The sequence below is a fragment of the Dermacentor variabilis genome, chromosome 5 (assembly GCF_050947875.1).
Source record: "Dermacentor variabilis isolate Ectoservices chromosome 5, ASM5094787v1, whole genome shotgun sequence".
NCBI classification, from domain to species: domain Eukaryota; kingdom Metazoa; phylum Arthropoda; class Arachnida; order Ixodida; family Ixodidae; genus Dermacentor; species Dermacentor variabilis.
Window position 1 is genome coordinate 29,806,718 of NC_134572.1, and position 288,358 is coordinate 30,095,075.

General features: G+C 46.8%; 2 protein-coding genes and 1 long non-coding RNA gene across 13 annotated transcripts; 1 reads left to right on the forward strand and 2 right to left on the reverse strand.

Annotated features, from left to right (window-relative positions):
- Positions 1-3,053: 3,053 nt before the first annotated feature.
- LOC142582393 (protein couch potato-like) lies at positions 3,054-159,348 on the reverse strand. Of its 11 annotated transcripts, none has more exons than XM_075692063.1 (11): positions 158,841-159,348; positions 63,129-63,182; positions 33,083-33,160; positions 32,259-32,312; positions 30,729-30,791; positions 28,019-28,160; positions 23,491-23,624; positions 21,288-21,637; positions 17,585-17,654; positions 14,466-14,573; positions 3,054-4,275 (listed from the first exon to the last, which is right to left on the reverse strand). In XM_075692063.1, the coding sequence occupies exons 1-11, from the start codon at positions 158,916-158,918 to the stop codon at positions 4,261-4,263; spliced, it is 1,146 nt and encodes a 381-aa protein (XP_075548178.1). In that variant the 5' UTR covers positions 158,919-159,348; the 3' UTR covers positions 3,054-4,260. The 11 variants fall into 11 exon arrangements, 10 of the variants coding, with proteins under 10 accessions (XP_075548178.1, XP_075548179.1, XP_075548177.1 ...); XM_075692064.1 differs by having other exon boundaries at positions 23,491-23,627; positions 28,019-28,157; positions 158,841-159,347; XM_075692062.1 differs by having other exon boundaries at positions 23,491-23,627; positions 158,841-159,344.
- Positions 61,628-76,234, forward strand: LOC142582396 (uncharacterized). The gene is made up of 3 exons (XR_012828434.1): positions 61,628-62,011; positions 64,433-64,571; positions 76,008-76,234. It is a non-coding gene; the product is annotated as an uncharacterized LOC142582396 (long non-coding RNA).
- Positions 159,349-230,082: 70,734 nt separating the features above from the next.
- On the reverse strand, positions 230,083-285,464 carry LOC142582397 (ceramide synthase 1-like). Its single transcript, XM_075692072.1, has 7 exons — positions 285,045-285,464; positions 273,994-274,156; positions 269,868-270,048; positions 265,165-265,326; positions 262,680-262,827; positions 242,647-242,771; positions 230,083-239,373 (listed from the first exon to the last, which is right to left on the reverse strand). Exons 1-7 carry the CDS (start codon positions 285,285-285,287, stop codon positions 239,241-239,243), a joined length of 1,155 nt encoding a protein of 384 aa, XP_075548187.1. The 5' UTR covers positions 285,288-285,464; the 3' UTR covers positions 230,083-239,240.
- Positions 285,465-288,358: the final 2,894 nt, after the last annotated feature.

The following is a 288,358-nucleotide window of genomic DNA, read 5'->3' on the forward strand; positions in this document are numbered from 1 at the left end:
AATTATTCCAAAACCACAGAACAACAAACCTGAGGCACATCATCCCTCCCATATTTCCCGAAACATTTGGGGCTAAATTTATACACTGGACCGGCAATAATTCGCACATAGACGTACACACTTTTAAAATTCTGGCTCCTGAGCGATCGGAACTACTTATAAAACTGCTTATATAGTGAGCTAATATCACCCTATCCGTATATTTTCCTTATTGTCCTGCCATGGACTTTGGGAAACACCGTAGATGCCATGTTTATTAATACCGGAATTCCTTTTTTGTTTCTTTCGTAAAAATGTTGCCTGAGTAATGAACACGCTGTTTGACCATTATACAATAGACGATAGGAGGAGAGTAACCTACAATTGCATGACTCAAGCGTGCGCTTAACGTTTTCAGAGTAACAAATCTGCAGATGCTCTAAAATCAATGTGTCATGCTTGTAATACAGCTGTCATTTTAGTGCGAACGATCATCATTTTCCTTAGAGCATATCTTATTGTGCACTTTTGTGAATAACCAAATGCTCTATTACTCGCCTATGAATATACCTGAGCATACACACAGGAGGTCTATGCTCCAAACGTCGATTTTTTCACGATAGTACACAAATCGCCGAGCTTGTATTGCGTGTCTTTAGTTACGATATCATACAGCCGTCTAGCACTTCAGTATCATCTTTTCTTTTCGATTGGCTCACCAAGCAAGAAATAATTACTGTCGTTTGAAGCTGTACACACACATAGGCTTGTTACCTTTCTTCTTAATAAATCATCGTGAAGACAGAACCTTAGTGTCCAACATAACTGCAGCTTTATCTAAATAGTGTTAGTGATAATGAAACAACGTTTTGCTGAATTTCTAAAGGATCTATTTGAAAATTTTCATTTGCTGAATAAGAATTCTTTGGTCCAATTACTTTTTTGTTCTGTCATATAATCATTGCATAACGGGTTGAGCTACCGGCTACACAGGTTATACCGGACTACGAGCTCAAATCCGGCATTGTTAAAACATTTCGCAAGAGTAAATGGGCGTCATAGTACAAGTGCTGAAAGAAGTTCGCTGCCAGTATTTGTATTGAAGACGCAGTGCGGTCGAAGAATTATGTGTCCAGTAGGACCCTCAAACAAATATGGCTGGCAAGAGCCTAAATATTTGCCGGAATAACCACTGGCGCTTTAAGCCATTCTTATGGAGACTGGCTGTATGATCCCTTGAGAAGCGATGTTGTACGACGGCTTGCCACCTTAGACCCTTAATTGCCCAACAGTACGTTTGAAGGCTAAACACACGCCTGCAGGAAGGACCATCGGAGCAACCCTATCAATGAGTACTAGTTCAGGCCGCTTCGTCTATACACGCGGGGATTTATTACAGGCTGAGTGCTTCAGGCAATAATGTTGACCCAATGCCAAAATGTGCGCCGTGGAGACTGAATTGACTTGATGCAACAACGAGATGAGGGACAATCCTAGCTGGAACTGTTTTTAAAGAGAAAGCAAAAAAATTATAACACAAAGAAGATGATGTAAGTAATGGTACCAGCGGCACAAGAACCAAGTTAGGTAACCACTGATTAGTGCTAAGGTAAGGGTGCTGCTGTTCCCAAGGTTTATTGGCTTTGCCGTATAAGCAGCTTCCCCGCGATGCATAGATGCTTCGAAAATAAACGTTACTATGCTGGCCGCAAAAACGAGCGAGGGCCGCGGCTGAAACAAACGTGCCACTCTGCTGTCCGCAGAAATGTGCAGAAATATTTTAGTGCCCTGTAATTACATCAATATGCTAACGCCGCCTCTCTCTTCGTGAAGTGTCGTATGAGCACGTCAGCGCCAATTAATTCCTACGAATTCGATGTTCAGAAAATATCTCAGTCCACGACACAAATTCTGTGACGAGCTTTCCTCTGTAAACGACGTAGTAGGCGTCACTATGTAAATATAATACGCGTGAAAAGCGTCATCTCTTTAGTCATATCGCTTCGACTTCACTTGCATCGAAACGCATTCAGCTGGAGCTTCTATTCTCGTATTGGTATCCTCCGTTTTTATATACCAATGACAACTGCTCCTGCGGAAACACACATGTCAAATTTACGCAGACTTTGGGCACGAACAGAATCTCTTACGTCGGTTTTGTGTCTGGCATGATAAAATAATGGAACGTAATGAAAACATTTTTTTTTCAGAAAATGGCACCCCTGGTTCCTGTTTCGCATTTTTTCATACCTGAAGATAACACAGTGAAAAATGTGTGGCAAGTTTTCGAATCTACACGTCTATACAAAATGCCGATGGTCCCTTGGTCTCCTTGAGGCACAAGTTGTCTTCTTACAACTCATTTATCTCACAACAGCGTTACGTATCTACGTTTCCACAACCCACAAAACTTAGGAAGGTGTGACGTGCACTATGTAGCTTCTTCGAAGCAGTATGAGTGCATGAATCTTTCTGTAATTTGAAAATACCAATTAAAGTGAACTTTAGTAATCCTTGACTGGTGCAATTGAAAGTGCCACGCGTCTGTTCAAGGGTGCTTTTGTACGACCAAGTTTAAAGAAGCTTGTATACCACGCGTTCAGCTACGGTTAACAATGTGCTAACAAAGCCATGGCTGTTAGTATGTTCTCATTGAGCGCTGAACGCATGGCAATTAAGGCATAGTTCTTAAGTCAATGTTCTGTGGAAAGTGCCATTTCAAAATGTGCGCGTCGTATAGGTCACCTTGAGCAAGATTTGACGTAAATGCAATCGTCAGGTCATTGTAATATCTGACGTCATGGCAAATTATCTTAGTGGCGCAGTGTTCTGAGGTCGCGACGACTTCTCACTGTGTCTAAGCAAGTGCACCGGCTTGTTTCTGAAATTTGAATTTTTGCGTGCGCCTACAATTTGGTCTCAAGTGGGTCTTGATTTCGTTTTAGAGCCCAAGTGACGACGATTGCGAGCACATTCACTCATACACTCCATAGTTCTCCCGACTCCAACACAAGTAACTGAAGTATTCGCTTTGAAAGTATTGATGTCGAATTGAAAACAAGGAAGACTCAAAATCAATGTTTATAATTAAATAGCTTTAGTAACAAAAATACAATACAGGATAATCATGCAAAAATGGTCCAAACAAGCAGTAACATATTCAATGGTTATGAATGAAAAAAGTAGCACTTGTAAATTACATAACAAAATAAACATATCGGCACGACCCAAAAATAATGAAAAAAAGCAAATGATTATTGATAGAGAAAAGTCATTAGTAATGAGTTCAAAGAATACACAAAGTCAGTTGGATTCGAAGGTCACTGGGAACGTTACTGCCTCACAAAAATATATCTCTGAAGCAAAGTATGCTTTGATGTCTGTGATGTTACACTTTCCCTGTTCACAGTACTATGCTTAAAAAGTCCGCATCTTATATTGAGTGCTAGCACAATAAATGTTCCCACTATTAATTAAATAAGTTAAGCTTTAAATTTAGGATATATCTTTATGAAGACACACGATAAAGATAGTCTTGCTATAAATATAGTGATTACAGTTTTTCTTTGTACACTGTGACTAGTACAACATTGTGAACCCAATTTCTTCTTTCTGTTTTTCGGTTCAAACAGCTGTCTCTTTGGTCTCAACATCTATTCGTGATAGTTGTATTAGCTGGCTGTACTTTGGAGTATCATGCAGAGTTCACAAATATCCTTTTCCGCAGTTTTCCGCAAGCGCGATCCAACACATGGCACAACCGCGTGAATGTAAGCACAAGACGTCGGGATGCACTGTATCAGCAAGGACAGCTTTCAGAAGACAAAACGAGAGGAAATGAACACTAAGCGCGTACTGAGACACTCCCGACAAAGACGTTTTGAAGCGTCAAAGGTAGTCGGCGCTCCGCACAACAGACTTCTAAACTATACTCTTCTATCACACCAATACAGTATCGTCACCTCACACGAATAAAAGCAGCGCTGTGCCGATACGCCGAAGCACTATAAAGGGCAGCATGACAATAAGACAGTATACAAAACAAAAGAAAACCAGAAAAAGAATATTCACTAAACACTCATTGCTTGCCTAAATAACTTTTTTTTCATCACAAACTAGTGGCGTCTCCCACGGGAAACGCGATTAATGCAATGTACTGAAAATATTGTCCAAGCCTTCGCCTTTGGTTGCTTGCGCTGCAGCCTGCTGTGTACACCTCTCGAACACACACCGAGATTCACCTAAGGAAACTTGAAGCGTTTTCTCGACTGTTGCAGTTCATCATTCACGGGATACCTGTGGGAAGAGCAAACAGAAACACGAGAACTGTGAACGCTAGTAGCATCCAAACAATTATTAAGATAACGTACGACCGAGAATAACACATGCATAGTATTCCATGATTTATATCTACACAATGTGGGTTTCCTTCTAACAAGCAGGAAATCTTGCAATGTTAAGAACGAAGGCATACGTACAATTATTTTACCGCATCATTTCACCCAACGTGAAAGTTTGGACTGTCGTATGTTCGAACAGCCACTACGATATTCACAACACATAAGCTTGGCTAAGCAACTGGAATAAGAACTTTGAACCATCAGAACCCTTTTCTGCGGTGAGAATGGAAGATTTACTTGGCCCTATTAACTAATGAGACCATTAGAAATATTTGAACTTGATGAGCCTAACCCAATAATGACACAGGCTATTTCTTGTGAAGAAAACGCACAGCAGACCATTGCATGAGACCATGCACGTTCAATAAAAGTGAGGTAAATGGGAAAAGACTGATTTCGAGATGCGGTGACCATGAAAGAGCCACATATGTGATAAATGGTCAAAAATTTTGGTCAGCCTTGTAAATTTCACAAAGCGCACGAAGGTATGATCTCCATAGGAACAACCAATACGACAGTTTTACGTAGAATTTCGGTCAATGTGCCAATGTTTTCTAATAGTAAGTTATACATAGCATTTATAGTTATTCTTGAAATTTCATTGCATTATGTGTCTTTGAGATGTGTAATCACGGAATGTTTTCTTTGCAACAGCAAATTTACCTTATTGACTGCACTGGCTCTTGCCATCCTGTGAAGCCTTGGGATTGATACGTTTATTAACACAAAAGCAAACAACAAGAAAGGCAGGAAAAGATGCAAGCTGGGCACTCAATTTTGGAGTAATTCTGGATGGCATCAACATGTCACCGCGAAGGTTTCAGCAAGGAGCGCGGTATCTCAACCTTGCTAGTGCAAGTTTGTCAAGATCCAAAGCGGTGACTGGTGAGCAAGAGCACGTAAGTCAGTGACGTCGTGTGCTAAAGAAACCTGAATTTGATCACACGTCTTTCATTAGCAGTTTTATGTAAGAGCCTTAAGTAGTTTTCTTTTTTTTTGTAGTTCTTAACCTACGTAAGATGATATTACTAAGCTCACAGAATTGTCTTTTCTGCAGTGTAATTGTTCGAGTGTCAACTTTTTTGCGAGATGCTATGTGTACTCTTTCAAAAAAGTTTCTTTTACGAGAAGCATCGTTCGTTACTCTGTTATGCTGCCCTATTGAGCGTGAGTACATACTGGGGCGCCATCTGCCGCCAGCGGCCGAGTGACTTGTAAAGTTGGATCATGTGCGGAGCGACGACTTCGGCAGCGCCGGGTGTTACGTTTTCCATCGTACGGGCGCGCAACTTGGCAGTTTCCAGCTATTATTTATTAGTAAGAGTATTTCTTTTTCTATTTGATTGAACTGTTTTCTATGATATATGAGAATTTTCGGTGTTTTTTTGTATCCTTTTATCAAACCTTGCTGTGTGTACTGCTCGCGCGGCAACTACTCCGCGGAAATGGACGAACACGCTAGCTTTTACGGAACCTAAGTTGTTGTTAAAACCTGGTGGCCAGCCTTTAAAGCAAACCTATGTGCGCATAAAATCATACAAGTTGGCCCTCAGCACTAAAGTATTTGGATGCAGGAAAGAGGTCAAGCAACTCTCAGGTGCAGCCAGTAGGACGCGCGGCATCGCTACGTGTCGAGTTTCAGCGTTTATCTTGCTAGAACACGAAAGAGAATTTATTCAACGATGCTCAAATCATCTTCTTCAGCACGGTTTCTCACTGACGACGTTGACATGCCTGTCTTATCCTTTTGGTTCAATCAGATTATCGCATTTTTTTCCGTCTAATATTACATGCAGTTTCATATCTGTGTGATACAAGCGGCTATCGTCTCTTTAGCTTAACTCTTTTAGCCACAACATGATTAGCCTGAGAATTGTTCAAGAAGCTTTGGTCAGAATCATATTGTGCAAGATTGTGCTAGCCTTTAAGGTAAGTGTCTCATTAATTTGTTGCGGATAGCATTCCTGGCCAAAACATGTTAAAACATACCTCCTAACCTGCGTGATAAGACGGCTCACTGCAAGCAGTACGAGCGCTACCAAGGCGAAACAGTGTCACGCGAGCCAACATTCGACACAAAAACGACGGCAGCGCCAGCGCTTCTACTGGTGGCGTTCGTGTACCCCGTAAATTCATTGGTAAGGGGTTAATGTGCTATTGGCATAATTTGTTGATCTTCCATATTTTTTGTCTTATTTGTGGTTTTTGCCATGTGGAAGCAGAGCAATACTGTGCACAAAGTATTGGCTGCGAAGATGTGTTCAATAAAACACAATGAAAAACGTACACCCAGAAGCTTAGCATTAAGGCTTTGAGTTCACAGAAGAGATGCGGCGTGACGACTTTGACAGTGAATGGCATTATTTCTATAGATACACATTTTCTAAGTTTGAGTCTAAAGTCAGGCAAGGAGAAACTCCCAGCGAAATAATCGCAACTTCATTCTACCATTTGATAACATATTGGTTGCAAAAGGCTTGCACTCCGTCTCCTATTTACATTATACTCTTGCCGTGAGGGCTACAACTTGCGTGCACCGAAAGCCTGGTGTGCATCTTTCCAGGAAAAAAAGGTATTTCCGGGCTAAGAAGTATATTGCGGCAAGACGAGAAGAAAAGCAATTCTAGATAAGTGAAAATCTTGAAATCCGAGCCTCAACAAGGCCACTGAGAAGACCACATCTGCAGAATCTTGGCCGGCTCTACCGAAACGACGACAACAACAACAACAAGGCCAACAACTCAACCGGCTCAACAAGGCCACTGAGAAGACCACATCTGCAGAATTTTGGCCGGCTTTACCGAAACGACAGCATCCACCGACAGAATCACAGCAAAATTTTGCTGGACAACCCCCGACATCTACTGTCAGTGATTTATGCGACCAAGACAGGCAGGTGGCTGATATGCTGCACTCGCTAATTAATACAATGCGCATCATACTGAACAAGCTGCAAACCCCAGCAGCTCGAAGTGCTCTGCAAATACTGGATGCATTAAATCCAGTGCTTGCTAGCATCGTTTAAGCATCATGGCTCGACCAATAGTCCCCTTCCGCACTGAAGTTAAAAGTGCGTCGATCTTTCAGTGGAATGCTAGGGGTCTAAGGACCCGCATAACAGACTTTCGCCAATTCATTTTTACAAATCGCTTTCCCATACTGGTCATTTGCGAACCAAATACACCAACTCCACTCAGACTGACCGGTTACGAATCTTTTGTTTCGTCTACATGCGGTGCGAGCACGAAAGTAATCATCTACATCCGCACGGACTTTACATATGTCGCTAATGCGGTAGAGCCTCATGACGACAACCAATTTGTCTGTCTGAATATCCAAAAGAAGGATGTGTCATTTACACTAATTGGAGGCTACATATCCCCAGCAGGTCATTTTGACAGCGAACGACTCAAGAAAATATTACTGATGAACAATGGCCCCTGGGTTATCACAGGTGACTTCAACGCGCATCACCAGCTATGGGGAAGCACTAAAATTGATTCCAAAGGCAGGAGTCTCGCCTCCTTTGCTGCCGACCATGATTTGTGCTGTGTGAATGACGGCAGCCCTACGTTTTTGCGAGGCACGACCTATAGCAGCTGCTTGGACTTAACTTTGGTGTCATGGCGCTTTGCCCCAAGCATCCACTGGTTTACGGACATTGAAACGCATGGAAGCGACCATATTCCAACAAACATAAAGATTAGAGGAGTTGAGCAACGTTCCTCTACTGTCTTGCGTACAGTTGATTGGACAAAGTTTAATAAGGATATGGATGACGCATGTCGGGAAGGCCTTCTACACACTATCGAAGATGCAATCGCAGAGGCATTGAAAACATCCATCTGCTCTCTCACAAGGTCAGCAAGGCGAACAGGCTTGGATATGGAACTGGAGAGGCTGCGTGCGGCACGCCGACAGGCGGAGAGGAGGTATCGGCGTAAGAAGTGCGTCTTGGATCTGAGGGCTTCACGACGCATACAGAAGAAAGTCCTGCGTCGTATGGATAAATTGGAAGACAAGCGATAGAAAGCTTTCTGTCAGTCGCTTGATCCCGGAAAATCGCTCTCGCACATATGGCGATTCAACATCTATCCGGACGCCATGACAGGCTTTCGTCGAGGTCGCTCGTCCACTGACAACGTCATTGACATCGTAACCTGGGTCCAAAATCAAAAAAGCCTCTAGCGCCTATCAGTGGCACTTTTTCTAGATATAAAAGGAGCATACGACAACGTCGCCCATGAGACCATACTGAACTCACTTGAGGCTGTTGGAGTTGGTGGCCGGATGTATCAATGGATTCGGGGCTATTTGACTGAGAGGTGCTTTTTCTTACAGACTGAAGACGGCCCAACTTCGGAACATTACACCTGCCGTGGTGTGCCGCAGGGTGGGGTGTTGAGCCCCATTCTGTTCAACCTCGTCTTGGTAGGACTAGCGGAGTACCTACCGCAGTCAGTTCACGTCTCAATATACGCCGACGACATTTGCATCTGGGCTTCTGCGGTGACTCGCCCTCAGGTACGAGCCAGGCTTCAACGGGCGGCGACCATGACGGCGTCTTATCTCCGAGAACAAGGCCTCAGCGTGTTTACTGTAAAGTGCGCATTGGTTGGCTTTACGCGCAAACAAATGACATCGTATCCTGTTTCAATCAATGGTCAAGCTGTATCCTATGCTAAGATACATCGCTTTCTGGGTGTAATCATTGACCGCAACTTCTCGTGGAGCCCCCACTGCGTCTATCTAAAGAAGAAATTAGTTGCCATTGCTCAGGTCGTTAAATTTCTCTGCGGGAAAAACTGGGGTACACCAGTCCGTTCTATGATGCACTCCACAGGGTACTGTTTCTCGGACTCCTACGTTACAGTCTACCAGTGTTGTCAAATGCATGCAAGACGAACTTTCGCGCTTTGGAGAGCATACAAGGTCAAGCCCTACGCACGTGTTTAGGGCTGCCTCGGTGCACGTCAACAGCCGCAACAGTTGCCATCGCGGGGACCATATGATCCAGACACACGTAGCTGTCGACTCTCTCAGAGCGCACATTCGCCATATGTCAGGGATCCCCGACCCTCATTTGGCCTCCCTACCAGCCGAGAGACCTCCAGCGACCTTTTCAAGAGTGATTAACGCTCATAAAGAGTGCATACCGTCATATTTTACACCGGCGACGAAGCCTTCATCTCCCCTGTGGTGCCTACGACAGCCTCAAGTGAAATTTGCTATTCCTGGAATTACAAAAAAGTCCAATCATCCATCGCCGGCTCAGAAGCAACTTACGCTCCTATTACTGCACCAGACGTATCAGGACCACACACATATATATACCGATGGTTTGACCTCCCGTACCAGCTCAACTGCCGCATTCGTCGTTCCAGCCAAGAAGGTTACAGTTAAATTCAAATTGTCACATACGACTACACCTACATCGGCAGAGCTTGCAGCTCTCCATGCCGCTATGATGTACGTCAGCGAAGAGTCAACAGAGAAATGGGTCGTATTTTGTGACTCTAAGGCAGCCCTTCACAGCATCAAGTCTGCATTACGTCACACAACTTACGAGCAGATGACATCTGACATCAGGGAAGCGCCCCACCATGCTCTGGAAAGAGGGCACACCATCATATTTCAATGGATTCCTGCTCACTGTGGCATCGTCGGCAACAACCTAGCTGACAAGGCTGCCCGGTCTGCCCACGAAGATACCCAGTCGCGTTCAATACCTTTGGCGAGGTCGGACGCTGCCAGGGAACTTCGCCTACATGCACGCAAAAAGTCGCAAGATCTCTGGAGTTCAAGTGCCTACAATTGCCGACTATATAAACTGGACCCCACGCTACGGCTACGACTGCCATCTAGCCTTTCCCGCGGTGAAGCAACCTTGCTGTACCGCTTGTGGCTGGGAGTAGCGTTCACGAACTCATACTCTTATCGTTTGTGAATGGCCGAGAGCCCGATGTGCGATTCCTGTGGGTGCGAGGAGACCATCGAGCACTTATTGTGCACCTGCCCCCGTTACGATGTACAACGCCTCTCTCTGCGGGAAACTTTACACCGACTGGACTTAAGACCGTTCTCCGAGTCAAAGATACTCGGACCGTGGCCACACCCGTCACTGGCACGAAAAGCGAATCGTGCACTAGTGCAATACTTGAAGTTCACCGGCTTACGAGACCGTTTATAGTGTCCCTGTGCATAGTGTCCCGCCCAGACGCACTCAGTGCTCACTTTCTACCCTTTTCCTCTTTCTATTCCCCTTTCCCCCACCCCCAGTGTAGGGTAGCAAACCGGATGCTCTTCTGGTTGACCTCCCTGCCTTTCCTATCCTTGCTTTTTTTTTCTCTCTCTCTCTTATAAAGTAATATGGGAACCCAATGCTTCAACAATTGAAGCGTCTGATTATTTCGACCACTTAATTATTGCACTACAGACAAATCAACTCGCTCATAATTGCTCGAGTTTACTGTACCAAACCTGGAGTGCGAGGGACGCCGAAGTGTGGGGGCTTCGGATAGGTTTTGAGCTGTGGGGTTTGTAATGTACACCTGAGTCTAAATACACGAGTGTTTTAATCACTCCGCCCCCGCCGGTATGCAGTCCCCACAGCCGGGATTCCACCTCGTGCTGCAACCTCGTGCTTCGCGGCAGAAGACAATAACCGCTGAAACATCGCGGTATTTACTAACTCATTCAGCGTAGCTGTCCCATGAAGATGTAAGTACAGCCCGGGCATATTAAGTTTGTCATTTACTGAAAATAATGTAGACAACTGTAGCGGTGTAGTCGGCGTCATTTGGGCACTGCATATATTTTACCTCAGTTCCTTTGTATACACGGCACGGCTCGCAAAGGGCGACATTGTCACAATTTAATGCCGACCAGCGCTTTTTACGCTCAATAATTATAACATTCCGCCGTGTTTAGACAGTTTGGATATAATTACTCAGGTGTAATGTTAGCATCAATCGAATAAAAATTCCAAGAGTGAACCAGAGGTAACTTCAGTACCAGGCGTCACCGAATAGCATGCATAACGAGCGCGTGGCGCTGACGTCTACATTGCCATCATGAGGTCTGCTAACACCGATACTACATGAGACCTGGAAAAAAAATCACCAATAAGTCCAAGCCACTGCTCTTTTTACCACCACTTAAGGTAAAGAACGCTGGTCATCTTCAAGGTGTTACAATGTGCGTGTTATAAAAATTACTGTGTTTGGAGCGTATGCGAACTCGACTCACGAGAAACCTCACACATAGTAACTTTAATCTGTCACCGAATAATAACATCTACAGTGAAAGATTGGTGCAGTTTTCAGGAGCCAAGGTTTGGAATGCTTTACCCCCAGAAATAAAACAGTCCCACGAAACAAATAAAGCGTTAGGAACATACTTTTTGAGCCTTATTTGATCTATGTGACAGTCGTTCGCGGTTTGTGCTTGTTGTACAGTGTTGGTCATCACAGATCTTTACTCATTCTGCTGTAAAATCCATATTATTTTATTTTCTCCTCATTGTATGCTGTACTTTGGTCTTTCGCCGTGATTTTGGGCTTTCTATTTTACACAAGTGCTGTGTCACTGCCACCGCGTATTTTTGTTTCTGAACCCCACACTAGCCTCTGGCTATGGGTTCAGTCAGTGTTTGATAATTTGTATGGCAAGAGTAGAAATAAAAAGAAATGAATGAATGAATGAATGAATGAATGTCCTTCTTTCGCATGCGCCAGCCTGCGATGCACCTCAGCGTTATCCTTTTTTTTTCCTGCCCAGATAGTTCCGTCGCTTTGTAGTAAAGAACGAATTGCAGGTGCGCGAGTTTTGGAGTAAAAAATTAAAGTGCTCACAAATTTATTGCGGTTGTATTGCGAGAAGGCAGAGTTCGTTTTGCAGATTACTCATCCAAGGTCGCGTGACAGCACTTTGCGTTTCACTCACTTGAGAAGTAACAGTTCCACTGAAATATAAGGTTCATTACTCATTCACATTCAAATGAGGTCTGTGTGACTCTCTGACATTCGGAAAAAGGTGTCACGTCGACGTCTTCGTACGCTATGCACATAGGCTATTATAATTTTAGACTTTCTTTGTTACGTGGTTACATGTTTTCTACAGTGTAATATACTCATATTAACTAACAGTGTATTAGGCTGCTGCGTCATCCCCTTTTTGTCTGGCAACACTGTAATATGCGCATATTAACTAAGCAGGGCACACGACTAGAGTAAAAAGGACGTTAAAGTATGAGGTATTACTTGGCCTTGGGACAAAGATCAAACGCTTTGAAATGCAAGCTCTATATTTCTTGCATTACCACATAACATAAGTAACTAAGAGTGCATATGATTGCAGCGTACGTTACATAGCAGTAACATTCTTTTGTGCGTTGTACAGAAATGCAGTGACACAATACATGGGCACAAGGACAACAAAAGCCACAACAAGAAACGCTGGCTATGACTATGTTGCCAGTGTTCTTATTGCGTCTGTCTTATTGTAGGCCCGCTCCTTCGTACCGTGAATCCCCGGTAACATGCCCAGCGTACTCTCGTTTTAAACTGTTTAATACGTTGATCTTCCTACACCATCCCTTTCTCATACTACGACATGCATAGAACCTGAAAGCCTACCCAATAACCAGGCCGTTGTCTAATCACAAAGCTAGGTCATCGTAGTAGCAGTCGGAGGACCAGCCCTAAAGTAGTTAGGAGATCCTTAATTGTTTTCTTTGGCTATGGCTTCCGTAGGTAGTTAAAATTTGGTACTTTTAGTGAAGTCGAGTGAAGTCGAGTTACTGCTAAGGCCCCTCTACGTTTTTCGTTAAGCGCATAATCTGGAACGCTACAAAAAGCACCCTGCGTTCAACATTTCAAGCAAAAAAAATTATTTTTCGTTCGAACATCTCGATAGCAAAAGTCACTATTTTCGCAATATCCAGCAAGGTATGTATTTAAAAACAGAGCCTTTTTAGGCTCAGGTCATGCAGACCTGCCGCTTTTGAAGTACTGAGCAGTGCACCTTGACCGACGTATCTATGCACACTTGCGCAGGTCCGTCACTGAAACACCATAATCGCCAACATATTGAAGCTTGCGCGACTAACAACCTCTCAGAACCATAACAACACTAATTGCTATTCGTACGTGTCAAGGCACAAAGCGACGTTTCCGCGCTACACTGCATTCAGTCTGAGGGCTACCAGATCTCATACAGAGCCTGTTGCTCTGCGTTAACTTCCAACGAGCCAAAGAGACAGCTGATGTTTCCCGCCACCAAAACCCACAAATGTTTACAGCTGCCCGCCATCTTGATTTCACTCACTACTGAGCGGCCGACGTAGCTTCTCTGGAGCATTATTGTACGCTGTACACTTTCCTTTACCTTCCATCCTGCGAAATTCTAGTGCAAACATCCCTAAGTGCTCTAAGTGGGTGCACAAGATAGCCAAACGTTCAGAGCATACCGAGTGGCAGACAATTCGAGGAACAGCGTCTAGACGTAGCCAAGCTCACCAAGTCAAAAATCGACACTTGGAATCCCACTACGAATTTAAAATCCGCCATCTGAATAGACGTCTATGTGCATGAATACGACGCTTTCTCTTTGCCAGTCCTTTGCCGATTACTGAATGGGCATGCTGTTAGCTTGTGTCGCCTGTAGTCGGTAGCACTGTATGCATTTCGTTTGTATCGTCATGTGCAATGCATAGCGGCCTGTAGAATGTATCGCATCCTTTTCGCGGTTGTTGTTTAACTTCCTCGTTTAATGTGCGTTTTGTCTAATAAAACTGATGTCACGCAAGGGATTAGCTTAACCTCTTGAACGAAGGAGGGTTCGGAAGAAGAGCCTGTGTGAGGTGGACGGGAAGTCATGAATGAGCGAAGAGACGCCGACCATAGCACAGATGTAGTCAAACGAACGCTGCCGCTCGCAGGCGCTCCACCTCTACGCCTGAACGTGTTTGTGGAACTACTTTCAAGCCTTTCCGATTTACAAAGCTGTCGGGAACATCTTTACTATGGTTTGCGTCTTGTGTTCCATCATATTATACTGCAAGTGTTCTTTTGTAAGTATTCTCACCTCTCCCATCTTGTTTTTGGCGAATTCAATGCGGACTCCACCTCGATCTGAGGAGAACAGTACACAGCCCTGCAAGGCATTCATAGCATGTGTTGCAAGGCGGACGTCCTGCAAATAAGCAAAGAGAGAGCCTCAAGTTAAGCCGCAACTTGGATTTTAAGCCCGCTCGTAAGCAGGCACACTGGTTATAGAAATAGATGCTGGTATGTCTTCTAAAGCAACGCTGTCAACTTGAAATCGAGCAAACGATGTCTCAGGTAAACTTAGCGGAACTTGAGGGGGACGGAAGGTTAATTATACACCGCTGATCACCATTGTGGTTCTAGTAAAATCTCATAATCGTCGTGGCTTCATCACTGGCTCCTTCTGTTCATATTTTTAGTTAATTGATAATCTGCGCAACGTTGAAGGTCTGCCGCAATAGTATGGACATATAATGGTACTTTGGCAAGTGACTATATCACGCTTTTATGGGCAGTTTATAAATGTTAACGTTTAAGCGTGAAGTAAGACAGCGTTGCTCGCCATGCTATTCGCATTATATGCTCTGGGACAGAAAATTTCTTAATGGCTCTGGTGTTGTTTCATCCAAGGTAATGCTTATTTTTTATCATGATGTTTCAAGTTTTTATTTGAATACTTATAAAAAAACTGCGTATAAAGCAACCATTAATTTTAACATACAGTATAGCGCTAAATTGCGGACTTGTACAGTGTGCTTAAACTATGGTGTCAGAAAGCATGTCAGGGATATAGTAGATCAAGGCCTTCACTTTGAGCCCTTCCTTTTTTAACTTCTATTCCAGGCAGACGTATACATTTATCAGCAAAGGAAAATAAGGTGCACCAAAGAAATATTTCTACTGCCGAAGCTCCTGTGATTGTTTTCGTTATTTACGAAAAGCAGCGTATAAAACAATAGGTGTGCAAAAGCAAATTTCATGCATGAATAAAAAAGAACTGCGCAAGGTAGGTATACTCAACAGTAAAACTAAAAATGTGGCAGCGAAATTCTATTTGCAGCTATGGCGCTTCTAGCTAACCCATTGAATGCAATATAATTGTGAACATTTGGTGCAGGGATCAAGCTGATCGTCGCTGTCGAAGAATTGCATGACTGTAGCAGTAAAAATTGTCACCTGAAAACGTGCCGATTTAATTGTAACTGAGCGTCTGTGAGCGAAAAGGAAAATGTCTAGACAACTATGTGGATAATAAAGCGTTCTTCCTCGCTCTAACTCTGCCTACAGTTAAACCAGTAGCGTTTCGTTGTCGTACGAAGAAATATAGTGTGCAAAATAGCTGAAAGCCCACCTACTTCTCTACTATTACGTTTGGCAAACGTTATAGTGGTGTCCTCTTTTTTGCTATTATCATTTAACGAAAACTGTGAACTAATTTGCATATGAAGTTATTGTGTCACTTTGCGGTGTGGTCTCAATAATGCTCGTGATGTCACGACATCAAAATTTGGTGCTATGAACTGACCTGAAGTAAGCTGAAAACTTCCCGTTACGCTCTCGCAAGCATTCTTTCAACCATGTGAATTAAATAATAATATATTACGTGTGATGAAAAGCATAACAATTATCATGCAATTAATGAGTAAGTCCAAAGAAATTATGTTCCTGCGGTGCGCACTTCGTAATTACAAAGTATCAGATGCCTGGCTTTCAAATTTTGTTGCTGCCCTTCTTTACTTTTACCCATATTTCAAGCTCAAGGTTGCGAAGGGCCGAGTTTTTGGTAAGACTTACACTAAAAATATTGCCCTTTCCTATGACAGCCTTTTTAAGCGCATTATGGCATCTTACAGTTCCATCAATAATTTATTCCGATCTTTGGCGATGACGTATATGCAGTGAACACGAGGACTGCTTTGTTTCTTCATGTATGTTTCCCATATGTGATATTGAACCACTAAGCATAGAGAGCTCTGCTTTTGACGTTTTCAGAAATATTACAGATCTCGCGGAAACGTTATAAACACCAGTCAGTAGGGATTAGTTCCATCGTCTCTATTAGTCTTATATGTTTCACGTTTCACCGCGACTCTCCTAGGCTATACATGCTGTGTAACTTTTTTTTCCTTAAGAACATTTTAGACCGCAGATTCTAGTTTACATCTAATGTTTGTCGCTGTAATTAAGCTCTGCATACTTGTTCTAGTAAATGTTTGTTTCTGTCACTTGTATAGGTGTTTTATTACTTGATTTTTATATACAATTTTCATGCTTTCTTGCTCGGTTCTGCTGCCGAAATTGAGTTAGGAGGGGGAGAACTCATCAAGCCGTTCATAGCGGCTTGTCTCTCAACCCCCTCCGTTTATATTTTTATAAATGAAAAACAAATAAAGTTTGACGTCATTTGTTTACACCGAGCACTCAGCTGGGGCTTCCATACTTACCTTTGGACAAAAATAAAAATACCTATAAGTACATCTGCCGTTGCTAGGGTCGCAATTGCGCCTTCAGTGTAAAGAAGAAATCTGCGTCTTACTGGTATTATATCACGTGAGTATTCCTTGCTCGAGGTATATTTCTTTTCGAACGCATTCATGTGGTGGCGTCATGCACGATATATGTCCCACACGCGTGCACAAAACAGAAATCTTTGTTGCTGTGAAATATGGCTACAACCTCAAAATATTTTAGCTTGCTGACTCGCGGTGATGGCTACGCATGGTGAACAAAACTTACGGTAAACTGCCGAGCAGAATTGAAAAAAAGCAAAATAACAGCGCAAGATGGGCTCCTTACGCAGCCAAAAAAAATCGAAGTCAAACCTCGTCGTTTCCTGATGGTGTCCAAAAAGTGAGACATTTACGGAACCTAGATCCCGTGTTTGGCCGTTTGCGCAGCGGCGGCGAGTGCAAGCGGGGAGGCAGGCAAAATGCAGGTAGCATGCAGCACACGACGAGAAAGGCGTTCGTTGCAAGGGAGAAGGCTGCTACAAAAGAAGCGGGCGCAGCGCGACCAATGAGGAGCAAACACGGAACCGAGGTTCTTGTTCTCGATTTCAATAATCCCCGAGCATTTATCGGTGAGGCTCTTAAGCCTCGATTTCTGATCATGTGTACGACTCGTATTCTCCAAGATGTGTACAGATGCAGTACTTACTTGATATTCGACAAAAGCTACGGGAGCGCCACCTTTATTGTGCATACGCAAGCGGCAAAAACCCGGGAAACTGAAATTAGAAAATAATGGTCCCCGTGAGTGCAGTCGCCCTTAGGAAGTCTGTGTTAGCATAATCCTTGTCCCACTAGCTGCAAAACATCTAACACGGAAGCTGGACCCTGGCAGCGACTTCAAAGCACTTTTTAGTGCCCGTCACTGTTTTAACGAACAAATTGATTGGTCTTTCCTGCACGAAGAAGTGAAGAATTTAATATCAGTAAGGGATCAGCGTACCTTTATGCAGAAACGTGATTCCGGGGGATGGTATAATATTAAGGCGGAATGTTTTGCACAGTGATAGTGACGTGAACGACAGGCTCTTGCGTCTCAGTGCGTAAACATTCCCAAAGTTTTGTATTAGTTTCGGAGCTGTCCTTTCCCTTAAAAGTACCTGCTGTGTTCCCCAACTTCCCAAGGCAGTATTTGTAACGGTCTGTCTTATGAGCATGTTAGTAAATATATCGGTAAAGGCTTCTAAGCCAATGCAATTTGTTCGCCATGTTCTGCCACACTATCCACACACTGTCTAAAGTAGCAGCTGTAAGCAAGCGTCCAAGAGAAGGATATCTCATGCGTACTAGCACAATGTCTACAGGCATGCACACAGGGTACATAACGTGTGAGTCACAACAAGCGCCAAGAGTAGGCTAGTTCACGACCTTTACGTGCAGTCCGACGAGTGCGTCACTACAGTTAGTCAAGAGCGGAGAGAAGAACGTTCAGAAAGGGCGTGTAAAGAGCACAGTGACGTTACAGGTGCTTTGTCGCAGCACAATGCACAACACGGTATGGAAAGCGTCGTAGCTGGCAAAAGGTGTAATCCAAATATTCAGAAACCGAACGTCGTTCTCACAAGACGATGTGCTTGTTCTTAAATCGTCGTGCATGCCCTAACGCAGTGTACTACGCGACCTTTGATTTTTTTTAGCTTCTTTGCACCGAACTTCTCAAGCCCGCTACAACGCTTTCGATGCACAACATCGACACGACATGGATGAGCGAGACGGACACAATGTAAAACTATAACGACTAAGATTTTAAGCCCGAATTTCGCCTAAAAACTGAAAAATAGCATCTGCAAGGTGTCACAAAAGTGCACAGAGGCACCTGGGTGCGCTCAACAATCTGCATAAAGCACGAAATCACCACGTCTAAACTCCTGGCTTCTTGAGAACATTTCTTCGGAGAAACGCGACAGATGCTACATCAAGTGCGAGTGCACCTCACAGGCAGTCAATTTTTTTATTTTCTTGTTATTATCAAGCAAAAAAAGAAAGGTTATAAAAACGTGTTTCCGAACTATAGAAGGACGCTCCCCTGCACACACAGCTGCCATAGAAACAACGTTGTAAAAAGCTCACCCACAAGTATTGCGCGCTGCCATAATAACCGCAAAAGCGCACTACATAGATGCCTTCGGCCGGTGATGCGGAACATTTCTCAATGCATTCGAGGCATGCTTACGACTAATTTACAACAAATTGCATATACAAACATGTGGCGTCGTTATCGTCATCAAGGACAAAAACATCAGCCTACTTAGGTACAGCGCATGACGAAAGCATATCCCAGATATCTTCAGTTACTCTTGGCGTGTTTAGGTGAAGCCCATGCCTGCAAATTTCTTGATATTGTGATCTCACCGAATCTTCTACCGCCCTCCACGGCATAAACCTATTCTCTTGGTTTGACTGACTGCTGCTTACACATCGGTGTAAGACCTGACCAGCCTAACTCCATTCAATCCTTGTAACCTCAACTAGAATATTTGCTGTTCCAGAGTTTTGCTTCTATACCGTGCTCACAACCTGGCAAGTGTATTGATGAGTCAGTATTGAGAAGCGTAATATATTTACTAAACAGTCTGACGGATGCTTTTGCGTTGACATTTAATGCAATGAGCTTTCGCTTAACGGTAATTACCCTGAAAGAATGTGTACCACAAGTATCCGTTATTTTCAAACATCACTTAATCGCATAGACAAGAAGAAACTTCCTTACGATTTTCTCGTTGTATGGTTTCTGATCTTCCTGCTTTCTAGCTTGTCGCTTTCATAAAGCAAAACGCTAAAACATGATGCAACGACCAACACAGGCGCAACGCTCGACTATGTTGTACTAAAGCGTGCAATTTTTCGTTTTCCGTCTGAACTTGTGCTAGTTAGAACTTACAGCAAGAGAACCCTGGCTTATCATATCTCTTCGCAGACATACTCGAAGCAGGTCCTCGTTTCCGTTACTGACAGTGCTTAGAAGTGCACGACACCTACGATAACGCCACATGTACGATACCAACCTGAAGAGTGGGGCATGAAACTTATACCGTATATCAAATCACCCAAGACACCACGTAAACCACGTAAGCTAAACACATCTCACTAATATTGCGATGTAGGGGCTTCTCGAAATGCGACGAGGTAAAGAAACGATCGTCACTTGTGCTGCACGCTTGCTGTCATTTATTTTGTTTGGCTTTCTCTGCTAACACAGTAGAATTGTGCAAGCTTGCCATGTTTCTCAAAGCCAAACTTTCCAACATCTTTTTTTTTTGTCTTAACGCTCTAGACAACATTGTCATCAGTATGCTCAACTGTATTGCCAACTGTTCGTAGGTGTAGCTTTTGAAGTAATCAACCCGAAATTAGGGCATACAGGCGGAAGATGATGAGCCTTGCGGTATGCGGCAGCATCACACACGATAACGAGCCTTCGCCGTCATGCAAGAGCGGACATTCAAAAGGTCATGTCATAGACCATTCGGATCTTGTTTTATATATACAAACAAGAAATCTATGATGTTCTCATTTTAGAACGAAGACTAATACGCGCCTCAAGCACAATCTCGGGGTAACGGTTACCCTGCCAGTTTTGATCAACTCTCGGCAACCAATTTGCGCCTTCAGAAAAAGTATTTTCTCGCATTTGTGGATATATGAGCCCATACTTTTTTATATTTACACAGATTTACTGTACTCACCTCTTAAACAAGTACGCTTTCTTTTGTTTCCCGAGTGTTTCTGAAGCGGCTTATTATGTCATTGACCAAAGCTTCAAAATGCGTGGTCGGCCTCCTCGCCATAGGTGTTAAAATTTGCGAGACAATCGCTTTAACGACTTCACTAGTGTACGGTAGCTATTTTTGAAGCGGTCTGAAATATACATAGATTCAACTTGGAATATGCAGCGCTTCTGCTCACAACTGCAACATGGCTTTTTGGGAGACCGACGATGGCACTATGGCAAGACCTAAGTCGGTAAATGAAGTTCCTCCATTGAACACAACAACCTTCCTTTAGCCATTATAAAACGTAAGCCGATGAGAGGACGTGCCTTTCGGCATTGTCCATGTGGTAAAAATTGTTTACTTGTGTTGACATTTTGGCTGCACCTGTTGGCTAAAGCCATTGGCGAGCTTTACTCTTAAATCAGTGCTAAAAGTATAGCAGCGCCCAAAGCGTAAAATTACTGGCATAATACATCACGAGCTGTGCTCAGCTGACTGTTCCTAAACCGTGGCGCTGCAGAAATTCATCGCTAGCTCATCAGCGGGTTAAAGTGAATGTAACGAAGTGTAACATGCATGCTGTAGCCCTTCGAACAAACAGGCCGACTGTCAGACGAACAATTGGCATGCGGTACGCACCTTCCGAAGAGGTCCTTGAGCTCCTGCTCGGAGACGAACTGTCCCAAGTTGGCCACGAACAGCGTGGAGCAGGGTGGCGTTCCCGCTGCGGCAGCCGAAGACGAGGTGGAGCCGACAGGTGACGCGAGCGCCGGGCTGGTGACCAGGTGCGGGGGCGGCATGGTCGCGTGCATCGCAGCTGCACTGCCGGCCAGCGCCGCGTGCGACAGTGGGTGCGGCATCGTCAGCGGAGGCTGCAGAGGAGTTCCCAGCAAAGTGTGCTGCATAAGTTGTCGGTCTCGACGGTCCAGCTCTAGCCACGCATGTAGACAGCAGAGATCCACCGCGGCTTCATGTTGGGCAACGCTGTCCTTGAACGACATGTTGTCGGTAGTTCAGTCGCGCCGAATCAACAACAATAGCTTGACTACACGACGAGTACGTGTCTCATGAGTCCTTTTTGCCTCGTTGCGACATGGTCGGCAACGGCACATTGCGGACAGTGTTGGCCAACTTCTTGCCACATGTGGTCGCCTCCTAAGTGACGCCAGTTACGAGGAGCGAGACCAGCACATTAATCCTATGTTTTAGTAAGATGATCGACAGCCAGTTAAAATTAATGTTAGGTTTAACGTATCGAAACTGCCCAGTGGGTTAGCAGAGGCGTCGTTTTGGAGAACTCCGGGTCAAGTTTGAGCACCTGGTTCTTAGCGGGTACATTCTTTAACGTGGCAGTTATTTAACGTGCGCCCAAATCTAACTACACTAGTGTCCTTACATTTGACCGCCATCGAAATGTGGCCGCGTATTAAACCCGCCCCTTCAATCTCAGTAGCAGAACGCCATATCCACTGAGCTGTCCCCGTGGGTGTGATATAAAATGACTGTCCTGCATAATTTAATGCACTAGTCCAGAATCTTCTCTTGACTTCTTAGTGGTCAAGCACAAAGTCAAAGCTCGAACCGATATGGCAGGCATTGAACGTAACCAAAAGTAGCAGCTCTGTTAGTGCAACAATGTAGTGATGTGTCATCAAAATCATGTAGTAACTGAATGAAATTGAAGTCATTACAAGGTAGGTGATGAGTGAAGGGATGTCGAAGCACGTACAAGCTAAGAAAATGTTCATCACGAGATCTCTTCTCTCGCATGATACTGTCGCCGTCGCATACGTAAAATAGGCTCTACAGGAAAGCTTCTTGTTGGTAGTAAATTTAAAATATGCCTGCGAAGTCATTCCAGGTTATCATATTTGAGCTTTCAAATCTACGTTCTGAAGTTGTACATGCCAACACCATGATCTAATTATGAGGCAAGCCATAGTGTGCGGCTCCGAAATAATTCTGACCACCTGGGATTTTTTTAACGTGCACCCAGTGCACGGTACACGAGCGTTTTTTTTTTTCATTTATACTGGATTGGAACGCAACTGCCGTGGTTGGGATCAAACCTGCGACCTCAAGCTCAGCAGCGCAGCGTCATAGCCACTGGCCTACCCCGGCGCCTCACGTTTATCCATAATACTATGAGAGAAAAAATATATTAACCAAAAACACGCGTCACCAGTCCTAGTGATACGTAGTTGTGTACTATGCCAGCCAAGGAAGGAAGGAAGGAAGGAAGGAAGGAAAAAGTGCAGAAGGAAAGGCAGGGAGGTTAACCAGTTTAGCTCAACCGGTTTGCTACGCTACACATGGGAGCGGAATGGGGGGATGAAAATGGGGAGGAGAGAGAGAGAGAGCAGATGGCACAGCACAAAAATGTTAAGTCGCTCTAGGCTCCTCTCACACAATTTCTACTGACTGCCGTTTATATGTAGTCGCTTCGCTAACTGAATTAAATTATAGCCTAGCAGGTGTCGGGGCGAGAGTGAATGAGTCGCTCAGTTGCCAGAGCGACTGCTCCCAAAGGTTGTTGATGCCGAGCTCAATCCCAGGACAAGCAACGTTTTTTTGTTCAATGGTGAACGCCTCCTTTCTCTAGAAAGATGACGAGTTCCTTTTGTAGCGATGAGCTACTTTCGAGCTTTATAGCTAATTTCCCTTCCATGAAACTTCCTTCACCTTGCGGATTCGACTGTCGCTCTTATAGGCCGTCTCGCGCTTTTCGAGGCAATTGTGCACGAAAGGGTCTGTTAGGGGCCGTAGTCTAGACGTACGCGTTCGGGAGCTGCCAAGTGGCACACCCCACGGGGGCCTGTGGAACCAGGCGGCGAGCACTCACGGGCAGCTGCGCATGGAGGGCCGGGTGCATGAGAGCCGCAGTGTGCAGGGTAGTGGTGACGGGCACTTCAGCGTAGGAGAGAGGGTGGTGTGGCCAGCCGTCGTGGGTCCCCGGCAGCAGGGCGGCGCCGATTTCTTCTGTGCACACAGTGCAGACACTCGCAACGCAGAACAAGGGCTCGCGCAGGCACTCATTACCAACACAACGATTGATACCCTCCCAAAAGAGTTATTTGGACAGTCAACATAATGTTTATCTGTGAAGTCTTTAGATTTGTCTGTTTGCAACCTCTCGGACTTAAGGCATTTTACTAAAGAACAAAAATAGGTCAATGAAAACATAGCTGGCAACAATTTTTGTCCATTGGTCCATAACGAGTCTGCATAGTTTTGTAGGCAAAATAACACGCATGTACAAACTCAATACCACAATGTCCTCAATCTGAAGTCACTGGACAATCTAGATATTTGCCAGATACACTTTTGTCTTCGTAGCGTGATTTCGCGGCTCGGAAAAGCAGTGTAAGGGACACCCCAACTTCAGGACAAGAATTGAGGTTCGGCCTTGTTGAAGACATTCTTAAGAATGTTTCAGCACAGTGGCAGACGGGGACAGGCAAGTGGACGCAAATAAGTGCGCACTAACGCTCTTGTGTGTCCACCAGCTTATTCCTGTTCCTCACTTCACTGAAACGCTCCTAAGTAATGAAACTTCAGCCCACATTAAAGCTTCAAAGTAACGAATGTTCGAAGTCATGGTCTAGCAACTACATCTTTGTTATCAGTGGAATATTCCTTCCTGTCTTCACGGAGTGTGTAGAGCCAGAGAGATAAATTAGACGCGAAAGGCAGGGAGGTTAAACGGAAGATAAATATCCAGTTTGTTATCTTGCATTGGGGAAGGGGGAAGGGGCATAGAAAGATGAAGAAAAACAGAGAGAGAACACATGGAGTATATTTTGCTATTAGCGTCATATCGCTTCCTTTCTATATATATAATCGTTATACGCTTTTATAACTGGCATCACACGTTGGTTTTCTAGCAATACCCCCACTTTTATTTCCTCATGAAAGGCGAAGGTGTCCACTTTGAGAATTTGGTGCAGTTTCTGTGGTGTCCATTTCTATCAAAACACCCCGGCGCTCCCTTTCAGCATCCAGTTAGGTCAGAAATTTCTACATTTTCATTGGGCTTTGCCTTCCTCAATACATCGTTACAGATTCAAGAGGAGGCTGCTATTTATGTTTTTAGCAAGCAGTGCGTTCTTTGAAGCCGGCGTACTATCATTTAACGTCGTTAACATAACCACTTCAATCCGCCAAGATGTAACTCACGGTAAATGCGTAAAGTTCAAATTTAGAAGAGCCCCATGTTTATAACCTTAAGTGCTTCAGTACTTCTGTGAAAAATATATTGCCTACGCGTTACCTTTTATGTATCATTTCCAACTGAAACAGCATGAGTAATACACCTTGAAAGCGAGCATTTGTGCTCAGCCATGCTTATTAGGCATAGGGAAATTACTGTCACATATTGTCTTCAGATATGACGTGTTTTGAAGTTCGTAACAAACTTTTGCAATTTTTGCAGTAATGCATGGAGTAATATTTAACAAAGCAAACTACCAGTCCGGACATTTGCCTATATATTTTTGCTTCTGTGATAGATTACCCACTGCAGTGTAAGGATATCTCGTAATGTTTCTCTATGGTACATCTGTCAGTTGTTAAAATGCGCTCAATAGGTGTGCTGTCAAAACACGATGTCTTGAAATGGTCTGTAATGGTTCAATGTAAGCGATTGTGCCTGCAGTGTTTGCAGCAATTCCTACTACTTGTCTCATGGCAAAATATAAAGAAATATGATACTATATCAACGGCTCAAAAGTTGCAGTTGATAAATTTGTCGAATGAGGCAGACATTTTTTCTGTATTCACGACAAAGATTGTTGACCTATCTTTTTGACTACCTGCATAACCATTGACATGTATTTTCTGATTACCATGATCTTCAAGAATACCCTTTTTTGTTTGAACAATAGTGAAAGGTGTCTGCAGTATATTTTGTAAATGAATAAATTCGATCCTTTATATTATAAAACAATATTTATTCCACTGGACCACCCATTTTTACAGATAAAAAATTTAAAGCATATTTTATAATAACGCAGAATTTTCATGACTGTGCGGCAGTAACGGTTGCTAGTGAACGTACACGTGTCTAATTCTTTACAGTTGTAATCTCGAAGAAAGCGAAGAAAAGTATCACGCAAGAACAGGCAAACCTGACGTGTCACACAAGAGGGTGAAGGTGCTGCTGCATTGTTCTTCATGCAGCCTGCGTGTTCACAGCAAATGGGGCACCAGACACAATAAAGAGAACAGCGCAATGACAAGGCACGCTGCTAGACTCAGTGAACAGATGTGCTGGTGCTGAAGAAATTTAGAGCTTGCTCAATCCTCGAACGTTTCTAAAAGGACCCCAAAGGCCATTAAAATACTTCAGGAATAAATACATCTTACAGCTTCATTCAAAAGGTGTACTGTTATCGTTGTCAGAAAGGACTCAACGCCAGCTCTTGGAAACCTCGAATGTGGCGTTTCAGGTGGGAAGCTAGAATGAGCTGTTCTTCGGCTTCATAGAGTTGTACTCGGCCTATTTGATGAGCTTTGGCTAGAAAAAAAAACCTTCGAGGATTTGCACTGCTGCTCAGCAATTGCCAACCGTGAGCGAACCGTTCCCAAGTTTCCGGTAATGCGTTCCAAACATCAAATGCAAGGTGAGTGAAAAGACGAAGATTTTAAGGAAGTGGAAAAGACGAAATGCCTGCAGAGATTGTTCTGTGCACATGGTGTGCCATTCCTGCATGTGCAAAAACACACTGATGTAAGAAATAGCGGCCACGTGTGGAGCGACTGTGGGCAAAAGTTTTTTTTTTTTCCCGTGACAAACACTATTAGCACGCTGTTGCCAGACAGCCTTGAGAAAGAAAGACAGAGATAGACTGTGAATAGCAATTGCCGTGTGCGCTGGCTTTCTGAGCAACACAGAACTACCGCAACTTATTAGTGAACAGTTAATGACTTTTCATGAACGTTATGCTAAGGTCACAGACAAAAAAAGGAGATCGCGGGAAAAGAAGGTGGAGACGGTTAGAAGCAGTATTCACGACCCTTGTGCCTAATGTATAACCTGGAAGTTTAACAGTAAACGTGCTACGACTCGTCAGCGCCTCTGAAAGCCAAGTGGCTGGCACAATCGGCTATAGGCGTACCACACGGACGAAGGCCGTATTATAAATCTGCTTTCAGTGATGCTATAGCGTTCACCTGGGGTTTTTTTTTTTTTTTTGAAACCTAAGGATTATTTCGGTCTTTGCATTGTGCAGAATGCCAGCGCACAGTTCATACCACAGAAGAGACAGGTGTAAGTGCAACAGCCGGGCAGCGGGCAGACGGACAGTCATAAGGTGAGTACCGTGCACCTGTAACTTTCAATTTACCCTCGCTGTACGCGATGACCACCGAGTTCCCCCGAATTTTCGTTTCGTTCATCCATTTGTGTTTTTAAACCCCCGTCGTAAAGACGCATGGAAGGCTACGTTTATTTCCGTCCATATTTCTTGTCTTTGTTTCTTTCTGTGCTTTGGTCCACACTTTTTCAAATCATATTACTTTTTCATCTTAACATTTGCAACCACTTCCGTGGAGTATTCATCCCCAGAACATATGAACCAAACGCAGCTTCCCCTCCTGACTTTGCAAGCTACACGAAACCGCGCAGGTCTGTAAATTGTTTCGATTGAAATAGATTGTTCTGTTATAGGGCTGCTAATTTTTCAGGTAGCTTTCGCTTCAGCCAGGCTGAACAAACTTTCTTTTCAGCCTTTTCCCTCACACCGACACAGTTGCAGCGTCCGCAAATGTATATCCCGGTTAACCAAGGCGAACACGTCTTACACGTGAAATTTTTTACCCGTGAACAGAGGGACGTTATAGCAAACCAATTGATCCAAACCTACCCCCCCCCCCCGCCCATTTTGATAGCGCAGCGGGATCACCACAAAGGAAATGAGAGGACAGCGCATCGCCCTGACTAGCAACTGAATTGCGAGATAAACGAGCCATAAATTTGCCAATATATGTCGCGGGATCACCACATCTCGCCTCCGCCAGAGAGCTGCTACCAGTAAAAAGCTACAAGCTAGACGCGCAAATCAGTGAAGGTGGCACGCGCTTTAAATGAGAACCAAAGCGAAACGGCCAAATGCTTTCGTCTCTGTGCCGTAGATATTCCAGTGATGAACATACAAAAGCTCACCCGATTTACCGTTCTCCTTATGCAACGTTATAATGGTGCCAAGGCTTTGGGACAGCGTGCTACGACGAAAAAAGTGGACAACACTGGCCTTCTTCGGTAAATTCTGCGGCGCACCGTCCGGCTGCCCGCCGCGCGGCCCTCGTTTCTCCAGAGGCGGAGCAGGAAGGAGAGAAAGAGAGTCGGTGTGCCGGTGCTTTCGGCTACTTACGTCCCGTGATAGGGTGCAGGAGTGTCGGGTGCGTGGCCGCGGCGGGAGGAGACTGCTGTTTCGGTTTGCTAACCTTTGTGTTGCTCTTGGCGAACTCGAGCCTGATGGTCTGTGGAAGGTCGGGGTCGAACCGCACGCCCTGCTGCGCGCGCCCCCCAGGGCGAGAGAGAAAGACACACACATTGCGCCGTGGTTAGGGCTCCGCTTCGAAGGCCGAGCTGTCCAGTCTCGGCTGAGAATCAAGCAGGCACAGCTCGCGCCACCGCGATCATGGCGGCCCCTTTTTGTGCATGTGAAGCTTTGTATAGCTCCACTGTGCGCTAGCAGGTAAGGAGCACGTCTTCACGCAGCGCCGAGTTACAACTAGTTGTGCCTGCGCACCTGCGATCTACCGTGCTCCAGGGACTTCATGACGGGCCTTCCATTGGTCGTCATTGCGTTTCATACCAATACTCTAAACCGATATCCATCGTTACAGGACTAATTTCCTTTACCTTTAATTGTGCACTGTTCATCGACAGTGCGAAGGGGATTTTTTTAGTTAACACAGCGGACATTTCATGCCTCTAGGCAGCTTCCATGCCACAAAGAATCAGAAAAAGTCATATATCTCTCCAGAACATCAAGCCCCCTCACAGCTGCATGGTATGAATGCTTCGGTCCCTCATTTCTCTGCCCATTTTTAACAAATCGAAACGCCCAAATTTCACCTACGAAATTATCAAGCTGTAACAACCTTCTCAAATCATCGCGCACTTCAATTCGAAACTATTATGCCACTGACGGACATATGTGAGAGAGGTTCGCTGTCTGGATAAAAATAATCAACGTCTCTCCAGTCGCATACTCTGACACAGTCGTCCTTTTTGCCATTACCAGCCTATTTAAGTCCAGGATCCGCTGACCTTTATTGCTGTGCGCCACAGAGGGCGAAAATAAAGAATGCTGCAGCTGCCGCGATGCTGGGTCAGCTATCGCGAGAAGACGCGGTGCCGTTTAAAAAAAATAATCAAGATGTATCTATTCGCGAGGCTGGCTCAGCCATCACGCGGGCCCGCAAGGCTCTGCAGGCAGCAAGCCTTCAAGCATATCGGGGGCCGACGTCAGTGTACCAGCTTCATTAGAGGCTCGAGTGCGCCTTTCCTCGCGCGAATAATCGCCACTCTCCCTGCCTTCCTCATTGGCCATGCGGCGGCGTCAGCGCCCGAGTCCTTCAGGTGGAAAGCCTAATGAAGACCGCCAACTCGCAACGCGGCCGCCTGAGAGGCAGATAACAAAGTTGCCGCTGCTCTGCACACGTGTCCGCCGTTCATCGCGCCGTCCCGACCACTCCTTCACTCTCGGTGCGGCGAGCCATCCTCGTAGCGAATGAATAGTAGCCGCAAAGCGCTGCCAAATTTCAGCACATAATTCTAGTTGACGCCGGATAGCAGCTACTTTGGCACCGCTTGCCAAACTGGAAGAGTTGCGTTGGGGTTCCCGTCTATGTGTTCCCCTTTTCTGGTTCGCCTTTCGCTGCCTCGCCATGCCGTACATTCTCGGTGAAAATGCGCTCGCCTCTGCTGTCCGCTGCCAATTTCAGCTTTGTGGTCCTAAATTATAAAGCAATCTTTATGAAGCTCAATTGGGAGCACTGCACTTATGCTCAACCAAGTGCGAAGTCTGGCGCAGTTCTCACCGGTTCCGATGCAAATATTTATGAAGCCCAGCTCTGTGAGCGTGCAATACGAAGGGAGGCACCAAGATTTGAAATAGTTCCCTCATTATGCACGCCGCAGGGTTTCACTTTCGTAATTTAGGCAATCGCCGACGAAACAAATTACGAGCGTTGTTTTATTTTTCTTCCCGACAATTCCTGAGAATACAGCATAAATTTCTCAGGATATAAGCGTCTGTAATTATGTGGACACAAATTATCAACACGACCCGCCCACACTACAACTATCCCGCATGAAATATACGTGCAGCGTATATTTCTGTAATATTCACGGCTATAAACATCACCATCGAGGAATGGGGCTATTAAACTAGACGTGCTTTTAAAAGCTAGCCTACGCTCTTGCACTTCGTCCCAAACGGCGCCACCCGTACACTAGAAGTGCTGCATCACAGCATACGTAAGCCGCAGCAAAGCAGAAACAGTAAGCTTGCCGGCATCTTGTCAACACTACTGTTGCCGTTTTGGGAAGCATGCAATGATACGATTGCACTTTATCTCTGCGCATAACAGGGCTTACACGCGCATGTTCTAACGCAACTGCGACAGGAAAGAATTCCAGACATTTATACCAAGCATTGATTTCGACGGAATGTGTCAGTAATCTCGTCAATCGAGCATCTCTTTTGTGCGGAACAGTTTCATCGAAAAGCTCATCGTATTCAGAGTACAGATATGCTAACGCAACTATACAAAAGCGTGCTTGGTTCTAGGCGCTTTCATAGTGCATAATTTGCAGTTACATTTGAGCAGACCAAATTGGAACATCTTGTGATGTTCACTGCGATGCACGAGAATGACAAAATTTCACATCTGGTTCATGAAACGGTTCGCTGTTGCCGATTACAAACGAGCTCTTAGCAAGCAACTTAATATGCAGAAGATAAAATGAATACATTGTATTCGTTGCCATACTCAGTATTACATCGTAAAGGACCGGTGAAACACATTTTCAGCATTTACTAGAAAAGAGACATGCCAAGTCTTCCTTACCTGAAGCTCCTGCTTGGCGGCTTCTGCTCCAGCTCGTGAAGAAAATGTTACAAAACCTACTGGCTGCAATAGAAAAAACAACGCATAAAATATTTCAACATGTGTCACTCAGTGCCATGTTCAATATTTTACAGCAATACCTAAAGACTGTTCTATATATATATTTTTTTTTTCTGATGCCACCTCAGTTGGTGTATAGCGCAAGCTTAAAATAGCGAGTAGAGAATTTCACTTCCTGTATTTGTTCCTGTGTCTTCGCACACGTTAAGAGTATAAGAGTGACATCTCCCGCTTTGATATACGTCGCTCTTATATTGACAGTATGATCCGCGCTGCAGGTTGAGGCGATCGGCAAGCTTCAATGTCCAGTGCGATAGTGATGTGCACTTCTTGTCAAGTGTGCCATATATAGTAGTGGGGAAAAAGACAAATCTCCGAGCGTATCTGGTGCGAGGCGAGAAATGCCCCATCGTTCGCCGTTCACAACTGTACTTACACTTCTGCGCAATGCACTTTGGGATGGAGGTCGTGTTGTCCGTTCATATCAAGATGAACAGTGAATTCATCATGTTAGAGCTCGCATATTCCACGTAAATTCACCACAATGATCCCACTTACGTTTTCTATCCTTCGAATTCACCTAAAATCGTTCATATATCCGTTGACATAAAAGTCGATACATTAGCTTGTCAAAGTGTACTATCAGACACGTGTCATAACTGTTTCACATCAATAAAGTTGATTCAAAAGTTAGAAAGAGCGCATGGTGTTCAGTTCAGTCCTCCGATTACATATGCAAGTGCTTAGTTCCCCTTGAGAAATACATGCACAGGATGAGAAGAAACTCGGCTTGTTCGCCGCATGTGCGGAATTCAAGGTCTCGCTGCTGATCGTGCGAGCAAAACTTATGTGCAATTAAAGCACACTTTCTCTCTGCCAACAATATTTCGCGATGATTAAGCTCCTGTTTCTCGGAAATGGCCGGAGTTATGACAGCCTCGTTTTTGCAATACTTAATTCTCTAAGATTTCCGTGTATACCACGCTATAATGTGCTATTTATCCTGTTCACTGGAAATGTGAAGCGTCTGACCTTGTGTAAAGCAATGGGTATTCTTACCTGTAAAAAACAAATCATTGCAGGTATATATCTCTGGCCAAAATTTCCTTCCGCGCTAATCCTAAGCTTGTGAGTCTTTGAGCTCGTAAGCCTCGTGAGCTCGTGAGCCACTGCGTCACGTATGCTATAACTGACCTGTTTTTATGTGTTTTTCCTATGCGGTTTTTAATGGAAAGTTTACATAGACTGCAGACTGCTTTCAGCCGCAGCTTCAACTTACGCAGTGATGGTGTGAAAGCGTGTACATTTCGCAAAGTGTGCTATTGCGACGTGTCCCGTCATATTTGCCGAAAGCATCTATGTGCGCCGTTCATTGTGCTCCGTCAAGTTAGTAAACGCATGAGCGGCTACGGGAAGTGATTATATTTATAAAATTAAAGTAAGCAAGTACCAAGACGGAGCGGTACTTACCGAAGATGTCTTTCCATTCTTTTGTGTGACTTTCAGCAGAGATCCTTCATACCCCTGCAAGGATAACATCAGAATTTGCTAAAAAGGAGTCCATTGCAGATATACCGTTTGCACTTCTTGTTTTCCTCACTTCGCATATTGTAAGTGATAACTGTGGCTTTTCTGCTTTCCCTGGTTTCATTGCCTGTGTTCCATATCTTTGTAACTAACAAGAAATCGAGCACCTCGGATCTCCTTATCTTTCTCGCTCGCTTCTTCTGTAGTCTTAAGCATCACGTTTAAGTTGCGTGAAACGCCGCTCATTTTTCAGAAAACAGTAAAATGTTCTTTACGGGCTATCACGTGCCCGTTCCAGGACACATGAACTGATAAGGGGTGAAAACGATGTATTCCCTGCCTGTGTCACCAAGCCTGTCTTGGGCTAGGTAGCAAAGCATTCTCTTACTCAAGTCTCACTCACAATAGCAATCACAAAGTAGCGTAGCACAGAATTTAACAAGCACGCTCTTGAAAGGCGCCGCGTATTCACCCGAGAAACCAGATTTTGCATGCACACTTGCGTGTGTTACTGTACTCTGCTGTCCTAGCTAGCGACAAGATGGAGTAAGGTGTGAATGGCAAATTACAGGTGTGCAGGGCGTGGAGCGCACTGGTTGTCGTACAAGTCGACGGGAAGATACTGTATATACATGCATACTTGTACTTTCGATTGTTTTCGGGTGTCTGCAACTGCAACCTGCAACTGTTCGGAGTAGCATTAAGGTGCTCCGGGCCAAATAACCGCAGCTTTACACGTCCAATGGGTGAACGGTGTCGGGACCTACCTTGTAGGCACGGAATAGCAGGTAGAGTTCCCTGGGCTTTGCGTCCATGGGAAGGCCACTCACGAAGAGTGTTCGCACCTGCGAGAAGCAGAACATGTACGAATAAATAAGCGAGTCCCATAAGCACGACAAGCTCTCAAAAGCGTGAAAAGTAAAAAAGCTTGCGGAACGACTAACGCTTTTTTTCAGACTCCCAAGACTGGCTATCACGTTGCGGCCACTTTGCGAATAATGAGTGAAAGTGCAGGCCTGAGCATTTTCCTATCACTGTTTTATTCCTTGTATGTCAGACCCTGTCCGCCCCCATTACAGCACCAGCAAAATAAGTCGGCTTTCATGAACTGACCTGCATCAGCCGGTGAAAATATTTACCGCTCCTTTAATGCCTGTCATTTTACAGCTTATACTTAAGCCTTTTATGCTATCCTCCCGTACACCCTATTACTATAGAAAACTGAAAGGTGCGAGCCAGCATATTAAAGGCAGAGGCAAAAGTTAATTGCCAGCACACGGTGGTGTCGTGCGTTCCGGAGCATAACCACAGTAGTTGGTTGAATAATAGACCCCGTCGTGGTAAATTATCCGTGGCGCCAGCGAATAAGGCACATATTGAAAAAACAGCTGCATAATCAAAAGTCCCGCTAGCTGCTGCTATGTATCAGAAAGTGCAGTAATTGTATTCTTACTGGGCGCAAGTTCAGCTCCAAAGAATCATCAGAGTAAGAGTGCAAGGACGCTCTGTACATAAAGTGCATTAAGAGCATCTGTTACTTCTTTTTTTCTTTCTGTTGTAAACACAATCCATGAAGGAGGAATGGAATAACTCTTGCCGTCAAGGCATGGTACGCGTTAGGTCTTGCAAATGCTTCTCAATCGCAAACAAATACTGGAGCGAACGCTGACTAATTGCCTCGCCGCAGTGATAGGCGCGACGTGAACGCATGGAGCCCGCAAGACTATCACGCCCGCTCTACGCCCCGAGTGGCATTCGATACCCGCGTCTCGGTTCGTCACTTACTGCTTCTGTAGCGCTGAAAGTCTCCACACCTTAGGCGTCATTCACTACGTGCCTGCTGCTATGGATGCTTTGTTATGCTTTTCTGCCTCTATTTCTGTCCTACGGAAGCGCCAATCAAACGAAATCGAGAAAGTCAACCACTCGCGACAAAAAACAGCGACGGCGCGAAGGTAACATGAAAGACAGACAAAGCTGGTCATAAAATACTGTCTCGGAAACTTAAATGCAACCATAAAGCTCCGATCGCCGTCGCTGCAGCCACCTGGTGACATAATTTCTGAGCTCGTTGTGATTAACCTAAATCAACTCACGATTCGGGGCGTAACTCGAGCCTGTACATTTTCTGCTTGCATTCTTTTGCCCCTCTGCCATAATTTCTTATATTCACCCTAGGAAGAAAGCCTCCTTCTAAGATAAAAACTGTGGAAATCCTAACACTAGTTTGACGTAGTAGTTCTGCGGAAACCCGCAAGGTGGAGAGAAGTAATGAATAAAGGGGAAATCAGACTGGTAGAATTCATAATTCATTACTTTATTCATTACTTCTCTCCACCTTGCGGGTTTCCGCAGAACTACTACGTCAAACTCTTGCCTTTGCTTCGTGTTGTCGACAAATTCGACTTCGCCCTGTCATCTGCTAGCCACTTGATTAGCTCAGATGGTAGAGCGGCTGCCCCGGAAAGGCGGTGGTCCCGGGTTCGAGTCCCGGACCAAGACGAATTTTTCTTCAACTTTGAGGCTTTTCTTTCGAGGAACCGTATCGGTTTCCTTTGTAGCAATTGCTACGAACGGGTGGATGTCTGATTTTCTTTTTATTCATTCCTAACACTAGGAGGCAAAGTCACCCTCCAGTATATGGCCTAGCAGCATGGTGAGCGCTTTTGCCTAACGCCCTTCCTTCCTGTACCCTAGTTATCGCCACTTACAACCTCACGTTATCTTCATTCGCCGAAGCACCTCTTTCTTTCTGACATAACGGCCACTCAGACGGTGGAATATTGGCTGTTCCTACTTTTTCAGTCGAGGCGAAAGTGAACGTAATCAGCACATTGTTCGCAAAGTTCTGGTAACCGTGCATACGTCAGTGAATTTCACGTTTGTGCTGACGTTAAGCGAAGTTATCCTGGCTCCAACACATAGAGTTTCTCGGAGCCAATTATACACACAAATTCAGAACATCGCGTGCTAAAAATCAAGTATCAGGCTCAAAACAGACGAGCGCCTTCTCCCCTGCTCCTCTTTTCCCCTAGGTATACATTGAGTAAGAAGTTCTGCCAGTCTTCGGAAGAATGAAACCTCATAGATGGTGTTTTGTTTTTCGCAAAATAAACATCCCTTGCTTCTTGGAAGATCAAAGCCGTTTCCTGTGAGCCACTTATAACATCATAAATCACATAGCTGAAACTCCTCCATTGTCGACGCACACAAATAGAATTTGCAGCAATGTTTCTTTTCAGTGATTCTGAAAAGCACTCGCGGCGCAAGAAACCGTAAAGCAGGTGCTCTACTTCTAGGCGAATACCGATATGGTGTGTAAATTTTCCCATTCAATTTCTATTTTTACTTTGCTTTGTATATTCATGCTTTATAGCAGCACGAATCACAACAAAGGGAGCGCACCTGAGCGAAGTCCGCATTTCGTCTTAAAAGGGTGCATTCTACCGTTAAGTCGCCTTTTCCACTCACTGTTCGCAGTGCACTGGGGAAGCGAGATTCCTGCAAACGTATATGGCAGCGCGGCGCATGCGGGACCTCGGTGTACAAAATGAAACAGAAGGGATTGGTGGTTCACAAAGCCCACTGCAGCATGAAGAAGTTTTTTAGGGCAATGCTCTTCCCTTTTAAGATTTTAGTGTGTTTCTGTCATTGACGACTTAATTCCATATTCCTGGAATGTGCTGCAAAGTGAGTGCACGCTCACATCTCTAAAAGACTTCCATAAGTTTCCTTAAGGCATTTCGACCGGAAATCAGGCTTTGATCCTTCTGAAACTTAGCTAGTGAATCTCTTTCGACACCGTTCTGCCAGAGTCCACAGCTCATAGAAGCATGATGTGCTGCAAGGCCGTCTACTCCATGCATACATGAAGGTGCAGGAGGCCGCTTAATTCACTGCTTCGCTAATTATGTGGCTCGGTAGCAATGATAATGATATGCAAGTGTTTTTATGCACATATTGAACACAATTTAAAAATCATATTTGCAGCGGCTCAATGTTGACACATGAGCTTGAATAGTTCAAATTGCGAGTACTTTGAGTAACCGACGTAAAGAACAAGAACCATTGTCACGATTTCCTTGGGTGGCACAACTACTCTAATCCAGCTGCACACTTTCGCATTTTTTCTGCATATAATATAACAGAATTTGTTCTGTATGAATTCCGCGTGGTTTCGCTATGAAAATGCAGAATTTATCGATGGAGTTGCCAAGAAAAGGATAGATACTCCATATCCGTGTATTTTCCTAGAAAAATAGAAATTATCATTAATATAGAAATAAAGCATCTCTCAGTGTTAGGCAAGCAGAACGAACCTTTGTCACCGACGTTCTCACAGCCTCTTTTCTGCGAAATGATTGTGCAGAAACCACCGATGATTATAGTCAATGTAAGCGAATAGCCGGACGCTTCTTGAAAAATATTTCGCTTTATTGAAAGAATGATGCGCTCCAACGCCTATATCAGTTCCAGTGAGGACATTTGGGAAGCGTTTGTTGGTCTCTTTTAGTAATTCTGCACAAAGCAGCAGAGCCACGAACATCTGTAATGGTAGTGTAGGTGGCTTTACATCGCCTATTCAGGTGCCTATTCGTCACGTCTCCAGCGGCCCGAGCACCGGCGTGAAAGACGACTGGCATCCTCCTCTCCCGCAGCCCCCACTGCGGAGGAAGAGGAGGGCTGTCCTTCCTGGGCGCTCTGACGCAGCGCTAAACCTTCCGCTCTCGCGCGCCAGCGCGTGCCCTCTGCATCGGCAATGAGAGTCGGGCAACCACCACCACAAACGGAAACGGACTTGCGTTCCAAGGAAAACTATTCGTTTTTAAAACGTTGCTGCTGTAAAATAAAACACTGCGAACCCAATTGCGTAGCGCGAAAGTGTGCTCATCGGTATTGCAAGTCTGCAGGGAATTACACTTTTTTTTCGCTTGGGAACTAGGCATGTATCAAATTTCAGAGCGTCCGTTATATCATTGCCGAGTTTACACAACGCTTCTCATCGCCTTTGAGTTGTTTGTCATTTGCTGACTTTTCAAAGAGAAACCTCAGAAGCAATCACGTCTTGCGTTTTTCTGAGCATATTTGTCCACATACTACAATATATCGTTCCTAAAGAAACGACGAAAAATGTATCCTTCCAAACTGTCGCAAACAATTCTGATAACCCGTAATCATTCGCGCCAAAAGAAATTGTGCAGAAAACCATACGGATGTTGCCTCATGCAGCGCCAAATCTGTTCTAAGTTGCCCTTGTTCACAGCTTCCCGCCTGTATACGAGGCAATTTGCATGGCTGGGCCTTCCTTCTAAGCCATTCTAGGCTCACGTGCAAACTGTAGTCTGCGTTGAAGAATAAAATATCAAGGGGCCGTCGCAAGGCGAGACGCTAATCCTCTTCAGACGTCAGCTTGGAAACGAGATTGATCTCTTGAGAAGCACTAAAGCCTGGATGCATCGACAAATATTCAGCAATAGTCGTATTGACGCAAGTTTCTAGCAATATGAGGAAAAGCAAATTGCCGAATACATACAGGCAGTTGGCCATAGTCTAAGTGACACTGCACTTTTCACTCATGTTCACCGCATATGCCGGCTAGAATTCGATTACTTTCTGCGTGCGTAATTCTTGAGATAAAATTCGTAATTGGAACATGTGAAAAGTGCCCGTCACTATTATAGAGGTACATCGTGTCTTTCTTTCATCTTCATTCCAGTAAAAAAAGAAAGAGACCATTGTGAATCAGCCTTTATGTTCAAATAGAATCTCTAGCTGGTACCGAATAAAAGACCTAGCTACAAAGACGCACACGAGAAAAGAAAAGACACAGAAAAAAAACTGACGAAGGCGGTGACGCTACTGTCGTCGTGTCTCTCTTTCTTTTTTCTTGTCTCTGTTTCTATATGGATCCTTTTTCCAGCAGATACGTTCGCAATCGCTCAAACTGTCGTAGTTTCTAGCACAAAAGTACTTCTCACTGCGCTTGTCCATGCTCAGGGAGAAAAAGAGAGCTCTTGTTTTTTTGTTTTTTTGTTTTGTTGACAGCTTTTGTTTTGCACACCGGCGCTTCTGTTTTGTCTTATTTTCGCGCACTTGGTCTTGGCTTATCCCTTTGCATTTGTATGATGCATCAATTTGACTCGATATATTAAAATGACCTTACAAACATTTATATCGCTTCTGGTAGACCAGCAGCGTCATCTGCTGCCCAGCTTGAAGACAACTTTTTTTTTAGTTCTTTCAATTTTTTTTATTTTCCCGGTTTTATTATCAGTAGGTTGTGGCGGAGAGATGGAGGACACAAATCTCAAGCCTACTCTATTGCGCTCTGCCGACTACAGCAAAAATCAGTAAATGAAATTAAATAAATAAACAATCCTTTGTAACACATAACATCGCGCTAAATATAAAGCTCTCATGAAAGGTAGTTCGATCAACATCTAACTGCTGCGCACGTAGCTACACCAACGCAAGGATACACTTTGACTTATTTAGTCTTTGCTGAAGCAGCCATTCACGTATTTATATCGGTGGAAGGCACGAACACAAGATAAGCCGAGATCAGTTCATAGTACATAATATCAAAGGTAGCATTTCATTTATCACCACTTGAAAAGCTGAAGTCATCGCATATTACATATTTATCTGTCGTTTTTAACATTGACACACTTTTTGAAAAAGAAGCTTATCGTGATATATGAGGAGCTTTCGCACAACATTTGAAGCATTTCAAGAATTTATGTATATCAGATCACATGCAAGTTCTTGAAGTAAAAGATATAAATAAACAAATCAGGCACAGACACTTCACTGCTTACGTGTCGGAATGCGAAAGCATTGTGGTCCCTGTCGCGATATTTTTTTTCCCCGCGCGTTCTTTTACCGTGCAACATTTTTCTTTTTTTAGAGCCCTAATACTCATCGATAAAGCACGTTCACTTTGCTTATGCCTAACAAAAGTGAATGCGCACTTTTAAGGGGTACTAGGGCGCTCGAAAGAGGATTTAATTATGGAACACGTAGTTAGTCCCAAATAGTGAGCTGCTGTGCGACTCCTTTCCTCCGCGTGGCAATTTCCTCTAGATAATGTAGTTCTGCAACAATACTAGGACAGACAACCCAGGTGGCGGCAAGTTCCTTGCATGTTCCTCTCTATATAGCTGCAACGCTATCTGAAATTGTGCGGCTCCGGCAGCTGTCTATTACGCGAGCAGTATGTTTGTGAACACGCGGCGTTGTTTACTGTGCTACCAAAAGGATCAGGGGCTTACATTCGTTATCCGAGGCTTCATCGACATCTGCTGCTTTGGATGATAGTCATAGGCCGAGAACTATTCAAACCGTTATCATCATTATCAGCAGCAGCAGCAGCCTATATTATGTCTACTGCAGGACGATGGCCTCTCCCAGCGATCTCCAATTACACCTGTCTTCTGACATGTGACTATGCATGCAAATTTTCTAATGGCATCACATCACTCTGTCTTTATTAGTTATTCGCCGTCTTGGGTTGTATAAAGGCTTTCTGCGTAGGCCCCCAAGCACCCTGTTGACGTAAGTAAAAATTTGATTTGATTAACTGCGCTTCCTTTCTCTTGATATCCACTCCGCAACTTTGCTAGACCAGCGGTTGCCTGTTCTACTCATTGGATGACCTTCTCAACCGCATTTCTTCATCTTAATTTCAAGTAAAACATCGGCTACCACCGTTTGCTCTCCTATGCACACCACTGTCTTCCTGTCGCTTAACGTGTCTCCAAACGAAACAAGTACTAGATATCGCACTGAATAGTCACACGATGTTACTATAACTTGATTCTATTATTTGTAATTATTACCGCTTCTATATTACGTGTTATACTTTTCTTGTATTCTGTGCGTGGGCATTATTTTATTATTTTAACTCTGGGCAATTCCTCATCTGTTTATATGCTCATCGCAGTCTACATCACGGCCGCATGTGTGTGTTTATGACTTTGTTTACAAACTCATCGTGATGCAACTTGCATCTGGCTTTTATATTGATATTGTCGTGAGGCGGAGACAAGCACGAATGTTGTTTACGCAAGGTGAATGCTGAAGGCACCAGCTGACACTATAATATGGCGGCCGAAGCACCCCAGCAACAACACTTCTTCGTCATCGTCTCTTGTCATGCACCGGGTCGGCCGGGTCAGGTTGAATTCCATGGGCGTTTACAAGGTGCCCGAGAACAGTTATTTCACGACGACCGAAGTGACACTTTGACGAGTTGAGCTGAAGTTTCGCAGCGCGAAGCACAGCAAAGACAGTCGCGAGACGCTCAATGTAGGTTTCAAAGGTTGGAGCAAAAACGATTACCTCGTCGAGATAACACAGACAGATGTTCCACTTCAAGCCTCGGAGAAGAGTGGCCATCATTCTCTCGAACGTCACTGTGGTATTGCAAAGCCCAAAGGGCATGACTCGGAATTAAAAAAGTCCATCAGGCGTAATAAAGGCTGTCTTCTCGCGATCCTTCTCATCAACAGCGATCTGCCAGTTGCCCGAGCCGGAGTCAAACGATGAAAAATATTTTGTCCCACCGTCATCATCATCATCATCAGCAGCAGCACCAGCAGCAGCAGCAGCAGCCCGGTTACGTCCACTGCAGGGCAAAGGCCTCTCCCATACTTCTCCAACTACCCCGGTCATGTACAAATTGTGGCCATGTTGTCCCTGCAAACTTCTTAATCTCATCCGCCCACCTAACTTTCTGCCGCCCTCTGCTATGCTTCCCTTCCCTTGGAATCCATTCCGTAACTCGTAATGACCATCGGTTATCCTCCCTCCTCATTGCGTGTCCTGCCCATGCCCCCCCCCCCATTTCTTTTTCTTGATTTCAACTAAGACATCATTAACTCGCGTTTGTTCCCTCACCCAATCTGCTCTTTTCTTATCCCTTAACGTTACACCTATCATTCTTCTTTCCATAGCTCGTTGCGTCGTCCTCAATTTGAGTAGAACCCTTTTCGTAAGCCTCCATGTTTCTGCCCCGTAGGTGAGTACTGGTAAGACACAGCTGTTATAAACTTTTCTCTTGAGGGATAATGGCGACCTGCTGTTCATGATCTGAGAATGCCTGCCAAACGCACTCCAGCCCACTCTTATTCTTCTGATTATTGCAGTCTCATGATCCGGATCCGCAGTCACTACCAGTCCTAAGTAGATGTATTCCCTTACCCCCTCCAGTGCCTCACTACCTATCGTAAACTGCTGTTCTCTTCCGAGACTGTTAGACATTACTTTAGTTTTCTGCAGATTAATTTTTAGACCAACCCTTCGGCTTTGCCTCTCCAGGTCAGTGAGCATGCATTGCAGTTGTCCCATGTAGACAGTCAAGTGCATCATCGATACGAGACAATGAATACACGTCCTTCTTCGTGATCTTGTTCAGATGGCGATAATCACCACGAAATCTCCATGTGTTGTCTCTTTTTTTGACCCGGACAACTGGTGGGGACCTCGGGCTAACGGAAGGCGTTGTGATGTTCTTCAGCATCTTCGCGACATCGCTTTGAGTGATGCTGCGCTCTGCAGCAGACGCGCAGTAGCGACGGCGATGGACGGGATGTGCGTCGTCGGTGTGAATCAGATGAATGACCACGGCTGCCTGGCCGAGCGGGCGGTCGTCGAAACCATAAATATCGCGGTAACTAAACAGAATGAGCCTAAGGTCTTCAGTTTGAGCTGGACAGAGCTCGTTAGCCATCATGTTGTCGACATCGTGGTAGTGTGACGAAGCCGAACGGGAACACGCGACCATCGGGCTGACACAGGCAGAAATAGTGGGTGCTCCCAAGGCAGCATAGGAGGATGCTTCCGAAGATTAGGACAAATTACGGGGAACAATCGGTAACGTATCAAGCTATACAGATTCTAAATAAACAGAAAGACATAATAAATTGGGCAGACAGCCGTGGTAAACTTAAAAGAATGTACAAAGCGTTCCTTGCCAGAACAGCATGTGTATTGTAGACGGTTTTCATGTGTATGTGCATGTGTATTGTAGACGGTGTAGAATTTCTACTATGTCCACGACATTCCTGATTTTCTTTTTTTCTGTTTTGTAAGCACAATGTACTGGTACATAATCGTTCTCTGCATATCTGTAACATGATAAAGGGTCTACTAGCTATCTAACACATGAATCCTGTGTGACCTTTTCTATATGTATATCTATCTGCGTGATCTATGTACACATGTATGCATTTCATACTTCTTATCTGATGTATTAGAAGTCACTTTTTTTCCTTCATCGGCTGTACATTGAGTGCAACTGTAATTTTAATATAATGTGCACCTTACTGTATATGTTATTGTACGCGTAAATGCTGTATGAACTGAACGGGGGCAGGGGCCCAGTCAGGCTATTTCAGCCTTCAGTCTCTGTCTCCGCAGGAAACGCCCTGAAATAAAGTGATTTTGATTTGAAAAAAAAGTACCTGGTACTCGTGCACAGGCGTCAGACAGGCCACTGTCATGTTACCGGGAATAACACGTGCAAGAGGCCCAAAGTTGAGAACGAGAATCCAAGTAAAATTACCGACAATGGTGACAACGGCATTTGGGAGCGCGACGCCATGCTGTAGAATAACGTGGACAAGCGGAGGGACGATGCAGTCGCCATCAGGAGCATGTGGTCGAGCTTTAAAAGGTACAGTAGCAGCGGCTTAAGGCGGAAACCGGGCGAATTCGGCAGAACACAGGGACGGATGATGTGCATCAGAAACAAAGTAGCTGCCAGAAGGAAGTTTCAACTGCATGGCACCTGTAGCGCAGCCTATTAGGTCAGAATGGGTCGAAAGAAAGTCCAGACCCAAAATCAGGTCATGCGGACAGCGCTCTAGCATAATAAATAAGACATTTGATGTCTTATAAGAAAATAAGAAACAAGAAAATTTGATAGCCGGCAATCGTTACTCGTGCTGTACACACGCCGACAACCAGCGGTGTACTGCCGTCGGCAACGCGTACTGTGCACGGTACGGCAGGCGTGAGGACCCTGAGTCTTGGCGAAGGGCGGCACTCATTACAGACACCTGTGCATCGGTGTCGACGAGGGACTTCACTGAGACTCCACCACCTCAATGTCTGATATACTTCCAAGGGTAGGCAATGTGATCGGAGGATTTGCAGGCCGGGTCGTTGATGCAGCGTCCCGGGAGCTGCACCGACTAGTTTCCCTGTGGCACGAACGCGGTGGAAGAAGAGCGGCACGCCAGCGGTGAACGAGACCGACGACTTAGGGGCGATGGTGACCGGCTAGTTCGGAAGGTCGTAGGTACGCCGTCGTTATTCGCAGATGAAGGACGCACAGATTAACGGAGAGTACCTTGATCTGGGCGTAGGACAGGAAGCTCTGCCTAGGAGGCGATGACCAACGACTGGGGCAATGACGAACGATACGTCCAACACGCCAGCAATTGAAACAAATCGGCCTATCGTCCGGTGTTCTCCTGTCGGCCGGGTTACGACGACGAGTGGGAATCGCTGAAAACTGGGAAGCAGGGGTTGGGCGAGGCCGGTCCTGACTGACAGTGGCATCACGAATGGTGCAGAGAGACGGAAGGCCTAAATTTGCTATCTCTTGTCTGACAACGGCCTCTATAAGCAGACACAATATGTATTGTCGGAGCAATGCTGACGAGGAACGGCGGGAGGCATAGCTTCGAGCTCGCGACAAATTAACCGCGTCAAATTTTCTTGTCCAGGCAGAGAAGGTCCACGTGACTGCTCCTCACACGAAGACGTCGAAGCTGTATTTGGTAGCCTGTTAAACTGCTTCGCATTGCGGCTACTCTTCATCAGTTCGAAATTACGGCACACTTTGATGATCACGTCCACCAAGTCATAGTTCTGGCAGACAAGCAGGTTGAATGCGTCATCTGCTAAGCCCTTCAGGGTTTGGCCAATCTTGTCGGTCTCCTTCATGTCTTTGTCAACATTACGACAGAGCGCGATGACAACTTCAATATATGCCACGTAAGATTCTGTTGACGTATGAGCACGGGTCGATAGCTCCTTCTTCGCTGCCAGCTGACGGCCGAAGGGCTTTCCAAAGAGGTCTAGAAGCGTCTGCTTGCAGACGTCCCAACTCGTTATGTCGTGTTCGTGGGTCTCGTACCATGCTAGCGCTGTGTCTCGGAGGTAGAATATCACATTCGCTAGCATTAGCTTTGGGTCTCACCGATTATTTTCGCTTACACGCCCATACTAGGAAACCCACTCTTTAACGTCCGTACCTTCGACGCCATTGAAGGTTCCTGGGTCTCGCCACTGGGACAACACAACGGAGGTCAGAGTCTGCGGCACCGGAGGTGGGCGGTCGGTCATTGTGGCGCTCTGACAACACAGCCATATTCTAAGACTGGTCGAACATAAATTGTATATGCCATACGTTTTAAATTCGCATGTGAACATCGCAGGTTTCTCTGACTGAAATTCAAAGCTTTACCAGCTTTGGCTATGATACTGTCTACCTGAGGTATCCAGGAACATTCAGACGACAGTAGCACACCTAGATACTTATACGTACTACGTACCTTGCTTCAATAGTAAATTGTTCAAATGATACTGTGACTGAATTGGCTTTTTCTTTTTAGTAAATGAGAGATGTACACACTTTGCAATGTTCAAAGTAATCTTCCATTTAGTACACCAGTCATGAATAAGTGATAAGTCGTTCTGAAGTTCAATTGTACCAATTGCACAACGTTAAACTGATTCTATCTGATGTCAGGCCATATATATATAGGCAGCTATACGTGTCTGCCTAGGCGTTTTCAATTTAGTCGATCATAATTAAAAGTGGGTGTATCGATGTCTTGTCGATTGGACGCATGCGCATATGCGTGTCTCATACATATGTACGCATGCTTCATGATTCCTTGCAATGTGCCATAAAGTCAACAGCTGCATGCTGTCAAGTTACGTTTTGTTAGCTCCACGGTGAAGCACTTGACTATTCTACAGAAAAGCGTGAATGTCTGTCCGTGTCATGCTTGCTTTTCATGAACGTCAGGTCACATATAATACGGCGACACGCCTCCCACCATGACTGTGTCGTGCAAACACGTAAAGTTCTGTTGATGTGTAGAGGAAGCCGGCAAAGCAAAGTCAATAATGCAGTGACAGCGCTGACCAGACGTAAACAGCTCCTTAGCAGCGCAGGACTCGTGTCCCCACCGGCGTGCCAGCCCCGCCATCCTCTCACCAACACGCTATTTCGGGAGCGCAATGAAATATGGATGTGCTCCAACAAACGATGAACCTATTCCGCGGAAACTTCATAGGCGGGCCATCGCGGACTTGTTTTCCACCGAACCGATCGTTCGTCGTCGATTGCGGGCCATGTCGTATCGTACCGTCGGAAATGATAAGCGTAATGCGCAAGTTTAAACAATCGATCCCCACGAGCAACGCGTGCCCGCCACTTTAAAAACAGGCCTACGACTGCCACCAGCGGAGTTAACGGACAGTGTATGGAGGAGACAATAAAAGGGGGGGGGGGGGGTCGACTGGCCAGGGGGAGCAGGCAGCAAGATTCGAAGTGGCACACACACGCGTGGGTCGATGGCAGCAGCAGCAGCAGCGATGAGCCTCTTGTTTCCCAGACGGGGCAGCTGTGTTGTACCGGCCGGTCCCCATGGCGACGTGTGTGCGCGCGCGCCGGCCGTACCACGCGACTGCTAACGCACGAGGACGGAAGTCGGCGCCATCTGAGATCCATAAACCGATCGGCAGCGGCGTGCTGTCTCCTCACGGCGCCCGGCTCGGGCAGCTTTCATTATGACGGGCGCCGCAAATAGAGAAAGGGCCTCGTTTCCCCGAGCAACAGGTAAACGCAGGCTCAAAAGTCTCGAATGGCGTGACAAATAGCCTTCGTCAAGCAGTAGCCAATCCCGGCCCGGGTCCAGACGCGAATGCCCGCTTTTCTGAGGGCCAATGGCAATCACGCGCTCGGAACCGTTTGACCAATTGCACGTGACGAAAAAGCCATGCTGGGGGTGGGCTGGACTCCTATTGTGTTCCTTTGTCCATGGACAGCACGCGACAAAGGAAGTAGATGGCGTAGGGTCACTGGTTGTAGCCCTTTGAAGCGATCACGTGATACTTGCCGGAAAAGAGAACGCCTTAGACATTCTCTTTGGTGTTTCATTTTTTCTTCTTTTTCTTCTGTTTCTTTTTTTTTTTTTTGAGTCGCGACCGCCTATACATTCATTGTTCTACCTTTATTTTCTGTAATCTACCTCTACACGTTACTAAGCGAAGGAAAGAGAGGAAGAATGGAAATTCGTAATTAACTCTTATTCGTTAACAAACGTCTGTGTAAAGTTTACTGCAGAGTTAGGAAGGCTTGTTTAAACACCTCTGTAGTCTAGCCCCGCGAAATTGCAACAGAAGGCGCTGCACGTATCGGTACGCCCTCTAATACTCATGCAACTGTTGTTGTTTGCTCCAAGTGTGCGCTGGAATCACTGTAGAGAAACGACGTCAGCTTAACTTGATTAAAATCTACAAGTAGAACAACCCCTTCACGAAATCTCAAATTTTTCTCGCAGCTGCAAGAGCGCCAGCTTACTTCGAGAAGTTTGACGGCTGCCGTTCAGCAGTGATTTAAGAACGCAACCTAAATACGCCAGCAGGTTCGCGCGGTGAGCTTTTTTTTTTTTTTCGCGGCGTGCTTCTGGAACTCCGGCTTCCCAAATGAGTGCCGAACGAAATCATTCGTTCCTCAAAGGTCTCGTGGGAGCCTCTCTGCGAAGACGGGCTGCTCTCAGCTGAACATGCACCAGCGCTGATGACTTCGTGAGGGCCATAACCGTAATCACTTCGGTGTTCCCACAAATGTGCGTTTTTCCCTCGTCGCAAAACAGCTCGGAAGAAGCTCGCGGTTGCACCGCCTGCTGGGCTTAGGATCCCTGCTGGAGCGAGCGTTACGAGAAAAGAAACAACCGCAGGCTATTCCTTAATACCTGCGCCTAGCAACCTCGCCCACCTACCTGCAATAGCCGCTCTGGGTGATGTGGCTGCAGTGAAGAATCAGCAATGGATGGAGAGACTCGGACGGGTGTTTGCGTTGCATACTAATTTCTCCCTATAAAATAATCAGAGCTCGTGCTTGCGAGATCGTTGGAACGTGTGAAAGTTGCAAAAGAATGACCAACATTGAATAGCGTTAATAATTAAGGCCTGAAGCACTGCGCGCGCAATTTTAACATGACAGTGAGCTTCTGATCATGAGCGTTTGGTGAACCTAATTTGGTAAACCTTTCGTTTACTCAACACTTTACTACTTCCAGAAACTCTTGCTAACTGCCATTTTCGAAGGCATATGTTTAAGTTTACTAAGAATCCACTTAATTAGTCGAACGCCCTATGTAGTTCCTAGTGAGAGAGAGTCCCTAATCATGAAAATGCGCTGTCAGGATTCACGTTAGATCGTGGTTCATTTTGTTGCATTCGTCAAGGTGCTTTCAAGTAGCAGTTTCCAGTTTTCCATATTTCTGCCTTGGAGATGAAATTAACTTTGAAACTAAGTTGAAGGTTTGTTGTTGAAAGGCACGCGTTGTTAAGCTGACGGTATACTTGATGTGCGAACAATGGAACAATTTTCATTGCAACAAAGGAAACTGTCTTCATAATTAAGACAGCCGAAAGACTTTCACAAAAGCTGTGCTTGCGGCTTTACTCGACGAACTCGTGTGGAATGCTCCTTAGTGCAGTTATGCAGTATTCAGCAGCAAAGACAACTGATGTACTCAGTGCTTGATATAATGAACAATTGTTCACGGAACCGAAAGTTCAGGACAAGCGCTCCCGAAAGAACTCCCGGCAGAAGGCTTTATCTGCATTGCCGAAGTCCTAAAGGTCCACGGTCCTGCATGATAGACTTTGAGAACACTGCCTGGTTTCGCTGGACTCTGTACGTATTCATTTATGTTCCTCTCTTTCTCTCCCCTTAGGCTTTCTTATCCGAGTGTACCCTTCGCTCTTCGCAAAGTAGCCAACAAGAACAACTTTCTGGTTAAAATCCCCCCTGCATTTCTGTACCACCCGTTCTATGTCTGTGTTCCGCACAATAAAGAAAAGGAAATTAGGAATTATGCATGACCTATTACTTAATTCTGAGTTACTGCAGTGGTGTTCAGAAAGCTAAATTCCTAGGAGTAAACGAACGAGCTCATAGAGCTCGCAAACGGCGCAAAACTCAGCCTTAATTATGAAAAATTGTCCCTGTACCACGTAAATGCGCAAGGTTCCTCCCCCTTGGGGCCTGTCTAACACTTTGCGCACGCAGTCGTGCTTTACTGTCTTCCGGAGTTATGACTCTGTGTAATAGGCGATTTATCACGCCACGACATCGGACTATGCTATTACTTCATTGTCATTATTTACGGGGCTCTATGCGCCCACTGCAACATAGTCGTGGATAAACTGCTTTAATCGCTGGTCTGTTTCATTCCAGGCCGCAGCAGTTGCATTCTCGTCCAACTGAAATTCAGAAACGCCCCTGTGCTTACATTTACTTGCACGTTAAATAACCACAGGTGCTTCAATTTACTCGCTAACCTTCAACTGTAGCTTCCTTTGGAGCACACATTGTGGCTTCTGTACTTCACCCCGCAGTTACTGCTGTTGTTAACGTGGCACTGTGTCCCAAGGCGACACCCGGTTTACACGGACGAACCTTAGTTGAGATGTTTGGATTGAATCTAGCCACCTGTGGTTGTTTCACGTGGGCTTTAATATAAGCAGAGATGCCTTCTTGCGTATGTTGCATTCCTCCCCTATCGGATATGCGGCTGCCGCGGCCTTGAGCTCGGCAGAAGAATGATATAGACCCTGAGCTGCCGCGGTGGATTGCGCCGGTCTATTGTGATAGCGAACGGAGGTCACCGCGAAGGCTGTAGGCAATAATAAATAATCATTGACAATGACAAACCGATACACGATGTTACCAGTTAACACAGCTGTGCATGCCTGCAAATTATACGATTATCCGCTGTCGTAGCGTGGAACAAGCAGTGCGAATGTACACACGTGCATCTATAGTGTCGGAAGAAGCTTCACTGCATTACCGGCTTTGTATGCCGGGCAGCCGCACAGACAAAGAAAGCAGCCTTTCTTTCCATTTTTCTTGCTATCTATCGACTTTTTTTTTTTTTGTCAGACATTACGCTAACGTGAAACGTGAATGCCACCGAGCGCTCCACCTGATGACTTTCTAACCATTCGTGTACACTTCGCGATAAACCCATAAAAAAAGTCGCGTGCTCCAGTCGCCCAACACTACAGCTAACGCTCTAACAAAGATACCTGCGTGGTTGCCCTCAGAGACTTGGCGACGACGAGCTCCCGCGGAGAACTCTTCTCGCGACCGTATTTAGAGGCGCTGCCAAGTACTCAGAAGCAAATAGCAACAACGTGTATTCTCGCCAGGTGGCTGGCCGATCGCAAAGCGGGAGCAGAAGTGCACCCTTGGGCCTCGCCACGAACGATGGACAATCTATCATGGCGTCCGGCTCGATTAATCACACCGAGATGGAGAACGTTAGGGGCAATCTCAGGCAATTAACGGGGCCTCGCTAGATTTCTTGAGACTCTTTATCTCTCAATATCTTTTTTTTAATTATTCAACCTTTCGGAGCTTTGACAAAGAGGTTCGTATAACTGCGGCTAGTCGCCGAGCGCTCGAGCCCAGGTTTGCTGCACGCGCCCATGCGCACGCTTTCTCGCGAAACAATGCCGCGGAAAGCGGGAAACAAAGGGGAAGAGAAAAAATGGAAACAGCATTTTGGGAGAGAATTATTATTGAGCTCGGCGCCGGCGGCCGCCGCACCGGCAAGGCGAAGAAACGAGCACAGGTGCCTCGGAGGAACGCCGGGGCTTGTTCGTTCCTCGGACTGCGCGCTCAGCTCTTGCGAGACGCCCGCGTTGCTTTCTGAGCGTGCATGGCGAGCGGATGGCAGCCATCAGCAACAGCGCGTTTTCTTCCCAGAAAGCGCGCGCCGCACGTGTGCATCTCGGGAACGATTTCGCCTCTCCCGTCCTCTTCGTTCTTTCTTTCTTACCCCCCCCCCAAAAAAAATAAATAAATAAAATGAAAGTGCTGCGCCAAGGATCTCTACGCAAGAGCACGCTCGTTGGTAGCTCGGCCCTGCTGATTGCGGGTACAGAGAAACCGCACGGCATTGCACGAGATGATACGCCATTTTTCTTTTTTTTTTTTCGGTCCGCCTGCACTGTAACGCTGTTCATATGAAGATCAATGGCTGCTTCTCATCTTTTTCTTTTTTCTTTTTTAGTTTTCAAGGGGCTTCAAGATGGCGAAAAAAGAAAGGAAGCGAAATGAAAAATGCTGATGTACTGGACACCTGACGCCGCCGATTTGTAGCCGCCTCGAAGTACTTCATTGGCTCGTGTACCAAGCGTCCTTGCGTAACGTTTCTTTTTTTTTCCTTTTCTCTATGCAAATCGGCCACTTGTCTGGTGGCGGCAGTACACACGCAAAAGTCCGTATGATCCCTCAGTAAACGAGATTTTGAGATTTTGGAGCCTTTGAGTGCAGTCTTGTGAGGAAAGAAACGCTTTCAAAGTATTTTCTTACACGCGGCAGAAGCCTAATTGCATGGTCGGCGGTCGACGCAGCATTAATATAATACGTTCTTATATTCTAACCTAATCTCTAATCTCTAACCATCACTAGTATGCGCGTTGGACCACTGCCGCAAACGCTGGCGAGCTCAATTTCCACCTAAAAGCTTGAAATAATGCTGGAATGGCTAGTTATATATATATATATATATATATATATATATATATATATATATATATATATATATATATATATATATATATATATATATATGTATGTAACTAGCCATTCCAGCATGGATGGCTAGAAAGCAGCCTCGGCTAGGAAGCATATATATGTTTCCGGATGGCTGCATATATATATATATATATATATATATATATATATATATATATATATATATATATATATATATATATATATGTATATGTGGGTGTTTGTGCGTGTGTGTGTGTGTGTGTGTGTGTGTGTGTGTGTGTGTGTGTGTGTGTGTGTGTGTGTGTGTGTGTGTGTGTGTGTGTGTGTGTGTGTGTGTGTGTGTGTGTGTGTGTGTGTGTGTGTGTGTGTTTTATAAACATTGCCCTAGTACGCCGTCGTCCTGGTAAAGTTATGATCGTGACACAATGCACTGCCTCCTCTTTTCATGGGGTTGCTCGAGCGTCTGGTAAAAGCCTCCCCTCAAAACACTATCGCTAGCATGTTTACGACATCACACATTTTCGCAGAACCTTAATGTACTTTTGGGTTTCGCTTCCAAGGTTCTTTTCCTTATTTCACTTTGACGACAAATTTTCATGCGCAAGTTATCGCCTTGAAGTTCTGCAGTTCCATACGCACCTATGATAACGGTCGCTAATCGCCAGCACGAAGTTTTGATGAATGCAGCATATATTTGGGTATTACAAGTAGTCAACCTGAGGCTCCGCATCTACTGTAGCGGCTATTCGCGGGCACATGCGATACTCGGGACAGGCGGGCCAAATCTGGCGGGCATTTACTACCGCGATTCGCTGCGCACCCTGCTGTATCGTCGCTTGGCAAAGCATAGATGAGCGCTACGGTGCCAACTGTTTTTCAGGATTGGCGAGCCGGTGTTTCTTCGAGGTTAACGCGAACAGAGTCGCAAAACTCGGGAATTCTGAATACCTCTAAAATCAAAGGGAACTTGTCGCTGTAGCTGGTGAATCTCAGCACAACTCTGCCCCTTCGCCTACGACTTCTTCGTTGGTTTTTCCGACTTGGAATTATTTGGGTAACTTATTCCCTCAGCTCCTATGCTTATGATTTTGCTTACATGTGACCGTACTTGAGACACATCGATAGTGTACCCGAGCTGCAATAGATTTCAAAGGTAAAAAAAAAGGACTGCTTCGTTTTAGTTACCTCTTTCATTACCCAGTATAATGCAAACCCTATTACTACGAAAACCGCCACGCCCCCCTGACGCCACTACCCCACAACCCACTCTCCTTCGGATAAAGAAAGAAGCTAAAACATTTCAATTACGTCTTCTGCAAAAGCCAAGAGTATAGTGATGTAAATATTATTTTACCATAGTGAAGTCACCCGTGCGACCTTATTTAGTTTTCTTTGCCTATTCGCATATGCGTTTGCTGCACCTTCCGCGTTAATTATGTCTTCAGTGATAGCCGAGAGAACCTTAATGCAATTCCGGCGACAAAGAGATCGCGTTGGGCTTCACGTCCTACGACGTGCTCGTCTGTATGTAAGCTCGAGAACGGGGGCTGAGTTCGCGAATACTAACGTTTGTAAGTGTTGTTCCACATTGGTCGCCTACCATTGATAATAATGCAATCAGTTGGTATAAACAATACGATTGGTTGACATCCGGTCTTACCAACAGTCTTTGAGTAAGAACTTATTTCGACCGCTCATATTTTTGCTTGCCAGTTCGGAACTCAGCGGCTGCTCACCAAAGCAAATGGAGCCTGTTCTCCTAATGCCATTCAAATATTCTGTAGCGGTTCTGCACGACACCGTCCATCTAATATATACCAGTCCCGTGCCCATGATAAGTACACTCCGTTTTCATTTACTCATCACCTCATTTCGTACGTTGAATCCGATACAACTTAACTGAGCAATCATGGGGAGTTAGAAACAAGGAAAAAAATGAGATAGACCTCGCTACATCATATATTAAAAACTCCTACAGCGCAGAAGGAATACAATGCTAAAGTTCTGAGATACAGTTCGTCGTTGATACTGCAAATGTGGCGAATAATGCTGTCTATACAGGACGAGCCGACTGGTTAAATTTTCATGTACGCGATTTCTTTCTTTATATAATAATCTTTGCTGTAACCTCTTCCGCATTAGCCTGATGTCATCTCTCTCATTGTACGTTTGTTTTTTTTTTCTTTTTTTCAGGCTACCCGCTCACAGAGCTCAAGAAACATAAACGAAGTCAAACTTGGGCAACAGATGAGATATATGCAACACGGTTGCTCCCAGCGTTGGCGGGGTTGAAAGCACGACGGGAGCGGCATGACAGCACGTCTATGGCGAAAGGGAACCAGGGAAGAGGGGCTGCCTCCCGGCACAAAATTAAAGTCCTAATTACTTCCACGGCTAAGCAAGCGTACGCTGTCAGCAAGCGCGCCGGGACTAATATCGTGAGGCTGCAAAGGCCAGCCGGCGGCACCAAGCTGTTCTCCGATGTCCTTCTCCTACAACTGCGCGCGTGCGCGCGCAAGGTCTCGTTCTTACTTTCACTCTCAGTACGGGTTCGTGCAATTTCAAGATGCGCTTTCCTTGCCTGTTTCCGAAGCGGAATCATTTTCGAGAATTCTTGTCCTGGGAAATCGCCGTATAAAGCCGACGCATGCGAGCGCGCGCGAGTCCTTCTTTCGTCCAGAGACACACGTTTACGCGCTGGTTACCGCGGGGGAGGAGCACCGGAATCGGCGGATCACGAATCGCGACGCTGGGGTGAAGTGGCGGTCCTTCCCTAATGTAGTGCACTCAACCGCTGCCGCGGTATGTAGAAAGCACGCTCTTATCCCGTCCGGCGAAAGACCGGGAAGTAAAAGCACCGAGAAGACAAAAAAGACGAGTGGATGCAAAAGGTCGTGGCAAAGCTTCTTTTTAAATCGGCCAGTCAGACACTCTCTCTCTCCCGAACTCGGGTGCATCCCGAAAGGGAAACAGTGGTTTCCGCAGACACCGTCGTCGGTGTCTCGCCCCTAGGCTCTACGCGGACCTCTTCATCGCTCCGCGCCATCCGCTGGACTATCCCCAGGTAAGGAAACATAGGGAGGAGGCACGGGGAAAGGATGGGGAAGGGAGGTTGGCAGAGGAGCTGCGCCGGCGATGGCGCAAGTCACGCGAACGCGCGTGACGCGCAGCGACGGCGCCCGCCACGCACCCGTGTGCGGTTCGCTGTCTGCTCGTAACCGGGGCCCGATCGATGGCCGCAGCGAACAAGCGCGGTGAGTCCAAAAATCGCTACCAGAAGAAGAACAACAAGCACAGATGGGGTGGAAAGGCGAGTGGCCAGCGCGCACCACCGATGCGATGGCCCAGAACTGCAGCGGGAACAAAGTCGAACATGGCGTTGCGAGAATTCGAGCAGCCTAGCGCTGCACCCGATGTGAGGAATAGCCCGAGTGCCCACGGCACCACTCACCATGACGACGAGACGCTTGCAACAGCTGAAGAAAAAAGATACATCTCTGCTTCTTCGAAACGGCCGCCTGTCAGGCAGTAGTTTTAGGTGCGAGGAGCAAAGGCAGAATTAAACAAGAAAGAGACAGAGCGGGAGCGATAACGGGAAAGAGGTAGAAGGCGACGGTTCTGCGAAAGCACAGCCGCCAGTGAGGGTGACTGTGGTGGCGTGCGTACGCCGACCCGGGTCTAATTACGTATATCTAGAGAAATGTTGTTCATCTACTACGAAACGCGCGCTGATTTACCTAGAAGCAGTGCTTTACAAGGGTTTTCTTTTTCGTAATTGCTGATTGGCACTTCTTAACGCTAAGCTAAATCAAAGTGCAGGAGCGTTTTTTTTTTTTTTGCATTTTTCCCCCAGAGTTCTAGTGTCCTGGCGTTGATCTGGCGTGACCGAACTTTTTCATTAACTTCGCGACTATCACTGCAAGAAGGAAGGGTACAAAAGATAGGTAAATGGTCGCTTACTTCTACAACCAACACTCCAGCAACGCAATGCGGCGGGTGTATGTTCGTCAAGCAGATATCAAGCAAAGTCGCAGTCTGCGCAGTGAGACGGGTTGCCTTAGAAATAACATTTTTGCAAGCAAACGATTTCGCTAGTACTGTTAACTGACGTGACGATGCATCCTGAGATAACATATCGACATTCACGTCGCCCATTACCACAAATGGAAAGCCAGTGTGACACAAATATTCCAGCACGTCTTCCATGAACTTGGCAAATCCAGATTTAGTCCCAGAGGGTCGTCGATAAACGACCACAGCAAATGCTTTTTCTAGGCGTATCATAAGACACTCTACAACCTCGTTAATAATGGGAAATTGGGAGATAACTTCATGTTTTAATGACTGCTTAACGTAAATAGCCGCACCACCTCCTCTTCCTAAAGGACGCACTAGGCCCCATTGTAAATATAGTTTTCAAAGTATGGTGGATCTTCACCTACAGATAGCCATGTTTCAGAAAACAATAGCAAGTCAAAACTAAAGGAGCCAAGGATATCAAGGATCATGTCTGTCTTGTTGCGTATGCTGCGTGTGTTTAGATGAAAGGCCTTGATGCGCCTGCGCGCATCCCGAAGTAGACTATTCAAGGAATTGCTGTCATGATAATCATCGCTAGGCGTTGTTCTAACAGCGTTCATGAAACTTGCTAGAGTCTGTCAATTTGGGCGTGTTCAGATACCGCGTTCATTCGCCAGTTTTATTTATTTTTATTAGTTTTATTTTCCAGTTACCGCTTTATCACCCTTTCCCTTCCCCAGCGCAGGGTAGCAAACCAAATATTGCGATCTGGTTAACTTCCCCGCCTTTACCCTTATTATTCTCCCGCCGTTTAGTTCTTACCTACCCTTCTTCCAAAACGCACCTCGACGGCTTCTGTGTACTTGGCGTTGTCATTGGCGAAGGGTCCTTGACGAAGCATGCTCAAAGGAATCCCTAGAGGAACAAATCTACGCTCGCAAGAAGTTATTTCCTTCCACCATGCTTCCGCAAATGAAACCGCCTGATTAACGAAATTATACCTCAAGAAACATTGAGAGTCGTGACAACTTCATCCTGGACTCTAACCCTACTTTTCACGTAGCTATGACGAAGAACTTTGAGTGAAGGTACACATGTGAGTGCAGAGTTTTTGTAAGTCTACTAATCCCTGTATTCAGGGGGGATCGGTTTCTGTTATCATGAAGTTTACATTTCTGTACACGCATGTGGGTTGAGAATTTCCTGGCCTTGCTGCAACATTGCTTGCACTTGACAGATATATTTCTTCAGAACTGTGAGTAGCAATCTTTTTTGGTGCTTTAAGCAAAGGGCCAGTCTGTATTCTGACTGTTTCCTTCAACTACCGTTGCAATATACTATCATGTTTAGCTAGATGGCAGTCATGCTTTCTATAGATAAAAAGTAAAAATGTACACACGTGAAAAAGTAATATCGTATGATCAGTTTTTATTTACAGTACTTCAATGTGCAGATACCTCTGCTTAAGAAGTGTTCTCAATATGAGTACAAGCATACTGTACGGATAATGTATCACCCGTACAGTTTTCCGCGGACTGATTTAACCACATATCCAAATGTGAACAAAAAGCTCGCTAAAAAAACATTTATGCTTTTTAAGTGTATAAGTGAAACTCCCAGTTTTTGAAAGTTAATAGACCAATATTCCTGTGAAATATGCAATAAAACTAGATTTTCCATGTAGATCCTTAACCATAGCAGTACGTCGGTGCGTTTCGTTTACTTTCCAATTTTCACCTGTCTCAACAACGACCGGTAAGTACGATATATACAGTGGCTTTATATGTCGCAAAATACAAAAAAAATAATCAATTTCGTGTCCTGAAAAAGTCTCCATGGTTAAAAAATATATATTCGCGCATTAGTCATCTGAAACTTTTCATTCTTTAAACACTTCTAAAAAAGTACGCGGCTGTTATAATAGTCTACACAATAATTTGGTTATTCGCAAAGGGTCAGAGAGCAGCCCCTGAACTTTTATTGTAACACATAAGCAAAACTGCAAAGAACGACTCTTTCAAGGATTCAAGAGAAAGTGATTTGTGTGCATCTTCACAATGTAGATACAGCATTACAGTATATTTATCAAGCCTGTTCAGAAAAAAGCTTCCTTATTTCGACGCAGTTGCTGTGAACACTGTTTAGATTAAGTTAATGCCTATCGATACGATATGGGGGGTATGAGCCTTTGTCAATATTATAAAGTATAGTATACTATATTTTACTTTCTGTGTCCATCCTGTCGCACTTCAAAAAAATAAAATATCTAAAGCTTCTGAACCTGCTTATCGGTGCGTCGAGAATGCGAGAAAAAGCTGAAGTGCCTGACACCGGCATAGAATACCAAAAGAATATATTTCAACCACCCACGAGGGGAAAGGTGAAGTGAGAAGGGCACTTCGCACAGTTAAACTATGTTCTCGACAATATCGTAAGCGTGCAAAGTGTACAAGAGACCCATGTAAGCCCACCGATCCTAAAAGGCGCATAACAACCAAACGACAGCCAAGCGAACAAGTAAGCAATAAAAGCAACGATGCGTCTGCCGTTTTCCTTCCTCAGTAACTTGGTAAGCGTAGTCATCTAAGCGAGCGCCTGCTACAGCCTAACCTAACCATCCACATTTTTTTTTCTTTTGTTTTTTCATGCTCCGTCTTCACTTTCTTTTTCAGCACACAGGGATCAGCATCGTCTATATCACATCGCACGCATCGTTCCAAGTTCGGGTGTAACAAGCTGCGCTATATAAAAATATTGCGTCAAGATTTATTGATATCTGAGCTATTGAAAAAACGGAATGGGTTTTACAGTGGCAGCGCGGTGCGAAATAGAGACTTCAGCCAATGCTTTGGCTACATTACATTGGGTCTCCTATTCATGGTTATACTAGGAGAATACCAGCAAACTTGAATAAGGGGAAAAGAACGAAAAGCAGACATAAACAAAGCGACAGGAAAGTGGCTTCTTGTCCTTTGTCTGTGTCTGCTTCTCGTTTTTTTCCCCCTTCTTCACACTTGCTGGCATTTTCCGAGTATAACCATGTGCCAACTAGCCCAACAAGCCTCTCTTACGAACACCAGTCGTCTCTATATATGAACACTAAGACTTAGCCTTCTTTTTTCCATTCTTTTGGTGTTGCTAAACTTTGTTCAGGTGAGCTGCAGCGTTCTCCGACACTGTTTTCAGTGAGCAGACATCTGGGGGTGGTTCCACGAAGCATTTCATATTTGGATAAGTTTACTGGTGGGGTTAAAATCTTAGTGATAGTGGCAATAAGCTGCAGCACGAAATGTCGTGGAGGAGTGACACCTGCGCGAGACTTTACCTCTATCACTCGACAACTTATACTCACTCGCACGGTGCACTTTCGATCGCGATTTAGCCCTGTCGCGGTCAAATTTCTCTGTCTCTGTTGAGTCCTCTGCGGTAGCTGTGGAAGAAAGGCAATCGCGATGGAGAAATTCGATCCTTAAACTGTTCGCTCGCGATCTTAAATGCCCGTGTCTCTGAGGTATTATACTGTTTCTTTCTGCAATGTTATGCACTGTATCTCCGGGTGAACTTATTCCCGGGTAAAATACACCATGTAAGTGACAATAACGGTACATTCTAATGGTAGTTCCGCAATCCGACTCAGATTAGAACAATGCAGAAGCCACTGAAGTACAAGGTAGAGGAAGTCTGTCTGAACCGATCATTCTGCCATTCGCCAACACAATCGGAGGCCTTAAGTGAGAACACGTCATCACTACGTCTATTCTAAACAAGCATGGCGGACAGTTCCGTGAGGGTGTCGAAGTCGGATCACGACACTCCCGCTACTCGTAGTGGCGCTTCCATATAAAACAGAACTGACAACAATGCCAACGCTATTCGCAGGGTTTTCTGGGCGTACTTCACGTAGCGCACTTGCTTGAAACTGCGAACTACTCGAAAATGTTGGAGGCGCGCACGTGTAAAGCGCGAGACACATGGTGCGATTTTCCGTGCGACTTGCAGCATGCGGCGATTCGGGACACATGGTACGAATGAGCGAGCGGCGGGTAGCTCCGCCCAGACCCGGCGCCCCTGCGTGGAAGTTCGGAATGCTGCGTAACTTCGAACAGAAAGTGAAAGCAAACGTATTTGCACAGCTCTCTTGTTTAAAACAAACGATGACAATATAAACACGTCTATGCGAGCACTGTAGACGTGTTTCCGCAAGGCCGCGTTAGCAGTATCGGATCCCTTGACAGCCGCCGATCATAAAAGCCGGCAGGCATAGCTCGCTGGGTCATCGAATCCGACACCGGTGGCGCTTGTAACACGATCGCTTGCAGTTCGTATAACGAAGCGCCTATGTTAGTCGGCACAACGTGTACCTAGTGATGTCACGCTTAAATTGCAGCACATTTGATTTCATTGGCGCCGACAGGAAGCGAACGAGCATGCCAGGCGAGCTTGCGATCGCTGGCAGACGGTGTAGGCCTAGCTCGCCGGCCGTCTATCCGGGGCCGAGAGCCGTTGCGATGCGTCCACAGCTCGTAACGAAGCACCTAAATTCGTAAGCACAATCAATGCCTGAAAATTTATGTTTCTCTTAAGTGAAAATACGGTTAGTTTTCCCGGTGCATTTATAGCGATGAGTAAACACGCCAGTCAGGCGAGCCGCTTGCTGGTGCGTCTGCGCTGACCACGTCCGAGTAGAAATCACGCCAACGATTTACTATTTCGCACAACGTTTTATAACACGAACTCTTTCGGGGTAACTTTATTCTAGAAGTTATTTTGTCTCAGAAACAAATTGTAGCCGATTTATGTGTCGCCGTCAGCGGAGAAAGAGGCCCGCGTTTCGACCAGGGAGAGAACAAAAAAACAGACATGATCGGCGACAATATTCAGCAAGTTGGTCGCATGCGCAGCGTGCGATACGGGGCCGCATGCGGCGGATTCGGTTGAAAACCTGTTGAGTGCGGCTGCCGATGCGAATGGTCGTACGACCGATCGCACCCAAAATCGCACCATGTGTCTCGAGCTTAACACTCCTGCCGAGAACGCCACAGCAGATGGTCTGTCCACAACGGAAGCTGCAGAAGCCATGTGACCACCAACGTTACTAGATAAAGTATCTAGTAGCGATGGTGACCTCAACCAGTATGTTCTCGGTTCCGCTTCCAGAACGAAGGTCATCGAGTCTCGGGAGCGGACTGTACAGCAGCGCGGTGCCCTGAATGGTCTGGAAAACGTGCGTCAGGGGCTAAATTTCGACGAAACGAATGTAAATCTCTACCCCAGACCATTCGAGTACTCGAGGTCGGCCAGTCTAATGTACCCATAAGATGGTGTATTTACATACAGTGATTTGTCGAGGGTCGAAGATGCAATGCGTTTGACAGACTTTTCGCCACTGCCCACTCGGCAGCATCCCTATGCGGCATCTTACGGTTATCTGCATGATACAGTTTAATCCGTGGGTTAGTTTGGCCACGGGAAAAGCTTGTCGCGCAATCTACCCCTGCATACCGGTTTCTGCCGTCATGACTTGCGCACAGTCTTCGTTATATTGCGATGAGGATGGTGTGTTATTTTAGGTGTACAAACAGAGAAGCCAGAACCCGGAGCATTTTTCTTTAATCCGCTTGGAAGAAACGAGATAACAGATGAAAATCGTCTTCGAGGTCAAACTATTATATCTGGGCCAAGTTGGATTCCCCTATTCAGATACATGCGCCTTTTTTCTAGTGAACTGCAAGAGATGCAGCCGTCTGGAATGCAATACCTCGGACAAGCTGTCTAGCAAATGTAGTATCATGCTTTATTCAAAACAAGGTAAGATACGTCACCACAGCGGCTAGGCATAACCAACGTAGAGCGCACATATGTCTCTTTATCGAAATGATCGCGGCACCGTCTCTTGCTCATATTGACGTGTGTACTTATCTATCCTTTTTTCAGGGGACTGCATTTCACCCGCTATAACAACCTTATGTTATTGCTCAGCGCAAGACACGCCGGCATTATTTGGAACTTGAATGTTATCTGTTGCGTGTGTTCTCTCTCAATCTTGCGTAATAACATTGTACGCGCGACACGAATTGTGTAGCACTTTCTGGAAGGCACGTGGGCACCAGCGATTACGCTGGAGCCTTCGACGAGTCATGTATATAAGCCGACGCGCTTGACCTGCAGATCAGATTTTCGATTAAAGCCCACTTCGCTCGCCGTATCGTCGTGCTTCAGTGCTACTTGTTTGGCTGGACGCAAGTTCGCCCAATAAACAGTTAGTTACGTAATTCACAGTTGTCGCAACTGTGTTCTTCCTCGTCACTACAACGTGACAATATAGATTACCATAAATTAACGCAACTTTCATGCAAGCGTATTTTTAGCTTACCTCGCGCTTCTCAACTACGTTAATCATTGTATCGCTGTTAAAATGGTCAACTAATCTGTTTGATATTGATACGGTAAAGTAAAAAATATAATGCCCCTATAAGCTGTTTCTACCAAATAATATATGGTAGAAATAAGAATAAGATAAAGTATTGCAAATCACCGTAATTGCCCTGAGTCTGAGTCAGCCTTGTTTTTACGCGCATTTGAAGTATACTCTAACACATGGCATGGGACACAATGGAGAAGACTTAATTCCGTGCTACTCTGCCGATCCCGTGGGGAGTACATACAGGAACGTTGTTCCATGGCCTGGTAAAGATGACTGTCTCCGCCACCTCATTCCCATACACTGCACGGTCTTACACGAGCTTAACCACACGCAGCCCGAAGACATCTCTGGATCCGCGCTGGCAACAAGGAGTGGCCCGGAAGTTATTTCACAAAGGCGGCTTCCTCTTTATTGTGTAAAGCGGCCGCAAACATGGTATCATTTTTTATTATTATTCGATGTTTCTATCGGGATATAATATTTATGTGTTCAGTATGTGGATTTTATTCGTTATGCCCGTTAAGTTATTTTTTAGCGCTATTTCCATCGTAAACGCGCTATCTCATTCGCCGTTTTTAGTTTTTCTAAGCGGTGCATATGGCCGTCTTGTCACGGTGCATGTTTTGTAATGGTGTACCACGCTAACGTGATTAGGCAGCAGCCTTTCTTTCTTTCTTTTCTTCTTCTTTTCTTCTTCTTTTTCTTGCGTGCATGTATTATACATGCCTAAAATCAAAAAAGCCCGAAAAAGCACGGGTACAAAGAAAAGACGTAGGCTTAAGCACGGATCCGTGCCAACAAGCGCAGCTCTCAGTCTGGCAGATATTTTATGCATGTTGTCGCAATAGACCTCGCTTGCTGTATTTTGCCTACCTTCGCACGTAGTTCTGTAACGTCTCATCTTCCGAGAAAATACGCGTGAATCCGCCGAACAATAAATATCGAACTGAAACAAATCTCCACAATTCAAAACAAGTTAACGTGCTACTCTTGCCTTCAAGGGGAATAATAGGGCAGGAAAGTTTGTACCCATTCGTGTTTGCAGGGTAGCGCGAAAACCTACGCAGGACGAAAGACGCAGAGTGACTGGACAAAGTATACTGACTTTCAACTGAGCAAAATTATTAAAGCAATGTAGTTTTGTTTCGATATATCTCTCTCTTGCCTTGTATTTTCTCATATATGATCTTTCTTTAATTTACGCCTGTGTTCATGATTGTACCATTATTCACTCCTGCTTGGGCCTTTGTTCTGGCCTTCAGTATTGTACAAATTCAAAAATTTTGTTATGTTTCTTTTTTTTTCAATTTCGGATGGTTGAACTAGTGAAATGAGGGTCTTACTGTATTGGCCAAGGTGCTCGTCACTGAAATATATTGCCCACCATGATGGGCTTGTGCCTTCGCGTTGTGTTACAAAAGCCTTTTCTTTTCCTTTACCCTTTATTGTGAACGATCTTTTGTTTAGAGAACAGCATTCTTGAGCGGTTTCTCTGATGATGAGCCTCTATTTCAGAGATTGCGAGTCTAAACCTCGTCGTAGCACACCTTACCGAATGAACGCCGCACGGTTCCGCCGAGCAAGAACAACAGCATGGCACACTCACCTGCGCAGAGACAAAGACACAATTGAGTGCATGGTGAAAAACAGGCTGAAAAGTCACAGCGGGCACGAAACCACCAAGTAGCAGCTCGCCACCTTTGCAAGAAGTGACTGTTCTCTCGCCACTGAACGCGCGCTCGTGACCTCTTCGCATAGTTTCGCCTCTGAACTCCAGTTGCAAGGGCGTGTGATTGTTAATTGAGGCGCGTCTGGAGCAAGTGTGGCCGATTAACGCCATGACACCCCCATACAGAGGATGCAGTGCGGCCTGGAGGCACTGAACCGGAGGAGAGATAGCAGGCATCGCTCGCCATTTACGGCGATCATTTACGCATCTCGTGGGAAGGCACGAGAACAAAATTACAAAATTTTAGAAATGTATATCAAGTGCTGAAATTCCTAGAAAAAGAAGAGCCTTCATCAAGACAACACAGTGCTCGTCATCGTTGAATAACCATAATTCAGGGACGTTTTAATGCTTAGGCTGCTGCTGCTGCTGCATTAAAAAAATGCCGGACTTGACTGTGCTGCGCTTGACTGTCACGTCTACTAGACTATTGCAGGGTTTTGCTCAGTTATATCATTTCTAATGACGTTCTTCAGTCACCACTAGTAAGTACTCAGAAGATGTACGTCTGAGTGAGTGAGTGAGTGAGTGAGTGAGTGAGTGAGTGAGTGAGTGAGTGAGTGAGTGAGTGAGTGAGTGAGTGAGTGAGTGAGTGAGTGAGTGAGTGAGTGAGTGAGTGAGTGAGTGAGTGAGTGAGTGAGTGAGTGAGTGAGTGAGTGGAGCGAATTAGACGGTTAGTTGTTTGTTTACTGACAAGCTTAATCCGGTGCCGTGGTTCCGAGAGAGATAAACTACGAGGGAAAGGGAGAGAGGTTAACCAACGACGCGCCCGCTTGGCTACCCTACTTTTGGGGAGGGTGAAATGGGAAACGAGGATTTCTCAGTAACAACGACGCCAGATAGACTCGCCAGGCAAGCACCGCTCGTTTACACTGGTTTGGTTAACGAGGCCCCTATTGACCTCGTAACACCTAGTTCTGAGTAACGTTCCTTACTCTAATTCCCGCCATCACATCATCAACTAGATGCCAGAAACATTACGTAGAGTTGAGCATGTAGGAAGAAGCCTTAATGTGCAACCGCTGAAACCACTGCGGGCCGAGACATGAACAACAGCAAGCTCTTGTGGCGACTCGGGGCGAGTAGCGCTCCGTAGCACTGACCGAGAGCTCCCATTCTGCACACAGGTGGCAACGACGGGTGTCCTCCCTCCTCCATCTCATCGGTGGAAGAGAGTGTGACAGATCGGAACACGCTACCGCCCGAGGCAAGAGGGTCTCAGGTGGGCAACGAACCGAAGAAGCCAGCAGCTGCTGGTTGTGGCAGGTAGGCTCCCTCAGAACATACTATGCAAGAAGCCAGTCCGTCGTTCTTCCTTTGTTTCCTCGCCTGGCGTGTTTCCTAGGCATTTGCTGTGCCTTCCGCAGACTTACCAGCTGGAAGCCCAGTCCCCCTTTAGCACTTTTTCTTTATTGCTGCGTCATTTCCATGCAATATTCACGCCTCGAGGGGTGAAAGATTACGCTGTTGTAGCAGGGTGCGAGCTCCGCCATTAGATACGCACATGCGCCATGCTTACTTGTCTTGACCTGAGAGCACTCCCGCTCTCTCACATTGTCCTACTGGCGTGCACACAGTTGGGCGTCCCAGTGGAAAATGTATTGTTTCGGGCAAACGAACCTAAATATAACGTCCACGCTGAAATGCTGACAGTGCGCTCTATTCCGGACATTATACCGAACAATCGCTATCGGCACCCGCCGTGGTTGCTTAGTGGATATGGTGTTCGGCTGCTAAGCACTAGATCGCGGGATCAAATTCCGACCACGGCTGCCGGATTTAGATGGGAGCGGAATGCGAAAACACCCGTGCACTTAGATTTAGGTGCACGTTAAAGAACCCCAGATGGTCCAAATTTTCGGAGCGCCCCACTACGGCGTGGCTCATAATCAGATCGTGGTTTTGGCGCGTAAAACCCCATAATCTGATTTCGGGCGCTATAACGTAAAACTATTCCAAACTTTTCTATACCAATTCTGCAATCAGCCCTCCGCGATTGGTAAAAACTTTTTTTTCCACCACCACTTCACCTGCCTGTCACACGACGTCCCGAAAACCGCGATAGCTCCCCATCTGATATGAAGTGTACACACTGATTATGCACGATTTGACCGAACGAAAGAAAAATGGGTATTTCTGATTCGACACCTTTTCGCCATTAGTCCTCGGCTATTGATCAAAAGTTTTCGTGCTGCACTCACTTAACCTGCCTGTCACGCGACGTCACAAAACCGCAAAAACTCACCGCGTCAAAGTGACGTGTACGCGTTAAAGGCACATTAATATGCCGAAGAAAACTGAGTTTTCTTCTGAATAGCCGGAGGCTGCCCCGTTCCGAAAGGAATAAAAGATGGCTGCCGCCGATCGCTGAGGCACTGGCTACTCGCCTCTGCCGGAGGGCATGGGTTTATTTGCGTATAATAAAACTTTTTTGTGTGGCCGTGTAGCGTTTTCGAGCACTTTCGGCGCGTTTACGACGACGTTCTGCCAACTATTCTTTGCTGAGGATCCGTTTTAGTGTCGTTGTTGAGCTTTCGTTGCATGCCGCCGCAATTTTCGACCAGCCACGGCCAGCTAAGTAAGGGAAAGCGGACCAATCGCAGACGCCGGCACTACCCTCTGGTTATCGATATTCAGTGCAGTGGCTCTGCCCCATCGAATCCCTCTCCACTTGAGCGTGCTCCTCGCCCCTTGTCCGCCAATTGGATAACACAAGCCGCTCAGTGTAAGCAATGTTATTCGTTTTTCAAGCAAACAAAACTGACCTCCTATGAACAAGGAGAGCGTTTCATTGGTCTATTCAGACAACTCTGCGGGTCACCGCCCGATGCTTGCGTCGGCGGTTACGCAAATTTGACGTCAGGAGATTGGAATAAAAACACATTGGAATAGTTTTAAGTTATAGCGCCCTTAATCTCGCTATTGGCTAAAAGGGGACATAAAAGAGCAAGTACGCGTACAGAATAGGTCGTTACACGGTGTTTGACGTCGACAGCACGAACTAAATGCTCAGTTTAGTTAAACATCGCTACGGAATATTTTTCAAGCGCGTGTGCCCGAGCCTTGTACGAGCAAATACACTATTGTGTGTTTCCTTTGATATGTATTCTCGGTTTATGCGTTTATATTACAGGCATACCATTCCCAGCCTACCCGCCCCCCGGGGCAACATCTAGAAGTAAATATACAGTATTAACGGGGAACACGTTCTCTTTACAAATTCTATGGCAGCCAGTTAGCGCTCCTTTATATTGTGTCGCTAGGTTTGGGCTATGTAACAAAATATAAACAAAGAGAGGCCGAGCCGTAGGGTTAAATCTGCGCTGACGCACATTTTTCGCATTCAGCCTTATTCAGATGCCTTTTGAACATGGTTTCGAGATATATTTGAAAGTAAAATTTCTTGAACCTAGTGGCGTGCACCTTTATTAACAAAAAATCGAGAAAAGAAATCAGAGATAGAGGTGCGCTGGATCAGGCAAGTTCCTTTGTGCCCATTTCTTTCAGTGTGCGGTCACCGATAGGCCCGGTGTTTGCGAATCAGAACATACGACGCTGAAAAGGAAGTAAGCCAAACAAAAAGGGAGCCAGAATGGCGAGCGTGGTTCACGCCAAAAGAAGTGTTTGCTTTGAAAAGGTGGCGCGCCAATCGCAGGCCTGAACCACTGCGATGCGGCGACGCCGCCGACTCCGTACCGGAAATTATTCATGCGACATCTCGCGGCTGAAAGCGAGAGACCGCCGGCACTGAAAAGCCAGCGAGTGTGACGGCGCGGGAAACCGGCGAGAAGACGCCAAGCTGGCTCGCAAGCAAGACGCCACCAGTTTGGATTCAATTTACTCGGCAGCGCGACCGTCGGAGCGCTTGCTCCCCGTCACCTTCTGTTTAATTTTGTTTTCCTACGCCGGTTGCTCTTCACAGCTCCATTCCTACTTTTTCTTTCGTCATTTTATCTATGCGAGACATATAATCTTCAAAGCAGCCTACCGCATGCTTTAATTTCGTTCTTATTTTTTGTCCTCCTTTTCCTTGGCATGCAATATGCCTTCTTTAGACCGCTTGTATATATCCTCCCAAAACTTGTATGTATCTGAAAAGCTTTTTATGTTGCTGCTTAATCAGAGCAAATAAGGGTGGCCAACGGCCCTTTCAGTAGTTGAATGCCTGCACTGGAACTAAGACCAAAGTCAAACAAGGTGGTCGCAAGAACGGAGGACGGCGACTGTTAGCGCACTTCGGCCTTTCATAAATGATCCCCTGCTTGGCTTTTTACGAAAACGTTCGTTCTGTTGATCCTTTCATCCTGCTTGCCCAGCTAGACTAGTAATCTTCGTATACATCTAGAAAAGACAGCGAGACCTATATATATATATATATTCGAATTCGATTTTCTGACGTCGTCATATATATTGCCACTTTTGGCCTGTTTTCAGGGTCGCAAGACTGCGGCGCGCCTTGGAGGAATCCGAGCACCGAAAACGGTGTCGATGAAAGAACAGGAAGCTGGCGAGATACTGTTGGGGAACAGGCAGCAGCGCGAACATGCAACTCCGTAGTGCGCCGAACTATAGCCGAACCCACGCTGCGACGGTCTGAAAAATCTGGCGGCACTCTGTGCGCACGCGTGGCTTCGTTTAACCGGAAGCGTTTCCGTTTCCGGTGGCGCGAGTGCCAAACCGGCGGACCAATTGCGCTGTTTGGTCACTGTTCTCCGACGCGCTTCGCGGCGCTGACGGTGAACCACGTGATCGGCGATATGCTTTCCAGTATCCTCGGAGGGGGCTCGATCGCGGCTCCAGGAAGAGGACGCGGAGTAGGAGGTGGGCGGGTGGAGCTATGAGATGGGGTGGAGAGGGTTTCTCGAGGACCCAATTAGGCTCTGTTGCTCAAGGGCCAGGACTCCGCCATACGCTCTCCGGCTGCAGCCGCCGGCATGCTAATTACATGTCCCGAGCAACGCACCCTGGGAGAGCGCGCACCTGAAACCACTTGCCCGGAGATACGGTGGCATTTTGGCCTCTCTGCGCTTGGCCTTGTTTTGATCGCTCGCCTAGAACACACTCATTGATCGTCTCACAATGGAGTCGCGCCGAGTTTGCTTATGGAGGTCGTGTGGGTAATAACGTAGCGGTGTGTTTTCTGGAGGCGTTACAACGTTCCTATAGCATCCGCGCCCCAAGAAATATGCCGACTATCGCGTGCACCGGCCAATCAGCCATTATGCGCCACATTCCAGTTGTGAGTAGTGTTAAGGCAGTGGCCACGTTTTCTGAGATGTACCAGTTGACAAGGTTTCACTTTACGATGTCATGCAGTTAGTTGTCTGTGTGATTGAAGCTGGCAAGGGAATAATTATTCAAAACATATCACGCTATTTTCTGTTGCAACATTGGTTGAGGTGCCTGACGCTTGACAATATCCCTTGTAGCATTACTTTTACACGCGTGATCTGCAGCCCCTTTCGCAAATAAATGTCTGTCCTTTGTTAAACCCTCAATGGTTTGTGCGCTTCTATATAGGGTAAGCCGGTAAATTGGGTTGCATCAAAGCGTGTTACGTTAAAGAAGGCAAATTTGACTGTTGATGAAACAATTCAATATGATTATGACCCTCAAATACTGGTCATGTACGTGCAAAAGTTACACAATTTTACAAAACTAGAATATAATACGCATTACACAGATAGCTTCGCAGCATGCGCAGATGCTAAATTATAATAGTTGAACATATTTCTTTAAGTGTTTCGAATCAGGGTATATATTGATTCAAAGAAAGAAGGGGTGCGTACTGACTCGTTCCAATCAAGCAGACTGTACCAGCCAGCTATTTATCTTTCTTTATCATATTTTTTCTTGCGGGACGATATAAAGCAGCCACACTCCATAAAAATCTACCTCGATATTGGCTCCGCTAGAAATGTATATGAAATGTATACCGGACTTCCGACGGTCGACCTTGTTAGCACGAATTCCTCGCAGAAGTAGTTCTTTGAAAGCTATTTGCGGTGAATTTGAAAGTGACAACTGCATCTCCTCTTTAATTGTGAATGAATAGTGCTGCCCTACAATACAGTATTTCACTCAATTCACGCTCGAGAGAATCGTGCTTTGAGCGACCTGTCGGTGATACATCTTGATGAACTATAGCGGCAACCGTGCGGGCCAGAGGAAGGAGAAGAAAAAAAAGAAAGAGGACTTATAAATGAGGCGGCGCGGGGTTCTTGACTAGACGTCTTCTTCGGCTATTAAGGCGCTCGTCTTCTTTATTGGTTGTAATTCCGTTTGCTCTTTTTTTATCATTCAGCTACCCGCACAGATATGAGATTGGTGCAAGCCACTCTTTTGCCGAATTCATGAAGTTCCACATAATAAACAAGATTTCCTGACAGCTGACGTGCAATGTATGTCTGACCGGTGTCCACTAAACCCATTGGTTGTGAGCTTCACATTATTCTGTCTGCAATTCTGAATTATCCGCTTCCTACCACTGGGCAAGCACAAATACGTACGTACATACATACATACATACATACATACATACATACATACATACATACATACATACATACATACATACATACATACATACATACATACGTATACATACGTATACATACACACACACATACACACATACACACATACACACATACACACATACACACATACATACATACATACATACATACATACATACATACATACATACATACATACATACATACATACATACATACATACATACATACATACATACATACATACATACATACATACATACATACATGTTCATGTTATTCCACACCATTTCACAGGGTACCAGTAGCGGTCAACATCACTCCTGCCCATGTAATAAACGTTTTAATCAATATAACTAATGGTACACCGCCGCGGCTGTTATATAGTAAGGTGTTCGGTACAGTCTCACTTGACAAACCGATATATGAAAACCCGGGTGCCGCTGTGCGAAGGCAATATCTTCATTGCAAAATTCCTCATCCGCCCCCATCCCTTCGAGCTAGAATTTCAATTACTCGTCGCACGCAAAGTTTTTCTTATCGCGACTGCCAATCGCCTTTCACACCTCTTCCCAACGGCGTCTCTCTTCTACCACAGGGGAATACGCTCCCGCGCGAGCACTCGAAGTACCGGTCGAAGAAACTCGGCCAAAACACGTGTGCCCTGCGCTTGATAGCGGTCTTGGAGGCCGGTCGCTAATCTTACAGCGCTGTGGCTTACGAACCCGTTATTAATTAGCCCTCACCGACAGCCCGCTAATCAGAAGTAGCCATTCGTTTTCCCAGCGTGCGACGGTGGTGGCAATTACTCTGAGCACGCGGTAAACAGCGCCTACAACACGAGTAAGCAACGCGGCAACTCTCAGCTGGTTGCGCGAGAACTCGCGCGGACGCAGCAGTCGCCCAACGGCGTTCGATAAGGCCACGTAGCTCGCGAAAACTGCCATGGCCAGATAAACAAACCGCTGTCTCTTAATATGGAAGGGAGAATGGCGGCGCTGTCGCGTAGTACACAGGCGCTGGCAAGAAAGAAAACGTTCCTTCCCCGGTCGTGAGATGCGACGGCGATCAGTTGTTTGGCTCTGAAGGCGTTGGCGATCAGCGTCGATTTGTTTGTTACCTGAAGTTATGTAAGGTTGTACTTCGCCACGTACTGTAGTTTCGGAAGCCCGAAAACCTGCCTGAGCGCGACGTGTGCGATACTGGCACCGAAGTGGAAACACATGGCCGCAGATACGTAATTGCGATGTGCAGCTCACTGAGGCCGCTTATTATTGCATTTCATTCACGCCTTTTCTCTCGCTCAATAACTGCTGAAGCCGTTTCAAGTGTCTCAGGCAGCATTCCATGTACGAGTGGAAAAAGCAAATCACATCCATGCGAGGAAGGGATGGCTGAGTGAGTGAATGAGTGAGTGAGTGAGTGAGTGAGTGAGTGAGTGAGTGAGTGAGTGAGTGAGTGAGTGAGTGAGTGAGTGAGTGAGTGAGTGAGTGAGTGAGTGAGTGAGTGAGTGAGTGAGTGAGTGAGTGAGTGAGTGAGTGAGTGAGTGAGTGAGTGAGTGAGTGAGTTGCTCGCATGACTGAGTGAAGAAGCTATGCAGAAGTTTCCTCGGACACGCAGATTAACCGGTAATAAATGTAAGATGTTCGCACCGACTAGCAAATCGCGTACCGACGGCATGGCAGTAGATGTTACCACCCTGGGCGAAAGCAGGGTTCAAGCACTACACTGTTGGACTTCGGTGTATCGCGTTACGTGTTTCGGTCTTCCTTTGACAAGGGCTCTGCCTTCTAAGGGCCACTGCGCTAGCCAGGCACATCAGGATAGTTCCTTCGTCGGGCTGTCTTCTTCGTAATGACTTCACTAGATTCAAACGTGGCGGCCGCGTTAGCAAACTCTCTTCCAAATCATGTGTGCATAAAAAAGCATGCTTCCATCCACCTGCAGAGACTCCGCTGTCTGAGGGTGAATGCTCCGGAAGCGGCTCTCTGGCTGCTTCACCGCCAATACGAGATCCGACCGAGCGCGCTTCAAGGAGTCAGCGCCGCTGGACGAACGAGCGCCTTGCCTTTCTCCCGCGGTTCACAAACTGGTCGCGCGCTGTTTGCTCGCGCTAATGGAATTTGCCGCCACTGCGCGAGCTCCCATTCGCGGGCTCGCTACAACGCTCTTGAAGATAGAACATGCAAAGTAGGAGGGAAAAAAAACGGTAAATGTGAGCGAAAGGCTCCTGCGTGCGCAACACATTCACCAAGTCACACAGTTAGCTCCTTGGCTTCTCCGACAAGTCGAAGAGAGCGCGGCTCGCTTCAATTTTAAAGTGGAGTAATGAGTGTTCAGAGCCGCTAGGGCTTGTTTGGAAGGCGAATGCAAAGCGCCTGATTACGCAGGTGGCTGTCGTGGCTAACGAAGCGTCAAGGGTGGTTCGTGGGAGCATCGTTTATACACCACCCTGTCGTGCTAGAGGAGATGCGCGCATAAGAAAAGCGATCTTTGTCCTCGAGTGAAACGGCGGATACATGGCGCTGCTTGAAAAATAATAGTTCAGGGCGACGAGCGTCCATTAGCTCTTTTCCCGTAGAAGGTGACAAAAGCTAACTTCGCTGAAAAGCGTGGGGGCATCTACATGAATTTAAGCATTTAAAAGAACAATCTGTTGTTCCCGAGAAAGAAAACAAAGAACAATGAGGTGGGGTTGCCAGCGCTCGATTTGTTCCTGGAAGATAAACTGAAACTGAAGTAAACCAGTATTATAATAGCTTATCTGATAACATAATTGTGCCATCAGCACCATTAGCTTAGTTTTTTTCCACCGGAAAAGGACAAACTTTCGCAGTAGTCTGTAGTTACCCCTCTATCGCACTACGCCTCTGATTTTATCTGGTACTTGCAAGTGTTTTAGTCAAATGTATTTCGATTTCTAGCAGCCTGTCAGGATATTTTACGCACTTGTCTTCAAAGAGTGCTGAAGGTTTAGATACGCATTAGTATTGTACGCAGCGTGTTCGTTAGATTATCGTGGATACTTTTAGTGTTCTTGTCGTCTCCAACACTTTAAGTGACAACTCTGTCTGCTACTAAATTAGTTCTTTTAAAAGCATGCCCTAACGGTGCTATTCTTCCGATCTGAAGATCGCCATAATATTTGCTTCTTTTGAATTCGTAACAATGAAGATCACATAAGATTGCAAATTGCGCCAATGCCGCTATTGTCGTATGCATCTGATGACTGAATTCGCGGGCTTCTTTCATCTCACTTTAATGTACGATACAATATGGACTCGCACTATGCGTAAGGAACTGTATAGCGAACCAAAAACTCGGATAGCTGCATGAGAAGCGAATGCTGAGTCATGTAGTGTACAGTGATCGCTTTATATACTATAAGGCTATACGCGCTGTTCCTCTACGAGAAACGCCGGTGGTATTCAAAGCTTCGTAACATCGTTCGGCTCAAACACTGCGTACAAGAAAGAAAAATGCAGAGTAGAATTCGCGTGCTAACAGGCTTAGATTTTTCAGAAACTGCAACGCCCGCACCAGTGCTAAGTTGGACAGGAATTAGTTCGGATAATAAGCTGTATCACGCGGAGTAAGCTGTGTAGAGAAAGAAAATATATGCGACGACCGCGTCATGCTAAACGTAGGCTAGCGACGCGAGCGTATGTAGATATTTTCTAAATTCATTACTTTTATTGTGGCCCGCTGCAAGCGGCATTAGCGGTGGATAAAACATGCAGTGTCGTCGCTCGGGATATTTAGCGATTTCATTAGCGTATCATGGCTAGGACCGCCGACAAGCAAGGCATATTAACCTTCGCTGCATATAAAAAGTGCGTGTAAGATTATAAGAGTAATTCCTGTGACGCCGGGACATGCCTAAATCGCTGATTTTTAGTGTGAATAGATTTATATTAAGGAAGCGTAATGCGAACGTCTCGGCAGCGGCAAAACGCGTCACATGCTTTGGGCAGGATGCTCAGATTAAATCAAATTGCATTTAGCTGCGGGCTTAGGTGGGGAGTTTGGAAGCATGGTGTTTAGAGATAGCGAGAAGGGCGTAACGCTACTCAATGTCCCGTGGCTCCATTTGTTTCAATTTCACCGTTCACCGAGCTTTCGCTTCAAATGGCACCGGCCTCTACATATATATAGTGTTTATATATGAACAATATTTAATCGTCCCATTCTCAAATCGGGGGTGCAGTACGGTATAACGTCTTTAATAAAGAGGAATGCTGCAAACTAATCACTGTGAGCAAGTCCGCGCAAATATCTCCCAAAAAGTTATTATGACTACATAGTGACGCCCGAAATCCTGCTTAAAATATAACGATCTGTATATTCAATAAAAAGGAATAAAAAGAGGAAGGCAGTTCTTTTATATACAATAACATAATTCGCTGTCGTAAATTGCCGAGTGGCGGTTTGGCCGCTGTAGTGAACATAACGGCGCTGCTTGTTTCCCTTCTCAGAAGTCCTTGAATAGCTGTCACGTCTCGGTTCTTACGTATACATATAGCAGTCTACGCTTTGCGGCTTCACCTCCTCACAGGTGTCTGACGCCACAGGTGCCTGAAAACTATATATATTCATGTCCCTTATATTTAGGTGGCCTCACTCTGGAGACGGTCTTCTGAGAGAATCCTTGGCCAACGGGGCGCCTTCGTTCAATTCCCCAAATTCACTTTCTCAAACGTTCGCATACGACCAAGCTTAGACTACATGCCGCTGCTGTTGATGGTTGGTCCTCAGATTAGATTTTCCTGCTCACTTTGGCTTGATTTGGTTTTCTTCGACTAATGCCGCATACTCACTGTGAAGATTCGACAAAGTTTCAATGAAATGGCAAAGAAAACTGCACTCAACCTCGATAATAAAAGTTTATTCTCTCTCTCTCTCTCTCTCTCTCTCTCAATGAAATGAGGAAAATGAGCCTTAGTTCTGGCTAGACAGCGACGTAATTTGGTAAGGAATCGGAAGAATGGAAAAAACATGACGTGCTCCGAGTTGGCGAGAAAGAATTGCCTTGAAACAAGTATATTTCCACAACGGCTGAGCAAGAAACCCTATGGCAGTGTCTAAGCGAGGAGGCGTCCCGAGAAAGAGTCTCAAGTTAAACGTTTCTTTTCCTTTGAGATTATCGCGAGCGCGCCCTAGCTCAGTTCTCCCAGACGTTGAGAACGCTGTTGGCATTGGTTGTCTAGTGCAATCGACTGGTTATTCGCATTTCGATTGCAGAATTTTGTATGCTTACCGAGAGCGGTCTGATAATTGTACATTGAATTAAATTAATTAAATTATGGGGTTTTATGTGCCAAAACCACTTTCTGATTATGAGGCACGCCGTAGTGGGGGACTCCGGAAATTTCGACCACCTGGGGTTCTTTAACGTGCACCTAAATCCAAGTACACGGGTGTTTTCGCTTTTCGCCCCCTTCGGAATGCGGCCGCCGTGGCCGGGATTTGATCCCGCGACCTCGTGCTCAGCAGCCCAACACCATAGACACTGAGCAACCACGGCGGGTATAATTGTACATCGAAATAAGCGAAACATTATGAGGTAGTGGGGTACATTTGACGGAGTCCTACAGCAAGACTTGAAAAAGAAAGTCATTCATATCTGCTGTCTGTACTGTTTTCCTTCACCAAGAAACTGTTCGTCTTTCATTGTCGTGCTTACAATGCAAATGGCATACCTGGTCAACCGCTCCAGTTATGCTGTTTAATCGCGCTGAAATACAGACGAGTGCACGTGGGTTTTGGTTCGTTCTTCCAAATAACATCACACGTTTCCGCGCATTCGTCAGTACAGCAAGTATAAGCATTCGAAACTGCATTCCAGGAAGTTTCAGTCTCTTGAAACTGTCAAAAGCAAGCGCTTCTGTGTATATCAAGCAAAATAAAAAAAAATAACACGACAGTCCCGTATATTACTCATGACCCAACAAGGTATGCTTGATGTCACGCGCAAGGAGAGAACAGCCTTTTACTCTTCGGAGAGTGTGTTCATAGCTGTGCGCTAACAATGTGCTCATGTTCTGAGTGCACTGAACCATGCCATTTGCCCTCTCTAAAGGGGGCGGCACGGGGAAGTGTTGCGCAGGCAGCATGCGGTGAGGGAACCTTCTTTATCACGTTTTTTCTCTTCGTCATTCCGAGCTGCGCCGCGCCTCCTTCGCAGGTCGCCTCAGTGCTGGAAGCGTAGCGTACTGGGTCGCCACCGGTGGGTGACCGTCGTCATGGTGACAGGTGCGGAAGTGACGCAGCGGAGCTCCGCGAGTGCGGCCTTGGCCGCGTGGCCTGCCACGGCACGGGCCGGCGCCGATAGCTGCCGCCTAAGCGAGAGGGTGTGCCCGGGTTCCCGAATCCGGCCTCATCGCCAAATTAAAAGGCTGCCGCTATGATAAACAAGCCACCTTATTGTTTGTGCTATCGTCAGTGTTAAATTTTTCTAGTGATATATCTGGCTGGCTGTAGTCTAGCGTTGATTTGTCCGGAATAACCGCCGTCGGCAGTGATGTCTGTCGTAACACGTTCTGTGCGCATAAGTATGAGCAGGTGTGTGTAGTATCTGTATTGGACAATCAGGGTGACCAATATGCAGCAGAAGATGCACATTACCAGTAAATAATGGTAAACCATCACGGTATAGGCCTATAGGCATATACTGTAATCGCAAACAACTTTTATAAGAGTTCTTTGAGGTTGCATATATGAGTGAAATAGAAAAGGCGCTTAAAATCTAAATTCAACGAAAGAGCGCTGGCTTAGGCCCAGCAAGTCGTGCTCCAGAGTTTCGGTAGCTACTATTGTCACTGCTCCGGAAACTTAGCAAAACTGTGAATATTTAATGCGTATAGACTAAAATTGAGGCACACTTAGTCCACTTACGTCTTCTTTTTATGTGTACACCCCGCCCCCAGAGAAACGGCATGCCCAACACTTGACGCAGGTCCATTCACTGCATACGTTACACATGTACTGCATTGGACCTTGACCACTTCCACAGCTGAAATACCTTGGCAGCATGTAGAGCCCTTACTAGTTCAGTGGAGCATTCCCAGTCAGGTTCACACTTTTGAATCAGCCTGAAAAGCGCTGACGCAGGTAGTGTTTCAGATTGCACTTTTCGTCGTCTGGCACATTCCCCTTTCTGAACAAAATTACTAGAATTTCGCTAAATAATGTGGAAAGAAATATGGAAGCTTGCACTAGCATAAGCGTCCTGGCGATATCAGCAGATGTACGCGGGGCGTTAACCTCTCCCCAGCGAACAGTTGGAAACGGAACAGTACATTGCCAGCACAGGTTTGGCACATGTTGCCTACGTTGCTCAGCGTGGAATGTCGCTAATCCTGTTCAACTCAAATTTTAAAAGATATGCTAAGAAAAGAATGAAAGGCGGAAAAGGAAAATGTAAGTGGTTTGCGCAACCTTCGAAAAGGTCGCTACGCTTGTAGCAGCTGCCACAGAGAGTGCGCCAACATTTTCATAGTTCGAAGCGCGGGACGATTTCTCCATGTGTGACGAAGATGCCCTGGCATTGTTCTCGTTTTCGAGCCCACGAAACAGCTGCAGGAGGTGACGTTTGCAGCGCAGGCCTTTTCCATCCGACTGTGCTGTTTGAAGCGGTTAAACGAAATGCAGGAGTGCGTTCATATTGCAGTGGTCGCGAACACAGCCTCCAGACTCGCTATGATGTGCCTAGCGCGTTTCTGTTTTTTATTCTAGCGCTATAATGTTGAAGGCATATTGGTCAGCAAACTTACCAGATCTGATTAACACATCGCGAAAGAACGAGGATACAGAAGGAGGGAACAGACAGGACAAGAGCTGTACTCACAAAGTCCTGATTTTTTTTTTTTTTTTGCTGAGACATGAACGCACATCTGCAATGAAAACTGACAAAGGCAATACTATCAAAACCGAGTGGCAAAGAGCGAAGCCCCATGGAGCAAGAAAATTAGTAAAGGATCCGTCCACCGATTTGTCTTGCTTGCTTCTTCGTTTGTTTGTTTGTTTGTTTGTTTGTTTGTTTCAGAGTTTAACCGTAGTTTCCTCCCATTGTGTACATTTAAAATCTAGCAACTATACAGGGTGGAAACCAGTGGCGAAGAGCGGAAAGAATAAAACATTTAAGAACAATTGTTAGAAGAAAATAATTTCAACCTAAAGAACTAATTTCAGGCTCCTAAGAAGTTTTTGTCATAGGCTGATCACTTTTTAAACACCACTACCACGATTAGCTAGTGCTTGTTCTATAGCACCACTCTAATATGCGAACTGCTTAGTGAATACAGGGCCTGGCTGGCGACTTTTCGTTCTCAATTCGCGCGCTGACAAATTACAGAAACCAAAGAAGCAAATTTCGCTAACTTTTCGCGCAAATCAGACTGGAAATGATGTGGCCCGTCTGCATCCATTGCTCCATTTCTCTACGCCACAGTTGAAAAGAAAATTTTAAGTGAAGCTACATAGCAGCACATTGTACTACATATAATTGTAGCCTACTGCGCACTGACTGCGGCATGACATTTTATGCAAGCGGCTAACGCCGCGCTAGTCTAGCGTTAGTTTCTCGTGTTCCAGAACGGACGCAACTTTCTGGCCCAAACTATTCCCCTGTGCGCTTCCTCCCTTTTCTCCGACGCCTTTTGTCCGCTCAAATCCAATAAGACCACCCCGCGGGTCACCGTTCCGGTTTTTGTGACTGCGCCTTCAACCCTCAGGTGATTTTTTTTTTTGTTCCCTTCCTATTTAACTTTATTCGGTGCCTTTATGTTTCAGAAGGTCCCCTTCACTTCCGACAGGGCGGCGCACTTCCGGCCTTCCCGTCCCCCCACTTCCGCCTAAGTTTCGGGTTCGTACGGGAAGTACATTATCTAGGCTGCTTTTCTCTTTCCCTCATCCTCCCTCTCTCCCATTTTTCTTTATGTTAGCTCTGCCGGAGCCCTTGGTTCCGTGTATATGGCACACGAGTGTTCAACAAGAGCTTCTACAGATGTCCCGGTCAACGCTCTTGCGTCTTCAAGCCTCTTTTTGTCCTCTACTTTACTATTTTCGCGGTGCAATCGCAGTTCTTTCAAAATCCAGAGCCCACGCACGAATAAAACAGAAACTCGTACTCTGAAGGATGCGGCGCTTGAGATCAGGTAGGCCTACCGCATACTTGTAGGGCCACTTCTCGAGTTAAGCAGCAATTATATCTGAATGAACGACACGATATCGCGCTTCGTTTCACGCTACCCGAAGATGCTATAGGTGCTACTGTAACAGCGCGAAATGAGTCGTCGTAAACGAAGAATGCTACACAAACAGCGTCAATCCTATGTGCTCCGATTCCGGAGTCCATGAAAATATTTAACACGCAGAAAGAGCAATGCATATACACAACAAGAAGGTGGAGTAATGGGCCAATTTATATGTAGTGCCAGTTCCCCGCCCTTTCCTGGCTGGGTGCGCCCCATGCTTTCCCAAGGTCGAAATCCGGCCCTACAGTACGGGCCATTTTTACACGCCTGATAAGGTTTAATAAGTGCATGCTGCTTTATTAAACCTACAAACTTTTATGCTTCTATGACCATCGTTGCCCTATAGACACTGATTCTTTCTTACTTGTCTCTTCTTCTCAAGTGTAGGGTCGCCAACCGTACTCAATCATGGTTAACTTCCTCACCTTTCCTTTTATATATTTCTCTTCATTACCTCATTAATTTGGATAGGAATGAGCACTCGTTAACTTAGACCAAATCTTCGAATCAAGGCAGAATTAAGAAACGCTATCCAATCTGAATCCAAAACTTTGAATATTCGCGTGCCCTTAATTTAGACCCAAGCCGCAGTAGTGTCGAGCGCGTGATTCCTATAGCTGCAGCTAGGGGATTATCTCTGACGACAAGGTCTCTCTCCTGATACCACGCTTCACGACACGCGTCCTCATTAGACGCACAGAGGAGCTTCTAAGGCAGGCCGACTGTGCCGCTGGTAGATAGGTCGAGTTGGGGAGACGCGCTGGTGGAACTAATGGTCGTCCGCCATAACCGCCTCGTCATCCCGCTGGGCGCGGTTTCCTCATGTCGCCGGTGACAGTTCTTCAGCCGTCGCTGCCGCTGTGCCACTGCGTCGGTCCTTCGATATGGTTGAGGGATGCGGTACCGCTGAGGTCAGCCGGTCGATTTCACCACTGCGGGCCGGTGGGGTCGCAAATGAACAGAGCCGATAACGAAAACAAGGACCGTTTTGCACGAAACATATATGCTAGAGCTCTTAATCCCAACAATTAAATTTTCTTTTTTAATACAAGTGTCGTGGAAGTATTGGCTTTTAACAGTTGATCACCTTCATGCATTCGTTACTAAATTGCCTACGTGACATTTCTGATGAAATCATGGAGGATTGAAATAAATCACATAAGAATTTTTTCATTGCGAATATTATTGAATCAGCATGGGGTGATCGTGGCTGGTCGCGAGAGTGCGACTCTGCTCTCTCTCTCTCTCTCTATCTCTCTATCTATCTATGTATCTATCTATCTTTCTATCTATCTATCTATCTATCTATCTATCTATCTATCTATCTATCTATCTATCTATCTATCTATCTATCTATCTATCTATCTATCTATCTTTGTATTTCTACTTAATTCTTATCTTTCTACTTCCCCTTTACGGCCTCCCAATGCAGGGTAAGAAATCGGATATTCCATGTGGGCCAACCTCCCTGCATTTCTCCTTTCTTTCATATCTATATTCTCACGTGGTGGTGACGTTGAAGAACACAGTATCAATACTGTGAACGACAAAACTAACTTTTATTGGGCGAGCCTGTGCCCACAAAACAGGCTACACGTGTAGCACAACGATAGCGGCGAACACGGTCGGCGATCGTCGAAGATCTGATCAGCGGGTCAAGCGCGTCGGCTTTTATAGATCGGTCGTCGAATGTTCCATATTAACCGCTGGGACCTGCATGTCTTCCACAAAGCTCTACACTATTCGCGTCGCGCATAGATGCAATCAGATTACACAAGTTGCGGTGAACGACAGTGGACGGAACCATCGATAACATTCCAAAAACTTATTTTACATGCAGGCGCGTCCTGCGCTGTGCGATAACATTTGTTAGGCGGCCAAACTTGGTAGCCCGATAAAGTTAAGTACACTTGTCATTACCCCCCTCTTAAAAAACATCGACCCGATGCTGCAAACAAACGAAAGTAATAAACAAAAGCACTCGTAGCAAAGAAAACAACAAAAATAAGAAAGTTCGTCAGCGTCCGTAAAAGGGTTTAAGGCGCACCACGTGGACAAGTTCAGATCGTGCGCGGCGCCGCTGTGAATGCGAAATGCCGTCTGGCACGACCTCATAGTCCAGAGCGCCAATACGTCGGATGACCTTGTAGGGTCCGAAATAGCGTCGCAGCAGCTTCTCACTGAGTCCTCGCCGGCGTATCGGGGTCCATACCCAAACACGGTCGCCGGGCGGGTACTCGACGAAGCGTCGTCGGAGGTTGTAGTGTCGGCTGTCGGTCTTCGATCTGCTGGTTCTTGATTCGCAGACGGGTGAGCTGACGGGCTTCTTCGGCGCGCTGGAGATAGGTAGCAACGTCAAGATTTTCCTCGTCAGTGATGTGCGGCAGCATAGCGCCGAGCGTCGTCGTCGGGTTCCTGCCGTAAACCAGCTTAAATGGCGTGATCTGTGTTGTTTCTTGCACCGCCGTGTTGTAAGCGAATGTTACGTACGGCAGGACCGCATCCCACGTCTTGTGCTCGACGTCGACGTACATTGCAAGCATGTCGGCGGGGATCTTGTTCAGGCGCTCCATGAGACCATTCGTCTGCGGATGGTAGGCAGTTGTCCTCCTGTGACTTGTCTGGCTGTATTGCAGAATGGCTTGCATGAGCTCTGCTGTAAAAGCCGTTTCCTCTGTCGGTGATGAGGCCTTCTGGAGCAGGATGTTCTCGACGAAAAATTTCTCCCCTTCGGCTGCGCTGCCTTTCGGTAGAGCTTTAGTTTCAGCGAAGCGGGTGAGATAGTTCGTCGCCACGATGATCCACTTATTTCCGGAAGTTGATGTCGGAAACGATCCCAACAAGTCCATCCCGATCTGCTGAAAAGGTCGGTAAGGAGGCTTGATCGGCTGTAGTCTTGCGTCGCTGACAGTCTCGGCATGTCTCTTTGTCTCAGTGAAGCATAACACTGATTGCTGGTCTTCCTTATTTTTTTTTTCATTTCTTAAGTTACAGTCATATTTGCCACAATATATACTTTAAGTGCATTCTGGAGTATTCTGTACAGTCAATCAAGAACTTTATTGAGGTCCTGAGGAGGTTTAAGCCGTTGGAGATCGGACGCGGGGAGCTCCTTGGGCCGAAACCGTAGGCGACGCCCTAGTCGGGACGGGAACGGCAGTATTCTGTACACATTTTTTATTTATTTTTTTTTTTGACGCTCTGTGTGACGACATTCGCTCTATTCAGGCAGTCTGTTAGTTGTGCTGCGCACGGCCTGTGTACCCAATTGTGGGCACCTAAAGGCCATAGCGCCTTTAGCTTCTGCTTCTAAACTACGAAAACTTAATTTACGGAACTCACATCAGTTTCCCTTATTTCATTGTTGTGTTATAGTACTTCCAACGAAAACTGTGAACTTTAAGCTAGGAATACACTTATATACACGGCCAGCAGAGTCCCAGAACGCTTATTGTGTCTTACAGAAGCTTTCAGGCGCTCACGCGTAAACATGGCGCCCAACGCGACTAAAGCCAGGAAGGGCTGTGTGACTATGCGCCCAGACTAGAGGACGGTTCCCCGGTTCTTCTCTGCGGTTGTGCTCTCCTACGCTTCTGTGCTTTGATGCACCTATGTCGCCATCAACTTACGGTGCTCTTTAAGTGTGAGTCAAGCGCGGTCGCATATGCATGGTTGCTTGCAGACAGCGAAAGATGTAGGGCGACACCCCATAGACTATAGAGAGCCTAAGCCACGCAGTGACGAGATCGCCTTTTTACAAAATCATTATATTTAATTGGCGCTCAGCCTTCCCATATGACGTCACTGGTCAGAATACTCAAGTTCTTGTTATCTAAGTGGTGTTCGCTGGTACAAACAGTATTTCCATTGATTCATTGTATTTTCTCTCTTGCTGCCGCTAAATTCTAAATAAATAAATAAATAAATTGGCAATTGAGAGAAGTTAGGAAGCAAATGAGATTGGTGTTGGGCACCGGACTTGTTTCATGGTTGCAACGCGTTGAGAGAGTGCGCGAACAAGCTCTCAGACTGCCACTAATTTAGTTCCATTTATCTCAGCCCTTATATATATATATATATATATATATATATATATATATAAGATAAATTGATGGCAATGAAAGTGGATGAAAAAACAACTTGCCGCAAGTGGGGAACGATCCCACGTCTTCGCATTGCGCGTGCGATGCTCTAAGCAACTACGCCGTTTCCCCATCTACTTTCTTGGGTATTTGTGTATTAATATACTAGAACTAACCTTGGAGCGTTAGCCAGCGCCACCACTCACAAACCTTGGCGGCGGATGTGGAACATCCTTTCTTTCCGCAGGCGTCACGACTACATGAACTTTCTGGGTGAAGGCAACTAGTCAATAAACCCACACATGCTACCTGAAGGCATAGGTGTTGCCGGATTAGAGACCCTCGTTATGTAAGAACGAGAAGGGGGTTAACCGAGGGTCAGTTCCCAATGTTAGTTCCCAGTTCCCCCATGAAGCGATTATATATATATATATATATATATATATATATATATATATATATATATATATATATATATATATATATATATATATATTCATTCGCTGTCATTGCCATTAATTTATCATTTCTTCATTTCATTTAGTAAGTATAATATCCCCTATGTTGTCCTTGCTGTCCTTGTTTGTTGGTTGCGCATGAAACGATTATATGTGTGTGTGCGTATATATATATATATATATATATATATATATATATATATGACTCTGCCTAAACAAAAGAAGAGACAAAGGAAAAGAACGAAATTCTGTAAAGCGCATGCGCGATGTCAGTACTTCTTGCAACACGCCTCTTTTCTAGTCACATTTTCGAATTAAAAAGTTTCACTTCGCGCGCACATTCACTGTGCCTCCCAGTGAACTTACTTTGTTTGTGCACAGGCTTTTCTTTTTTGTTCATTCTTCAGCGACGCAATTCGCAAGGGCTTACCACGCTCTGTGTGGTCGAAATATGGCAGCACAAGCACTCCGCCCCCGTAAAAACATCCCCTTGTTCTTACATTAATAAGCAGGATAGCGTGGGATCAGTGTGAATTATGCATGTTTTCTGCAAAAGACTTCGTTTACGAATTCAGGTAGGCTGGAAACTTTCTTTTTTCCCTCGTTCGCAAGAAATGAAGCACCACGCGCTCTCTAAACTCATTTGGTGGCTGTCTAAATTAACGATATCAGGGAACAAACATAGTGCAAGATTGCGCACTAATTTTTCATGCTCCACCAGACGCCTCATGCTATTAGTTGAATGGAGTCTGTTCTAGCTTAGAATGCATGTGTTTGTGCTTTACAGTTCGCGTCTTATTACCCGAAAAGTTGCACTATTTGGAGACGCCTGTATTACTAGTGCGAAATGGATATAAAACGCCTAAACCGTGCGTGTTTTGTAGTCGTGTAGTCATTTCGCACGCTACGCATAGGGAATTCCACATTACGTGTTTATACCACCGGCTAAAACCACATGTCTCCTATTTCCACAATTGTTCGCTTCATACCGTGTTCTCAGGATTCGTAAAAAAATATCCTGCTTACATTAGCTTTATTACTGTTGGTTATTCCGGTAAGCTTAGGGTGCATCGTGTTTTCCTTTTAATATACAGAATGGAAAGCGCGTTTCTGTTTCGAAATTTCGATGCGACAGGTGCAGCTCTATAGGTAGCTCAGCTGCACTTCCGTAACAAGGCTAATAAATATTGCCTTTTTGTTACATTCAATACACATTGAACACCCTTTTTAGACGAATGACATAATGAGTGTGCTATAAGCTCAGCCACATACTTCGTTTTTTTTTTTTCTTCGCATGCACCCTATTTAATGTGGCGTCAACTTCCACAATTGCGGAGAACACGTGGGCGAACTTTTCTGAGGGAGGCATACGCTGGCCCATATGAAGAACAAACGTGGCAGAAAACGACAGCGTGCGAGACATTTTTTTTTTCTTTTAATGCCAAGCCTTCTTTGCTTTATGCCAAGCATTGTGCGGAATCAGGTAGATGGTTATTGTAGGTAGATTCCTGGCTGGCATCGTTTCAAGCCGCTTCAGTAAAGATAAGTTACATTATCGATCATATGGTAGTATCGAACCTCCGCGCCTCATCACGACCGTCCAATATTCTAATCTTTGGGCCACGATCGCAGGCACACTTCTCTCGTGCCAACGCGCTATAGCTCTTTCAGACGACTGGCGAGTGCGGCACATCGCATAGCGCGAGCGAGAGCTGCTGCGTATGAGTGAGTGAGTGAATAAACTTTTATTTGGTCCAGCAAAGCGCGATACGCGCACCCGGCTAATCCCACGACGGTACTGACAGATCTAGTCTGCCGGCCCGATCGCGGGCGCGCTGGACGGCCAGGATTTGATCCTCAAAGACAGGACTTCGCAGGAGTGCGTCCCACTCTTCCTTGGTGAACTTCGGGCCCAGCGACCCGCACTCCCAGAGCATATGAGGCAACGTAGCTACCTCGCCATAGGCCACGCAAGAACAATTTGGATAAATCTCTGGATATATGCTATTAAGGGACGCCGGATTTGGGTACGAGTTCGTTTGCAGAAGTCTTAGTGTGACCGCCTGCGGCCTGCTTAGCTTGGAGCGAGGCGGGGGGAAAACCCTTCTCTCTAAGTAAATAAATTGCGTATGCGCCAGTTTTCATTCGGCCACAGACTCGGGAATGAAACGGGCAAGTGTTGGTCAGTCTTAACCTCTGTCTTTCGCGTGCGTCACGTCGCTTATCAACAAGTTGCACATGCAAGCGCGAGCGTGTCAGTTTTTGTCATTGTTCCATCGTGGCTGCTACTGCTTTGAGACGCTGTCAGACTGCACCGCCTTGGGGATCGGTTCAAGTCGCAACCAATCAGGTTATAGCGTTTCTCCGTCGGAGTAGAAAAAAACCAACCGTCATGCCATCGTCGTCATAATAATTTCTGCTGCCGTGACGCACACGTTCGCGTCACACACGTACAATTGTTGTGCGTACACACAATTCCGACAGAACCCATCTTACTATGAACGTCGACATTGATTTAGTTAGCATCAAAGCAATGTAGCGACACCCCGTATTGCCACCAGCGAAATGCGTCATGTACGAGGCGTGTATTGCGGTCGGACTCCTGTTTCACGCTTCCTTCTCAACACGTTGCGCCATCTATCGGCGGCGCCATGACGTCTGCGCGTTGCCTCTGAGAAGCGTGGCGGGCCGGCGCGGGCGAACGGGGAGAATTGTTCCCCTCCCTGCTCGTGCGCATTTGTGGCTCAGCGTTTAAGCGCTGGGCTCATGCACTTCAAGAACACGTGTGCATGCGGGTTCGGTTTCACCTAGCGCCAGATAAATTTTAAATGATCTTTCATTTAATAGAATGTTAGATAGGGCCGTATCCCATACATAGGCACATACTGCAAAGTGGTTTCCCCAAGAATGCTTATCGCATTCAAAACGTCGGCGCATCACGTGACGCTTTGCAGAACCCCAAAGGGCGCTGGATAGATAGCTGCCTGCAAATGCTGCGCATAAGAATGATCCCTACAGCATATGGGATCTGCATGTTTTTATGCATTTTATGGAGGAAATTTTGATTTTCAGTGTAAGTGAAATGGAGTAGGCGGACGCGTACTGCTTCGAACTTATCCAGTTGGGTCCCGTTAAACCCTCCCTACTTAAACTAGGTGGGTCGCTAATCATTATCTAGAAAACAGTCTCGTGTGTTCTTATAGCAATTTTAAGTGCTAATTGTAACTACCTGGACTTCCTAGGCCTCAGCTTGACTGATAATGTCATGAAATTTGCGCTGAAAGAGCGAGTGCAGTTTTCCTTTATAGGACAAGGGAGATTTTGGTGCTCGTCGTGCTAATGATTGCGACTATGCTGAGAGTGATGAGTGGAATGAGCGAGAGAGAAACAGATAGACGTGCCAGTGATAGCCAAGTGGTGCGAGTAGCCCGCACTAATTTGTTCAAGTTGACAGTTATAGTAAGCGAGCAATAAAAGCTATATATAATGTGGAACGTGGAGGTTTAGATCAATTCGTTTGGCTTTCACGCATGCATCTAACGTGATATAGCTAAAAGAAACGGATAGCACTCGATACGTTACTGTTTCCTCCGGTGCTTTTCCCGTAGTCATTTGGGACATCGAATACAGACGCTCAATGAAGCCTCGATTTCTTTAAGCTTCAAAATATGTACCAACTTATTCCTGATATATATACATATATATATATAAGGGACTCTAAACTCTCGCTATACTGTAGAAGTGCGGAACGACCATTGTAAACCGGCTGCCTCTCGTATTAAGTTTATATGTTTTTTTTTTCAGCGAATTTTGTCGTTCTTTATCGGACTAATGCGAGTTCCAACGCCGGAACGCGCCACCAGCATGCCCCTGCTAGAGCTGAGGCCTCGGCTGACATCAGCATGGAACGCGTCGCCCCTTTCCGATGGCGCGTGCATCCCTGGAGGAATCGCCAGCGGAGAAGGCGGCTTGGGGGCGTCGTAGGAAAAGAGTAATCCAATTACTGTGCCACTCGCCCTTCCTTGCAGCAGTAGCAACACCCCTCCCGCCCCTTCTCCTCGCCCTACTTCGTTTTTACTCCTTGGTGAACGAATCGACTCTGGGGGTTATTTCTCCGCGCCAGCGTAGACTTCTTCGAATACCGAGTTTTGGTCGCCTTGTTGGTTTTTGCCCGCCTTCCGAAAGGCGGGAAACGCTGCGCCGATCGGAACAGCATTATCGTGATTGCTCAATACCCTTTCCGTTTCTACTCCAGCGTCGGCTGCGACGTTGTCGTTGTTACTGTTTGTTTTGTAGGCGCCGTTATTTGTTGCTCGTTTCCTGTGCGAGCGCACCGGGTTATTGCTTCTTTTCGCGCCTGCCCGGCAAAGTGCCGCCTTCTTCGTCCGCTGCTCCTTGAGGCAGCTCCTCGCCACACGGCCCGCCCCGGTGCGTGCTGCTTCGCCTTCGGCCACGTTTGTTCTGCGGGGCAGCTGCGCTTAAAGGGTCACAGCGGTTGCAACATCGCTTTGCTGAGCTGACCGAACGTGTTCCGAGCTATGAAGAAAAGTAAATGCGGACGGATGGGATGCCGCGTTCGGGCTAATTCTCGCTTCATCGTGTCAGCACAGTCCCTAGAAATACGAGGTGATACTTGTTTGACTCACCGTTTGTCCGGCATGACATGAATGAAACAGCATTTTTCCTGACACGCTGGTTCTGTGGTCGAGGTTCCGCTATTGAGCGCGCGGTCACAAGTTCATTTCGCAGTTGCAGTGGCCACATACCACGGGAACGAGATGTTTAAACGCTCGTATACTTAGGTTCACGTGTGCGGTGAAAAAAATTCCAGCTGGTCAATAATGTTTGCAAGTCCTCTACTAGTGCGCGCCTCTCATAACTAAATTGTTGGTTTCGAGTATTAACCAACATTATTTAATTATTAGGTTTAATAGGCTGGGGAAAAGTGTGTAAACGGTGAACAGGGTTGTATTTCGGGTCCTGTATTCACTGTATAACTTATACCAGTAAGCACCCACTATACTGACTCTCTCATTCAGATGTCCATACAGAGATCCTCATGCATGAGTGGTGCCTGACTGGCTGATGCCCCTGATTTCTCGTTAGCTAATGCCCTTGGCCCACGCTACAGCGCTTGCGATTCACGAAGACTTCGCGAGGGTGAACATCTGTCGTGTTGCTCTTGGTACTCAACATAAGGTTAGGTTATAGGTTATTTTAGGTAAGGTTAGGATAGATGGTTACATAGTAATAGCTTACATATGCGGCCGAAAGTTGGCCGGCCAAAAGACGTGTGTCTACAAATCTATCTTTCGTTATAGTCCCCCTGCTCTTATCGCAACTCCGAAATACTCCGGAAAAGAAATACACGAAGTTTCGGTGAAAACATAGGTCAAGCTTGAAGGCGCTCACGAAGTAAGACAAAAACTTATCTCTGAATAAGGCGTGAAAACGAGATCCTTGCGTCTTTTGCAACAGTTGCGTAAGGAGACTAGTACCGACTATAGCCGGACATCCGCGGGCGGGACGGCCCGCAAAGAGAACTAGCTAAAGCGGAACGTCGACGACAAGTGCATGTCGCGTTACTTCAGATTGATTTTCAGTAACGAAGTTGATGAGCTTTGCATTTCACGAATACTGCGCAGCCATAGCAAAACAACTCCCGCCGTTTCTCCGTTTCTCTCCTTCTGCATCTGCATCTCTATCATCATCATCAGCAGCAGCAGCAGCAGCAGCCTGGTTACGCCCACTGCAGTGCCAAGGCCTCTCCCATACTTCTCCAACAACCCTGGTCATGTACTAATTGTGGCCATGTCGTCCCTGCAAAACTTCTTAATCTCATCCGCCCACCTAACTTCTTGCCGCCCCCTGCTACGCATCCCTTCCCTTGGAATCCCGTCCATAACCCTTAATGACCATCGGTTATCTTCCCTCCTCATTACATGTCCTGCCCATGCCCCCCATTTCTTTTTCTTGATTTCAACTAAGATGTCATTAGCTCGCGTTTGTTCCCTCACCCGATCTGCTCTTTTCTTATCCCTTAATGTTACACCCATCATTATTCTTTCCACAGCTCGTTGCGTCGTCCTCAGTTTAAGTAGAACCCTTTTCGTAAGCCTCCAGGTTTCTGCCCCGTAGGTGAGTACTGGTAAGACACAGCTATTATACACTTTTCTCTTGAGGGATAATGGCAACCTGCTGTTCATGATCTGGGAATGCCTGCCAAACACACCCCAGCCCATTCTTATTCTTCTAATTATTTCCGTGTCATGATCCGGATCCACCGTCACTATCTGCCCTAAGTAGATGTATTCCGTTACCACTTCTAGTGCTTCGCTACCCATTTTAAATTGCTGTTCTCTTCCGAGATTGTTAAACATTACTTTAGTTTTCTGCAGATTAATTTTTAGACCCACTCTTCTGCTTTGCCTCTCCAGGTCAGCGAGCATTGCAATTGCAATGCCTCTCTGTAGGCGACAACGAACCGACCTCGTTTCGACTGCCACCTGCATGGCTACAATATCGTCCCGTCGTGATTCTGCGTGCCACATTCGTCCTGGCTGTTCGACGGACGTTCCTGGTGACGCGGGGTCATCCGATCAACGGGCGAGGAGGTAGACAAATACGTCCTGCAGCATCAGAATGCCGGGACAGAATTGGAATGACGCCTGTCGCAATTAGTGGCTGCGACCCGGACGATGCACGCGGTGCGTGACAGCTGTCGCGGTGCATCAGACGTCAGTATGGAAAAAGACACACGCTTGACAAAACTAGTGAAATGATTCGCGTACTTCACTGCGAAAACTATGGCGTCGCCATCAGGTGCGCTGGATCATGAGACGACGTTTTGACCAGCGACGCCGGTGGTTGCTTCCTGCGTTATGATTATGTTGTGATTTTGTTGCATTTACGCAGCTGTTGATTCGAACATTATGAATTGACATTCATAGTCATAGCATCTACAGTCACTCGTCTTGAGGGTCAAGTAGGTGCGCAGAGGAGTTTAGATTTGCTCCCTCTTAAAAATTCTGCCGACTGACTACATTCAGTCCGTTCACGTACACGTGGAGCAATTAAAACACGTCAATTGGTGTATGTTAGTCTAACGGGAGTTCAAACGATGGTTGGCAAAGGTGGAGCCCACTTCAGGCGCCGACGTGTCTGTTCTATTAAGACAATACTTCTACATATTTATGAAAGCCACCTTCAACAGGAAAAGAACATTACACGTACTACATGTAGGTAGGCTGAATCCAATGTAGTATATACGTTACCAAAAGACCGTACCTCATTTCTTCAATAACCTATAGCGACAAGCAGCGTGTTCTCCCCGAGAGAGAGGTTACGAGACCTTCTATACCGAAGAAAGTGGAGAAGCGTGGAGGAAGCGAACCTGAGAGGATGGGCTGCGCTATTGAGACGTCATCGATTCCCCGTCCGACAGCATAAAAGCCCCGAGAGCACGGCGAATCAAAAGGATTGGACAGGGCTGCTTTGCGCAGCTCCATACGTCGAGCCGTCATCGGTCGATTCTTCTTCGCAAAACGGTCTAGAAGGCAGGCACGCAGGATGCGACTGGACACGACATTCTGAGCCTCGGTGTAACGAAGCAGCCCGAACAAACGCCCTGGGGCTGTTGGGGTGACCGCAGGCGAGGTTCGTGTGGTCGATGGTTGGAGAGCTGGATCGAAATACCGCGAGCCATGCGGGGAGGGAGAAAAAAGGGAAACGAAAGCGCCATGCGACCAGGAATTTTTGCCGGCAAACGCGGCGATCATGTATGCATAAGCAGCCGGTGACAGGCGCCTGCGGCTACAGCCAGTGGGCGCAATCGATGCGCTTGTGCCTAGCTGCAGTGCGTGTGTCTGTGTCTGAGTGATCGAGAGCAAGAGTGTGCGCGCTCGTGTACGGGGACGCGCGGGTTGTCTCTGCTGCATTTGGCACCGGCTGCTGCTTACCGCCGCCAGGTTAAGCAGACCCAGAAGAGCTTTCCAGCTTCCCATATATAGCTGAGCCTGGGTATACAGAGCTGTTCGCTTGCATTTGCTCGCTAATACGGCAGGTGCAACGCATTTTGGCCCGGTTGCTTCGGCGGAACCAACGCAAGACGACAGCGGAAGCCGAAATCATCGGTTGTGGCTGTGACGCTGGTACAGTCCTTCATCATTTTAAGGGGCTCGGGAGCGCTTGGCTGTCTGAATGATAGTCAAACCTGGCGACCTTGCTAAATAGAACTCGGGAAATACTGGTAATGAAAGTCATTAGAAGAAAGATTGTGGTGCCTTCCACGACTACGAGATACGGTAACGCCGATCTTGCCACTTGTCTACTAAGAAACATGTTCATGTTGTGCTTCCTGCGACTAACTGGCTCGCATGAGCGCCTTTGATGACTCTACATGGATCTGTATCGCACAGCGAGCGCTAGAAATAAAATCGTTATGCCTTTTGTTGAGCAGTGCGATAACGACAGCGTGTATTGGAAACCTAGCGCCATGTTCTATAGCTTACATAAACAGAGAGATGGTGTTGGCTACGTAGTGTGATACGCAGAAAATATGACCAGTGTTCAATTATTGTAACAGGCTGGGTTCCAAAGACTGCAGTACAAAGTCGAGGGTGGCAGAAAATTAGACTAGTTTATGAGGTTATGAAACTCGTGGATACTGAGTCTGCTCGGCTGACGCGTGACAGCAATAGTTGAAAGCCTCCGAGAGAGAACTTCACCGTGCAGCGGGATTAACCAGTACAGTAAACTCTCAGTTGTAGGAACGTTGGTTTATCGAATATTTCAGAATAACGAACTTTTTAAAAATTCCTGGCAGTTTTCTTATACATTCTATGCAAAAATGTTTCCCTTAAACGAATTTCGGAACAGTTAATACTTCAATTTAACGAAGGACCAGGGCTTATTTTTATGATCAGAACCGACGCCCGCCCTCATCTAACCGCCGCTCCAGCGGCAATGTAACGTCGCTGGCGCTACAGCGCCCCTGGGGCAAAGCGGCGGCGCGGATAACGAACGGCAACGAGGCATGGCCTTCGAGATTGCCCGCACAAAACAAGCAAGCATGTAATCTCGGAGGCCAGGAACAAAGTAACATCGCTGGCGCTTACAACGCCACCAGAGCAAAGCGGCGATCTGTCACACCACCAACCACGTGGTGTGTGTGTGTGTGCTTTTTTTTTTCCGACCGGCTAGTCGTGGCATGGTCGTCGTCTCTTTCTTTCGAAGAAGAGGCGAAGGAGACGAAGAAGAGGCAACTGCCGAGCCAGTTTCAAGCCCTATAACTCTAGCTGAGGTTGTAGGGTACATCGGAAAGTTGAGAGACTTTGTGTCTCAACAGCAAGCTGTGCCAGAAGAAGTGTACAAAAACATTGACTCTTCGGACAGTTTTGTTACTTCCTGTGCTTTAAAAGTACAAGTGCAGAAGAAGATTACAGATTTTTTTCTAAGTGAGAAAGGCAACATTATAACTGTTATGAACCTTGTACTTGTTAATATGTACAAATTCCATTTCACACATTTCTAACACTATGGATGCCATGTCTTTTGCTCCATGAATTGCACTTCAAAATTTTGACTCTGTATGCCATGTCTTATGTTGGTCTAGTGAATATTCAGTTTAGTGAACTTTCAGTTCAGTGAACTGTTTCCTTCGGTCCCTTGAAGTTCACTCAAGTGAGAGTTCATTGTATAACTTTAATGACCATGATGATCTTGGCGTATAGAAAACGATCTACGTAATTCTGAAACCTCACATCAAGTTTATCTCGTAGGCTTTGCCAAACTAAGAACAATTCATTCATTCATACTGCAGCCCTGTTGGGCTATAGCAGGGGTGGGCAAATAGTAAACACGTTCACACAGGGAGTAGTAAATACAAATCGCAAAGTGTACAATAATAATTAAAAAGAAACGAACGATGCAATGCCAGGAAAACATTTTCGGTGTGAGCGCCTTGGGGATAACATGTCTAATTATACAATTTTGCTAGGGTTGCAGGAATTCTCACTATGACCGTATACTACCAGGTAATTAATCCCCATGATCAATAGTGCGTTGAAAAAGAAGCTGTATTTGAATATATCATTGCGCGAGTAGAAAGGTGCGAGGTTTAAAACATGGTGACTTCGAGTAAAAGACGGTTTGGCAGAAGTTAGGAGAATGTTATTGGAGAGGTAGTATAATAAGTAAAAAATGATAAATTAACTTTCATTACGAATTCGTCCGCCGCACTGAAAGCAATTGAAAGTTAGACTCGTGGATAGGCTGATGAAGGTGACTAATCGCGGTCATACCGAGGGTAAATGAAGAGGATGCCTGTTATTTGCACGGCCTCGATCGCATCAATTTCATTATGTTTATGTGGATTCCAGAATGCTCAAGCATATTCTAAAATAGGACGTACGAGTGATTTGTATGTTAGTAGCTTGCTTTCTTTTAGCACCTTTGTTAATTTTCTGCGTAAGTAACCCAACTTTTTTAGTGCATTTGAACAGATATGTTCAATATGTTTGGATCATGACATGTTAGAAGTCAAAATTGCACCCAAGTATTTGTAATGGCTCAACCTCATCAGCGAAACATCATCTGAACAGTAATAAAAAATTGAAGGGCATTGTTTTGTAAAAGATGCCACTATCCTGTTGCTTTTTTTATGTTAATGTTCACTTGCCAAGTGGTGCACCATTTACGAAAACATGCAAATGAATTGTTAACGCGATCATGATCATCCTGAGAGGTAAATATGTCGCACAGAACACATTCGTCAGCGTACAGTTGGACTTTAGACATTATATTACGCGGTAACTCGTCATTACAAAGTAAAAAATAATAGCGAACCGAGCACGAGCCCCTGTGGCACTCCTGACGTTATTTTACCTGTATCTGAGTCAGCAGAGTTAAGGCAGACGAACTGTGCACGTAAGGAAAGAAAACTTGAAACCCGTGATATCAAAAGCGGGTTCTTTAATACAATATTAAGATTACCAAGCAGTTTGCAGTGAAGTACGCTCTCCAGTGCTTTGCGAAAATCAATGAGCGTGGCATCAATTTGATATCTTAAATCTATATTAACACAAATGTCGTACGTGAACTTGGTTAATTGTGTTACTGTCCTGCAACCGCGCCGAAAGGCATGTTGAACATAGGTTATAAAATTATTTTTTTCTGTAAACTCCACAGTGTGCTTATGAATTATGTGTTCTAGCATTTTGCGTGAATGTGCTGTTGATGATATTGGTATGTAATTATCTAAAAGCTGCTTGTCACCTGATTTGTATAGAGGAAGAACTTTAGCGGCCTTTCAATGGAGACGAGACTTTACCCCTTCTCTATGATGTCTGGAAGATGGTGAAGAGAAACCGGGAAGTCCACAAGGCGTAGTGTACCAAAAATGAATTAGAAATTCCGTCGGAGCCAGCAAATTTCTTAGTGCCCACGTTCAAAATGAGATTCAGAAATCCCTTTAAGTGAATGTCAACGTTATCACTTGTATGTATTGTATCATGAGTGAAGGACGGAATGACTGAGTTATCTCTAGCGAAGACAGACTGAAAGTGCGTATTGAAAGCGTTCAAAATGATATAGGGTTCATTAATGATGCTGTTGTTTATTATAAATTAAGAATAGGATGTTTCACTGGGTGAGATTGAGCTCCAGAATTTCCGAGGGCTAGTTTTAAGCATGGCCGTAAGCTGAGTACCATACAAGAATTGTTTTGCGGCAGCTGGTACTTTGACGTGGTTCTCCTTTTCCTTATTTGAATAAAGCATGCGACTGTGGCTTACTAGAGCCTTTTGAACATCTTATTCTTGCAACACGGCGTGACAGGTGCAACAAGTCACGACTAATCCAAGGTATGTTATTAGTTCAGCTTTTTATTTCTTTTTTTTTTTTTTGGCACGAAAGGATCGACGCAGGACCTAATGGTTTTTTCAAAGGAATCCACTAGTGCGTCAACTTCGCGTGACGCACTAAGCGAAAGAAAAGAATCAAAGCCTCTTGCTAGCTCATCGATAATTGAAACGGTGTCAGCTTTCTGAAAGTCTTGAAACGTAGAAAAAGTAAAACGCTACTTGAAAACTGGATGGTTGAAAGACACTAGAACAACATTGTGATCAGATATTCCACCTGTAACAATCATAAGCTGAATCGGCTACGTCAGCACTAATAAATACTAAGTCTCGAATAGCGTTCAGTCGCGTTGGATTGTGCGCGATTTGTTTTAGACCAAGAGACGACGAGAATTTCAATATATCTCTATCATATGCCGTACCTCGATTTGATAAGCACATAGTAGGCCAATGAATACCAGGGGCGTTGAGGCCACCGAGGAGGACGAAATTGGAAGCGGTGAGATTGTGTTGCTGTATAAGCTGCTCAAAACGATCTAGCGATTCAGACGAACTTTTAGAGGGGGGGGGAGGCAGTAGAGCATACATACTGTTAAGCGCTGCTTTGCAAAGTGCAACCTGCAATATAGTCGTCAAGCTCGCACCAGTTAGCAATGTTATCCTGTGTCCCACTTGCTACGCAAGAATTTACTCTCTTTCACCCTTGCGCTAACTTAACGCCGCACCGCGATACCCAAGTGTCGGAACAAATGCATGCCGCAACCGTATTCTCACGCGCATTCTAAGCAGCGGTGTACCGAACCGTGTTATCCTTGTGTATTCTGTGTGCTCCGGGGCAGACTAGCATATTTGTCCGTCGAAATCACAAATTTATCTCCCAACGGCGTTAAACAAACACCACACAAGTGCCATCGAAACCCTGTCATCACTCGAGGCTAATTTTAAAGAGACGATAAGAAAAACGCGTTCTAAAATTGCGCTGAATGAACGTAAGCCCCGTAGCAAAAACAAGGTTCAGAAAGTTAAAAATTAAGAATCAAGAAATAAAACTTGAATGGTGCGCACTCGACAGCACCGGAAAAGAGAGACGTGCGCAGCAATATTATTTTTCTTTTTTTTCTCTCCCTTTCTGTCTCTTCAATTTTTCTCCGGTACACGCTCGCGCACCCGCTGTACCTACGCAGCCTGAAGCGACGGCCTCTGGCGGCAGGCCGCGGGCCACCGTGATTATGAAAGCGAGAAGCCCCAGAAGGAAAAAAAAAAGGATTCTCTATTTTCCCACCGCATGGCGCACCAGCGAAGCACACGTGAAAGCGTAAGCCCCGTAGGCAACGGCAGACATAGCAGCGCACGCACGACGCTCGCTGGAAATAGCGCAGCGCTCCGATTGATTCCCGTGGATGTCGCGAGGAGCCGGCAGATTCAAGCTGCACCTCCCCCATACCCCATATCTGGTTCTCCCATTTATTCCTTATTTTTTACTCCGGTCTCCGTTTGCACGCGCGCTTTGCATTACGGGAAAATACGTACATTTTGTCTCCTTTGCAGTGTGTCTCCAGGTTTCTTTTCCCCCTCCCCCCTTCTTTTTGTCCTCGTTTTCATTCTGGAAAGCCTCGAGAAAAGGGGAATATGATGAGGCGCGCAGAAATTGCCTCCAGCAGAACAAGGCGGGCGGCAAAAGGGAAAACGAAGCTCGCTGTGGAAAAAGAGGGAAAGCGGGCGGCTCCGTCGGGAAAGGAGGTGCCGCAGCTCGTTGGTTCGGCGGCATGCATGATCGAAAGAGAGCATGGAAGGAAAGCGGGGGGGGGAGGGGGAGGTTGTAGGGAGTCTCGGCGCCCGGCGCGCCTCTTTTACCCATGGGAAACGACGACGTTGGCAGTGGTGGTGGGAAATCACGCGGGGAACGGGACTCGTACGCACCAACTTCCCTCACTCCATCCCTACGCCAGCGGTGCCCCGCCAGGTTGGCGCCGGCGCGCGCTGCCGTCGGCGCCAGCGTTGTGGCGGGAACGCGTCGCGTCGCCTCTACCTCAGGCGGCGAGTGGCGATCATGCTGGACCTCAGGTGCGGGCGCGGGATTTCCCCATGCACACTAAAGGCTATTGCTTTTGTTCCGTGGGTATGACCTTACGCGGCGCACTGGTCCAGTTAGTTTATTGTGAACGTGCGCAGAAACACAGAGAATATATTGAAAAGGACAAGGCAAGTGGGAAAAGGAACCTGAAGTCATGGGACCATAAAACGGCGTCTGAACTATGAGGGCGTTGCTGTAGACTTTTTTTTCTTTCTTTTTTTCTTGTTTCCGCCGTGGACCGCAGATCAGAAGGGCCCTCGAGAGAATTAAACAGATCCTCAAAGAGCGCTCTCCATGGAAGCGCACCTACAGAAACAGCGAGCAGTATATGTCTGGCAGCACATTTGCGACGTATTATCTGTAACCTCAGCATTGATACAAACCAAATTGAAAGAATAAATTCATTATTGACATATAACTGAGACACAATCAAGACCAGCGCCAGTAACTTGGTTTATCAGATAAAACTGCAGTTAATTTTGGTCATGGATCATAAATTATGAACACGTGGGTGCAAGACTTACAAACATCGGGGAATTAAGGAGTCTTGTTTTATGCTAAGCTATTAATCAATATAGGTCAGGGGTGATCTTTACCAACATTAAGAAGCTGCCTCTCTATGAAAAAATTATTTGTCAGTCAGCCGCTCTGCTCTGCACGCCTTCTTTTTTCTTTTCTTTTTTTCTTGCGTTTTGTGTGCATGTTTCTAACTCGATACGAAGCGAGTGCTAAACTACAGCATTTCTGTTTTTACATATTTTGGTTTTCGTTCAATGTGTGGCTGGAGTGTCTAGGAAATACGATATCGGCAACGACTCCACCAAGAGATGGCCGAAGTGCTTGACATTCAATCTTGGTGTTCTAAACGAAGATGCAATGCTAAAGACTAAGATTCATTCATTTCTCCATTGATTCATTCATTTTTACATTGATTGATTCATTCATTTTTCCATTGATTGATTGATTGATTGAGTGATTGATTGATTGATTGATTGATTGATTGATTGATTGATTGATTGATTGATTGATTGATTGATTGATTGATTGATTGATTGATTGATTGATCATTTTGGCAGCCAGCCCTGTAATTTTAGTGTCAGTTCCTTCAGGACTTCTGTCGCGAAAGGCATCAGCGTGCGCATGTCAATTCTTAATTCTGTACTAAGCATAAATGTGTTATCTAAACTTCTGCATCGAGTGATGTAGGTGCGCGATGTGTCCCGCATTTTGTGGGGTTGGTTAAAGAACTGCTAGCCAATTGCCAAGGTGAATGCGTCAGCTGACAAACAGGACTTCATCTTCGCTCTCTATAAATATATCTCGTTTTTTTTTTCTTTGTTGTTGTCGTAGAACGCAGTGCCGAGCAATGTGTCAGAACTAAATTCAGAGATGACTTGTTTGCCTCTCGGTCTCGGTGACCCCTTTAAACATGCTGCTTAAAAATCTCTCGCGTGTAGGGTTCCCCGTAGCTTATGCCATCTTACGCTCGGAGGCAAAACACCGGCTAATTCGATAGACGTGGCCGTTCGCCGCAGATGGCGACGGCCAGACGAGTACGCTCCCCCCCACGCCGTATACGAGCGGCCGCCCCTTGGGCGACGGAACTCGGGCTGACTGAGCCGCTACGCACGCTGCCAGCTCGGCTGCCGAGCTCGTGAATAAGTGAGCAGATCCGGGACCCGGCCGCAGAGGCGCAGACCTGGAGCGAGAGTCGCGCTCTCCGGCGAGCAGCCGTGCCCTCGACGCCATGCTTGCTTGGCGAGCGCCTTGCTTCGCCAGCACCACCGACTATCGAAACGTCTGGGAGGGAGGGGCTCGTCCTTTTTCATTAGGACAGCGTCGGACAATGGCTGCGCAGCAGGGTCGTGTGCCACATAGTACGGGAAATCTGTGAATGACCTCGAATAACTGGCGTCGTGCGGGTGTGGCCATGAGTTCGGGAGGCGTTGGGAAGGAGATCCGGTGGTTGAAGCGCCTTTCCTTCGGCGCTCTTTGCTCTGACTTTCCTTTCAGTACGTTGTCGAGATCGACAAGAACGATGGCCAGTGGCTTTTTTTCTTTTTCTCAGTCCTTTCTTTTGAGAGCCCGTGTGTTTCAAATACTTCACAATGGCCGCAGCGGCCAAACGGCCACTCCTCTTCTTCTTCGTCTTCGTGTTCTTCTCCTTCTTCTTCTTTCTACTACACCTTCTTGAGGGTGACAGCACGTTTCTGGACACTCAGTGCACCACCGTAAGAATCGATACATTTGCCTTTGAACCGTTGCAGCGGATGTTCTCAGACGTTTGCGAAGAAAAGTACTTAAATAATCTATATTTTCATGTAAAATACACTTTGTGTGATACTGGAAAGTGAAAGATTGGAGGCAAAATGTCCGCTGGTTCTATTCACTCTGCGAGCAAGACACCACGCACTACTGAGAGAGAGAGAGAGAGAGAAACGAAGAAGGGAAAGGTAAGGAAGTTAACCAAGGACGTGCCCGGTTGGCTGAAAGAATATCAACTGAACGACCGTTTCAAGAACAGTGAACGATGGCTCTAGGCGCACATAGAACAGCACTCTTGCAGTGGCAGACGTTGGCACCATCGACTCGCTCTGATGCCACCTAGGAAGCTGTGAGAATTCAACCGCTGATTTGGCTGCCTTTGCTCAAAGCTGTTGGGTGAATTCCCCGTGCACTCCCCCCCCCCCCTTGATTTCTGGCCTCAATCACTTCCCGAAACATTATTTCAAGCTTAAGAGCTAACAGCTATGCAAGTTTAAACAGACTCGTCAGAGCATAACTCCCCGCGCCAGATTTATTTATTTATTTATTTATTTATTTATTTATTTATTTATTTATTTATTTATTTATTTATTTAGTTATTTCTCTTTCGAGTGTACCGAACATTTTGGCAAAAGTTGTCAACAGCCATTTAACAGCACTACGGAATGTGAAGATCACAGAAGGGGAAAACGGAAAAAAAAGCAATGAATCACTGACACAAACAACGCCATTAACTGAAATCTCAACAGCATTTATATGGTCATATTGGAATAGCTATAAAACTGAAACATATTGAAAACGCCCAATATGAGACACGCGCTTCTCATATTGTTCTTATAGCTTGGCCCAGTTTCCAAATGTTACTCGAAGAGATAAATAACATTTTAATGGGATAAAGACCGCAAGGACTGCTGAATTGGGTTTCGTTTGTGAGCTGCTCCTCGGCATAGAATAGGAAGAAATGAGGAAGCGAAACGGAGGTATGTAGATGAAGATGCTAGCGTGCACTCGTACGCATGCGACGTGCTGACATATATCTCGCACCAAGCCAGGCGTAGACTGCCACATGAAAAAAAGGTGCGAGAGCGCGGATTTGAAGCCGCTCTCCGTTTTTTTCAAATGTCGAGCGCGCCTTTTGCGCAGTAAGCTAATCGCAACGTATCCCAATACACCAAGTAGCCCAACGAGACGCTCTACGCAGTCTGGCCCCCTTGACGGCAAGCAGCGCTTCGCACGGCAGCTCAGCGATGCCGTGGCGGTGGCGCACCCTGCGTGCACCAAGTGCGCTAACGCAGCACACATCGCGCCGCTTCTTGTCTCCTCCGGTGCACCCGACGCGAACGCAAGGCTCGCAATTCGTAGCTCCTGTGCGGCCGGTTGCTATCGGCGTTACGCGGGCACACCGGAAATGGCAGCGTGGGACCACCGCGTCTTGGCCGGAGTCGATTTTGGGAGGGCCTTGCTTTTCGCTACAACGCCAGACACACGGCGACGCCATTGCGAGACCGCGGGCCCGCGGGTCTCGAAGGCGAAGTAAATGTTGCCATTAGGGGACCTGCAGCCCTCCGAGCGCATATTCGTTACGACCGGGTTCACTCGTGGGGGAAGAGAAAGAGCCCGCGCCTAATGTCTGTGCTTACCTCCTGTCTTTTTTTTTTTTTTTTCTCACTTTCTCTTTCTGCGCCAATGCTGCTATCAGCCAAGCGCTGTTCTTCCGACCGCAAAGGGAGAATTAGGAGCGGGCTGGCGTTCCCTAAAGGATGTCAACGTTTAAATTTCCTGCGATGTAAATTTTATTTCCTAAATGTAGCCAGCAGTTTGGTATTCGTAAATGTACAAGAAGTCAGTGCGGCACTGCGGCACGTAGACCCGTTCAGTCCAGTCAATTGCGTGGCAGCGTATAGATCGGAGAAGTTGATAGTCGTTATCTCCTATCGCCTCTTTATGGCCTTAGTGAAAACATACACATTTCATCATTGTCCAATTCAGTAAATTCATCAAATGTGTTAGGTGGAGGAACCATCTTTCTGAATAAGTTTAACTCAAGGAAGAACTTTGCGTGCTGAAAATTTGTTCGTGCGTCCGTTAGGAGACAGGAGTGCGGTAGCGAATTTTATTGATTATTTTTCCCGACTTAAAGACGACTGAAAGGTCGTATACTCGTGGGCTAAATTTCCTGTAAAAGAAAAACAGGGCTATTGCGCTTTAAAACTGCTTGTTTGAGGCATGAAGACAGTACAGTGGATTAATTTCGTATTAGCGTGTGACGTTTATATGTGAATGCCTTCAGCAAATAATTCAAACACATTATCTTTCCTTCTTTTCCTTTTTTTTTTTTGCTGGCACCCACGAAATGAAACCACTCACAAGTGTCAATTGCGCAACTGTTCACTAGGCAACCTCACTTCTCTATAAACACACTTCGACTATTTTCATATAGCCCGACTATACATTGTGGTAGCCTCGACAAATGTGGGCCCCTAGAAACGTCGGGCTCCACTACGACTGTAGACCTCTGTGCCCTTGCCCGCTGCTCCTCGGCTATCCCCTTTATTTTCTCTCACCAGGAAGTCGCACGCCGCAACAGAATGTTCCGTTTCGTCTACCACCTGCTCACTAAACGTTCGCTCCAGCAGGTCGTGTCGCCAACCCCAGGCCAGCAAATCGCCACGGACTCACATCGGCGGGTGCGCCCCAATCGTGACGCGCACTCGTCTCGGGGGCCAACGTCTCGTGCCCTTGTTTTCTTCGCTCGCGACGCGAAGCTGAAGCAGCCGATGAGGCCCAGCCAAGGCAGTTCTCTTCCTATACGACGGCACGCGCGTGCCAAAGCGAACGAGGCGACGCAAATGAGATCACGGGGGGAGCTCTAGGATGGCACGCAGCGCCCGCGGAGTCTTCTGCGGCGGCGACCTCGGGAGTCGTTCCGCCTCGCGAGCCCGCGCGAAGTCCCTAAACAGAGCGGCGGCGGCACCTCCGCGAAAGAGCCGGCTCACGCCGAGTGGAAGACACTCGCGAGCCGACGCCCCACGTCGCGGCCCGGTGCGGATCAGCGCTTGGTGCGGCCGGCCAGCGCGCGCTACGGGGCGGACCGGCGTCCGGCCATTGTGGGGCGCACCTGTCGCGCACCTGCCGGGCGTCACGACTCGCCACGCGTGAGCCTCCATTCGGCCTCGGCTTCGCCGCTGCACGAGCAGCGCGTGGAGATGCACGATTGTTTTTCCTCCGATGGCCGCCGCGCCTCAAGGCACCGACGCGGCTGCTGCCGGGGAGGTACAGACCCTCCGCGGAGGCCGGGGGTGCCGCGTGTCGCTTGCGCGAGTGGTGTGTGCGCCGATTCGAACTGAAATCTTGATTGTCGAACCATTACGTATGGGCGGAGAAAGGATTCGCTGTGAATTAAGTACCATCAAAGCGTGCGTGTGTACTATGAGAAAGCTACAGTCACGACTGTGAACGAGCCGCAGTGCCCGCTAGAGACCTTCACGGCCTCGTCTGGCTTTTGTAATCACGAGTGTGTTTCGCGTTCGCACGGACCCATAAAGGAGCGGCTTCTTGTAGGGACTGCGCTTATTGCTTTAGTTGCTGTCCGAGCGTGTTGCATTTTCCCGTTAGCGAACGCGACGCATGCATAGTCTCGTGATGCTCTTCCTACTGGTACAACTCGGGCGGAAAAATCTTCAGAAAGTACATGCATCGCTATGCGATTTTCGTTCGACGCTTCCATATGCTTCGGCAGCGGTGAGATCTCAAGGCGAATCGACGTTCGGTATCGTTTGCCGCTAGCGAAGGCTACGTCCAGTCTAAACATAACACACGCGGCGTGCCACAATATGCAGGCCAGTGGTTCTGGACAACTGATTTTTCTTTTAAAGTTACAACAGCGTGCAGATTTAGCCAAACGTGCTTAGTGCTAAGGACGAACAGCAGTCGACGACGAATTGCGAAGGGGAAAACATTACATGTTTACTGCAACGCGAACGACGTCTCCTTATCAATTATGCAAGGGTTCACACAAGAACTAACGCCTCGCGACCACTTCTGTGTACAGCAGGATAAATTATGCTCGTGACTTCGTAGCTTCCCCGCGCAAGGCCTGTAGCTATACCGCGACCGCGTTTTCCCTCATCAAGATGGAAGGCAAGCGTACCAAGGGGGACGCACTATCACTCTCGGCGGGATGCCAAAAACTGCACGAAAATTACGAAGGTCCTTTTTCCGGACAAACATGGCTGTTCCTCGGGGCAAAGCGTTTCCCGCTTTGGCGTCATTACAATGCGCAAAGTGCCAGCGCTGTCTCGACTCGATACTGCTGGCTAGCTGTCTGAATGCTCCGTGCGTCGAGCACCGCCCTCCCCGGCACGCCGCTGCCCTCACGTGTGACCCCGGCGCGCAGCAGCCACGCAAGGGCCAGGTGCGTCCTCTACGCACCGTGGTGCTTCTGCAATCCGTCTGCCTGGCATTCACAGCCGAGGAGCTAGCCACTCGGCTACATATGCGGATTGGTGTCTGTTTGCAGGTCGGTCCTGACCCTTGCCTCTGAGAACCGCGCCAGGGGTGGCTAACCGTTCGTCCCGTTCTTGTCACGCGAGGGAAAGGAGTCGGACGACAGCGGTGATGCTAAGTGAGGTGCGCGCGCATCCTTCCAAGTAATGAGAAGGATGCGAGTCAAGGACATTTCGCAAGTGTAGCGCGCGCTGATGAAGACACAGAGGTCGGCTCCTTTGTGCGAGCTAATTGGTGAGACGGCTGCCCCCGATATTTTGCTTGGCTAGCTGGCGACACGTTGTGAGCGTTGTCGAGTATGGAGTACGGCGCCTTGGTGTATTTACCTGTCTCACTCGGACATTACTTACTTACTCTTGACTTTTCTTTTTTTGCTTCTTTAGTATTATACCGCACCACCCTTTTCACCGGGACACTTTAGCCACAAGAAGAGCTTCGCAGATTCGTTCCCTCCTTATATGTGCGTTTCTTTAGTTTTGTTTCCTCTTCACCAGTTTCCCATTCTCGACGGATCACTGACACCGGCATCTCCCTTCGCCATAATTTTGAAACGATAAGTTGATCGAATGAGAAAGGCGCCTGCTCTTTCCACCGCTATCTGTACTATTCCTAAGCTGGCATAAAACATTCTGTCGTCGTTTGCTACACGGCAAAAAAGAAAGAGAGATAAATTCAAAAGCACGAAAGTAAACGTAGCTGGTTTGCCCTGGTTTGCTACCCTACATTGGAGGAAGGAGACTGGTAAAGAAATTAAAGGAAACCAGAAAGTGACAAGGAAATGCATGGTGATGTGAAACCTCCGGTTACACTTCCGAAAGTGAGTTCTCCATGCTCGCACAGTTATTCACGTCGAAAGACAACCAATCTGGGGTCGAATCCCGGATGTACGCGCCCAGCTGTGCTACAAAAAGCAGCATAGCCCCCGCTTGCGCTACGGGTACGACTAGCCGCCTTTGCGCGTGTTTCGGATCCCGCAGCGAAAATTCAATTTCAGGGCGACGGCTTAGTTCGCTTGTCGGCACAGACAGACAGCCGGCCACTTCCGCTAGGCGTACACGTATATATCCGCTACGACAGGCATTGCATAGAGCCGTGCATGCGTCCGTGCTCTGCTATTGAGCGGGTGACGTCACGAGTCACCCTGCGTCGCTCGTCGCCGCCGCCGTGAATGAGCGGCATTCCGCGGTGTTGCTCGAGCGACGGAAGCCACGCGCCACCGGCTGCGCGGCTATACGAATAGAACCCGTACCCGTTGCGGCAGCGCGCTCGGCTCTCTCGATCAGCGCGCGACCCGTGCAGTTTGCGACAGAAGCTGCTAGGGGAAATTGTGGCGCTAGCGTCTGCGCGATCTGCGACTATATAGGAGGGGGAGATATGACGGGAAGCCCATGGAGTTGCCTAAAATTCGTCGTTTTGGCTTCAAACGGCTTTGCGACTTTGCAGATTGATCACTTTTAGCCAGATATTGTGCTATGCGTGCAAAAAAGAAATTAGCAATTATTGTAGGTGTGCGTACAGACTTGTTGCCTCATCATGTGCAGAAAACGATATATATATATATATATATATATATATATATATATATATATATATATATATATATATATATATATATATATATCGAAAGATAAAGCGTAACGAGTAACGCCACAAGAACGTCTGAAGTCGAAATTAAAGCACGAATATTATGCAAGATTTATGTGCTGCCTGTCACTGCCACGGTAATCTATATATACTGCCTGCCTCCCGCGCCAAAGTTCCCTCTAGTAATTGTCGTATGAAATGCTGTGCCTGCGTCTGCTCATAGCCTCCGAGTTCAAGCGGCGCGAGTGCGCGGTCTACCACACGCAGTGACCTCGTCTATAGTGAGCTGTGATATGCAGTGGTGCCACTGTCTGCGACAATAGGCGTATACTACCCCTGAGTAGATATTATAATCCTTTGCACCGGAGGCAAACGAGCACATTTTCTGAGATTTCTCACCCTAGCGTATAAACGACGACGAACAAATACGACGCAGGAGCACAGAATATAGCAAAACACACCGAAAGATGCCGCATGTCCCAGTTTAGGACCAAGCTTTTACTATTCTTTCACTCGAATGTTAACCGCGGTGGTCGTTACGTAGTTGGTGGTGCCAGGCAGGGCTGACCTTCAGTGTGTTCCCGCCGGGATTCACTCCCCTTGAGTTTACGTTAAAAATCTTCAGCGAAGTAGCAGAGCTAGCAAACACAGCACCGCGGGAAAAGAGAAAGGAAATGAAAAGAGGGGCAGCTGTATGGGAACGAACTAACTACAACCTATGGCTAAATTACTCAAACTGAGTAACAAACATAAACGAACTTCGAACACATCACTCTTAAGTAGTAATAATAATAATAATAATAACCGTCAAACACAGCACTTTGTCCTGTGCCATCATCTTTTCTGAAGAGAGCGATGTGCCCAGCGGCACGACGTAAGGATGAGGAAATTTGCAGCAGACACTTTGGTAGGCACAACATTCCCTAGCACGCATCTAGCTACAGGCGAGGCACTTTCCTTTTCACTCATGGAAGCTATTAGATGCGTTATTTCGTGAAGCACCAACTTCCGCTGAGTACGCGATACTTAAACTGTCTTGAAGACGCGCTGTGCTTCAGGTTTCTTTGAAGGCAGAAACATAATCGTACGGACAAGCTTATATATAGCGTCGCACTTGACAACAGCGCTAAACGGTAAGAAAATACTTATTTTGCAAATTAGTGCTATTTAACACAGCAGTTCTCGCGAATCTAAGCAGGAATAGCCTGCAAGAAAGATAGGTTGAACATATGTAACGACTGGAAAAATCTTGCTGGTAAGCGTCAATTAACTTCCTGTAGCATGTGACAGCACAAGCACAAAATAATATATATATATATATATATATATATATATATATATATATATATATCTTTTGACATGTTTTGTACAACTTCATGACCGATCGTTCTTTGTGGTTCTTTCTGGATCCACAGATTAAATATCAACTCTGCGGACGTGCCGTATTGTATTATGCTGCAAACAAGGGTATCAGATTCTCCTTAAACACGGTGAAAATAATACAAAAAAGGTGATTGGTGAAGCTTGACGATGAACGTGTTCGTGATCAAAGTCTATTTTTAACACATTTAGTTATTTCAGTTACGCGTCGGTTTGGGCCAAAACTAGTCGGCACTATACGTTATAATAGCAAGCGCGCCCTGACGGTCGGTTTCTCCATGGGTTTCGTCATGCAAACAGTAAACTTTCAATTTGCCCTCAATAGGCTTGTCGAACGTCATGTCAGCGTACCATACAACGCGTAGAGTGCAAACAAGACAAGCAGTATTCTTGTTCATTTTTGCACGTATGTGGAGCGTTCCATGAGCATGTCACGAGCTATAGCGGGCTATAAAGAGTTTTACGGCAGCTCCCAGTCAATTTGTCCATTTGAAAATAACTCGAACTCCATAGACACAGACGGTTCCCCTGCAGAGACGTCATTTAAGCCACTCTTCAGCGTTAAGTTGGGAGCCTGCCCTTCCAGTCATTGTTATGAAAACACACACACACACACAAGAGAAACTGAATGCATGTCGATTAATTGTGAATCAAATTAATTTTCCTATACTATCCCGGTTAAAGACTTTCTTAGAATTCGCGTAACAGGTCTATTAACGTATTGTATTGATTTACGTGGATGACATACTAGAGAGTCTGTACTTAGCGTCCTCCATCCACTACGCACTTGTTATTATTGGCGGCGAGGAGTTACGGAGTCGCCATCTATCGGAAGCGCCTCGCTGGCGTAGTATGAGGGATCATGCGGCGCGCTCCTCATAGGTTTTGCTGTCAGCGCTCACTGAAAACACCACGCGCGAGCTCTCCCGGACATTTCTATAAGTATTTTCGAAACGAAAGAAGTTTCTTACTGTCTAAACAATAATCTTGGGCAAACTGAAAGCACACAATCGTTTACAGACGCTATCTCCTTACCGAATACGTACAGTGAATGCCACTGCGCGCGGTCGCCGCGATGGAGTCTCCCGAACCGGCTTCTTGCGTGAAAGGTAGGTAAACGCTGAGAGCAAACTATGTGAAATATGTTCTTATAGTGTTTGTATAACTAAATGGAGCGTAATAGAATGAAGCCTCAATTCAGCTATCGCGCAGATTCGCAGCGACCGACTGCGCGTCTGCATGCTTGTCCGCGCACTGTTTCGCTTTCTCCGCGCGCGCGTTTTCGCACCGTGTCATGAGCTTTAGGCCGCACAATATGAGCATTTGACAGTATACAAGCAACCATTGTTGCGTGGGCGCTATCAGAGCTGTTCAAAAATAATTTCATTGTAGAGACTTCGACGCCTACGGGGACTGTGATGTCCCGTCGCGACGATTCAATCTTTTTTTTTTTCTTCTAAATTCTTTGACCTTTCAATATTATTTCTCGAGTTGCGTCGCACTGTATGTTTATCGGTGTTCTCAGCGTGCAATTTCCCGCTGCTCCTTTTTTGTAATCGAGTGCATTAATTCATAACACAAACATGACCATATGCCATGCTTTTTTTAAATGTGCTTCTTACCGCTGCCTTTCCACTCCACTGAACTTGCGAGTATCTATAGCATCGACAAGTTCATAGACCAAACCGTCATGACATTAGTCGGGCAGCGGACTCGGGCGAGCGTCTCAGTGCGCGTTTTCAGAACATCGCAGACCGGGCGACGTAGCAGAAATCTTCCTCGCGTCTGTGCTTCCTGCATACCCGAGTTGTTGCCGATGACTGTTTGCCGGTTTTATGTTTCGCGAGCCAAGCTTCACGCAGCTTCTTGTCCTGCGGCTACGTGTGAATAAGGCTGACACCGGCCTCCGTTAAGTGCGTCCGGCCCTGCGGAACCGAGCAGTAGCCTACCATGTTGCGCGCCTTCAAAGGCAGCCACTACCTATTGTAGTGCTTTGAAGCGTTGTAATGGAGACACTCGAAGCGGGAAAATTTCGCCACTAAATTAGGACCGCAGCGTACGAGGGAATTTAAACTCGTTTTCAGCTCGCACCGGCGCGCCCGAAGCAGCCGACGCGGCCGCTATGTCCACGTGATCCCTCCTAGCACGTCACGCCGACGGTGGCGCCAGCTTTTCCAGTGGTGGAGCTCGAGGCCAATACTGTTTAAATCTCGGCATTCCATTTCTCTTTGGAGTACTTCGCACTTAAAACTTCGGTGCTTACATTCTCCAATAGTGACACCGATGAAGAAATGACGGCACATGGTATCTTGCAACCAGGCCCCTTCTTCAGCACGAAAACTATTAGCAGACGGCTAGTTGTGGGTGTCGCCTCATTTAGCTTGCGTGACGTTTGCCGAATAAACGGCTAAAAACACAAATCGCTTTTTCAGCGTTAATCGGTTAATTGGAAGGATTATCAATGAATCGCCTCGCCTTGTTTATAACCTGCAGCTTCCCAGGCCGAAGTTAACGCACGGCTATTTATTGAGAAGTTCGATGAACATATCACCGAAGCGTCAACGCGAGTAGAAGTTATTACCAAGAGAAACAATGCTCTAAGTTCAAAGGGAACGCGTCAAGAGATCGTGAATTCTCAACCTTTTCAATGAAATCAATTTATGACGTAACTGATAATGATAGAGACACAAGAACGAGATATTGGTAACAGCGACAATGTAGGCAAGTTAGCCAGTCTGAACCCTATTGGCTACTCTCCACTATAGGGAAAGGAACACGCGGGTCTAAAATGTTGAGAAAGAAAGAAGAAATAAACGTGCAAATTTTCGGTCTGGGCGGACGAAACTTGTCAAAAACAGCCATTGAGTCGGTGGCGAAATAAGACACAGCTCTACAGGAAGGAGAGTAATATTCCCTCACCAGAACGTGTAATCATGTTCTGCCGCAACGCCGTTCGTGCACTTGAGAAGCGGCGCGGCAGCTCGCTTCGCGCCGACAGCCAGCGAGCGCGTTCCCGTCCGGTCAGAGAGCGGTCATTGTGACAGCAAAGGCATTCCGCGAACGCGGTCGGTCGCCCGTCTCCGAGGCGGCCGGCGGCGAGCCCCAGCCGTAGGACAAAAAAACTCGTACGCAACCGTTTAGCACGGCGCCCTACGACCCCGCCGCACCAATTTGGCGGTGCCCTTCCTCTCTCTCTCCTCTCTACGCGCGAGAGAGGGAGAGAGAAAGGGGACCGGAAGTGGCGCCCCAGTGCTTTCGGCGGCGGGTCGGCCATTCAGCGCTCGGCGGGAAACACCTGGTGCGTATCAGCTGCCGCGGCCTCATTGCCCCCAGGACACGCACACGGAGACCGGCGGGGGCTACTCCACTCTACTACTACGTACTACGGGAGGCGAGCGGCCGGCGTGGGCACTTGGCTTCCTCCGGGAGGCAGGCAGGATGCGCACATGACCGCGGGGCGATCTCACGCCGAATCGAGGCGCTGCCGCGAAGGAAGCCGCTGTTCTCTCGGAGGCCACCGGCAGCACATCGCCTCTCGAATAACAACGAGATGTTGTCGCGGTGTTTGTGGATCGCTTCATGTCGCTTTCCCTGTAAACGATGTTCTGATTACAACTGACCATGCTGAAAGAAGCCCAATGAGTGCGGCTGGTAAAGGGCAGGTTTTGCACGCCCATCGGAAAGCTTTATTCTGAGAAAAAGCGAGTGCGATCTATTAATTCCTTGGCAGTAAGAGCAAGTAGTAATTAAGAGTGAAATTATAGTAACAAAATGGGTGGCAAGAGAAGGGAAACGGGTCGAGGTCTGCAGAGGGCTTGATTATATTGAGAGACGAGATTAGAAAAGTGATAAGCGCAGAATGTAATCGGCACATGCAGGCCAAGGATAAGTGGAGATCGCGTGGTGATAATGATGACGACTGTTTGCACGCCGACAAAACTAATTCCGAGGTCTACCATAACATTTGTGCGATAGGCGTCATCGCAGTAGAACGACTTGTCAAGTGCTCACCAAAAAATCCCAGTCACTTCAGCATGCGCTAAAGAGGATGAAGGCGGAAGCCTGCACACTCGCGAGACATTCATTAGCTTACTTAGCATTCTCATTTGAATCCGTTGTTACTTCCTATTGCTTGTTTTCTCCCGCCAAAGGTCGCGGATTCGAGTGCCTCGATGAACTCTCTCTTTGTTAACTGTGCATTAATTAACATTACCTTAATTAACACCAAAGCTAATCGTGGGTGCCGCTCCTAGCAAAGGCCGTGGGTTCAAGTGCCTTAATGAACTCTATGTTAATTAAGCCAGAGTTAATGAAGTTAGAGTAGAGCAGAGCTGAGTGTCCTTTCTGTGGAGGGGGAACCCCGTAAGGCGGCGACCAGTGTAGCGGGCGCACACTGACATGCGCTCATGTATAGCGGGTGTCCCAGTTAACTTGGACCAAGATTTTAAAAAAAACCAAGAGCTCTAGAGAAATCGTGCCGACTGCATAGTAGCCTTAGTCGTGTGTACTTACAGCCAGTATTTTTTTCATCACGAAGTACTAATTAATTGCTTATATTTAGCGAATTTATTCATTATTGTTTGAATCGCAAACCTATCAATTACAAAGTTGTAGGGCACCTCAAATAACCTCAGAATCAAGCATTTGTTTGGTGCTCAGCTTTGCTTAGTTAATTTTTCCGAGAAAAAAAAACGAAAGCGCGCGAAACATCCAAAATACGAAATAGATACGCGCTCGCGCGCCGCTACTCAAGCGCTCCCAAGCGAATAGCCACGGATACACGGCTTTACTAGCGGCACCTTTTCATGTTTCTTTGTGGGCAGCTGGAACGCCTTACGTGCTTTTGGTTTATTTTTTATTGAAATAAACTCCTGAGTATCTCCTTTCTGTTCTTGCGTGAGTTGCCTTTCTTTTTTTTTTTTCGTGCTCTCTTGCGCACTGTTCTTTTTTTAACATTGGTTGAACTTCTTTTGTAGGGCGAAGGTTGAAGCTATCGCGAGTGCCTCATGATCGACCAAAACATTCTTGCGTCCGCAGATGCTGACGCTTATCGCACCACACTAGTTAGGTCGCGAACCCTCTCGAGCCATGCTATATGACGAAGCATTGTACCACGCGGCGATAAACGAATGCAGCCGCATATCTTTCAAAGATTGCTTGGAGGCGCTTGAGTAGCGGCGCGCGAACGCTCATCTAGTTCATATTTCGCCAATTTCGCGGGCTTTTTTTTTTTCTTCTGGGAAATAACCAGGCACACCTCAACATGAAATAAATACTTGATCTTACTTGATTTGGTGGTTATTTAAGGTGCCCTAAAACTTTGTAATTGACATGTTTGCGATTCAAGCGATAATTAAGAAGTTCGATAATTACAAGCAATTATTTAATTAATACTTCGTGATTAATAAAATACTGACTGTAAGTACACATGACTGCCGCTACTATGCAGTCGGCACGATTTCTCTGGAGCTCCTGATTTTTCTTTTTTTAATCTCTGTCCAAATTTCCTTTTATCTCTTTCTTTCTTTCTCTTGGCCCAAGTTAACTGGGACACCCGGTATATATATACAGGGTCTTGCGCACTTTGCGCTGCGTATATTCGAAAACAGCGAGATGGCTGCGACGTGAGGTGCACAGTCACACAAGCACTGGGCACGCCTTTACTAAACCAGAACCGTGGAGCAGCCGTGAGCAGCCGTCTTCAACCCCGGAGGACCGGTTATGATTCCCACCCAGACCGGAATGTACCAAATTTTCTCTTCAAAGCACCTATTTGCGTTGTTTACAGGAACCTCCCTGAGAAATGTGACGTCAACCCGCACATTTTTTTTCGTGTTTTTACTCTTTGCGGCGTCCGCCACTTTTCGCACGGCGCAGTTTCGCCAAGGTCACCCGCCAAAATCCACACCTAAGGCTTTCGCCTAATAAAAAAAAATTATTTGCTTTCCGCGAGGCCGAGTGCTGCGGTGGATGCATTATGCAACGGCTAAAACACACGCTACTTCAGTGCTTGCGGCGAAGCGTCATTTACGTATCACTTGTAAATGTAAGGTCTTTCAGCTGTCGCGTCACGTTAGTCGTCATGGCAACAATCGGCGACAAGCGCACCGACACTATACAGTGCTCGCGTTGACGAGCTATGCGCATGCTGTTTGCCTACGACGGTCAGGGCTTTCAGTTGCTTCAGCATGTTGGTTGCTAGGCAACCTTCAGGCAGACATCACAGTCGCTGCCAGAACTCTGAATGCCTTCCCTCACACACACACACAACAGTCAGTAAAAAAGAATTATGCGGATACCACGCACTGTGAGAATCGATGTAAGCGAAGCTTGTATGCTGTTTGCTTTGATTGACAATAATTAGCGCTGATGTTGGCCGCGAATGTGTAATTTCTTCTGTTTTTAGTCCAAAACGAGAGTGGTGAGTTGATGTTAAACGTTACCTTGCGTGCACCAGTGCTGTTTGTCTGCATAGTACACAAAACACAAAGGGAGACGTGTTTGCTTGAGGCGTTGTTGTGCGTCATTGTTCATAATCTCTGTGAGGTTGGAGCATTATCATTGCCTCACATGACGCATAACATCGTGGCACAAGTGTTAAACTTCGAGTTATGGCGCTGTACATAATTCGATTAATTATTATAAGTGTATGCATACATAGTGTACATGCATTCGCGGTCTGCACCATGTTTCGTTGCGTAACGAAGGCGCTCCTGTTCCCCGCGACGCATGTATTCGGGCCTGGGTGTCCTCGCCGCTGATTGCACGCTTTGGAGCCATTTTACTGGCGCCTGTTTACGTGCGCCTTCTTCAAACGTGGCCAGCACGCTGTTGAGACACCAGCTCTAAGCGCTCTCTTCAGGCTATAGACGATTGTAATGTTCACACTATAACTGCCCATCACGTGACCTCCACAGCCCGGCACCTGCATTTTTGTCGCATAGGAAAGCAAGCACACACAGCAAGTGCCATACGCGCAAACTGCGAATCGCTGCCGCGGCGGCGCCGACCGGGATGCGCGGAGGCGAGCGTCATCTGGTGGCGTTGCAAGATACTCAGCAGCGTACGCGAGCAAAATTGGGAGATTAGTGCTGCAAGAAACCCAGCGGCAGGCGCGGTAAGACAATCAAAGCAGCAGCACCCGGAAAGTCGCGAGAGAAGAGGCAAGAAAAGCTTCGCTTTAAAATGAAGAAGGAAATCCGGCGTTATACTTATCGCACCAAATGCAATGCGCCCCAAGCAAACGCACAACTCACGGCACCCACGGGTTTATTTTGTCAACGATGTGCCAGCAGATTAGCTGGCCTTAATGGATCGATTTGATCACAGCTTATACTGCACCGTTCATCGACTGCGGCCACATTATTGCAAGGTTCTAGCTAGTCGAGAGCGGTTAAAGGACACGTCAGCTTAACCCAGAAACTCAGGAGCGTTCTACGCCGCGGCAGGAATATAGCTTTCTTCTTCGTCTGCTTCCCAGCGGCCAGTGTTGTTTGGGGCCGCGGTCACCTCGCTGCTGACCTCCAAAAGGTCAAGATACATATATGGCACGAACGCCATCGCTCAAGTTTACAGCTTATTTCCCTAACTGTCCTGGCTGAAGCCAAGTTGCCTTGGTTTAGCCGGAACAGTTAATCATTCGACGTACCTTTTGTAAAGTATTAACTATTAACGACAAACCTCAATGTCACACAGGATGTTCCGAGAAGGTTCTGGAAGTCGGTGCCATGTGCGCATCGTTCACGCCATTGTTACGCATGCCTCGAGAATCAGCGTCTGTCTAGGATTAGGTTTCGTGGAAGGCTGCGGACCCCTTCGCCAGCAGACGGGTCAGGGACAGCGTGTGAGCGCTTTGTTCACTCAGGGCGACGCATTGTCCGCTCTCCCGCAGCTGGCGTGTTTTTTGTTTCTGCATCTCGACGGCTACGTGGCCGTAGCCCCGGACTCGGCGCACCATATGCTCGGTTTGTTTGTCTCTTCTTCGAAGACATAAAATACACGTAGGCTGTCGCTTGCAAGTGGCCTCCGCGCTGGACCTGACGTTCAGGCAGTCGAGAGAGTCTCGGTTAATGGAGCACTGACATGACAATATCACTTGTCCGCTTCCTTCTTTAATTGTATTATTTTTATTTATTCTTTGCGTAAGCTGAAGGTTGAGGCGGAAAGTGCGACCGTTTCAAACAATATCGGCAAGCGCCAAGGCGTCAAAACTTTTTGCTATACTACTTCTTTTTGCGAGCCAGTTTCGGCACACCGGAAGTGGATATATTACGACGTCACAGTACAGTGGCCGGCTCCTGTTAATCTCTGATGCCACTCATAAGCACAGCCAGAATGAACGTGCGCCGCGCTCTCGTTAATTAATTGTTGTATCATTATTATCAAGCACGTGGTCATAGCTAGCCTTATTGCATCACAACAACAGGATATTTCGCTTTGTGTCTCGGCTTAACGAATGGCGGTCGAAGTACGCCAGGTCCAGCATTTCGCGGCTAAACTTTGGTGTCAGATTAGGATATCTCATACGAGTGTTTTCCAACCTTGGTACTTGCTGAATGTGATCCTCTTCCGTTCGAGATGTGCGTGGTATAAGGATTTTGCACGATGTACCCGCCGCGGTAGCGTTGCGCTGCTGAGCGCGAGGTCACGGGTTCGGTTCCGAGCTGCAGCGGCCGCATTCCGATGTAGGCTATAAAGCGGGAGACACACGGTCCGATTCGGTGTACGATCCGGCGTCCGACGAGCCGGAACGGCAGCCGGAATCGAGGTGTTTTGCCGTGCCGAAGCGCCGGATCGGACGTCCGGCGTGCGGCAAACCGGGCAGATTTTCATCGTCCGACGCCACCGGCGACCGCACCGTCGTCTGGCCACAGCCAATGACAGCGCGGCTGGCATGTGACGTTCTCCGACGTTCCCTCCACGGAGGCGGCGCTGGCTGGCCGGTTTTTCGCAGTGTTTTTTTTTTTTCCCTTGCCTGCTGCAGTTTGTTTCCGACAAGAAATAGTTACCAGTTCAGTGAAATTATCTCGAACGTGTGCCTGCTATGCAAAGCAGCACCTAGTACACTACTAGCCCTAAGCTACTGGCGAGATCGCGAGCCGCGACGCGAGAGCATTTCGCGGGAAGACATCCCACAACGACCGTCTGAGCGACGCTGTTCGCTTCGCTTGCACGTTTGCCCTTTGCAGCGACTGCGTCGAGTAAACCAATTGTATTTAATTACGCGCTACCTAAGTGTACAGTGTTAATTGTTTTGGCAAACATAAGCGCCCTTCGACGAGCTCGGGTTGGATCGTAAGCGTCGTCTGCCTAGCTAGGCCTACCGGCCCTATCGCTGGCTGTTAGCGGAGTGTAAGTGGACAACGCGCCGTCGTGAAGTGTTCTGTCACTTGCAGGGGCATGATTTTATTGACAGTGTTCGTTTAAAGCGAAGCAGTGTTGTGCAGAGTTGTTTGTATTGCGTTTCTCGACGTGGCTATGAAGTCGAGCTGGGGGGCTGGATCTGGGCGGAGCTTACGCGTCGCTCAATCTTTCGGATGCACGCACCGTGTGTCCCGAATCGTCGGATGCCGCATGCCGGAGCATGCGGCGCCGCACGTCGGATCGGACGCCGAATCGTACCGTGTGTCTCCTGCTTAAGCGTTCGTGTACCGTGTGTTGAGCGCACGTTAAAGAACCTCAAGTGACCGAAATTAATTCGAAGTCCCCCGCTACGGCTTGTTTCATAATGTGATCGTGGTTTTGACACGTAATACCTAGGGAAATTAATTTTTGGTTCTGGTATGGTATAATAAGGCATCACGAAAACCAATTTAAATGAAAATGTGCTGAGAGACAAATTTATCCAGTGTATTTAGCAGCTTTTCTTACCCATTTTTATTACGCTCTTCACACTTTTTAATATAGCAGAAACAATGGAAAAAGTGTCACAAAACTGGAGTTACTGATTGTAAACCTATTTGCCTGAATTAGTTTTTCTTACTATATCAGTCGGTATTGGGAAATATTTACAAAAGAAATTAGCGTCCCTCATGTAAATTATACTTCCAACATATGCAAAACTTAACTTCTTTTTTAAGTACAACGAACTTCATTACATTTGTTTCAGACATCACCTAATGAGAGCATTTCTGCGTCGTTCTAGGTGTACAATTAAGAGCTGTAAAATTGGAGTGGGTGCTGAGAGCCCGATATGCCGTGCGACCCGCGAACTTCCCTTGGACTGGCAGATTACCAGTCCATCTTTGCAATCAGCACACAGAAAGCTAGGCCAGTACAACGAAAAATAAAGAGAACATTATAGGGAACGTAGGGTAAATGCACAGAGTGTGGCAGGCAATGCTTGTCTTACTTGATATTTTATTTATATTTACTATAATTAATATTGGATGTATTCAACAAGATGTTGGTGCCTCTAGATGGCACCCGCTACTCCTCTAACAAAGAATTATTATACTAGTCGCTATCAGAGAAAATACAGTGATATCCTTTCCAAAGCTCACGTGAAAAATAAATCATTCAGCCCTTTATCCTTTCTGCGCTTGTCGTTTTTCTCCCAGCTTCTTAGTTGCTGGCACCCTTGTTTTTTTATGTTTGTAGGATAGCCGAACCTTCGTTGGCCAACTTCTTTGAGGCACGCATCCCTTAATAAACAAACAATGGCACAGAATCTTTCGTCTCGCCAGAACACCTAACAACCTGCACTCTCGCTTGCATTTCGAGTGGTCATATGTACGACTAACTCCGAATTAGAATATAGAACATGAGCAAGAATAAAAAAAATTACTTGGGAAATCGCAAGTCGCCGAGTTTCATCGGTAACTAACCTGCGTGGAGAACCAACAGCAGCTCATGGTAATGTGAGCGCGTTTAACCTCAGATGTTGCACCCCTCTTCTTCGTTTTCTTTCTTCTACTTCTTTTTTTTTTTGCGTAACTGTGCAACTAATTCTCTTGGCTTTCGTTCCGCGTTTATAACACGTCTTTGGTCTGCACAAATTCCATTCCTCCTTAATTGCATTCTCACAATCAAGACAACACTTTTCGTTGCAACTACTAACGACTACAAAGCAGTTACACCTTAAGCAGGTAACCCGAGACCGGTTCTCATAGTTACAATATAAGGAATTAGCCATAGACTTGGTTGATTTCCTTCGCTATACTTTCTTTAAAGCTTGCAGTCATTTATTTTTCTTTTTGGTCATCCTTTGCTTACTAACGTCGTTATATTTTTTAGTGTGTTTAGTTCTCTTCATTGCTACACATTTCTTAGAAATATCCACTGATGCTCACACTTTCAATTTATTCTCTCGAGTTCGTACCTTTACGCTCTCGTCATAGCTTCCCTTTTTTCATGCAAGTACAACTACTTTCCTCCAATTCGGACCAAGAGTCAGCTAGGCCGCTTTCCGTGAAGCAAGTGTTCAAATTGAAAGTTTAACGTAGACCTCTCCTAGAAGGGGCCGATGGGGCGCGCATAACAGCACGTACAGTGTCTAACGGTCGACGCTGTGCAACGCCCCCTCCCTCGCTCCCCCCCGCTCACCCTCTTGCTCCGTCCCTGCTTAATACCGGCGGCGGGCATTCTAACGAAAGCTTCCGACCCAACAGTCAGCGGCGGTGTACTTGGCGACCGCTAATGGGCGGCCTGGTGAAAGCGCCCATTCGCTGGCGCCGGTAATCGCGATGCAATCGCCGGGCTCTCATGCAAATCGTTCGCACGCGGTGTCCTACACGCGGCGTCCTCGGCAATCGGTCGTCGCGCCCGATGGAAGGAGGCAACGCAACTGTTCGCTATAGCTTTCTCACCCTGACGAGCTTGTATAGCGGCGGCGAGCGCATAAGCAATGATGCGATCGTAGTGGGAGGGCCGCATCGTGTTGACTTGGGCGCGGGTCGAGAAGGGCTGGACGGGCCCGTTTACGAAACGAATGCGACCGCTATGCGAATGAACTCGTGAATCGCGTGCCCACCTGATTTGCATCGGGATTTCGTGCCCTGATTTTCACGCATGGGGCAATCCGAAAATCAATGCTCGCATTATATTTCTGATAACTTCTCAAACTGCATATATAGGTATAGTTTTATGAAACTAGTTTTACATTATACTGTAACCGACTGCGACTTTTTACGGAGATTCTAACTTTCACATTGACCAAATCGTTCTGCTGAGGTTTATGGGAATGTCTGTATAAGTACAGCATTCGCGGATTTTTACATACACTTGTGGAGACGCACCGCATTCGCGCATGCTGTTTGTCCAGGGTCTGATATTTGGCTCGACAAAACCATCCCTTCGCCGAATCACCGAAGAAAAAGACCCACAGAGTCAAAACATGCACAAGATTTTTTTTTTTCGCGAGCGCCCTGATTTGTTCATGCGCGAGAAATTTACCTGCTGCACGAATACACGTGAATAGAGGCAGGCGAACACGAATAGGTAAGATTACTTCCCGACTCTGCTCGCAGGTATACGCGGATGCGGCCTGCTGTTTTCCATTATGACCAGATCAGAAATTTGACACTGATGGCCGCAAGGCCGGCTGCACTTTCTGACACGCAATGGACAAGTGCGCCGCTTCATGAATTTGCCCTCTCCATACAAAATGGCGTCGCCGAAGGCTTCTTGCCGTTTTTCTCTCCATGAAAGAATTATACGTGGATGTTCCCGTCTACGGTATAGCTTGTACTATTTAAATAGGCCCGGCCACGGCGGCCGCATTTCGATGGGGGCGAAATGCGAAAACACCCGTGTGCTTAGATTTAGGTGCACGTTAAAGAACCCCAGGTGGTCGAAATTTCCGGAGTCCTCCACTACGGCGTGCCTCATAATCAGAAAGTGGTTTTGGCACGTAAAACCCCAAATATTATTATTATTATTTAAATAGGCACGGAGTTCTTGAATCACAAGTAATTTCAAACGGGCGCCAACTCTTGGGGGTGTCTCGCATAATAGTGCAGGATGTTCGGAACGCGGTGCACGTTTATCCTAAGGCGTGCATCGCGCGACTTTCCCATGCCGTGAGGCCTCATAGGCAATAACAAGCATGTCTTCGCCGCATCAGACTCAACATGACCAATGTACACGAAGTGCAAAACTCTGTGAATAGGCTAGCCTGTGCGCTCTAGATTCCCGAGGATTAATGTTATATGTGACTGCTGCCGTTACTCGTCAGCGAGACGATAGATAGACTTAGCTTGTCCCCTCAGTACAGAGAGACAGGGTTATCAGTGAACGTCGATGGCCGTAAAATCGCTGGTAGCGCAATCTTGTGATGGTTTGTCCAATAGCATGTGAAACGTTTTTGTGCTTTATGGCTGTTCTGGACGAGGCAATATAAAACAAAAAGGAAGCGCATGTTATCGATTGCGTCACTGCCAACGCTTTACACTAGCAAATAAGTATGTAGCACATGATCGATTGCCGAGGACTCTGTGCCCTCTCTGGTTAAACACTGTGACCTCTCTGGTCAAAGATGGTGCTGCCCCCGGTAACGCAACATTGCGCGAACAGTAATTACACAAGCTAAACTCCCTGTTCTCTGAAGGTCGCCTTACACTTGCAACGCGACGAGCTGCGGGTCATTCACGGCTCATGGGAAGCACCATCCGTGCATTATGCTCTATACGAAAGAGCTCTTGTATCTCTTTCAGAGCGCAGCTCTTACGCGCCCGTTCCTGCGGCGAGCATCGGCCTCGGCATCGGCGTAACCGAGCAAACGAGCGAAAGATGAAAGAGCGAACGCGGAGCGGGAGATGAAAGCCGCGAGCCGCGAACGGCAGAGATCATGAGAGCAGCCCCTTCAGTGATGTGCGCGCGGGAAGCTGGTGCCATGCGCACCCGCCCGACCGCTCGATGCCTACCGCTCGTATCGGACTATCGTTTACTCGCGTCAGCTCTTGCTCGCGTTTGTCTGGTATGCTTGATCCGGTCTCGTTCGCGCTTGTTTCGATTGTCATTGTTTGCCCCACGCCAGCCAACATATCGCAAAATGGAAACACGTATAGAACTGCGCTCAAATTTCGCATTAAGAAGTATTGTAATTGTCGGGGATATTTTTTTAATGCGAAAGCAATATATGGCTCATGAGGTGGAAAATCCGGCGTTGTCGGCGTTGGCGTGACCGCACGATGGCCCAATAAGGCTACGAATCCTAGACCTTTTATGGTAGTCGAACACACGACCTTTAGTGTTAATCAAGGTGAAGTTAATTAAGACACTGCTAATTAAGACAAAGTTAATTGAGACACTCGAACCCATCAGCTTTGATGTTAATTATCGTGAAGTAAATTAGGATGAATACCTCTAACAGAAGAACTTATTTTATAATGCCGCCATCACAAGCCATCGCAGCAGAGGGCGACGAGGGCACTAATGCAGCTTTTAAAGGCAACAGAATTGGACAAGCAGCTGTAGCCTGAACAGATGTTCATAGTGCTGCAAGTGATACTGTGCTGTGCGTTGACAGTATGCAGCGACAGTGACCCACTGTGATTGTATGTCTATGCTCCTTTCTTTCTTTATCTCTATTTTGTTATCACTTTACCTCCCCCTCCCCTCTCTCCCCAGCGTAGGGTAGCAAACCGGATCTTCCCCTCTGGTTAACCTCCCTTCCTTTCCCCTTTCCTCTCTCTCTATCTCTCTCTACGACACAGTTAAGGTAGAGTTAATTAAAGCACTCGAATCCGCGAGCTTTGGTGGCAGTCGAACCCACGACCTTACTTTGTGCGCACGTTGTGACGAACACCGTTGGTCACATGACACCGCGGTGCTTCTGCTGACGTGGCCGCTCCAGTCACGTGACTCCGCGAGTGGCGCCACCAGACTTCACCGCACTTCTGCTGATGTAGGCACAACGCCTTCGCATTCATCCACGTAGGGATAACTAAGTGCGCCTTGAATCTTTTTTTAAGGTCTACAGGCCTTAACAAGACTTCGCGAATAGCTTTATTGTGTACGAGCAAATATATGGCTGTATCTGCTGTTTAAGTGGTTGTGCGATCACTCTGTACAACATATATTCGCACCCAGTACCAGGAGCAGCGCGTCAGGAGATCATCCAGGGCAACTCGAGCTTTTTATTAAAGTGAGCGTATCTCTCTCTCTCTTCTCTCTCTCGTATGTTTCACCCTCTCAGATAAACAGTCAAGAGCCTTCGGGGTTGATATGACAGCAATGCTCCATCTTGCTTTACGGCGCACGCGTCCATTTATGACTGTGTATATATGTGGATATCTATATACGTACAAATGTGCATCTGAGACCGTGGTTGAGACTGCGTGCTTCTGAAGTATCGATGTTCGCATGGCCGAATTGTAGATAGACTCCGTTTGCAAGCCTGGCATGATCGAACGAGCCTCGGTGCCTTGACTACAAGGCTCTGCTTTACGAAGCAAGAACGAAAAGCAAAATGTTTGCGCCGTCCCCGTATGCAGCTCGAAATATATCCCCGTCATTGGTAACCCCGCCGTGAAATATGACAGAGACAGCGCCAGGCAGGCCGCGCCCCAGACGAGTCGACAGACTCCGGGGAGCTTCGTCAGCTTTTCGCATTACTGCCGCTAACAGCTATGTGTCACGGGAATATCATCGATACGTTCACACGACTGGGGGGACGCCTCCTACATACATTTGGGCGGCGTTACAATGTGCAATCGTAAAACATCGAGCTAGTCAAGATGGTATGTTTGCACGATAAAGAACTAGCGCACGAAGACACAGACCAAGAAATTAACTTTTGTTGCCAGCCCAGCGAAGTGCTGCACTGTTTTTCTTTGTCTGTGTGTTTGTGCACGGAATCCTTACAATACAAGGACGTACAACGTCGGGCCAGCCGGACAACCAACAAGTCTGCCACCGTTTATGCATGCGGCACTGTTCTAAAGGACAGTATTCGTAAACAAAAAAAACACACTTGTGAGTCTAAGAACTATCACTATTTAACTTTGGCGCTGAGGGAATAGTGATGACCCGAGCCACTTGGCCTTCGCGCATCAAATAAAATAAATCGTAGGGTTTAATGTCCCGAGGCACTTCACGGACAACGAGAGACGGCGTAATGGACGACCCCCAATCAGTTTCGACCAGCTGTAGCTCGTTAACGTGTGCCACCAGAGCGCGCTTCACCGGCGCTTTTGCGTTAAGCCCCCGGCCACCAATATGTGGCGGCAGTCGCGGTCGGGTATCGAACCCGCTACTTTGCGCTCCGCAGCAGCACCAGAACGCCTCATTACCACTTACCCACACGCAGGCTGCGCCTTAACTAAATGCGGCCGGGCGCGGTCGCCCAGAGAGAGAAAGAGAGAGAACCCTCCGCGCTTTATAAGTACTATACGTGTCAGCGGAAACGTCCGTTCCCGAGTCTGACGTGTACACCGCGCTCACCCCTCGCCAGCAGCATCGCTGTCCGGCTGCTTCGCCGGACACGCACCACGTGGCTCGGCCGGCAGCGAGGCGGGCCACTTCCGCAGTATATGTATACGAACTGCGAGACACTGCAATATTCCGGGCAGGGACCGCGCGCGCGACACATTGCCACCGCCGCCAGGCTGTGCAGCAGCAGCACAGCGCATCGGAGCGCGCGACTGGGCAGATGGGCTCAGCTCTCGGGCCAGGTGGCTGCCGGCCCCAGATGGAGCCGGCGACGGTGGAGGCGGCAGCTGGACTGGGAACCACGGCAGCAGCCGGCGATGCAACGCTGCGGGCCGGCTGTCCGTCTTTCGAACGCTCGCTCGCTTGCCCATGCGAGAGCATAACGTTTCTTTATTTATCTCTTTCATTTCTTTCCTGTGTAATATTCAACTGAGCTAATTGGTCCGCAGCTAAAGCCAACCTGACAGCCAAACGGTGGACGAGGGGCGAGAACGGGCCTATTCAGCAGGCATGGCGTATATGGCCGGTGGTTCGGACGAAGGAGAAAAGACAAGGACGTCTCCAAAATATTAAACGATTTATAATTTCACGTGTAAACTATTTTCCGTATCGATAGTGTGCGAATTCGAACGCCGTATCCCTTTCACTTACCGTCCTTACGGCGTTACCCTCATGCGACACCGCGCCTACACCTTCCTTGACACTGGGATCGGACACGTGCCGCGACGGATGATGGGAGACGAAAAAAAAAAGCGAAGGAAATGAATCTTGCAAAATGCAGCCTCCTCTGCATGTGTTCGTAACACAGTTTGCACGCTAGAGCGGTTCGTAAGAAATTTAGCAGGCCAGACGTAATAGCGAAGATGCTGTTATCGAAGAGAAACTGGTCTACGGTAAACGCTTCCTACGCATACCCTCGTACACCCTCGCCGTAACACCTGGGCCTAATGATATTCGCCACCTTGGGCGAGGGTCGCTGCAGAGTAATTTTTCGGCCGGCCGTTGCAGTCTTCCTTAAGTGCAGCAACAGTCGTGATACGGGCGCGAGGCACTTCTATACTTCATTTCTAACCTTCCTTTTTTAATTTCGGATCAATCGAAACTTTCTTGCCGCTGCAAGAATCATGAATGCAGGCCAATGCGCTTTAGTTTTTCATTCATTATTTTAGTTCTGCATGGACATCTTGAAAAAAAGTATGCCGATCATCCGTACAACGCATGTTAAGTGCAAGGCGTCATCCGACTTCACGTATGGAGACCGTTTGAATCGCTCCCGCAATGCAAATTAGCTGTTGCACATTTTAACAAAGCATCTCTCTCTCTCTCTCTCCCCTTTTATATATATATATATATATATATATATATCGCTCTTTCTTCCTTTTTTTGTTGCACGCATAAACCTTTTTCATTACCGGAAATTCGCCCCTAATTTATAGTGCGGGGATCGTACCGCTGAGTACACAGCGTTCGTAGTCCCTCTATGTAGAAATTAAGGAAGCACTGAACATGTGGATCATCCAGAACCGTGGCGATAATTCGCACGTCGTCCGTTGGAACCATGCTGGTAAACAAATTTCGCAAGGTTTTTGCTGCGTACCGCTAAGAATAATGCCCCGGAGCGAATGCCCCCACGCTTGGAAAATTGCAAGTCAGTTAATTACACTTGGCAACTGAAGGTATAAACCGAAGGAAACGCTATTTCGCATGTCACAGATTATGGCACTGATCTTATTTATGGAAGAAATAAAACAGAAAACTAAAACATATACTACTTGAGTGCGTTAAAATGGAATGGACGACTGAAGTGCTGAAAAGGGAGTCTGTAATATCTTGAAAAGCGAAAATGCCTTGCACTGCATTCTTCGCTCCGACGACTCATCATTCTTTTGTAAGATACTCATGGTCACATGTTAATGCCCTCGTATTTCGAGATTCCAGCTATGGCTGCTGTAAACAACCAACTTAAATTACGGGCTTTTACGAGCCAGAATCACGATATGATTATGAGACACTCCGTAGCGGGGGACTCCGGAAATTTCGACCATTTGGGGTTCGTTAAAGTCCACCAAAATCTAAATACACGGGTGTTTTCGCATTTCGCCCCCATCGAAATGCAGCCGCCGTGGATGGGATTTGATCCATCGACCTCGTGCTTAGGCTGTTGTAAACAAGTTAACCATTGTTTTACCTGTAAATGTTCTGACCAAAAAAACGCCCGACGGCAACACACGATGTGTTTATGTTAATGGCACCACGCACTAAGCCAAAATAGGAGAAAATAGAGAGTTTTGTTGTTTATTAAATGACAAAATCCTGACGCAAACGCAGATCGCATGCATTGTGCAAATCTATGTTATTGCGATGCATTTGCTGCATAAAGAATGTGAGGAAATGCTTCTGCGAATACGGAAAATCGAAGGGCCGACCGTACCAAACATAAAAATAAATAAATAATACCTCAGCGACTAAGAAAGGAGTAAACGCAGTCGAATGCCCGCAATTACTGTACCGGGAGACTAATAGCACGTAATTTAATGTGGTGTGTTTATTTCGGAGGCTATAGGCAGTAATGCAAGCAGCACTTCTGGTGCAAAGATGACCGAAATGTTAAGCCTGCAACCGATTCCTCTAAAAGGATATGGGTGAAGTGTTGGATCTTGCGCAGGTAACAGTCAATTTCTGGAGAAAATCTTCCGTTGGTCCAAAACAAATTGTGACAGTCGTACAATCTAGCATGTTCCTTATGTATTACTAAGAACCTACAACTCTACCTAGAACTAGCTGCACAGAGACATTGTAGTATAGAGGTTATAAGCAGGGTTGAGATGCCTCATAAAGGCTGTCTAACGTTTCGATAGGACCTATCTTCGCACGTTATACATGTTTATAACCTTTACACCATAGTATGCGGCTCCATCTGCCAGCCCCCTTCTTGATTGTGCAGATACATAGCCATCCGCTTAGTCGGTTGCATTCAGTCGCGTAGCTAGTTGATGAGAACCTGTGGCAATCTGTCTAGTGCGCCAGTAGTGTGTCACTGTGTGTGAAACCACTTTCCATTTGTCCAGGCCTAATTATTTTCGATTAGCTTATCACCAATCTTACGTTTATTTGCATAATTTAAGCCAGCGTTGGTGCCGACTACTACTCGTCACTGATATAAACACATAGTCGCGGAAAATAGTACCACAAAGACACACATGCATGCGAAACGAATGGAAAAACACGAAAACAGCCTGAAGTTCACAAATGCATTCTTTCAAAACCACATATAGCAAGCAGATGCCAGTACAGGCTTCGAGGGCTGAAGATATAAGCTGCCATGTGGTGTCAAAAGATCTCTTTCAGCAGATGGTCGTCCGTTCGTGCACTGTAGGAAACACAATTCAGGTCACTGTCCTATAACTTGTCAAAGGATAATCACATGGCCAGCACATATAAAGGGAAAAAAGTCGATAGGACAACAAACGTCCGCCAAACTTGTGCGGAGCGGTATTTATGGAGAGATAATAAGTGCACGTGCGGGAATTCCCCACGGTAGGACAGAAATGGGATTCCAGCACACCGTCGACCCTCCCGCAGCTGAACCCCTTTTAAAAAAAAGCGTGTGGGGGCCATCACGATCACGGAGGCGGGCGTCATCCGGTCGACGGGACCCGCTGAATAAACTGCCGACATCTCGGCGAGGCGAACTCGCACTCAGTTTAATCAGGCGACAGATGGCTGAGCGGAGGACGGACCCCGCGATCGGCAGGGCTGCGCGCTGCGACCGACCACATAAAATGGCGACTGAAAATGAATGAGGGAACGCTGGATGAACGTTTGCTCGTGGAGCGCGCGCATCTCCCCATGTGTTCTTTAGCGGCCCGTTCCCGTCTTTTTTTTTTTTTCTTTCCTTTTCTCTCTGTACGCCGCAGGAATGGATCGCCGCGGAGTCCACAGCGCTAGCGAGCGATGGCCGCGCCTCAAAGAGCCTTCGGAGTCATGTGAACTGCGCCGGGGTTCGCGTTCCCACGCACGTATGCCCGCCGCGTCGATCCCGGGTCGTGAAAGAAACGCGCTCTCCGTACACAAAGGGGAGGATCGGGCGGGTTAACGCGCAGGCACGAAAAGAAAGAGAGAAAAGAGTAAGTAGACGAGGGAGGTGGCGCGTAAGGAGCTCCCGCTATTTGCCGCGGGCTTGCCTCCGTTGTTCCTCGAGAATCCTCTGCCCGCCCCGTTGTCGACGGGGGTTCGTTGAAAGGGAAGTTGCGCAACGACCCGAAGCAAGCAGAAGCGATGCCGGGGCAAGCAGGTAGCGGCACGCCGGGACACGTCTTGGAGCGCGAAGCGTCAGCAGGTCGGAACGTCGCGACGAAATTGGTGCGGGCCGCCGCCGAACCCAGCACGGCTCCAACAGCGGACCGCAATCGAGAGCGTTTACGTCACAGGTGCGGCCGAGCTCGTCTTGTTTCCGTGAAACTGCAGCGTGTGACGTCACGCCGTAGTTTATTAGCCGAAATTTTCTTGACAGACGTGTTTGCCAGACGTATAGCATTTCAGAAAAGTTACTCAGAGATCGAAACGGCAATTAGTGGTGTCAACGTAGTCGTCTGAGCATTTGTTCTAAAAAAGAAATATGCTCTTACACTAGGATGCTTCACGAGTGGAAATTCTAGCGAATCCTGAAGCTGGAAATTAGCGAAGGTGGCCGGCGAATGCAAAGAGCACTTACGAATGATAAGCTGTATGAATTGTACCCTTTATCTTGTCGCCTCCTCTACGCCTATTGGTTTACAAATGCAACTTGTCTATGAGGGGCATCCAATGACGACATCGCAGCTACCATAATGTACTGCTATATCACGGAGAAAACATGATCCTTATATCGATACGCTTATCCTCCAGCAGCATATAGTTAGAGAGATTCATACTTAACTTGCCTTGGTAACCGTTCCTGTGAGAAAACATGTCCGGAGTTTTCTATCGTTTCACGTTTCGAATATAGGCGCCCCTTCAACCATGCATGGTTCGGTTGACAAAAGAAACACTTTGCGAGACGGGACTTGGTTCACGCTGCTTTTGTCGTGAACAAAAAGGCGCTGAAGCTTTTGAGGAAGAACCTATCGTCGCCAGCGCAACTAGTAAGGTGAGAATTCCATGAAGGCAAACCGCCACTAGAAGCGGTCGTTGGCATGGAACGTATTTGATTTTGTGTAGCTCGTGATTACTGATCATCTGGAAGTCGTTTCAGCACAATGGCGTGTGATCAAGGGTTCGTTTGATTCTGTTTGAGCACCCTACAAAAGAGGGGGAAAACCAGAATTGTTGATGTAAAGCAATCATCAAACCCAGTTTGGGCATTGTTAATTTATGTTTTTGCTGTCCTCAGTCTGTGTGAGCAGGAAAGACAATAACCACAGGCATTGATTGATTGATTGATTTATTTATTGATTGATTCCACTTTATATTCGCTCACTAACACCATTCTATAGCTCGCCCTCTTTCGTCGAGGGTATAAGATTTATCGTGCCTTGACGTGTGCCATCATGCGATATAACCAATGCCGCACCGTAATCATGCACATGAATGCTACACCAGCCATTCGTTTGGTAACAAGGCTCGGCGATATAATTGAAGCGCTTTTTTATAATTGATATCTCTGCAGTTCCAACTCATGCGCGCTGGTTCTATTCACAAGGCGAACACGCAGTTATGCCAGCGTATACGAAATTTACAGACACAGAGGAAAGAACGACATGGCATGACGGCGCCCGCTTTCCCTCCTAACTCCGGGGAACCTGTGTGCAAGACACGCAACGCGCTGCCGATTCTTTTGTTTCCCAGCGGCTGCTTTATTCTTCATCGGCGAGGACGCTACTCTCCAAGGACAAAAGCGGCGCATTCGAGAACTCCTCGAGTGAGTGCCCGCTTGTTGTGTTTGGCAAGTGCGCAGTCAAAGGTGGCCTGCGATAACGCTTGGCGTTCATGCACTTACGGCTACCGAGATATGCCACAAGTTGTAAGTAAAAACTCGGCGTTCAGCATCCGTGGCTGCGGGCTTATCAGTATTGGCACTGGGCGCTGGCATTGTTGGCTACCCGTTTTGAGCAATACCGTGTCGGGTCTTGACCACTCGCATAGAAAATAGCGAATAGAATAAGAAGGAGGGGGAGGGCGTTGCTTCCACATCGTCCAGAATGGCTGCCAGAGCAGATATTCACATAAATGGCTTAATGGTCGCCGAGTGACTTATCGTCAACCAATTACCAAGCCACCGCCGTTTCCTTCTTACCCCACTCGCTCAGCACGTTCAATCCCATTGGGCCGTTTTTTCGCTCGCCATGGCGATGGTTCACAAGTTTTCAATGATATTGCGTATGAATACTGCCCGAAATTCTTTATGGACGAGTATACCAATGCACCTAACGAATTTCACAAATTTCGTCAGCGATGTAATCGAAGCGGTCTCCGATGATTAAAAAATAATGAGACAGGGTTGTCCCATAGGATTTTCCAAATCTATATCAGAAAGTTTGAGTCAGCAAAGACCAGGCGTAGGTGTGGAAGGCGGAAATAGAGGTGTTGAAATGCATCAAGCGTACCTCACTGAACATAGACTACTGTGCTGTCTTTCTTATTTTTTCTTCTTTATTATCTTGCACAGATGATCGCACATCCGCAAGATGAACTCCTAGCTGCCACGGAAGCACTCCAGCAGCCGAAGCACGTTGTTCCATAATGGCACAGCTGTTGCCTCACATCATTTAAAAAAAAGATTCATTCGAATGTAAATTACCGTTCGAGCTTTTTTGTGTGCGATAGCAAGCATTACTCTACTGCGCCCTCTTTTTGCAGCACAAAATGTAGTTCATTCCCATATATAACGCACAACGCTTTCGACAGAGCTTCCTCTTATTCTAAAGGATTTGTATTTAGCTGAATTCGCTTGAAGAGAGCATGCTGACTGAGTGACAGATTGAGTATTACCATGCGCCAGGTAGAGCTTATGGGCAGTTACTTGTTTCCATTCTTTCATTTAATTTTTTAAATTTCAGATCGCGTCTTCTTTTATCAACTTTAATCCCCTTTACCTACTTACCACAGCGCAGGGTAACCAACCGGCCTATATGTGACTCAAAACCGCAAGACTTGTGGCACCAAGCACGCCGTTGGGCGTGCGAGAAAATTGGTGTCCAAGGGCAGTTGTGCCAGATTCGCCTCCCTCTGGAGAGGCCAAAGGTCAGCAGAGAAGGTCGCATGACGTGCACCGAACGCGTACGGGCACACAGACTCGGCGGGGAGGGTCGCACGCGTCGACCTCGGCGTGAGTTCTCGCTTAATTGAATGAACGCCGAGGTTTGGCGCACGTAGAGCTTGTGTGCACGAGCGCGCGAACTTTCGGGTTTACGAGCAACAAGCGCTCCCGCGTGTCAGGCAAACATTCGTTGGACGCTACCTGAACAAAGCCCAATCTTTCCTTGCCTATACAGAAAAGACGGTGAGTGCAGGTAGCTTACTCACTGTTCTTTCTTTGTTTTCTTTTCGCTCTCCCTTTTATTTCTGCTTTTTTTTCGTGTTACGATACACCCGTAGAGTCCGCCTACCATATACCGGCGCTCTCACTGCCCTCGCGCTCGTCTGTCCCCGCACATAAGCGCATTTCACTTTTGTTAGTCAAGGCAGCGTTCCCGTTAGAACCCAGTGAGCGACCACCATAACTTTGATGTTTCCTAGTGCCTCTGAATCAAACAAAATAAAATGAGGTCAGCTGCGGTGGCAGGTCTGGGTGGGATCAAGCACTTGTTTCTAGCACTTTGCAGCCGAGTGGCTCTAAATGTGTTTTGGTAATCTAAGAATCCATTAAAAGAGAGAGAAAAGTATGCATAGAAAGGCAGGGAGGTTAACCAGCGGTATTTCCGGTTGGCTACCCTGCACGGGGGGGGGGAGGAGTAGGAGGATAAAAAGTAAAAAGAGTAGAAGGGGGAGATGGAGATAGAGAGAGAGAAAAAGAGGCGAGAGCAAGCAACCCACGTACACTATAGAGAGGTAGGGGACGACGTTCTTAAAATCTATCGTGAAGGCCCGTAGACCGGAAGAACCCTAGCAACTCAAGTAAGGGCCGATTTGCGCTCAAACCGCCCATCGCCGCAAGCCGCACCGCACACGTGCGCTCGTGCGAAAGGTTGCACGTATCAAACACATGTGCACAAATTTCTGTTTACAATGTGTAAGGTATACACTGTGTACACAGTGTAAGCGGTAATTTGAGCACAAGTGCTGTATACGTGCCATTTTCCCCGTAACCGCAAGCGTGCGGTGCGGCTTGCGGCGATGGGCGGCTCGAGCGTAAACAGGCCCTAAGGCCTTCAGTGTGGATGTGGATGTTCTTTGGGAGCACTGACCTAACACTTTCCTCTGTCATAACTAAGACTCCATTAAAAGATTATAATTGCGCAAGTGTGGTCGGCACTCAGTTTACAGCAGCGTTAGCCGAGAACTCATTTCGGGGCTGGGGCACTAGCATTCTTATCGAGGTGCATAGTGCACGAAAGTACAAAGGACAGACAGACACGTCCCTGTGCAGCGATGATCACGAAGCTCATTGAAGTTCTAGGTGGTAAAAATTACTCCCACGCTTTCCACTGTACGGCAGCCCTCATGTAGCCCACGTGTTGGTATGAAGGCTAGACCGCATCATTTAGTTTTATTGATTTCACCACAACATTTAAGGAGCTTTATCATTCGGAAGGAGAAGCAACCGACGATCTCCTTTAGCAAGTCAGTCCGATCCTTCGAAGCGTAAGAACTATTAATCGCTAGGCTCTTTGTTCTAATTTGTGTTGCATAAATATGCGCTGACTCTTGTCTAACGCATCCACACTCCAACAGCGTCATTTTGTGCGTCTTCCTGCTTGCATGTCTAAGACAGGACAGTGTGGTTCCTTTAGCGCGCACGTCTCTACCAGGTCATCATTTCCTTTTGCTCACTTCTCTAACTCCGCTTCTCTATCCCTCATTGTATGACCGGATGCAATGCTGACCTCAAGCTACGCTGTTTAACCTCACTAGTTTTCTTGCTCTCTCTCTCTCTCTCTGCGTACGATGCAACGAAGATAACGGCAACAGTCACAAATGGAAGGGTGCCACCAAGAAGAAGTTTGACTGGCCTCAATTTGCCCCCGTAATGCAAGTGTGCTTAGCGTATACAGAAACATGTTCTCAGATATTTTCCTTCTGTCCGCGTGATATGTCAGTATAGCCATGTTCGGCTGCCCTTCCAGAGTGAATCGTATCCACTCTCGCAAGAGACGCGATGGATGGATGGATGGATGGATGGATGGATGGATGGATGGATGGATGGATGGATGGATGGATGGATGGATGGATGGATGGATGGATGGATGGATGGATGGATGGATGCTAGAAGCGTCCCCTTTGGAACGGGGTGGTGGGTTGCACCACCAAGCGCTTCTTATTATGTTGCTTAATGTCCTACCTATGTTAAAAAATAAAAAAAGGAAAAGAAGAAAAAACCACGATGAATTCCCGTAACCAAACTTTCTGAACCCCTATATTGAACTTTGTTTTTGCACGCCTCCATTGTTTGTCATTTCCCTACTTTTCTTCCACCAATCTTCCTATCGCCGCTTACTAATCACACTGCGGCCATGTTTACTTTCCCCCGCTCTCGCTGAACCCAAGGGCTTCAAAGAGGCCAGAGATGCCTAAATCGACGGTTGGGCAGATCTGTTCACATTATAATAAAACATGCTTCATCGTTTCCCTAGATTTACCGCAGCAGGCATATGCTTCTTCTTCCTTCTTATATCTCGTTTCATAGGTGCGTGTTCTAAGGCATCACGATCTCGCTTCGAAAAGTAATGAACTTCCCTCTGAGTTATCATAAATTGTTTCTTTCCTGATTTCGTTTTTTCCTCTTAAGTAGTTACTCATAGCAGGTTTCTTTTCCATTGCCGCCACCCATGAGATTATTTCAGCCTCTCTGACTTTCCGCTTGACGTTCTTTGTTACTTTGTTGCCCACCCTACAGGCCGCATACTTGCTGGTAAGCTTCCTAGTTCTTTTCCTCCACTGTGAATCAATGTTTTTCCTGTACAAATACCTGGGGAGGGGGGGGGGGGACTCTCCCAGGTCATCTACTTTCTTCCATATTCCTCAGTTGCTCTTCATAATCAATTTTGCTATGAGCTTCTTTCGCGTCAAAGCTTGTCCAGCCCATATCATCCTGCACAGCTTCATTTGTTGTCTTCCCGTGAGCGCTCAATGCGAGGCGTCCCACTTACCTTTGGTTGCCATCGAGTCCTGATTGTACCCCTGATTTCACGTAAATTTCAACCGCATTTCCAAATGTAAGTCCCGGAACCATTATACCTAACTCGGCCAGGGCGACACCTGGCGACACTGCCTGCAACGCAGACTAGGTCTCGGTCGGCCGCGTCACAAAATCCAGGAAGGGAGTCGTTTCAGCGTCGTGCACGGGTCGTATACAGTGCCAATATGTATGCAAATAAGTGGATTAGCTCTTCGCGAGAGGATTAGGCTGTCGTCGAGACTTTGGTAGAAGCCGACGCTGCTGACAGCCGCCGCCGCCGTGGCCCTAACCGGCCCGGATCTGCTGTGCTTTAACCTGGGAAGTGAAGTTGGCTGTTCTTTTGAGCACAGGCCACGCGCTTGCATTCTGTCGTCAGCCCCTAGATTCCAGTCTGTTTACATGTTTGTGTAGTTGTGAAAGTGAATGTCATTGAAACGAGGTCACATGCTTCCTGGTTGTTTCACGGCCTGGCACCGCATATTTTCGAGCAGCGACTTCGTTAATGACCAAGTCGTTAATTGAATTTGTCGCCATATACAACAGACTCTGGAGCAGCAAATCATTTCTTACGCAATAGTGGCTTAGTGGCTCTATAGCAGCACTAAAGCTAGGTATTTCAGAAGCTCTGTACGGAGTTCTTTTATCTCATTTTGTCAAGTAATTCAATTAAAGCCACATGCAAATGAAAGCGAAAGGGTGACATCAAAAGCTAATTAACATTTCGTTTCACCGTTTAAACCGCTTATATTCTGCTCGCATTACGTCTCTCGAGAGCGAAGGCTAAGGCGTCGAGGGGGAGGAAAAATAGAAAGCCAGATAACTTACTATCTCCACAGCTGAACACAGTGTTAAAGCAATGAACAAGCAGAATAATCGATGCGTCGTATTTACTGCTACAGACGTCAGTAAGCCGACGCACTGACTCGCGCTGTGCTCAGCCGGTGGTGTGAACAGCACAAGTCAACATTACTCAAACGATGACTACGACGAACTATTGAATACTTAATTCGCTGAGGCAAAGCCGTACACCGCTCATGAATGCAACTTATTTATTCATTCTCACAGTTGCCAGTTTTCATGAATATCACCACTGACTACTACACATCGATCACGCCACGACTCACTCATAATTAACGTAGTGCTCACTCCAGCAGTACATCATGTCCACCTAACTCACGCGTCAAGTAAGCTCTACTGAAGGCAATTCGGTTGTGAATGTTAACTATTGTGTGAGTTAATCTGATAACCTCGTGTATGATATTCACTGGTATGATCAGTTAATATCGTGCTCCCCAGACGGCTTCAGAATTGCGCTAGACGATTAATGCAACCTCAGGCTGCTCTTAAGTTAACAACATATACACTAATGGGCTTTTCTACGTCCAGTGGTCGAGAAGGCAGTGCCTCTCGAACCGCATGGCTGTAGCTCAGTGGTTATATCGTTGTGCCGATGAGCACCAAGTTTCGGGCTCGACCCCGGTCACGGCTGCCGCATTGTTTGGGGCCATAATGCAAAAATGGTCGTGTACCGGTACATGTATACGTGTAGGCTAGAGGACCTAAGCTGGTCATAATTAAACCGGAGTCGTCCAATACCGCCTCTCATATGCCCAGTTTAACTTAGAGACGACAAAGTAAATCTAGTCAAACAGTCGTTCAGTCAAAACCCCTCGAACTACGAATGTGTCAGTGCCACAGTACGTTCAAATGGCAGTGTGTTCACGTGACCCCGCGAACCGTGCTATAACATAAGGCAACGTGTCTTCAGACGCGCAACGTTGCGACGCAAGCTGCAGCAGCTGATGTGGGCTGTACAGAAACGCGCAAAGGCGGAGCGCCCGTCTTCTGACAGCTTTTGTTTCTCTCCCAGGCTTCCCATTCTCCCCTTACCCTCCTTTATGCTGTCGACATCGCCCACAAATGCCGCTCCGCGCTAGCCAGCAGGCATTGTCATCTGACAGACAGGAAAGCAAACAAAACACGTGCATGCGTGTCTCCGCAGGGTTTTCCGTCGGCAGTTTTAGCCGCGCGCGCCGAGCCCGCTCTTGTATAAAGACGTCTTTTCCAAAAGCCGATAGCCTGCGGACAACGTCGACGCTCCCTCTGCTTCGTGCACTTCAGGTGGTCGCCAAGCGAAGAACGACGCCGGCTAGGCCGCGTGTGCTTCGCGCATGCGCAGCTTGTCAGTATATTGGCAGTAGGAGCGCAGGTGCGGCTTGCGCCCGCGTTGATATCGGAACACGAGCGAACAGCAGCGCGGGGATACGCCTGCGTTTGTTCTCGTATAGTGCACGCGCTGATTTTGAGTAGGCTGGTTTTTCTCGGTACAGACGGCTCGATCTGTCCAGGTCCGACGCAACCGCAAAGGCGATGCCAACGAATCGGAACAATCGCACCGCATTGGTTCATCATCATCAGTCTATCTTTATGTCCACTGTACACCCGTGAGCAAAAGTATACGGACCACGGGAGCGGGTGCCAAACTGCATCGACGCGCCGTCTACCGACGCGGCGCCTGCTGTCGAGAGGGCCGCTAGAGCAGCGGTGCGCACGCGCGTCCCATCATATCTGCTGGCCTGACATGTAGCTTTGCTGACGTCGCTGTGGTGCTCGTAGACTAAGCGTCCACTGGGCGTCGTTTTCGCTGCTCCCTCGCACCTGGGCGATTGTTTTACGCAGCGGCTGCGGCTGGGCTGACACGCGCGTACGCCGCGCTTCGCTTTCATTCTATCTTTGGGGGAATTATCGCACGCCGCACTGCCTTCTCTGACGTCTTTAGATGACTCGCGCAAAATGGCCTTCTGCAGCTTTGTGTTATCTCGAACTGTTCCAATGCTTGCTGCCGCAGGTAGAAGCAAGGTTTTGCAATCGGTGTCCGTCGTCGCGTTAAGAAGTAGAACTGAGCTGCAGGGGCTACTATGCTCCGCAAGCAGCAGGATGCTAAAAGGAGAAATTAGCGGCACCGTACTGCCTTTATTTCTTCAAACCCTTGAACAAGGCTTGAACAAGAAATGCACGCGAGGGTGCCACTACAGACAGCAGCGGCAACGCTGACACATGCGCGAGAATATAGAACCAGGTGCAGCTGTGAGGTGCACGCTGCCGTGATGTTCCAATTACGGTTGCCTCCTTGCGAATCAAGTCAGGGTGACCGGCCTGAATCACTAGTCGGGGCGACCATCGACAGACTGCGGTCTTGAGGGCACTTAGGACGAGCCAACGTGTTGCTGTTATTTTCGTAGATTATAATTTCCACAACTGCATTCATGATTTCACTACGCTGTCAATTTTCCATAGGCGGCGATGACGCCTCGAAGGTGCCGTGGTATCCGCTCGTAACGCGATGCCGTGAGGAGATCCCGACCAGTGATTCAGGTCCGTAACCTCGACCCGATTCGCAAGGAGGCAACCATAATTGGAACTTCACTGCTGCGTGCACCACACAGCTGCACCTGATTGTATATTCTCGCGAATGTGTCAGCGTTGCCGCTGCTGTCTGTAGTGGCACCCTCGCGTGCGTTTCTTGTTCAAGCCTTGTTCAAGGGTTTGAAGAAATAAAGGCAGTACGGTGCCGCTAATTTCTCCTTTTAGCATCCTGCTGCTTGTGGAGCATAGTAGCCCCTGCAGCTCAGTTCTACTTCTTAACGCGACGGCAGACACCGATTGCAAAACCTTCCTTCTACCTGCGGCAGCAAGCATTGGAACAGTTCGAGATAACACAAAGCCGCAGAAGGCCACTTTGTGCGCGTCATTTAAAGGCGTCAGAGAAGGCAGTGCGCCGCGCGATAATTCCCCCAAAGATAGAATGAAAGCGAAGCGCGGCGGACGCGCGTGTCAGCCCAGCCGCAGCCGCTGCGTAAAACAATCGCCCAGGTGCGACGGAGCAGCGAAAACGACGCCCAGTGGACGCTTAGTCTACGAGCACCACAGCGACGTCAGGCAAAGCTACATGTCAGGCCAGCAGATATGATGGGACGCGCGTGCGCACCGCTGCTCTAGCGGCCCTCTCGACAGCAGGCGCCGTGTCGGTAGACGGCGCGTCGATGCAGTTTGGCACGCGCTCCCGTGGTCCGTATACTTTTGCTCACGGGTGTACGTCCGAGGCGGCCTTCAAATACCGCTGTCTTGCGTCAGCTGACACTGTCTTACGCCTGCAAATTTCCTCATTCCACCGTACCACTTATACCGTCCTTGGTTACCTCAGTGTAGAAGTTCATCTTATTGACTGTTCCTGCATGGAAGCCTCCTTTTCAAACAGGCATGAAGAATTGTGCTGCGCGTCTCTACGTAGCAGGACGCTTCACAGTTCTATTTGGCAAAAGCGGCATGGTGAACCCGCCGTGGTTGCGTATAGGGCATTCGGCGTCCCGCTTCTATAGACCCGAGGGCGCGACATGGAACCCCGTCCGCAGCGGCCGCATTTCGATAGGGGTGATATGCAAAAACGCCCATGTTGAAATTAATCCGGAGTCCTTTACTGCAGCATGCCTTATGTAATCATATCGCGGTTTTGGCACGTAACCCGCAGAACTTATTTCATTTATTAACGCACAGAACGGGCGGAAACAATTCGGTATTTGAAATTATGCCTATACTCGCAGAAAACTTTTTGTGGAGGAAGCCACAGGCGCGTGGCTGCTGCACATGTGTTACCACGCCAAGTAGTCCGCCACCGTTTGACAGTGCTTTTGGTTACTCCGAACAGACGCTGAATCGATGCAGGTTCCACATGCGACGGTTTCGCGTTTCCCCAGACGCGGAAGGGAAAAGCCGCAAAATAAGTAAATCTTGACACTCTGCAGTGGTGTGTTCTGTCTTTTTTTTAAGTAGTGCTAATAAGGTGTTTATGTTTTGTCTTCCTCACCTTAAACGGACGTGGATTGAAACGCGGGGCTCTTTTCAGAAGCGCCTTCACTTGTGCGCGCTTTGCCTCCGTAGCTTTCCCTTCATAGCCACAGAAAGTTGTCCGCGAGTATAATACGATGTACGACTAGCCAGTTGTGGCCATTAGCATAAGTTTCGTACGGGAAATAACTGATCAGAATGCTTGTGACATGTATTGCATGTAAGTGTGACGTCTAATCGCTGTTTAGTCAATTTATAAGTACGGTATATTCTCACATGTATGCTCTGGATTCTTAATTGCGCCGCTACTATACAAATTCAGTTGAAGCTGCAAACGAAACAACGCATTGTATTCGTTTCGAACTTGTTTGCCCTTGAATTTATGCGGGTAATATATCACTGCTTTGATAACATTCTTGAAGTGACCCGCGAAACAAATTAAAAGATCGATTCAAAAAGTTAGACTATATAGGAATCAATCATGCACCTTCAAACATGTACACCAACTGGCCCAGCTCTCGACCTTGTTTACTGTATAGGCTCATAATTCCAAGTTTCGCAATGCGCTGACCACGAATCTTGCAGCCTTATAGGCAAGCGTAGCTCAACAGTGTGCCGGCATGCCTGTTTCTTGCTGCCTTTCGCCTAATTATGCTGTAGTTTTGTTGGTGGAAACAGACTTGGATGAGAGAATTGAACGACGAGAGAACCATCACCATTTTGTGATAGTTCAGTCGCCGCGCGCCATACACAGAAAGCAATCAGGCAACTGACAAGGAGCGCAGCTGGGAAAAACACTGCGCAAGTGATGGAGACGTACCGCTATATGGCCTGGCAGTTTTATTCGCGAAGTGCTCTGCAAAATATGGTCAGTGCCCTTCTTAGTGGTCCGTTTAGTTACGCCGCAAGCCTACCCTCTGCCGAGGAAGGGCAGAAATATGCAGAAATGCCAGCTATGCCATACTCCTTGTTGATTCCGACATGGATGCTACTTTCTGGGCATGAAACTTTATCGAGGGCATGGACTATATAATGGCCGCTCATGAATCTCGCTGTGTTTGTCACATAAATCCTCAGAATTATATTCACCTCGCTATTCGGCATACGCCATTAATGCCCGTTTTAGCTAAGAAATGAAAGTTGAGCTTGGTTTATTAATGATTGGGTTTAACGTTTTACAAACAACACCTAGGTTACGGTAAACGCCAGTTTGACCAGCTGATTTCTTAGACGTATACGTAGAGCTAAGGATACTGGCATTTGCGTTATTAGCTTAACGTTTGCATAACATTGACTTTAACATGCGCGCAAACACCAAAGAAAGCTTCGCTTCGAGAAGAGATACCATGAAAGATATGCGCTGGTCGGTGTTTTTTTTTTTTTCATTACATTTGTTTGTAGGCTGTAGTTCTCAAAATTCCGAGGAATAACTTTGTAAAGAATGAAAGACAAGACATGAGCAACTTAGGTGGTAGAAGAATGGTTGGGTATGCGTCGTTCGGAATTTGGTTGCAAATTGATTTTACGGAAGCGGCGTCCGACACCGGGTATTCTGCGACACGAGAACCTGAACGCTATCGCATTAAAATAACACAGCATAAAGAAAAGTTGAAGCCGGAAAATTATGACTACGAAATGTAGAAATGACAGCCCGACACATATAACAGATGTTCTTGTGAGTACTGCGCATGATATATTCTACCATGTAGGTGGGAAAGGTAAATTTCGACGTCAAGGCCCCAGAATTTGAATAAAACAAATCTCGCCAACCAAATGCCCCAAAACTGGACCTGGTGGAGGAATGTGAGAACGACGGGGTAAATGTTTGCGGAGGAAAACAAAACATTTGTCTAAACAGTCAGTCATTTAATTAGTAGATCAATCAGTCTGATGGTTTATTCGTTCGTCAGCTGGTTGAACAGTTAGTTAGTTAGTTAGTTGGTTAGTTAGTTAGTTAGTTGGTTAGTTAGTTAGTTAGTTAGTTAGTTAGTTAGTTAGTTAGTTAGTTAGTTAGTTAGTTAGTTAGTTAGATGGTTAGCTAGTTAGTTGTTAGTTAGTTAGTTGTAGTTGGTTGCTTGTGTGTAAGTTGGTTAATTAGTTCTAGTTAGTCGGTTGGTTGGTTGGTTATTTAGTTCATCATTTAATAATTAGTTAGTTAGTTAGTTAGTTAGTTAGTTAGTTAGTTAGTTAGTTAGTTAGTTAGTTAGTTAGTTAGTTGAACAGTCAGTTAGTTGCATGGTTAACTCGTTTGTTTGTTTGTTTGTTTGTTTGTTTGTTTGTTTGTTTGTTTGTTTGCCCCCCAGATAGAAAAACAGATACAAAAAATATAAGTAAAAGGCAGAGAGGTTAGCCAGGACTGAGCCCGGTTGTCTATCATACACTGAGGGAAGGGAAAAGGCGAGGGAATGATTAAGGGAAGAAGAGAAAGTCCACTGTCGATATCACCGACGTGTCAACAGTTTTCGGCTCTATATAACTAACGGTCACTCAGTCCGACGACTTTCAAAAATCGCAGCAGCGCAGTTGCGGCCTTTTGTAGCTGCGTTATGCGAGGCCATGGTCCCAGGTCTTTTTCAAGGTGAACGCTTTTCTATTTTGTTTGTTAGAAAAACTTTCGCACTGGGCACAGGCATAGAACCGGCACCAGTGGCTAAATGCGTAATCTTGGATATTGTTTCACAACACTCGAAAACGGTCAAATGCAACGTGAAAGCAACGCCACCCGTTTGGTCTCGCTGAGCGTTTAGGTGGGCGGCACGTCTCACACTCGTGCTCTTGAGGCAGTAAAAACGTAAACGAAGTGTTTCTACAAAAATGGCAAGTCTCTGTCAAGTCAGTACAGGGAATAAGAAGATGAACCTGTGCGTGACACATCACTGGTGACGCTGCAAGTTAGAAATTTTCGTGACATTTCGTTACGCATCACGCATGCGTGACTTTAATTATACTTCTTGTGTGCCAGCGTGAATGGCCCATGTTTGGTTCATACGAAATCGAAGCCAACCAGCTAGATGGAGCGTGGTTATAACGGCCCGTTTCGAGGACGGGGCACAGACAGAATTCACAGAGCACAGTCGCCGAACTTCAACTACTGAAGTTCGGCGATTGTCCTCTGTGCATTCTTTCTGTGTCCCGTCCTCAAAAAGTGCGTCATTATAACCATGTTCCATCAAGCCAGCAACCAACTAGCCCATCTAAGTCTCTTAACAAGCCAGCCAGCAGTCATGGCAAGTGGTCTACCATATAACTTTCCGATTAGTGTTTCGAGTTCATGTAGATACTTCCCTTTCTTTAATAACACATTTCTGTTGAAATTATCCCGTTTAATCTTCCTTAATTGGCATAAGCTCGCTACACCTAATGGAATAAACAGGGACTTTTTATTTTGTTTCTATGTGCTCCACGATATCCACTCCCTCCCATCTTTCCCTTTATTTGTCTAAATAAATCTGCCTTTTCCCCTCACCCACAGCATATGGGGTAGCAACCCGGATGATCTTTTGGCTAACATCCCTACGTTTCTTTCTGCCTGCTCTTCCTCTCTATGCAAAAGACACCCCTTCCCTACAGTTCCAACCCGCCCACTTTCCACGCGGCGCAGGGTTGCCGGGGGTGGGCTTCGTACGACATGAGCGAATCCCACAGACTGGCACGAGTTCCGGGCACTGCCAACAATGCGGTCACGCGCCCCGTGCTCGCACCGCTGTCCGCGCGACGTCCTCTTACCGGGGCCCAAACTCCGAGCCCAGCCCGCCGGAGGCGCTCGCGTCGTTCCGCGTACCACAGGCACGATTATCGACCGGCCACCAGCCACGACCGACGGGCGCCGCGCTGCTACGGCGAGGCCTCTGTGCTGTGTACACTGTCGTTTGCTTGTATTTGAGCGGCTCGCTTATCGGCCGAGAGCGAATAAACTCTCCTCTCAAGTCGTGTCATATCCTGTGCCGCGCCGACGTAATGAGTTTCAAGCTGGCCCAGGCGGGAGCGTGGCATTTAATTCGCTAATATATTTTCTTGACCACCGTTTGATCCAGATTCGCTGGCGCGCTGTCAGCTTAAATTGCGCTGAAAAAAAAAAGAACTGCTGCGCTTCGCTTATACGCCCGAAACGAGCGGCTCGCGCCGACAGCGAAAAGAAAAAAAAAATGTGTTCTTCGCTGCTAAAAAAAGGAGTCTCTTGTGAAGAAACCTAATTGAAAACAGGTTGACATGGCATGCTCATGGCGATTAGAGTTGGCGCTCAAGAATTAGCATACCTAAGTAACTGGGCAACATTCGTTTTCTTAAGAAAACCGAAACCTTTCTGGCCGCGTATCGGAGTTCCGGCCGCGCCTTAGCCGACAAATTTGTTCCAAGACAAACATCCGCTTCATCAATCTATGTCCGTTACTGTACAAATATATGTTTGGAGTCCTCTAACACTGCGACAACCAAGCGCTATAGCCTGACTGCAAATTTAGTAACTTAATCTCTTATTCAGGTCATATTCAGTCGTGCAAGATTCTTTTTCCCTTTCGTTATTATATCGACTGGGGTAAGTGCATGTGTTCTTTCTTCCTTCTTTCTTTTTGCTTTTTTTTTTGTGTGTGTGTGAAGTACGAGAAATGGGGGGGGGGGGGATATACAGTCAAGCAGCATCGTAGAAATATGTACCCGGTTATACCTCCTCAAACTACGGCGATCTGGGTTTTTAGTCTAGCACATTGAACAGATAATTTAGCGCATATCACTGACGCTTCAACCACGGTGAATGCATGGGTCTGCGGAATCGATTATCTTTCCTGCAAAATCCTTTACCGTAAAGAGTCGACTATCTCACCAGACTACATCGACTGCCGCGGAACTCGCTGCTATGCGCTGTGCACTTCGCGTAATTTCTGTTGAACTGCCCAAGAAATGGAGCGCGTTCAGTGACTCCAAGGCTACTCTACATTGTTTGGCTTCTGCCTTACGCTGCGGACCCCACCAGCAACTAGTTCTAAAAATCAGACTGCTGCTTCACCACCTCGTCGAGCAAGGACACGTCATCACATTACAGTGAGTTCCAAGCCACTGTGGCATAATGGGTAATGAACATGCCGATGCAGCAGCACGATATGCACATGAGAAAGGCTTTTGAGACTCCATACTATTATCAAGGACAGACGCAGCAATGAAAATTCGTGTGCTTGTAAATGAACCAATAAGATGTTTATGGAACACACCAAGCTTGAAGCACACATGTCTACACCGACTGGACCCGTCCCTTCGACTTCGACCCCCATCTGGACTCTCTCGACGGGAGACAGCAGTACTTTGCCGACTGTGGCTTGGTGTCACTTTCACAAGATCTTTTGCCTTCCGAGTCGGTATGGACGAGAGCGCGGCTTGCAGTCATTGCACCGGCGAGGAGACTATAGAACATGTACTGCGCCACTGTCCTCGATACAGCGCGCACCAACTACCGCTAGCGGCCGCTTTGGCACGCCTTGGCAACAGGCCACTTTCAGGACAGACAGTCTTGGAATGCCGACATGAATTGTCGTCGCACCGAAAGTCGGTCAAGTCTTTATTGACCTTTTTACGTGGCAGTGGCCTATTAGACTCAACCCAACCCTTTTTTTCACGCCGTTCTTTTTGTCCCCGCTCTTCTTTCCGTATTTACTTCCCCTTTCCCTTCCCCTAGTGCAGGGTAGCAAACCGGAGGCTTTGACTCTGGTTGTCCTCCCTGCCTTTCTCTCCATTTGCATCTCTCCCTCTCTCTCTTTCTATATATATATATATATATATATATATATATATATATATATATATATATATATATATATATATATATATATATATAACACAATAAGTTTGCAGCGATATTGCCTTTTCTCTTTTCTTTTTTTTTCTTGCCGCAACGAGCTATATAAAAGTGACTTTCCTGCTTAGATTACGAACAATCGTGATACGCGATAACCTTTAGATGCAAATATTCTACGTGCGAAACTTAGCATTTTGTTGATACATGCCTGTTAATGTATAATTTATGTCACGTCCAGCATACATGACACCATATGCACCGACAGTAAGATTCTCCTTAGAGATAAATTAAACCTCCTCTCCACATTTCCTGATGCGAAGCCTCATAGTGCGATATGCTACATTGTAGTAGCACCCAGATTCACAAACCACGCACCTTTCATTTCCAGGGTACAGATGCGCCGGTTCAAAGCGAATGTATTGTTGTTTTCTTTACTCCTTCTCTAGCTTCGAGTTTTTCTTTCTTTCTTTCTTTCTTTCTTTCTTTCTTTCTTTCTTTCTTTCTTTCTTTCTTCTACAACTGAAGTGTACAAAAATCTTTTACGGCCGCATAAATAGCCATCTTTTAACACATGAAAGAGTCGTTGTCAAGGAAGCTCCTTACAAGGCTCAAGCTGCAAAACGAATGGTTCAAGTTGTCTTAGCCTGAATGGTAATGCGAGCTCACGTATCCGCCTGACTCTTATGCATAAATCTGACGTGCGCATTTTCCCCTAAGCGATCGCTTTCTATACCGTCAGCGAGCCGTATATCCGGCCCGCATGTCATCTGAGCTGGTGAGCTTCGCAATATAAGCGGCTCCTGTACGTTCAACATCGATTCAGTAGTGGTTTCCATCCACCCTGATTGAAAATTTTCTACAGCGAAGATCGACTGCTCGCATGCGTGTGACGGAGCGACCTAAATAACGAAGCGCTTGGTGAGGCAAGCACGTGGACAGCGCTTGTCAAGCTGAAGGTATTGAAAACTGAACTATGACATGTATACCGACTACTCTGGATAGGACAGTATTCGAGCAGTGGGAATAAATGTAGTCATAATGAATAATACTATAAATATTAGGGGAAATGTGAAATCGAATTTTCTAAGCGAATAAATAATGCGAGTATTCAAGCATCACGGTAATGTAATCGAACGAAAAAGTATTTAGAGGAGAAGGAGGAATAAACTATTATTGTACAACCAGCACTTTATGATGGCCGGGCTTAAGCCTCCCATGAAGGGACGTCGAGGGCTTGCCTCGCCGCCGCCTCGCGGGCGTGCTGGGTCGCCCAGGTTTGGTCGTCGAGGGCGGAGCTCCGCAGAGTCTCAAGCATCCTCGATGAGAGAGTCGTGGTGTTGGTCTGTGTGTACTATGCTGGGCACTCCCACAGCATATGCGGAAGCGTAGCCGGGTGAATGCCACAGCAGCGGCAGTTGGGGGTAGTGTAGACATCTAGAAATATAAGGTGGAGGCGGGCGGGTGAAGGGTATGTGTTTGTTTGTAGCAGACGGAGTGTGGTAGCCTGCGCCCGGCTGAACTTGGGGTGAGGCGGGAGGAAGGTTCGGCGACTGAGGTAAAAGGCCTTAACGAGATCGTTATAAGTTGTCAGATTGTCCCTACTGTTCAACTCATCTCCAGTGACTCCGGCGCGGTTGAGTAATTTTAACAAAAAAAATCCGGCGCATAATTTAAAGGAGAGAGAACTGGAACAGGTAGAAAAATTAACGCAAACATTTTTGGCGCTTTGTGGAAAGTTGAAGATATCACAACAGGCACACATATGTGACTGAGACTCGCGAAGCCCCGATATAGAGGAGAAACACGAATCTTCGTGGAGGCATTTCTTTTTCTTTGCAGAAGCCAACAGCTAGATTGCAAGAATGGCGCATAGCACGGGACCGCGAGACCCGGTCTGCTAACTGGTCGGTGCTATTCTAAAAAAAGAAATCGTTGTTCTCTTCGCCGTCCGGCTTACAACACTCCGCCCTCTCTCATTGCAGGTCTTCTCTTCTGTTATCTGATAAATCTTGGCATGTCACTTTCTAAACGCCGCAATTTATAGTTCACAATAGATGTGAATGTACGTAGACGATCAACTTTCTCTTCCCAAAACTTCATTAACGTGTACAAGAAGATTTCAATTTTCATTTAGAAAGGTAACTCACAATGGACCATCTCAGTAATCGGCGCCAAATTTGAAGAAAGCTTCCCTCCGAATGTGCATAAAAGTAACATTAGGAATAGGTCACTGTCCATGCCATTGTTGCAAAAAATACGCTCTCCAAAGCAAAATAAGAAGAAAGCACGCTCGTGGACGTCGGGCAACTTTCCTGCTATTAATTTGTCTCAATACGAAGTGTGAATGGCATGACGGACATAACACACGAAGACAAGCAGCGTTCGTCTTGTGAAGAATAAAGCCATCGCGAAAACTTTGATCAGCCACTTGACTTGCTGTCTCTACAATGACGTCCGTGTACATTTGTCTTAGAAGGATTAGCATCAGAACTTTGCATATCACTGACATGCGAAGCGAGTGTTGAAATGACCTATGCTGACATCCTAACAATAAGCCCCATCGCTTTAAGTGGACGTTTCCTATGTCTTAATAACTGCACCAGCTGTTCAGAATGCTGGCTTGTTTTTCATCAGTCACCTGTTCTCTAGCCATGCTCGCAAGAAACGATATCGAGCCCCCGAGTGGCAACGTGCGGAGATGAGCGCAAGCGCGGACAGGGTACGCTCTTTGACGCAACGATCGCGGCTGTTGGGACACGTGAGGAAGCCTGGAAGCACGCACGCTGGAGACCGACGTCGCCCTGGCAACGGGGCAGAGCGGCACCAGCGTTGCTTCCCACAGCGCCAGGTATATACCATCGCACAACAGGGACACTTCCCTCCCCACCTCCTTCCCCGCCTGCGGCCTCCCGACCGCAGACAACGGCGTCACAGGCAGCCGTCGCGCTGAGGCTGTCAGCGATGCGTCACTTCCGAACGCTGCGCAAAGGAGGAGAAGCAAAAATCAAGCGGCGGCGACCGCGCAACCAGGAACAGTCTCCGTCGCGCCAGGTCCGCGCTCCCAACTGCCTGTACACACACGATGTCCACTGGCCGTGGCCGTGCCAGTGGACAATGTCGACCGGCGAAGGACTGCGTCCAGCAGAGGAGAGGCGTCGGCGCTGTACACTTCAAGCTCGCTTCGCTGCGCCGACGACGGCCTCGCTCCACGGAGAGTGGTCCCGCGAGCACAGGGCGACTCTTGGGACGACGACGGCAGTGCTGCGCGACCGTCAGCGTGCGTCGCCCGTAGCAGGGAGGGTAGAGGGTTTCAACAGGGAATGCTGGTAAAGTGGGGGGGGGGGGATCATACTGCTCTTGCCCACCTCCCTCCCGCAGCTCCTGCCTGGCGGCGCGCATTCTAATATCTACGATGCATTGTGGGCCGCGGAACAAAGATGCCACGGGGTGTCACGCAGCCGCGAAACCGGCGCTCCGAAACGGCTGGCCGCTCGCGCAGAGGACAAATAAATAACGATGCCGCCGCTGACGAGCGAATAAATGCGGGAACGGGCGCGTAGGAGCAAAAAATAATAATAATAATAAGAGCCAATAAAGGAACAGGAACAAGCAAAGGCCGCCGGTGACACAAAGGGGGGTCCGGAAATTGCAGCGATGCAGCCTTTTGTTTGCCGCTTTGGGACATGAGCGGGTCGCCGTGCCAGTGCTGCTGCTGCGCAGCCTTTCGGTGCGCGCCTCCCCGCCCTGCGTCCCGCCACTCGAGCCTGCTACGGCCAGGGTTGCCAATTCGACGGAGAACACCGGCCTGCAAACTGCGCTGCTAAGATGGCGCGCACGTGGTCACAGTGATCAGTGAAGGGCAATCACTTATCGCCTGTTTTCGATATCGCCTACCAAGCCCATATGTGGCTGCTGTTTACCGAGAGAAAGGTAAACTGAGCAAGTTGATATGATTGTTCATGGTAGCAGCAGCGAAAAGAAAAAGAAAGAAAGAAAGTGAAGATGAAAGAACAGTACACACGCGACAATAACTATGGCGGTGTTTTCTTTTCCCTTTGCTTTGTTCCAACCCCATCAGTTTATTATTTAGCTTTCCCACATTTTTTGGTTGCAATAGCTCCCTCTACAGTGTTTTGCGCTTTTCATTGACCAACCTTCTCTCCATTTTAGGAATGAAGGGAGAGCTGCCAACTGCTCTCGCAGGTATCAATGCTTGTCGTGTATTTAAAGGGTACAAAGAGTAACACTTAATCAACTTATGCAGGCAAAGTATTTTTTTTAAACTCCATTTATTCATTTGGCTCTAAAAGATTTCTTATTGCTAGATCAAGTGAAGGCCAAACTACCCCTTCTCTAACTTTACGCCGGAACTTCAACTTTTACACGTCAGTGTGACGTCACGGGTTTCAACCTACGTTGTCGCGTTTAGGCTTTTTCTGAGCAAGAAATGGTCTATAGGAGCTCGCTGGAAAATATATTTGATCACTCCATATAATGCGGTGTGGCCCTTGATTATGGACAAAGAGAGAGAGCAAGAACAGGAAAGGCAGGAAGGCCAACCAGACGAGCACCCGGTTTGCTACTCTATAGTGGGGGTGGGGGAAATGGGAATAGAAAGGGGAAAAGATAGAGGGAGGGAGCACTGAGTGCGTGTGGGAGGATGCACAGGGACACTATAAACGGTCACACGGACCGTGGCTACACCCGTCGCTGGCACGAAAAGAGATTCGTGCAATTGTACAATACTTGAAGTTACGGACAAAAATTCCTAATGTGCTAGTATAGACGCAGTCAAAATCTATGAACTCGCGGCTAGCTGATGCGGGAACTACAGTACGGCGTCACAACCTGTCTTTCATTTAGGGTTTCTTTTTTTCCTGGCTCAACAAGCGTACTCTCACGGTAGGAGAAGCCGTTTCTTCTATATTGCAGAATCGTATTTTAATAATGCCTCTGAACTTAATATACTCCACCTTAGTTTTCCTTTAATTTTCACTTCTGATAGTTCTACTTCCCAGTGCAGCACGTTTACTCTATTTATGGAGTACGTTCACTCCGCTTGAGCCAACGCATAGTGTTAATAGAGGACGATATCTCTCGGAATCCGAGCTAAGTATATGGTATGCATGCAAGCAGTTACTCGTGCAAGAGGGGGTTGTTGCCACAGTCAACACAAATTTTTCGTTAAGGGGGCACTTAAACGAAACACTATTAAGACTGCTGAAGTATTCTTTCAAAGCTGTATTTCGTTAAATTCGAGGCCAAAAGAAGTTATTTTGATTTCGCTTTCGAACGCCAGCGCCGTTACTTGAACGTGATGTCACAAATTTCAAAACATTTTCTTATATTTGAGTCGTTATGACGCAGTAAGCGTCGTCGAAACTTGCCAAGTTAAGTCTTTGGCTCCTTTACAGTGCAATGTATTCCATTAGAAAAATTTAATTATGGGGTTTTACGTGCCAGAACCACGATCTGGTTATGAGGGACGCCGTAGTGGCGTACTCCGGAATAATCTGGACCACCTGGAGTTCTTTAACGTGGGCCTAAATATAAGTACACGGGTGTTTTCGCCCCCACCGAAATGCGGCAGCGGTGGTCGGGATTCGATCCCGCGACCTCGTGCTTAGCATACCAACACCATTACTCCCCACGGTGGGCAATGGGTTCCATCGTTGCCGATAAAGAAAAAAAAAAGTTGACTATAGACCCGAGCAGACGCTGTCAAAATCCACGACATCATGGTGCGCTCATGCAGGAGCTTCATGGTGGGGTCGCCATGTTTGTTCAGTTTGTGCAGCTTTTTTTTTTTACTTGTTAAGCCTTCTCTTATTGTGAAGCCACCTCTCATTGTGCCTTGTTAAGCCTCCTCTCCTCCGAATTGCAGAAGGGCAATTCACTCAAACAGCGCGACGTAGTTCTTTTTCTTTAGTGTCTCTGCATTCTTGCCGTGTGTCACTCTATAGCACATTGTGCTTCTCCGATTACCAAGTTACCTGCCAACATTGCATCGCTTGCAAAACAACAAGACCTAGCTGACACGGCCACCGGAAGTGGCGGATTGAAGAAGACATTAGGAGGAATATACAGTAATTTTTTATGGATCATGACAATGTTGGGAAGGTTATAAAACCACTTCAACAGTTTGGTAAGTTGAGAGGACCCTACGTACATGGCCGAGTACGAACCATATATGCGGAGTATGCGCCAAGAACTGCGAACGTATTAGGGACTCTGTCTCTGGCGTTAAGTGCATGTATCATATTTGACTCCACTTAGGAGGGTTTCCGTACTCCCCATAAAGTACACGCGCATTCTGCATAGGTACAAGTAAAATAAACGATCGAGGCGTGAGAGACCTCTCGGAAATGAAGCAAGATGAGGTACAACCACTTGCAGCGGTTGGCACTCAGTTTTCTTAATAGATAAGTGCTAAACCTGACAGGGGGCAAAAACGGACGCGGACAATTTCGTTTGTCTGCGTCCATCTTTGTCCCTTTCCCGTCGAGCGCTGGATCCGTGCCAACAAAAAATGGCCACGAACACCCCACCCACGTGCCACGCATCGGTTATCTCCGTAAGCCTGGCGACGAGACATGAGGGACCTCGTGTCATAGCTCGAGCTCTTTCTACCGAGTGACGCAGCTGTCGCGCACCGAACTCCCCGTCAGCCGGACGGCCTGCGCACTCTCGCCGCCATCGTGGGGCCACCAGCTGCTCTCAACATCCATTGCGCTCCCCCGACCGATCTCCACCGGGCGCGCACCCCTCAAATCCTTGTCTTCTTTTTTTTTTCTTGACCTTTCCTCCTTTCGAAAAGCTGTTATTCAATTCGTATACCTGAGAACTGTGTGTATTTGGCAATGAGCTATTCTTCCCGACAACAAAGACCGCTATTCGAGATCGCGCGCGACCGGCACGCAGCACTTCCGCACTTAGCGCGAAGCACCCGGTCAGTCGTATACGACTGTTCGTCGCAGCACAACATCCAGCCAGCCTCCAGCAGGATTCCACTACGTTCGCATAGGTTCCAGTAGATTGAGATGGCATCTTTCTGACGCGTCGTCATGCGGATCGAGTGGCTTCGACGCACATGAACTTGGAGACACACAGTGTACGGTTTCGCGTCCAATACGGCGTGTACGACAAGTCATACAAACAGCCGTATCAGCCAGGTTTCGTAAGTTTCCAGCGGATTCCATCCGCCAATACAGGGATCATTCAGGCATGGTGCACATCGTATCGGACGCCGCCGTTGAAGCTACGACTGCTTAACCGCACGCGTGCGGTCGCGCGAAAGATTGCACGTATCAAACACTTGTGCAAAAATTTCGGTTTACAATGTGTAAGGTATACACTGTGCACACAGTGTAAATGGTCATTTGTGCACAAGTGCTGGATACGTGCAATTTTTCGCGCGACCGCAAGCGTGCGGTGCGGCTTGCGGCGATGGGCGGCTCGAGCCTAAATCGGCCCTTAAGAGTGCAGTAGGAGATCGTATATACGCTGCTTTGTCCGGTACGATGTTGAAAGCGTCTGAAAGATCGCTCCTACTCTAACTGTAGAAACCTGGCGGAATCCGTTGGAGAGTTGCATGCGGTTGTTCAATAGGTCACATATACGTTGGTGGTACGCAGAATAAGACCACCTGCTTGCAACTTTTGGATGGGCCGTCGTACAACACGAACATTCATCCACTTCATTATCACAGACGTTCTCGCTTGGCGTCCGATATCGTCCGTTTCACTCGCGTGGACGACGAAAGCGCCTTGACGCGGCTTCCGTGAAGGTGAAGCGCCCGTGTAACGTTATGACCAAGCGAAGCAAATCCCGCTACAGGAGAAAGATATCTCTTACCCCCATATATTGCGTCCACCATGGTCCATTATGTTTGTGTAAGATATATAAGAAGCAATGGCACACTCATTCATTCCTTCAGCCACATTAAGCACTTCTAGGGATAAATCAAGTCCAGTGGCCAGGCGAAATTGTATGAAAGACGTATCAAGTCACCGGTGTAACCCTGGCCGAGGAGGCCGCCTTACTACCGACTTGACCCCTGCACCTCTGCATCGCGCGTGGGCGTCCACCACGTGACCAAAATGAAACGTGAACCCGAGAAAGCACACTAAAAGGCGCATTCCCCTTTCCACATACGCTATAATGTGCGTGACAATTGAGTGATTCCTTCATATACCGTCACCGTCGAGCACTAGACTGCACTTGGCGCGAGAACCGCCTAGAGTTAATGATTAATGGCGCCGAAACCGCTCTTTATAGCTTATGGAAGATAAGAGAATATTTCTGACTCGGCGTGTCAGTCGTCCAGGTTTTATTAGCGCAGCAGATGCCGCGATTGCCGCGGGTTATGCAAGAGTAAAGTCTGATAATGGTTTGGCTATGAGAAAGGACGAGCACGAAGACCGAAAGCTCAGAAAGAAAGAAGCAAATACATAGGGCAAAGTGGGCGCAGTAGTGCGTTGGTCAATATGGCACCTGATCATGCAAATAAAACTAGCGACAGAAATCGCAACAGCGAAGAAGACGTATCGCCTCCGTTAACACTTGACCGCCCGGCGTGGTCCAATATTTTTGGATAGCTTTCTCTTTTCAGATGAACCGACTATAAGAAATTAGACCGACCGATATGGTGAAGGCTCAGATCATGCGTTATTCTTAATAAGCCTCGACAAATAGCTCAAGTTGGCATTCGTCCGTTCCGGAAAACTGTGCCTGAAATCTGACTCCTCTAAAGTATTGGCAACAGCGACCATTGCTGTCATGGTGTAATGTAGTGAGCAGGTAGAAAACGCAGTGTTTCGAGAGGCGGCATCTTGTCTACACAGTGAGTGAGTCAAGCTCCCCGAAATACGGGTACAGTGCTCGTAGCGGGTGCGGCCTTGCGGGGCAGGCCCTTATCTCGAAATCAAGCCCCATTCGCAGCAGCAGTTCACTTACGGTGCAGCAGCCGTTGGTAAAAAATCCAGTCGCTATCGACGCGCTCACAAATTCACAAATTTCACAAATTGCCGGTGGCAGATAGCGCGATTGTAGTCCATGAGCTGGTCTATACTCGAAGAGGCGGACATTAATTACGCAAGAAATTGAGATGCACAATCGACTAACTAACAAAAATTCAATAATTAGGTTTTTAACTGATTACTTTATAGCACATGTTGCAATTTGGAAATTCTGCAGGTGACATATAGCGGGTCATACTTGGAAAGAAATGTGTGAATTACAACATTTACGAGATATGTGCTGTCAAATTTACGGCAAAAATGCGCCATCGTTCCACATACTTTCGTAACAAAATGTTGTCTTGTGCATTGAAGCACAAAAGTAACAGGAACACCAATGCATTTCTCCGCAAAGTTCGGGAATTAACATCTCGAGACTGGTGTCATCCTGAGAATTCGTTCCAAGTGGATCCGCCTTGCGAATTCCTGCGCTAGAATTTGCAGACTGCGATATGTGCGATAAAATAATTAGTTAAAACATAATTAGTGATTTTTTGTTAATCCGCCGATTATGCATTTTATTATTGTTATTTAACTAGTTTACACCTCTTGGAGTAGACCAGCTCATGGATAGACGTGTGCTATCTGTCAAAGGCAATTTTTAAAATTTTTTGAACTTGTTCGCTGAAACAGCCGGGAAGGATACCCTGAAGAGAAAACCAAATCATCTCGAAATAACACGGCGTTATTTTCTCCTTGGTATAGTGAATACAAAATGCAAGCTAGAAGCTTCTGCAGACTGGTATTTTGCTGCAGCGCCGTTTGAAAAGCGAATTGAATTGAAATTCTGGAGTTTTACGTACCAATACCACGATTTGATTATGAGGCGCTCCGTACCGTAGTGGGAGACTTGCCCCCACTGCACATGCCCCCGCCCCCACGTCCCCACTGCGGAGGGCACGGGCGTTCCTGCATTTCTTGCATACGTATATATATATATATATATATATATATATATATATATATATATATATCCACTGAGCCTGTTTCGTTCGCAAAACCCTCCGTAAGAGCCACATTTGTGACGGAAGCGTATTAGCGTGTCACACTTGATCACATATAAAATTCGTTCATGTTGTTGATGTTCTAACATAAGAGGACATTTAAACATTCATCGGAATGCAGTGCAACAATAATAACTGCGTCTTCTCCGTGTAACCTCGTGGCATCTTCACTATCACTCAAGCTGGGAATAAAAACTGATGCTCTACGGAAGAATCGAAGTCTGTAAATTTGTGAGCTTATGCGCCAACCTAACTGTATTCGAGAAAGCAGATTACGCTAGAAGTGTTTGCTAGATTCAAGCCGTTCTCATTTCGAGTCGAAAGTGATCGAAGGCACGCTGTTAGTGTACAAAAATATCACAGCACTTTGTGCGAAGGCCATGGAGAGAGTTGAAACTGTACACGTAGAATAACGGGAGAGGTACACTTCGCTTCGGAAAACAAAATTTTTTTGTTCGAAATGTAACGATGTCAGTCGAAAACCTGACACGCTGCTACGATTTAATCTAAAATTGGCCCCCCGCAGAGCGAGAGACTGAAAATAAAAATCTAATGAGAAGCATTTCGCATCGCGTTTCGCTGGTTTCACGCGCGTGACAAGGAAGTATGACATCCACCATTGACGAGAAACGAGGAAAGTGTGACAGGCAATTACTCTGGCCCCCATTCCTACGAGCTGCAATGATAAGATACCTACTGTGGTCTGTAGCACTGCAAGTGGTCATGTACACTCTCAGTGACACGCGTTTTGAAATCCATGCCGCACATTTATCGCTTACTGGCACAAATTTGTGCCTATAACTGATGCCCAAATGAGATCGAAAGCTATAACTTATCACTCCAACGACAAAATTTGGTACCAACAAGATGCCACTTCTGTATAGAAACCTCCAGGTGAGCGTCGCAAACTTAGCGATGTCATTTGCCCAGAGTTTTACGTGAGGAGGCTGTTGTACGAGATACTCTGTGTGTAACGAACCATCTCTATCAATTTTTACCTACTGATTTTTCAAGTTTTCTATAGACACCCGCTAGAGATGCCTTCTGCACGAAGAGTTGTTTGTGTCGCGTATAATAGTGCTCAAAACCTTTTTTTTTTCTCCCGCCATGAAATTATGTAAACTAGGCAGTTATGAAATTTCTGTAATAAACCACGAATAAGTAAATAAATTTCTATTGAAAGTTGATGCAAGATTATTCTCACTCTATAGTAGCACCGCCGGTGCACTTACGTATACATTTTGTCAAGCGAAAATTCTCTCCATGTATACACGCGAAATCAACAAATAACACGCATATTCACTTCATAATTTGCCCAAGTTTATTTAATGCTATACAAAACTTGAGCAGGTCAAGCGCCGTATGTTGGATCTGTGCGTTTGCTCCTTTAGCTAAAACTGTTATAGGCGCATGGTGTCAAACATTTTAAAAAATGGAATCAATAAGCAGTGTTGCCGTCGTAAGTAGTGGTCATCAATGTGATAAGTCACCGTCATTTGGTACTGGAATACGCCGGTTCTCGTCGAATCAGCAAAACTGTCTCCCATTTGGCTTAATCATGGAAGGATAACAAAGTACGCCGTGTTCTGTTTACTACATTTCTGCTGTGCCACAATTCATGTGTCCCCATTGAGCGAAGCAGTTGTGGTGACAGTGGTAGGAGGTCCACCCCTCCCCACTAGCCTCTTTCACCTGCCTTAGCAAAACACAACATTGGGAAAAGCCTCGCCCAGGCGCTAACTTCCTCACCGCTACATTCCTAGGTCGTGCAAAGTGACGATGACAGCGCACGGCGAGCCAATTTCGGTCGGCCGTCAGTCAGTGGTGCTTGTTGCTTAGATGGATGCGCAATTCTTGTTTGTCAACAAATGGACGTCCAATTTGGCGCTCCTTCGCATAAAGCTGTAGAGGCGTAGCACATAGTAACAAGTAGAGCCGCAGCCCTGCATGCCATGGACGCATAAATCGCTCACCCACTACGAACCTAGAATGCCGAGTGAGCGTATGCGTATAGCGAATTTATCGAGAGCGCGGACCGGCCCCGAGCTCTCCATGGTGGTTCGCGTGAAAAGTTCGCCACGCACCCTCCTGGAGGTGAAAGAACCTTTATCTCCATCAGTCCAGCGCCGCCCACATGAAATTCATTTCTACAAATTTTTGTTCCCCAAGTGCCCTATTTATATGTATCCGTGCTTCTTGTCTGTACCAGGCAGTTAGTTAGGATGGGACCACACCAACTCGCACAGCTCTCTGTTTTGATGGATAGTTAATAGAACTTTGGCAACCTTCTTTCTTATGTTCATGTTTCTCTTGAGCCATGGTACTACAATGACAATTGGATTCAACATTCTCAACCAGTTGCATTTAAGCTGACATATTTTGTTGATCGAAGCAGTCTTTCTGCGTGATCCGCTTGTAGAGGTTTTCAGAAAATCCACTGCCTTCCAGTTTTCCTCGTAGGCTTATCGGCGCAAAACGCATCTCATGCAGTCATCTTTCGCTTGCAAGTTACACTCAGACGTAGGATCTGAACTTGCCCCTGCTTCAACGAAATGCCAGTAAAGTATTCTTGCACAACTATTTTGCGCAGGCATGGTCGGGAAAGAGACCTGGGCCCGCTTTCAGAAATTTTTTCCCGTGTAAGGGCCTTTCTTTTTCACTGTCTAGCGTTCGAGTTCCAGCTAATCATGATAGCGATCGCACGTGATAGCAAGACGAGCGCCTCTTCGATGGCTAATCGGGAAGGGTGATACTTGCGTAAGAGAAGTGCGGATGTGAGCCAGAGTCAGAACATACATATCTTGAACTGGGCTATGGCGAATAGTACGTAAGGACACTTCGTATCCTCAGATAATAAAAATGCGTGTGGCGTGGAGTTGCATTAAAATCAAGTCATATTCAAGATTTCTTCATTGAGGGAAGCCGCATATGTAATCTGCAGCGAAGGGGAAGGACGTACTCTTGCACCCGCCTATCTACTATCCTTGCTATCCTGGACAACATATACAGAGCGAATTGCTTTGAGTCCTCGCTTATCAGGTATTGCGCCGCTTATCATCTCGGTGGTCTCAGTTCAAAAGCTCAAGCACCTTGTTTGTGGTTAGTGAGCAGTCAGCGACGAATTGAACGCAATATTGATGATCTCTGATAAAATCTTGGTATTTCTGTCCTGATCTAAGAACAACATAGGTAGGAGCAGGGAGGTGGAAGCCGAAGTTCACTTCTTTCCATGTCACGAGAGTGCTGTGGCCATCAAAAGGTTGTGGCTATATTGACATCACATTAGGCAAAGCTAATAAGTGCAAATTTCTCATACTGTCAGCTGCGTCCCGAAGTCTGTGCCAGAGATGTGTTAGAGCAGACCACATCAATAACGTCAATCTGCGGCTGTGTTCACCTCACAATGACGACAATCGACTTTCGGAGTAAGCTACTGCGAGCTCCCCGTGCAGGTCCATGGACGCCATCGAAGGGGAGCCACCAAGTATGCCGAAATTGTATGTCAGGACCTCCTGATAAAGACGCTCAAGAGCACTGTGCCAGCATTCCGCTTTTAGACGTGGAAGTTTTGTCATCCCGTTTACATGTGTAGGCAGACAAGACGCTGACAATAGACAGTGATGTTGCAACCCCTACGAACGATGCCCCTACAAAGCCTACGAAGATATCAACGTTCATAGTTTGAAAAAGCATAGAAGCGGCAGATTCGCGGTAGTAACATTATACAAGCGAGAAACTTCCTCAACCATTTCTGCCAAGCGTCGTATTAACGTGAGGTACAAGCATGTTATGCTGTGGGTGCCTGGGCATGCCTACATGCTCATCCAGAACCAGCATCGGGAGACCTAAAGAGCCAGCACAGCTCCAAAATCGCCTGCCTGATACTTTCGACTACCCATTCAACACACGCTCAAGCGAAAGCATAAGGCGACATATCCGAATGCGAAACCTTTGCTAACAGCGTAGCGCCGCCGGCAAACCATAGGGCAACTATAGCAACGGCGCTTTCAGACAGATGGCAGATGTTTCGTCGCATATATACCTACCGACAACAGCTGACATATAGAGAAGAAAAAACAAAACAAAAAAAGCAATCTGCGTCTGCTCTGCACGATCTCTGGTGGCGGCGCCATTGTCACGCTTTCTCAAGAGGAGCACGCGGTTCTCACCTCGTGCGTGTAAAGAGCGCGTGCCAGACAAGATCGCGTGCGCGACTCACCTCTTCCTCGGCGACCGTGTTGACGGAATCCATGCTCTGGCTCAGAGTCATCGAGCTCTCGGTGTTGGCCACGGACATGAGGGACGTGGTCGCGCTGCGCCGCTTTGCTCGCCTCTCGTAATCCGGCCCTGTGCGTGTGTCGTCGTGGTGATCGTCTCGTGCGGCGGCGTTCTTCTAGCTAAGCCTAAGTGCGCGCATGAGGGGACGCGCCTCGGTGGGCAGCAGTGACGGCAGAACAGCGTCGTGGGCGCGAGCGCGCGGCGGCTCAAGGGCCGGGGCTCTGCTTGCCGGTGGAGGCGCGCACACCTGCGGCTGACGCGCCTTGCGCTTTCACGAGTCCGCCCGCGCCGACGGCAGCTCGCTTCAGATGCTCTCCTCGCAACAACTGCTGTCCGCCGGCGTTGCGCCTCGCTCGCCGCCCATGTGCCCAGCGCCGCTGCTCGCTGGGCCGTGGCTTGCGCCTTTCGTATTTTTTTGTGCTTATTCTTGCGTTATTCTTCGCCTTCTTTAATTCACGTCCCCCCCCCCAAAACCCCCACCTTAGCTTAACCCTCCCTCCAAGGGCGCACCTTTTGTGGTGCGCCCCACCTGACGTCACCGGCCCGAGCGGGCCAATGGCGTCACGCCAGGAGAGGAGGCCGCGCACACCTGGACGGAGGTAGGGGCAGGTATAGGGGTGCCGCCGCAGAGAGGGGGGAGGTGTGTGCGTGCGCGCGCGACAGACGGCCGAACCACCCCTCCGCTATTGATTCCCGCCAGTCGGCCACCTGCCCTGCTTCGCTGCCGGCGTTGCCGCGTGCAGCTCCTCTCTTGTTCTGAACGCGTGTCCCTCGCTAGCCGTCGCCGCAGCATTTCGCCATGAATGCTGCTTCTTCCCCACTGTCAACGCCGCGGCTGGTCCCTCTAGAAGCCGCCAAAATCTCGATGCGGCCGAAGCATTGCCCCCGACCGCGAAGCCGATATCCTACCCGACGGCACGCGCCCGCGCGTGCCAAAATACTGCGGAAGAAAGGCGCGCTCGTACACAGCGTTTGCCCCGTAGTACATATTCGACAAAACGACGCCGTCTCATCGGGAATGACCGCGAACAAACGAGGTGGAACGGGTTGCATCGTGCGCTGCGTTCTTGCATTGCTTGAAGAGCGTTTGAAAAACCTTGGCGCTGACAGAAGCAGCAGTCGGAACCTCTTCTGAGTGTGATTTAATCTGATTAGAAAATTACAAGACGTTCACGTCCGCGGTCCGTCTTACATCGCTGAGCCCATGTTTCGTAGGAACTGTTGCGGGCCAATAATAAAAATAAGTGGGATTAGGCCCTTGATAACTTTGAGGCAGTTCTCGTGACCGGCGAGGACACGGAAAATCCTAAGGATTTCTCTCGTTGCTCATTTTAGCGTCGAGTTCTTGGTGTATACTATCGTGATATCACGGAAACCCCCCGGAAGTTGAAGCGGCAACTCACCTCATTTTTTTCCTTATTTTCTGAACGATCATCGTGAGCGACCATCGTGAACGAACGTGGGCGACCATCTCAAGCATGCTGTTCTTTTCGCACCTTGATCAGCGTCCGGGCGCAATTTGCTATAAGTACATGATACAACGTTCATTCTCACATCATACAGAGATCATCATACGCACCATTGCCATCAGCGTATGGCGGTGGTGGTGGTGATGTTGAAGCAGGCGGGGTTAGCCTGGCATACATAGCCGGCAATTGTTCCGCCTTATCCTCCTTCGAGTTGAGATCAGGGGTGTGTCACCAGGTGTCGATGAGCCCCGTGTCTCGTAGGAAGGCTATCAGCAGTCGTTGCGCTCTCTTCCTGAATGCCGCGGGGCCTCCGGGGAAAACAACGTCTTCAAAGGTCCTGTGCGTAAGACCGCTCTTTTGTAGGTTGTCGACCATCGCTTTTCTTTCTGTGTCAAACTGCGGGCATAGCCAAATGAAATGTTCGATGTCGCCAATATCACCACAGAAAACACAGAGTGGGGAAGCGCGAAGCCCAGTCTTGAATAACCAAGCTGGGGTGTATGCGGAGTCGGTCCTGATGCGGTATAAAAGCGTCGCTTGTTCGCGTGTAAATCCATGAGTCACACAGGATTCGTGTGGATTCTTGTGCATCTGTCTAAAGTGAAGGCGGAGTGCATCCTTAGGGTTTTGAAAAGCTTTTGGAGCTTTCACTTTTGGGACACATGTCAGCGCTAGGCGTGCAAGGGCGTCAGCTTCCTCGTTTCCATCAATTCCTACGTGTGATGGAATCCACTGAAACCTTATGTTAAATCCTTTGCTCGTTAGGTCGTCAATCAGTGCCAGAGACTGCCTTCTAAATTTCTCTAGAGGTAGGCCCCGATGTAATCTCTATAATGCTGACTTGGAATCCGTCAGCACCAAAAACATCTCGTGCAGAAAAGGCCCGTAGTTTCCGCAAAGCCGCGGTGATTACGGCGCTTTCTACTGTTGTAGAGGAAACTACGCGATCCAGTCGGCCAAACCATGACACATCAAGGGATGGTATGCAGAATGACGCTGCACAGCTATCTGTTTGTGTGCACACCGAACCGTCTGTGTACACTTGTAGATGGCTTTGAAACACAGTGCTCAAGTGGTCCAGCACAATAACCTTTGCTTCGGCAGTTGAAATGGTGCATTTCCTCGGTAGGTAGGGTACATTGAGGCTGCAGGTAACGTCCGGAAAAGACCATGGCGGGTTAAGGCGACTTCGTTTAGGCCATTCCAATCCTAAAAATCGGGAGGTGTTCAGCGCCGCATGGAAATGTGAGCGAGTTCTTGCTCTTAGCCGCCGGAGAAGCGCCGTGCCTGCGCGTGAGTCGCCCAGCCTTAATAGCTGCGTCAGCAAGGCCTGAGATGCCAAGAGGCGGAGTGGAAGAGACTCTGCCTCATTAGTGACTTTCTTGTTTGAAGCCGCCGTTGGAACTACCATCGCCAAGCGAAGTCCCTTTCTGTGCACTGCCTCCAAGCGCTCGAATTGACTCGATGACGGTGATATCAGAGGGAGCTGATAGAGAATGCGGCTTGTTATCAGTGCAGCGTTCAGTTTAAGCATGGATAGGGGATTGTTTCCCCAACGTACACCTGCCAATCAACGAAGTGCATTGGCTGTTTGCACTGATGCAGCCACAACACTTTCGACCGCACCACCTCATAGTAGCTTGTTGTCGATGGTGACGCCCAGGAATCGAACATGAGTTGCACGAAGAATTGAATGCCTTCTGATATTCAGCGTCAGACGTGTTGACTTGCGTGTCACTCCCGGGAAAAGCACGAAGGCAGATTCTTTCTGCTGATAAAGATAGGCCAAGCGTCGATAAGTGGCGATCGATAGTGGAGATTGCGGCCTGGGCTATCCGGGCCAAACGTTTGTGTTGGTAGCCCGAGATCAAAATGCAGATGCCATCTGCGTAGATGTACATCTTAACTGCCGTCCGACCTACTTTCAGGGCATCTGGAAGGCTGGCCATGGCAACGTTAAAAACCAAGGGAGATAGGACAAATTCGTCGCTTGTCACTCATTATACTTCCGAGCTTAACTTGGACACATCGATCACTGAGAAATTCATGGACGAATCGAAGAGCATTTCCCGAGGCGCCCATGGCTCGGAGTCCGTTGATGATGCCTGTATGAAGCACACAGTCGTATGCCTTGGCAACGTCCATAAAGATGGCGACTGTGGAAAGGCCGTCTACGCGATGGTGCTCGATATGGCTTAGTAGATACAAGACACTGTCCTGGGCACTCAACCGTGGTCGAAATCCGGTCATACATGATGGCAGTCTATTTCCTTGCTCAAGATACCATGTTAACCTCGTGCATATTAGTCTTTCCATCAACTTTGATACGCATGATGTTAGCGATAATGGCCGATATGAGGTGAGGTTTGCAGGATCCTTTCCGGACTTGAGCACTGGCACCACCCATGCTGCCTTCCACGCTTCTGGGATCTCTCCTGTGCTCCAGACGTGATTAAATATGTCCAGAAGGGCTCGTTTTCGTTCATATGGCAGATTTGTCAGCATCTGATTGCTGATCTAATCGGGACCCACAGCACAGCGTCTTCTTAATTTGCTAAGCGCCAAATCCAACTCACAAAAGGTGAACGGCGTATCCATGGTATGAAATGCTTCAGACAACAGAGGGTTCAATACCCCTGCTGATCTGCCAGATGTGTATACGTCTACAAAATCTTCTGAAAGGGTTTGCAAATCTTTTCCTTGCTTTAAAGCAAGTGCTTCAAGTGGCCTGTGTAGGCGAATCTTTACGGATAGGCTATTCATTACTCCCCATATCCTTGTCATGGGAGTAAACGCCGATAAACTCTCACAGAAAGCAGCTCATTGACCTTAACCTTCTTGTGTGACGACGGATGACAGCGTTTATCCTGTTGTATTCAGTTTTCGCAGATGGATTTCCCGTTTTTCTCATTAGATTTCGCTCCGCTCTCCTACGCGCTGCGCAGAGGTTCTTTAGTTTCAAATCAGGAGGAGGGAAATGATCTGTCAGTTTCAACATTGAGGTAGCCACTCTTTTGCTCCGCAGCATATCTGCGAAGAGCTTACCAGGGGATTCATCCAACGCTTCTCTGTATGTGTCCCAGCGTGTCACAGCACAGAATTGTCGCTCAGCAGTGTGAAATCCGGTGATGTTGGTGAATATCGGAAAGTGGTCACTGCCCATCCTGTCTGGGGCCGTTGTTGACGATACGACAAGGTCTGTAGAATGGATCACGAGGTCTATGGCACTCCATGAATCTGGTGGTCTGAAGAAAGTCGGTTTGCCATCGTTCGCGATACATAAGTCAGCAGCATCCGCGGCTGCGACAAGTTCCTTGCCTCGCGAATCTGCAGCCTTATCTCCCCAAAGCGAATGGTGTGCGTTAAAGTCGCCACAGATTATTCTAGGAGAGGGGCAACGAATGCAAAGGTCCTTTATAAACGCCTCCATGGAGACCTTCCTGCGCAGACATATATACACCGACACTACACTGAGTTTTCGTTTTCTAGGCACACTTGCACAGCGGCGACTTCCAAGAAGGTAGAACAAAGGTCTTGCACTGGTAAGGTGACGTGAGGTATTTCTCGCCTGATGTATATCATCGCACTTTCATTTGCAAATGACGGTATACTCGGATTTCCATGTCTGATGTACCCTGGGATCGTCCTTCCATTTGGGAGACCGGCCTCCGAGAGGGCTAGAATTGGTATAGGTATGTCTCGAAGGAAAAGGCTGAGCTCAGAAAGACGCTGTAGAATACCGGCGCACTTCCATTGCATTATTAAGGGCACTTTTGGACGACGGAATGGACCAAGTGGGCGAGAACTTGCCATTATGCTACTGAGGGTATGTGGAAGTAGAGCAGGGTATTACTGACTCAAGAGCCAGCACAGCTTCCAGCATATCCTTCGTTGAACTAGCAGGCATCTTCGCGACGTGGGAACGTAGTGCCGTGAACAAAGCGCGTATCACATGCTGGCAGTTTTCCTGCTGACTGTTTCCAAGTGGTACTTGAGGTCGGTTTACTGCGGCCACATAGGTTCGTTTTTCTGACTCTTTTCGAACAGGTTTCTCAGCGGCTGTGACCGTTTGCGTTGGCTCAATGACTTCGTTTATCGGCGAGAGACGCGGGAATTGAGATGCGTACTCTGTTTCCAAACCAGTTAGTTGTGGCGCTCTGGATGTCTTCTTCGTGTTCGATGGTGCGCTTGCACTCTTTGAACCATGCAGAACAAACAACTTATTTCTTCGCTGAGCAGCTGTCCGCGCAAGACATCGACCGTAGCTAGCAGGATGGTCACCGCCGCCATTTGCACACACAAAGTTGTCTTTACTTGCACACGTCTTAAAGTCATGAGGTCCCCCACAGCGCTTGCACCTCTGTTCCCCACGACAGTACTTAGCGATATGTCCGAAGCGCCGACACTTAAAACAGCGTGGTGGTGTCTCCACGTAGTCGACAAGCTCGTGTCTGGTGAAACCAAGGTTGATCTTCTCCGGGCGTTCAGAATTTTGAGCAAATGTGAGAACCACCGAGTAAGTGCGACTTGACTGCCATTCAGATGACGAGGTTTGGACCCGACGGATGATTCTTCTTGCATGGAATACTCCCTGAGGTCTCAGGTAGGTGAGCAGCTCTTCATCCGAGTACCATTTAGGGACTCCTCTAACGATGCACGTGTTTTTCATATAACTGTGTGGGACACGGGCAGATATGACTATGCCGCCGATATTCTTGGTCTCTAGAAGGACTTTAACTTGTCCTTCTGTCTCTACATCTAAGAGCAATGCTCCCTGTGCTGTGAAGTGGCTCTTCACTGGTGCTCCACCGAGAATCGTTTCAAGCTCAGAATACAGGACTATAGGGTTTACTTGCCTTAAATCATCTCTTTCGGATGTTGCAGTGATTAACACTGGAATGCCCTCCGCCCTGTCTTTACGATGGCGCACAATTCGGAAACCACCCTCGTCCATGTCTAGGTCTGAAGGGTTCGCCACGCTGTTGTCCTCGATGATAGTTGACTGGTCTTCAGATTCACCAGTGTCTTGTCGCTTGCAGTCAGGCTGGCTTGTACAAACCAGCTGGCGTTTCTGACCCGGTGTCAGCCCTTGGGAGGTCATGGCGGGGTGCTCGTCGGTGCCAGCTTGGTTCCTTCTAGCACCTTGTGAGGCGGCGGGTGGCGCAGCACCCGTCCGTCTCCGATACGGAAGGTACCTTTTCGAGTCGACAGACGTCTTGAACCGTTCTGACCAATAATATTACCAGAAAATAACTAAAATAACGATAAATGTAGCCAGAGCTACTCAGGCAGGCTAGCAGTAGGTTGATATTGACTCCTTCAAGCATGCCCCATGCGTACGCCCACGAGGGGAATGTTATTTACATAAGTGTATTTAATCTCGCTAAAGCTTCATTGCCTTTGCGCTATCTTTAACACACTTGGGCTGTTATTTGCCACGCAATGTCAAGTATACCGCGCCTTAAAGGTGCACACGTAAGAATCATGGACCTCCTGATAGAGTCATCCTAAAACATATATGTACAACGCCGCGCACCGCTACGTAGACCCTGCAGCTAAGAGAAGGGCGCTGAATTCGAAAGTATACCTCGACCGCGTGGACCACGTCATTGCGAGTGGCCAATCGGGGACATTAAAGCGCAACGCTAATATTTTATGCAGGTAATCTCTGAAGCAAAATTTTCATTCATTTGAGTGGGAAAACCTCAATGATGGAGAAAATGAGGGCCAGACTTTTCCGCTTCTTCTTTTTTTTTTTCGGCGCCGGTACCTCAGCGTCAGTGCATCAATATGGCATCAAGAATCCCAAAGTAGTATTTAGGCCCCTTTGTTAGAGGAAAGCTTGTCGATACCTCCACTGTTGAGTTCTTGGTTCCTTTAGAATATAGCGTAATCCTTCTTTACTGAAAAACAAGTTAGCTTGACCTGAGCGAAACCTACAACAAAAAAAAACCTACAACACCACTGCGAACTTGTTTGTGAGCTTAAAAGCAACGTTGCTGCCCGTCTTTCATGTCTGCACCTTTTCTGGCTGACCAAGTCTGCTCTCCTGGCATACACAACAATGACCGCTATGCTATTGCAGTAATAAATAGAGGTATATTAGTTCATGAGTTCTACAGACGTTTTATTTATTTATTTAGATGTAGAAATATGCGTTTTAAATATATAAACGCATTTGTTGTGAGCAACATAGCCCGTATAGCAGGGCTGCTCCATGTTTCAAGAATATGATGTGGCTCCAGAGTGCTGCTGCATAAATTTAAAGCAGATTTTAGAGCCGCCCTTGTGGCAGCACAGCGCGTGCAGACATGCAAAATATCTTACAGGCCTTCGGGCACATTGCTCACACTACACAATGGTGATCGCATCACTTGCAGTTTATGTAAAAAGCAGGTGGTATAGGTGATGCTTAAACGAATATGGTGTAGGCATGTGCTGTCACGTCTAAAAGACCACTCGGCATATTAAAATTTCATTTCGGGTATATGTTTCGAAGGGGTTCGTTCACTGTTCCTGCGCATCAAACCCTATAGTTCGTGATAGAAACTATGTATACAGCGCGAAGAACAAGGACTGTGAGAGACGACATACACTGAACTGGCTTCTGACACTATTTTATTGCCGTTGACAAATCATGTGTACAGATATACGCGAGTGGACATGCGCAGAAAATGTAAAGCGGACAAAAGGGCTGCTCTAACAGCAAGTGTCTAACAGCTGTGCCATCTCTGTCGGTCCTTGTCCTTGGCGCCGTACGTCGTTTCTACAATGAAGTACCAACCAGCCCAAGCCTCCACCCTTGTCATACAGTTCACGTTGGGAGCGCCATGAATTATGCCTGATTTAACTCAATATTAATTTTTAGTGTCCTTCTAATGCGCGAAGCGGCGAGAAATTTACACGTCATCGCCGAACCATAACCCATGAAGACACGTTCTCTTTACCCTGTAGCATTTAGCACCGTTGTTCCTCGGAGAGGTATTAATCGGGAGATTTGAGCTTAATGGTGTAAAACTCGCCTACTTGCTTGACTCGTACGTTCGAGAAACCAACATACAGAAACGCTCGTCCTGCATTTATTCTCTGTTTCTATTTTTCGTTCTTCCAGGCTGTTTAATTCGAAAATATTCCCGGTGGGCTACTGCACGGATGCGGTGAATCGATCGATCAATCGATCAATCAATCAATCAATCAATCAATCAATCAATCAATCAATCAATCAATCAATCAATCAATCAATCGATTGATCGATCAATCAATCACAAATTATTTTCACCCTAGACAATGCATGGTTACTGCAAAAACAGGCGGCCATAGAAAAAAAAGTTGCATCTGCGCAGCTTGACTGAGCTCTTGCCACCTGTCAACAGGTCTATGTAGGAGCTACATATACCAGTTGCGTGTATTATACTGACAACAAGAGACGAAGGCAAACTTCTCAAAAATAATTTTTAGATGACACAGTGTACACAGTTCTTGTCGTAAGTGGGCTTGTGTGGCGATGTGTGCAGTTTTATTTTCTTTACAATCGGTATTGTCGACTGAGCTCGAACTCATGCATCTACGCGTTCTGACTTTTCAGATTCCATGTTAGTGAGGATATTTAACGATAGTTAATGAGTCCGCCTTGTGCTAACTACTATACTCTACTACTTCACTGACTGCTTCGCTACCGTACTAAATGTACTAAACTGATACAAGTAACTATGTTAAGTGTACCGCATATTCGTGTCGCGGCGTCGACCAGTGTTATAGATGTTGCTCCAACGCTCTGCTCATATGGCAGCCTTAGCTTTAGTATCCTCATCTTTTTAATTAGAACCTTTTAAATCAGTTTTGTTTTCGTTTCCTGTTCGACTGTGGAACGGATAGAAAATAAAGCAGCCGATATATTTTTCACTTTAATCTGTTTAGACACATCTATGTCTCCTTTTTGCATATTTATCAAACTCGATTGCATTGCCCTATGAGTTACACGGAGCAGCCGACTATGATTGTAAAAAGGCTGCAACACCGGCGTTAATTTCTTTCTGCGTCGTATAAATCAAGGCACACGGAGGAAGCCATCTGCGTATTTTCTCATGTTATTTATAAAGTCTTGGTGCGATACTTGCGAGTCCCATTTCGATAACGAAACGGCTTGTAGTGCGCCGAACATCCTTCAGTATACAGACGTTCAATCTGCGTTTGTTACAACACTCCTAGAATATCTCTTCACCACATGGCACAGAGCAAGAATACACTTACACGCACATCGAAAAGACAGAAAATAACATAAATAGATACCTCATAAATCAATCAAATTCATGTCGCGATATATATGCTGAGCGCAGCTGTGAACTCCTTTCTTGCACCGTAAGAAAATTTCAACCTTTCTTTCCGTCTTTTAATCGAATGTAATGATGAAGAAGTGCGTTTCGAAATATCATTCATGTGCTGCTCTTACAAAGCACCCATTTATAAGAAAGTAACTGTGTGAATTTTTTAAAAGAATGAGAGAGACAAAAGAAAGGGGAAAGGTAGGAAGGTTAACCAGATGGGTGAATTTTCTATTTTTCTTTAAGTTTTCAAAGCACGTTCGGGGACTTTTCAGATGTATAAGTCACAAGAAAAACTGACACGTTGGAGACAAATCAATGTGATTCGGTTATTTAAACTAGCCGCTGACGGCATTTAGTAACGCAAAGCTCAAGCATTACCTGTCGTTGTATATATCCTAATGTTTCATTCAGTGTTGTTGTTGTTGGTGGTGGTGGTGATGGTGATGGTGGTGGTGGTGCTGGTGGTGCTGGTGATGATGACGACGACGACGACAAGTTGTCAGTCATAAGCGTGGAACGCAATCAGAATTTTCAATTGCTCGCTATTTTCTTTTGTATTTGATTGACCGAGTCTCCCCTTCTTAGTGTAACCTTCGCGTTTTTTGTTAGCTTTCTTTTATTTATTTAGAAACCTGCGAAAATAAGCTAAGTCAGAGCCGGACATCATACAATTCCAGATTCGTAACGCAAAAAAAAAAAATGAAAGAAGAATAAGAAAGAAGACTACTTTAAAGAAACATGGCTGGTCCCTGTTTCACAGGAATCGGTAGGACACGAAAGTGAAACGTGTGTTCACAGATGATGTATGTTTGCTTCGTGAACTCCCGGTCAGCTGCAGCGAACGGCGCACGATTTGCGGGTCGGCGACCGTGTTGCAGGTCGGCTTGACGAGCGCGCCGTCCTGCTGCCGAGTCGCTTCGGCGAAGGTACGGGCATTTCGGTCCACCTCCGTAGTGTGTTAGGCAGCCAGTTGAGTTACGACGTGCTCAGCTTCAGGAATGCAAGTGGAAGAGTTCACAAAGTGTGCTGCGAACGCTCGATGGCGTTCTGCTTCGCGCTGGCGTGTCTCTCGCCGGACCAAAGCGAGATTCTCCCGTCGACGTCGTTGCCTTTCTGCGCCGCTTGGCGCAGCAGTTTTCTTAGTCGGTGTCATCGCAAGCGAAGCAGTAGGCGGCGTGTAGACACTGCTGATGCATGTTGAAGCTGCACTCCGTAGGCGACGAGGCGTCACAGGCTAATCGGACGCGAAAGGCAAACCATGTGCGGAAACTGCGTCGTCACCTCAGCACAAGGCTACACCACCTACACCAGGCTACACCTCGTTGGAGCCTCCGCTGCGCTGAGACTACCGAAACGCTTGTTTTTGGCGCTCGTAAGTGTCATGATGCAGTACTTCGCTTCACCTCTCCTACATGGCGGCGCCCTGTCAAGAGAGAGCATATCTTAAGCGTTAGCGCCGACGTCCCATCCGTTACAGGAAGTTGATGGTGGACCTCTACATAAAACTCTTTCGTGTTAAAAAACGCGATACACACACGAACACAAGCGCACAAAGATTTCTGGTCTACAGGCACCAGCACTAAATGCACAGTCATGTGACTATAAGACGGTCACAGTAGTGACAGGTCGCAGTAGATGGTCACACAAGTCTTTTCATGCGAAGGTGAATCCTAAAGTTTTTGCCCGTATTTTTTTAGCCGAATTACGGTTGTAAATGCGAAGTCAACATATACATTCCCAGCGGCGGACCTTTCTTGGACCAGCCCAGCCTTATCTGCCGGTAGCTCCGCGGCAGGGCGCTTCTGTCATTTGTTGAAGATGGCGGTTGTGCTTCGCACGTCCACGGCGTGCGAGCAACGAAAAGTGATTTGTTTTCTATGAAGCGAGAGGCGAACGCCCATTGCAATCCACAAGGAAATGCAGCCCACATATGGGGAAAAGTGTTCCACGTTTTTGGTCCGCTGAAGAAGCTTCTGGCAGGCCAGAAACTCACGTGCAAAGTGGAGCGAAGACAGCAGTCCGGCGCTGGTTCCACAGTCAGCCGGGCGAATTCTACCCCAGAGGCATCTCAAATTTAGTGCTGCGATGGAACAAATGTCGGAACCGGTGTGGGTACTGTGTGGGAAATAGTGTAAGGTACGTAGAATAGTACGCATATTTGTGATTACTTGTACGTACCTTAATTTGGGCTAATAAAATATAGCGGCAAAGGCTTCCTGGTTTACCCTCGTATAAAGGACAACATATGTGTGTAAAGAGATAACAACAAATACAAAGACAACACCACCGCGATATCAGTTCTTTAAAAAAATACCACAATATTTCTTTTTATTTATCCACTAAGACTGTACGGTTGGTCGCTAACTACTGCCAAGTGGTATCCTGTGTTCAATATAAAATGTGGAGCTACAGGGAACTGGCGAAAAAACATTTCAGTCAGATTTCCAATCAATCTCAGCACCGTCGTTTTTATTTGCAGGCATCAGATCAGTTCTGCTTGCCATCGCGCGTTTTCTAGTGGTGCCATCTTCTACAAAAAGACTCGCTATCAGATGTCCGGCAATTGACAATTACGCTTCCTCTCTTTTGATGCAAGGAAATCATAACACTCGAACCGTATTGCTATTTCCACAACGCTCCAACCCTCCCGGCAAGGTCTTTCTGTCCCTTATGATTCATTTCAAACAATCAAATTTTGCTTAATGACTCTGAAGGACTACAACGTTCAAACATTACAAGGAGGTTCATAACATGGCATCTGTTCGGCGTGAAAGTTACAGCGTCCGAGTTCGCGTTCGTGCAGATATCTGGGGTCACCGGCCGGCACGCACAGGGGAAGGGCTTCGCTACCCGGCTGGCGGTTCTGAAAGGAAAGGACGAGAGGTGAGGGCAAGGCTCTTTTGTCGCTACTATTCATCGAAGAGATGAAGAGCTCGCGTTGGTCCAGCAACATGTCGGGGCACGCACGACGCATAGACTGTCACCACCGGAGTCGCTTATGCAAATGCAGAGCGAACCGGCTGTTCAGCAGTGGATGAGAGGCAGCCAGTTTGTCGTCAACACCCATTTCTTCATTCAAAATGCAAGGGGCTCAGAGATTCAGAATTAGATGTCGGTTGTACCAAGTGGCATGAAAGTTGCTTCATTTGGAAGAAGCGCGCTAAAGCGATCGAGTGATGGCAGCAAAAGTTGATTTTAGACTCTCGAGGCTTTCTTTCTTTAGGCCTCTTTCGACTGAAACTGTAATATTTAATATCACAAAAACATTATCGTTACGGCTGCGTGAGTGATTTATGCTGATGACATTGAAAATGATGCAAACTGTTGTGCTGTCGGCTGCGAAACTATGTTTCAGAAAACTGACACCAGAATTTTACAAGGCACATCTGCTAGATGATATGTAGAGCAGGCAGAACTGTCATAATAATGGTATTGAAGTTGCTTCTATAACAAGCTGTTATATTGTGATCACGTCTTCTGAAAAACAGGCGTGTGCCATAGAGGCAGCAACTTCACTTAAAGTGCAAATCGTAACTTTGGCTTTATCTTAAATGCACCGAATCTCCCTTAGATCGATTCAGCTCTTGCGTGATGAAGGCATTCCTCCGTTTTATAAGTAGCATTAGAAAAAGAAATTCGCGGTTTAGACTGACGAAAAGCTAATACGAAACCATAGCTCGGAGCCATATTTGATTTGTCTTCGTGCCAGCGACGGGTAGGGCCACGGTCCGAGTATCTTTGAGTCGCAGAACGGTCTTGAGTCCAGTCAGGTTAAAGTTGTCCGCAGAGAGGCGTTATACATCGTAGCCAGGGCAGGTGCACAAGGTGCGAGGAAATCGTCGTGCACCTATTGTGTACCTGCTGCTATGATCGACCTAAGTTTTCCTAAAGCCATCGACCACCATGCCTTGCGACAGAGGGACGCCTCACCAGCAACACGCAGCTGTCACGATTGATGTTCACGCCTCATCATTCACTTCGCTTCAAGACAGCAACGTCGCCCTCCTGGCCATCACGAAGTGGCCAATTATCGATGAAAGGGTCCTTTCCGGGGGACGTAGGTATATACGACAGGTGGTTGCCTCCTATTATGACACGTTGGATCCAGGTGCACCACGTGCACGAGTAGCTCATACAGGACATGACCTACCCGATCAGCTCATAGACGACAGCACCCGAGCAGCATGCTGACGGCCTGTGAGCGGCGACGGAGGTGGTGAGAGATTCGGCGTTTTGATTGGCCAGTGGATTACATTCAATAGATTAAGCGCCAAAAGTGACGGCACACAAGAAGAAAACAGACAGGACAAGGCGCTTCCTGGACAGGACAAGGCGCCAGTGGATTACCTCAGCGAAGAAAAGAGGGGTTGTTTAAGGCAGCCCTGGGCCCCGTGTTAGACAGAACCACTCGAGACTCGGATAAGAGTCACATCCATGTACCAATGAAGTGAATACAACCTTTTCTACTTTGTTTCATCATCACGATGCCCGCCTTCGTCGTCGTTTCCTGATTCTTGCGGGGAAAATACAACTCACCTGGTCGAGATCGTATCACTGGTTTCGCTAAGGCGTACAACGCCTCTCTCTGCGGGCAACTTTAAACCGACTGGACTCAAGACCGTTCTCCGAGTTACATTTGGGCGTTATTCTCTTAACAAAACATCGTTTTACGCATTGAAGCACGAAAGTAACTGGAACGCCAATGCATTTCTCCGCGAAGTGCGGGAATTAATATCTCGAAACTGATGTCATCCTGAGATCTCGTTCCAAGTGGATCCACCTTGCGAACTACACAGCTAGAATTTGTAAATTGCAATATGGGCTATATAGGGTAATTAAATAAAAATTTAATTAGTGCATTTTTTGTTAATTAATTGAATATGCTTTTCAATATTTTGTGCAAGTAATGTCCACCTCTTCGACTAGACCAGCTCATGAACTAGCACTGTTCTATCTGCCACGGACAACCTCTAAACAATCTTGAAAGTGTTAGCTGAAACAGCCTGTATATACAATGCATGCGCATAATTGTTGACGAAATCCTTTATGTCTAATGTTTAGGCTGATGCGGTGTTCCTTCTTTGTTTTTCTTTTTTTTTCTTGATTTTCTTTCGATAACCTATTGCACGCTGAAAGCATGACATGATAGTATAAACTCCAAAGAAAGAAAGATACAAATAAAGAAAGAACGAGGTATGCGGGAGAGGATCTGTGGGAATCGTTTTGAAGTATTTTTAACAACTCATGCAAGCAACAATCCGTTCAGATGTCAGCTCTTTGTTGAAAGTCTCTATCTGATAAATCTATTGTTGCGCGCACCCACAATTTATTGGTTCCCCGCGGGCGCCCAGTGCGGTTGACGCAAGCCAAAGCGAGTAATAACGAATTGAATTACATTGTACGCATACTATTGACGCACCGCGACAGCAAGTGATCGAGTGGCGAATATGCTACATTACTACATACCGCGGCGTGCGAAGTCAGCTCTCGCACATTCTGAAGCGTGTCTTCAGGGCTGAGGAACATAAGACGCACGTACGCACGTGAAGCAATGGAGAAGGGCTAAATAAAAGAATAATAAAAGAAAGTACGTATTTCTTTGGCACCGCAAAGACATTTGATAGGCCGTCGTTCATGTATTCCCATTTCTTTCCTTAAGGACACACTAAAGAAGACTGGTAGATAGCTCATTCAAAACTTCATCATCCACATTTCGTGAAATAAAAGATTGATCATATATCTGGAGGAGAGATCATACAAGGTGTTGCCCCTGTTCACTCAATAAAACGACCGCCAACGCTTCGCTTGACGTCACGTGATAAATCTCGGCTTCAAAGGGACTAGTCGTGGTAGCCCGGTGGCTATGCCGTCATGCTGCTTATGTCGAGGTCGCGGGTTTGATCCCGAGCTTGGCGGCCGCGTTCCCTTGGGGGCGGAATGCAAAAAAAAATGAAAAGAAACGCTCGTGTACTGTGCCCTGGGTGCACGTTAAAGAGCCTCAAGTATATACGCGCCGTGCACGCCGACGGACGCGACACTGGTGGCGGCCTTGCGCAGAAGACGCGGGAGAGGAGCCTGGCGCGCGCCGTAGTTTGTTGCGTCGTTGATCGTGCTTCTCTGTCTTATTCACGTTTTCAGAGCAAGATAGGCAACACCATTCGCACGTGTGGGGTGGCCAAAGCTTCAGGGAATGTCGAAGAATTGTTGCTGGGTGGGGGGCTCAAATAACGGTGAAAACGTGCCGGCGATACGGTTCTAATCATTCCCGGCAAAGCCTCACCAGCGGAAGCAACAATAGCAAAAATGGATCGTCGCTTCGAAGGGAAATTTCTTGTTCTCATCCTTTCCTTTGTCTCGTCGGTGTTTTTTTCCACTCGATCATAGTTAGACGCGTGAGCAAAGAAGTTCGTCTGCAGTGCAGCGTGAGGTTTAAAGGCATTTCGCTTAAGTTCGGAATGCTGTTTGCCGCTTATATTGTTTTCCGCTTCTTTACCGCTTTGCGCTAGCTAGGCAGCACTACTGCACGACACATTGCGTTGTATGTTAAAGATACTGAAGTTTGCAAGAACTGAAATTGTTGGTTTCATGTATAGCGTGGTAAATCCTCGCACCAGCTGTCGCGCACTTCATGTTTTTACATCTATTTTATGCGTGGCTTCGCACATGCTTAACTGTTGCTAGTTGCTCCATGCATAACTCTTGTCGATTCTTTTGAGCTGCAAAGTTTTCACCCTGCCTTGTTCGTAAAGGGTATAAAACAAGCTGTGTCTTACCGGAATGATACCAAGGAAGTGCTTCTTTAACAGCTTTATTCTTTTCGCCCGAGGGCACCTTAGATGTTGTTTGCGTTTTTCGAAATGTGTTTAGAAAATAGGTAGTTCAGGGCGAGAATTGCTAATAGCTGCTGAATATGGTATTTTTGTTCCATTTCTCGCTGAAAAGTTCGCGTCCCGTTTGGGAAGTCATCACACCTCGATGCTGCCTGAGCAAACTTAACACGCCGAGTGATTTGTTTGTTTCACAACGTAATCCCTTATTGCATGTGAGTTTTGTACTCAACTGAATTCCTTCTTATACTTACGCTGCATGCAGACCACTAAACCGGGCCTTGCCGCCAGCGCTCATCTACTTTGACTGGCGCAACTCTGCCTTTAAGTATATCATGTGACACCTCTCTCTAGTAACATCAAAAAAAGTACTGAAAATTTAGTCAGTCTTTAGCTTTGTACGTTTCCAAGCAGCTCCCTTGGGAAATTTAAAATTACACAAACTGCAGTGGTAATGGTAGTTCATCGGCGTATGCAGCAAAATTGCATCGGCGGTACAGCACTAACACGCGCTTTTATTAACCCGTGTGTTTGGTGACTTCGTTGGCTAGTGTACGCTTTTCCATCAATAAATTGGCAATTACTCTTCTTGAGGCGACTTCGACTGCAGTTATTCGGCGATGTCACATGTACTCATCGGCAGAAAAATCACAACGGCGTATGCAGAGATTGCACCGTGCGGATTTGTTTGATATAATACTGCACTAACGACGGGTGCTTATTTTAAGGTACAGAAGCAGCATTGCGGCAAGGGTAGAATAATAAAACCATCGAGAGATCGCATCACTCAACAAAATTTATCGGTTAGACAACATGAGCTGCACGTCATGTACCTAAATGGGGTTCATGGCGTTTGTCTATGGGACACACCTTGCACGTATTATGCACATGTCCCAAACACCGGTAACATCGTGTTCATACCCGCTCGCACAGAGGTCAGCATCTTCCCTACAGCTGTCACCGCAGAAGAAGCAGCCTGGCACCCGAACAAAGGAGAAATCGCAGCCGCGCACTTCAGCCATCCTTGTTGCAAAGGGTTGTCGTCTGCTACTGCTCCCGCGTGTATGTTGGAAGCGTCCGCTAGGTAGCTTTCAGTGCGCCTCTATAGGCGGTGCACGAGGGTTATAGTCAAAATTTAACCCGGAGCCGCGGTCCCCCTCCTCTCCCCCTCCCACTTCGTAGTGCCTCATAATCAGATCATGCTTTTGGTACTTAAGACCACAGAATTTAATTGTTTAATGACTTCAAAAGATTTCAATCTTTAAACGTGCAGCGCACATCTCGTCATTCTTGCGTTATTAGAAAACGTGAGCACCAGCCAACAGGCAGAACCACGTGACGTAGTGCGCAGAACGGCGAACAAAGTATCTCTGTTATTTGATGTCTGGCTTAGTACATTGTCTTCCCCGGCTCTGTTACAGGGTTAATGTGAGCGAAGGGATTCCAGTGATTCAAAGCAGACTGCGGCCGTCGACGTTCCTTGCTTTTTAAGGTGTGAAGCACGTGCGCTTTTGCAATATAATAATTGTCTCTCTTATGACGCCACCTCAACCGCATTGCACAGGAAAATGAGGCTAAAAAAAGGCGAAAGAATGTATGGAAGATAGACGAACGTCTGATTTTCGCGATGAGGTGCATTTGATTTACTTCCCGTCTGTGTTTAACCGTGCTCCGACCGTCTACATCGGACAGCAGTAATGAGAAATCTGCATCACCGCGCTCCTATACGCTGAAGCCAAACTTGCTTCTGTGCGACGGCAGGGCTGGGAGCTACTTGTCACGCCTTGCAGGGCCCGCATGGGCCCGGATAATAACACACCAATTTGCCATGTCGCGTACATGCGCCACGTGTAAGATTTTGGCAACAACGGAACGAACGTAGTCAGGCTGGTTATTTATGCAAGCGGCTTAACTTGGCTTTTTCTGTAGTCGCTCTCGTCGAGAGTTAATACACAGCTTTATTATAGCGGTCGCACGCTGGCGTAGGATGTATTAACAACAAAATCGCTGGTGCCGACATATCGCAATGCTTAGATAAACCATAACGCGCTGGAAACCGTCTCGTGTTGCAGGACATCTGTCTTCCAAAAAGAAACGGCATACAAATTATTTTTTTTTACTCCGCGTGTAAATCTAGTAACATGCTAATTAAAATCAATTCAGCTAAAATGATGTATCGCAAAAAGTATCGTGAACAGAATGCGGGTATAGAAGGAAAATGGTCTCTAAAAGAATTTCAATTAGTTGATGAAGCGCTCATCACACGCATGCGGTTTAAGTAGCTGGTAATTCGAGATAAGCAGAACCATGTTGTACAGGACGAAGAAAACGCAAGAGCGAATTTGACTTTCAACATTTTGACAATGTTAAATGTGCAGGTGCACCGATGAAATGTATCTTTACGTACTAAAGTATTGAAATCAAGCTTAGATGGAAGCGTAGAGAGAAAATTACTTAACTGGCTTAGTATTGCTGCACAGCCCACGCAACTATGAGTTATGCTTTACAGACCCACTTATAAACCTATCAATTCCATCAAATCTGAGAGGAAACAGGAAATTCGAAACATTGGTGCACCGCCTGCTGCTTGGGTCTGCATTTGCGCGGCACTTTTTGTACAGGAAAAAACGCGCCTCTAGTCCGCCGTGTTCTTGTGGCCATCCAGACGAAGATGTGCATCATCTCCTACTCGAGTGCTCTAAATACGATCCACAACGAAGGGCATTGAAAGCAAATGTGATACTTTCAGATAGAAGACCACTGACTCTAAAAACGATACTTGGTCCATGGCCAACTGCGGGCCTAAAGAGAAGAGCACTTCTTGCTTTGAGAAAGTTTTTCAAGGACACAAACATTTTCGGGAAGTATTAAATTTTATTTTATTCGAATAATCTAAATGAGCGATATATATGTAGTTCTGTGTTCAAAAGCGATTTATGTGGTGATCGTGTTCTTCACGCTATGTGTAATTACATGTGTTCTGTGTTTTGGCCATTCAAAATAGTTTACTTTCTATGTGCGTATGTGCACTGAACTCATGCGCAAAACTTTGGGATTCATGTACTGTTGGACTGTATTGTTTTTATACATATGGCAGTCTACTGAGTGCCATATTTTGTGAGATTATTCTCCCTTTTTGCGCATATTTGTTTCCTTTGCCAAGTGACAAGGACTAACCGGTACCGCCATAAAGGCGCCAATCTCTCCTATTATGCATTTCAATAAAAAAAAAAAAGCCTACGCAACAAGCTGAGGCTCACCGTCGATCATATTCAGCACGGTCGTTTCGTTTCTTCGAGCTGTCCGTTTGTCTCCCCCCCCTGCTGCTTGTTCTTAATTTCTTCTTCACGACAAGTTTCAAACTTTATCTGTGTAGCGCTTCACATGGAACCGATCTCTTGCCATCAAGAATCTTGTAATTATTTCGTTCTTGATTCGTTGTTTGTTATATTTGGTGACACGACCCTCAAAGGTAATTCAACAACTTTTTTTCAAATTTCAACTGCTACTCTTCTTTTTATGTTATTCAGGAGACGAAGTTAACGCCGGAGCAAACAACGCCGTCATTGTAATCATTTGCGAAAAATAAAGGCCTAGAATGTTCTACGCGATGAGTATCACGAGCTCTCTGAGGTGACAGTGCAGTGCCGGCGCTACAGTGCAAAACTTGTGTTTCCCCCTTCCTTGATCTGTCACGTTTTACACTAAATCTCAGCGTGAGAAAATTGGCACTCTTATGCTATCACCGTCTTTTAAATGAGCTTGCCCGCGATATTGTGACTGAGAGCATGCCCAACAACACCTGCCGGCCAAAAACACTAGCACGACGGCAAAGAAAAGCCATTTCCTTGCACGAAGATTCACTGAACTTCTTCGCTCTTCCTTTTGTTTATCCAGGTAGTTGCAGCCAAACGTGTGTTCAGTTCACGCAAAGTTCCCGGTCACACTGGAAAGCCCGCACGATCGGCGCAGATTATTGTTCGGTGTGAAGCGAAAATTGTGATTCCTTATTTTGTATTACTTTTTTAGTGACAACATCCATGCGTCAGCATTTGCCCTTACTCCAAGCACACTACCCAAAACAGCGTCTCAATTCAAATCAAGTCGAGTGGTGCAAAATCTAGCAACGTAATATAAACGCGCTCTTCTCTGAGTTTTACAGATCCAACAAAGTTTTCGTGAAAGTCTGTGTTGACAGGAAGCAACTTATTCCATGTTTACAACAGATGTCTGGATTCCCGCGCCTTCATTTCGTAGCGCACTGGCTGTCTGCATCAACACACCGCGCGATCATCGAATGTCCATCTGCATTCAAGCAGTAAACAGGCAGATTACGCCACTGGCGAATCTCTTCATTCCCATATATATAGCTAGTGAAGATCTACATTTTTTTAAATGAGCTACTCATAAGATAAACGTTTACGTTACAAACCTTTATTTCCTTTGATAATTTCCAAGTACTACGAAACATGAATGTTTGAAATATGAAAAGGGTATTAATGTTGCAGGATTCCCGCTCGAGAAGGTTTATTGTATGCTACGTAAAACTAAAGAAGCTGATTTGCAGTTGTATGTCCCGTGACATAATTTCCTATATTTTAAATAGTTACTAAAAGCACAAAGTGCGCTGCTACGTTGAGGCTCAAGCCCCGACGTGATAAATTAACCAAATAGGATTTTTTTTTTGTGCTTTAATATGCTGACGACCTGCTGCGCATGTGAGGCATGCTTGAAGTATGCATGTTTATTTTACGACCGTTAAACTCAACAAATTATGCATAGTAAAAGATAGAAAAAACTAAGAGATGAAAGGAAAGGAAGTCAAACAGACGAGGGTCCGGTTTGCTACCCTACACTGAGAGTAAAGGAAAGGGGGAATTGAAAAAGGAAAGGAGAGAAAGGGAGCACTGTGTGCACGTGGTTGAGGATGCAGAGGTAAACTCTAAGCGGTCTCTCAAACCGGTGCACTTGAAGTGCTGTACTAGTGCACTAAAGAAAGAAATATTCCTGCAGCATAAACGTGAAGAACACTTGGAACTTGGAACGCTAAACTTGGAAGAACGCTAACATAATCCTAATCCATAAGAAAGGGGACGCCAAAGACTTGAAAAATTATAGACCGATCAGCTTACTGTCAGTTGCCTACAAAGTATTTACTAAGGTAATTGCAAATAGAATCAGGAACACCTTAGACTTCTGTCAACCAAAGGACCAGGCAGGATTCCGTAAAGGATACTCAACAATAGACCATATTCACACTATCAATCAAGTGATAGAGAAATGTGCAGAATATAAGCAACCGTTATATATAGCTTTCATTGATTACGAGAAAGCGTTTGATTCAGTCGAAACCTCAGCAGTCATGGAGGCATTACGGAATCAGGGTGTAGATGAGCCATATGTAAAAATACTGGAAGATATCTATAGCGGCTCCACAGCCACCGTAGTCCTCCATAAAGCAAGCAACAAAATCCCAATAAAGAAAGGCGTCAGGCAGGGAGATACGATATCTCCAATGCTATTCACAGCGTGTTTACAGGAGGTATTCAGAGACCTGGATTGGGAAGAATTGGGGATAAAAGTTAATGGAGAATACCTCAGTAACTTGCGATTCGCTGATGATATTGCCTTGCTTAGTAACTCAGGGGACCAATTGCAATGCATGCTCACTGACCTGGAGAGGCAAAGCAGAAGAGTGGGTCTAAAGATTAATATGCAGAAAACTAAAGTAATGCTTAACAGTCTCGGGAGAGAACAGCAATTTACAATAGGCAGCGAGGCACTGGAATTCGTAAGGGAATACATCTACTTAGGGCAGGTAGTGACGGCGGATCCGGATCATGAGACGGAAATAATCACAAGAATAAGAATGGGCTGGAGTGCGTTTGGCAGGCATTCCCAAATCATGAACAGCAGGTTGCCGTTATCCCTCAAGAGAAAAGTATATAATAGCTGTGTCTTACCAGTACTCACCTACGGGGCAGAAACCTGGAGGCTTACGAAAAGGGTTCAGCTCAAATTGAGGACGACACAACGAGCTATGGAAAGAAGAATGATAGGTGTAACGTTAAGGGATAAGAAAAGAGCTGATTGGGTGAGGGAACAAACGCGAGTTAGTGACATCTTAGTTGAAATCAAGAAAAAGAAATGGGCATGGGCAGGACATGTAATGAGGAGGGAAGATAACCGATGGTCATTAAGGGTTACGGACTGGATCCCAAGGGAAGGGAAGCGTAGCAGGGGGCGGCAGAAAGTTAGGTGGGCGGATGAGATTAAGAAGTTTGCAGGGACGGCATGGCCACAATTAGTACATGACCGGGGTTGTTGGAGAAGTATGGGAGAGGCCTTTGCCCTGCAGTGGGCGTAACCAGGCTGATGATTATGATGATGATGATGATAAACGTGAAGAAAACCGTGACATCACTGTTCTGCTTTTAATGTGTCAGCATTAGGAGCGTCAAAATAAAACTAAAATATGTGAATCTCACGCGCTGTGGGAATCGATGTAAGCGGAGCTTGCTTTGTTGTTTATGTTTATCGACCATAATTAGCCGTGGTGTTGACGGTGAAGGCTGAAGTTCTGTAGCGTTTAGTCCAAACGAAAGTTGTGTGTTGACGTTACCTTGCGTGCACCACTGCTGTTTGTCTGCGTAGTACATAGAACACATAGCGAGACGGGCTTGCTTGACGCTTTGTTATGCGCCATTGCTCATAACCTACGAGAAGGTTAGCATTTTCATTGTTTCGCAAGGCACGTGGCATCGTGGAAGAAGCGTTAAACTTTAATTGAATTATGGGGCTCCATGGGCCAAACCGACAAATGGACTAGGAGGCGCGCCGTAGTGGCGGACTCCAGATTAATTTTGACCCTCGAGGGTTCTTTATTTCGTGCCTAAATTTAAGTACATGGGCCCCTTTCTTTTATTTCGTCCCCGTCAAAATGCGGCTGCTGCGGTCGGCATCGAACCCATGACCTCAAGCAATGCCATAGCCGCAGAGCTACCGCGGCGAGCACATAAGTGCTGATTTGACGTGCTACCGGTTCCATATTGTCGCCTATCTAGACGCTCGCCATGCGTCAATTAACCGCTCGACAAGTTTGCTTGGTGTTTATATTTCAGAAATAGCAGAAGCTTGCCGTATCGTATCCTGAACTTAAATTTATCCTGTTTGTACACAACCACTGCCATGTGCAGTAGTAGCGTTTCCTCGCCTTCTGACGTCACCTTTTTTCTCACCCGCCCTTTTATACTATGCGCGTTAGAAGAAAAGTAAGCGCTGTAATTTCTGCAGTACTTTTGCGGGGGTCATGGATAACTACAGCTGTCAAGAGGGTATTGTGGTGAATCCCAGGGAGCTCCATAGGGCATGGTACATATGCGACGCGATGGAAAGGTCCAAAGTAGTTTCTCGCGTCGCCTTTCCTCTCTGCCACGCTCCTGCCATGTATATGCACGCTCTGAGCCGCCTTCTGACGCGGCAAGCAAGACAGCAGCAGCAGCAGAGGAAGAGTCAAAGGAAGATAATTATTGTTGTTGTTATTATTATTATTATTATTATTATTATTATTATTATTATTATTATTATTATTATTATTATTATTATTATTATTATTATTATTATTATTATTATTATTATTATTATTATTTGATATGGAAACACACATACATAGGAAAAGAGCAGGCTGGCAACTGCCACTGAGAGGGACACAAAGCCTGCCTTCTCTTCAGGAAGGAGGGGACAGAAAAGGAAGTCGAAGGAAAGTGAAGATGAAAAAAAAATACAGCAAGATGACAGGCCACAAAGACGAAAGTAAAGCGAAGCATACAGTGAGCAAGTAGGAAAAGAAACATGCACACAGGAAAAGAAAAAGAAAACACGCAGGTCGCACTAATTGCGCAAGGGGCCGTATAAGGTAAAACTATTCCAATATGTTTTCATTCCAATTTCCTGACGTCAAATTTCTGTAACCGCCAACGAAAGCATCGGGCGGTGACCTGCAGCGTTGCCTGAATAGCCCAATCAAACCTTCTCCTCGTTTATAGGAGGTCACTTTTGTTTGATTTCAAAACCAATAACATTGCCTACATTGAGCGGTTTTTCTTATCCAATTGGCTTACAAGAGGCGAAGAGGACGCTCAAGCAGAGAGGGTTTCGATGGGGCCGAGCCAGCGCAGTGAAAATAGATAACCGGATGAAGATGGTGGTGCCGGCGTTTGCGATTGGTCCGCTTCCCCTTACTTAGCTTGTATAAAATCCCGGCGGCGTGCAGCGGCCAGTTAAACATGCCGCTAAAACGTATCCTCAGCAAAGAAGAGTTCGCAGAGCGATGTCATATAGGTGCCGAAAGGACTCGATAACGTTATACGGTAGCCAGTGCCTAAGCGATGGGCGGCAGCCATCTTCTATTCCTTTCAGAACGGGGCAGTCACCGGCTATTCAGAAAAAAGAAATCCTGTTTTGTTCAGCATATAAATGCATCTTTAACGCGTACACGTTACTTTTACGCAATGAGTTTTCGTGGTTTTGTGACGTCGAGTGACAGACAGATGAAGTGGGTGCAGCCTGAAACCTTTTGACCAATAGCAGAAGGTTAATTGCGAAAAGGCGTCGAATCAGAAATAATTATTTTTCTTTCGTTCGGTCGAATCATGCCTAATAAGTGTTTACGCGTCATGTCAGTTTGGGAGCCATCGCGGTTTTCGTGACGTCGCATGACAGACAGGAGATGTGGGGATGGTCCAAAAAAAGTTTTTGAGCAATTGCGGAGGGCTCATTGCAGAATTGATTTAGAAAAGTTTTGAATAGATTTAGATTATAGCGCCCAAGAAAAACTATTCCAATATGTTTTTATTCAAATCTCCTGACGTCAAATTTTCGTAACCACCGACGCAAGCACCGGGCGGTCACCCGCATGGTTGTCTGAACACACCAATCAAACGCTCTATTCGTTCACAGGAGGTCACTTTTGTTTGCTTGAAAAACGAATAATATTGCCTACACTGAGCGGCTTTCCGTATCTAATTCACTGACAACATGCGAGGAGAACGCTCAAGTGGAGAGGGATTTGATGGGGCAGAGCCAGTGCACTGAAAATTGATAACTGGATGAAGAAGGTGGTGCCGGCGTCTGCGATTGGTCCGCTTTGCCTTACTTAGCTTGCGGTGGCTGGTCAAAAATCGCGGCGGCATGCAGAGGAAGCTTGAGAATGACGCTAAAACGGATCCGCAGCAAAGAAGAGTTGGCAGAAGGAGGTCGTAAACGTGCCGAAAGTGCTTGAAAACGTTACACGGCCATGCAAGCAGTTTTACTATACGCAAATAAACCCATGCTATCCGGCAGGTGCGAGTAGCCAGCGCCTGAGAGATCGGCGGCAGCCATCTTTTATTCCTTTCGGAACGGGGCAGCCTGTGGCTATTCAGAAGAAAATTCCGTTTTTTTCGGCATATTAATGCATCTTTAACGCGTACACGTCACTTTGACGCGGTAAGTTTTCGCGGTTTTGTGACGTCGCGTGGCAGCCAAGTGAAGTGGGTGCAGCCCGAAATCTTTTGACCAATAGCCGGTGTCTAATGGCGAAAAGGCATCGAATCAGAAATAACTGTTTTTTTTTTTATTCGGTCAAATCATGCATAATGAGTGTGTACACATCATATCAGATGGGGAGGTATCGCGGTTTTCGTGACGTCGCGTAACAGACAGGTGAAGTGGGGGTGGTCCAAAAAAGCTTTTGACCAATCGTGGAGGGCTGATAGCACAATTGGAATAGAAAAGTTTGGAATAGTTTTACGTTATAGCGCCCAAGGTTAGCAAAAAGTATTTCATCTCTTGCAAAGCCCCTCACAAACGGGAAGCCAAGCCTGTTTCTCGTAGAAAAGTTAGCAGGGTTGCGATATGCCTGGTCGCAAGAGAAGCACCGCAACTCGGAAACAGGCAATGATCAAGCGTGACGTGCGCTGCGAAAGGAAAGCAGGTGCTCAAATGTCTCCCAGGAACCGCAAGAAGCACACGACGGACTGTCTACACGTTCTTGCTGGTATAAACGTTCAGGCACCAGGACACAGCCAACCCTAAACTTGAGCGATATAGCTCTAGCACAACGAGGCAAGCATCGACTACGAACACGGTGAGGAAAGGATCATTTTGTAACACGCTGGTCTGGAAGATGCTGGAGCACGTATCTTCGTATCAACAGAAGAGCACCGTTAAGCCTACACAAGATTTCCGGACAGTCACGTTCATTGTCAGCACAATAGGAAGCCAGTATATCGGCATTTTCATTTCCAGCAATACCTAAGTGCGAAGGTATCCACTGGTTAACGAAGCGTACTCGACGATATGTAATTCTGCTGGCAGACTCAATAATGCTACACACAACTGGGCGACCAGCATCACTTCTCTGTAGTATGCTGAGGGCCGCTCGGGGTCCGTAAGGATGACAAAGTTCAATGTCCTTAATTCATATTGCACATACTTCAGGGCAGCATCAATCGCTGCCAGCTCCGCAGTTGTTTATGACACCACGTGCGTTGTGCGAAGCATTCGTCGGATGTCAGTTGAAGGGCAAAAGAAAACTGCAGAGGCACCTTGGGCCATCGCGGTGTACAGATGCATCCGTAAATACTTTAACATAATAGCCAATAATTCTGATTAAGTGTAATTGGGCCAATTCGAATAGCGCAGGAAGAGGTGGTGAAGACTTTTTTATGTATTTATGGAATTTCAAGATAAACGGGGAATATACCTTTGCTGAAACCTTCCAGAGGTGTAACTGAAGTAGCACCTCCAGACCTGCCAGCAATGTTTTTGAGCAACGCCGCCATTTTCCCCATGCGAGAGAATGGGGGCTGAATGAGCCGATTGAGAAGTACTTGTCCATCGAATGCGCGGGAAGACGCTCGATGTGACGTAGAACTCTGTGGTATGCTTAACAACGTAAGGGCAAGTTATGTGCTTCAGTTAGTAATGGAACTGCCTGTGCCTGATAAGGTAAGCCAAGCATGACTCGGAGGGCAACCCGATGGTCACGTTCCAGTTGGTCTATCAAACTAGCGGCGCATTCAGGACTGGCAACGCATATATCACGCTTTATAGAGCACAGATAATTGATGTACCCGTAGTGCTGTCGTTCGGTAGCAGCCGACACTCCTAGCAGTCAAGAAGGCCACATATTTTAGGAGGAACTGTGATTTGCGCAGCACATAATTAACTGCAGGGCGCCACGAGAGGCGATCAATAGTAACGCCCAGGTAACTGTGTTGTCGTATTCATCCCATTGTTGTCTCTCGAAGGTACAGCCGGCTCATGGTTCGACGAGCATGCCGTGTGGGATGGTGCGCAATCGCAGCCTACGTGGCAGGTGAACTCTGCAACCCAACATCATCCACGTACTCTACAGTCGCATTCAGAGCTCGCTGCAAGCTTGCACGAAGGTGTGGGCCAAGGTGAGAAGGGCCACTAATCCACAGAGCAACGTCATCAGCATAGACAGCTATGCATATTGGGAAGTCATAGTCCTGAGGCAAATGGCTTGGAAGCTCAGCAATAATGCAGTTAAAAAGAAGAGGTGATAGAACGCTGCCTTGCGGGACACCATGCATCACACTGCGAGATTCACTTATTTCTCCTCCAAAGAGCACTTTGATTCTGCACTCTGATAAAAAATTGCGAACAAATGCAAGCAGACGACCTGAAATTCCAGCAGCCACAAATGCAGAAATAATCTCTTTATTGGAACCGAGTAGTAAGCTTGCTTTGTGACCAAATAGCATATATGTGGAATGCTTGTTCTCTCGAGCAAATGATACAAGGTCTGCAGTGATACAGGGCTGAACGACGGCGATGAAAGCCGCTTATGACATCAGGAAAGGACTTGAGCTCCTGCAGCCTGGCATCTAGACGAAACAGTGCTCGATTCCTTCCATCAGTTCGATAATATTTTATGTTAGTGGTATGGGCCGGTAGGACTTGAGGTGCTTTTCAGAGCGCCCAGGCTTTAAAATCCGTATATCCACGGATGATTTCCAGTAATCAGGGATCATACAGGTTCGCTACACTTCGTTATATTCGTCTAGTATACGTTCATGAAAAGCCTCATCAATGTTGCGTAAGACTTTGTAGGTAATACAGTTGTAACTCGACTTAACGAAGCGATGACCATGCTCGAATTATTGCGTTAAATCGGGATGCTCATAAAGCCTAGAAATGGAATTTTAGGTTTTTTGAAATCTAAAATTGTAACGTGGGTAGCGACACCCAAAAAACTACCGTGGCATTGTATTTGCCGCTAACCCACGCCTGCGCGTGTGAAGTTTTTTCTTCGACCCGGTCCCGGACGAAGTGGCACGAATGATGGCCTCCTTTCTTTACAATATGGTTGAAAGAGTGCTCGCTGCGATGCCACTGCAGTCGCTAACGCCATCTGGTACGTAAGAGCGCAATCGACTGCTGAGTTAGTTGTTCCGTGCATGGGCGCGGCGTGCAGCCTCGTAAAAATAAAGCTAGGGCTTTTATGCTAGGTCGCCTAGATGTTTTAAAGCGATAGCGTTAGAGTGCACGCTCGCAGAAAAACCTGTGTCAGAATTGGAAAGAAATGGCCGCTGTTTTTACTCATTTATTTCAGGAAAAACTGATCGGGTTAGGTGAAAGTTAGTTTCGCTACTTCGGGTTAGTGACAACATTGAACCCTATATAGGTAACTGCCGGGGAATGGAAATTTATTCGTTAGATCGGGAACTTCGTGAAATCGGGTTGCGCTAGATCAAGTTTTAACCGCAATTTACAAATTGTAGCCGGCGAGCTCGCAAGGCAGATAGATCCACTTGGGACGAACTTTCTGAATGACACCAGTTTCGAGATATTGATTCCTGAACTTTGCAAAGAAATGCATTGGTGCTCCAGTTACTTCGTGCTTTAATACATAAAACGGCGTTCTGTTAATAAAGTAAGTGGAACGACAGGGCATCCTTTTACCGCAAGTTTGATGACGCATTTTTCGAAAATGGTGTCATCCACAGAGTTCTTTTGAAGTGGCTATGCTTTGTAATCTTACCGGCAACAATTTGCAAATACAATATGGGCCGTAAGATGACTAGCTAAAGCTTAATTAGTACTTTCTGTTAATTATTCAATTATGCATTTCGATTTCTCATGCAAGTAATGTCCGCCTCTTCGAGTAGACCAGCTCAAGAACTAGAATTGTGCTAGCTGGGGCCACAGACGATCTTTAAACATTGCTAAACGCATTCGCGGAAACGCCTGGTATATAGCTTGTTTTTTTCAGTAAAGTCCGGTAGGGACGCATAGGTGTGAATCTCTTATTGAATCTTATATCCGCTGATTGTTCGAGAGGGCGGCTTGGACGTCGTCCCACATTCGACAGGCAGTGGCGCATTGATGAAGGAAGCCCGGAACAACTCCACAAGAGCTGCGGTAGGGCAGAAGGGACAAGTCACGCCGAAGGTTCGCTGACGGAATAGAGCCCTGTATACGTAGATGGTGTGTTATACCTATTTTTAAGGGGCCCAAAAAACAACCCACAGACCACAAGAGAGGACAACGGGACAGAGCGTTCTCTCCCGTTGTCCTCTCTTGTGAGCTGTGGGTTGTTCTTTTGGCGCCTTAAAAATATATGTGTAACGAATCAATACCAACTTGCCCAGCAAGAACTTCTCTTACATAAATGGTGTAGTTGAAAAAGCACACACACTACCGCTCACACGAGTTAATTCTCGAGTTTGACTGCGCACCTTCCTCTCATTCAATCTAAACTCCGTTGCGCGTGAATTGGCAGAGGCGCGGACGTTTTTCCTGTGTTCGGAAGTCACAGAAAGCGCGCGCAGCAAGCGCTGTTATTTGCTCGTCTGTGTGCAACGTCAGAGAAAGAAGTAAAGGCGCAGTCGCCTCAGACGCTCTCGGTTAGCCAGCGGACACGCCACTTTCGTGCACGAAAGTTATGATTTTCGCCCCGTATGCGCCACCGCGGCGTGCGCAGGAGATTAATCTCAACGGTCAGCGGCCGCCGCATTTGGCCAGCTCGAGACACGTCTGACCACGCGCCGCACGCCGAAAACAGTTTTCACTCACCATATTCGTGGAAGTTTGCTGAGAACCAGAACACCTGTTTTGAGGCCCAGCACGCTAACGTTCGACTTTTCCACTGGCGTGCCGCCGACTCGCAGGCTTAGTTTAGGTCGGCCTCCTCGATATCCTCCAGACTTCCACCAGAAAATCGAGCTCAACTCGACTGAAACTTATTTCCCGAAATTCGGGGTGACACTGATTCATGTCAGGATGCTCGTCTTGGAAATGTGCGCACGTACAGTGGACAACGTGGTTGCGCGATGTCGTGCTTCCTCCTGAGCAGAACTGGCCCCGACATAATATTTATGTCAACTAGGGTGGTTGCTTGGGCTAGTTGGTAATTCATGATAAAAAATAATAATTGATTGTTGGAAGTCAGCGCTGTGTATGTCGTCTCTCACAGTCCTTGTCCTTCGCGCTGTACGTTATTTTTTATCATCATTCATGTGTTTTCTGTGGGCAACGTTTCGAAGTTCGCGCTCAGATAGAGGTGTGTGCATGGAGTGACGAAATCATGATTAACTGGGGCCGAATTCTTGTCGTTCGTAAGAGCTGTTTGCCAATAGCCCGTCGCCTTCGCTGGTATGTTCAACACCACGGTTGGCTGACAAAGGCTGATACTAAATGCTCCAGCGTAACTTATTTAAATTTTTTTTTTTTTGCGAATGTGGATGAATTTGATGCGTTATATCGAATGAACATAGGCTATTTTCTTCGGGCAGGCTGTTTATACTTAAGTATCTTTCTTTTTTATATATATACAGTGATCGCGGATGCGAGCACTTTCCGGATACATTCGCGGTGTCACCGTAATCGTAGCACTTAGTGTGTACAACATAAACATGCAGTTAACTGATCCCTGACCACAACATGAATTTGCCAATTCGCACTCGCGCCGTCTGTGGCTATGGTCTCCTGGTCAGCTTGGCCCTTCCCAACTTGCCGATTGTTCAGGACTTGATCACAGGGCTAACTAAAGGTGGGAAACTTCCTTATCCATGAAACAACCTCCGTTTCCAGGAAACCATATGGGCTTTCTTTGAAACATTCTACCGTGATCGCACGCTCGTAAAGATTTCCTTTCATGCATGCGTGCATGAGAAAATGAAGCGAGATATACTGCGGAAAACTGCTGCAACATTTTCAATATTTATGTGCCTCTTTGCTAGTTTTGCAGAAACTAAAATAAAAAAGCGAAAAAAGGTTTCTACAATATGCTTCTATAAAATAATGGGGGAAAACTGAACTGATTATATTGTTAAAACTGCGGAATAAGCGAGAAACAGACAACATAAGAGAACAGGATAAAATACGTAGCAAAAATTACATACTTTTTCTGTTTGATTATATTAAAACAAACTTCCTCTTTTTACAGTGTAGTACTTAATTGCGCCGCATCATTGGGTACAATGAGAAATGAAGGAAAATTTTAAACCTCCGCGAAAGCAATAGACAATAGAATGGAAGCGCTGGATCAAATGTAGGAAAAATGAAGAAACACCATGCCAGTCTCTGTTTTCAGCTGTCTCGGCGAGCAGTACAGCTTCAGATGGCCACAACAGTGCCGCAGTAAAATTCGCCGGAGGTGGTGTTCCTATAAAAACTTTTTCTTCATTGTTCGGTTCCACATACGGATAGCCTGTACAGTATTAATCTGAAAGTTCTGCCCTGCCGACAGCTGCTGAGAGGCGGAGGAGGTTTTCTTGTTATATATATATATATATATATATATATATATATATATATATATATATATATATATATATATATATATATATATATATAGTACCTTGACGAGAACACCAAGATCCCATTGAAATGTTAGGTTCGATCGCTGCCACAAAAATCTATGGCGCTTCGAACAAACGTGTTCTTATTTCATTTTTGTTTTTCTAGGTTTCGAAAAATATAGATAGCTTTATTGACTAGCGGAACACTCTTACGCGTTATTTTTGGCATTAGAACAGCTCTATATTTCAGATGAACTTAATCGACGTACTGTAATGCCAAAATATGTTTCTGTCTCATTTCTTTTTCGTTATTTTAATGGGGAAAATAGTAACAAGGAAACAACTGAACCAGCCTGTTTTGTGGTTTGATGTGTTCCTGTCTCGTCATAGATTTATCACTTTTTCACCTGTCCTTCATTATTATTTTTTACTTTTTTCCATCCTTTTCTCTCTCTCACCTATCGCATCCCTTTGCCCCTCCCCCAGTACAGGGTAGCCAACCGGAGATAATCTCTGCTTAACCTCCCTGTCTTTCCTTTGCCTCTCTCTCTCTCTCTCTCTCTCTCTCTCTCTCTCTCTCTCTCTCTTTTGATCAGTAACAGATAACTTTTTTGACCAACACTAGATGTCCTTCGTCCAGCCCGGCTATTTAAAAACATTGCACAATGGATTAACAATGAAGCGTGTGCATAATTTAGTTATTCATGCTTTTTGCAGTTACGCTGCAACAAACGCGGACGCAGTTCTTGTTTACTCTGCTTTTGCCTTCTTCCGCGTTTGTTTGCGCTGTTAACGCACAACCATGGATACCATTCAGTATGGACAGTTTTCCACTTTCACCTTTATCTTCACGCAGCGAGCAGCTCCCATACATTAAGTTCCTTCTAGCCAATTCCTTTACTATAACGCCTCATTAAGGTACCTCATTTAGGTGGACTCTTTGGCCGATACATTGAGGCCGGCAATCTGTGCGCATTCATGGAGGACATCTTAACTTTCCTATGAATATCACCGTTGCGTATTCAACTGTGGGGGAGTGGACCACAATGTGGCATCGCCCACATCGATGAGAAAGCGTATAGCAGGGAGTACTATTCATTCTGCTCGACAGAGGCATGGAAGAGGTATGAAACAGTAAAGGCGCCAGCGCAGACCCCTTATCCCACGATCAGACATAAATTAGTCGATTTGTTGACCTTCTAACGCTCTACACATATTGAGAACGTTCGCCGCAGCAGAGGAATGAATGTACAAATTCGGTCACTTAAGATGGCCTGCCGAGATTCGCCATGTTGCAAAGAATCGTATCGTGGTTGATTTTGTCTATATGCCTTGACTATATAGCATCGCTGTCCGCATTAGGTGGCCGAAGGTGTCACAATACTCAGTGCCTAAGTTTTCCCTAAATCCAATTAGAGATGGGTACTTTTGATAATTTTCAAGCCCCCATAAAGTACGAGTGGCCAGCATCCGCTCAAATACCTCGCACGCCACTGACGTCAAAGAAATGGGCCGGAGGGCCTGAAAGCCTTTAAAAGGCTTGCCAGCTTTCGGAACTAGCATTACTACGGAATGTTAATCCCACTGATGTGGAATGTTACGTTCGGCTAATATATTGCGTTCATAGGTTGCAGCAATGGGACAACCGCATCTCGTTTCACATTCTCGAAGGGATCATACGTAAGGCGACTAGACGTCCGGATTTACCCGCTTTTACACCGTCCTACAGCCTACGTGTGGGACGGTGTTTTGTCCCGCTTTTCGATACCCCGAGTTGCCCCGAAATTGCGGCCCTGTAATGCCGAATCGGCTGTTCACTTCCTCGGGTGTGATGGTGCCACGTTCAGAAAGACTCGAGGCAGGCGGCTAAGCGAAACACTGTCGGAAGTGACACAACGATACCTGTTGGGCGATCTTATAACTGTTCGGAAAGCGAACCATTCGCTTGCCCGCATGTTACTGGTCAGAATGGAGCATTTGCACATGGACGCGCGATTCTAACCAATCCTACAACACACGACCACGAAACAGCTCGTAAGTTTTCTCGATCGAGCTACAATGGACTACTCAATGCGTTCGCTAACGAGTCGCAGCCAAGCCAAAACGCATTGATTCTGCCGTCGTCAAGCGATCTTGTTTGTAAAGCATGTGTTGTTGCAAGCACGGGGAATAATTGCGAAATGGAAGTGGAAATTTACTGAGGAGCCGGGAAAGGGTTTCCTTTCACATAAACTTAACTTGTAATACATTTTGAATTTCGTTTCTATTTTGTTTCCCACCAGTATTTTGTAATTTTTTTGAAAAACAAATGCGATTATAATGCTAATAATAATGATATATATGAACTAGACAAATACGGAGAACAGAAAGGACGATGTCCTTGAGGAGAGAAAATCAACGCGTTCAGCTCCACGGCTTATAGCAACCGTAACACCGTGGTCGCTAATGATTGCCGTAACTTTCTCAGGGAACGGTAATCGCGATTATAAACGGTACTGGAAATCAGCTTTTATACGTGCCATAGTTCAACGCACGTTTGGCGCCTTGCCAAGCGAGTATACAGCGCTCTTCGAGTTAGGCCTTGAGCACCTGTGCATGATTTTGACTCTGTTGTCCGCCCTCAGCCAGCGCCAGACTCCGCGCTACGTGCGGATGCATAAAAAAGCTCGACGCAGGGTTCAGCACTAACGAGCCATTTTCATTGTTCAGAAGCACCAAATCCTCACCTGCTTCTAAAAAAAAGCAGCAAACTGACCGAACTGTCAAATGCTTCTTTCTTTGTTTTCTAATGACTGCAAGTTTAGAGTTGCGCTAAGTTATGCAGTACAATGTGAATTCGTGCTGTCTTCGACACCACAGATCTGATGCCACAGTTCGCTCACCAGCGGTGTAGTACAAAATACCTGAATTAAAAAGAAAATTGAGTGACTTTGCTCCTGTTAATGTAGCTACCGTTGAAGCTATGCATACCTTATGCAGACGCCGAGATTCTCACTAATTGCTTCTGTATTTGGTATTTACAGAGGGGTCCGCTGTTAAAGGGAACACTTGATTGCACAGCACGTCCAGATTTTCACCTCTAGCATGAGTACAATCACCTACATTTGGAGCAGATAACTTGCAGTTGTTAGCTCTCACCCCTTTCGACCACACTTGTGCAGTGCACGAACATTGCTTCCGCAGCCATTTGCAGCTTTAGGATGCCAGCCAAGCAAGGGCCGCACATTTGAGTGTCCCCTTTAACGGCGGACTGCACTGTACATGAAGATTCCCCCGTATCTATGTGATTCATTCGTAAAATGCCCATGAAAACAAAAAAAACGCCTTCGCTGAAGGGTGCCTCAACTTCTTTGCAATGCCCAATTTTCTAAAACGCTATTGTTAAAATCGTGGCGACGGCGGCAAAGCGAAAGGTTTATTCAAGCGGCATGCCCCGTTCTGAATTCGCCCAAGCACACATAGAAAAGACGAAGATCCAGCGCGTAATCACGTGGCTGCCATTCACGTTGTTGACATCCCAAGGCCCGGAGTTAGGCTGTATTCTCAAGGCCATTGCCGCCTTCTTCGACTCTCCCCCTTCCACGCGATTCATTGGAGCCATGCGAGTAGTGCATGCAGTGTAAGCTTTAGCTTTCAGCCGTGTATCAAAGCGCATACGCGACCAAACCTTACGGTGTCGCCGGCGTCGTGAGAAGCGAGGGAGATCGACGCCTGCTTGAGTCCCTAGTAATTGGTTGGTTCAGTTAATTCGGCTCCCTCCTCAGCTCTCGGTCGACCCTTCCTTCCCTTCTATCGTTTGCAACACGCGCGCTGTTTGAACTGAGCGGCGGCACTGTTGCTTTCATCTCTGAGTCTGGACTGTGCACTGATCGTACTGTGTATATATGCTTGTGGCAATTTGTTTCATGATTGCTACCCCTGTTCCGGTTCTTCGAGAGCAGTGAGCTGAGCTGGACTTTCTGCAGTTCACCCGGTATACCATAGTAGGACGTTCTTGCTGGCTAGTTGGTTTATATTTGAAGAAAGGCTAAAACTGCACGAAAAACTGAGGACAAGCGCAAGGAACAAACAGTACAGCACGATCGCAGACTGCCAACTATTTATTCTTGGTATTCAAAGCACAGGCTATTACAAGCGAGAACCCAGGCACGTGACCACACCGTCACTCACACATTGTGCAGACAACATAAGAGTTCAAATTGGGCTTCATCTTTAGCGTCTTTTATTGCTCTCCCCTCATGCCATTTTCTCACAAGTTTTCACGTTGTTGCATTTATTTATTTATTTATTTATTTAGTATCGTTACCTTCACCTTCGGCCAATGGTTGTTTTATTATTCTGACATCTTCGCATTCTTTCGTCCCCCTTTTTTCGTCCCTCGGTTTGACTTTCTTTTAACCACGTTTTATAGGCACCATCGCGCGCTCTCATTCCCTCACTTATCGCCTACGCTTCGGTTACTGTTAAGAGACATCTGCCGTCTTCGGTTCTATTATCCCGTAGTATTTTTTTTTCCTAGCGTAGATTGGTTCACATTTTTCCTGGTGTTTATTTGGTGCAAGCAGTGTTCTACAATTAGTCAGCAGAATTCTCTCTTATGTTATCTGCAAAATGTGAGTGACGATGTGGTCACGTGGCTGGGTTCTCGCTTGAAATAGCCTATGCTTTGAACGCCAATAATAAATAGTTGGCAGCCTTCGCTAGTGGTGTATCGTGTGTTGCTTCTGCTTGTCCTCGTTTTTTTTTTTTCACGATTGTTTACCCTTCATTCAGGTATATCGCAGTTTGCTTAGGCATGCTACTCCAGGCTTTTTTCATGCAGAATTCAGGCGCCACCTTACTTCGCTTAAGAGGCAGTCATGGCGAGCATGGCCTATAGCGCCGGAAATACATTTGTCAAGTCGAGTGAACTACTGTTATTTCAATGGTGTTTCCTTTCTTTCTTCAGTTTATGGGTCTTTTCAGATAAGATTCATTTTTATGTGAGTTACGTCCAGCTGTGCCCTCAATGATATGGCTGAATGCTCATTAAATGCTGTTTTTTTTTTGTGTGTGAACATAGCGAAACATGAAAAAAAAGGTGCTTAATTGTAGTTTGAGTCTAGTTTGTGTCATATTACTTCAAGATTGTCACCTGTAATCCTTGGTGTATGTGCTGTGCCGTTTTAGATTTAATGTCTTTTATTGTTAGATATGTATTCAAGGCATTTATTTTAATGTCTGCGTGTTATATTGCTAAATTTTAATGAGCCATTTACGAAAAAAATACCTTATGGTAATTCGGTTGTAATCATGCAATTCTGCATTTACAAATACCAAAATCCGTGCGCTTATATACGTCTTATAAGACTATTTCCCACGGTTTTGCACATACCCAGTATGAATTATGATAAATGCAAGCGCGGGAATTAAGGAGCGCAAGGATGGGTTCGTCGAGGCACTACACCATATGCCGCATACTCTATAGCGACGCCACTGCCTAAGATGGCTTCCTTTATGTGTATGTCTGATGTAGCTGTATGACAATAAAGTTCGTGTATGTTTACGTGAAAACATCAATTGCTCTCTAACATTGCCAGGGAGTCCGTTTATGCCTCATCTTGATAAAACTTGCTCATGAGCCATGCGGGCAAGTAGATAATACTATGCAGCGTATCACCATGGGATAGGATAAAATGGACTTCGCGGAATCGGTTCAGTGTCGCGAATCGCTTCGCGAGCCGAATTGTTATTTTAAAAACCGAAAACTAACAGGAACTAAATCGAAGCTCTTCAACCTAACCCCTAATCTAAACGGTACTTTAAGCGCAGCTTTTAGGCGCCCGTTCCTATGGCGAGCATCGGCGTCGGCGTTGTCTCGTGGCGTAACTGAGCGAACGAGCGAAGGATGAAAGAGCAAACGCGGAGCGCCACGTGAGATGAAAGTCGTGAGGAGGAAAGCGCAGAGAAGGATGCCGCGGAACCATGAGGCGGAAAGCGGAGGAGGGTATAGCGATAGCGTGAGGAGCGTATCGTCTGGGAGGTCTGTCGCCGGGGGCTGCTGTGATCGTGCCCACGCGTTGCTACGCGCGTGCTCTCGCGATTTCCAAATTAGCGAAGCAGTCGCGCCACACTTCGCTCTTTTGCAACGTGCCGCACGAGACAGATTGTCCGCGCCAGCCAACGTATTGCGAGATGAGAACACGTATAGAGCTGCTCTAAAATTTCGTATAAGGGAGCATCGTAATGGTCGGTGAATTTTTTTTTTTTCGTTTCAGAAACCTGGCGATAACACTAATCACGTCACCGCATACGGTAAAGTAAGAGGGAGAGCCTTTTTAGGCCGAGGAAATGCTATATATCATTGGCAATGAAATATATTTTTTTTAATATTGCCAACAGATGTTACGCCCGGTATAGGAAGGCCAAGAAAGATCGGTTCTCTATTCAATTTTGTGTCATGATTAATTAATAGAGGCATAGGCGTATAAGGTATAGGCACTCGGTCTCCACCTTAAATGGAGGTCAGTTACAACGGAACGCGAAAACGGATGTCTTGGAAGGGGATGGCACCCGAACAGTCGCACTTCGAAAACACGTTCCTCCCGCGGGCAGAATCATGGAGTGAAAATTGTGCCACCTCGGCAGGATACTTATGTGGGTGAATCTTCCGCCTCGAATCTTAAGTCTCGCATCAATTCGTCCCTTTCGTATTTGTTTCTAACAAATATATCGAGAGGAAAACGAGTGAATAACACGCTTCCGATTTAACTTGTTTTCTTTTCTTTTCTCTCTCTCCCAAATGATGCGTGCCGGAAAGGTGGCAAAAAAATGTCAATGAAGTGCACAAATCGAGCAGATGTGGAAAAGGAGTAAAAGGGGAAACGGTGAATTTTCTGCTCTTGCCGATGACTACATTGAGAGAGAGAGAGAGAGAGAGAGAGACGCGATCGAGTCCGCGCAGTGCACGCTTCGTTGGAGCTTCGCGGGGGGTTCGGCGAGTGATTAATGTCGCCGAGGGCTCTCCCATCTGGTAAACCACCTAAGACTCGCGGAAAATTACTTGCCGGTCGCGCGGTCGCAGTCGTGAAAGTTTTCTTCCAAGGATCAAAGCAGGAACCATGACGGTAAAAGTGAGGAAACGCGACGGAAACGAAGCGATACCGGCTCTCTTGCTTAGTTCCTGCTTTTTCTCATTATTATTATTGTAATCATCACTACTACCGTTCGCGCTGACACAGTCGCGCAAGCGCGAAGCGGGCCCACTCGCGCCCAATTACACCGCGACGTGTGATTGGTGCGTTCGATGTGTGACTGTGCAATTACGAGATGAAGAAGCGAAAGAAGAAAAGAATATATATATGAGGACAAGAGTGGAATGGATAAGAAGCCGCTTGGATTGCTTATGAACGGCAAAATCGGCATCGTGATGGTGGAAGAAATCAAGACAATGGTGTTTTATGGTTATTTCTTGGCGCGCATTATGGATGCATGGTAAAAGGACGCTTGAAGCGGGACGTTAGATGGCGCCGCTAAAAAATGAGAACCAATCGAGAGCGCGTGCGCTGAAGTCCTTCCCTAGATTACGAAGAACATTATAATAATGTCGCTTCCAACTATTCATATCTTTAGTGTGATAAAAACAACCGTATCACACAGGCAGCCAAAATGTAATGTGGCACAGGCACGTGTATCCGAAAGCTTGTCCGTTACACCCATATTTTAGACGCGATGGCATAGCTAACATCATATGAAAATAAGACATAACATACAAAAGAAGCTTTCGTCGTGTCCCTTCTACTTCCTCGAAACTCTCCTTAGCCAGATTGGCACTATGCATGCGTTTCCCTGTTATAATATATACTATAGGGCTTAGGGCTTACACCACAGGGATGTTCGTGCGGTATCTAATTTTGTACGGCAAATAAAATGATTACCGTGATACTTTAGATTCCTTGTCTATCCACCGTAGCGGGTACATGCCACAGTTTATGATCATCCTCCTCGTCGCCGTCACCACAATAATAATAATAATAATAATAATAATAATAATAATAATAATAATAATAATAATAATAATAATAATAATAATAATAATAATAATAATAATAATAATCTGTTGTGTTAACTACTAATCCGATTTTTGACCACTGCTGGTATCCTTTGAGCTGAGGAATGCTCTGCAAGTTACCATCATTTCGTTCACAGAAGATCCAAAAGCTGGCTCACCGATTGCCATGCACAGAACATGGTGCGTTTCCTTCCTTCGAGCGACTGCTTCCGCGAAAGACTGCCCTTATAACGTGTTATTGATTTCGCGTCCTGCGTGATCACGCACTCTTTCTCTCTCCCTTCTTCAATGATGGTTTATCCTAATCCTACTTGTTTCCTTTCCCCAGTGAAGGATAGCAAACCGGATACTGTCAACTGGTTAACCTCTATTCCATTCCCTTTATTAATGTGATTAGCATTATTAGGGCACGTCCCGCACAAATTTCCGGGGACCTGTGTCTGTATGCCTGTCTACCTGTGTCCCTAACCGTTTTCTGGCCAACTTGGGCCACTGGGTAGTCCGTAGTTAGAGCAAGTCGCTACTGTGATGCCCTTCCTTTCTTTTAGCGTTGAGCCTATATTATTTCGCTCGATCGTCCGTGCTTTTGCGCGGTTTTTTGCTTCTTTCCAAGACTTCTCTGTTATCGTTCAAGTTTCAGGTTAATATTTTAGTACTAGCACCTTGTACCTGGTGAAAATCGAAGGCAACAGTATGAAGGTCTGTCCTATTCGTCAATGCGCACGGGTCCTGTTTCATCCGTCTCGTCATCGCACCCGCTCAGCTAACATCTATCGACAAGTACAGAGCTCTCCAGATACTGAGTCTCAAGGTGCGCGCTTCCGTCTCAGGACGCAATTAAATTTTAACCCAGTCAAGTTCTTCACTGACTAAAAGAACAACTGCGTCTCGGTTCAACGGTACAGCTGCGCATCACGCGCGCACCGTTCAGTGTGTACGCGAGGCTATTAACGACGCGGGCGCTTGCGTCAAGAAAATGTACAGCGCCTCGGCGCATCTTTTATCGGTTGATGAGAAGGAAGCAGCGCGAAGGAGAGCAGTGCGGCGCGTTAAAACACTCGTTAGCAAGTGTCGCTTTCCGTGGTCGCGAGCCCGGATATCGCGCAAGCAAACGGCAGTAATTAGCAAGGCAAGCGGCAGCGCTCGGCCGCGTTGTATAAGCGCCTGTCGAGGACTGATTTTTTCCCGGCGACGCTACCTGAGCCGGTTAATGCTGATGGCTAAACGCGTTGCGCGCGCGCGCCTAACGACGCGCCGCCGCAACCGCTAGCGCCTCTGGTCGTTGGGTGCAGGCGCTTTAATCGGCGCCGACGGCGGCTGCACCTGATTGCGCGCGTTGCGCATGCGTCGTCGCCGGCAGCAGCGCGCAACAGGTCACACAAATACGCGCGCGCACGCACGCACACAAGTACGCGCTTTGCACGCAGCAGTGGCGGAACCAATTTTAGCGGACAAGCCTGTTGCTGAAGGGCTGCTCGCTCTTCCTTCATCCACGCAATGTTCGGCGGTGGGCTAATGGGGCGAAACTGAAGCCTACCCCTGCGTCATCCACACCCTTCACCCGCCAGATGTGCGTTTAGCACGTCCAAGGCAGCGTCGCCGTGTGCATACAGCATATCCCAGTATACCCCTGATTTCAAGGATGCTTAGTTTGTGTGCGTTCAAGGATATATATCAGTAAAACCAAAGGATATGCCTTGGTGCCGGGTGCGATCGGCGTGTGCCCCTGGCGAGGGTTCACTCGAGTTTCACGTATACCTTCCGTGATCGCAGTGTCGTATGCGCGGCTACAAAACGAACTTTGGGGTAAACACACGGTGCTAACGTGCAGACGGCAGCGCATTACGATTGCGGGTGATTAAAATAGGAGACGCTGTTCGTTTGAACTTCCGACCTGCAATTACTTTTTCTCATAAGCGAAAGCTGATTCTGCACTTTCTCTTACGATTTAGCCTCCTCTTCTTCGTTTCACACTCTATTTCACTTAATACCTATGACCGTGGGATAGTCCGGGCGCCCGTCGTGCGGCGAGTCTATTACGAAGCGCTCGTGCTGTTGGTTCTACATCCTGAAGCCATATATTGATCCTATAGAGATGCCATAGGAGAGTCTGCGTTTTCATTCTTACCACGAGTGTTTCCTTTTTTTATTGTTATTTACCTGCAACTAAAGCTTAGCATTCCATTCCACTCCCATTGGAATGCGGCGCCCGCAGGCGGAAGTCGCACCCGAGACCTCGCCACCCCAGAACCGTCAGCCACTGAGTCACAGTGCATGGATCAAGCTTCCATTGTAATTTCGTGCTATACTTGAGGCGGCAGACAGTTCGCATTTTATGAAACATTCCACATTGCGGGTTTCCAAGAAGAGACCGTCCGCCTACGTGCACGCAACAATTTTGCTTCCTTTAAAAGTCAGAGTAACTTGCCGTAGTGGCGCAGTTGCTTCAGCGTTGCCCTCCTAAGCTCGAGGGCGCGGGATCAGCAGCGCCCGTGTACCGCGCGGTGGGTGCACCTTAAGGAACCCCAGCTGGTCAAACTCAGTCCGGAGTCCTCCACTCAGGCGTGCCTCATAATCACATCGCAGTTTTGGCACACGTGAAGTCCCAGAATTTTTTGGGTTTTTTTTGTAACAGAGGGATCCGTTTAGGCCCGCAAGGAAGTTTCGTGTATTTGTATTGCCTCCATAGGAGACACTGGTTTGTTGGACATGCGGAAACATAACCCGGTGGCATTGCAAGAGGCGCTAGGTGGGACAAGTGCCAGCCTCAGTCACCGGGCTATCAGCCCACCTGTCTTACAATCCACCGCCACCATCACCACAGAAACCCATTTCATAGCGCATTCGCTTTAATACGTTTGCGTTCAATAAACGCACGTGAGGTAACTCAACCAAGAAACTGGATCGCGCGACGAAAAAGTTTCCCGTTACCTAAATTTGGGTGAAATAATGAAAGACGGTAAAAACGTGAGCGAACAGCGCAGGTCCATCCACAGGCGAACGCTGCCTATGTACGCGGGCGCATTTACCAAGCCGCAAAAGACTTGCGCAGGGTAATTCGTGTGGCCGCGCGCGGACGGGGGCGACCGAGCAGCGCCAAAGCTGGAGGAAATGAGACGTTTGCCATTCTTAGCCTCTTGAATTTCGCCACAATAATTGAGAGAGGAGGAAGGTGGCGGTCAAAGGAAAGAAGGCGCGAAAGCCACGTAATTTCAAGTCAGGGAAGTGGGGTAAAGGGGGAGGGCAGTCTGGTAGCGGGTATTTTGAATATTAAATGACCCCCGAGGTAGCTAGCCCACAATTTAGAATCACTTCTCGGTCTTCCTTCCTTTTTGTTTTCTTTATTTCTAGTCGCTCACATAACGTAGTGTGGCTTATGTTGCGCGGAGAAAGCAAAAACCGTGAAAGTCAGACACCTGTCACAGCGAGAAGAAAAGAAGTTAATCTGAAATGTATACGCCTTTTCGCACGACAAGCTTCGAAGCGCCCCGGGGGTGGCTCGGCGTAATCGTATCGGAAGAACGGTGCACGGAGAGAGTTAAAAAAAAGAGTTAAACGAAACTCTTAAGGAAGCCGGAGAGTGGCAGGAAGCGGCCCAGTGCCTCGGGCGGGTTCCGAGAGATTAAAATGTCGGCGCGTGCTCCTCCCCGGAGAGAAGAGCGGCGGCGGATAGAAAAGGCCGTCTCGCCCGCCACCAACAGTTGACGCCGCAGGCCGGTCACACGCGCGTCCATGCACCCGTGGACCCGACGGCTGTCAAGCCGACCGTCTTTCGTTGCCTTTTTTTCCGAACGAAACGCGCTGAAAACAGATTCGACAGACAACGAACGACTATGCGCGACTGTGAGCTTGTTCATTCCTTATCGTCTCCTTTCTTTCGTCGCCATACCGTTTCACTTCCTCCTTTCACGCGATTCGCCTTGCTGAATGTAGTCACGGCAGATCTGCTACGCCAGTATGGTAAATGTATGCAGGGGCTCCGCAGTGGTCGCATTTGACTAAGGAAGCGAGGTACACGGAGACCAAGTTACCTACAGCTTCTCTGTGCAGCAATGGCTAATGGTTAAACGAGCCGAGACTCACGGAAGCGAACAGCCCAATACACGGAGCAAACGACGAGCTCACACGACTGAAAGGCGGTTTCACATTCGTAATTTCTGTCTACTTTTTCTTTCTTCTTCTATCGTATGCCACCCTAGAGGGATAATAAGAGGAACGCTAAACAGCAACTAATCGCAGGATAACTTGTTCTTGTGTTAGTTGACTGATACTTGATGAAACCACTGTAGCGCAAATAAAATGAACATAAGAACACAAAAAACACCCGTCGTGTCAGGACTTGCGTTCTCAGTATTGGTTTTTTATTGGTGCAACAAGGACTTCATGAAGTAACTAATACGCTTGGACTAGTATTTCTTATTGCGTATCAACTCTTTTGTTCTCTATCTGGCGAGAAATGTTGGTTATACTGCAGAAAAAAAAAAAACAACTCAATCTTTTCTAGCAGTTGTTTGTGAGCGTTTGCTTTATTTATTTATTTATTTATTTATTTATTCATTCATTCATTCATTCATTTATTTATTTATTTATTTATTTATTTATTTATTTATTTATTTATTTATTTATTTATTTATTTATTTATCTTTCTTTCTTCTTTGGGGGAAGGGGGTTATTCGTAGGTAAGAAAGTGAAACTCGTGCCGGAATCTCAGGTGCCACTCGTTCAGTGTGACATCGTTGATTCCAACGTATTTCTTTTTCGTATTTCGTCCGTTTGGGCGCATGATTAGTTCTCGAAATTAGTTAACGCAGTTACCTGGACCCAACCAAGCGCTTTCAAAACCCACTACGTCTCGGTGAGCTTAGTGCAGGAACTCAGAACCCACCGGGCGTACGCCACGGAAAGTAGCACCCGACGAGCGGCAAGCTCAGTCCGCTTGTCCTGTTTCCACAGAGCGACGAATTCGAGCGTCTGGTCAACGCTGCAAAGAGAGCCACATCGGCTTCGTTCAAAAGGCAGAGCACCTATATATATCGCCATGCAGGGCTAAAGGTTAAATCGACACATACAGAGAGAGAGAGAGAGAGGCGGGGAAGTCAACCAGACGAGTGGCCGGTTTGCTATCCTACACTGAGGTAAGGGAAGAGGTGAATAGAAAGAGGAAACAAGAAGTTGAACGGAGACAGAAGAATAATAACAGGTTAAACTTCACGACACATCAATTCGTGTGCAATATCAAAACGGCCGCTCTTGCTGCGTGGTGACGCTTCAAAAGCCAGAGGAGATGCAAAAAGATGGAGGACGCTTAAGCTTCACCTTTAAGAGTGGAACTCGATAGCATTAAAGAATCCCTCACTGCTTCTCGCGCTTCCCGGCAACTGGAACGTACTTAACCGTAATGTTTACCGGGAAACGCTGGCCGCGTACGCTATGCACGAAGGCGAGCTTTCTTGTAGAAATGCGGCTACTTGCGTTGCCCACGATGGATGGATGGATGGATGGATGGATGGATGGATGGATGGATGGATGGATGGATGGATGGATGGACGGACAGACGGACGGATGGATGGATGGACGGATGGATGGATGGATGGATGGATGGATGGATGGATGGATGGATGGATGGATGGATGGATGGATGCTAGGAGCGTCCCCTTTGGAACGGGGTGGTGGGCTGCGCCACCAAGCTCTTGTTATTATATTGCCTAATGTCCTACCTATGTTAAAGAAGAAAAAAGAGGAAAGGAAAAGAAAAACCACGATGAATTCCCACAACCAAACTTTCTGAACCCCCACTGTGATCTTTGTTTTTGCACGCCTACGTTGTTTGTTGTTTCCCTACTTTTCTTCCACCAATCTTCCTATCGTCTCTTACTAATCTCTACTGTGGATATGTTTACTTTTCTGCTGCTCTCGCTGAACCCAAGGGCTTCAAGGAGGCCAGTGGTGCCTAAATTTACCGCTGGGCAGACGTCTTCACATTCTAATAAAACATGCTCCATCGTTTCCCTAGCTTTACCGCAGCAAGCACATGCTTCTTCTTCCTTCTTATATCTCGCTTCATAGGTGCGTGTTCTAAGGCATCCTGATCTCGATTCGAAAAGTAATGAGCTTCCCTTTGAGTTATCATAAATTGTTTCTTTCCTGATTTCGTTTTTTCCTCTTAAGTAGTTACTCATGGCCGGTTTCTTTTGCATTGCTGCCACTCATGAGATTATTTCAGCATCCCTGACTTTCCGCTTGACGTTCCTTGTTGCTGTGTTGCCCACCCTACAAGCCGCATACTTGCTGGTAAGTTTCCTAGTTTTTTTCCTCCACAGTGAATCAATGTCTTTCCTGTACAGATACCTCAGCATTCTCCCAGCCCATTTGCTTTCTTCCATATTCCTCAGTCGTTCTTCATAATCAATTTTAATGCGAGCTTCCCTCACTTCAAAACTAGTCCAGCCCATATCACCCTGCACAGCTTCATTTGTAGTCTTGCCGTGAGCGCCCAATGCGAGGCGTCCCACTGACCTTTGGTTCCCATCGAGTGATTGTACCGCTTATTTCAAGCACACAACCGCATTTCCAAAAGTAAGTCCTGGAACCATTACACCTTTCCACATACCCCGGAGCACCTCGTACCTATTGTATCCCCATAGCGCTCTGTGCTTCATTATGGCTGCATTTCTCTGCCACTTTACTGTTATTGTTTTTTTTTTCTTGTGTTTCGATATATCTATTGCCTTCGTTTATCCATATACCAAGGTATTTATATTCTCTTACCCGACATATTTCCTGGCCCTGTATTGCCACTGTATGTTCACTGTTTCCATTGAGTACCCTAACACCTCATTTTCTAACACTAAATTTCAAACCTAAATTCGCTATGTGGCGGAGGCGAGCGCCATCTTGAGGTATTGCAAGGAACCAGGCGCGCTGCTCCGCGGCCCCCAAGACCCTCAGGTGCCGGCGCGCGCAAATGGCGAACGCCGTGGCCGGTCTATGAATCGTGAAACGCTGGAAAGGGGGCTTCTTTGAGTTTTCGCGTAGCAGAATTATGTTTCCTCGTATAGTCAAATTACAACACGACGCCATCATATCTGTAGGTTGTGTGTAAGTCGTACCCTACGATTTTCTACGTGTTTTAGCTTGAGAAATTCAATTAGTTCAATAGCTTCCTTGCGCCACATGGAGAGCCTGGATAAGGCTGGTTCGAAAGTTTTTCGGCAGAAAGACGCAGGACGCCGATGCGAGATTTTCTATGACACAGGGCCCTGAACGCTATCGCATTGAACCCGCAAGACGGGCGACGAGGCCGCCATAAAGTTTACGAACAAGCTCGCTGCGAGTACATGGATTGCAATCCCAATTACTTATTTAACAGTAAGCAAGGACACTATGCATTGCATCCTAAAGAGGACAAGACTCAACTAAGCAAGTCTCGAGAACATTTCCTCCTTCGACAAAATACTTTGAATCCCCTGACGTTACACTGAAGTACCCTCCCCGCGTTGAGGTTTCCACTCGAAATTCAAGAGATAAGTGTGGCCTTCACTTTCTCAAGTAATAATCACCCTGTTTTCGCCGAATGAATGGAAATGGGGTTATGACCGGATACTTCGCCAGTATAAACTGATCTAGCATTGCTCCTTGGTGTCCTTTTAAGCATTCACAGCGAGATGACCGCGCAGGCGGTGGCGCGCTGCGGCTGCGACACACGCTCTGGGTTGAAATTGGCGAGCAGCGAACGCACTGCGACTCGCTGCTTTTTCACCATGACCCGGGCAATATTAACAAGTACTGACCTCATAAACTTTGCACTCGAGAAACAAGAAGTGCAGCACTGATATAGAGAGCAAGGAAGATCGAAGCAAGTGTTTTTTTTTTTCTTTATTTTTCAGCACTTCCTTTCTGGGCTTGCCGTGAGCGCGGGGATCCAATATTCCTGTCCAGCTTATCGGGAATGTTGCCCAGGAGCTCGGCTTGGCGCTTCAGGAATTTCTATCCCGTAATCAGGTTTCTTTCTCTTTCTCCCGCTTCCCTGTGGACTTTTGCCTGCACTTGCGTCTTGTTTGAAAATTGTTCGCGTATTTGGCACTTACTCGACCTGTTTCTGCTGAGTAATTCAGTCGATAAAGCGAAGCAGAGTTCGGTTCTGCTTGCGCTTTCGTGAACGTTTAAAATCCTGAACAGGAACTAGCGAGAAAGAATGAGGGTCGGTAAGCCAGAGAATTTCAAAAAAAGGCAAGCTTTCTTTCTTTCTCCCGTAAAGTTAACTCGGTGATTACGCAGTACTATTAGCTAGAAAGATAACGTATATGCGCAAGGAAGTTTTTAATTCCAGTTTCAGCCGCTTAGTGACCGATGTCGTTCTGCTCACGAATAGAGAAAACCACGAATTCTCGAAGCAAGTACATGTGAACGAACCGACGTTTGCTTTATTTCTGTTTTATAATTTTTTTTTCTTATTGAGAGCAGCACTGCGAGAACGAACACCGCACTGGCTAAAAAATGAAAGAAACTAAATCTCCGATTTTGTACTGAGCTGTGCCCATGATAGCTGGTGCATTAATAAGCAGAATTATTCACAATACGTACTTCGCGCCGTATCAGTTGCGGAAAACATTCGCAGCCATGCGAGAACAATCTGCTGGGTGTAACTGCTGGTTCGTTTATTTTCCTGCCACGTTTAAAGAAACACCAAGTAAAGTGGTAGCTTTAGTAAATTAGGCTTCTGCGCCTTATAACGAAATGACCTTTCTTATACCATGAGAAAAGGCTACGGAGCCTTCTGGCAGTAAAAAATACATAATTACTTAATTAATTTGACTTACCTAATAAACTTCTCAAATGTTATATATAGATGAAAAGTGAAAATGATGAAATCGTAGAGCAACATCAAAAACTCCCAATACAGCTTTCTGTTGCTTAATACACGCTACATAAAGGTATTCTTCCGAGAGTGAAAGCCCGCAAATAGACGCAAAATTGCCGCGCGACTGGCCGCTCGAGGCAATTTGCGTGTATCTGTGTGCTTCTTTCACGCTCGTAAAAAGCACTTCTGTCTCACGATTCTGTCCCACGACATTTGGCAATTCTGTCTCTGTATAGCCCTGTGCATGCGAAGAAACGACTTGTTTGTTTCTGATACTTCATTTGTCTTTTTAATAAACAACGCTTCATAACGTACAATGTAGTGACAGAAACTTGTTATCCTTATGGGATGTTAACATCCCTGAATATTAATTGTGATAACAGCTATTCATTATTCGAAAAATATTCGATATTCGGTTCAGTTCGCTTGTGGCACTATTAAATAAATTAAATTATGGGGTTTTACGGGCCAAAACCACGATCTGATTATGAAGCACGCCATAGTGGGGGACTCCAGAAATTTGGACCACCTGTAATGCAACTACTTTTTTCAATATCAGATTACATTTAACCAGTTATTTTATTTACTTTTTTTAGCTAGCTTAGCAGGACTCTTTGAAGAACTGTCAGGCATTTTTGGGGGATATCATTGGCCTTAGTGAGGTTAGAAGAACTGGTGAGGCTTATTAAGTGCTGACTCAAGGTCACGCCCACTGCTACTGCCAAATAAGAGGCAATACGGGCTAGGAATCGTAATACATAAGGACATAGCGGGCAACACTGACGAATTCTATAGCATTAATGAAAAGGTAGCAGTAGTCGTAATAAAATAAAACTAAATAGGAGGTATAGAATAAAGGTAGTAAAAGCCACCATCCAAGCTCCAGTCACGATGCCGATGAAATAGAACAGCTTTATGAAGATGTTAAATTAGCAATGAGAAAAGTGCAAACTCAGTATACTGTAGTAATAGGCGACTTGACCGCAAAAGTGGGGGGAAAGCAGGCCGGTGAACAAGTAATTGGCAACTACGGCGTCGATTCTAGGAACGCTAGAGGAGAGATGCTGGTATAATTCGCGGAAAGGAATAAGCTGCGAATAATGAACACCTTCTTCCGGGGGCGTAGCAACAGAAAATGGACCTGTAAAAGCACTAATGGTGCGACAAGAAATTTCGTACTTTCTGCCGATCACAGCGTAGTGCAGGATATAGAAGGGTCAGGTAGGGTATAGTGCAATGATCATAGGTACGTTAGGTCTAAGCTTCACCTCAATATAAAGATAGAAATGGTAAAATTGGTCAAGAAGAAATACACCAACCTAAACACAGTAAGAGTAAAAGCAGACCAATTCAGGCTGGTACTTGCAAACAAATATGCAGTCTTAGAAAAAAAAGATGAAGATGACATAGAGGTAATGAATGAAACCGTAACTAGGCTGGCTTCAAAAGCGGAAAGTGAAGTGGGAGGTAAGGCACCAAGGCAACCAGTAGGTAAGCTCTCCGATGTAACAAAGGACCTAATAAATAAACGGAAAATAATAAAAGTGTCCAACTCAAGAGATCAGATCGAATTCGCAGAACTGTCGAAACTGATCAACAAGGAGAAAATAAGGGATATTCGAAATTATAACCAGAAAAAGTCTGAGGAAGCAGTAAGAATGGACGCAGCATGATATCAGTGAGAAGAAAACTTGGCATAGGACAAGCCTAGATGTATGCACTGAAAGATAGGCAGGGTAATACCATCAGCAAGTTCGAAGATACAGTAAAAGCAGCCGAAGAATTTTATACTGAACTGTACAGTAACCAGAGAAGCCACGATACCTCTATTCGAAGTAGTAATGAACAGGTTACAGAGGCTCCTTCTATAACTAGCGATGAAGTTAGAAGGGCCTTGCAAGACATGAAACGGGGAAAAGCGGCAGGAAAACATGGACTACCAGTCCATTTATTCATAGATGGTGGAGACATAATGCTTGAAAAACTAGCAGCCCTTTATACTAACTGCCTATGGACTTCAAGGGCCCCAGAGAACTGGAAGAATGCCAACATTATACTAATCCACAAAAGGGGAGACGTTAAAGAATTGAAAAATTATAGGCCCATTAGGTTACTTCCAATATTATAAAATATTCACCAAGATAATCTCCAATATAATAAGGCCAACAATGAACTTTAGTCAACCAAGGGAACAGGCAGGTTTATTCAGGAAGGGATACTCTACAATGGATCACATCCATGTCATCAATCAGGTAACTGAGAAATCTGCAGAGTAGAAAGGCCTCTATATATGGCTTTCATAGATTACGAAAAGGAATTTGATTCAGTAGAGATACCAGCAGTCATAGAGGCATTACATAATCAAGGAGTACAGAACGCTTACGTAAATACCCTGGAAAACATGTACAGAGATTCTACAGCTACCTTAATTCTACACAAGAAAAGCAGGACGATACCTATAAAGAAAGGGGTCAGGCAAGGAGACACAGTCTCTCCAATGCTATTCACTGCGTGCTTAGAAGTATTCAAGCTATTAAACTGGGGAGGCCTAGGAGTAAGAATCGACGGCGAATATCTCATCAACCTTCGGTTTGCAGACGACATTGTTCTGTTCAGCAACACTGGAGACGGGTTACAACAAATGATTGAGGACCTTAACAGAGAGAGCGAAAGAGTGGGGTTGAATATTATTATACAGAAGACAAAGATAATTATGAATAGCCGGGCAAGGGAACAAGAGTTCAGTATCGCCAGTCAGCCTCTAGAGTCTATGAAGGAGTACGTTTACCTAGGTCAATTATACACAGGGAACCCTGACCATGAAACGGAAGTTCAGAGAAGAATAAAAATGGATTGGAGCGCATACCGCAGACATTGTCATCTCCTGACTAGAAGCTTACCATTATGATTGAAAAGAACGGTGTACAATCAATTATTCTACCGGTGCTAAAATATGGGGCGGAAACTTGGAGGTTGACAAAGAAGCTCGAGAGCAAGCTAAGGAACGCGCAAAGAGCGATAGAACGAAGAATGTTAGGCAGGAAGAGAGCGGTGTGGATCAGCGAGCAAACGGGGATAGCCGATATTCTAATTCGCAGTAAGAGAGCCGATATTCTAATTCGCAGTAAGAGAAAGAAATGGGGAGTTGGGGAGGCAGTGTAACGCGTTGGTTAGATTACCGGTGGAGCATTAGGGTTAGAAAATGGCGGCGGCGGCGGCGGCGGCGGCGGCGGCGGCTGCCGCTGCTGCTGCTGCTGCTGCTGCTGCTGCTGCTGCTGCTGCTGCTGCTGCTGCTGCTGCTGCTGCTGCTGCTGCTGCTGCTGCTGCTGCTGCTGCTGCTGCTGCTGCTGCTGCTGCTGCTGCTGCTGCTGCTGCTGCTGCTGCTGCTGCTGCTGCTGCTGCTGCTGCTGCTGCTGCTGCTGCTGCTGCTGCTGCTGCTGCTGCTGCTGCTGCTGCTGCTGCTGCTGCTGCTGCTGCTGCTGCTGCTGCTGCTGCTGCTGCTGCTGCTGCTGCTGCTGCTGCTGCTGCTGCTGCTGCTGCTGCTGCTGCTGCTGCTGCTGCTGCTGCTGCTGCTGCTGCTGCTGCTGCTGCTGCTGCTGCTGCTGCTGCTGCTGCTGCTGCTGCTGCTGCTGCTGCTGCTGCTGCTGCTGCTGCTGCTGCTGCTGCTGCTGCTGCTGCTGCTGCTGCTGCTGCTGCTGCTGCTGCTGCTGCTGCTGCTGCTGCTGCTGCTGCTGCTGCTGCTGCTGCTGCTGCTGCTGCTGCTGCTGCTGCTGCTGCTGCTGCTGCTGCTGCTGCTGCTGCTGCTGCTGCTGCTGCTGCTGCTGCTGCTGCTGCTGCTGCTGCTGCTGCTGCTGCTGCTGCTGCTGCTGCTGCTGCTGCTGCTGCTGCTGCTGCTGCTGCTGCTGCTGCTGCTGCTGCTGCTGCTGCTGCTGCTGCTGCTGCTGCTGCTGCTGCTGCTGCTGCTGCTGCTGCTGCTGCTGCTGCTGCTGCTGCTGCTGCTGCTGCTGCTGCTGCTGCTGCTGCTGCTGCTGCTGCTGCTGCTGCTGCTGCTGCTGCTGCTGCTGCTGCTGCTGCTGCTGCTGCTGCTGCTGCTGCTGCTGCTGCTGCTGCTGCTGCTGCTGCTGCTGCTGCTGCTGCTGCTGCTGCTGCTGCTGCTGCTGCTGCTGCTGCTGCTGCTGCTGCTGCTGCTGCTGCTGCTGCTGCTGCTGCTGCTGCTGCTGCTGCTGCTGCTGCTGCTGCTGCTGCTGCTGCTGCTGCTGCTGCTGCTGCTGCTGCTGCTGCTGCTGCTGCTGCTGCTGCTGCTGCTGCTGCTGCTGCTGCTGCTGCTGCTGCTGCTGCTGCTGCTGCTGCTGCTGCTGCTGCTGCTGCTGCTGCTGCTGCTGCTGCTGCTGCTGCTGCTGCTGCTGCTGCTGCTGCTGCTGCTGCTGCTGCTGCTGCTGCTGCTGCTGCTGCTGCTGCTGCTGCTGCTGCTGCTGCTGCTGCTGCTGCTGCTGCTGCTGCTGCTGCTGCTGCTGCTGCTGCTGCTGCTGCTGCTGCTGCTGCTGCTGCTGCTGCTGCTGCTGCTGCTGCTGCTGCTGCTGCTGCTGCTGCTGCTGCTGCTGCTGCTGCTGCTGCTGCTGCTGCTGCTGCTGCTGCTGCTGCTGCTGCTGCTGCTGCTGCTGCTGCTGCTGCTGCTGCTGCTGCTGCTGCTGCTGCTGCTGCTGCTGCTGCTGCTGCTGCTGCTGCTGCTGCTGCTGCTGCTGCTGCTGCTGCTGCTGCTGCTGCTGCTGCTGCTGCTGCTGCTGCTGCTGCTGCTGCTGCTGCTGCTGCTGCTGCTGCTGCTGCTGCTGCTGCTGCTGCTGCTGCTGCTGCTGCTGCTGCTGCTGCTGCTGCTGCTGCTGCTGCTGCTGCTGCTGCTGCTGCTGCTGCTGCTGCTGCTGCTGCTGCTGCTGCTGCTGCTGCTGCTGCTGCTGCTGCTGCTGCTGCTGCTGCTGCTGCTGCTGCTGCTGCTGCTGCTGCTGCTGCTGCTGCTGCTGCTGCTGCTGCTGCTGCTGCTGCTGCTGCTGCTGCTGCTGCTGCTGCTGCTGCTGCTGCTGCTGCTGCTGCTGCTGCTGCTGCTGCTGCTGCTGCTGCTGCTGCTGCTGCTGCTGCTGCTGCTGCTGCTGCTGCTGCTGCTGCTGCTGCTGCTGCTGCTGCTGCTGCTGCTGCTGCTGCTGCTGCTGCTGCTGCTGCTGCTGCTGCTGCTGCTGCTGCTGCTGCTGCTGCTGCTGCTGCTGCTGCTGCTGCTGCTGCTGCTGCTGCTGCTGCTGCTGCTGCTGCTGCTGCTGCTGCTGCTGCTGCTGCTGCTGCTGCTGCTGCTGCTGCTGCTGCTGCTGCTGCTGCTGCTGCTGCTGCTGCTGCTGCTGCTGCTGCTGCTGCTGCTGCTGCTGCTGCTGCTGCTGCTGCTGCTGCTGCTGCTGCTGCTGCTGCTGCTGCTGCTGCTGCTGCTGCTGCTGCTGCTGCTGCTGCTGCTGCTGCTGCTGCTGCTGCTGCTGCTGCTGCTGCTGCTGCTGCTGCTGCTGCTGCTGCTGCTGCTGCTGCTGCTGCTGCTGCTGCTGCTGCTGCTGCTGCTGCTGCTGCTGCTGCTGCTGCTGCTGCTGCTGCTGCTGCTGCTGCTGCTGCTGCTGCTGCTGCTGCTGCTGCTGCTGCTGCTGCTGCTGCTGCTGCTGCTGCTGCTGCTGCTGCTGCTGCTGCTGCTGCTGCTGCTGCTGCTGCTGCTGCTGCTGCTGCTGCTGCTGCTGCTGCTGCTGCTGCTGCTGCTGCTGCTGCTGCTGCTGCTGCTGCTGCTGCTGCTGCTGCTGCTGCTGCTGCTGCTGCTGCTGCTGCTGCTGCTGCTGCTGCTGCTGCTGCTGCTGCTGCTGCTGCTGCTGCTGCTGCTGCTGCTGCTGCTGCTGCTGCTGCTGCTGCTGCTGCTGCTGCTGCTGCTGCTGCTGCTGCTGCTGCTGCTGCTGCTGCTGCTGCTGCTGCTGCTGCTGCTGCTGCTGCTGCTGCTGCTGCTGCTGCTGCTGCTGCTGCTGCTGCTGCTGCTGCTGCTGCTGCTGCTGCTGCTGCTGCTGCTGCTGCTGCTGCTGCTGCTGCTGCTGCTGCTGCTGCTGCTGCTGCTGCTGCTGCTGCTGCTGCTGCTGCTGCTGCTGCTGCTGCTGCTGCTGCTGCTGCTGCTGCTGCTGCTGCTGCTGCTGCTGCTGCTGCTGCTGCTGCTGCTGCTGCTGCTGCTGCTGCTGCTGCTGCTGCTGCTGCTGCTGCTGCTGCTGCTGCTGCTGCTGCTGCTGCTGCTGCTGCTGCTGCTGCTGCTGCTGCTGCTGCTGCTGCTGCTGCTGCTGCTGCTGCTGCTGCTGCTGCTGCTGCTGCTGCTGCTGCTGCTGCTGCTGCTGCTGCTGCTGCTGCTGCTGCTGCTGCTGCTGCTGCTGCTGCTGCTGCTGCTGCTGCTGCTGCTGCTGCTGCTGCTGCTGCTGCTGCTGCTGCTGCTGCTGCTGCTGCTGCTGCTGCTGCTGCTGCTGCTGCTGCTGCTGCTGCTGCTGCTGCTGCTGCTGCTGCTGCTGCTGCTGCTGCTGCTGCTGCTGCTGCTGCTGCTGCTGCTGCTGCTGCTGCTGCTGCTGCTGCTGCTGCTGCTGCTGCTGCTGCTGCTGCTGCTGCTGCTGCTGCTGCTGCTGCTGCTGCTGCTGCTGCTGCTGCTGCTGCTGCTGCTGCTGCTGCTGCTGCTGCTGCTGCTGCTGCTGCTGCTGCTGCTGCTGCTGCTGCTGCTGCTGCTGCTGCTGCTGCTGCTGCTGCTGCTGCTGCTGCTGCTGCTGCTGCTGCTGCTGCTGCTGCTGCTGCTGCTGCTGCTGCTGCTGCTGCTGCTGCTGCTGCTGCTGCTGCTGCTGCTGCTGCTGCTGCTGCTGCTGCTGCTGCTGCTGCTGCTGCTGCTGCTGCTGCTGCTGCTGCTGCTGCTGCTGCTGCTGCTGCTGCTGCTGCTGCTGCTGCTGCTGCTGCTGCTGCTGCTGCTGCTGCTGCTGCTGCTGCTGCTGCTGCTGCTGCTGCTGCTGCTGCTGCTGCTGCTGCTGCTGCTGCTGCTGCTGCTGCTGCTGCTGCTGCTGCTGCTGCTGCTGCTGCTGCTGCTGCTGCTGCTGCTGCTGCTGCTGCTGCTGCTGCTGCTGCTGCTGCTGCTGCTGCTGCTGCTGCTGCTGCTGCTGCTGCTGCTGCTGCTGCTGCTGCTGCTGCTGCTGCTGCTGCTGCTGCTGCTGCTGCTGCTGCTGCTGCTGCTGCTGCTGCTGCTGCTGCTGCTGCTGCTGCTGCTGCTGCTGCTGCTGCTGCTGCTGCTGCTGCTGCTGCTGCTGCTGCTGCTGCTGCTGCTGCTGCTGCTGCTGCTGCTGCTGCTGCTGCTGCTGCTGCTGCTGCTGCTGCTGCTGCTGCTGCTGCTGCTGCTGCTGCTGCTGCTGCTGCTGCTGCTGCTGCTGCTGCTGCTGCTGCTGCTGCTGCTGCTGCTGCTGCTGCTGCTGCTGCTGCTGCTGCTGCTGCTGCTGCTGCTGCTGCTGCTGCTGCTGCTGCTGCTGCTGCTGCTGCTGCTGCTGCTGCTGCTGCTGCTGCTGCTGCTGCTGCTGCTGCTGCTGCTGCTGCTGCTGCTGCTGCTGCTGCTGCTGCTGCTGCTGCTGCTGCTGCTGCTGCTGCTGCTGCTGCTGCTGCTGCTGCTGCTGCTGCTGCTGCTGCTGCTGCTGCTGCTGCTGCTGCTGCTGCTGCTGCTGCTGCTGCTGCTGCTGCTGCTGCTGCTGCTGCTGCTGCTGCTGCTGCTGCTGCTGCTGCTGCTGCTGCTGCTGCTGCTGCTGCTGCTGCTGCTGCTGCTGCTGCTGCTGCTGCTGCTGCTGCTGCTGCTGCTGCTGCTGCTGCTGCTGCTGCTGCTGCTGCTGCTGCTGCTGCTGCTGCTGCTGCTGCTGCTGCTGCTGCTGCTGCTGCTGCTGCTGCTGCTGCTGCTGCTGCTGCTGCTGCTGCTGCTGCTGCTGCTGCTGCTGCTGCTGCTGCTGCTGCTGCTGCTGCTGCTGCTGCTGCTGCTGCTGCTGCTGCTGCTGCTGCTGCTGCTGCTGCTGCTGCTGCTGCTGCTGCTGCTGCTGCTGCTGCTGCTGCTGCTGCTGCTGCTGCTGCTGCTGCTGCTGCTGCTGCTGCTGCTGCTGCTGCTGCTGCTGCTGCTGCTGCTGCTGCTGCTGCTGCTGCTGCTGCTGCTGCTGCTGCTGCTGCTGCTGCTGCTGCTGCTGCTGCTGCTGCTGCTGCTGCTGCTGCTGCTGCTGCTGCTGCTGCTGCTGCTGCTGCTGCTGCTGCTGCTGCTGCTGCTGCTGCTGCTGCTGCTGCTGCTGCTGCTGCTGCTGCTGCTGCTGCTGCTGCTGCTGCTGCTGCTGCTGCTGCTGCTGCTGCTGCTGCTGCTGCTGCTGCTGCTGCTGCTGCTGCTGCTGCTGCTGCTGCTGCTGCTGCTGCTGCTGCTGCTGCTGCTGCTGCTGCTGCTGCTGCTGCTGCTGCTGCTGCTGCTGCTGCTGCTGCTGCTGCTGCTGCTGCTGCTGCTGCTGCTGCTGCTGCTGCTGCTGCTGCTGCTGCTGCTGCTGCTGCTGCTGCTGCTGCTGCTGCTGCTGCTGCTGCTGCTGCTGCTGCTGCTGCTGCTGCTGCTGCTGCTGCTGCTGCTGCTGCTGCTGCTGCTGCTGCTGCTGCTGCTGCTGCTGCTGCTGCTGCTGCTGCTGCTGCTGCTGCTGCTGCTGCTGCTGCTGCTGCTGCTGCTGCTGCTGCTGCTGCTGCTGCTGCTGCTGCTGCTGCTGCTGCTGCTGCTGCTGCTGCTGCTGCTGCTGCTGCTGCTGCTGCTGCTGCTGCTGCTGCTGCTGCTGCTGCTGCTGCTGCTGCTGCTGCTGCTGCTGCTGCTGCTGCTGCTGCTGCTGCTGCTGCTGCTGCTGCTGCTGCTGCTGCTGCTGCTGCTGCTGCTGCTGCTGCTGCTGCTGCTGCTGCTGCTGCTGCTGCTGCTGCTGCTGCTGCTGCTGCTGCTGCTGCTGCTGCTGCTGCTGCTGCTGCTGCTGCTGCTGCTGCTGCTGCTGCTGCTGCTGCTGCTGCTGCTGCTGCTGCTGCTGCTGCTGCTGCTGCTGCTGCTGCTGCTGCTGCTGCTGCTGCTGCTGCTGCTGCTGCTGCTGCTGCTGCTGCTGCTGCTGCTGCTGCTGCTGCTGCTGCTGCTGCTGCTGCTGCTGCTGCTGCTGCTGCTGCTGCTGCTGCTGCTGCTGCTGCTGCTGCTGCTGCTGCTGCTGCTGCTGCTGCTGCTGCTGCTGCTGCTGCTGCTGCTGCTGCTGCTGCTGCTGCTGCTGCTGCTGCTGCTGCTGCTGCTGCTGCTGCTGCTGCTGCTGCTGCTGCTGCTGCTGCTGCTGCTGCTGCTGCTGCTGCTGCTGCTGCTGCTGCTGCTGCTGCTGCTGCTGCTGCTGCTGCTGCTGCTGCTGCTGCTGCTGCTGCTGCTGCTGCTGCTGCTGCTGCTGCTGCTGCTGCTGCTGCTGCTGCTGCTGCTGCTGCTGCTGCTGCTGCTGCTGCTGCTGCTGCTGCTGCTGCTGCTGCTGCTGCTGCTGCTGCTGCTGCTGCTGCTGCTGCTGCTGCTGCTGCTGCTGCTGCTGCTGCTGCTGCTGCTGCTGCTGCTGCTGCTGCTGCTGCTGCTGCTGCTGCTGCTGCTGCTGCTGCTGCTGCTGCTGCTGCTGCTGCTGCTGCTGCTGCTGCTGCTGCTGCTGCTGCTGCTGCTGCTGCTGCTGCTGCTGCTGCTGCTGCTGCTGCTGCTGCTGCTGCTGCTGCTGCTGCTGCTGCTGCTGCTGCTGCTGCTGCTGCTGCTGCTGCTGCTGCTGCTGCTGCTGCTGCTGCTGCTGCTGCTGCTGCTGCTGCTGCTGCTGCTGCTGCTGCTGCTGCTGCTGCTGCTGCTGCTGCTGCTGCTGCTGCTGCTGCTGCTGCTGCTGCTGCTGCTGCTGCTGCTGCTGCTGGTTGTGGTGGTAGAGGGAACCCCGTAGTGACTAATCGTAGTGACCGTAGTGACTCAGCGGTGATATCGCTGAGTGGCATTGACTCAGGCCAATGGGTGAACCGGTTGATGCACGTTAAGATACAGCGATTGTCCTTGCATAGCGGCAAAAGACCGACCAGGTCGATGTGCACGTGACTGAAACGTGTGTCAGGAGGCCTGAAGGTTCCCAGCGGACTGACGATGTGGCACTGAACTTTCGTTTGCTGACACTGGAGACAAGCCTATGTCCAGCGTCAGACGTCACTATTCATGCGTGGCCACTGGTATCACGTAGTAACGAGGTGTTGAGTCGCATGAATACCAGGGTACGGCAAGGAATGCATGGCATCGAAGACGGTGTGGCGAAATTGTGACGGAACGTAGAGGCGAGGACAACTTGTAGAGACGTCGCAAATCAAAGGAATATCACAGCCTGGAACTTGCAGCCTGGAACAGCCTTCAGTCGTAAGGCCTGAAGTTTTCTGTCCTCTTGCTGTGCTGTAGCCATAGCTGCAAAATCCACGGGTGGACGCTCCTGGACAGTTGTGTTGACTTGTATACAGGATAGTGCGTGAGCAACTGGGTTGTCTGTGCCGCTGATGTGTCGAATTTTGCTTGTGAATTTAGATATGTAGGCAAGTTGGTGAATCTTACGGGGAGTGTGGGCAGAGTTGGTAGCGGTTTAAGCATATGTGAGTGGCTTGTGGTCAGTCATCATCGTCATCATCATCAGCCTGGTTACGTCCACTGGTGGGCAAAGGCCTCTCCCATACTTCTGCAACTGCCCCGGTCATATACTAATTGTGGCCATGTCGTCCCTGCAAACTTCTTAATCTCGTCCGCCCACCTAACTTTCTGCCGCCTCCTGCTACGCTTCCGTTCCCTTGGAATCCAGTCCGTAACTCTTAATGACAATCGGTTACCTTCCCTCCTCATTACATGTCCTGCCCATGCCCATTTCTTTTTCTCGATTTCAACTAAGATGTCATTAACTCGCATTTGTTCCCTCCCCCAATCTGCTCTTTTCTTATCCCTTAACGTTACACCTATCATTCTTCTGTCCATAGCTCGTTTCGTCGTCCTCAATTTAAGGAGAACCCTTTTCGTAAGCCTCCAGGTTTCTACCCCGTACGTGAGTACTGGTAAGACGCAGCTGTTATACTTTTCTCTTGAGGGATAATGGCAACTTGCTGTTCATGATCTGAGAATGCCTGCCAAAGGCACCCCAGCCCATTCTTATTCTTCTGATTATTACAGTCTCATGATCCGGATTCGCGGTCACTACCTGCCCTATGTAGATGTATTCCCTTACCACTTCCATTGTCTCGCTGCCTATCGTAAACTGCTGTTCTCTTCCGAGACTGTTAAACATTACTTTAGTTTTCTGCAGATTAATTTTTAAACCCACTCTTCTGCTTTGCCTCTCCAGGTCAGTGAGCATGCATTGCAATTGGTCCCCTGAATTATTAAGCAAGGCAATATCATCAGCGAATCACGTTACTAAGGTATTCTCCATTAACTCTCATTCCCAATTCTTCCCAATCCAGGTCTCTGAATACCTCCTGTAAACACGCTGTGAATAGCATTGGAGAGATCATATCTCCCTGCCTGACGCCTTTCTTTATTCGGATTTTGTTGCTTTCTTTATGGAGGACAACGGTGGCTGTGGAGCCGCTATAGATATCTTTCAGTATTTTTACATATGGCTCGTCTACACCCCGATTCCGTAGTGCCTCCATGACTGCTGAGGTTTCGACCGGATCAAACGCTTTTTCGTAATTAATCAATGAAAGCTATATATGAGGGTTGGTTATATTCTGCACATTTCTCTATCACCTGATTGATAGTGTGAATATGGTCTATTGTTGAGTAGCCTTTACGGAATCCTGCCTGGCCCTTTGGTTGACAGAAGTCTATGGTGTTCCTGATTCTATTTGCGATTACCTTAGTAAATACATTGTAGGCAACGGACAGAAGCTGATCGGTCTATAATTTTTCAAGTCTTTGGTGTCCCCTTTCTTATGGATTAGGAGTATGTTAGCGTTCTTCCAAGATTACGGTGCGCTCGAAGTCATATGCATATATGTAATGTTAAAAGAGTGTACCTAGGAAAGTGCGTAGAAGTAACCGATTACTATTGAGTAATTCCTCAGGGACTTTCGTGGAGCAGTAATCGGTAACTGCAATCAATTACATTTTTCAATGAAGTAATTGTAGTTGTATAATCGGTTACTTTCTTTTCGGTAACGTGTGAAGCTCTGATATACCTATTGACCCAAGTTGACGTGAAGGAGGTTCATTGAAGGGTGGCATTCGTGGCGTGAATTCCCCCGTGCATTAGTGGCGCAGTATTTGACAAAATCGGATGTGTGACCGACTCACTGAAACTTCAAGCTCTGCGAGATCACGTTTCCGGAAAACTGCAGCGTATACGCGCGTAGTTTGTGTGCGGCGCGCTAGAGCAGCAGGGCTCGAGTCTTCATTGTATGCATGCATTTGTCTGTGTACCTGCATTTGTAGACGTATAGTTTGTAGACCAGGGGTCTCCAAACTACGGCACCACGGGCCGGACCTAGCCCGCAGATGCCTCCCGATTGGCCTGCGGTCTATCCGATGGCAGCCGGCCCATAAGCGGGCAGGCAAAGCCTCCGCTACGCGCCTCTCCCTGCCGGCGGCGCTTCTCCACAAAACCTTGCCCTATTGCGCTTCTTATTCAAAGTCGGCGTCGCAGCCGTTACATGATGAGGCAACTCCGTGCGAGGAAGCGCGGACGAATCAGTAGGCTTGTGCGACCATCGCGCGAGGAGCTCGGGACATTCCGATCGGCCAGTCCCAGCCACCACGAAAGAAGACGTGCCGACGCTCCCACGACGTCGCTTAGGCTCGCTGGGCCAACAGAGATTTCGCCAAATTTATATCCGCCCACGAAACTATAGCATGTAAATAGTTGTACACAATATAAAGTTATTTTCTCAAGTCCACAGCATGCATGGTACGGTAACAGGGGAATACATATTTAAAGAATTAGAAAAGACTCTCGGCGTACAGCTTGTAGTGGGGCAAACTAAACTCACAATTCATGGCGGGGAAACCATTTTCATGGTGAAAAAAGGGACTCGTAGGGCAAATAATAAAAAAAATTGAGGCACAACCCATCTCAGTATTACTATCAGCAGGAAACGCTAGCACTGAATCAATATAGTGTCACAACGTAGTGCCACCATCGAAACGAATTATGTATGAGGCGTGTACTCCTTTCGCGCTCCCTTAAAAACACTCGGCGCCATCTAGCGCTGCCGCCGCGAAGCCTGCGCGTGGCCTCAGAAATGCATAGTGCAGCGAGTGCGAACGCTAAGAAACGCGTCATGCAGAAGCCGGGCTCCTCTCCCGCGCTTCTTTTTTGGACACGCTGCGCCATTTCGTGGCGCTACCGAAAGGTCCGCGCGTGGCCTCCAAGACGAGAAGTGTGGCGCGCCGGTGCCTGCGAACGCTGGGAATTGTTTCCTCGCTTACCGGCCGCACACAATCGCTTACTCAGTCGCTTACCGCATATATTCAATGACTCAAGTTGGCAAAAGGTTCATTGAAGAGAGGCGCATACATAGTGCAATCATGGCGCAGCTCGCTAAATAAAACATTGGCCTGAAAGGCGTTCATTGAAAGCGGCAAGTACCCGATACATTTGTGGCGCAGCCTGATAATACATCAGGTTTCTGTCCTTGAGGAACCCTTGTGTCGGGGATTTCATTCCGCTCACCACTGGATAAATTTAAGGGATCTTTTCCCTCTTTGTAGAGCGGCACATTACCAGTGGCACATACCTAGTTACCCAAGTTGGCGTCAACGACGTTCATTGAATACAAGCACAGACCGAGTGGCACACAGACCACCCAGTGGTCCAAGACGGCGTCAAAGCATTTCCTTGAACAGCGGCACCTACCCAGTCCCGCATATTATCCATGTCGGCGTGAAAGAGGTCCTCTGCGGAGCGGCACGTATACGTACACACTGGCACACACTCTGTGACCTAAGTTGGTCTGATGGTCAGTTTCCAACCCTGTTCCCTCAGCACAGCAGCCCGATGCGCTACCCTTTCGCCCACAGACTACCCAGTAGAACAGGTAGGTGGAAAAGTGTTTAGATAGATACATAGAGATACATAGATACAGACATACTACACAGATAGCCCCCAGAAAGTGCGTGAAGTACCTAAGGAATGCTAACTCATAAATATTATCCTATAAGCGTCTACCTGGTCAGAACCCATTCTGTACTTCCCCCAGTAAAGCCGAACGCCTTTATAACAAAGTGCTTAGGGCCTCCGAAATCATTCGTTATACAAGTCACTTCGTTATAAAAGTCGAATTATTCCTTCATTACACACGTCATTAATTCGATCGTTGTAGGGGCGCTCGAATGTATATCATTTTACTACACCCACTTGGAGAGCCATAATTTTATGACTTGCATTGCCATTCTGTATTATCAACGACGTTGCAGCTGTAACTGGCCTGTACTAGCATTCTTATCACCTTTGCTTTTGTAGATGAGGTTCAGCTTGCTTTCACACCATCCAAACGGAATTTTCTTCGTTTTAACCACTTACGCTTTGGACCCAGCTGTTAGGTTAGTTGCAGTGTATTGGGATTTCATCGGGTCCTGCGGCCGTTTTAATTATTAGGGACATTTTCTTCAGTTTTTTTTCTAGTAGCAGTTTTCCACGCTAAATTTCAATCTATAAGGCTTCCTTGTTGCTGGATCTGTCCGAGTCTGGACCACGCTATCTGTCTTGCCTCGTTCTCCCCATATATAGGCGTCGCCTTGAAAGTAGAGGTGTGCGAATACTCGAATATTTGATTTCGAATCTAATAGTGAACGTCCGAACAATTCAATTCGTGGATGAAATAGCTAATATCCGACACCTCCGGCGAATTACCCGGCCGTGGTAGGCGTGCCTTAACTGAGGCGCGCTACGTTCCCTAGGCGCGCAATCTTTATCGGTGCAAGGTTCGACTAGATTGACCGGACCGGTCGAAACGATTAGCGCTACGCGAACAGAGGGAACAACAAAAGCAATGCGTGTGTAAAGCACGGAAGCACGTGTGAAGGTTCGAAGAAGCGCAAACTAGCCGTGGGCCTCGCGATTCGAGAACTCTTTACCGCCGGCGCCACGTGACGCGATGCGCATTCCTCGGTTTTGTCTGTCACGCAGACCGGCCTTAACGAGCTGACGATAACCCGCAGAAACCGATGGGAAAACCCTCCTGTTTCATATTGAAGAAAACTGTGAAGCAATACTTCCTAAACAATAGAAGGTTTAAGCACGGTATGGCCCACTATTAAACGGAGAACTCCATTCAGAAGGGGGTAAAAAAGCACTCAATTCTATTTGACAGCCATTCCATCAGCCGATGAAAAATATTTTCGAGACCTTCGTATACGAACCGAGTTGTTATCAGTGCTGGCATACTAATTTGGTGTTCTCTTTAATAAGAGCAGAGCATACTGTACATGTCGATTCACAGGTACTCAAGTTACTGATAGCTAGCAAGATTCTTGTCAAATATTGTGATCAGCCTTCCGAGCACGTGTAGCAGTGGTTCTTGCACAAGAGAGAGAGAGAGAGATAGAAGTTTAATGATATGAAATGCTGAGAGGCCGGCCTGAAGTATATTCCTCTAGCCAGCTACTCGGCATTGGGGGAAGGGGAAGAGGGAAAGAAAGAGAAAAGAGGTGCATGATGGGTGACGATGACGATAGAAGGAAGGAGTAGAACATATCGCAAGCAATTTGGCATGCTCAAAGTCTGCAATCCAAGCCCGTTGTTTTTAAAAAGTTCAGTAATGCCTGAATGGCCTTGAAACTTGATTGAGGATCTGGCCAAGGGCCTAAAATAACGTCCTCCGACAACGGTGCGCTGTCGAGACACGTAAGGTCGTTGTCCAACCTTTCACGCTCTTCCACGTACTTAGGGCAGTCACAAAGCACATGACCTATAGTCTCAGTCACATTGCACACCTCACAGTGTGGAGACTCGGTGCGTCGCATCAGGTGCACGTATCCGCGCGTAAACGCTACCCCCAGCCTTAGTCTGTGCAGAAGACTGGCACAGCTTCGTTGAAGTTTCGGTGGTAGCCTAAAAGTCATGGCAGGGTCCAATCTCTGGAGTCGTCTGTGGCGATTATCCGGATTGTCCCAGTGCTGTGCTGTCAATTTTCGGATGACACTGGAGAGGAGACAGTTGGCGTCCGCTCTTGAAAAAGGAATTGAAAGCAGTGACTCTCGTTCTTCGAGCGCTTTCTTCGCTTCGGTGTCGGCCAGTTCGTTGCCCTGTATACCACAGTGACTGGGAATCCACTGAAATGTGATGTGGTGGCCGTTTTCTTGTGCTAAAGTGTAGAGCTCGGCAGTTTGAAGAGCCAACACTCTGTAAGCGCTTTCTTTCAACACCACTCTAAGTAGTTGAAGAGCCGATTTTGCGTCGCTGAAGACTGTCCATATTTGAGGAGGCTGTCGCGAAATATATTGAACGGCCTCTCTGATTGCCACTAGTTCCGTAGATCTTGAAGTCGTCTTGTTATGGAGACGAAACCGTCGAATGACTTGATGCGCAGGCACGACGAAAGCCGCACCAGACGCATACGACGATACCGATCCGTCTGTATACACGCTCACCGAGGAGTCATATTCTTTCGATATATATTCAAGTGTTAAATGTCTGAGGCCGACGGTAGGTATTCGCGATTTTTTAGAAATTCCCGGAATAGATAGACGCACCGGCATTTTGGAGATTACCCACGGGGGCGTATGTGGAAGGTCAGCCGGGGCAAAGTATGCTGGTATGGCAGGTTCTTGCCATTTAACGGCTCTTGAAAAAGTGGAGTCCGGCCGTATATCGGGTAATGTCGATAAGGGATGGTGTCCATGACGACAAAGCAGTCGCAGGAATACTCGCAGAGGTTCGCATCGTAGATAGACAGGTAAAGGGGTGACGCGAGCCTCCTCAATTGTTCCGTGGGTTGAAGTGCAACGTGGAACACCGAGACATGTTTGCAGTATCTGTGCCTGGGCACTTTCCAGCGTGCGTAAACATGACGGGCTCATACCTGATAAAACTGGCAGGCTATACCTAATGTATCCGACGTAGAGAGTCTGGTACAGCCGGAGTAGCGAACGCTCAGATGGACCCCACTTCATACCGGCCAGAAAGCGAAAAACTTGAGCAAGCCCAGTTAATTTTTTCTTCAACATTGCCACATGTTTCGACCATGAAACACCGCGGTCAATGACAACGCCGAGGTACTTGTGGTGGGTGACATATGGGATGGCATTTCCATTGATCATCATTGGATACCAACACATAAGCTTCCGTGTGAACGCTATCGCAGCGCACTTGTCTGGGGCCAGTTGCAGTCCTTGGCACTGCAGGTACTGAGACGTTAAAGAAACAGCACGCTGCAATCTGGCACGAATTTGCGGTCGTGTGACTGCGGATGCCCATATGCATATGTCGTCTGCGTATGTACTGATGTGTACTGTATCAGGAATTATTTCCGCAAGGCCAATAAGGGCAACATTGAAAAAAGTCGGGCTGAGAACTCCTCCTTGAGGCACTCCACGGACCACAGCGTGTCTTGTCGTTTCGCCATCAGTCGTGGACATGAAGACTGTACGACCATTTAGGTAATTATCAATCCACATGTAGAGACGGCCGCCGATGCCTAAATTACTGAGGGCATCAAGAATGGCTTCGTGCAGTACATTGTCATAGGCTCCTTTTATGTCTAAGAAAACTGCTCCTACAAGGCGGTGTCGCTTCTTTTCGTGTTCGATCGTGGACACGAGATCAATGACCCCATCTATTGCAGACCGGCCACGTCTAAATCCGGTCATCATTTCAGGATAAAGCTCATTCTTTTCTATGAACCATTCTAATCTAGTGAGCGCCATCCGTTCCATCACCTTACCGACACAGCTAGCTAAAGCTACTGGCCGGTAAGATGACATTTCGTAAGGCGATTTTCCTGGCTTTAGGAGGGCGACCAAACGGCTGGTTTTCCACTGCTTCGGGACTGTACTGGATGACCACGTGGCGTTATAGTATGACAGCAGGACTTTCCGACCTTCCATCCCAAGGTGGCACAAAGCAGTATACGAAATACCGTCAGGTCCAGGGGCAGAAGATCGTCTAGACGCAGCAAGTGCAGCTTCCAATTCCGGCATTGTGAAAGGAAGGTCAAGACGATCATCCTTAGGAGGTAGCACGGGTCGATCCAATGTTGGACATGCTGAAGCATCGGTACGGGTGACTCTCTTACAGAAGTCTTCGGCAACCTGCACTTCCGTCAGAGATTGGTGAAGTGCTAGAGCACGGAAAGGATGTTTTTGCTGAGGAGGGGCACGAAGGCTTCGTACTATCAGCCAGATCCTAGAAAGTGGCTTTCGAGGATCTAGAGACGAACAGAAGGTCCTCCACCGTTGTTTTCCCATTTTTTGAAGGTGACGCCGTATTTTTCGTTGAGCTCGTCGACATAAAGCAAGGTCTGCTGACGATTGAGTTCTCCTAACCTTCCTTTCCGCTCTCCGACGGATCGCTCGGAGCCGTTCATATTCAATATCAATCGCCGTTCTGGATGTAGGTGCACTGATGAACTTAGTTGTCTTCTGCACTGATGATACAATAATGTCTTCTATATCAGATGGTGAAGTGATGTCTCCACAGTACTCTTCGACAGATGTAGTGAATGTGGACCAATCAGTGCAGCGGACAGCAGATGCAGTTGATTGCACAAACCACTTCATCTGCACATATGTTGGTATATGATCGCTCCCATGCGTTTCTATGTCCAAGCACCAGTTGACTAAGGGCAGGAGGCTCTGAGGTACAATAGTGAGGTCTAAGCAACTTCCGTAGGTAGTGCCGCGGATGTAAGTTGGAGATCCATCGTTGATGACAGCCAGACCTTCAGTGTCTATGAAGTCCATCAAGTGCCTACCCCGACAGTTCATTGCGGCACTTCCCCAGTAAGGATGATGAGCGTTGAAGTCTCCAATAACAACATGAGGGCCTGGGGAACTTTGTAATACAGTGGATAGATAAGAGAGATCAAGTCTTTGTCTAGGAGGTATGTAGGCGCCGATGATCGAAAACACATGCAGTTTATGTTTTAGTGTCATACACACATATTCATTGCTGTCATGTGGAGCGATCGTGGTCTGCACAAACGTCATGTCACTGCGTATACACATTAACACTTTGCTCTTGTGTCGATCTTCACGTGACCAGAGCTTAACGTATCCGGAAAGGCGAAATTCCGACGTGAGATTTGGCTCGCATATCACGATCACTGGGAAGCGGTATTTGAAGACTCGTTGCCTAAAGTCAGACATGCGGCCGCATAAACCTCGAGCATTCCATTGCATTATAACAGAATGATACATCTTTTGTTCCAATGTCCAGTGTTTTATCGTGAGAGCCATGATTAACACCCTTATTTTAGAGCCGCTAATAGCGGTTCCATAGCATCTAACGCCTTCACGACCGATAGTGCAGTTGGCGTTGCCATTTCGGAGAGTAATATACGCATATTAACACATAATTTTATGCTTACAAATTTTCTTGCACAAAATTTGTAAGCATAAAATTATGTGTTAATTTTCTAACAATCAGTATTCGATTCAATGTTCAGCTTTTATGCATTTTATTTCTTGTTTTGATTCGATTCGAAATCTACTATTCGATATTCGGTACACCTACTTCGAAGATGTTACTGTACGAATTCCTTATAACCATTTCGCGAATTCTTCAGTAGCGCTCAGAGTGCCACGGTTCCAGAATCATTTTGGTGCACCTTTGACTCTTCTGGAAATGTCACGCACCAAACGTTCACTTGCACACTTAATTTTTTTATGTTTATTTTTAACAGTCATGTGTGGCGGCACCTGGTGGAAACAAAAACGAAAGAAATGACCCCATCGCCCGAGTGATTTGAATAGCTCATGATTACTTTTTTCACCTTTACTACACTTCTTCGCTCGTGGCACCTAGCGGTTTGAGACGATTGAAATGCACATCTCATTTGCATGCTAGTAAAGTGATAAGTAACAAGGTCAGCGCAGGTATAGGTCCATAATATTATTCGCTCACACCGATTCCCAAATTGCGCATTTATTTTCTTAGCTTTCGGTGTTCATAAAATGGGTACTGTGTTCGTCACGATAGTTTTTTTTTTTTCGGGTATATTTGAATGAGAAATGTGGGTCGTGCATGCAACTGTCAGTGCTTTTCCTGTCGGCCGGAATCCATAACGCTATCACGTGGAACGCACTCACCTTTGTGTTGCGCCCCAAAGGTAGCGGCGATCAAATACATTCCCGCCAGAACAGCACGCCCGGAACATTTACCTACCAAAACAGAGCGTCTAGAGAACTATTTGACTGCCCATTATTTGACCTGTGGGACCCACATCGTTTCACTGAAGAGCAGCACACTTTTTTAGGGCCTACCCATATTTAAAAAAAAAAACTCGCTTTTCGTGTTGGTTGTATGTGCCAAGACTTATTTTGAAGCGGTTATCAATAGTTGTGAGATGTACGTAGTCCAGTCTCGGCAACATAAAAGGAAATCTAACTTACAAAGTCAAGTTAGCGCATGTTAAACATATTGTTGAAGATGTACAAGAACAACAAAACACAGAAAACAAAAATGTGGGGAGGAGTTTCGCAACCTCCCCTGAAACGAGAGAGTGGACCCACCCATAAACACCCTCCGCGGTTATTTCGTCGCAATCATGCACGCATCCGCGGCCGCCATTGATATTTTACGCTGTCTTTTTAGCTGCTGCGATTTCTGCAAATGCAATCGAGGCTTCTTTAGTCCGCATCGGCGAAAATAAAGTAAACAAACTATAAACTGTTATTGTGAAAAGTTTTTTTCATGTCTGACTATTGGTTCCCTGTTTACGCCGCATGTGCAATATTGAAGAGAAGTTCAGCATCTTCTAACATTAAAAAACTCCTCCGAACAATCAAAATATCGTGGGAACTAAGGGGCCAACGTCACAACTCCTCCCCCCCCCCCCCCCCTACTGCCACCTACCCCGTTCGGCCTGAAAAAACTTCTGGCTACGCCACTGCAGTGAATTCCACGAATTTATTAAGTATATGCATTGAAACTGGGCCCTCGCAAGACAAGTGAGGCATTAAGTTACAGGTGTTCTCTGGCCCAAGTCGCAGCATGAGTGGGCCTGTCCAAACATGTGCCCCCAGCACTCCATGTAAGGTCCCCACATGAACACTGTTACTACATGTAGAGCAACTATGAGCTCCATGAACCCAGCAGCTCCCCCCGATCAACCCACCTTTAGGACTACGAAGTTGTCTCGCCTAGAGAGACAACCACCGCCTCTCAGAGTTTCATCACCTAAAGAAATATCCAAGGCCCCATTCTCTGGTTTTACAGCCATAAAAACACGAATGCACAAAAGTAAGTACACATTTTCTATTAACCAGCACTAAGGGCTGCCAGCATACCGCTTTGAATTCATGGATCGTCGGCTTGCATGCAAGACATCATGACGCATGGCTCAAAGTGCATATAGGCTTCGAAAGCCTGTCATGCCATGTCATGCATGCAAAGTAAGGCAGGTTGCAACACCACTAGTGGTATGCAGGATAGCTCACTGGCTTACCTTCAGCAGCAACGAGGAAAGTGCGAGTGCTGCACTGCTACAGCATCCACGATGCCATGTGCTGGGCAATTATTAGTAATGAATAACACTACATTCGGTGTCAATAATGTCACACGCTGGGGGAGAAAGGAAACATGCGAGTTAGACAGATGACGTGTGATGACATATTCATACGCATTTATTTTCTCAGAAAGCTCCATTGCTTTGGACACCATGTCTTGTGGAAATAGCACTTCAGTACACGCGCAAGGAGAAACAGCAAAAGGCAGAGAACAAAAAGAAAAATACACGCTGCAGGCAGCGCAAGCACACGCTTGGTTCCCGTGCTAGCAATATAAGTAACACGCACACCTCACATATAATGGATCTCAATAAACAACACCGAAAGAATGAATTCTCTCTCGAGACACACATATCGTAAACACATTTCTGCCAATAGGAGACAAGGTGGAAAAAACAAAGAACGACCATAGGCACCTAGAGAAAGGTGACATACAAATTGCATCACCCAGTCCACACACACACACACACACAAATGCACACATGCACACGTGAGAAAAGTCGGACTAGCTTTGTTTGTTGGTTTTCTTTTTCTACAGTTCTGCATCATTGATCACTGCTGTGGTAAAAAGGCAGGCAGTCAAAAGACGGCAACTGTGCCAAGAAGCAACAAGCGCAGCCCACAAACGCTGATCAGCCTGATCAGCATGGCATGTGGAAGCGGCAGCGTGCAATGTCACAGCTCCCAAGTTTTGGTACTTCAGTTTACACACTTGATACGGCAGGCCCTGTACAGAAAGAAACTGGCAATAATGGCAAGCAGAAATACTGACGAATTTATCGCCTACAGGATACCAAATGTGTGCCTCAACACTGGAAGCTCTGAAAAGCTTGAGGATGGAAGACACCACGGAATCCAACACTCATTGCAAACATAGGCCGTTGCGTCATGAAAAGACAGCTGTGCACAATGTTCGTCTAAACGAAACATCTCTTTGATGCAGCAGCATCTTGCCTTCAATAATTAAAACGAGTTTAACAGATGTTCGCTCAAAGGCCAGAATCGAAGCACCAGCTAACATTGCACCACTTATGTTTCATGAGCAACCGTAGTGTTCATTTGCACCGAAAAGAGCTAAAAATAAGTCTGGAAATGCGTTTTCTGCTCTGCTTTGATGGAGTTGGCTGCTCGGTGAATGCAAGCACTTCTACTACATTGTGCAAACAAGAGGCATTACCGGGGCCATTGTGGTACTGTTTATGCCACACCCATACGTTTTTATAGGATTCCATTGAGTTTATAGAACTGCACTGAATTTCACAAGAATGAGCTAAGTTTAATTAGTGCCAAGTTTCATAGGACTGCGTTGCATGGTGATTACCTTTGTGCCATAGCCCTGCTCAAGCACAGCAAGCACTGCAAGAAACCATTCTGATCAGGTGCAGCCAAGAAACAATAAAAGAGCAAAAGACGTGAACCATCATGTGAACTTCTGTGTCAAGTGCAGTGATGCCTATGCCATACAGTGACACCCTGCTGACCAACCTGAACAAAGTCCTATGGGCACAGTTTCTGTGCAGGGCCTTCCGTACCTTCAGGCGCACCTGCCTTTCGCAGTCACAACATGTGCAATCCCTGTAACAAAGCGGGTGTCAGGTGATGCACAAATGCATGCGCTTCGATGGCCCAAAGAACCAAAATAGCTGGCCACCGTCAGGGCACTTTCGTCTCGACATCTTCTCTGGGAAGTCTGTGCACGTTACAGCTGCGTACAGAGCCAGCCCCTACAGGTCCAAAGTTTCCTAACAAGGCATCATGTTTCATCACAAGGAAAGACCACTTCCTGGAAGCCAGCAGAGGAAGCAAGCTGGGCCTATGTTGAGCTTTTACTAAAGAACACAGGGCCAGTGCCAAAAGAAATGTCTAATGAGAAGGTACACAACACGCTGGTGCTCACACCACCAGGAGCAAGGAAACCCACCAAAGCAATGACATTTACACGCACAACACTAAAAGTGCCAACAGTGTACCACCAAGGATGACCTTGGTGCTCAGAGATGAACTGATAACATAACCATCTACACATAAAGATAACACATTTACGATATGTGATCCACTCTTAGCAGTAGATGGCTTGGGTATACACGCAAAAGGAAGCTTCATAAAGGGCTCTTACAAAGGAAAGACACAGCCTGCCATGTACCCTTCAAAACAGATGCAATCATATTGCTGTGCAAAGGCTGTCGCTAGGTGTAGCTCCATAAAGGTGAGCCCACGCAGATACAGGTGCAGTACAATTGAAACATGCAATCAATGTTTTCACATGATATCAAATGTTTGTCAGCAGTGAATGCACAAGAAGCACTGCAGATAGAAAAGGCTTCCTGAATATGCCGCCTTGCTAAAGATGGTGCCAGCTATATAGTAGCATTACAATAAAACATGTTCTTCCTTCTTCATTTATTTAGCTATAGAACCTTTCAAATCGTTGAGCATGTTTTATGCATATAAAAGTTCTGCACATTAAATAGAGACAAGCCATTACCTCTAGAAACAATGAAACCACCAAAGAACATGGGAAATCTGCTATCTTAAAATTACTGTACTTTCGACACATCACCACATGTCATTCAGTAATGACACCTTTTCCCTTAAATTTACACTATGTTAAACTGACTGCAACAGTACAGCAATCAAGTGCTTGAAAACTATTTTTAAACAGTGCCTATAAGGTGAGCTCCTAATGAATGAAGTGACCTGTAGTAAATTTGAGTTTCCACGGTGTTAACGTCAGCCAATTAATGTGCACATAGCTGGACAGGGAACATTCAAATTAAACATTATTCCTCCTAAACATTTCAAATGTTCAGAAGAGCTTACTGCAGACAGCTCTCTCAGCAGGTTCACATTACAGAATAATTGCAGTCAGTGACCTGCTCAATGCGTACACACAACAATGCTGAATGCACTTAAAGGAACACTAAAGAGATACACCAAATTAGTGTAGCCGGATAAGGTATTGTGTCAAAACTGCATTCTTGTTACTTTTGTGGCAAGAGGTTGGTTACTAAATGAGAAAATTAAGACCTAAAATTCTTTTTTCTTTTTTTAATTTCCCACTAAAACCCCAGCACTAATATGCAAGCGTGATTCACAGACTTCATCTTTTTTTTTCCCTTGCTTGGAAGATTATGGTGCAATAAAGGTCCTGAAAACTTGCTATGTTTAGCCTTCACCTCCTTCAGAATATAGTGCCCACCTTTACAGATAAAAGCCCACCTTTACAGATCAAAAATGAAATGGGCCCGGCCAGATGCCATCAATATCCTTGACGTCGGAGCGAGCTGGTGTAGGAACTGCATCAGCTCTTTTGATGGCTCTTTTTTGGTATTGTGGAAGGGTAACTACAAAGCTCAACTAATTTTTCTCTTTAGTGTTCCTTTAAAAAAAAGGGAAATGGCATACAGAGGCATCTTATAAACATTGATGTCCAGACACAGCAGCTAATTTTCCCTTTGAAATCATTTAGCACAAAAAAGAACTTGACCAAGAAAAATGCCACACATCTGAATTATCATGCTTGCGAGAAACAGAAATGCGGCTTGCCTTGCACCAGTCCTTGTGCACCCACCGCACCCACTAAAGACTTGAAAAAAGACGTGACAAAAGTGTCCCAAGAGCAGCCTGCTCCAGGAATTAGCTGTCACTCACACAGTGCGAACACTAGTACCTACCAACAAGTGCGCCCAACCGCCACATGCCATGCAAGGAGGCCCCAAAAGCCTCAGTGTATATGCGGTGCAGCTGTAAGGGCTGCAGGCACAGCTGTACACCCTGTTGCCGAGGGGGAGGCCAAGCGAGGCACACAGTGCACTTACAGGTGACTACAGGGCAGCACCAGTGTGGAGCCTAGTCCACAGACCTTGGCATAACTTCTCGAGACAGTTGGCCAGTGCTGACAGACAAACTAAGCACACTGCAGATAGGCATACTGCGAAATCCCGAGGAAGGGCTTCCCTATGCATTTCAAATAATGAAAGCGAAAGATAGCATCAACCTATATGTAGCATGAAGCTACAAAGGAAACTCGTTCAGGTTTCTTGAAAAGAAATCGTCATAGTTGAGGAAAGTTTCATCTTGCTCGCACTGCCTTTCACAAATCCATCCTCAACTTGTGGGTTTGGCTAATGCAACTGGGATAATCAGGCTCGCATTCAGTGCCATCAATGCTGCAATCAACTTTCTACTTCATTGCAACATAAAGCACAAGCATGGCCACTTTGGTCATGTCAACCGACATGTGTGAAAAGCCCAGCTGTGAAATTTTTTGGTAAAGCTTATGGAAATGCATGGCACAATTCCACTGAACTCGTCATGTGCACTTGACTTTGTGGAGCTTTCTGCAGACTTGCACAAATAGGCTTTGCAATCTAACAATGCGCAGAAGAGATGGAATTTGCAGACAATGCTAAGTGCCTCTTTAGCTACAAGGCACACTTTGGAACATTACCTTGCCAGTATTGTTAAAACATTGGGTTCCACTCTGTAAGCAACACTAGTGGCCTCCCCTTTTCAGATTCCCCACACTAAAGTGTACCAACATTGCCAAACATTATGATGTCATCCGGAGCAGTCTGCCCAATTTTCTGATGATAAAGTTTCCATGTTGTAAAGAGAGTCGGACAAACAAGCATGAGAGCATCCAACGTTTAAAAGAAGCACTCCTTTGCTCAAATCAGTGGTTTTTGCTGCAGGAGTGTATGAAGTTGGACTGGTTCGTTCAAGGCAGACATACAAAAAACAGTCCAGACAATAGGACAATAGCAAGATTAAGCATAATACAACCTTTAAGTCCAGCTGTTTGCATGCCATCTACTTATTTTTGTAATGCTGACATCAGTTCTGCTAAGGGCACTATCATTAAAGGCCCAGTCTGGTGCAGCAAAACAGCAAATAAGATAAATAATGTAATTTCTTAATACTAGGCATAAAACTGACAAAGTAGATGTCAGGAGCAGTCTTTTAGCAGTGGCTGTAGCCTTTTCGTCTTCTTTCCAATATTGTTTTTTACATGCCTCAGTGTGTATAATGGTACTATTAAAAGCAAAAACCATCAGCCGATATGATAGAACATTGACCATGGATTTTTTAACCTTTTCCCCTACAGATGAGCTCAGCTTGTCAACCTACTTTTGCCGAAATTTCTTAACGAAAATAACAGTTCAAATCCACAACATTAGTCATTCTTTCTGCTCACATTAAAAAAAAAAAACCTGCACAAATTTATATACCAGTTGCATCAGACGGCTCTCTAAAGCAGCTCCTAAATGGTGAAAAGTGACTGCGCAGCTAGAAGTTCAGCTGAATACGTACACTCCTTTCACTAGTTTCGTGTGCACTGACCGCTGCAGATTATGTCACCTTATAAGAGACTGTTTCTTCTTATTTGAGCATCAAAAATGTGAGAATAGAATGCAGCCCTCACAGAAATGTCTTCATTTTGCTAGATAAATGACAAGATGGAAACAGATTCTAATGAAAGCTGGCTGTAATACCTCATCTTCAGAAAAAGAAGCACTAAAGTTGACATCATTACATTTTTGTGGACCAATGTTTCTTCCAAAGACATGCATCACCTCATTTCTGCTTTTGTTGGTGGCTCCGCCAGTAAACCACTATACCAGCTACACGGAGCAATTTTGAGACGTAAGCTTCACCGCTATGAGGTAAAGCCCACTTTCAGCAAACCATTAAAACTTGTGAGTACCAAATAATAAAGTTCTGCCGAATGAAGACTTCGGCATCCACTTACCTATTGAAAATGTGCACATGAGCTTCACGAATAAACTAATCAACATTTCTTTCTATGATTTTTTGAAAGCTTTTGTAAAAGTACTAAGGCAATGATGAGTTTGCTCACAGCTGCATGAAAAGGGAGAGAGAAAGTGAGAGAAAATGAAAAAGAGAAACTAAGTAATGTGATGTAGTCTTCTTTAATACTGCAGGAAGGTATTATAACGACAGATTAAAGATGCCCCGAAGCTTTGATCAGCACATAGCAAGACAGCCATAAGTGCTGCCTCAAGAAAGTAAATGTGCCAAAATAACAGGGTTGGGTTTCTTGAGATTCTGTGATAATGAAACGTAAGACAAAGAACAACTCACTACAAGAGCACTCAGACTGGACTGAACTGCCAGCAAAGAAAAAAGATATCAATGGGTGGCACCTGAGAATATAGCTGTAATTAACAACACAACCATGCGGATGTGAAACCCACGTAGACGTCTGTGCAACATACCTCCAATGTTAGCCGCAATAATGGTGTTAATACTTCATTGTGAGCCATAGCGAACTATCCAATACTGTAAGCAACAAGATATTCCGTATACTGGAAGTGAACACCAGAAAAAGCAAGATTGCAGCGGGAACACCAGATCAGGGAATGGATACAGAAGCAATGAAGAAAACTGGCCAGTTGGTATGCGTTCATGACAGATAGTGTAAGTAAGAATAGAAAAAGCGCATGTCCCACCTCCTTTCCCTGGACTATTCTTGCTTGCAATATCTATCATGGGCAGATACTAACTCCAGTCATGATTAAGTGCCACTATTGTGGCCCTCCTTGAGATCAGTAAGCCTTCAGGCAATCATTGCACAGAATGCTATATTGATGTTAGTAGCAAGTTCACAGCTGCTGACCTCAAAGTGAAAGCAAAGTGAGTGAGCCCAGAGAACATTCGGCGCATGCTTGTCCTCAAGAAGTAGCCCCCAACTAGAATTTCGCTTTAAAGAAACAACAGTTGTGAACTGACGTGAGCAGAGGAAAGGTCTCAGCTGGCCTCCTGGGACAGCAAAGCGGACAGACTACTCCAAGGCAGAAGCAATGAAAACCATAGCAAGGCTGCTGATAGCCCATTTGCTACCCGAGCTTGGGGCTACCAATTGTAGTTGCATCTCAAAAGCTTCAAAAGCATTGTTTTAGGTGCCGTCTTCCTTGTTTTCTCACTCTGAAGTCCTTTCACCATATTCGCTTCGTCCACTGAGGCGAACCTGACAGCAAAGATATCACTGTGATATCTGGTTCTAAATGAAAAAGAGATAAGAAAGTGGGTCACTACATTTCACCGCCTGCATATGTTTGAAAGCGAACTACACCTCGTGTAATTTCCAGAAGCAGAAAACACTGTTGTGTCGTGGTACCAACCACAAGGTATAGCACTGGCAGATTGCTTCAGAAATTAAAGCAGCAATAACTGGTAGACTAGTTTGATGGAACAGTTAAGGTTATCCAATGAAAACTACACTGACTGAACTGTTGGTTTTGAGGAAGCATAGCAGGTATTTCAAGTTTCAGATGCTCATGCCATTTTTGCCGTGCAAGTAAAATCCACTATCTATGCCCCGACTCCACCTGCTGCTGCTATTCAGACAAAGTTGTGCACCTTGGGTCAAAAGATACAAAGAGAGAGACGCACACATGCAAAACTCTAATACAGCAGCGGTTCACTGCCTAAGGCGCACGAATGAACACCACCAGCTTAAACATCATGCAAGAAGGACACCAAAGAGAATAGAACACCTAGACAAAAAAAGAAGTATCAAAACAGTCACAGCTTAAATGAATGGGAAAAGACACTAAACCAGAAACGACTGCACAAGCAACTTTTCTACTTTCTCTCAGCCCTAAGCTGTACTCGTAATGCGATAGTTGCCTCTACGCCACTTTGGGCAATATTACATGTTAGGTTTAACAAAAAGCACAGAACAAGGATGACAGATGAGAGCAGGCACAGCCCACTGAAAATGGTCCAGGGTTGAGTGCGCTCTGCTGGTGCTTGCCATCCTGTTTCCAGTACGATTCAGCCCTTGCACTCGCAAGCAGATTTTTGTCGTGATCCTCCGAATACGAGCGGACCGATTCTAGCAGTACTCTGGGTCCAAGTGAAAGATATCTTGCATTAACCAAACAGTCAGCTGCTTTTTTTGAAGCAGTGAGAGGCAAGGAAGTGAATGGTGAGGGAAACTTCCAGGGAAGCAGCCAGCGATACCACCGCCTCTGGCTGCACTTGGATGGCATTGTCGCTGTGAACGGATCAACAGTCCTCTTTGCTAGCGCAACCACAGGAAGAGGTGGGGTCACATGACCAATAAGTGGCCAGTTTTCTCGTCTGCTCTAACAGTAATAATAGGAAGGCCTCTCAGCGCTATAATCTGGAGTTGGGTGACCACAAATAATGATCCGAATGGAGCCAGAGGACCGTTTTCCAACCATCTGAACAAGATCAGCCTTTTTGGAACACACTAGAGCACTCAAAAATGACCCTCCAAAAATGACATTAGTGTCATATTGCATGAGCAAGAGCCGCGAAAGAGCTTCGTGCCTAAGTTCCTGTAACTCCTTATACACCCATACATATTTTTTATTCTTTCACTAAGCAAGCACTAAGCTCAAAAGCATACTATCTATTTGCTTGACTCCAGTGCCGTCTTTAGTTTGAGAATGTAAAAACTTATTTGGCGAGTCGCCTAACAGAATGGAAGAAGCTCAGGAGTTAAATGTGCAGATGTTATTTGTAAAACCCCTAAGTTTTTCTCTTAGACATGAAAAATATCAACTATTAAAATTGATTAGAAAACATTGCTATTCAAATCCCAAAGTACCGTGTTCTTTCTCAAAATGCTGTTTCTTCTTTAATCACTACATATGGGCTCGGCTGCTGCCAGCAACTGTGCCAAAGTGCCTCAAAAGACTGCAAATCGAACTTGGCATATCCCAGAGGTGCACTGTGCCATTTAGTCAAAATGACATAGGCAAAAACACACTCAACTGTGTGATCCCTTCAAAAAAGTGCTTCTCTTAATAAGACACAGCGCAGAACACACAGAAATAGCATAATACTTCCAAACTTGCTTATAGCCAAGTGTTTAGAGAGAGCATTTGTTGGAAGCGCAAGGCAGTGCACGCAATAACGTCGTATCTAACATTGCACAAATGTTGATGCAGAGCTGCTGCTGCGGTGGCAGCCCTCAGTGGTGTGTTGCTAAGTGTACTCCTCCTCCTCCTCGTGAACCACTTTTTTGAAGGAATGCCTTTTTGAAAAATTTACGCGTGCCAATTACACTAGCACGGCATGGCGTGCCTTGAGTAACAGTAGCAGAGTGCCCACGCCTGGCTGTTGGCTTCTTATGTCTGAACACTTCAAGCAGACGTGTGTAGCCAACATAGAAAGTGCCATTTTCTGAGCTCGACGTGCATAGGGCAGCCGATCCTAGGACAATTGACAACAGGGGAGTGTGACCTGGCCACTGTGGTCGGCTAAGAGCCATTCTGTGGCTGCGCTTGTGTGTGGCGCTCACGCACACCTCCATGCCAGCCGTTCTGGAAGCCATTCTCTGGTTTGGCCCCATCACCTTGGCTCAGTGGTCGTAGGACAACAGCTTCGTCAGACCTGCAGGAGTGGTTTTGCATTTTAGTGCCTTCTTTGCTATTGGAGAGTAGTTTTCATGATCTTGTAGCAACTAAAACCTACTAAAAATACAGGTGTTGTTAAATTCTTGAACTTTCAAAAGAATAATGGCATTTACACCCCAAAAGCTGCTCAGCAGGCCATGACAGAGACTGTAATGTACGGCTACAAATTACCATACCTACCCATGCAGGGTCGCACTTTTCTTTATTTTTTCTTTCTGGTTTTTACAGGGTGCAAGCCTTACATGAGGCAGGCTTATGGTTATTCACTGAAGCTTCAAACTGCGCTCAGGCCGCTATACAGAACAGTTCTATAAGCCGCCCAATATGATCAGTCGTCCGCATCGCTTCCGCTGCCTTTGCCATTTGATGTGCTCACCTCAGTGGCACTTTCCTAAAGCTTGTCGTGCTCCTTTCTATACATTACTGTTCAAGATTCATGTAACCTTGAAACAGATGACGACAGACTCAAATGAAACCATTTGCCATGCATTTAAAATTGACACAAATGTACTTGTGATGATACCATCTTAACACTTTCGTTAATGCAAGAAATGTGCTCATTTTCAGAGCTTTTATGTTGTTATGTTTTATTTCAAGACTTAATACAGTCAAATCTCACTACAACGACCCTGACAATCCAACAAAAAATATCCGTTTTATCCAAATTCTGTAATATCCAAACCACATCACTTTTGAAACTTTTGTCGCGATGTCTAACAACTTTATTGAAACGATTTAATGACAAAATCTCAAAGTTAAAACAAAAAAGTCGCAGTTTCGTTGGAGAGGCAAAGCATCAATTGCAATAGTACAATAGCAAATTAAGCAAGATAAGCACAGCAGCATCAGCAAGCGAATTGACCTTCGTGCTGTCTCTCACTTCAACACAAACTAAACATCGAAGGCACAGCACATACGAAGCTACAGGAACTGGGTGCACTTTGTCCACATCGCTGATCATTCGTCCGCGCCATAAGCAGCAGCTGTCAGAATAGAACCCTCTCTCTCCTTCCCTTCCCCCTACCCCATCTTGCCTCGCGCGCAAAAGAAGACAGCGCGTTTTCGTCCCACCTTCCTCCAATTGCAAGTCAATTGTCAAGCAAGTCAATTGTCAGCCTGTGTCGACACGGGAAAATTACATTTTATACGACGAATTTTGAAAAAAATTGCTGCTAATTTCGTCCGCTGTAGCCAGTAGTGCATTGTACGGAGTCTGTTAAAAGCGAAATTCTTTGCATTAATAAAATAGGCAGAACAAACTAAGGCTGAAATATGGTCCATTCTATCTGAAAGTCTGTTTTACGTGAGTCCGTTGTAACGAGCGTAGACTGTACTCACAATGTATACCACGATACATAAAATACTAATAGATTGATCACTGGTGTTTTGAATAGATGTAAAGCAGTAGTAATTGCTCCGACAGTTTTTGAGAATTGTTATGTGAAACTTCAAAGAAGCTAGCCAAGGAGGAACACAAATGAAAGTAGTGATTTGCTATTTTTAGTATGAGTATGGAGGGTAAAAGAAATCTGAAATATGCCAAATATGCATCTGGCTCCTAGTTCCCAAAAATTCCAAGCCACATTGTGCAAAAAAAAATTATTATGAAGATTTGTTGCTGTCAATACTGGCCATAGTGATGGCCATGCTATGTGGGAAAGCAGCAGTTTCACAAATGTGTAAACGAATAAGTTCCTATTCGTTTAGAAGCATTTCTTTTTACTCATCGTAGCTGGCACCTGTTAAGTTTTTACTGCATTCTTTAGGCTCGTGAAACAATGGTTATCAGGTCAGGGAGCACGTAGAAGCCTCCTCCTACTTGATTATTGAGTTCGATCATCGTTTCTACACAAGCAAGGTGGTCTAGTGAATGTTCAACTAGCGCTGTAGCTTCCAAATGCTTTGTTCTGTTCCTGTACAGCTCTTTACAGTAAAGTGGAGTGTTGCACGGTATCGTACAATAATGAATAAGGGCACCTGCACAGGTGGTTTTCAAAATGTAAGAGATTGACTGCTAATCAAGCTTCGGTAGGTCAGTCTGATATTGACTGTGCGCTTATGTGTAAGTGAAAACCCCACATGACAGGAAGGATTGCTTGTAATAATTTGTACATACGCTGTTTAAATGCTGATGGGTAAAAGCAACCCACGGTGGGAAAAATGAAGTTGCATTTGATATTAGTCAAACACAATTATTAAAATAAGATGCACTTATGAACATTTCCTGTTGCCTGAGACATCATTAAAACAGCCTAGATGTAAGATCAGAAGCGGATAACCCGATAGAAGCTGCTGTGTCTTCACTGCTGCTGTCATTTAAAAATTATGTTGCTGTGTTGAACAAAGTATATATTTTGTGTCGGTTTACTTAGGAAGTGCTAGGAGGACTGAAGGAAAGCTTCAAAGATGCCATCAGTTGAAGTTTTATATTTCCAGACTCCTTGATCTACCAAAAATGGCCACTCTTACAAATAGTCAAAGTTCAGTCACCATTTAAGACAGTGCATGACGTTGTTAATAGAACAGAAACATTTCCAAAGGAAATGTTTAGCAGTACATAGAAAACACTCTGATCGAATTGATCGATTTCGATAAGCACGGTAACAAACGACTTGATGCGCCTGAAAGCCCAGTGTAGCCAAACCCACTAAACAACACTCCTCAGCACAGCCAATGCCATTAAAGCAAGCTGGATCAATGCTGTGATCGCTATCTTTTAAGATATGCCATTGCTGGTAGGACAAGAACTAGTGCCATCTCGTACCAGCTTGTAAAAGTTTGCCATGCATGCAGGTACGCATGTGACGCTTAGTGAAGCTTGTTTTCCGAATTTTTGCACTCCAGGATAGGGTTGCAGGACTTACACAAGTAAATACAGTAATTTTGACAATCTGCATTTCTTTGAAATGCTTTCGTAAATCTAAGTGCATGAGCTTTATTATCTGCTGTGTGTTCTGTCTCCATCATAATGTGACCACCATGTCCTAAGAAATGAAACGATGAGACAAGCTTTTGCTTAACTGCTGGCACTGCTAACACACTGTCTTGCTGCATCCCACCTTTCCTGCTGTGCCAGCAAGTACGTCTGCTGAACTCTCCAAACTTGCCAACTCTATCACCATACATTCTACTGCCACTGCATTCAACAATGAACTGCTCTAATTAACCAAAGCATTAATGGCTGAGTACAGAGTTCTTTAGGTGCCTCATTAAATGGTGCTCTAAATGCTAGAAGATGGCTGGTACTCACGTTCGGTGGTGGCCATTGCTGGCAGATGGTGAAGAGCACAACTTCTCAGCCACATCGTACTCTCGTGTGTCATCCAGCTCCTGGATGTCGCCCGTCAGCACTCGCACCGTGAACAGCACGATCAGCTGCATCACAGACAACGCTGGAACATGAGCCTCTCAGTGTCGTTCACTTCAGGCAGGGTGAACAGGCAGATAGCCTTTTTTTTTAATTAAATTAAATTATGGAATTTTACGTGCCAAAACCATGACCTGATTATGAGGCACACCGTTGTAGGGGACTCCGGATTAATTTTGACCACATGGGGTCACAGGTGCTTTTGCATTTCGTCCCCGTCAAAATGCAGCTGCTGTGGCTGGAATTTGATCCCGTGACCACGTGCTTAGCTGCACGACACCAAAGCCACTAGGCAACCACGGCAAGTGTGGTAGCCGTTTGGAACAAGCCTAAGAACGTCTTGCAACTTGTCCCAAAAATGGCCTGAAATAGGTTGAGCAAAGCATTCATTTAAAAAACCAATTGCTTTTGTGCAAAATACAGAGGGTTGCATAAATAGAAGCACCAGATATACATTCGTTTTCCAGCTGAGCTGCAAGTTAATTTGAGCTCAAGCTTTGCACAAAATAGCGTTATGTATTGAGTATCATTTAACGTTACGTTTATGACCCATACTGGCCTGTTCTGTTCACAACAAAGATGAAGTGCACGTAATCTGAAATTACGTCACTCAAAAAATGACAATTTTGCTGCAAGGAAACGATGGCGCCGTCTGTCACCAGTACAGTGAGAGGCACATTTAACCATAGGAGTGGCAGATGGCGCCACCATATTGTTGCAAAAAATCGAAATTTTTTTGTGCATCGCTACAGACAATGCACACTAGAGCTGTATTGTGAATAATACAGGCAAGTATTGCTTGTACATGTGGAATCTATTAAACTGAACCTACTGCTAAATGTTACCCCAAGAAAAACATAATGTGGCATAGTTTTACTCTTTCAGTGTCACTGACGTACCAGTACATTTCCAAGTTTCTGTCCCGCCATGTCATTGCCATACCTATACATTTTCCACTTTCTCCACTTGGACGTGTGCAGTAACATGAAGTTGGAGAGCTCTGAGGTAGTTCCGCCATCTGCTGTATGTTTCTAGAAGCATATTGACGCGTGTACTTGTTTGTCTTTATCGGGCGACACGTTTTACCGCCTAACAAATGTTATCGCACAGCGCAGGACGTGCCTGCATGTATCGGAAGTTCCTGGAATGTTATCGATGCTTCTGTCCGCTGTCTCTGACCGAACCTTGTGTAATCTGATCGCATGTGTGCGCGACGCGAATAATGTAGAACTTTGTGGAAGGCACGCGGGTCCCAGCGATTACTCTGGAACATTCAATGACTGATGTATAAAAGCCGACGCGCTTGACCCGCTGGTCAGATTTTCGACGACTGCCGACCGCGTTCGCCGCTATCGTTGAGCTATAAGTGTAGCCTGTTTTTGTGGGCACAGGTTCGCCCAATAAGAGTTAGTTTTGTCTTTCACAGCATTGCTACTGTGTTCTTCAACGTCACCACCACGTGACATCTGGTGGAGGTGCTGAGCAAGTCCGGACATGAATGATAATTCTTGCCGAGCAGGTTCCAGTTGGCATGATGAGGTGTCCTCCAGCGGTCCGAATTAACAGGCCTTCCCATGCAATCTTAACTTTCTTCAACTGGGCTGCGATGGCTCCACTCATGACGGAGTAATCGCCTCCTGTGTCTACTAAAGCGGTGACTGTGTGGCCGTCCAGAAGCACGTCGAGGTCGGTGGTTCTTTGTCTTGCGTGACAGTTAGGCCTTGGCGTCGGATCACGGCTGCATCGCATTGACGACGGTGGCTGATACGTGGCGTTGTCAGGTGGTCTTTTGTCGGCATATTCTTTGCTTCCAATCTTCGTCGGGACGGCGGCGTGTCGTTGTTATGTCGTCGAGGCAGTCTCTTCGTCAGTTCGACGAACAGCAATCGCACCTCCATCGGTTGCTACATTTAGTTTTCCGGATATGGACTCACGGATCAGCCCCGGGCTGGGCCAGTGTATGGACGGCGCAGCGGCGACAGGTAGTGGCCTGGTGACAGCGAACGGGACAGTCGTTGAGGGCTCCACTGAGTAGCGGCGAGGTAATTGGCAACGTCACGAGGGCGTTGACCTTCCCTCGGGCGCTGTGCGTTGACGGCGAATCCTCACAATCCCAGGTCGCGGTATGGGCATCGGCGGTACACATGGCCGGCTTCGCCGCAGTGGTAGCAGAGCGGGCGTTGGTAGGGGGCGCGCCAAATGTCCGTCTTCCTCGCGTAGGTGCGCTGGGCAACGGGTGGTCGTGCTGGCGGTGGCGGCAGATCACGGAACTGCGGCGTGACAGGGCCCTGGCGCAGTCGCGGAGGGGGACCTTGACGGCGTGCGATGGCGGCGTAGGTCATCGCTTCTGGCTGGGGCTGCGGTAATTGAGGTTGCACCTCAGGAGCTCCCAGCGATCGCTGAACCTCATCTTTCACGATGTCAGCGATCGAGGCTACTTGAGGCTGCGACAAAGGCAAGACCTTGCGCAGTTCTTTGCACACAATGGCCCTTATGGTCTCTTGGAGATCGATGGAGCCCAGCGCTTGGATGGCGCACTGAGGCGTGAGCACTTGGCGGTTATATTGCCTAGTGCGCATTTCTAACATTTTCTCAATCGTCGTAGCCTCTGTCAGGAACTCAGCTACAGTCTTCGGTGGGTTTCGGATTAGTCCGGCGAAAAGTTCTTGCTTTACACCTCGCATCAAGAAACATACTTTTTTCTCTTCAGACATTTCCGGGTCGGCGTGCCAGAAAAGACGGGTCATCTCTTTGGTGAAGATGGCGATGGTCTCATTGGGTAGTTGGCCTCGAGTTTCCAGCAGAACTTTGACCCTTTGTTTTTGGACAACACTCGTGAACGTCCTCAGGAAGTTACTGTGGAACAGGTCCCATGTTGCTAGGGTGAACTCCCGGTTCTCGAACCAAGTCCTCGCGGCATCTTCCAAGGAGAAGTACACGTGTCGTAGCTTATACTCAGAGGTCCAGTTATTGAAGGTCGAGATCCTTTCGAAGGTTTCGAGCCAGGTTTCAGCATCCTCCGACGTAGCTCCACGGAAGGTAGGGGGCTCTCTGGGTTGTCGAAGTACGATGGGTGACATTGGGGCAGCCATTGTGGTTGTCTTGGCCACAATCTTCTTGGTCTTCTCAGGTAGAAGTCCATGCTCCGGGGGCAGCTGTTGTAGACGACGGCTTGCTCGATGGTATGTGACTACGTTGGTGCTCTCTTTACGGTCCAGGCTTGGATCACGGCTTGTCGGGGGCGTCCGGTACATGGACGAAAAGTACCTCCACCAGATGTCAAGTGGTGGTGACTGGTGAAGCCTGGCTACTGGCAAATAGAAGTTGACGAAAGGGATCGCGAAAAGACTGCCTTCATCATGCCAGATGGCCTCTATGAGTTCAAAGTTATGCCATTTGGACTGTGCTCAGCACCTGCAACGTTCCAGCACGTGATGGACATGGTTTTAGCAGGATTGAAGTGGCAGACCTGTCTTGTTTACTTGGATGACGTCGTCTTCGTCGGAAATTTTGACGATCACCTTAAGCGGCTTGCGACAGTATTAGAGGCCATCAAGTCATCAGGGCTCACTCTGAAGCCGGAAAAGTGTCGCTTCGCTTATGATGGGCTTCTATTCTTAGGCCACGTCATCAGCAAATCTGGGGTACGGCCCGACCCGCAGAAGGCAGCTGCCATCGCAAAGTTCCCGCAGCCAATCAACAAGAAGGCAGTGCGCAGGTTCCTTGGCATGTGTGCCTACTATAGGCGCTTTGTCAAGGACTTTTCACGCATTGCGGAGCCGCTAACACATCTAACGAAATGTGATGTCGAGTTCAAGTGGGAAACGCCGCAGGCCGATGCATTTCAAGAACTCAAACGACGCATGAAGTCGCCGCCGGTACTTGCACACTTCAACGAGGACACCGATACTGAAATACACACTGACGCCAGCAGCCTAGGTCTTGGTGCCATCCTAGTCCAGAGGAAAGACAGACTTGAACGGGTTATATCTTATGCTAGTCGGTCACTGTCAACAGCAGAAGGCAATTACTCTACAACTGAAAAGGAATGCCTCGCCATCATTTGGGCTACAGCAAAATTCCGCCCTTACCTCTATGGCAGGCCATTCAAAGTCGTCAGCGACCATCACGCGTTGTGTTGGCTAGCTAGCTTAAAGGACCCTTCAGGACGGCTGGCGCGGTGGAGCCTCCGACTGCAAGAATATGACGTCACCGTAATATACAAGTCCGGAAGAAAACACTCTGACGCCGACTGCTTATCACGCGCCCCCATCGAACCCCCGCCGCAAGACGACGAGGACGACGACGCCTTCCTTGGAATAACAAGCGCGGAAGACTTCACTAAACAGCAGTGAGCAGACCTGGAGCTAAAAGGCCTCGACGAGTATTTGGAAGGGAACACCGACGTTGTCCCTAGGGCATTTAAGCGCGGGTTGTCTTCGTTCACACTACAAAACAACCTGCTTGTGAAGAAGAACTTCTCACCAGTCCACGCCAGCTACCTTCTTGTTGTACCGTCAGCGCTACGTCCAGAAGTACTGCACGCCTTACACGACGATCCAACCGCTGGGCACATCGGATTCTCCCGGACACTGTCGAGGATACAGGAGAGGTATTACTGGCCACGTCTGACCACCGACGTCGCCCATTACGTCAAAACATGCCGAGACTGTCAACGACGCAAGACACCACCGACAAGGCCAGCAGGGTTACTACAGCCGATCGAACCTCCTTGTCGACCATTCCAGCAGATTGGGATGGATTTGTTGGAGCCATTTCCAACGTCAACATCCGGGAATAACTGGATTGTCGTGGCGACGGGCTATCTCACCCACTTCGCTGAAACTAAAGCTCTACCAAAAGGCAGCGCAGCCAAAGTGGCGAAATTTTTCGTCAAGAACATCCTGCTGCAACATGGTGCCCCAGAAGTCCTCATCACCGACAGAGGAACGGCTTTTACAGCAGAGCTCACTCAAGCCATTCTGCAATATAGCCAGACAAGCCACAGGAGGACAACTGCGTACCATCCGCAAATGAATGGTCTTACGGAGCGCCTGAACAAGACCCTTGCCTACATGCTAGCGATGTACGTCGACGTTGAGCACAAGACGTTGGATGCAGTCCTGCCGTATGTAACCTTCGCTTACAACACCACTGTGCAAGAAACAACACAGATCACGCCGTTCAAGTTGGTTTACGGCAGGTACCCGACGATGACGCTCGACGCCATGCTGCCGCACGTCACTGATGAGGAGAATCTTGACGTCGCTACCTATCTCCAGCGCGCCGAAGAAGCCCGACAGCTCGCCCGCCTACGAATCAAGAACCAGTAGCGTACCAACAGTCGACACTACAACCTCCGACGACGCTTCGTTGAGTACCAGCCCGGCGACTGTGTTTGGGTATGGACCCTGATACGCCGATGATGACTGAGTGAGAAGCTATTGCGACGCTACTTCGGACCCTACAAGGTGATCTGACGTATTGGCACACTGGACTATGAGGTCGTGCCAGACGGCATTTCGCATTCACAGCAGTGCCGCGCACGATCTGACGTGGTCTACGTGGTGCATCTTAAGCCCTTTTACGGACGCTGACAAACTATCCTTATTTTGTTGTTTTCTTTTCTGCGAGTGCTTCTTTATTACTTTCGTTTGTGCGCAGCATCGGGTCGATGCTTTTTAAGAGGGGGATATTGACACATGTACTTGTTTGTCTTTATCGGGCAACACGTTTTACCGCCTAACAAATGTTATCGCACAGCGCAGGAAGTGCCTGCATGTATCGGAAGTTTCTGGAATGTTATCGATGCTTCTATCCGCTGTCTCTGACCGAGCCTTGTGTAATCTGATCGCATGTGTGCGCGACGCGAATAATGTAGAACTTTGTGGAAGCCACGTGGATCCCAGCGATTACTCTGGAACATTCGACGACTGATGTATAAAAGCCGACGCGCTTGATCCGCTGGTCAGATTTTCGATGATCGCCGACTGTGTTCACCGCTATCGCTGAGCGATAAGTGTAGCCTGTTTTTGTGGGCACAGGTTCGCCTCCTCTCCTCTCTCCCTGTTTGCTCAGTCTGGGTTTTTGTTAATGCACTGCGGAACACGCCCCTTCATGTGTGTGCTTGCGTGCGCGTCTGCAAGTGCAAGGGCTCCCACACTTGTACAACGCTACGACAGTGATTCTTCATTCAAATATTCGTGCCACCATACAAAGTCACCAATCTTGCATGTTTCTGCTATCTGTTGTAGGTTTATATAACTGCTGTCTTGCTGTCTTCGCTATGGCACACCTCTTTCCCAGGGACCAGGGTGGTCCTTTCATCAGTGTGCTTCCTCCAGGATTGCTCTGCGCTCTGTTGTATCTCTTTCATCCGTTGCTCTCTTTCTCATCTGTTTCTCTCTTTTCTTTGATTGGTCAAGTTCCAACAAATGAAAGCGCTCCTATCTTGAGCATGGCCATGTGATCACTTTGAGATGGCTGCTCGCTTAGAACCATCAGCTGTTGATTGGAGTGGTGGCTCTTTCCTGACTAGGAATACGAGCCAAGCTTGGACTCACACGAGCCAAACTTGGAATAGAACAAGCCCAAGCTCGGACACAGTGGCACCATAGCAAAAGAGTGCGCATCGAAACTAAACTAGGTAGGAAATGAGTAATAAAGCTAGTACTGTGAAAACTATACAGAAGGGATTTGCCATTATCTGTATCATTTTTTCCTTCCACAAAAGCAAAAATAAACTATGGCGAGACATGGCGTTTTGATCTACGATAACAAAGTGGTGCCTAAGCACGCAGCTCCAAGCACTGCATGCTCGAGCCACCGCTCGAACAAGAAACGATTGAGCCAGCTGCGTTCAGTAATTTCGTCTGTGTTCAACTGACGAGTAATAAAGAATGTGGGAGATCATAAACCACACATCTTCCCACAAGTGGTGACCACGGATGCCAGATGGCAACATGCCACCTGTTCATCCATCAGAGTTTGCAAGGCCATTCTCATTTTCTGGGCTATGCTGCCAGAAACCTCTTGCCACAACAGACCATGGACACCGCACCCTGTGACGCCGCCTCAATGAATGCCACGGCAACCGACCCTGTCGTCGCCAAAATCAAGCTACCCTAATTCTGGCACTGGGGAGGATCAGGTAACAGCAAGTTTGTTGAAGGATGGTGGACAGATTGTTCTAGAAAAACTGGCCACCCTGTATATGCAATGCCTCATGACCTCGAGCGTACCGGAATCTTGAAAGAAGGCTAATATATACCTAATCCATAAGAAAGGAGACGCCAAAGACTTGAAAAATTATAGACCGACCAGCTGACTGTCCGTTGCCAACAAAGTATTTACTAAGGTGATCGCAAATAGAATCAGGAACACCTTAGACTTCTGTCAACCAAAAGACCAGGCAGGATTCCGTAAATGCTACTCAACAATAGACCATATTCACACTAGCAATCAGGTGATAGAGAAATGTGCGGAATATAACCAACCGTTTATACAGCTTTCATTGATTATGAGAAAACGTTTGATTCAGTCGAAACCTCAGCAGTAACAGAGGGATTACGGAATCAGGCTGTAGACGAGCCATATGTAAAAATACTGAAAGATATCTATAGCGGCTCCACAGCCACCGTAGTCCTCCATAAAGAAAGCAACAAAATCCCAATAAAGAAAGGCGTCAGGCAAGGATATACGATCTCTCCAATGCTATTCACAGCGTGTTTACGGGAGGTATTCAGAGACCTGAATTGGGGATAAAAGTTAATGGAGAATACCTTAGTAACTTGCGATTCGCTGATGATATTGCCTTGCTTAGTAACTCTGGAGACCAATTGCAATGCATGCTGACTGACCTGGAGAGGCAAAGCATAAGGGTGGGTCTAAATATTAATCTGCAGAAAACTAAAATAATGTTTAACAGTCTCGGAAGAGAACAGCAGTTTACGATAGGTAGCGAGGCACTGGAAGTGGTAAGGGAATACATCTACTTAGGGCAGGTAGTGACCGCGAATCCGGATCATGAGACTGAAATAACCAGAAGAATAAGAATGGGCTGGGGTGCGTTTGGCAGGCATTCTCAGATCATGAACAGCAGGTTGCCATTATCCCTCAAGAGAAAAGTGTATAATAGCTATGTCTTACCAATACTCACCTACGGGGCAGGAACCTGGAGACTTACAAAAAGGGTTCTCCTTAAATTGAGGACGACGCAACGAGCTATGGACAGAAGAATGATAGGTGTAACGTTAAGGGATAAGAAAAGAGCAGATTGGGGGAGGGAAGAAATGCGAGTTAATGACAGATGAAATCAAGAAAAAGAAATGGGCAGGACATGTAATGAGGAGGGAAGATAACCGATGGTCATTAAGGGTTACGGACTGGATTCCAAGGGAAGGGAAGCGCAGCAGGGGGCAGCAGGAAGTCAGGTGGGCGGATGAGATTAAGAAGTTTACAGGGACAACATGGCCACAATAAGTACATGACTGGGGTAGTTGGAGAAGTGTGGGAGAGAGGCCTTTGCCCTGCAGTGGGCATAACGAGGCTGATGATTATGATGAATTCTGGCACACCGACTCAGAACTCTGGTTTCTGAGCATCGAGCCACTTTTTGATGGGATCAGACGGAATCACAAACTGTGAAGCTCGACCATGTCATCAGTGCATTACCACCTCCCATCATCGCCATCGGCAGGAATATTCTCCGCTCCCCGCCTCCTCAAAATCCGTATGATGATCTGAAGACCGAACTCATATGCCAGACATCTGAGTCGGAACAGCGTAGACTGCAGCAACTGCTCACCGCAGAGGAGCCTTGTGATAGAAAAGCTATGGAGATTCTGCACCACATGTAGCACCTCATCGGAGACTGCTCTGCCGCACTGGATGCCTCGATCCTTCACGAGCTGTTCCTGCGGCGACTACCTCAGCAGGTATGGATGATCTTGAGCACATCATCATCCAAATCACTTGACTCACTCGCACAGATGGCTGATAAGATCATGGATGTTGGTACACCTGTACTCGCTGCCATCGAGAGACCCTGCGCTCAATCAAGTGATGCCCCACTCCGTGATGACCGCTTAGACCATCTCCTCACCACCTACGAGATGCTCAATCGCAAGATCGACTAGCTGACGACCCAAATGAACTTGCTCAAGGCCAACCATCAACATAGCGCATCACACAATCGCCGCCGCTCCCGCAGTCATGTCAGTTCACCGAGTACCCACCGCAGCATGTGCTGATACCACCACCGGTATGTAGCCCACATTCAGGAGTGCCGCCAATCTGCACATTTGTGGGAAACGCGCCAACCTCACACTGAAGGCGACGAGTGCTTTTGGCCCAACAACCAGCCACCTATTTTACATGACCGACTGCGTCAATAAGGTGCATTATCTCATCGACACCGTTGCAGAGGTGTGCGTAATCTCTCTTACGCTGGAGGTCCGCCGCCGCCACCTCACAACTCCACCTGTCACCACCGTACGAACATACAAACATACGGACGGTACGAACATACGGACCTACGATGTCACCTATCACATTGTGATCAAGGGAGAACCAGTTTTTGCAAGTCCACCTGCCGTGGTTGCTCAATGGCTATGGTGTTGGGCTGCTGAGCACGAAGTTGCGGGATCGAATCCCGGCCACAGCGGCCGCATTTCAATGGGGGCGAAATGCGAAAACACCCATGTACTTAGATTTAGGTGCATGTTAAGGAACCCCAGGTGGTCAAAATTTCCAGAATCCTCCACTACGGCGTGCCTCATAATCAGAAATGGTTTTGGCATGTAAAACCCTGTAATTTAATTTTTTTTAATTAGTTTTTGCAAGTCCTTGTCGTCTCGCTCCTGATCATTACAAGATCACGTGGCAAGAGTTCGAACATATGCTCGAGCTCGTATACATCCACCCATCACCTGGTCCATGGTCATCGCCGCTATACATGGACCCCAAGCGCCCTCCAGTTACTGCAGACCATGACGTGACTACCGTGCCCTCAACAATGTACATGGAACCCCGTTCATACGTTTTTCACCGGACTGGGAAAAAAAAAACGTAACAGCCGGGAAAACGCAACAGTGAGGAAAGCTCCGAAAATGAACGACAAAAGTGCAGCTTCAACTATAGATAATTTATTTCTACAGAGTACGCTTAGGACTTAAAAAAGTCCAGAATGATGGCTTGCCGTTTCTTTCGCTTGCTAGAACTCACCACACGTTTCTCAATAGCCTGGAAGGCCGCATTGCTGTCAGTGTCGCTGTGAGGTGCGGCGTACCTGCGGAGGAGGTCCAGAGCCACGACGGCCTCTCCAAAGCTAGGATTTGGCAACTCCCCGGCATCATGCGGCTTGTGCTCCTCCTCGTCACCGCGCCACGACAATGGCAACGGACAAAGGAATATCCGCGAGAAATTTTGCCCTCTTTGGCGTAATCATGCTATCGTGTTAATGATTGTTTAGTATTGCTGCGGAGCGCGCGCGTCGGAGCAGCCCGGTTGCGCGCAGCCCGGCGTGGTTTCACGAGAAATGTAAACAAGGGAGGAGGACTGGCCCGATAGGCGGAGAAACGCCATGAGCAACGCCAACGTCCTACTTCACTTTAGCTTCACAAAGAGTGACGTCAGGGCCTCTCGTAGGTTTCCACAGAGGAAGGGTTTCCTTCCTCCATGAGTCGACCCGTCCAACAACCATGCGGTGACCGTAATCACAGTGATGATAGTGAGAGCATTTTTCACGAATGGCTACCTAGTGGCGGCCTCTCGAACTTGCGTGCGGCTTCTTGCAGCCAGTTCCATAGCCAAGCCCGGCCAAGCCCGGCCAAAATTAATCGAAAGCCAAAATGGCGGTTGGAGCACACTGCCTGCTTTAGCCCAGGCGGGTTCGGGATGCTAAGTTGCGACGTATCATGCGGAACGTTTTCACAGCTACTACGTAACAGCGGGGTTCCTTATACATTGGATCCTATAGAAGCTATGCCGGGACCGGACGAAAACGATGTAGCAGCCGGGAAAACGCAGCAGTGAGGAACATAACAGCGGGGTTCTACTGTAGTGACAGAACCAGGATCAGTGCCCCATCCCACACATTCAGGACTCTACCATGTTGCTGCACGGCTGCACAATATTCAGTGAAATAGACCTAGTCAAGGCATACCACCAAATACCTATGGAACCTTCCGACGTACCTAAGACAGCCATAACAACCCCTTTTGGCATGTTTGAGTACCTCAGGAGGCCATTCAGTCTGCGCAACGCCACACAAACGTTTCAACAATTTGTCGATCAGGTTCTCTGTGGTTTGCACTGCTGTTTTGAATACATCAACAACATCCTCGTCTTCCGAACGTCAGCAGATGACCATGCACTTCACCGTCGCCAAGTGTTTGAACAACTACAGAAGTATGGGCTATAGTCGTGAACAGACCAAAGAGCAAGTTTGGCATCAGTGCACAGGACTTTCTTGGCCATCGCATCTGTGCCTGTGCGATATCTCCTCCTGCTGCTCGTGTGGACGCTATAGTGCAGTTTCTACGACCTTCGACTACAAAGCAACTGGGACAATTCCTTGGGCTTGCCAATTATTATCGACGGTTCATTCATCACTGCGCTGCCGTACCGCAACCGCTCAACTTACTCCTGTCCAGTCAGACAAAAGCAAATGCTCCCATCTCGTGGACAGACGGTGTCAAGCGTGATGTTATTGGGTGCAGGATCACTCCAGCAAAAGGCAGCACGCAGAAGCATAAACACACATCAGACTTGTATTGACGCACACAACATATATAAACGGCACACACACGCGACAGCTCCCCAAAATACCTCACATGACATGCAGCTATATACTTGTATCAGTCAATTATAATCGGCCTACAGTTCAGGCGGAAGCGCGTGTCGCTGTGTTGGAGACCTTGTGGAACTGATGTCGGCCAGTGGAGTCGCACAGCAGCGTCGGCCGGCCGGGTCGGACAGCCGGGTCGGACGGCCGCGTCGGACGGCCGGGTTGGACAGCCGCGTCGGACGGCCGCGTCGAACGGCCGGGTCGGACGGCCGCGTCGGACGGCCGGGTCAGACAGCAGGGTCGGACGGCCGGGTTAACAGCCACGTCGGACGGCCGGGTTGGACAGCCACGTCGGACAGCCGGGTCGGACCGCCTCGCGGGGTTCATGTGGCCAGCCGCACTCACCGGGTCGCGTCCGCAGCTGGCAGAGTAGTCCTGTGGCCGCTCACTCGAACGTTCGATCGCCCCAGTCCAGGACCGCCAGCCCTCCTGGGCCAGTTGCCCAGCGGAAGAGCGGGGCGAGGTAACTTCTCAGCGGGCGACAGCGTTGGCTCGGGTATGGCGCAGTGGCATGGGCGGCGATAGCACCTATGGGCCAGACGCCCAGCGAGGAAGCTCTTTTCCGTCGAACGCCGAACCTCGCGCACTGCTCACGCCATGGGACCACGGGCCACCCTCTCTCGTGCCACGCTTTTCTGAGGCGCCACTGCCGACGCTCCCAAATTGTAGTCGATGAAGATGATGGCCCTCTTGCGGGTATTTGCAAAGAGTCGCTGTCATCTTCGCCACCACACGGCGCACTGTCTTCATATGTTTAGGCTTCGCACTCCCGCATACCATATATTATCACATCAAGACAGTTGCATCAAGGAAGCTTTCGCCAACGCGAATCTCCTTGCACATAACATGTATGACGCCATGACGTCACTCGCAGTGGACACCTCGGATGTCGCCATTTGTCGCATCGCCAGTTTGTCCATGGTGTGTGGCAGCCAGTCGCATTCTTCTCGCAAAAGCTCATGCAGGCCAAGCATAGATACAGCACTTTCGGTAGTGAACTGCTGGCGGCCTAATTGGCTGTGACACATTTCCGCCACTTCCTCAAAGGTCAGTAATTTTACATCCTCACTGACCACTGATCACAGAGAACAGCAATTTATGATAGGTAGCAAAGCACTGGAAGTGGTAAGGGAATACATAATACTTAGAGCAGGTAGTGACCACGGATCTTGATCATGAGACTGAAATAATCAGAAGAATAAGGATGGGCTGGGGTACGTTTGGCAGGAATCCTCAGATCATGAACGGCAGGTTGCCATTATCCCTCAAGGGAAAAGTGTATAATAGCTGTGTCTTACAGTAAAACCTCGTTAAACCGTACCCACTTGAACAGTAGTTTCGTTTTAAAAGTAGTAAAGTCAAATCCCCGACTCAGTGACCATTGAACATAATGTGTTTTGTATACGCATAAACCATGCTAGCTTATTGCGTATGCATCAGTTAAAACGTAGCGTTTCAACTTTTCGTCGTGCAAACACGGCGGTGCGCCGTCTGCATCGGGCAGCCCAGCAGAACAACAAGCCTCAGAGATCAGAACAACCGCCTCCAAGCGCCCTGTGAGTTTGTGCGTGAAACCACATCAACATCAACATCATTTCGACGCTGTGCCAGAGAGTGTTATGGCGTCGTGCGAGCAATGACTCGCGTTGTTCCAAAGCTCAGGTAAAGAAAGATGCCGGGTACTCAGCATAGAAGAAAAATTAGACATCGTTCGTGCTATCGAACGTGACACGAAGAAGTCGGCGCTGGCACGCAACAGGGATCTGCTGTTGACTACAGTGTGTGGCATTTGGAATGCGATGAAGTTGCTCGGCAGTGCTGCTGTGAGACATGTCGGCTACGAGGTTCGACTTTTCACCATCATTGCCTGTGTTGTTGCCGAAGTGTCGACTAGTGACAGTGATGAGGACAACACGGAAAGCAACAGCATGGGCGGTTCAGGCCCGACAGTGGCATAAGCTGCGCATTACGACAGCCTCATGAATGCAATCATCGCGACGAGAACAGGGGTGCGATAACTAACTCTATTCCAAATGAAAAGTATTCCAAACTCCGGCACCCGGCAATGAAAAAGGCGCCCGCTGGACTTTTGCAGCACTACTGTGCACGTGCACGGAGAATACGTAACGCCAACGAGGAATCTGCCATGCGAGTGTTTGCCGAGAAGAGGGGGCTGGCTGAAAAGCTGGCATGCAGCTTCAGTAAGTTTGAGGCCGCTGTTGTCGTCGTGCTAGGCCGTCGTGGCATCAAACGAAAATAACATTTTTATCACGCGAAGTGAATAAATATTGCATGTTTTTTTTCCCTTTCATCGCACTCTCTCTGAGTTCCGTTTTCGACGGGTAAGTGGGCGATCTCCATGCTATTTAGTACATAGTACTAAATACATAGTACTAAAAAATGGTAGTACACAGTACTACCATTTAGTACATACTTTTTCTGAGCTCCGGCCAACTACGGTTTAACGAGGTTTCACTGTACCAGTACTCACCTACGGGGCAGAAACCTGGAGGCTTACGAAAAGGGTTCTACTTAAATTGAGGATGACGCAATGAGCTATGGAAAGAAGAATGATGGGTGTAACGTTAAGGGATAAGAAATGAGCAGATTGGGTGAGGGAACAAATGCGAGTTAATGACATCTTAGTTGAAATCAAGAAAAAGAAATGGGCAGGACATGTAATGAGGAGGGAAGATAACCAATAGTCATTAAGGGTTACGGACTGGATTCCAAGGGAAGGGAAGCGAGCAGGGGGCGGCAGTAAGCTAGGTGGGCGGATCAGATTAAGAAGTTTGCAGGGACGACACGGCCGCAATTAGTACATGACTGGGGTAGTTGGAGAAGTATGGGAGAGGCCTTCGCCCTGCAGTGGGCGTAACCAGGCTGATGATGATGATGATGATGATGCTAATGATAATGATGCTGCTGCTGCTGCTGCTGCTGCTGCTGCTGCTGCTGCTGCTGCTGCTGCTGCTGCTGCTGCTGCTGCTGCTGCTGATGATGATGATGATGATGACTGACCACAAGTCACTTGTATATGCTTGGACCGCTACCAACTCTGCCCACACTCCCCGTAAGATTTGCCAACTTGCCTACATATCTTAATTCACAAGCAACATTCGACACATTAGCGGCACAGACAGCCTAGTTGCTCACGCACTATCCCGTATACAAGTCAACACAACTGTCCAGGAGTGCCCACCCGTGGATTTTGCAGCTATGGCTACAGCACAGCAAGAGGACAGAAAACTTCAGGCCTTACGACTGAAGGATAATTCCCTCCAACTTCAAGACGTGCAACTTCCAGGCTGTAATATTCCTTTGGTTTGCGACGTCTCTACAGGTTGTCCTCGCCTCTACGTTCCACCACAATTTTGTTGCACCATCTTCGATGCCATGCATTCCTTGCCGCACCCTGGTATTCATGCGACTCAGCACCTCATCACTACATGATACCTGTTGTCACGCATGAATAGTGACGTCCGAGGCTGAACATAGGCTTGTCTCCAGAGCCAGCAAACAAAAGTTCAGTGCCACATCGTCAGTCCACTGGGAACCTTCAGACCTCCTGACAAACATTTCAGCCACGTGCACATCGATCTGGTCGGTCTTTTACCACCATGCAAGGACAATCACTGTATCTTAATGTGCATCAACCGACTCGTGCATTGGCCTAAGGCAATGCCACTCAGTGATATCACCGCAGAGACAGTCGCATTAGGTCTTATCACAGTATGGATTAGTCACTACGGAGTTCCCTCGACCATTACAATATACCGAGGTCGTTAATTCACTTCGCGCTGTTCCATGCGATGTCCCAACGGCTCAATGTCATTCACATCAAGACGACGGCCTAGCAACCCACATCCAATGGCATCGTCGAGCGCTTTCATCGCTAGTTAAAAGTCTCGCTCACAGCATCACGGACACTGATACCATGGACGGAGCGTCTACCACTCATTCTGTTCGCCATTCGCAGTGCGATACAGACTGACGCCTCCTGCTTCTCGACGGAGCTTGTGTTTGGAATTACATTGAGGCTACCTGGGCAATTTTTTGACCGGGCTTCAGTACCAACGCTCGACATCAGTGATTATGCCAGTCGCCTCACTGCTGCCATGGCAAATGTCTCTCCTGTTCAGTGCCAACATTATTCATGCCAAACCTTCGTGAATTGTGCTCTGCGAAACTGCACGCACGTCTTTGTGTGGCACGACACAGTGCGACGACCACTACAGCCACCTTATGACGGCCCTTACAAAGTCATCAAACGCTGCCCCAAGTACTTCGTCCTGCTGATGAATGGACACGAAGACAACATATTGATTGACCGCATGAAGCCTTCCTTCCTCGACACCGGCACAAGCACTACATTATCGCCTAGAGGTCGCTGCTTCGTAGCTTGGCTCTCTTGCTAGAGGGAAGGGGGGGGGGGGGGCCTATGGCAAGCCATCATCATTTTAGTCAACGATAACGAAGTGGTGCCCCTCGAGCCACTGCTTCAACAAGAAACAATCGGCCAGCTGCGTTCAGTAATTTCGTCTATGTTCTACTGACAAGTAATAAAGTATGTGGGACATCATAAACAACACACCTTCCCACAAAACCACTGTGTTTCTTTTATAATATCCAAGAAAATTAAACCCCGATATTGGGGCATCCGTCACATCTGAAAGGGTTCACCCGTTGGCAAGCAAATATTATGCACGCTGCGGGGCCCTCCATACTGATTACTTTAACCGCTTACAGGCGCTACACAAGCTTCTGCTAAATCTAAATATTAAAAATATAAAAAATGTAGCCTGCAATGTCATGAAAATACAGTGCTATCTATTGACATTTTTAAAGAATTAAAAAGCATATTTCTCAGACCAGCATCGACAGATACATTTTTAAAAGAACAATAGGCATCGAGCAGCCATCATAAGGCACCAGCAGTGCGCCAGCAATGTGCTGGCGAACAGCGCCGTGAACGGCAGCAGTCAGAGCTATGGCATGTGAAACAGACAACGGGATGAAGGCACTCGTGGTGCTTCCAGTGAAATCGCACTGCAGGTTTTAAGGCCTGACATACCGGAGAACACATTTTCGTGTGTCTGCTTTTGAGAAAAGTTACCACTTGTACAAGGCAAATCACATTCCTAGCATCAGGTAATAGTTAAAGTAGAAAACTAGTCCAAATTACAATGTAAATGAACACCGTGAACAGAGCTCACTGCAACAAGCCAATACGTTGAACTTAAGCAGTTCCAGACGTTATTTTGCTGTACACATTAATATTGCTGCATATTTAATCATGTAAATAGGCGAAAGCCACAGATATTATGGACAAAAAAATTTACCTCCATTTTTGTTTGTTCTTTAAACTGCTTCGCCGATCGCATATGTGCCGGTAAGTTCCCGTTCTCTGTCCATTGCAATTCTTTTGTTATCTTTGAAATGCTTCGCCATTCTTAATGTCTTAGAAACTAGCCCAATCTTCAGTCACATACCACTTTAGCCCGACGGGAGTCATCGGTGGTGGCGAGTGTGAACATGCCACTGCGTTTGCGTTCACCGTTGATGCACACAGTCATGTGCCAGGTGCAACCGGAGTTAGTAGGCGCAAGGAAGAAAAACATACCCTAAAGGAAAGACTGATACACATCTAAGATGGCAAAATGACAACTATAAATCTGAGTATTCGCCTTCAGTGCCCAAGCTCCAGAGCCGCTACACCTGTGGAGGCAAAGACAGGCGATTCGCATGGGACATGAAGCTTTTGCATGTGAATAGCTCGTTTATTAATGTTAGAACTAGACTATAGCAAAGCACTGCCGGAAATGTGCAGTGCTCAGCAATTGAAACACGATACTCGGAGTGCATGGCTGCCACCATTTTCTTCTTTAGCCACAAGTGAGCGCTAGGTGATAGCCGTGGGACCAAATGCAGTCACAATGTGTCACAAAGGTTCTTGCTTTCACTGTATCCTATGATTCATCAGCTTGGCATCCCCAGCGCTTACAGTCAGTGCAAAAAGTACTGGCGACCACGTGCTTCGAGTATCGTGCTTCAATTGCTGAGCACTGCAAGTACTGTGGCCTACAGACCGCGCATATCAAGTCTTTCTGCCATTTCATCTGGTCCACGTGATTCGAGTATCATGCTTCAATTGCTGAGCACTGCAAGTACTGTGGCCTACAGACAGCGCATATCCAGTCTTTCTGCCGTTTCATCTGGTGAGGCCATTATGAAAAACTATTAAAATGACTGGCCTAACCAGCTTCAGTCATGCTTCAGTAACTGTTCGTGCGCACAAAAACGCAACATGTTTGATCAGATTTGGTTTCACATGGCATTTCGGCAATCAAAACGGAAAAAAAGCTATGGAACATATTACATCACACAGCTGGCGGCAGCGCCTGCTGCACCTAGCCCGGTCATCACATTCACATGCCATTACATTTGCACCGCTGCCGCATGAAGGCACCACCGGTCCAAGCTCATCTCATGCCCCAATCACCGACTTTGGCAATGTCGTCCCTGTTGTTGGGCCTGATGGTTGGCCGGCTTTGATAGACAATGGTAGACAAGTGTCTAAAGAGGCACAGCTACATTTTGTTGTGTGCAGGAGAACTTTCCAACAACCTTCCAGGCATGCTACTCAGCTGCCATATTGTTTAGGGAGCAAACTAGCCTGCATAGTTTTCAACTTCAATGCTGTCTTCATGAAGCTGTCTATCTTGGTGGATTTGTCATAATTGGACCAAGAGCCCCCTCAGCGGTACAATATTGTAATAGTTCTGAAAGTAGACAGGTTGCTTTCCAAACAATTATCAGATCGCACTATATATGGCCACTGTCTGTTTTGCTGTCTCTTTAGTCGTCTACGATGAGTACTAGAACAGAGACAATCCATTGAGAATGTTCAATTGAGAATAGAAACCTTGCAATGCTTTTTCTATGCTAAGCAGTGACTTAGTTGCAGAGAAATTTGTGACCGAAGGGGCTGCACCATTTTTCTATAATTCAAATTATCCAAGCTGTAGAGGCAATCTCAAAGATTGTGCTCTGAATGGGGCTATTGCCTGCGCCACACCTGTGAAAGTTGCCAACCAAATAGTGTGGAGCAGGACCAGTTAATTCGTCTGTAGCAAAATCTAATTAAGTCAACCAAAGTGTCCTTTCTTTCATCTTAATATGCCAAATAATTAAGTTCACCTCAGATGCACATTGCAGCTGACAAAAAGAGAAGTTCCAGTCCATCCCTGCAAAAACTGCAGTGCACATCTAAGGTGCAGTACCACCAACTAGTTCTGTTCATCCTTTCAGTGTAACAAACTTTTTTTCTCACTTATGACAGCTTTCTTCTTGGTCAAAATGATGATTTCCACAGCTTGGAGTAGTAATCCATCACTTTATGTTGACTTACAATCTGCCTTAAGTTTATCTTTAAAGAAAGTCTATTGTAGAGGAAACATCAGCAAAGAACTGAAGGTGATTAATCTTTAGTTCTTTGCTTGTGCTTAGCTTAAATCTGAAAGTTAAAGTATTTGTGAAAAAAACAAACATTCTGGGGTTTTACGCGCCAAAGAAAGGGTATGATTATAAGGCACAAAGTGGGTGCTCCAGATTAATTTTGGCCATCTGACGTTCTTTAATGTATGCTTCAATCTAAGTGCACAAGCATTTTTTTCATTTCATCTCAATCAATGCAGTTGCCGCAGCCGGGGTTGAACCCGCGATCTCAAGTTCGATTTGTGAAAGCAAGCTCATGTCTCAGTTGCACACAGCACGCTACACTGACATACATGCTCATGGACAGCGACTGCCGCTTCAGGAGCTCACCAATGAACTTTGCATTTGCTGAAGCACAGTATTATGGCACCACCTAGCATGCACTTTGCAAATGACTGCTCTTGCCTCTGAAATTTTTGTGCTTTTCGTGCATGAGTCATTTTTCCACCTTTGTTCTTATCTTTTTCTTTCTGTTTGAGTAAACATATGACACACAAGAGGCTTCAGACAAGTTGACACAGACCAGTACAAACACCAAATATATAAAATAACAAATATATAGAAGACACACCGCAAACCAGTAGAGGTTCATGACCAGGAGCACCGACAGCAGTCCCAGGAAGAGCAGGTAGTGGGCTGGAAACACCTGCTTCACGAACAGCCCCGTGCTGGCCGCATACATCACCTTGCGTGGGTAGTAGTGCAGCCGCATCAGAAACCTGTGCATCAAGATGGCTGTGTTTGTTACTTATAGAGTGGTAATCGTTGTGCGTTCTTTGACATCTCAATATGTCCAGTAGGCACAGAACCAGCTGGATTATTCCATGCCAACTGTCGTAGCCTTGACACTCAACCACCTGTGATTTCTTTTTTTAAATTTCGAAGCCCTTCAGTGTAATAGAAAAGGTCACTTCGTGAAATATATTTAGTGAAAGAAAAATTTGACCAGTGCGAGCCCCACCCAAGCCTTGTCGTAAGGCACAGAACTATGCATCATAAAGGCAGTGCCAGAAAAAAGAAAAGCACAGTTCCTTTATTCTGACAGTAAGACTGTAGTCTTGCTGTCGGTAAAATCGGCAATTTGCTTCATTATATCGAAATTTCATTCTATTGAAATTTCACCTTTTATGCAAATAAGTACAGTCGCCGATCGATTTTTCTCACATGAAAGGGGGCCGCAGAATTTTCCGAATTACCAGGCGATCGAAAAAAGCAAATTTGAATGAGAAAACAATTAATTTTTATAAATTTGGGAGTCGGTGACAAATGATACGGTTTCATACCACGTACGTCGACGATATCTTCTCGGCACTACGAATTAAGCGAAGCCAGCCACGCTCACGCGTGCGCTCCGCCCCCGCGGCTGATAGTGTCATCCGCACTGGGACGACGCTATCGAGAAAAGCGCCGGCAGCGGGGAGCGAATGCTTCGTCTGCCTCTCGCTTCAACAGGTCACCGAAACTTGAGATTATGCAACTTACAATACTAAGCGCGCAGTAAGACAGCTTACATGGTACCACGCCGTTTCGGCATGCCCACTCTTTACTTTGCATACGCGGCAAATTACCAATAAAGCAGGGTGCGCGGCTGCGTATGTACTCAGCGGCGCTTACAGCCATGCGCAGCCACGGCCAAGACGTACGCCAACCTTTTCTACGCCCTAGTGCGCGCTTGATCGCGTTACCACGAGCTCGCTTCCCTCCCCCTCTTTCCCTTTGCTCGCACGGGAAGGCGGCACTCAAGAAGCCACCAGCTTTTCTCATCCTCGCACATTTTCACTTGCACCTAATGCGCACAGTGCGCGGGGCACGATAGAATCTTATCGCACTTGAACTTTATAGGGAACATGATGCAGCTCCACTTCAGCGGTTGCTGTTGTTGCATGGAGTGCGATTTGAGAGGTATGTTTGCAAGCAGCTGCTTGTAACTCAATCACTGACCATCTGCATCCGTGGAAGTTTCCATTTATTGTTTCAGCATTCGTTTGCGGCAGCAATGAAATTTCATTATATTGAACTGGCATACAAGAACACTTCGTTATATAGAAGTTCTAAATACATAGTGTTCTATGGACAAGAGGTTATGAAAAGTTAAATACTTTGTTCTATCGTGAATTTCGTTGTATCGAAGTCCATTGTATTGAGCTTTAACTGTACTTCACTTTATGAAAAAATGAGAAAATATTCAAGATTAAACCTCGATATTTGAAGGTCATTTTTATTGAATAGACAGCTTCTGTTAATTCGACCCTGACGAATCGGCAGGTCGAATTAAAGTAGATACAGAAAATTGCTGATTCACTTGACAGTATTCGCCTGATTTTAATGCATGCCTGCTTTCCACGTATTCAAAGTAGAAAGATAATGTAGAGGTAACATGCCTAAACAAGGTAGAAATCTGATGCGCATCCAATTGTTTAGCAAGAAAAATTGGCGAGGCTCTACTATATGTTACACAGTGGCAGCCGGCTTCCAAAAGTTAGTTCTGCCACAATCCAGTTATGTTATGCAGCAAAGCATACAAACGTCAAGAATGCGGTTTTTGGTTAATTTTTCTTGACACAACAAAATAAAAAGGGCCACGTTAGAATCGAGTAAATACATTAATCGGACATTGTGAGCTACCATTACTGCTTGAAGATATTCCTAGGGCAGGCCGCAAATAGGTGCTTATAACGGGAGATGACATGTGTTCAACGTATTCACTGTTCTGTGAGCTCTGCCAAGAATGACTCTGCTGGTGAGGGGGTCACTACTGGGGTCACCATAGGGATCAGGCACGTGCATGCTGATGGGTAAAGTTTGAATTATCCAACGAAGGCCGACTTTACGATCGAAATAACGAAAGTTTGGGCCAATAGAAATGCATGGCAACTAGCCAGGACCTACGGCCAAGATCAAATTAACTGAAAAATCAAATCAACAGAAGTCAAATTACCAGAAGTCTACTGCAGCTGGCCAGACGGTTCCAGAGAACAAGGCACAATAGCTTTTACATTAAAATGGCTACTGGACACACAACAAGTCAGGAAAAAGGAAAAGGCAGAAGTACTTACCAAGTGATGGCAAAGCAGGCAAAGGCAACGGTGGCCATGTGGTCATGCACGGCGTGCCTGCGGCCACCCCGCACCTTGAGATACACATTGAGCTTGGAAAACTCGAGCAGCACATCCGACAGGTCATGCAGCACCAACACTAGGACACCTATGTTGTGGCACCTGGATGGATAAGGAAAGACAGGCACGGCCAGTCACGAGACTCGAGTGAGAACAATCTGACTGCCCTATTCACTATTGTACAGAGCTGCTGTTATCGTTTTGAATGACTATGGCACAAGTCTACTACTAACTACCACATTTAATTTCTGCACAGATAAAAACTCCCACAAGAACTCCCACTCCTCATCTGACCCCATATTAACAATCACAGCCTTTGAAATATTTCAAGAAATCTATGCGATTAACTCACACATATAATCACATACAAAAATCTTCAAATCTGTGTAAAGAGCAACTCACCTCAACTGCTAGTACGATGAGCTCCAGAAACAATCTTGTTTTAACAGATCCAGTCATCCCCATTGAAACTCAGCTAGAGCAGTGCCACAGCAATGCACTTCACAATACTGCTGTCAAGTTGCGCCACGAAACATTCATGCATATCCCACAGACCTACCTCGTTCTTAGATATCTAAGGATTTTCAGTAAAGGTTATAGGCTTAAAGATAGTGCATTTTCCTATGATGACAGTAATAAAGTTTTAATTTATATGTCAGGATGACAGAGAAAGAAATTGCACCAAAGTACAAAACATAAGCATCAAACTCAAAATGCCCTTGATTTAGTGCTGTCAGTGTTTCTTCATGCTACACCTTGCCTACGAGAGATGTCACTTCAGTTCATTACACAAAAGCCAGGATCTCAGTACGCAAACAGCCATGAATTCTGTTCCCACCAAATTCTGTTCCTCCCAGTGACTTGGGACCAAACCCAAAGCCTTGTACATGTTTGGGAAAATGGTTGAAAATGCTTCAAAGAGGACCATGCCAAGATGCCTAAAGGAATGGCTAGCTATGGGCACAGCGCAGACACAACGCACCAGTGCAGATTGGACAGCCACATATATACTTCCGCCTTATACAGTAGCAACTCAACATCAAAACTAGGTTGTAGCCGCCTTTGCATGTCCCCTTCTTTAGGTTAAACGAGGACAAGAGAATTCACCACTACTCAATATCACAAATTCAAGTGGTGCGACTGAATCGCACACCAGCTGCTGCAAGTTTGCGCACCATCCCAATCACGCTGTGGAGGGTGTCCTGGCACACACTTTGGCTCAGTCACATCAACTGGCAGTTGATTCTGCACTGGATTTTGTGGGTCTGCTGGATTGCTGCTGTGCCTCTGGTCAGTGTCCTTGTATGAAGGGCATGTCCATTGCACTGGCCACTCTCAGTTTTGATGACATAACACCGTGGTCTTTGTATCAAGCTGAGAATTGTTTCTGTCACTTCTTCTGATCACACACAGACATGCTGAATCATTAAAAGTGACTGACAGCTTATTGGTATTGTTTGTTGTAGTTGTCCTGTTTCTGTCTATAGACTACAACCTTACTGTCAACCTTCTTCTTGATCAGCTTGGTTACGGCTGTTCATTCCTCTAGGGAACATGAGTCCTCCGCTGTTTTCCCATGAATAGTTAAGCTGAACAGAAACCATTCACTCCAGAGTTGTGACGGCAGCATAAAAGCACTGGGACAAGAATCATGAATAGCTTCACTTAACACAAGCGTGGGATCTGCCAATTATTTTTTCACCTGGTTAACATGTGCTTATGGTCTTTATTATCTGTCTGCTCCATTTTACTATGATTAAAGCAGGCTTGTTGTGACACAAGTGAAACCATGCGACGCTGCAAATCCTTGAAATTCCCATGATGAGAAAGGCACGGCACTGTTTGATCTGATCTCTTGAGGGGTCCTATAGTAAGCAAAAATGCTTTCCAGGGCATTGATAACATTGGATAACTGTTTGAGCTGTTGAGTTCAGCGTGCATACATCACGAAACCTTGAGTAGCAGCCAACTATCAAGATAACAGTTTGGCCATTGAGGTTGTAAGATGACTTAACAGCAGCCAACATGGCGAACCATTGTCCCTGCATTTATTTTAGAAGGCAAAGGTGAAGTAGCGAGTAGCGTCATATCCAGGGCTGCCAAGATCAAAAGTGGATTTTTTGGCATTTCTGGATCGCAAGCTGAGCTACTGAAATTCATAGACTATCGCAACACGTAATGATGAGCAATGGCAATGATGATGATGCTACAAAATGGATTACGTGTATGCCAAGGAGAACAAGAAACGTAATGTCCGATGATAAGCCAGGCCAGCACAGAGACTCCTGGGCAGACACTTTCCTCCAGTTGATGCCTTGATGTCCGTCATGCAGCAGTGATAAGGCTATTAATTAACCTCAAAAAGGAAGGAATGACTAAGTGGATGCCTTTAAGCAAGCCACCATTGCATACAGAAAGCTCATTTACTACTAGGGCATTTACTGGGAAAAATGCATTGGCAGTTTGGACTTCTGTGGCCAGCCCCACTGTCATAAAAACATGAACGCATTGCACTCACTGTTGCAGCTGTTTGCCTGATGCACATTCTCCAGTATGAACAGCAAAACTTCAATTGTGGAGCTCACTACATCAGTTGCAAAGTTTTCTACAACATCCAACTTCGGGCTGATGCATCATTGTGTCTGCCATGGTGAGAACCTTTCCAGGTATATGCACCATTACCATCTAGAGCTGGTATAGCATCATCTTCATTCAGACTTACTGTATTCAGGATGCAACATGTCTAGTTCCATCTCACTAAAGAGGACGACAAGAAAGAAGCTGTTTGAAAGAATGACAAACTCTGTCAAATTGGGGACTAATTCGTCAAACTGCACAACACCCCAAGTTGCTGCCAGCACTTCTTTTTCTGTCTGACTAAAGGTCTTTCCACGGAGGGTAAAAGCTCTGTACTGTTGTGTGCGTGTACAAAGCGCACATTCTGCCAATTCTGCAGTGGTGTTGAGATAGGGCTGCACAGCAGGATGTCCAGGGAGCTCCCTTTGGAAAGGTCTATAGCACTGCTATGTTTCACTCGTCGACCTTGAAGGAATGGCACATTCTCTTAATGATAGCACTTGCAACACAACTCCCAAGTCCACAACAGCTTGCCTCAGCCAAGACAGTAGCAGCATATGATAGATGGTACTTCCCCTCAATGCAAAGGAACTTGGACATGAAAGTGAACCGGACAAGCACTACCCCTGTCCCTTATCATCGCTGTCCTCTAGTGCTATTCGTGTAAGACAGCATGAACCAACTTGCCCAACTTTCCATCTTGGTGGCACTCACTTTCAGTGATGCAACGGAAGGCACTCTGGCACAACAAAAGGGACAAGAAATACAAGCAACAGATTCCAACAGTGTTCGGGAGCCCTTTAATGAGGAGCAAGTCCTAGCTTGTTTTGTACCCATATGTAATCCAAGATCAAGGAGACCAGAACTCACATCAGGCATCAGGCCACACATAGAAAATGAAGGCATCCATGAAAATGGGGAGCCCTGGTGCCCTCATGAGCAGGAAACAAACATCACAGTTGCCTATGTGGCAGGTGCTTAGGAGCTGAATACTGAAAACGGCCATACTGGCTGCATAAAAACACTTGCCAAGCCATATACACAAAGTGGACAGTGTGTTTCAGACAAATACCTCAGAAAAAGATATACATAATGAGTAACATGTAGTGAATTACTTTTAATCAATTATTCCTTCAGTAGTTTTGTAATTGATCAATTACATTTTTACTCTTTAACACTCACTGTAATTTAATCACTTTTTTCAGTAACCACCTTGTCCTGTTGTTTCTATCATCTACTGTCTATCATTGCGCTTAAACATTTTTCAAGATGCAAACCAATTGCATGTAACCAATTACTTTATTGATGAGACCAGCTGTAACAGATGACACAGTTTTGAACACTTAACTTTGCTGGGAACTACAGCAGAGTGCCTATGGTCAGGCCATGGAGCAATCTCGCGGATGTGCATGTTCGGACAAGCGAACCCAGCACTCAGTATTTGTTTTCTTGTCTTATCGGCAGGTCATGCAATCTCTACTGTCACCATCACAATCTGCATCTCTGCAGTGATTTGACCTCTCTAAGCAGCATGAGCACCACCATGTCAGAACACTCACATTCAACAACTTTAGACTTTACGTTTACTATTGTCATTGGATACTTTCCAACCTTTGTTCACTAATTTTCCCGTCCAGTGTTTGTATGTTACAAGATGTTGGTACAAACACCACGATTTCCTCCAGAATGTACATCAAGTGAGTTTTTAGGGTTGCTGCTGATGTCCTCAAGAAAACATGGGAAAATGGCCAATTAATATACTGAAAACGAAATGCCAGTGAAGATAAGCAACATGGAAGGACTACTCATTGAAAGAGCAGTTCAGCTCCTTTTCATTACTGTATTTGTGCTATGTTAATAAATGTTGGGAGGAAAGTAACATAAACGTAATCAATTATTTTTGTGTGGCAGTAATTGGTCACTAATCAATTGCATCTTTAAATGGAATTAATTGTAATTGTAATGGGCAACATTTTTTTTGTGATGAGTTGTAACGTGTGCAAGTCTGCTCCAATAGTGCCGTCGATTATGTTACACGGATGAAAATAAACAAGGCGGGTCAGTACCTGAAGTTATAGGACATGCCAAGCAGCACCAATGTTAGGCCATGATGTCCTAGCATGACGGCCGAGTCCTTGCGCCACAGGTCCTGATACAATACTGCGTACACGCCATGCACATAGTAGCTAAACTGCACGGCGTAGATCCACCAAATGTCTGTAGGAACAACCACCTCCGGAGACCAGCCTGCACAGATTTTCCTTCTGTTAGCAGCAGCAGGATACACAACAATCTGACCAACCTGGTCCAGATTTTAAAAAGAATACAGCCATAACATAATGTGGTCAACTTAAATTTTTTTAAGATCAACATTCAGCACTGTGTAACTGCTGCGACCTACTAACATGAATGTGGTATACATCTGGCTCCAGTGAAATTCCAGACCCCCCCCCCCCTACAAACATCCCAAGAAGGCTTTAGTGACACCAAAAGTTTGTGCATCAGCAGATGGAATGAACCAAGGAATCTGGCATTCATGAGCCAAGCACTGCAAGATCTTTAACATAGCTGTATCATGATGAAGACAAGAAACAGTGTCTTGCTATGTTTTCTTAAACCGTCCCTCACCAGGCCTGGCCATCTTGAACAGACAAATGCAGTGCATATAATGCACATGCCAATACATCGACCCTGCAAAGTATCACACTGACACGCGCTGTTAAAAGAGCTGTAATTTCAAACCAAATTCCCTGTGCCCTTCTCCTCGTGGGTGCCGCACTCCCAGACGGAGAGTCGACATCAATCGCAAAACTGCGCCTACATAGTTCACAGTGCTGTGACGTCACTCACAGTGACACGTGACTTCGAGAATTATTCAAGCCAACAGCAGTTATTTGTTTGATTCGTTGCTTCAATACACAGCTTAAAGTTTAGAGTAACAATAAAACCTACAAACCGAATTTCTACGTGTCTTTGTTTTACTTAGTACAAAAGCAAGAGAGCTGCACTTCCATTTCATCTGCTTGTTCCCATGTTGTGCAGTTGCGCATGCAGAGAACGAAACTGTCATTTTCTACTGTGTTCCAGCATTGAATCATGCTCTGTGATCCACTTGTATCTGCCTCAGTGCTCGTGATTGTGGCACTGACTTATACCACTAAGTGCTCTCGTGCAGAGGAAGCAAAATTGTCCACTGCGCGAAATGAAATAAATGCAACAGCTTGCACGCAAGACTGCTACCGGAAGCACGCCACTCAGCAATAAAGCGTGCAAGAGAAAAAAAAAAGAAGGCAGGGCCCGAGACGTATTCATCACGCGATCCTCCGTTTCCCACACCGGATCCGGAGCCTAACTTGCTATGTGGCCAGGTGAGAGACCCTTTAAGAGATGAGAAATAGTCATCAGCAAAACCAATATGGAGCAGGAGAAATAGCTTCGACTGCAATCAGTTCACATGAAGTTAGGTGTTGATACACATGATTGAGCACCAAAAGTTTTATGTTGAGCAAGGTGGTTCCCAGGGGAAATGTGTCCAACCTGCTCGCATGCTCCAATACTCGCAAATGATAGCTGAACAAGAACAGCATTCTTTGCAAACACAAACAAAAGGTACACTTAAACCAATTCCTACAGCATGTGAGATCTGCATATTATTATGTATTGCAGCTAAACCATACAGCAGTTTGCCAACCCTAACGAATGATAAAATGATATCACACACCCCAACAACCAGCTCTCTCAGCCAATCACAAAGGCCCTGCATTTGCGCACTGGAAATGCCTGAAGCTATTGGCAGGAGCCAGAAATACATCATGGTCGCCATGCTTGGTCTCGTTTTGCATGTGCATCTTGGTGTACAAACCGAGATAGTTTCCGCAGGTATTTTCTGGTTTATGCTGTTTACATCACATTAGTGAAAAAATTGTGGGCAAAATGCGCTGTTCAAAGAATTCAGGAGCTGTTGCTCACTTCCTGGGGAACGTTTCCGCTCGAGCATTTGCACAGCTGTGGGCATGCACCATCCCGGCACAGCATGCACAGGATTTCAGAATGTTTTGGAGCAGACGACACAGTGTTTTTTGACGTTGTACAAGCCATGTCAAATTGGTGTTACCTGTTAGTGGTGGTGGCTTAGAGGCAGTGATTTCAATCTGAAATTTCGGGTTACAGTTTACTGAAACATTTTTTATCATAATTTTTCTATCTGTAGTCGCAATCTTGTCTATGCATTCCTATGCTGGAATGAACAAGAGGTGAGCACAATAGCGATTGTACACCAGCTTAAATGAGAAGCAGGCGACAAATGCAGTCATAACCATAATAAATTAATCTTTTGTTCATTAATCAAGCTGATGTCCATATGGTGCATGCTTATGGAATTGTAATTATCGCTGCAATAATAGTTACATGCTTTCATGCTTTCCTGCCCAACTACTTTAGTCATTCACATATCCAGCCATGTTCTTTTTAGCCAAGCCAAGTCTTCGAATGTAAAACGACACTTTCATTACAGTGAACTGCACATATACAAGTGATTCGCAGATCAGAGGGTTGCTGGGCAAAAGTATGTTGTTTCTTAAAAACCTGAGCGAGCTGGAACGAAGAATGTTAGTTCGAATGCCTGATCAGAACTTGCATTCATACAACTACAGTGCGAAACAGCATAATGAATGCTGCCACGCATTGATGGACACCCCAGTCCTGCCATTCCACCTATTGCCACATAGCCAGTGCCACTTGTAATTGTGAACTTTCCTTAGATCGTAATAAATGTGAAATAAAGTACAAACACCTTTAAATATGAAGAATGTGATTTTAAACAAGACGTATGGTGCATTTAATAGCAGCCGACTTATGTACAGTAATCTGCGATCACAAGGTAATGGTAATCCAGCCCTAGTACCACAGTTTCACCACAAAGCATCATGACATACTGTTTTTCAGGGGTTTCTGTGCCAATTTAGAATTATGAATCCAACTTAAACTGCAAACAGCATGTTCAATTCTATCACTATAAATCATGATCAATTCATTTCCACCAAAATCTCATGACACATTCTGGGTGGTCGGCGGTCCCTTAAAGACATTGTCATTTCTACACTTCAAGCTTTCATAATAAAATCATCACAACAAGTCTTTGTTTATCGCTAACACATCTTTCATTATTGCTAACTCATATTTAATATAACAAGTAAGGAAAGAAAATAGAAACATGATATCCCAGACCAGGAGGAATTTTCCTTCAACTGCGAGACTTTCATTCTGAGAAGCCTGTATGGGTTTCCCTTGTAGCTTTATGCTTTCATGACAACGAATAGATGCACAGTGAGCTTTAGTGGTCTACCAGAAGTGTTCACACTTGATATAATAATTCAACACAGGACGAGTTATTGTGGTTTAATAAAACATCTTTCTACATAATCACAAAGAAAAATAATACACTTTATATGCACTTTTAGTACACAATGAACTACTGTCACAGACAGAAAGCTCTTAGCTAGACATGCCTTCAAGGTGTCAGAGCTTTCTGAGAAAGATGCCAATCCAAAGCCACCTCTTCTCAGCCATTCTCATGTATATAAAACCCTACAAGAGCCAGTTTCCTCTCTAGGTAGCATATCTACTTATGTAATTTGCAAACTTTTTTCTTCAACTTGGGGCTTCAGAGATGAGGCATGCAAATTATGCTGTGTTCTTGCAAGCACATCTCCAATGACATGTCTACAATGTCAAAATATGCAATATACACAGAAAAAGAAAACAATTATAACCCAACCAAAACGTCAATATTTTACAAAGCAACTACATAATCTAGTTGAAGTTGGACCCAGAGTCATGAAACATGGCAGACTCTGAGCCATCGCTGCCATTATTGATGTCCCAAACAATGTCGGCCTCAGTTCTGTCAAACACACATGAGATTCTTGTTTTCTCCAAACTTGACTCCATGATTTTGCAAGACCCATATTCCACAATACCATAATTCACATGTGAAGCCCTGCCCCACGAGCCGCACTGGTGGGCTGGTACACAGCGACGCATGGAGAACAAAACACGGGATTAAAAGTATTTTTTTATAAACCAGGGTAGTAAATTTGGAGCATGCAAATTACCTGAGTAAATAGGGTAAATAGGGTAATAGGGTAAATAGGCAAGCACAAACTGCCTGGCCCAGCAGGAGGAGCGGCTTACCATCCCAAACAGAGAAGGGCTGCTGGAAGAAGCGGTACTTCCCCTGGAGCACCACAATGTACACGGTGAGCAGCCAGACACATCCGTAGTAGAGCAGCTTCCAGGCACTCTCGGGCAGCTTGGCCACATTGGATGGCTCTAGGGAGAGCCACCGGCCCCAGGGCTGCACACAAACAAATGCGCAGTGCTGAACAACACGTCTAACAGACCTTCTTCATAATTTACAAGTGCACTTCTCTGCGCTGCACATTTGTCCAACTAATGGCAAAATCAGTCATGGTTCAAATGAAGACGAAACACTCGCTGCACAAGCTAGGGCTTGTCTTTTGCACATGGTTTCACACGAGAGCCATGTCTATATTTTCCATGTTGAAAGTTTTTAAAAAGATGCGCTAGCCTTTGCTGACTGCAAATGTGAGCATGCCACCGTTGCCTTGGCAACCCACATTGCAGGAAATCTAGCTCTGTAATTATGAAAAGTGTCCACAGCCACTCTTTATTTTTCTTTTTTCCAATATATTGCTTATAACAGATCAAGCAGGGTTTAACACAATAGACATGAACTTTCTTCTTACTAAAAATTTATTTGCAAATTTAATGCATTCATCTCAATAAAATGAAACTAACAAAGCTAAACAAAGTATATGACGCACACACACGGCAAAAAAAAAAAATACAACATTTACTTTTTACGTTTAAAGCAAGCATTGACTATACAGGGTGCTTCAGCTAACTTGTGCCAAGCCTTAAAAAAACTGTACACACTATACAAATGCAAACAACTCAGTATTGCTGACTGTTGTCTTGGGCAACTCGAAGCATACTTTATTATGAGCATAAATCATTGACAAAAATTAATTACCAACTTTTAAAGTACTGATTTTGACACAACACTTTCATACAAAAGTTGTAGAGCATATTGACAAATATCCAACTGAATTATTTTGATGAAGAGAACTGTTGTGCTTTTATACTGAAGGGGGGAGGGGTCCAAAGGAAGTCCACAAAATTTGAAAATGCACCATGTGACTTCATGTGTGCACACAGTGACTTTCATGCCCTAAAACATGCCTTGAACAAATTATCAGTGCTGCATGCAGTGCAGACATAATGAATAGGCTGCAAGTGAAAAGGCAGATTGCGAGGCACAACAACTGTCGTCTCGGATGCATTGTCATCTGCCACCATAACTTCCTCGCATGCACATTTTGTTGACAGTAAGAAAGCTGAAAGGGTCACAAACATGTTTTGCCCTATTTATCACTATATCATGTGGTTGGTTTCATTTGTTCTATCACTTCGGCAGATAAATTATGTAGGCAAAAATGGAAGCTGGGACCGCTGTCCTTGAACTGGCTCGCTTGCTAAGAGTCTGTTCATGTATCCTGTTTGTGTGCAGCACTGATCATTTGTGTAAAGCATGTTTGAGGACACTGATGTTGCGCACAAGTGCTGAGTCATAGGTAGGAGTGAAAAGAACAATGGGACCTATACATGTTGTTCTGAGCACAAAGCAGAAGAGCAAAAAGCAAGGAAACAGGATGAAGGAAAGACTCAGAGAAGCATTGATGAACAACTCTTTAATATAGCAAACCCAGACACCAAATGAAGAAGACTTCCACAGATGGGCAGTCCAGAGAATGAGTAATGCAGAAACACAGCATTACAAAAGCTCCCTTTCGATAAAGCACATTTTAGAAGAAAACAACGTAATGGATATGTCCTAACACAAGCTGATCCTTTCTTTATGTTGTCAAATGTTGCCAATAATGTTAATAATAATGTTATCCAATAATATTAATACATAATAAATAGTGTATTCCCTTGCTTCATGCTCTTCTACTTTGCACCAACAACAACATGTATAGTAAACTTAAACACCACCTTGCCCAAGAACAAGTTCTTTTGGAATAAGGGGATCCAAGGGGCTCTAATTTTTGTTAGGCACAACTATACAAAAAAATTTCTGGACAACGAAGACAGAAAAAGCACAGGGGAAATTAATTGTTATATTTAATTAAAATAAATATTTTTTCAGGTTTGATGCACTCTCTTCTGAGTCCCAAAAAATGAAACCGTGACAGCTACCCTCATGGGCAGAATTCGTTTGGATATTTTTGAATATGCTCTACAACTTCTCTGTTGAAGATACTGCACCTAAATGAATGCCTTTAAAGATTTTTAATTAATTTTTGTTATTTCATGCCTTATGCTCAAGGTAAAAGTTACTTTTGACTTGCTCAGGAGGACAGTCCACAATGGTGCGGCGAGTGGATTTGCATAGCACACATCTGCATATTTTTTTTAAAGCTTGGCACAAGTTAGTGGAAGCACTCTGTAAAGCATTCTCTATTTCCAGAACAAATGGTTTCGAAGTCAGTGCCCTTGTTGTCTGCTTCTATTCCCTGCCAATCTGTCAATTGCTCTGAACAAGAATAGTACCCATGTAATTGTTTACCGACATGAGCATGCCCTCGGAAAAAGTACTACCGGCACAGGCCACTGAGGTGGAAGAGAAAAGAAAATAACACACCGCGCAAAAAAATAAAGCTAAACGGCCTGAAAAATAAGCCAAGCAGGGATTAGGAAAAAGGCAGGCATGACCTGTCTAAGCACGTGCTACTGATTGGCCAAAGTATTTGCTCAGGTGACCTCCGTACATTGCCCAGCAAATATTTGTTTCGAGCATGTGATATCTACATCAGCTGCCATTGTTTCAGCAACTGTTATGGCAGAATATTTGTCCCAGCTGTTCCAACTCAACTGCAAGCCTACTGCATCATGAAAGTCTCATATTTTTTCTCCTGTTATGAAGGCATGCACAAAAGGATGTAGACTGCCTGGCCATAAAAGGATATTGCAACACACAGCTGTTTTGCCCAACCCACTTCTTGATTACTTTATTCTAAACATTGTAAACACAGCTGGCTGAGTGAGTCAATAAAACATAAGGGAGTGCAAAACAAGGTGAACTCTCCAAGGAAAATTCTTAGCGCTGCAGGAATTCAGACTTCTTTGTACAAATACACGTGAAACGCATAAATGGTCTCTTTGAGCAACAGCGAATGGATGTGAATAAAGTTTGTTGCACTTAGGAGATAAAATTAAATTACACTGGCTATTAAAGATAGAATATTGATTCAGAGCATCAAATATTTTACAAACACTGCTAAAATATAGGAAATTACAAAGAAAACTTTTTTGAAGTGCCAGATCTACTACTCTGCGACTTAGCACCATAACATTGTTCTGTAAACAGTACCTATTCAGGCATTTAATGCCAGACAAATATGCTATTTTAGTTCAACATTTATGTACAGTTGTTAACAGACGTTAAGTCAGTTTCACAATACCACTAACTGCGAATCAGTGGTATGTTTCAGAGTGGTGCATAATATATAAATTTTTTCTGCTTTGGATGTCCTAATTGATGCATTTCACACCATTGTGACATCTGAGAGACAACCATAAACTTCATGTATTGTGTCTTACATTTTTATCCAAATAAATGAATACAGTTGCTTCAAGGAATACCCTAGCTGCCTCAACTGATGACGTGCTTCCAAATTATTGTCTTTAGTGTCCGTTCCAGCCATTTATCAGACAAAAACACAGCTTATGAGTCATAACCTGGCAATCATGGTACTTTAAAAGATCAGCTAGCTTAAATGACTGACTGTTGCTATTATACAAATGAGACAGTATATTCACCTGAAGCTACTGCACTGCAATTTAACCTAAATTGAAAGCACTTCTGCAGATAAGGCAACAATGACTGTCTGATTCCTGGCAGACCTACAACATATATATGACAAAAAATGCCAGCCGCACTTGTTTGCTCATGATTTCTCTTCGATTCTTGCAACTAACCTGCGGCATTTAAAGCACACAAGCACCATCATTAGCTCATTTTCATTGCAGGACAAAGGCCTCTCTTAGCTGTCTAATTACCTGTCTTGCATCATTAATATCCATCCTATGCCTACAAATTTCCTAATCTCACCACACCACCCAATACTCTGTCGTCCTGAACTACACTTGCCCTCCCTTCATCGCCATTCTGTAACTGTCTAATACGCCACCAGTTATATTCCTTGCACACTGTATGACCTGCACAACCTCACCTTGCCCTCTCAAAGGGACAGACAACTGCTCAGAACATAAATCAAGGTAACCCTGCAGATGGAATGATTCCCTATCCTAGTGGCTAAAACGAGCCATGTTTTCTCATTAAACGTGGATTTATATTTTTAATTCATCACTAAAAGTTATGAAAAATTACCTTTGGCACCCTACGTGGCAAAAACATAAAGCTGAGCAAGAGGTTCACCACGTGACCTTCTACTAGTGTACGCAGTTACTGGTCTTTTTATTAGTATTGAAGTGCAGCCTACTTTTTATTATTATAAGCTTTTCCTGTCTTACAATATGCAGATAAGACTTCGCCTGTAGTGAGCATAAAAGTGGCACTGCCTTCGCCTTCATTTTCGATGAGTTGGCTTCGGCCGTCTATCGGCAAACACCAACGACACACGTGGTACAAGCATAAGAAATGTCTGTACAACAACGCAAACTTATTGCACCAGCTTTTTATTTTCAAAAGTGATTGAAAAGGTCAAAATGTAGGTGGATAACCACAGTTACACTCACTCCTGTGAAAGTAGAACGATGGGCGGCTTTCACAATTTGCGAGGCGGGCTATCGATATCACTCCCGCTTCTCAGCGTTGATGGAGGAGGGACTCTTACTTTTTTAGAGGCTGCTCGGATAGAAAAATTCTGCTTACTAAATGTCCACGCGCTTTTGCACTAACCGCGGCGGATGTACACACTGCTAAGGGTGAGCTCTGCGTTGCACCATAAAAAACTAGGTCCTTAAATATTGGTTGTCAGTCCCTTTGATTTCATCTAGAACATAAATTACTCAAGTTTGTTCCCTAATCCATATTAACGTATTCCCGTTTCTTAATGTTAAGATGTATCATTTTCTCTTCCATTACTCATTGCAGAGTTCTCCACTTTTCAAGCTTACTTTTAAAGCAAACAGATTTCTTTACCTCTTTTACTTATTTTTGTGGATGGTTGGTGGTCAAACTCTACAAGGAAGACATTCGTTTATTCACTCTTTCATTTGTTCATTTGCTCGTTCGGGCTGTTCGCTTACATTTACAATCATCGTCGATAGCTTCCACACAATTTTTTATCGGCCTAGTTCGCATCCTGTACTTTGGTACCAGCAGATTGCAGTGACTGTATACTATTTAAGTACATGTATATTGGCAAGCTGGCATTCGTGACTTGACGAATCCCTGCTATATGTGCTCCAACCTACACAATGCTTCAACCAACCTCACATAATCAACACGCAATAAACCCAACCAATTATCCTGAAGTAACACTTGAAGATGAGTATAGCAATATCACCGATGCCTCACATTAAAAAAAAAAATTCTGGGGTTTTAGATGTCAAAACAACGATTTGATTATGAGACATGCCGTAGTGGAATTTGCCACCTGGATTGCTTTAACCTGGGATGCCCCCGTAGTAATTTTGGCCACCTGGGACTCTTTAACATGCACCTAAATGCAAGTACACAAGCGCTTGATTGGATTTCAATCCCATTAAAATGTGGCCGTGACAGCCGGGTTCAAACACACAACCTCAAGCTCAGCAGTGCAACTCCATAGCTACTGGGATACCACATGGCTCAGTATGCGAACCTAATCTTTCTTTGCCAACCAACACATCACATCATTGGCCTTAGTAAGGTTAGAAGAACTGGTGAGGCTTATACAGTGCTGGCAAATGGCCACGTCCTCTGCTATAGAGGACTACCAGATAAGAAGCAGATCGGAGTAGGATTGCTAATCCATAAGGACAAAGCGGGCAACACTGACAAATTCTACAGCATTAATGAGAGGGTAGCGGTAGTCGTAATAAAGCTGAATAGGAGGTATAGAATAAAGACAGTACAAACCTACACTACAACCTCCAGTCACGATGATGAAGAAATAGAACAGTATATTGAAGATGTTGAATTAGCGATGCGAAAAGTGCAAACTCAGTATACTGTAGGCATGGGCGACATCAATGCAAAAGTGGGGAAAAAGCAGGCTGGTGAACAAGCAATTGGAAACTGCAGCATGGGTTCTGGAACACTCAAGGAGACATGTCGGTAGAACTTGCTGAAAGGTATAAGCAGCAAATAATGAACACCTCCTTCAGGAAGCATTGGAACAAAAAGTGAACCTGTAAGAGCCCTAATGGTGAAACAAGAAATGAAATTGATTTCATGCTTTCTGCCAATCCCAGCACAGTGCAGGATGTTGAAGTATTAGGTAAAGTGCAGCGATCATAGGTTAGTGAGGGCTAGGATTCACCTCAATTTAAAGAAAAGAGTAAAATTGGTCACGAAGAAACACGCCAGTCTAGATGCAGTAAGCGTAAAAGCAGACCAATGGAGGTTGGCACTTGCAAATAAATATGCAGCCTTAGGACAGAGAGATGAAGATGACATAGAGACAATGACTGAAATCGTAACTAGGCTGGCTTCAGAAGCAGCAATTGAAGTGGGAGGCAGGGCACCAAGGCAAGCAGTAGGTAAGCTTTCCAAAGTAACAAAGGATCTAATAAAGAAACGACAAAGCATGAAAGTGTCTAACTCATGAGATCAATTTGTGGAATTTGTGGAACTGTCATGTCAATTTGTGGAACTGTCAAAACTAATCAATAAGGTGAAAATAAGGGATATTCGAAATTATTACGTGACATAGACTGAGGAAACTATAAAAAATTGGCGCAGCCTGAAATTAGTGAGAAGGAAACTTGGCATAGGACAAACTAAGATGTATGGACTGAAAGATAAGCAGAGTAATATCAGCAATCTCTAAGGTATAGTAAAAGGAGCAGAAGAATTCTATACTGACCTGTACAGTACCCAAAGGGGCCACTATACCTCGATTCAAAGTAGTAATGAACAGGTCACAGAGACGCCTTCTATAACTAACAATGAAGTTAGAAGGGCCTTGCAAAACATGAAATGGGTAAACGTACGGCAGGATAAGATGGACTACCAGTCGATTTAATCAAAGATAGTGGAGACATAATGCTTGAAAAACTAGCAGCTCTTCATACAAACTGTCTATCAACTTTAATGGTCCCAGAGAACTGGAAATACCAACATTATACTAATCCACAAAAAGGGAGACATTAAAGAATTGAAAAATTATAGGCCCATTAGCTTACTTCCAATATTATATAACATATTCACCAAGATAATCTCCAATAGAATAAGGGCAACACTGGACTTAATCAACCAAGGGAACAGGCAGGTTTTAGGAAGGGATACTCTACAATGAATCACATCCATGTCATCAATCAAGTAATCGAGAAATCCAGAGTACAATCAGCCTCTCTATATGGCTTTCAGAGATTACGAAAAGGCATTTCATATAATCAAGATACCTGCAGTCTTAGAGGCATTACGTAATGAAGGAATACAGGACGCTTACATAAATATCTTGGAAAGTATCTGCAGAGATTCCACAACTATCTTCATTCTCCACAAGTTGGAAGATACCTATGTATAATAAAAGGGGTCAGACAAGGAGACATAATCTCTCCAATGCTATTCACTGCGTGCTTGGAAGAAGTATTCAAGTTCTTAAACTGGGAAGGCTTAGGAGTAAGGATTAACGGCGAATATCTCGGCAACTTTTGATTTGCAGATGACATTGTCCTGTTCAGCAACACTGGGGACGAGTTACAACAAATGATTGAGGACCATGAGGACCTTAACAGAGAGAGTGCAAGAATGGGGTTGAAGATTAATATGCAGAAGACAAAGATAATGATGAACAGCCGGGCAAGGGAACAAGAGTTCAGGATCCCCAGTCAGCCTCTAGAGTCTGTGAAGGAGTATGTTTACCTAGGTCAATTAATCACAGGGAACCCTGACCATGAGAATGAAATTCACAGAATAAAAATGGGTCGGAGCACATTTGGCAAACATTGTCAGGTCATGACTGGAAGCTTACCATTATCATTAAAGAGAAAGATGTACAATCAATGCATTCTACCGGTGCTGACATATGGGACAGGAACTTGGAGACTGACAAAGAAGCTTGAAAACAAGTTAAGGACCACGCAAAGAGCAATGGAACAAAGAATGTTAGGCATAACATTAAGAGACAGGAAGAGAGTGGTGTGGATCAGAGATCAACCAGGGATAGTCGATATTCTAATTGACATTAAGAGGAAGCTTTAGCTCGGGTGCTCATATCTAAATACATGTAAAAGGAGAATTCGTTTTTCTTGGCAACCACTGCACCAAACTTGACGAGCTTTGTTGCATTTAAAACTAAAACATAAAATTTAGTTACTGTTGGTTTCGAATTTTCGATTTAGGTCGTCAGTTTCTTTGTTAAAAATTGGCAAAAATGAAAAATTTTCAGAAAACGAGACTATCAAGTTTACAACTCTAACTCAGCAATGAAAAATGATTTCACAATTACGTGAATTGAATCTAATGATCCATCTAAAGCAGACAAAATTGATATGTCACACATAAATATAAAAAAATTTAGTAATATGGAAATACAGCTTTTGTAGAACCCTTGTACACGATGTAATGAATTCACATACAATATAAATTGAGATATCAAATTTGTTCGCTTTGAATGATCTAATGAGTGCTGTTTACAGAACCGCGATATCTGTTCTTGATGCAGAGCTATTAATTTGTTAACATTGTGCTTCTATTTTTTCGAATTTTTGAAAATTCTTTTAACAATATTCAGGCTCTAAATCAAAATTCCACTCCCAACAGTCACTAGAATTTACCTTTCTCCGTCAAATGCAATAAACTTCATTAAAATCAGTTCAGGGGTTATCTCAGAAAAGCGTTTCTGCGTTTTGCATGTATTTGAATAGGCCATGTCGGAGTTGGGCCCAAGATAAAGCTTCCTCTTAAGAGAAAGAAATGGACCTGGGCAAGTCACGTAATGCGTAGGTTAGATAACCAGTAGGCCATTAGGGTTACAGAATTAGTGCCAAGAGAAGGGAAGCGCAGTCGAGGACAGCAGAAGACTAGGTGGGGTGATGAAATTAAGAAATTCGCAAATGCTAGCTGGAATCAGTTGGTGCAGGACAGGGGTAATTGGAGATCGCAGGGAGAGGCCTTCGCCCTGCAGTGGACATATAAAATAGGCTGATTATGATTATGACAATGATGTCATCGCATCACCCGCATCTTTCTGCTCAGCATCAGAACACCATAGTCACAGAAGCAATGTTACAGGTACTAAAGAAAAAGAAGTTTTATATAGAAAAGCCATCTAGAAGACCACTGTCTAATCATTTACTTTTCATTCACAAACGTTTATCACCGTCCACACTATCACCACAAAATGCATCCACTTCCACCTTCCAAGTCAGTTCTGCAAAAGCCTGCAAGGTAGAGAAAAGTTCATGAAAGGTTAAATGTCATCCAATAAACTGTAGCATGAAGCTGTGAAGGAAACCCAAGAAGGGTTTCTTTGCCGGGTCACACTACAGGTGGTTGGATGATGATTTCCCTTCTCATTATTTCTTTGTAACTTCATGCTACAGTGTGTGGATGACAATATTACCTGTCATACACCTTTCTGCACCTTGCGAGCTTCCGCGGAACTCATTTGTCCTTCAATGTGCCTCTCCTTCTAGTTATAGATTAATTTGGCCTCGATCTGCGATCTCATAGCCTCCTCGTTAGCTCAAATGGTAGAGTGACCATCCCAGAAAGAAAATGGTCCCAGGTTCAATCCTTGGACCAGGAGAAATGTTTCTTAAAATGTTAAGTTTACCTTAGAAGTCTTCCTTTTTAGAAACCGACATTTGGTTTCCTTTGTAGCTTTGTGCTACAGTCGGGTGGATGACAATTTTGCCCTTCTTCCCCACCTTCCAACAAATTTTTCACCCAAATCATGATGCATAGCATTATGCTCAGATAATTATGCCACCTTTCATGGGCGGGGGGAAAGGGTTATTCTGCAAGTGCCCACCTAGTGGACTGTTCATTTCTGCCCCCGCTGATTGGTTAGAGCTCTACCAGCTACAACATTTCAACAAATACATCATTTTTGTTGTATCTGTTTAATTGCTGTTATATATATATATGTGTGTGTGTGTGTGTGTGTGTGTGTGTGTGTGTGTGTGTGTGTGTGTGTGTGTGTGTGTGTGTGTGTGTGTGTGTTATCGAGCAAGAACATGAAATAAGCAAGGAAACGTACGTCACTCCGCATATAATTTATGGGCCGCTCGTACGCAGGAATGGTTTCTGCAGAGTGACGGGCGCTAACCAATCGTTACAGCGAAAACTTGAACAGGCGCATGGCCCTTGTCAAATGAAGGAAATGCTCTGTGAGTTCTGCACCTGATGCTTGAAAATCGACCGCCAAAGGGCAGGCATTAAAGGCGAGAGTTCCCAACAGTCAAAGCAGGTTTCGTTTCTTGCAAGAAACAACCGGTATGTAAACAGCGGCTGTATAAGCACTTGACACACAGACGCAAACAAAGCACGGACTGACGCGCAGACATGGGCGGTGTGCGCCACGTTATCGGACCGCCGGCCACTTTTCACTACACCACGGACTATAACGACTCGCCGCTGTAAATTTGGTCACGCCATTGCACACACTGCGGCGTCCGCGTTGCTACTACCCCCATCAAGTGCTATGTGCGTACGATCGACGCTGCGCCGGGCCACGCAATCGACGGTGCGCATCGCTGAGAGCTGGTCAGGCCCAGTGAAAGGCACCCCTGCAGAGGCAGCCGCGAGAGGCGAGCGTGCGCCCCGTGCGTAGGCCGTAGGTGGCTGGGGTGCACCCGATCCAAGGGGTGTGCGCGTCCGCTCGCCTTGTGACAAGTCAGCCGACGACGCACGCACAGCAATGGGAGGGGAGCGCGCGGCTCTCCGCTGCCGGGATGGAGCGCGGCGACCAATGCAGGCCGTGAGAGGCAATTGCGACAGCAACAGGCGAAGGCAAAGACGCGCGTTGGCAACTCAGGGTTACCTTGAAGACACGATCGGTGAGCAGCCGCCTGACCACAGTCCAGAGGACGGCCAGCACGAGGACCACGAACACATCTTCCAGCGGTACGACGGGCCAGGAGCGCCGATGAGGCCCAGCGGCACTGGCGGTAACGGGCTCGGAGCCGTTAGTCACGTAGAGTCCGTAGTGGCACACGTTGTACACTCCCCGCAGAACATCGAGGTACGACGGCAGGACCTCCCACTGGCCGTCGTTGCCGGACATGGCTTGACAGCACCACCACCACCGCACCCCCACAAACCCCGACGTTACGTGCGGAACCCGTAGAGCCCGTACGCCGACGACCCAACGAATGTGCTGCTGTAGTACCTTCGAGCTGCCCGCGAGAGAGGGCGCGGTCGGTCGTCTGGGGAACGCGCTTCCCTGCGCGGTGCGCGGTCGCCGCCGCCGCCGCTCCTGGCATCAACTACTGCGCGGTCGTTATGTTAGCGGCGGCGAAGTGAGGCGCGTTTAGTGAGTCACCAATTTCAACGCACGGGAAACGCTTGATGTCATACGCGGCCACGCTCCGTTTCGTGTGTTATTGCACCGAAAAACTCGAGGCCCGGAAATATGCACGATTCGCGTGTCCTTCATAGTCCGCTTACAAGGACGCGTGGAAACGAAAGAAATGATGAGGTGCTCTGAATTTATAATGGGCCAGCTTGTGTATTGGGCCTTGTGATAGGCGTGTCATGTTAGATATCGCCCTGTCTGGCCATAAGAATGTAGAGTGATATATGTCGAAATAAGCCACCGGCGCGATATTTATTTTAGTAGTACGTAGCACACGTTCGACTTAATCGGCCGCATTGCATGGTTTTGTTCGAATGTATCGGTCGCACCAGACTGGACTTGCATAAGCTCTCGCATTTCCTTCGGCGCTGGATGTTCCGCTGCTCGTGAGCGAGAAAGAGCGAGCGGCTGAGTGCAAGTGTGGGGCCCCTCGGCACCCGAGTCACGCAGGCGCTGGCTCAATGACCCCACAGAGCGCTCGGCCTGGCTCGGCCACAAGTTCAGCGCCGCGCGGCGCTGTGAACTTTCGGCCCGTTGCGGCAGCAAAAACCCGTACCCCCGCGAGCGCCTTGCGAGGAGCGTGCGCGCCCGCACGCACCGGGAAAACGGCCTCGCATCGCTGATAACGAACCGCGTCCTTGTGACGTGAGCGCAATTCACAGTAGCAAATGGGTAAGACTTCACAGAGTCTCAAAATGCCAGACATGACGTCATCGACACGTCGTGTAGCATGACCACTGGCCACAGTGGCATAGCCACGGCGGAGAAGGGGAGGGGGGAGGGTAGAAAGTGCCGGATGTGCCCCTGCTGTTGACGTTGCGCATGAAACAGTAAAGAAGAGTTCTTAGTACACGCTAGTGTTGCGTGCGTTTCTTCTGGATGCGCTCGCGTGGAGAAGCCGCACCGATCACAGGAACGGAGCGAGGCAGCAGTGCACCTTGATGTCATGACAAATTCACCTATACCTGGTTTGAAGAAACGAATGTAGTATAAACCTTTGTTGAGAGCGTTCTGACGCTTGACAATACTTTTTCTCTTGTTAAGAGGCTTTGGGCTTTAATATACCGCAATTAAGAAATAGAGAGAGCGTTGGAAATGTATTAAGTATATGCCACTGAGAACGTGATGACGTAACCGCGAAAATTTACGTTGAGCTCAGCACAAAACTATGTATAGTGTTCGTCGCACGAAAGAACCAGCGGGCAAAAAAACGTTTTCCTTGTCGAACGCTGCACAAAGCTCAGGCGCGACATCCTCTCCCTCCCTCCCCCGCAACTTCGTTGCGTAAGAGCACGCGCCCTTTCTTTCGGCGCCTTTGTACCCAAGTCCGACCCCTTGACCAACAATAACGGGCAAAATAGGCAAAGAAAGCTATTCGCTTTAAAGAAAAAAATCTTTTGACATGCGTGGGGGCTTGCGAATGACTTCGTGTCGCTCTTGATGTGATTTACGCAATTGTGCCCACGTAATTAACCCGTAACTACACGTATAAATATATAGACTCTAGTGCGAGATTTACCCCCTTTCTAAGACATGTAAAAGGACAATATTGAGAGCAACACTGAGTCAATTAAATGCTATTGAATCATCCTTTCAAAACATTATTTTATTCATATTGCAGAAAAGGTCTGGGTATTACATGAGAAAATGCGTGCCAAAGTTCAATTTCGTGAATTTTTCGCAAAAGCTTCAGCGCCGGTACACTCGTATTTCGTTTCTGCTTTTTTTTTTTCTGGCATATACGGGGCGATCATACTTAAATTTTACGAAATTTTAAAATTCGCCTGTTGCAGGTAACATAATTCTATAGTCCTTGAGCTGGATTATTCAGAGAGGCGGACATTACTTGCACGAGAAATCGAAAAAAGAAACATATTCGACTAGTTAAACAATACTAATTATTTTTAAATAATTCCTTTACGGCACATATTCCAATTTATGAATTGCAGCTGATGAGCTTGCACGGCGTGTGTACTTGGAATTAATTTCCAGAACAACACCAGTTTGAAGACACGCGCCATTGAGCTCGCCGTATAAATGCACTGTTGTTCCACTTACTTCTTTAAAAAAAACACGCTCTTTTATGCATTGAAGCACAAATGTAACTGGAACGCCCACATATTTCGCCCCACACTTTGGCAAATAATGTCTCGCAGCTGGTGTCATCCTGTACATTCATTTCAAGCGGAGACGCCTTGCAAACTCAGCGGCTGCCTTTCGTAAATGGCAATATGAGCCGTAAAGTAATTAGTTAGGAATTGAATTAGTGTATATTTGCTCATTAGTTACATATGTGTTTCGATTTCTCGTGCTAGTAATGTGTGCCTCTTCGAATAATCCAGCCCAAGGAACAAGAATTGTCCTCTCCGCTACAGGCGATTTTTAAAAATTTTGGTAGACAAATAAAAACGATCACTCCGTACACTAAGCCTCATCCCACTGTGCCTGTTGTACTATTGCAAATGTGTAATTTACTAATACAACTTAATATTCCCTTCTAGTGTCCTTTTAACCCGGCGTATATAGTGACTTACTGGCTTTGGCGTTGCGCTGCTAAGTCCGAGGACGCGGGATCGAATCCCGGCCGCAGCGGCCGCATTTCGATGGAGGCGAAAGGCAAAAACACCCGTGAACCGTCCATTGGATGCACATTAAAGAAGTACGCGTGGTCAAACTAAATGCGGAGTCCCACACTACGGCGTGCCTCATAATCACATCTTGGTTTGGGCACGTTAAACCCTAGCTTTCTTTTTTTTTTTGTCCTTTTATAATACGGACCA

What these genes read in the sequence shown, in the direction of transcription:
- LOC142582393 (XM_075692062.1), bottom strand. Translation starts at nt 158,918, where the DNA reads ATGTCCGTGGCCAACACCGAGAGCTCGATGACTCTGAGCCAGAGCATG. An exon ending in AGAATGGAAAGACATCTTCG is followed by an intron (nt 30,792 to 32,258) that starts GTAAGTACCGCT and finishes TTTCTATTGCAG; the next exon opens with CCAGTAGGTTTTGTAACATT. An exon ending in CTCAAGGACCTCTTCGGAAG is followed by an intron (nt 17,655 to 21,287) that starts GTGCGTACCGCA and finishes TTCTAATTTCAG; the next exon opens with TTTCCCGGGTTTTTGCCGCT.
- LOC142582397 (XM_075692072.1), bottom strand. Translation starts at nt 285,287, where the DNA reads ATGTCCGGCAACGACGGCCAGTGGGAGGTCCTGCCGTCGTACCTCGAT. An exon ending in TCACCGATCGTGTCTTCAAG is followed by an intron (nt 274,157 to 285,044) that starts GTAACCCTGAGT and finishes GTTTGTGTGCAG; the next exon opens with CCCTGGGGCCGGTGGCTCTC. An exon ending in GGCATGTCCTATAACTTCAG is followed by an intron (nt 265,327 to 269,867) that starts GTACTGACCCGC and finishes TTATCCATCCAG; the next exon opens with GTGCCACAACATAGGTGTCC.